The 229,689-nt window shown below is 43.4% G+C and overlaps 2 protein-coding genes and 1 long non-coding RNA gene across 3 annotated transcripts; 1 reads left to right on the forward strand and 2 right to left on the reverse strand.

Moving 5' to 3' along the window:
• Window positions 1–91,431: 91,431 nt before the first annotated feature.
• On the reverse strand, window positions 91,432–93,697 carry LOC149468253 (uncharacterized). The gene is made up of 2 exons (XR_016311764.1): window positions 93,513–93,697; window positions 91,432–91,753 (listed from the first exon to the last, which is right to left on the reverse strand). It is a non-coding gene; the product is annotated as an uncharacterized LOC149468253 (long non-coding RNA).
• On the forward strand, window positions 93,375–175,567 carry CTSO (cathepsin O). Its single transcript, XM_089670417.1, has 8 exons — window positions 93,375–93,677; window positions 105,861–105,966; window positions 108,974–109,113; window positions 111,435–111,602; window positions 118,409–118,530; window positions 144,071–144,234; window positions 151,262–151,354; window positions 173,300–175,567. Exons 1-8 carry the CDS (start codon window positions 93,468–93,470, stop codon window positions 173,332–173,334), a joined length of 1,038 nt encoding a protein of 345 aa, XP_089526543.1. The 5' UTR covers window positions 93,375–93,467; the 3' UTR covers window positions 173,335–175,567.
• TDO2 (tryptophan 2,3-dioxygenase) lies at window positions 174,319–198,968 on the reverse strand. The gene is made up of 12 exons (XM_089670415.1): window positions 198,830–198,968; window positions 197,878–197,983; window positions 193,339–193,429; window positions 192,072–192,142; window positions 189,924–190,051; window positions 189,503–189,689; window positions 185,241–185,348; window positions 183,617–183,728; window positions 181,674–181,731; window positions 181,492–181,571; window positions 179,518–179,608; window positions 174,319–176,164 (listed from the first exon to the last, which is right to left on the reverse strand). Exons 1-12 carry the CDS (start codon window positions 198,862–198,864, stop codon window positions 176,011–176,013), a joined length of 1,221 nt encoding a protein of 406 aa, XP_089526541.1. The 5' UTR covers window positions 198,865–198,968; the 3' UTR covers window positions 174,319–176,010.
• Window positions 198,969–229,689: the final 30,721 nt, after the last annotated feature.

A 229,689-nucleotide genomic window follows, 5' to 3' on the forward strand; every position in this document is an offset into this window, starting at 1 on the left:
GAGGTAAGACATTTCTTGTAATTGGTTACCAGGTTTGCACACATCTCAGGAGGGATTTTGGTCCACTCTTCTTTACAGATCTTCTCTAATTCCTTATGGTTTCTTGGCTGTCATTTGGCAACTCAAAGTTTTAGCTCCCTCCATAATTTTTCTATAGGATTAAGGTCTGGAGACTGGCTAGGCCACTCTATGACCTTATCATGCTTTTTCTTGAGTCATTCCTTTGTGGCAGAGCCGTGGATAAGGGGGTAGCACCAGTTCTCTTGTATGGGACCTAGGCCATCAGGGGGGGCCCAGGCAGCTGGGTGAATTTGATGTGGGTAGGCAGGGTGATCGGCACAGCGTGGGGGTGGGTGGTGGGGGAATTACTAGAACCGATCCCCTGTATGGCCCTCTCTGCAGAAGCTAAAAGCTGGCTTCTTCTCCTCTCTCTCCCACTGGCATTCAGCTGCTGCAGAGAGAACCATACAGAGAATCAGTTCCAGTAATTGCCCCCCCCTCACCCATCACCCTCCCTGAACCATATGTTTCCCCCTGTGTGCCCCCATCCCCACAGTGCTATCAGCTTCCTTCCTCTCTTTCCCACCGGCAGCTGCAATCACATAATAGGATTGTTCAGGATGGAGAGTGGGGGAAAGGTCTGATAAATATGTCACATGACCCATCCCCTCCCTTTCCTGAATTAACACAATGAGTGATCGGTACCAATCACTCACTGTGTTCATTCACAACTGAAGCATAGTAAACCGTTTTTTTTTGGGGGGGGGGGCTGTCAGGTTGGCTGTATGGGACCCCATGCTTTCTATCAGCAGCCCTGGTTGGTGGGGCTTGTTTTGGATCATTGTCATGCTGGAAGACCCATCCACAATGCATCTTCAATGTTCTGGCTGAGGGAAGAAGGTTCTCATCCAAGATTTTACAATACATGGCCCCTTCCATTGGCCCCTCAATGTGGCAACGTCGGCCTGTACCTTTGGCAGAGAAACAGACCCAAAGCATAATGTTTCCACGTCCGTGCTTGTCTGTAGGGATGGTGTTCTTAGGGTTATAGTCAATATTTTTCTTCCTCCAAACAGTCAAGTCGAGTTAATGCCAAAGAGCTCAATTTTGGTCTCATCTGACCACAACACTTTCTCCCAATCCTTCTCTGAATCATTTAGATGTTCATTGGTAAACACCAGAAGGACCTATACATGTGCCTTCTTGAGAATGGGGACCCTGCAGGCGCTGCAGGATTTAAATCCATGGCACTGTATTGTGTTACCAATGGTTTGGTAACTATGGTCCCAACTGCCTTGAGATCATTCACAAGCTCCTCCCATGTAGTTCTGTGCTAATCCCTCACTTTTCTCATGATTATCCTTACTCCATGAGGCGAAATGTTGCATGGAGCTCCAGACCAAGGGTAACTGATGGTTATTATGGATTTCTTCTATTTGCGAATAATCACTCCAACAGTTGTCTCCTTCTCACCAAGCTTCTTGCTAATGGTCTTGTAGCCCATTCCAGCCTTATGCAGGTCTACAATCTTTTCCCTGATGTCCTTTGACAGCTCTTTGGTCTTGCTCATGGTGGTGACGTTTGAATAGAAGAAAGCGATTCTGTAGACAAGTGTATTTTATACAGTTGTGGTTAGGAACATCTTCTTAAACTAAAATAACTAATCTGTGTACCACATGAGCACATAGCCAGTCTGTGGGAGTCAGAATTATTGTTGGTTCATAGGGGATCAAATTCATATTTAACTCACTGAACTGCAACTAAGTTTACAACATTTGTATCATGTGTTTTTTTCTGGATTTATGGTTGATATTCTGTCTCTATCAATTAAAATACACCTATAATAAAAATTATAGACCCTTCATTTCTTTGTAAGTGGGCAAACTTACAAAATCTGCAAGGGATCAAATAATTATTTTCCCCACTGTATGGTGCTCATGCCCTCATATCTGATTATTGGCAAAAAGTCCATGAGACCATCATACAGGTAACAGAAGATTCTCTCATTTCACTCCATCCCAATATCTGTTACACTTGAATAGCCAACCCTCTAAGTCTTATACAAATTCATTGGCAGCAGACATGAATAATACAGCTTGCATGTGTATTGGCAGGACACTCGAGCTCCAACCCTGAAGGATTGGTTCAATAGACTAAGGAAAGTTTTGGAAATAGAAGTATTAATACATATCTCTCATGATAGAATGATTCCTTACATGAAGACTTGGGCATGCTTGTTACTATTTCAGACCACAGTTTCCTATAAGCAAGTCATGAATTAACTATACTGTAAGAGCAGACAAATGTATGATCACATGGTTGGAGGGGGCCTTCAAACAGAGATATAATCATATTGCTGTGACGTATGGTCTACTGTAGGTGACCAATGTGCGCCTTGCTCCCACAGGGGGTGTATTGGCCTCACATGATATCCTCATCACTCTGTACCCTACCTGCATGATATGAACTGGAAACCCACCCCCCTTTTTTATTTCTTTTTCTTTTGCTTGGTGACTCTTCATAAACCCAGAGGGCTTGAGTTATTATATAGATTAAATAGATTGGTTAACCTGTGCGTTTTGCATCAGAAAATTAGACCCCAGATGTGGGTGGGCAAGATCTTACAAAAGGTGTGCCAACTATAGGTACAACTTTTTAGCTAACCATAGCCAATGTCTATTTAAAGTGTACAGGTTGAGTAATAACCAAAAAGGCTGTATCATTGGAATATGTTCAATATTATGGTAACTTTAATACCATTGGTGTCTTTTGACGATAACGGAATGTATGCTCTTTACTTGCTATTATTCAGGAGTCAATTTTGTCGATTGAATTTTGGATTTCTTCAAAGAAAAATATTCCCCCCCTCTTTTTTTTTCTTTTTCTTTTCATTTCCATTCTTACTTGTATACTTTGGCTACTAAATGCTGTATTTCTTGTTTTACCAACTGTAAAATTATTAAAACTGTTCCAATAAAATATTATGGACAAAAAGAAGTCTGTGTACATCCTCTGCTCCATAAAAGAGAATGGAGGGTCCTGTTGGATTGCTTGTCTGCAAGGGGTATTATGCCATACCATAAACAATACTGCATAACTGTATCATTGAAAATAAAAAATGCAACTCTGAGTTAAGGACCTATATTCAGTTGCAGTAAAACTGTTGTTTTTGTATCAAAAATAAAAAAACACTATTGAAATGAAAATAACTAAAACATGCTGACTGAACATATGAAACTTTAAATCATATTTCATGGTTCTAGGTTTACCGTGAAGATCTGTTGAGAGTCTTTTGCAAATTTTCATTAGTGACATATAGGGTGATATCAACCAGTGGTTATATTTATTACATTTTGAGTTGGATGTCAAGGTTGTGACCTTAGCCAGCCCATAGAGACTACTCTAGCGTGTGCACTAATAGGTGTTACCAGAAAAAAAGAGCAGAATTACAAAAGGCTCAAGGCTGTTTTTGGTTGTTATTTTTAGTTCATATCTCCAAAGGCTCATTTCACAAAAGCTCATAAAATGTTTTTCATAGCCTGTTCCGTAAGTAGTGGTGGCTTACCACTACTAATGTTAGTATAAAATTGTCAGCATTATTTTAACAATCATTAAGGTAAAATCAATAAGAAATAAGGTATTACTACTCAAAGTACAAATCCCTAAAATATATATAGGTATAAGGTCAGGGTTCAGGATAAGCAGGAACTAGTCAAAGACCTCTCAGCAATCCATTCATGTCATAGTCCAGCTTACATAGGCCATTTGGTACCAGTGCCAATACCGGCTGTGCATGTGCGCATATGCTTGAGCACACACTAATACATTTGCTCTAGTGTGCTAATGCCCATTTTGCATTGAGCCTTTGTTTAGACTTTTGAGCATGCACATGAACATGAGCATGTGACAGTCTTTTGTTTCCCTGCATGTACTGAGCTTCTCTTACACTCCGCTTACCTGGTGGTGTGTTTAGCTCATATCAGATACTTACGCACTCAGAGAATCCAGCATTGTCCAGCTGAGAACCTCCTCTTTTCTGGCAGTGCTCAGTCCTGTGATGCCATGTTTGACTGTGAGGTAATTGATAGGCAGCCTGCACACCTCCCGATGACACGCCAAAAGGTCCACCCCTCCTCCTTTCCTCATTGAAAAGCTATGCCTCCTGGAGTATGTAACGTGCATATCCCAGGAGGCAAAGGTAGCACTGTGCATGTCATTCGCCTAGGTAAATAATACGCACAAGGTAAACATTTTCTTAAAAAATGTAAATAAAGGAGAAAAAACTCACTGTACATATAGAGGACCGGAGGAAGGGTGGAGCAGAGGAATGAAGTTGTATAGGGTGAAGATCCACTTTAACCACTTGCAGACCACACTGTATCTGAAAGAAGGCTACAGCATGGTTGGTTAGTTCTGGGAGGGTGTCTATTGATGTCCTCCCAGAACCCGGCCCCCCTGCACGCCTCCTGCAGCATACATTGGACACCATCTGTGATCGCTGTGTCCTTCGGAAACAGCTTATCATAAATCATGGTAAAGGGCCAATCACAGCGGCCCTTTAACATGTGATCAGCTGTGTCCAAGCACAGCTGATCACATGTAAACTGACATGCTGGTCATCGGTGATCCTGTCTTCACATGCTGTCACAGTGTGAAGAAAGGAGAGCCGGTAACCAGCAATTCTGACAGGGCACATTATCAGTGCTACCCATCAGTGCCTCCTCATCAGTGCCACCTATCAGTGCCGCCTATCAGTACCCATCAGTGCTGACTAACAGGTCCTCCTCATCAGTGCCCCTCAGTGCCCCCTATCAGTACAGCCTCATCAGTGCCCATCTGCACTGCCTCATCAGTGCACATCAGTGGAGAAGAAAAATTACTTATTTGCGAATTGTATAACAGAAACTAAGAAAATCATTTTTTTTTCACAATGTTTGGTCTCTTTTTCGTTTGTTTTGCAAAAAATAAAAACCCCAGTGGTGATTAAATACCACCAAAAGAAAGCTCTATATGCCTCCAAAAAATTTGAAAAATCTCATTTGGGTACATCTAGAGATGAGCGAAGTATTCAAAAATTCGATTCGGCTGATTCGGCGAATTCGAGGAATAAATTCGATTTGATGCGAATATATTCGCTGCGATTTTAACTTATAAAAGGGTGTTTCTAGGCTTCAGAGAGCCTTTATATTAGTGCAGAACACTGTACCATTAATTTAAATGCCCTTGGAGTCTGCTGGGGAAGAGAAATAATACTGTCAGTCAGTATGACATGCAGATGAGTGCCGTCGATCTTAGAATCACCGCACACTTCACTCATTTGGGCAGTCACGGGGCCAAAACCAGAGTGTGGAGCCACAGTGCGGCGGTGGAGGCAGCAGCAATGGGAGGCCATACAGCACCCTATGACAAAAATGGAACCCACCAGCAGTGTGAGGAGACCTGAAAGTGGCACATGGCAGAGTGTGGCGATGGAGACAGCAGCAATGGGAGGCCGTACAGGGACCCATGACACACTCTGGACCTGGCAGCAGCATTATTAGGCGGTACAGGGGCCCATGGCAGATTACGGGCCTGGCAGCAGCAATGGGAGGCCCGTAATCTGCCAGCACCCTATGACAAAATGGAACACACCAGCAGTGTGAGGAGACCTGAAAGTGGCACATGGCAGAGTGTGGCGATGGAGACAGCAGCAATGGGAGGCCGTACAGGGACCCATGAGAGACTCTGGACCTGGCAGCAGCATGAGGAGGTGGTACAGGGGCCCATGGCAGATTACGGGCCTGGCAGCAGCAATGGGAGGCCCGTAATCTGCCAGCACCCTATGACAAAAAATGGAACACACCAGCAGTGTGAGGAGACCTGAAAGTGGCACATGGCAGAGTGTGGCGATGGAGACAGCAGCAATGGGAGGCCATACAGGGACCCATGAGAGACTCTGGACCTGGAAGCAGCATGAGGAGGCGGTACAGGGGCCCATGGCAGATTACGGACCTGGCAGCAGCAATGGGAGGCCCGTAATCTGCCAGCACCCTATGACAAAAAATGGAACACACCAGCAGTGTGAGGAGACCTGAAAGTGGCACATGGCAGAGTGTGGCGATGGAGACAGCAGCAATGGGAGGCCGTACAGGGACCCATGAGACACTCTGGACCTGGCAGCAGCATGAGGAGGCGGTACAGGGGCCCATGGCAGATTACGGGCCTGGCAGCAGCAATGGGAGGCCCGTAATCTGCCAGCACCCTATGACAAAAAATGGAACACACCAGCAGTGTGAGGAGACCTGAAAGTGGCACATGGCAGAGTGTGGCGATGGAGACAGCAGCAATGGGAGGCCGTACAGGGACCCATGAGAGACTCTGGACCTGGCAGCAGCATGAGGAGGCGGTACAGGGGCCCATGGCAGATTACGGGCCTGGCAGCAGCAATGGGAGGCCCGTAATCTGCCAGCACCCTATGACAAAAAATGGAACACACCAGCAGTGTGAGGAGACCTGAAAGTGGCACATGGCAGAGTGTGGCGATGGAGACAGCAGCAATGGGAGGCCGTACAGGGACCCATGAGAGACTCTGGACCTGGCAGCAGCATGAGGAGGCGGTACAGGGGCCCATGGCAGATTACGGGCCTGGCAGCAGCAATGGGAGGCCCGTAATCTGCCAGCACCCTATGACAAAAAATGGAACACACCAGCAGTGTGAGGAGACCTGAAAGTGGCACATGGCAGAGTGTGGCGATGGAGACAGCAGCAATGGGAGGCCGTACAGGGACCCATGAGAGACTCTGGACCTGGCAGCAGCATGAGGAGGCGGTACGGGGGCCCATGGCAGATTACGGGCCTGGCAGCAGCAATGGGAGGCCCGTAATCTGCCAGCACCCTATGACAAAAAATGGAACACACCAGCAGTGTGAGGAGACCTGAAAGTGGCACATGGCAGAGTGTGGCGATGGAGACAGCAGCAATGGGAGGCCGTACAGGGACCCATGAGAGACTCTGGACCTGGCAGCAGCATGAGGAGGTGGTACAGGGGCCCATGGCAGATTACGGGCCTGGCAGCAGCAATGGGAGGCCCGTAATCTGCCAGCACCCTATGACAAAAAATGGAACACACCAGCAGTGTGAGGAGACCTGAAAGTGGCACATGGCAGAGTGTGGCGATGGAGACAGCAGCAATAGGAGGCCGTACAGGGACCCATGAGAGACTCTGGACCTGGCAGCAGCATGAGGAGGCGGTACAGGGGCCCATGGCAGATTACGGGCCTGGCAGCAGCAATGGGAGGCCCATAATCTGCCAGCACCCTATGACAAAAAATGGAACACACCAGCAGTGTGATGAGACCTGAAAGTGGCACATGGCAGAGTGTGGCGATGGAGACAGCAGCAATGGGAGGCCGTACAGAGACCCATGAGAGACTCTGGACCTGGCAGCAGCATGAGGAGGCGGTACAGGGGCCCATGGCAGATTACGGGCCTGGCAGCAGCAATGGGAGGCCCGTAATCTGCCAGCACCCTATGACAAAAAATGGAACACACCAGCAGTGTGAGGAGACCTGAAAGTGGCACATGGCAGAGTGTGGCGATGGAGACAGCAGCAATGGGAGGCCGTACAGGGACCCATGAGAGACTCTGGACCTGGCAGCAGCATGAGGAGGCGGTACAGGGGCCCATGGCAGATTACGGGCCTGGCAGCAGCAATGGGAGGCCCGTAATCTGCCAGCACCCTATGACAAAAAATGGAACACACCAGCAGTGTGAGGAGACCTGAAAGTGGCACATGGCAGAGTGTGGCGATGGAGACAGCAGCAATGGGAGGCCGTACAGGGACCCATGAGACACTCTGGACCTGGCAGCAGCATGAGGAGGCGGTACAGGGGCCCATGGCAGATTACGGGCCTGGCAGCAGCAATGGGAGGCCCGTAATCTGCCAGCACCCTATGACAAAAAAATGGAACACACAAGCAGTGTGAGGAGACCTGAAAGTGGCACATGTTTGGGGCATGATTCATGGCGAATTTAGTCAGTTGTGTCAGGAACTGGTGGTTTGAAATCCAGACTAATCCACGCCTGATTCATTTTCACAAACGTGAGTCTCTCCACACTTTGGGTGGACAGTCGTGTCCTCCGCTTAGTTACAATACCTCAAGCCGCACTAAACACGCGCTCCAATGCCACGCTACTGGCCGGGCATGACAGCCTTTCAAGGGCAAATTCAGCTAGTTGGGGCCAAAGGTCAAGTTTTGTTGCCCAGTAGTCAAGGGGATTGTCTACCTCGGTTGGCAGGGTGCTGTCCAAGTAGGCCCAAGCCTGTTGTTTGAGGTCCTGCTCCAGGTCCACCTGATGCTGCTGCTGCTGCTGCGGCTGGTTAGTAGTTTCCTCACTGCGCTGGTGAAGAAAGCTACTCATCATCGACTGCAGACTGAGGCAGCCGCTGCTGGTGGAGCTGCCACTGCTCCTACCACCCCACCCCTCCCCTGCTGCCATGGCAGCGGAACGCGAGCGCACAGGGCCCACAGTGTCTGAGGATGGACGTTGGCGCAGAAAGGCAGAGACCAACTGACTACATAGGTGGTTTTTATAGTACGTTATTTTGGCCTCCCTCTCAGCAGGTGTGAAAAAGGCCACCATTTTTGAACGGTAGCGAGGGTCCAACAAGGTGGACAGCCAAAAGTCATCCCTCTGTCTGATGGTTATTATTCGGCTGTCGCTACGCAAGCAACCGAGCATGCTATGGGCCATTTGTGCCAAGGAATGCGAGGGACTCCCTGCCTCCATCTCCACAGCATACTGCCACGGTGCGTCTGGGTCCTCTGTCTCCTCCTCCTCCTCCTCTACCAGATGCTCCTGCTCCTCCACTCCTGTCCGCTGAGTGGAAAAACCACCCATTTCACTCAATAATTCCTGAGCACAAATGTCCTCCTCTACCTCCTCCTCTTCTTCCTGTCCTGCCCCCACAGGGGTCATGTGGCGTTGAGATCTGTGCGCCACGTCTACCGCACCCTGACCAGCCATTCTTAACAGCATTTGTTCCAGGACGTGCAACAGAGGAATGACGTCGTTCATCCCATAGTCCTGCCGACTCACGAATAGCGTGGCCTCCTCAAAGGGCCTGAGCAAGCGGCAGGTGTCACGCATGAGCTGCCAATGGCTGACATCGAAGTTACACAGGGGAGTACCTTTATCCGCTTGTAACATCAGGAAATCGGTGATGGCCTTTCGCTGTTCGTAAAGGTGGTCTAACATGTGTAGGGTTGAATTCCACCTTGTTGCAACGTCGCAGATCAGGCGATGCTGTGGAATTCCGTTCTGCCGCTGCAGCTCAAGGAGGGTGTGCTTTGCGGTGTAGGAATGGCTGAAATGCATGCAAAGTTTACGTGACATTTTAAGGATGTCTTGCAGTGGGATGGTGGATTTTAGGAACCGCTTGACAACCAGATTGAACACGTGAGCCATGCATGGCGCATGGCACAACCTTCCTTGACGCAGAGCAGACACCATGTTCTTTCCGTTGTTGGTCAACATGGTTCCGATTTTCAGTTTGCGCGGAGACAGCCATCTGTCGATTTCTCTGTTCATTACACTCAGAAGTTCCTCCCCTGTGTGACTACGTTCGCCAAGGCATACCAGGTGCAGCACAGCGTGACACCGTTGCGCCCTGCACATGTGATATGCCGGTCGGGTAATGGGACTTGGCACGGGGGTGGCGGCTGAGGACACGGCGGAAGAAGAGGTGGTATAGGCGGACATCTTTTGTGGACCAAGGACGTGCAAACGTGGAGGCAAAAGCGGCGTGACCTGTCCAAGTTGCTGGTGCGGCTGTGCCGGCACCACGTTCACCCAGTGGGCCGTAAATGACATGTACTGTCCCTGACCGTAGTTACAGCTCCACACGTCGGCGCTGCCGTGCACTTTGGCAGAGACCGACATGCTCAAAGACTGGCCCACCATCTCTTCTACATGTGAATGCAGGGCTGGCACTGCCTTTTTGGCGAAGAAATGACGGCTTGGCACTCTCCACCGCGGCGCGGCACAAGCCATCATTTCTCGGAAAGGTGCTGAGTCCACCACTTGGAAAGGGAGGGACTGCAGCACCAGCAACTTGGACAGGAGGACGTTCAGCTTTTGCACCGTCGGGTGCGTGCTCGCAAACTGTTGTCTCTTGGAAACGGATTCCAAGAAAGACTGCTGACGGAATCCGTGAAGAGGAGTAGCAGGAGAAGGAGCATCTGAACGAGCGGAAGATGCCAACGAGCGACAACTCCCCTCAGCAGAGGTGTTGGAGCCTTGACTGGCTGATAGAGGGCGATTGACGTCGGGTGACGGAGCAAGTAACGGAGCGGGTGATGGAGCGGGGGCTGGGGCAGGCAGAACCGCCGTATCTTTATCACGGTTTTCCCAGGCCACCAAATGGCGACGCTGCATATGCTGCCGCAACGCTGTAGTCCCAACATGGGCCCCCTGGCCACGCTTGACTTTCTGGCCACATAGTCGACATACGGCTACGTTTACTTCCTCGGGCGGCTTGACGAAAAATTGCCACACCGCCGAGTAGGAAACTTTGCCCCCGATACTCCTCACTGGCTGACTGCTACTTCCTCCGTGCACACCGGCACCACTACTGGCCGTGGTGGTAGGCTGCAGTGGAGCTGGTGCTCTACTCCATGGCCGTTTGCCTCCACTGACACTCCTGCGACCCTGCTGCCTCCTGGGCAACCCACCGACTGTTTTGCTTGCTGCCAAGCTGCCACCCTCTTCTCCTGATGATGCGGAAGCAATAGCCTGATGACGACGAGGCTGCCAAGTGCGATCAGCCTCATCATCATCAATTAGGGTCTCCGCCTCACTACTAGCCCCCTCGGCTGCGTGTGGGTCAGGAGACAGACCTGTCTCTAGACCGGCTACCGAGCCACTCTCCTCGCCACTACTTCTTCGCCTGGCTGCTGAAGAGGCGGATGTCTCCCCCCGTTCCTGACCGCCCTCTGTTAGCTCTTCCTCACTGTACAGTGGGGCTGAGCCCACAGCATGCGATACTTCGCTTGGTGAGGGAACACCAAAGGACAGGGGCAGGTCGAGGACAGGTGATTTCAGTGGGCTTGCTCCCGGGCCATGCCAACTAAAGGTTGTGTCTGACGTACCCACCGACCGTTGGCTGTAGGTGTCAGAGGTGACCTGGGAAGAGGAAGACGACCGAGCCAACCAATCGATGACGGCAGGGTTGTCGGTGGAGACACGACCGCTGGATGACACCGGGAGCAATGGCCTCTGGCTGCGACTAGTGCTGCCTCGACCCCTTCCTCTGCTGCCACGTCTGCTCGCTCCTAAAACATTGCCTCCTCTGCCACTCCTCTGCATGTTGTCTGACATACTCTTTAATTCAACGATTATGTGTCCCTGAGTAACAATTCTGTGTCCCTGAGTAACAATTCTGTGTCTGTCTCTGAGTAACAATTCTGTGTCCCTGAATAATAATTCCGTGTCCCTCAGTAACAATTCTGTGTCTGTCCCTGAGTAACAATTCTGTGTCTGTCCCTGAGTAACAATTCTGTGTCCCTCAGTAACAATTCTGTGTCCCTCAGTAACAATTCTGTGTCCCTCAGTAACAATTCTGTGTCTGTCCCTGAGTAACAATTCTGTGTCCCTCAGTAACACTTCTGTGTCCCTCAGTAACAATTCTGTGTCCCTCAGTAACAATTCTGTGTCCCTCAGTAACAATTCTGTGTCTGTCCCTGAGTAACAATTCTGTGTCTGTCCCTGAGTAACAATTCTGTGTCCCTCAGTAACAATTCTGTGTCCCTCAGTAACAATTCTGTGTCCCTCAGTAACAATTCTGTGTCTGTCCCTGAGTAACAATTCTGTGTCCCTCAGTAACAATTCTGTGTCCCTCAGTAACAATTCTGTGTCCCTCAGTAACAATTCTGTGTCTGTCCCTGAGTAACAATTCTGTGTCTGTCCCTGAGTAACAATTTTGTGTCCCTCAGTAACAATTCTGTGTCCCTCAGTAACAATGCTGTGTCCCTGAGTAACAATTCTGTGTCTGTCCCTGAGTAACAATTCTGTGTCCCTGAGTAACAATTCTGTGTCCCTGAGTAACCATTCTGTGTCCCTCAGTAACAATTCTGTGTCCCTGAGTAACAATTCTGTGTCCCTCAGTAACAATTCTGTGTCTGTCCCTGAGTAACAATTCTGTGTCCCTGAGTAACAATTCTGTGTCCCTCAGTAACAATTCTGTGTCCCTCAGTAACAATTCTGTGTCTGTCCCTGAGTAACAATTCTGTGTCCCTGAGTAACAATTCTGTGTCCCTCAGTAACAATTCTGTGTCTGTCCCTGAGTGTCAGGAATGGACTAGCCAGCAATGGTGGGACTCACCTGCCTTTTGATCTGCAGTACCAGGGCTGGCCAGCGGATGCTCCCAGCAATCAGAGACTCAACTTTGCAGCCAGCTAACACCTGGAACTGATTATGCTGGGGTATTTAAGGGATGGCCAGACTTGCAGACTCTGCCTTGGTGTTGTGTTTCTCTTGGGCCCTGTATCCTGTTCCTGCTCTCTGTTCCTGTCTGATTCTCTGCTACCTGTTCTGATCCCTGGCTTGTCTGACCATCCCTCTGCCTGACCCTCTGTACTACGCTTCCTGCTACCTGTTCTGATCCCTGGCTTGTGACCCTGACCATCCCTCTGCCTGACCCTCTGTACTACGCTGCTAGCTACCTGCTGAACCTGGCCTGTGACCCCGACCAATCTCCGCTTGCTCCCCCTGTACCTACCTGCCCAATTGATATTGACCCGGCCTGCCTGACGACGCTTGCTTGTATGTACTGTTATCTGTGGCTGGTTGGTTTGGTTTGTTTGCACTGTATTATGTTTAGTATTGCACTGCGTTTATGTTTGTATTGTTAGTGTTAATAAATTATATTGTTTATCACATATCTGAAGTCTGCGTTTCCCTGCGTCAGCCACACACCTCTGGTCACACCTGGGAGCCCTGACATTACACCAAGGCCAATCCTGACCAGAAGTGGCTGCACAGGGAAGCCATCTTGGCTTGTTGCTGGGAAGGATGGATCTGGATGAGGTTGTGTATTTATATCTGCTAGTGTTTGATGACAGGGAGTATGCTTATCAAACTCTGAAGGAGTATCCCAGGGATCAACTACTAGAATGTATACGGCTCGCTCATGTTCTAGTAGATCAGGGCACAGAGTTCTCTGAGGTGAAGCCATTGATTGAGGTTTGTGCTGAGTTGGTTTCATCTGGTTCCCCCGAATGCAGGGATTAATTTTTGCCACCATTTAGTGCAGACCAGGTAGAGTCCCTGGTATGGTTATTAGAGGATGATGTGGATTACTTTCTGGAGCGTTATTCTGCATGTTCACCACAGACACTAAGAGATTGTATAAACGCAGTGCAGTCATTGACCAGACAGGCTTTGTGTAAGCTCAGCTTTGTTCAACCCATACTGCAGACATGGACAGACTTGTTGCACCCAGCCTCAGTCAGCTTACAAAAACCCAGTCCTGCTTCTAACTCTTCTCCTGTATTCCCACCAGCTCCTCCAGTTACAGCCCAGTATACTTGGCTATCTACCGCATGTCAGTACCCTGTTCCCACTCGCTGCACCTATCCTGCCTTTAACCCTGTAAAAAAGTCCTCTGTAGCAACTGCTCCCTCTCCTGTTCCATCCTCCAGTTTCTCTCTGTCTCCAGCTGCTCCATTCGTTTGCAGACCTGCGTTTACTTGCAGTGCTCCAGTAGTTAAAACCAGAAAAAAGCAAAAATTCTTTCCAACCAATACCATCCTGCCAGTATCCAAACCGGTGAACCTGCCTTCCGTGACTCAGCCTGAAGCCTCTACTCAGCCTGAAGCCTCTACTCAGCCTGAAGCCTCTCTTCAGCCGGATGCCTCTCTTCAGCCGGATGCCTCTCTTCAGCCTGATGCCTCTCTTCAGCCTGATGCCTCTACTCAGCCTGATGCCTCTCTTCAGCCTGAAGCCTCTACTCAGCCTGAAGCCTCTACTCAGCCTGAAGCCTCTACTCAGCCTGAAGCCTCTACTCGGCCTGATGCCTGCATTCAGCCTGATGCCGCTACTCAGCATGATGAACTGATCCAGCCCGACGATCCTATTAGGCCAGTTGACTCGATGCCCGCTGTTGATCCAGATGATCCGGTACCTGATCCAGTGCCCGCTGTCGTGCCAATTGACTCAGAGCCCGCTGTCATACCTGGTGACCCGGTGCCCACTGCCTTGCCAGATGATGCGGTGCCGGCTGGCAAGCCAAATGACCCGATGCCTGGTGACCCAGTGCCCGCTGTCATACCTGGTGACCCGATGCCCGCTGTCGAGCCAGACAATCCGATACCTGATGACCCGGTGCCCACTGTCGTGCCTGTTGACTCGGAGCCCACTGTCTTGCCAGACGACTAGGTGCCCGCTGTTCCGCCAGTTGACTCGGTGCCCGCAGTCTTGCCAGACAACTCGGTGCCCGCAGTCTTGCCAGACGACTCGGTGCCCGCAGTCTTGCCAGATGACTCGGTGCCCGCAGTCTTGCCAGACGACTCGGTGCCCGCAGTCCCGCCAGACGACTCGGTGCCCGCAGTCCCGCCAGTTGACTCGGTGCCCGCAGTCTTGCCAGACGACTCGGTGCCCGCAGTCTTGCCAGACGACTCGGTGCCCGCAGTCTTGCCAGACGACTCGGTGCCCGCAGTCTTGCCAGACGACTCGGTGCCCGCTGTTCCGCCAGTTGACTCGATGCCCGCAGTCTTGCCAGACGACTCGATGCCCGCAGTCTTGCCAGACGACTCGGTGCCCGCAGTCTTGCCAGACGACTCAGTGCCCGCAGTCTTGCCAGACGACTCGGTGCCCGCAGTTCCGCCAGTTGACTCGATGCCCGCTGTTCCGCCAGTTGACTCGGTGCCCGCTGTTCCTCCAGTTGACTCGGTGCCCGCAGTCTTGCCAGACGACTCGGTGCCCGCAGTCTTGCCAGACGACTCGGTGCCCGCAGTTCCGCCAGTTGACTCGATGCCCGCTGTTCCGCCAGTTGACTCGGTGCCCGCAGTCTTGCCGCCGCTTCGTCTGGGGGCCCGAGACCTGTCGCTCCACCTGGGGGTCCGGCGCCCGCCGCTCCGCCTGGGGGCCCGAGACCTGTCGCTCCGCCTGGGGGCCCGAGACCTGTTGCTCCACCTGGGGGTCCGGCACCCGCCGCTCCGCCTGAGGGCCCGAGACCTGTCGCTCCACCTGGGGGTCCGGCGCCCGCCGCTCCGCCTCAGGGCCCGAGACCTGTCGCTCCATCTGGGGGTCCGGCGCCCGCCGCTCCGCCAGAGGGCCCGAGACCTGTCGCTCCGCCTGGGGGCCCGAGACCTGTCGCTCCACCTGGGGGTCCGGCGCCCGCCGCTCCGCCTGAGGGCCCGAGACCTGTCGCTCCATCTGGGGGTCCGGCGCCCGCCGCTCCGCCTGGGGGCCCGAGACCTGTCGCTCCGCCTGGGGGCCCGAGACCTGTCGCTCCACCTGGGGGTCCGGCGCCCACCGCTCCGCCTGAGGGCCCGAGACCTGTCGCTCCACTTGGGGGTCCGGCGCCCGCCGCTCCGCCTGGGGGCCCGAGACCTGTCGCTCCATCTGGGGGTCCGGCGCCCGCCGCTCCGCCTGAGGGCCCGAGACCTGTCGCTCCGCCTGGGGGCCCGAGACCTGTCAGTTCATCTGGGGGTCCGGCGCCCGCCGCTCCGCCTGAGGGCCCGAGACCTGTCGCTCCGCCTGGGGGCCCGATGCCTGTCGCCCCTCCTGGGGGCCCGATGCCTGTCGCCCCTCCTGGGGGCCCGATGCCTGTCGCCCCGCCTGGGGGCCCAATGCCTGTCGCCCCTCCTGGGGGCCCGATGCCTGTCGCCCCGCCTGGGGGCCCGATGCCTGTCGCCCCGCCTGGGGGCCCGATGCCTGTTGCCCCGCCTGGGGGCCCAAAGCCTGTCTCCCCGCCTGGGGGCCCGACGCCTGTCGCCCCGCCTGGGGGCCCGACGCCTGTCGCCCCGCCTGGGGGCCCGACGCCTGTCGCCCCGCCCAGGGGCCCGGTGCCTGCTGCTCCGCCCGGTGGCCCGCTGCCTGCTGCTTCGCCTGGTAATCCGATGTGCCTCTGCCCGGAGTCCTGCCCGATGTGCCTCTGCCCGGAGTCCTGCCCGATGTGCCTCTGCCCAGAGTCCTGCCCGATGTGCCTCTGCCCGGAGTCCAGCCCGATGTGCCTCTGCCCGGAGTCCAGCCAGATGTGCCTCTGCCCGGAGTCCAGCCCGATGTGCCTCTGCCCGGAGTCCAGCCCGATGTGCCTCTGCCCGGAGTCCAGCCCGATGTGCCTCTGCCCGGAGTCCAGCCCGATGTGCCTCTGCCCGGAGTCCAGCCCGATGTGCCTCTGCCCGGAGTCTAGCCCGATGTGCCTCTGCCCGGAGTCCTGCCCGATGTGCCTCTGCCCGGTGTGCCTTTGCCCAATGTGCCTCTGCCCGGTGTGCCCCTGCCCGGTGTGCCGCTGCCCGGAGTCCTGCCCGGTGTGCCAGTCTTTGATATCCTGCCAGTTACCAGACCCGGGCGGTGGAACATTTTGCCCAGCTAGGACTGTTTGGAGCGTCCTGAGGCCGCTCCTTGAGGGGGGGGTACTGTCAGGAATGGACTAGCCAGCAATGGTGGGACTCACCTGCCTTTTGATCTGCAGTACCAGGGCTGGCCAGCGGATGCTCCCAGCAATCAGAGACTCAACTTTGCAGCCAGCTAACACCTGGAACTGATTATGCTGGGGTATTTAAGGGATGGCCAGACTTGTAGACTCTGCCTTGGTGTTGTGTTTCTCTTGGGCCCTGTATCCTGTTCCTGCTCTCTGTTCCTGTCTGATTCTCTGCTACCTGTTCTGATCCCTGGCTTGTCTGACCATCCCTCTGCCTGACCCTCTGTACTACGCTGCCTGCTACCTGTTCTGATCCCTGGCTTGTGACCCTGACCATCCCTCTGCCTGACCCTCTGTACTACGCTGCTAGCTACCTGCTGAACCTGGCCTGTGACCCCGACCAATCTCCGCTTGCTCCCCCTGTACCTACCTGCCCAATTGATATTGACCCGGCCTGCCTGACGACGCTTGCTTGTATGTACTGTTATCTGTGGGTGGTTGGTTTGGTTTGTTTGCACTGTATTATGTTTAGTATTGCACTGCGTTTATGTTTGTATTGTTAGTGTTAATAAATTATATTGTTTATCACATATCTGAAGTCTGCGTTTCCCTGCGTCAGCCACACACCTCTGGTCACACCTGGGAGCCCTGACACTGAGTAACAATTCTGTGTCCCTGAGTAACAATTCTGTGTCCCTCAGTAACAATTCTGTGTCCCTCAGTAACAATTCTGTGTCCCTCAGTAACAATTCTATGTCTGTCCCTGAGTAACAATTCTGTGTCTGTCCCTGAGTAACAATTCTGTGTCCCTAAGTAACAATTCTGTGTCCCTGAGTAACAATTCTGTGTCCCTCAGTAACAATTCTGTGTCCCTCAGTAACAATTCTGTGTCCCTCAGTAACAATTCTGTGTCCCTCAGTAAAAATTCTGTGTCTGTCCCTGAGTAACAATTCTGTGTCTGTCCCTGAGTAACAATTCTGTGTCCCTCAGTAACAATTCTGTGTCCCTCAGTAACAATTCTGTGTCTGTCCCTGAGTAACAATTCAGTGTCTGTCCCTGAGTAACAATTCTGTGTCCCTCAGTAACAATTCTTTGTCTGTCCCTGAGTAACAATTCTGTGTCCCTCAGTAACAATTCTGTGTCCCTCAGTAACAATTCTGTGTCCCTCAGTAACAATTCTGTGTCTGTCCCTCAGTAACAATTCTGTGTCTGTCCCTGAGTAACAATTCTGTGTCTGTCCCTGAGTAACAATTCTGTGTCTGTCCCTGAGTAACAATTCTGTGTCTGTCCCTGAGTAACAATTCTGTGTCTGTCCCTGAGTAACAATTCTGTGTCCCTCAGTAACAATTCTGTGTCCCTCAGTAACAATTCTGTGTCTGTCCCTGAGTAACAATTCTGTGTCTGTCCCTGAGTAACAATTCTGTGTCCCTCAGTAACAATTCTGTGTCTGTCCCTGAGTAACAGTTCTGTGTCTGTCCCTGAGTAACAATTCTGTGTCTGTCCCTGAGTAACAATTCAGTGTCTGTCCCTGAGTAACAATTCAGTGTCTGTCCCTGAGTAACAATTCTATGTCTGTCCCTGAGTAACAATTCTGTGTCTGTCCCTGAGTAACAATTCTGTGTCCCTGAGTAACAATTCTGTGTCCCTCAGTAACAATTCTGTGTCCCTCAGTAACAATTCTGTGTCCCTCAGTAACAATTCTGTGTCTGTCCCTGAGTAACAATTCTGTGTCTGTCCCTGAGTAACAATTCTGTGTCTGTCCCTGAGTAACAATTCTGTGTCCCTCAGTAACAATTCTGTGTCCCTCAGTAACAATTCTGTGTCTGTCCCTGAGTAACAATTCTGTGTCTGTCCCTGAGTAACAATTCTGTGTCCCTCAGTAACAATTCTGTGTCCTTCAGTAACAATTCTGTGTCCCTTGGTAACAATTCTGTGTCTGTCCCTGAGTAACAATTCTGTGTCTGTCCCTGAGTAACAATTCTGTGTCCCTCAGTAACAATTCTGTGTCCCTCAGTAACAATTCTGTGTCCCTCAGTAACAATTCTGTGTCTGTCCCTGAGTAACAATTCTGTGTCCCTCAGTAACAATTCTGTGTCCCTCAGTAACAATTCTGTGTCTGTCCCTGAGTAACAGTTCTGTGTCTGTCCCTGAGTAACAATTCTGTGTCTGTCCCTGAGTAACAATTCAGTGTCTGTCCCTGAGTAACAATTCAGTGTCTGTCCCTGAGTAACAATTCTATGTCTGTCCCTGAGTAACAATTCTGTGTCTGTCCCTGAGTAACAATTCTGTGTCCCTGAGTAACAATTCTGTGTCCCTCAGTAACAATTCTGTGTCCCTCAGTAACAATTCTGTGTCCCTCAGTAACAATTCTGTGTCTGTCCCTGAGTAACAATTCTGTGTCTGTCCCTGAGTAACAATTCTGTGTCTGTCCCTGAGTAACAATTCTGTGTCCCTCAGTAACAATTCTGTGTCCCTCAGTAACAATTCTGTGTCTGTCCCTGAGTAACAATTCTGTGTCTGTCCCTGAGTAACAATTCTGTGTCCCTCAGTAACAATTCTGTGTCCTTCAGTAACAATTCTGTGTCCCTTGGTAACAATTCTGTGTCTGTCCCTGAGTAACAATTCTGTGTCTGTCCCTGAGTAACAATTCTGTGTCCCTCAGTAACAATTCTGTGTCCCTCAGTAACAATTCTGTGTCCCTCAGTAACAATTCTGTGTCTGTCCCTGAGTAACAATTCTGTGTCCCTCAGTAACAATTCTGTGTCCCTCAGTAACAATTCTGTGTCTGTCCCTGAGTAACAGTTCTGTGTCTGTCCCTGAGTAACAATTCTGTGTCTGTCCCTGAGTAACAATTCAGTGTCTGTCCCTGAGTAACAATTCAGTGTCTGTCCCTGAGTAACAATTCTATGTCTGTCCCTGAGTAACAATTCTGTGTCTGTCCCTGAGTAACAATTCTGTGTCCCTCAGTAACAATTCTGTGTCCCTCAGTAACAATTCTGTGTCCCTCAGTAACAATTCTGTGTCCCTCAGTAACAATTCTGTGTCTGTCCCTGAGTAACAATTCTGTGTCTGTCCCTGAGTAACAATTCTGTGTCTGTCCCTGAGTAACAATTCTGTGTCCCTCAGTAACAATTCTGTGTCCCTCAGTAACAATTCTGTGTCTGTCCCTGAGTAACAATTCTGTGTCTGTCCCTGAGTAACAATTCTGTGTCCCTCAGTAACAATTCTGTGTCCCTCAGTAACAATTCTGTGTCCCTCGGTAACAATTCTGTGTCTGTCCCTGAGTAACAATTCTGTGTCTGTCCCTGAGTAACAATTCTGTGTCCCTCAGTAACAATTCTGTGTCCCTCAGTAACAATTCTGTGTCCCTCAGTAACAATTCTGTGTCTGTCCCTGAGTAACAATTCTGTGTCCATCAGTAACAATTCTGTGTCCCTCAGTAACAATTCTGTGTCTGTCCCTCAGTAACAATTCTGTGTCTGTCCCTGAGTAACAATTCTGTGTCTGTCCCTGAGTAACAATTCAGTGTCTGTCCCTGAGTAACAATTCTGTGTCCCTCAGTAACAATTCTGTGTCCCTCAGTAACAATTCTGTGTCTGTCCCTGAGTAACAATTCTGTGTCCCTCAGTAACAATTCTGTGTCCCTCAGTAACAATTCTGTGTCTGTCCCTCAGTAACAATTCTGTGTCTGTCCCTCAGTAACAATTCTGTGTCTGTCCCTGAGTAACAATTCTGTGTCTGTCCCTGAGTAACAATTCTGTGTCCCTCAGTAACAATTCTGTGTCCCTCAGTAACAATTCTGTGTCCCTCAGTAACAATTCTGTGTCTGTCCCTGAGTAACAATTCTGTGTCCCTCAGTAACAATTCTGTGTCCCTCAGTAACAATTCTGTGTCTGTCCCTCAGTAACAATTCTGTGTCTGTCCCTCAGTAACAATTCTGTGTCTGTCCCTGAGTAACAATTCTGTGTCTGTCCCTGAGTAACAATTCTGTGTCCCTCAGTAACAATTCTGTGTCCCTCAGTAACAATTCTGTGTCTGTCCCTGAGTAACAATTCTGTGTCTGTCCCTGAGTAACAATTCTGTGTCCCTCAGTAACAATTCTGTGTCCCTCAGTAACAATTCTGTGTCTGTCCCTGAGTAACAGTTCTGTGTCTGTCCCTGAGTAACAATTCAGTGTCTGTCCCTGAGTAACAATTCAGTGTCTGTCCCTGAGTAACAATTCAGTGTCTGTCCCTGAGTAACAATTCTGTGTCTGTCCCTGAGTAACAATTCTGTGTCTGTCCCTGAGTAACAATTCTGTGTCCCTCAGTAACAATTCTGTGTCCCTCAGTAACAATTCTGTGTCTGTCCCTGAGTAACAATTCTGTGGCCCTAAGTAACGTTTCTGTGGCCCTAAGTAACGTTTCTGTGGCCCTAAGTAATGATTCTGTGGCCCTAAGTAACGTTTCTGTGGCCCTAAGTAACGATTCTGTGGCCCTAAGTAACGTTTCTGTGGCCCTAAGTAACGTTTCTGTGTCCCTAAGTAACGATTCTGTGGCCCTAAGTAACGTTTCTGTGGCCCTAAGTAACGTTTCTCTGGCCCTAAGTAACGTTTCTCTGGCCCTAAGTAACGTTTCTGTGTCCCTAAGTAACGTTTCTCTGGCCCTAAGTAACGTTTCTCTGGCCCTAAGTAACGTTTCTGTGTCCCTAACTCTCTCCCTCAATACAGACAGCTCTGCCTCTCTTGAATGACTGGAGGCAAATGGAGAATTCTAAAATGGCCGCCATTTATAGCTCGACCATTACACAGTGCTGGCTGGCTGGCTGCTGATTGGCTAATGCGATCACATGTCATGAATGAATGCATTATGGTCAGCGCGCCTTGTCTGCGCGCCTTCCCAGACATCCCCGCTCCGTCGCCGCACATGTCGCCGCCATTTTAGGAAAAATTTCGATTCGCGCATCCGAAATCTGCTAATTTTCGGATTCGTCGCGAATCGAAATTTTCCTAATATTCTAAACGAATTCCACTTCGCCGAGTTCGATTCGCTCATCTCTAGGTACATCGTTGCACGACCGTGCAACTGTTGTGAGATGGGGAAACAGCTCTCATTGTTTGAACACTGTTTGTGTGGAGTAAATTATTATTTGGAGTAAATTAAATGCTCTGGACTGACATTCTGCGGTTTAGCCACAAGATGCCACTGTTTTCCTAACACAGCCTCAGACTGCATAGATATTTCTATACTCATGAAGAGGTGGGGTTTTCACACAGAGTTTAGAGAACAGGAAGAGGAGAGACAGCAGCCATTTTTGGAGGATGGTGAATGAAGGAGCCGTGTGAGCAGAGAATCTGATGGCATCCAGGTGTGAGAGCATCCCTCAGTAACCAGAGCTGCAGCTAAGTGAAGCTGATCGTGTCCAAGACCCTGATCCTGTTCAGAGAAAGGAAGATTGCTGCCAGGAATGCTGATGAGAGCAGAGGAACAAAGCAACACTGCGATACCGCATGCTTGTGGATGAGACATTTGTTCTGTTCAGAGTCACCAGCGGATGAAAAGCAGACCCGGGTCGGTAAGATCGTGCATGCACCTCATTTCAGTGTTGGCGCCTAGAGACCAAGACCAGGCCTATAGTTTGTTAGTTAGGGTCTCTGTTTGTGTCAGGCCACAAGTGTTATTACTGATCATTGGAAGGACTCCATAACTTAAAAGGACATTTCACATTGGAGAGCTGATAAAATCCCACAAACTTAAGCCAGACTGGCGTTTTGCTCAGAAGGAATACTCAGGCACGTGCTACAGGACCAATTATGGGAGGGGGAATATTGTAGATTTGTGTAAGATTGTAAGCTATTGTGCTGCACCACAGGCTAGCCCATACCGTACACCCATACACTGATTCCTGCTCTTTTAGGACTCGTTCACACTTGACTGTTTTACCAATGCTTGCCAAACGCCCCTATAGCGTTTGGCAAGCGTTGGTCTGGTATTTGCGGAGCGTTTTTTAACGCTCCACAAACGCTCCGCAAATGCCGCATGCGCGGTTTAGCGGCGGTTGCTAGGCATTTGCCGAGCGTTAAAAACGCCCCACAAGCGCCTATAATGAAGTTTGAATGGTGTTACCGCTCCGCAAATGCCCTGCAACCGCGTCGCAACGCCGGCGTTTGCAGTGTGGCACCATAGACTAGAATAGGAGACGTCAACACCTCCTGTCTCGACCAGAGGTGTCTGTTTTGCTGCGACGCTAACGCTCCCATTAGAACAGCACCATGTGCTGCAATGTGCAGAATTGTCAGAGGCATTTGGGAAGCGGTAAAAAAGCTTCCCAAACGCCTCTCTGCCGCCTGCACACAACGCTAGTGTGAAAGTAGCCTTAGGGTAATAACGGGTAAGGTGTGGCAGCTTAGTTGTGCCCGCCAGTAGGTAAATTACTTCACTTTCTACCTTCATCAGAAGGCGCCGTGCTGTGCAGCACAAGGGTCTCAGCCTTTGGGCTGGGTGTATGTAAATTTTTTGTATGTTTCCAGCATTTGTGGTTGTGTTTATTTGCCACATCTAAATAAAATTCTGTTGTGGCAAAAGCTGGTGTTGGGGTTGCTTTCCTCGTTCATGACTTCACTGTATCCTGGGGAGCCCACCCCAGTACACGGCTTACACTGTCATTCAAAGTGTAAGAGCGCTGGCCTAGACAGGAAGGGAGTGAATGTGCCTGGTAGGCAAGTGGTTAAGATGTATTTTGTATGCCACCATCAAAACTATGATGGAATGGGTATAAAACCTCTATTATGACATTTTTTAAATTTACCATTCCCCCAAATTGTTACAGCTATGCTGAAGGTCAATCCGTATTCAATCCATATACTTACATTGCTTCTTGCTATTCTGAGTTAACCTCACTGCTAATGTTCTTTATTCCGATGCCTCCGAGACAGTTGGCATTCAGTATGTTCAAAATCCATCTCCATAGTGGCCCTAAAGCCAACAGGAACAGATAAATGAGCAAATAAGCATGTTCCCTCTTGTGCCCTGCTCTGGTGGCTAACATTAGCGTGAAATGTATAAATCCTGAACCCTGTAGTACCCAATTTAAATTGAGGATATAGGTACCACCAGTATTTCCTATCCAACACTTCTGAACCCACTTCTTTAATCCAAGATCTTGGAGACCTGTAAGGACCTAACATCGGATCCGATCCTGATCCCTTTCACCCTAAATGGAGTTATCCTTTTTGAAATGTTGTATGCCTTTACAATATCTAATTTTTTTTTACTATATCAGTTTGTAGACATTTGTTTTATAAACTAAAGTGGTATTGAACCCAAAAGCAAAAGTGCATTATAGTGCAGCTTACCTATAATTAAATGTGGTGGCTGCATTAGGGTTTCTTTTTTTAAGGTTTTTCACCTGTTGATTCAGCCAGTAAGACAAAAAGTGTGTTACTGGCTAGATCACTAGGTAAAAATAAAGAAAAGACCTAAAAAAATGCAGCTACCACGTTTAATGATTTGTAAGTTGCAATCTATTACATTTTTTGTTTTGAGTTTAATACTGCTTTAAATAAAGAAAAGGAAAATACTTTCTTCGGACAAAAGAACTTGTTCACTCAGCAGTACATTATGTATAACTACACGCTCGTTGCCTCTTTTAATTACTCTATTTTCATAACTGTGATTTTCAGCATAGTTTTTTGATTATTCTGTTCACTTATATTATCCTATTAGGAATAATAAATCTCCTACACACATAATGAAGTTACCTTGTTGCAGTTTAAGCAAAATGAAAGAAATGAGAAACTGCAAATTCATGAGCAATTTTTAAAGTATGTCGATTTTTTTCCAACACATAAGACATTCCAAATTAGACCTCTTTATTTCACACTTTTAGGGGTAATTTACTAAAATGTAGCATTCACTCTTGCCTATGCCTTCCAAATTGCCGAGATGGCACACAGGGACACATTAGCAGTATGCTTTGTGTGCCATGGCAAAATATAGGCATGGCTTAATAGATAAGGGTTTTGATAAATAGGTGTGTTTATTTAACAAGTCTGGTTTGTCCACAGTGGGTATAGTAATATAGCTGTAGTTTGGGGAAAATGTTTTTTATTCTAAAAAGATGTGCAACTTTTACCTTTATGGCTGCCATAAGGTTAATGAAGATGAAGGTAGGTAGTAGATTAAAGTATAGAGGAAAATAGGTAGCAAAAGCCAGCAAGTGCAGGCAGTAAAGTGAACAGTCCCAGGAGAAATAGGTGAGCACATGATGGCTAGCTTGGCTGGGTAAGGGTTAAAAAAGCAAAATGGATGGCAAGAGTCTAGGAGTATATAAAAAAGGTAGGACAAGATAGCTGGAAGAATAAATTGAACTGATGTGGGAGAAAATTCTTTACATTTACTTTTTCCAATGCAGAAAATGGACACAGAATAGGAAGTTTTTTGTGGTTAAGAGGAAGAAGGCTAGACAAGGGAATCTCTAGAAGATCAGTGATAGACATAGGCCCACATCAAGGTGCAGGGGCTGTGGAATACTCTAAGGCAGGCTGCTCAACCTCTTTAAGAGCGAGGACCAGTTAAGTGATTTGGTAACAGGTTGCGGACCACAATTAAATGAAATGGTTCAGAATTTTGAATGTTTTTTTTTTTAATAGCATAATGAATATTTTCTCCTGAAGCCACTGAATATCATCAGGAGGGAGAAGAGGAGAAGTCAGCTTTCAACAGTTGCAGGTGGAAAATGGAGGGGATCAGTTCCTTGATATGCCACCCCCCCCCCCCGCCCCTCCTCTAAAAGTGTAGGCAGGCTGTACAGGCCCCCTGGAGCATGGGGTGGGGCCCCCATTGCGACCCCTGATGCTACACAGTGGTTGAGGGGGTGTGGTAAAAACACATCAACTATGGCATTTTACTGCCCTCCAAACTGCAAATGTAAATTAGACATTACTGTCCTGAGCCCCCCTGTAATGCTGCTTTTATGCCAATGCACTGCGGTTTACCTGCAGCACAGGGCGCCTGTGGGATTTCGGCAGGTAAGCTATGCTTTGCCATAGACTTCTATTATACCTTGCGGGTGTGGGGCACTTTCTGAAAGTGATTTCAGAAATCGCACCAAAGCTACAGGATATCATAGAAATGCTCTTCTCCAGTTTGAGGTCAAGGGGCACATCATAGGGCTGCAAGGGCCACAAGTTGAGCATCCCTGTTCTAAGGATTGCTCCAGTGGTAGACATATTACAGTCAAGTTATATACAGTATGTTGCATAGCTTATATATATACTTTTAATTAATAATGTAACTTTTGCCATGTTTGCCTTACAAGAGGAAAAAAAATGTTGTCTTCATGACCCCACAAAATCAGTTGTCTCAGATGGATCAGAATATTTATCACATCTTCTATACAGTAATTATAACTGAATATTATTAGCTGGCAGAAAATTATCCAATTCTTTTGAAGAAATCAGGCAAAAAGGTCAGAGTAGGTAGCACACATATAAACAATGACATTACACAACCAGTTTTAATAAAAATGGAACACAATGAGAAAATCTGCAAAAATGCAGAAGCTGAACCTAACCTAAAACTATTAAAGGTTTTTGCTCAGGAAGTGATACAGTGCACTCAGCAGCTTTTATTAAACTGTTCACCTAGGTGACCTAACATGCACACTGATCATTTTTTTTGCACGCAGAACAAAAAGCACAGCTTGTACCAGCTTAGAAATGATGTGACCAGTATGGAGAGGAGGATGTTGCTGAATGAGCCAATGGAGAAAACAATGGACCAGTGGTCTTCCTCAAACTTTAAATATGCGCCGCTGGCCATTATAATCACTAACAGGATGACTTAATATTTGAATAGTTACTTGCAACGCTTCTACCCTATCAACAAAGTTCAAGTATTGTCTATTATTTACAAGATACATTATATTACTTTCTAAATGTTTCAGTTGGCACAATGCACATGCACTGTGTCTAAACAGTTTTATATTATTAACTTATATTAATAACCCTGAAATGTATTCATGAGCTTTTATTGATTTATGTTTTTTCAGACTTATGAATTACTCATGAAGATAATCTATGAGTAATGAGATTTCTGTAAAGTACTTTATCACCAGCACCGAATATGACAAAATTTTTGGTGCACTCATTGCAATGTTTAATACTTCCAAAAAAATAATCAGTCAAAAAATGTAGATCTTTGGGGTCATATTATTTACATTATTATGTAAAAGAGATACAATGATTTTAAGCTTGCCTTAATTTCTCTAAAGTGGTTGATCCATTGGAATTCTTGATGTTCCTTGCTGTACTGAAACTGCTGATCTCTTTCTACAGATAGATAAAGCTCGAGCAAATGGCTCTGATAAGATCATTAGAAACGGTTTCCTTAAGACATTAGATAAGGCAAGTGTGTTAGTTTTTTCAGACTTTTTTTGTTTTAGCCTGGGTTCACACTGATGCTGTGCGGCACATCGCATATGTTTTGCACAGGAACCACACCGCATTCCTGTTCAAATCACATGCGATTTCTGTGCGGTGCAATTTGAGCCATACATTTTGTATGGCTCAGATCGCACCACATTCACACCAAAATAGCGCAGGACCCTTTTTTTCGCCCGCACCAGAATTAGATTGCATGGGTATTCACACCCATGCAATCCGATTCTGCAACATCGCACCGTGTTTTGCAAACTGATTTCGGGTTGCCATTAACTTAACATACACACCTGCAAGGTTCGCATGAATGGGGTGTGATCATGACGCGGTGCGGAAATCGCACAGAAACCGGTGTGAATTCCGAACCACATCAATGTGAACCCGGGCTTAATCTTGTAATCTTGTGGATAACATATTTCCTGTTCTAGAGTCAGAAGAAAAGAGACAGGAGGCATCTGTCTGAGTGTATTAATAACACTGTATTTAATAGCAAAGGATTAAAAACACTCACAAAGGAAGTAATAAAACAAGCTCATCTCTGTATATGAGAGATGACCATTCCTCAAAACGGCCTGCAGGCGCCACCGGTGGTTGGTGCAATAGCATTTGGGCTGATGGAGATGGTAAGAAACACTGTAGCAGTCAATCCTGCAGAGTGGTAGTGTTGTAGAGCCGATCCAGCGGCATTTGTGCAGGAAGGAGCCTAGTAACCAACCTGTAACCCACCGGCAGGATGTAACGTCACAGGAAGAGAAGTTTAACCATTAGCCGCCCGGCCAATGGCCGTTTGGCGGCTTCAGAAGTGTCTCTCCACTCCGGGTGCACGCCATTTGGCACATGCGCCGTTTGCGCTAATGCAGAGCGGCGCAGCAGTGCGATCTGTCACCGGCCGTGCACCTCAGACACAGCCGATGACAGATCCGAGTACCGGTTCCCGTTGCTGGTACCATGTGACCTGCTGTGACCAATCACAGCAGGTCACATGACAGTTGTATACAATGGATGGCTTCATTCATGATGCCATCCATTGTATACTAGTGCCTAGCTGTGAATGGTCACAGCTAATCACATGCACATGTCATGTGATTAGCTGTGACCAAATCACAGCTAAGCACAAAAAAAAAAAAAAAAAAAAAGCTGAATGAATCGATTTCATTCAGGTAAATGCTTGCTTATAGCAAAGTAATTCTTTGCTATAAGCAAATTGTGTAAAAAAAAAAAAAAATACTGATCACTTCCCCAAAGTAGTACAATGTTACTATGGTAACATTGTACTACTTTGGTCATAGTAAAATATGAAAAAAAAATCTTAAAATTTTTTTAAAAAAGTAATAAAAAATTAAATATAATAAAAAAATAAAAAAAAATTAAAAAAAATATATATTTTTTTTTTCATACTGTCACCAGTCAGTGTCCCTGTTCACCGCAATGCCAGTTATATGATGATGCTGTACTGCACTGGTGACAGTATGTAAAAAAAAAAATAGTGAAAATAATTTTTTTAATTTTTTCATTTTCCGAAAAATTATGACAAAAAAATACAACTTCAAAAAACTCGCCATGCCTCTTATGAAGTACGTCGGACTGTCTACTCTGCAAAAAGGGGTCATTTGGGGATATCTGTACTATTCTGACATTCTTGGACCTCAAGAAATTAGATTGGCTGTCAGTACTTCAGGATTAATCAATTTTCAGATCTATACCATAGTTTGTGAACTCTATAACTTTCCTACAAACTAAAAAATACATCCTAATTTAGGTTATTTTCACCAAAGACATGTAGCAGAATACATCTCGGCCTAAATTTATGAAGAACAATTATTTATTTGTAAACTTTTATAACAGAAACAAAGAAAAATGTGTTTTTTTTTCAAAATTTTTGGTCCTTTTTTGTTAATTTAGCAAAAAATAAAAAGACCAAAAATTTTGAAAAAAAAACACATTTTTCTTTGGAAGGTGTAAAATTACACGGTATTGAAACGGTTAAAGAAGGAAGATAACATTGTTTGTACTGTCCGTTCAGCTCATAGAACGTGGAAAGGACACTGCCTTTCTGGTAAGATCAACTGGTATATAGACCTAGCTAGAAAAATGAAAACCAATGTAGCCACTACTTGTAAGAGCCAGTAAGAGCTGCAATATATTACATTTTCACTCTTGGGTTTAGTTAACCTGTAATTGCTAACATTTTCAGAAAACGCTAGTTGGCTAATCCTTCAAACTTCAACCAGAAACTATAAATATGTACCAGTGAACAAGAAACATAATCATAAATTAAAGTGTCACTAAACCGACATCATAAAAAATGATCAATAAATGTTGTATTACATGCTGTTCATACTCACCCAGTCACTATGAAATTCGTTTTCTGTATTCTGCAAAAAACCTGGTTGATACTGCTGCTCTCTATCTCCACCTTCTGTTCATGTCCTCAATTCAGCTAGGGATTTTGCAGCTGTAGTGGCAACTCTGCACATGCTCAGTTTTCTGTGAATTTCTATGTTGAGCATTTCTTCCCTATCACATCCGAGCAGCCCATGTGACTATAGAGTCACACATGTGGGTGTATACAAAGTGGCAAATGACAGCCCACTCCGTCTCTCCTCCTCCATGCCCACTAACCAGCTAGACACAATGGGGTGGGATATTCCATGTAGACAGGGGCGGACTGACAACTCATGGGGCCCCTGGGCAATAGGGGATAATGGGGCCCCTGTGTCCTCGCCCACACCCAAAAAAGCCTATGAAAAAGCCAATGAAAGGTACCAGGGGCATCTCATGGGTCCCCCTACTGACCCCGGGCCCTCGGGCAGTGCCCAAGTGCTCGAATGGTCAGTCCGCCCCTGCATGTAGAATAATATTTTCTTCACCTCCCTCTTATTCTAAGACACAGGCTGGTGGGCCGTAATACAGCCTGTGACTGGCAGAAATCCGCGCTCACCATGTTATTTCCACATAATAAAGATTTGATTTCAAATATATATTGTATGCCAATTTAAACAGATTATTGCTATTATTAATTTATTTTTACTTTGTATTCCAAAGGTTGCTTTTTTTTTATTTTTAACATGTGACCATCAGCAGAGGGCTATAGGCTCCTCCTGCTTATGTTTCCCTGCAGACAGACTGGGAAAGAGCTGGGTGACTGCTGTATATTGTTTAGGAAAATTAAATTAAAATAATTACAGTGCCATTATCCACATACAGAAATAGAAGGGATTATGTAAATTAAACAGTGTGCGTTTATTATTACTTTAAGGACATATATGACGAAGTCTGTTAATAAAATTAACACAGCAGTCTTTTTTCCAAGTCACCCCATAACATAGTTTTGTTACCTGCTTGGGGCTTTTGCTACTGTTGCTGCCACTGACTTCCTGGAGTCCAGGGAGAGAACTGGAAGCTTCTGCAGGAGAGAGAGGCACAAGAGCTGCATGACCAAAAAGGGTGCTATGATACTGCTGCAGTGTTGCTGGCTGCCATGCCCAGGAGAGATGGTGTCACGATCAGGGGTCAAGCTCAAAGACCAGTTGTTATAGCAGTGGAAAGGCTTACCTGAAACCAGCAGGATATGTACACAGGCAGGTCACCGTGGTGGAGGAGTGGGATCACCCAAGGTGCAGAGTCTAAGTACCAACTGGTGTTCACCACAGCTCCTAATGGTGGAGATGGATTTGACTGCATGTTAGCACCAGGTCGAGGTCCTCAGGATCACCCCACCAGGAGGTGAGCAAGCAGAGGTCCGGTAGTGTATGAACAGGTAAGGATCAAACGGAAGCATGGTCAGTAAACTAGCCAAGGTCAGTAAGGAGCAGTCGCAGGTTGGGATCAGGCAGAAGATTAGGCGAAAACAAGTCAAGGGTCAATAACGAGTGTAGCAAAATACGGGTAACAGCTGAGATGATAAGGAGCAAGATACTGGCTGGAGAGCACAATAATCTGACAAACAGGAAGTGCAGAGACATGGTTTATATCAGGAAGTTCATGGAAGGAGCAAGTGGTTCAAGGTTCATGATAAACAAGGTCAAGGTAGGATCATCCAAATAATTGTCAAGAGAGCTGTCCAGCATTCCAGATGGCTCAGTAAGAAGAAACATTGTCACTCATCGCAGAAGGCCCAGGTTCGGACCCAGGCTCTGACAGTTGGTGCTAATGTGGACAGAGCTATTGTAAAGTTTTAAGTAGCTGTGTATCAGACCCAAATGTGCAGGCTTGAGAAGTAGTCCCATAACCTGTCAGACAATTCAAATTCAAATAAGCTTTATTGCCAGGAACAAATATATAGTATTTATAGTATAAAGGGGATGAGTCCATGAGAAGGATTTTAAAGGCCATAGTTTTTCATGTCCCTCTCAGTATGTGACATGCTGTCACATATTGGGCAGCGAATTTCACCAGTGGCACCTCTTCTCCCAGTAGAATTCCATCCTGATGGTACCTTGTTCCGGCAAGCCTAGCAAAGCACTACCCTGGTACCTCATCCCTCTGCTTCTGAGGGTATGAGCAGGAAGGCGATATGTACCATGACTGGTGGTCTTGTCCAAATATCCATGATTTTAGATATGAATATTTAATCTTGTCTACTTGGTAACAGGATGAAATATCCCCAAAAGTGCCAACACAGCATTGTTCGCAGACATTTTGAACAAGATCCTCAGACATCTTTGAACCCCCATTTTCTTTATCTTCTTAACCGCTAAAATAACCATAGCGAGCGCATGGAAATCACCTGAGACTAACGTTACCTTGGTCAAACACAAAATATCTTGGATTGTGATTAATGAAAAATTGGCCAGCATTCTTAGGGACATACAAGCCAGGTTTGAGAAGGTGTGGAATCCCTGGATTGCATATCTTTAAGTCCCCTGGACACCAGGACATCTTGCGGCCGAAGATCTAGACTGGGAGGAGCAATTCTCTTCCTTTCTTTTTCCTTCTCTTTTCTTTTCTTCTCATTTCTGATTAATGTCTGAAGATTTTATGTGAGAGTTTAAAGGGAGACCATGGAGCCCCCTTCACCTTTACATGTTTAAGGGAGCACGGCTCCGCACCTAGTGGTAGGGAGAATACTCTCTAACCTATTTACTCCTTTGCCTCTTTGTGAAATTGAGATGGTTTTTGATCTACACTTCACTGTGATGTCCATTTATAATGATATTTATGACTCTTTTGCAATTGGTTGACCTCACTCATAAAGTCCCACACCCTTGACGTATTGTTCCTCTTTCCTGTAGAGGCCAGCCTGTTAGAATTGATCTATTAGTTTGGATATATTAGGATAGTCATGATTTGGCCCCAGAGTATATTGGAGGGTGTACCCACCATCTCTCCTCTCCCCGTCCTCTCCCCCATTCCTTTGCTTGTTCATTTGACATGCATGTTTGATAATGACTGTATCAATGTCTTATGTTTCAAAATTTGAATAAAAATCTATTGAAACACAATTTGGAGTTTCCTCTTTTCTTCTTTAGAACTGAAGTCTAGGATGAGAGCAGAGACTCTCTGAAGGTGAGTTTCCCTCCCTGATGAGTACTCTCTGTAGTGACTGGTAAACAGGTAATTTCTTGAAGTTTGTTATTTCATTTCTCCATTCTTTGACATATTTATCTCTGCAATTGTTCAATATGTTTATATTTGAGATTTTGTCAGGCCGAATTGTTGGTAGTTTTGGATGGATAAGGCACTGATTTATTGTTGTAGGCTCCATGGCTTGCACTGGTCCTTGTTGGTCAGTAAGGCTTTATGGTGGTATGAGCTGGAACTGGTGTGTTGTAGGTTGTCCCAGTATGATAGCGCCCTCTTTTGTACTGGGAGATCTGCCAAGCTCAGACTGGCAAACACTGCTGGAGGTACTCTGATGGACTTGGAGGAGGTGCTTGCAGAATTCCAGATGAAATATTTCTGTTGGACCAGAGTTCCATTTGGATTGGGCTGGGTAGGTAACCAGACTTTTACTGGTGGTTTTAGGTGGTAGAGCTTCTTCTTCTTCTTCTTATGGCATAGAAGTCTCTGCATGTCTTATCTCTTAGAGCCTATCTTCAATCTACATTCATTTTGATTGTGGTACAGCCATCTCAGAACCCAGAAAACAGGACTGAAGCACAAGTGTGATGAGAGACCTCTTGGCCATTTTGAAGTTTGACCGGCACCATTTTTACTGTCTCTGTTGAGTTATTCTGAAGGAGGAAAATTTTACATTTAATACCAAACTTTCTTATTTGGGGATTGAGTTAAGAGCACCAACACTGGAAGGACTGAGTAATACATACAGTCATGGCCGAAATTGTTGGCACCCTTGATATTTCTCCAGGAAATCATGTATTTCTCACGAAACGTATTGCATTAACACATGTTTTGCTATACACATGTTTATTCCCTTTGTGTGTATTGGGACAAAACAAAAAAAGGGAGGAAAGAAAGCAAATTCGACATAATGTCACACAAACCTCCAAAAATGGGCTGGACAAAAGTATTGGCACCCTTTCACAACTGCGGATAAATAAGAATGTTACAAGCATGTGATGCTCCTGTAAACTCACCTGGGGCAAGTAACAGGTGTGGGCAATATAGAAATCACACCTGAAAGCAGATAAAAAGGAGAGACGTTCACTTAACCTTTGCATTGTGTGTCTGTCTGTGCCACACTAAGCATGGACAACAGAAAGAGGAGACGAGAACTGTCTGAGGACCTGAGAACCAAAATTGTGGCAAAATATCAACAATCTCAAGGTTACAAGTCCATCTCCAGAGAACTAGATTTGCCTTTGTCCACAGTGCGCAACATTATCAAGAAGTTTGCAACCCATGGCACTGTAGCTAATCTCCCTGGTCGTGGACGGATGAGGAAAATTGATGAAAGATTGCAACGCAGAATAGTCCGGATGGTGGATAAGCAGCCCCAAACATGTTCCAAAGACATTCAAGCTGTCCTGCAGGCTCAGGGAGCATCAGTGTCAGCGCGAACTATCCGTCGACATTTAAATGAAATGAAACGCTATGGCAGGAGACCCAGGAGGACCCCACTGCTGACACAGAGACATAAAAAAGCAAGACTACAGTTTGCCAAAATGTACTTGAGTAAGCCAAAAGCCTTCTGGGAAAACGTCTTGTGGACAGATGAGACCAAGATAGAGCTTTTCGGTAAAGCACATCATTCTACTGTTTACCGAAAACGGAATGAGGCCTACAAAGAACAAAACACAGTACCTACGGTAAAATATGGTGGAGGTTCAATGATGTTTTGGGGTTGTTTTGCTGCCTCTGGCACTGGGTGCCTTGACTGTGTGCAAGGCATCATGAAATCTGAGGATTACCAAAGGATTTTGGGTCGCACTGTAGGGCCCAGTGTCAGAAAGCTGGGTTTGCGTCCAAGATCCTGGGTCTTCCAGCAGGACAATGACCCCAAACATACGTCAAAAAGCACTCAGAAATGGATGGCAAAGAAGCGCTGGAGAGTTCTGAAGTGGCCAGCAATGAGCCCAGATCTAAATCCCATTGAACACCTGTGGAGAGATCTTAAAATTGCTGTTGGGAAAAGGTGTCCTTCCAATAAGAGAGACCTGGAGCTGTTTGCAAAGGAAGAGTGGTCCAAAATTCCGGGTGAGAGGTGTCAGAAGCTTATTGATGGTTATAGGAAGCGACTGATTTCAGTTATGTTTTCCAAAGGGTGTGCAACCAAATATTAAGTTAAGGGTGCCAATACTTTTGTCCAGCCCATTTTTGGGGTTTTGTGTGACATTATGTCATATTTGCTTTTCTGCCTCTGTTTTATATTTGTTCCAATACATACAAAGGGAATAAACATGTGTATAGCAAAACATGTGTTAATGCAATACCTTTTTTGTGTGAAATACTTGATTTTCAGGAAAAATATCAAGGGTGCCAACAATTTCGGCCATGACTGTATATATATATATATATATATATATATATAGAGGCTACATCTCTTTCTGTAAATATAGTTTATTGCACCATTTCGACCTTTTTTAGTAATAAATCCTATTTTCTGAAAAGTGTTGAACTGTTTCTAAAGCTCTTTAATGCAAACAAAGAATCCCTGTCCCTGAAGAGCACTACTGTGTGTTTTAAACTTCTGCATACATCTGCCTGCGGTGACAGTGTGTATACAGATGCTTATTCAAACATCATAGTGTTACTGCTAAGATTATCGAGTTTCCTCCTCCGTATAAAAAGGAGGTGGTGGCAGTGTGAAGGGTTAATTGCGTAATTAACCTGACCCAGTAACAATCGCTCTCAGGCTGCGGCACATAGATTGTGGTCCAGTGAGCTGGAAAATCTTTGTGCAGGGTGCAGCTGAGCGTGGCATTGTTACGCACGTGACAGCGCGGTTTTAGATTGGCTAGTCCTTCGGTCATAAGTTGGCGAGAAGGGCTGGGGGTCTGATGCCACGCCCGTCACAATGGCCACATTAAGAAGTGTAGTCCAAGTTATTAAGATGGATCCAGTCATCACTACCAGGCTGTGTGAAGAACAGAAACTGTGGGAATTTGACGAGGCATTTTTCTTTGCTGCCAAGCCAAACTTCCTTTCCAGTGCCTTTACCGGTTTCAGTAAAGCCCATTCCAACAGTTTAGGGTGTGTCATTGTTAGGGTCCAAGTATAGGGTGGGTCATAACTGGAGCAAGACAGGAAGACCCAAAACGCTAGCAGGATTTTTCAGTCCCAAAGCATATAAAAAGGTAAGTAGCATTTGTTTTTTTAAGGTATGCTACATGGATGGGAACATGTAATAAATATAAAGGAGGTATAAACACAATGTGGCTGCAAACATGGAAATACACTTCATGGCAATGTTTAGTGGAATGTGCCTGTATTAGGTCCTTTGTCATAAAATGTTTGAAAAAGAAATATGTAGTTCTAATAGTATTTTTCCTGGAAGGAAAAAATAAGAAAAATGAAGAAACCTTTCACTTAATGTGGAAGAAAAAAAAATCTGCTCTCACCTCCCCCTCCTTCTAATTTCTATATTAACTGGCCTGTAGATGAAAGTTGTCTATACTTACCTATTCTAAGGGCACTCTGGTCTGGTAATAATGGCTGGAATGCCTGCGGGTTATGTCACCATAGACTTACTCCATTGTCTGCTGTCCCTCCTTTCCCCTGAAGCCAGTGCTGGGAGCTGATTATGAGACCGGAACTCCCTGAGAATAAGTAAATATACACATCTTTTCACTGCGAGTTTAACATGACTTTACACAGCTAATGCTACCAGCGTATAGCAGGACTGCGGGACTGCAGCAGACATTCTGACACTGGGGGGAACTGACTTGGTGTCACTGACACCAATACAGTGATCAGTGCTAAAAAAAGCACTGACACTGTACTAATGGCACTGGGCAGGAAGGGGTTAACATGAGGGGTGATCAAAGGATTAACTGTATGCAGGGAATGTTTTACTAGGGGGCCATGTCAGTGTGCTTCACTGTAAGCAGTATGCCCGAGCTGACAGGGAGCAGAACCGTTAGTAAACAAAACAGTCCTACTCCCCGTCGGAGATGCTTGGTAATCACCAGGCGCCGGTGGATAAAGGACCCAGAGATTGACAGCCCTACTCGGAAATGCAAAATCATATATATATATATACGTGATTTTGCGTACCCCTGCCACCCTGTAGCAGTATATCTGCTATAGGGGGGTGGGAAAGCAGTTAAAGATGATACCTTTCATGTTTAATATAAACAGTCTTTTGATTGAATTTTGTATGTAACCTGTGTTTGTTAGAACCCCACCATGAGCTGAACTTCTGTTTATTCTGAAACAACTGACAATATAGTTTATTCGGTTATTGAATTACATTTTGTGCATTTTTTAAACTACGCTAACTGATGTTGCATAGACCTGTGTTAATGCCTGGTGGCAAAAAGAAATGTAAATTAGAAACATCTATGTTTGATCTCAAGTATATTTAAATAAAACTGTTAAGTCTTTAGGAAACATTTTGTACCAAGAAAGTAAAAATATCCAAATGCTATAAGCAGAAGTTGAATGTTTATATAGGAAAGCACAGAGGGAATTATCCTTAATGTAAACATTCTATTTTGCATTTCAAAATGTTCATATCATGCAGTTATGTATTGCTTCATCTACCTCTAACTGACATACCTCACTGCTTTCAGATCTGCAATTAAAATATTATTACAAAATGCCTTTACCATCTCAAGTGCAAAAGCTGAAAGCTTCCTTTTATTGAGATTTCACAAGGTCTTAGGATGCAAAAACAGTGGGATCTTTATGTACAACAAGGTTAAACTGGAACTGAAATGATGATGTAAATTCTTAAAAACCTGCCCTCTCACTGCCCAGCACTTGCAGACTGATCAGAAGCTTCTGTCATGGCAGCTGGCAAATGTGAAGTACTTCCGTTCTGTTTATAATGTTTTCCCTAAGCAAGTTGAATGGAGTACTGCATTAGCTTCATAGACTATTGCATGGCGCACCTGCAAGATCAGAGCTATCTGATTTTCTTTCCTCAAACACAAGGATCCAGGGCATTTTGCCTAAATCAAGACTCCAGGAGTACCTAAAATCACTTCCTCAGATTAGGTTCTTCTCTACCTTCGGATCCCAGAGGGGAGTTCAAACCCCAGGACAGAACAGTGGCTCCCTTGACCAGTCTAGCTGGAGCTGTGCAAGTTCCCAACACACCCATGTCCCATATGCCCTAACCCTACAGGTGCATGAGGAGCATTTAGCATGACAAAGTGAGACACCACCATTCTGAGCCCACTATGTAACTATTAACTCCACTCTTCATCTTTTGCAGGAATGTCCTGGACCAGGAAATCAGTAAATACTGTGCTTTGTTGCTTGTAGAGATTTAGGTACAAATCAAACAAAGTGGTGCTATTCTTTAATAATAGGACAAGTTTTACACTGCAGCCATCCTTCACAGTATAAGCAACATACAATTCTTCACAGTGCAAGTTATAGTTACCAGGAGGAAAGCCTTAGTACCAACATAAATGCTAAAGTATACAAAAATAAGTCCAGTATCTGCCTATTCTGCTAGGGAGGCGTTTTTCACTTTCCCCTAAAGGGAAAAGCACTTTCTGCCTTGTAGCATATATGATGATACAGACTATCCTCACCCAGCTGAAAACCAGAACCTTTCTTCCTCCCACAAGGTCTTGACTCTCCCACTTGGGCTTCACCCACCTTACACTACTTAGTAAACAAAGTAAAGTTACAGGAAGATGTGTCTAACAACCTCCTGGAAGGGACTCTTCCTACAAAGGACAATCCACAAACAATTCAAAGAATCATGAGGACACCAAATCAAGATCAGAACCTGACTGATCAACCAGTTATCTGAAATTCAATTGTTTCTTATAGGGTACTAGACTTTTTATAATATCACTGATCTTCAAATGTTTTAAGACTTGTGATGTTACTGTTGGAACCTAGAGCATACCTACTGGAATATGGACAATGCAAAAACCAAAAGATAATTGGACACAAGAATATTACCTCTCTCTTATTTACCAGCTACTGTACGTGTTCACCTCAAACTGTGCATCCAGGCAAATCAATGTTTTCATATCAATTGCATGTCAATAATACATTCTTAGAATAAAAATGTAGACATTCATACAATCCACAATTGTCTGTCTATCTTCATTCTCAGTTTCTTACTTGTCAATACTGCTAGCACCTATAATCTCCTTATGAGTAAGCACTTAAGGTGTGAAATGCTTCAAGGTTATTGTTTGATGCCAAAGTATGATGCACTTCTCATTTGAAAAAACACCCATCAATTATGCAAGACACCAGTGAGGACTTGTAGCAAGCCTAGAGCACTGCTCAAAGTTGAGGAAAAGTCGATCCCTCTGATCCTCTGAGATAGGGGTGCCGACTCCAGTATTCACTCATCCAGCTGTGATTGAATCATAATGAAGGGAAAGCTGCACCCCCTGCCTGACTGAAGTGTCCCATCATTAGTCGCTAAGTGGGGCGGGGCAAAATGCATCAGGGGGTGGCCGGGGTAGTAGAACTGTCAGAGGCTATTTCACATACTCACACTTAGGTTGGGTGGGGAGTGTGGTTTTCCCTTCATTATGGTTCAACCACTGGGAATGTGACGGGAGTCACTTTGGGTGGGGGGCTCATGGAACTCAGCTTACTTTGCAGAGGTTGGGAGGCCCCTGTCTCAGCTCCTCATATCCCTCTTATGTGCAAGTCACCCTGTGTCTCTTAGGGGCACAGGGTGACTAATGGACGCTGAGAATGCGGTTGGAATTACTTCAGATGGGACAGTAATATTTATCAGCCATATGCAGAATATTCCTGGTTGTTGATTCTGAACTAGAGATGTGAATTGAAGGAGCCGGACCGTCTGCTCTGTAGTGAGATCCTAATTCATCAAACCATTGTCTAGGTGTGAATTCCCATTCACCTTTTGTGAATATGTAAACGCAGATATATACAAACAAACAAACCTTTTGTTTGTTTGTTTGTATATATCTGCGTTTACATATGATCATGTGATCAGTCTCAGTGTGTATTGTATAAAAAGCCCATTTGAGTTTAGAATAAAGAGATCCATGTTCAGACAGACTGGTGTCGTCTAGTCTTGTATGGTTGGCTGTGGTGTCTGTTGTCGGTGTTAAGACAGGGAAGCGGTATATCTAATGGAAGTACTCAAGCGTAGTCTGGTTCGGTTCCGTTACAGGGGACTTATTGTATTTTATGGATTTCCTGTTCAAAAAGAATAGTCTGAAATCACACTACACAGAACCTAATGTGAATTGCACAGGAACACACAGCAGACTCCTGTGCAATTCATGTGGGGGCATGGTGTGAATCGATCCGCAATCTTTTCTAGCTACCACTCCAGTTAGAGCTAGTACGTATATGTTTCTTCAGTAAAATTAATTGCTAGGGACATGATTTTTTCAATTACAAGAACTTAGGTACATACTGTACTTATTGTAATATTTATACAATATCTCATTTAAGCTGTACACAAATATTCAATAATTTAAGATAATCATATACTGCCTACCTGACAAAAATGGTCATGTGTCTGTGATAATAATTCGTTATGCATTGAAAAGAGTACTCTAGTTAAATTAGAAAATTAAGCCAGGCCAAACATACAAGGCAGACACCTAATATTACCAACCTGCCACTAAAGTCAGCCAAGGCCATTTCCATCTAACACCCATCCTTAGACATTTCGCTACAGCCAGCAATTTCCGCTTGTTCCAGAGTACACACAGAACTTCGATCAAAGTGAATCTGTACCAAGAAAGTAACAGGTTCACTTTATAGCATGTTATACTTGCCTTCCCTTCTATTTTGTTTATTTAGCAAAGTAGTAGCATTTCCCAGAATGCATAAAGATTTAATTTGACTGATAACGATACTGCATTATCAGAACACCAGGATACTGGAAATAAGTGGCATATCTAGCACATTAGGCAATCATTTTTTACACCTAACCTAAAAAATTCAGCAAAATTATATAAAGCAGAATACTTTTGTACCTTGCTGAATTGTGCTTGTGGCCAAATTGTGATAGCAGTGGGAGGAGCTTAAAGGGGCATAGTTAAATAAAGCCTAAGCTTAGTCCCCATATACTCAACATGCATATGCAACAGTCCTTTTGCCTCAAAAATACATCTACTCACTCTTATCTGCTGCTGTCACTGAAGTACAGTGTTGACTTGCCTGGGCGTGCTGCTTGACATTTCTTAATTTGACTCGCATGGTGCTGCTGTGGAAGAGATAGCAGATAGCAATGCAGCATTGTATGACTCAAAAAAGAAATGGCCGTAGTAATGGCCGTAGTACCTCCAACCAAGTCCGCACCCAGTCTGCACCACCCACATCCTTTTTAGTATGCCATTGCTTCTCTGCACACCCTATCTCTTAGTCCAGAGCCAACTCCACACCCTATCTACTAGTCCAGAACCTTCTCTAAACTACCCCCCCCCTTCTTGTCCAGGGCCTTCTGCAAACCAATCCCCTCTCCTAGTCCAGGGTCCTCTTCAAACAATCCCCTTCTCCTCATCCAGGGACCTTCTCCACACAACCGCCCTCTCCTACTCCAGGAGCCTTCTCCACACAACCCCTTTCTCCTAGTCCAGGGCCTTCTCCACACAACCCCTTTCTCCTAGTCCAGGGCCTGCTCCAAATAAATTCCCTCTCTCAGTCCAGGGGCCATCTCCACAACCCCCCCCCCACACACACACACACACACACCTCTCTTAATTTAGAACTTCCAGGTGGGATCTCCCCTGGCAATGTTAGGTGCTGATGATGCATTACCTATGTCAGATAAGGCACTCAGGAGACTACGTGGTTTAATGCTGTGGCGGTGGGACTTATACAGGAGGAGAGTGACTGTCACTCTGCTCCTCCTGCATGCCACTCTGGCAGTGTTCTGTTGTGCCTGGGTGGGCGGGATTATGCAAAAGAACAATGACATCACAGTGCACTAGCTCTGAATCACTCTGCTCCTCCCCGCGCTGCTCACGGCAGCTAGTGTAGCCAAGTTGCCAGTGTAAAGTGTACTGTAAGCAGCTGCAGCACTGGCACTAGCAAAACTGGCATGACATTTAAGTTGATCAGCCGGCTGTGACACCCTCAGGCTTGTGGTACCAGGTGTGGGCCAACCCCACCACCCCCTTGGGTACACCACTGCTGGCAAAAAAATCTACCTTAAACTTAACCTGTCATGAGCAAAAATGAAGGCTCTCACTGCTGACTTTCCCTACTGAAAATACTGTGTGCTTGGCTGTTGTGTCAACCCACAATATTTTTGTCATTGGTTTAGGACAAGTATTCAGATAAGCACTTCTAAGTTTCTATCTTTTCTTAGTCTGCATATTTGCTCTGGCTAAGTGCCTCAAATTGTACTGAGGCAAGGGAATGCAGGGTCCTGAGTTTAGTAACACGTTAGGTTTTGACTGGAGTAAACCTTTAACTTCTCACTAAATAAAAATGTGTGTAGTACCATCAATATCATTATTAGTATTCATGTACAGTTGTGTTCAAAATAATAGCAGTCAGACATCACTAACCTGATCAATCACTGTTTTTGGTAGAAATGATATTTCTACATGGCAAATAATTTACTAGCAGGTGTAGTAGAGTAATAGAAATCCAACAGACCCAACAGTCATGACATGTATGCTGCTGATTCTGTGTAATTGAATCACTAATTGAAAGGGGCATGTTCAAAATAATAGTGTGGAGTTCTATTAGTGAGGTCATTCATTGTTTGAAAAACAGGTGGCAATTATTGCCCTTATTTAAGGAAGGAAGGCAGCAAATGTTGTACATGCTGGTTACAGTGCATTTCTCTCTGAAATTCTGAGGAAAATGGGTCGTTCCAGACATTGTTCAGAAGAACAGCGTACCTTGAATAAAAAGTTGATTGGAGAGGGGAAAACATATAAAGAAGTGCAGAAAATGATAGGCTGCTCAGCTAAAATGATCGCAAATGCTTTAAAATGGCAACCAAAACCTGAAAGACGTTTAAGAAAGTGAAAAACTACCATTCGAATGGATAGAAGAATAGCCAAAATGGCCAACAATCAGCTCCAGGAAGATCAAAGAAGGTGTAAAGTTACCTGTGAGTACTGTTACAATTAGAAGACGCCTATGTGAAGCCAAGCTATCTGCAAGAAGCCCCCGCAAAGTCCCACTGTTGAAAAAAAGACGTGCTGAAGAGATTACAATTTGCCATTCACTGACCTAAAGAGAAATGGCACAACATTTTGTGGACTGATGAAAGTAAGATTGTTCTTTTTGAGTCTAGTGGCTGGAGACAGTTTGTCAGACGACCCCCAAACACTGAATTGAAGCCACAGTACACTGTGAAGACAGTGAAGCATGGTTGCGCAAGCATCATGATATGGGGATATTTCTCATACTACGGTGTTTGGCCTGTTTATCGCATACCAGGGATCATGGATCAGTTTGTATACATCAGAATACTTGAAGAGGTCATGCTGCCTTATGCTGAAGAGGAAATGCCCTTGAAATGGGTGTTCCAACAAGACAACAACCCCAAACACACCAGTAAACGTGCAACATCTTGGTTCCAGACCATCAAGATTGACGTTATGGAGTGGCCAGCCCAATCCCCGGATCTTAACCCAATAGAAAACTTGTGGGGTGACATCAAAAAAGAAATGCCCGTAGCGAAATAAAGAAGAAATAGCGCAGGGCATACATGACTAGGCCCAGAGTGGGGGAAGGAAGAGCAGAAAGGGTTAAGGTAGCTCCAGGGGGATTTGTTATTGTTAGTGGGGGGTAGCTGATTGGTAGAGGTTGGTGTAGGTGGGGTTTTGCTGCACCTTAGAGTGGGAGGTTCTGTGAGGGGGCGTCAGTTAGCTGGACGGCAAGAGTGTGAGCTTGGTGTCCGTTTCGCACACCTTGCTTCAGGCCACCTTTAGCCCTATTAGATATGTGTATCACCTAACCCCAAAATCCCCTCAAAAAGTCACGCCTTCTCCCCAGAAAGCAACACAATATTACAACCTTTTTGAAATTATATAAACAAATTCAAACAAATGAATATAATCATAAATTACAAAAATTGGAAAAAATCATAAAATTCAAAAATACAAAAATAAAAAGTAAATAAAAAAAAAAAAAAAAAAAAAAAAAGTCCAGCATAAAGTGTCCCAAAATGTCCCAATGTAAACACAAATAGTGTCAAACAGAAATGGTGTCCCAAAATTGTCCAAATCTCCAAATTTTATCCAGTCAGAAGAAATTCCCTTTCATCCCGCAATACCTCGAAAAAAACAAATTCAGAAATCTAGTGCATTACCTTTATAAATAATATATATATATATTCTCTTCGTGCAAAAATAAAACACAAAAACACAAAAAAGTGTGCAAACACTATATATGTGTATTTTCCGTGCACATGTGAATGAACTGTGACCACTCAGTGAACACTGCAACAGTGTGTATCCACCAGCACCAATAGTATTGGACACTATTACCCTCTGTATCCTTATACCAGCATCCACATGAGATCTTCTGAATGCTCCAATGAAATTATTCCAAGGTCCTCAAAAAGACAAGAAGGGTCTCAAGGCTCATATTCAAAGTGTAAAACAAGATTTAATGAGAACTTACATTAAAATTTTCTTAATTCGGCTTCCAACATGCTTCCTGTGTGAGTCCTATCAAACAGATGCAAAATGCCATGTGTTGATAACCCACAAAATGGCCGCGGCGACACTTCCGGTCTGCGTGCGTGCGTCACTACGTCACACCCTTAACGCGTTTCGTCACTTCCGGACTTCGTCTGAAGGGATACGGACGTCCCACACCACTCTCCTTATATATTGATGTCTCTCAATGGTATGAGGCCGTCGCCGCCATTTTGAAATAGGGAAACCAGGCCATCACTATTCCTCTCTCACTCTAATGAATATCCACCGCCCAAAAACATCGATCTGGGCAAATACTATTATCAGAAGAGTACCAGAGGAATATAGATTCATAAAAATACAATAAACAAATGAACCTCAATATTATCTAATCTAATTGACAGCCCAGAATACAATAAAATACATCAAATATTAACACTTTCATTAAACACATGTTCCCTAATCTTCCACCCCACTTTAAAAACATATTAATAAATCCTATCATTTTTAATTTATAACCCTTCCAACATATATATATATATATATATACACATAACGCTACCTCATTATTAAGCCTCTTACTCCCTCCAGTGGTCAAACATATATATTACATCCCATTATACTTAATTCCTCATGCTTTTCAAACTAAATACTTTGCTCCCTCCAGTGGTCATTCACAAGACCAAGTACAAATAATTCATATATCAATATATATTTTACATATTTACAATTATATTCATAATTTCATAAATCTATTTTTACTTTTTACATTCGGAAAAACTTTTTATATATCTCAACTCCACCTATATATTTTTCAATACTATAACACTATACTAAAAACATAAATTCTAATAAGCTCCTTTATAATTTTTTCACCTATAATTCATACATTACTTATTAAGAGACGCAACCCCTAAGATTCTACTAGGTCATACAAGATTATATCTCAGCTCTCAACAATTACGCCCAATTTTTGTATTTTTGAATTTTATGATTTTTTCCAATTTTTGTAATTTATGATTATATTCATTTGTTTGAATTTGTTTATATAATTTCAAAAAGGTTGTAATATTATCACCTTTAGCCCTGCCATGGACGGCCTTTTGGCTCAGCTGCGGGAGGCAGCGGAGGACAGGGGGATGGACTGGCTTCAGAGCCGTGTCTCGGATCTCTTGCAGGATCCGGGCTCATCACCTGCAGCAGGGGGGCGGGAGCGCCCACGTGCTCGGAGGTCTAGGCCTCCGGAGCGCTTTAGCCCGGGTTCCCCTCCCCCTCCCCTCCCAGAGCTCAGCGCCACCATGGGAGCCCCGCTCGGGCCCCTCCGGCTTTGCTTGCAGGGAACTCCTTTGCCTCTGCTAGCGGGGAAGCCGGGAGGAATCCCCGCCATCAGCGGAGCTCGGTGGGCGGAGCCTCATGCAGGGGAAGCCCCTCCCCCACTCCTCCCAGAGCTCAACGCCACCATGGGAGCCCCGCTCGGGCCCCTCCGGCTCCGCTTGCAGGGCGCTCCTTTGCCTCTGCTAGCGGGGAAGCCGGGAGGAATCCCCGCCATTGGCGGAGCTCGGTGGGCGGGTCCTCACGCGGGGGAAGCCCCTCCCCCCCGCCCGCACAGCATGGAGGCAGAAGAGGAATCTGCGGCACCGCCACTGACAAGGTGCCGGTCAGGGAGGGAGCCCTGCGTGGGAGGCGCACAGCTGCGGCTGCCGGGCTGTCCCCTGCTGCGGCCGGCGGGCCCCCTGAGAAGTCTGGGGCTCCAGCTCCCGTGAGGCAGCAGCGTGGGATCGGCACTGGACGGAGTGCAGCAGGGAGTTCTGCGGCTGCTGGGCTGTCTACTGCTGCGGCCTGCGGGCCCCCTGGACGGTCTGGTGCTCTGGCTCCGCAGCAGCATCAGCGGAAGACTGGAGCTGGGCGGAGGGCAGCTGGAAGTGCTGCAGGTCGGAGCCCAGGAACGGCGGTGAGCGTGTCTGGTGCCGTGAGAGGCACAGACCAGCAGGACCTGTGGCTCCTGGGACCGGGAGGCCATCTGCACAGCGTGCGGAGGACGAGAGGTCGGAGGGCGAGCTGTCGGAACCCGATGCGGGGGCGACGGCTGGCCGCTCTACAACGGTGGATCGTGAGCGCGCGTCTGTAGGGGCATCTCCTGGGCAGCCTGGTGAGTTACCTGTTCTATCTCTTTTTCTTCTGCGTTACGGGACCTGCTGGGGGGTGGTAGGACCGCTACGGTGGGCGCGGCCTCTGCGGCGTGCACTGTCGGCGTTCCCCCGTCGGGTATGGGTGGGGGTCTCGGTGATGTGATTTCCGGTTTGCGGGACCTGTTGCGGCATCTTGAGTGGAGCGGTGGTGGGGCGCTTGGGCCTGCTTCTGCGTGGCTCCCGCCGGATGGTGGGGAAGGTTTCGGGGTTCTTGTACAGGACAGCGGGGACGTGCGGCGTCCGGGGGTCTCTTCTCCTCCGGGGTCTGGGCTAGGGGTTGTTCCGGCCATGACAGGTGATCGGGGTTCTGCGGCCCCCTCCGCGGTGTTGTGTGCGGTTTCGAGGGTGTCCGGGCCTGTCGGCTTGGCGGACTCGGCCAGGGGCGCAGTGTACGGGTGTTTTGAGGGCCCTTTGGGTGCGCACTTACAGTCGGAGGTACGGGAGATTTGGAGTAGGGAGTACGTTGATATATTCTCGCTCTTGCCTTTGGAGCGTTTTCCTTTTGAAAGGTCCCGGGTTGACGAGAGTAGGCGAGTGGAAGCGGAGCAGCGGCGTTTTCGTTTTATCCCGCGTGCCTTTGCATATTGGTTGCAGGCGTTCGCGATCTTGGCTAGTGTGATTGGGGAGAAGGCTCCTGAACATTGCTCGGCACTGGTCTGTTACCTTGATGCCATTGGTGAGGCTCACAGGGTTTATGGGGGTACTGCGTGGCTTCGGTACGATTTGCAGTTTAGGCAGCGGAGGGCGGTTCGCCAGTCGTTGCGTTGGGATCATAAGGACATTGGCCTCTGGATGCGACTCATGACACCGGCGAGGGCCCCTGGTTCGTTTTTTCAGAGCGGGGCCGGCGGTTCGTTCGCCCCGGGACAATCGGCCTCCGGGCGTCAGGGGTTCTGCTGGCAGTTCCAAGAGGGGACGTGTCGATTTGGTGGGTCTTGCCATTTTCGGCTCGAATGTTCCGGGTGCGGGGGCTCCCATCCCTTGTCACGCTGTTTCCAGAGGGGTCGAGGCCTTCCCGGAGAGCATGCTGGTAAGAAGGACGACTCCGGTGCGAGTGGAAAGGATGGGGCCTTTCTTAAAGAGGTTTCCTGATCGGGCAGCTGCAATGCTGCTGACGGCGGGTTTTTCAGAGGGTTTTCGCATCCCGTGTACTTTGACTTTGATTCCTCCCTTAGCTCGGAATTTGCGGTCGGCCTTGCGGCATGAGGAGGGGGTTTCGGCTGAGTTGCGTGAGGCAGTGGGGTTCGTTTACTTGCGCTCCGTTTCGGATTTGGTTGTTTCTCCCTTGGGGGTTATGCCCCAGAAGTAGCCGAATGCGTTTAGGTTACTTCCCCACCTGTCCTTCCCTAAGGGGGGGTCGGTGAATGCTGCTATTGATTCGGAGTCGTGTTCGGTGTCTTACACGTCGTTTGATGCGGCTGTTTTCTGGGTCCATCGGTATGGGCGCGGTGCGCTCATGGCGAAATTGGAGGTTGCGTCGGCGTTTCAGCTGTTGCCAGTCCATCCGGACAGTTTTTCGTTTTTTGGGTTGTCATTGGCAGGGCTAATTTTACGTTGATAAGTGCCTTCCTATGGGGTGTTCTATATCTTGCGCTTTGTTCGAGAAGTTCAGTTCATTCGTGGAGTGGGTGGTGGGGGATGTCTCAGGGGTGAATTCGGTCATCCAATATTTGGATGATTTTCTTTGTGTGGGTCCGCCAGATTCCGGAGTATGTGCAGTTTTGCTGGCCACTTTGCAACACGTTGCGGTACGTATCGGGATTCCTCTGGCGGTGGATAGAACTGTGGGCCTGGCTACGGTGATGACTTTCTTGGGCATTGTTTTGGATTCCGGCACGATGGAGTGCCGCTTGCCTGAGGTTAAGCTGGTGGCTATACAAGGGGAACTCTGTGGGGTGCTGGGGCAAGCGAGAAATTCAGCTGCGGGCCTTACAGTCGTTGTTGGGCAGAACTTAACTTCGCTTGTCGGATTCTGCCCATGGGTCGGGTGTTCTGCCGCCGGTTGGCGGCGGCGACGGCAGGGATTACCTCCCCTTTACATTTTATTCGGTTGACTCGGGATCATCGGGAGGACTTGCATTTGTGGCACACCTTTTTGGATTCGTTTAATGGGCGGGCTCTCTGGATGTCTGGCCCTGTTAGCAATTTTGACTTGGAATGGTTCACGGACGTGGCGGCGTCGGCGGGCTATGGGGCTTTTTTCCAGGGTCGATGGAGTGCGGCCTTGTGGCCTGCTTCCTGGCGGGAGGCGGGTTTTCTTCGCAACTTGGTGTTGTTGAAATTTTTTCCGGTGGTGTTGGCGGTTGAGGTTTGGGGAGAGAATTTTTCGAAATCTAAACTTGCGTTGTCACTGTGACAATGTGGGGGTGGTTCAGGTCATCAATCGGGTCTCAGCTTCTTCACGACTGGTGGTGGCCTTGCTTCACCATTTAGTGTTGCGTTGTCTGCGTCTGAATGTTTTCTCCATGTGCTGCGTCTCCCTGGGGTTGATAACACCGTGGCTGGCACTTTGTCTCGCTTTCGGTGGGACAAATTCCGAGAGGTGGCACCTGTGGTGGAGCAACACGGGGTTCCTTGTCCCGACGGGCTGTGGGAGATTGCCTTGGAGTCCTTGCGGGCTGGATCCGGCGTTCGGTGAGTGAGGCAACTTGGTCTGCATACTCTAGGGTCTGGCGGGAGTGGCTGGATCTGCTACAGCGGGTTGAGATTGATCCCAGGGGACCGGAGGTGGTTTTGGCGGTATTATACTTTGTGACGGAATTTTGAGCGGGGGGTGTCGGCTGCTGCGGTGGATCGCCGACTGGCGAGTTTGGCATTCTTCTTTAAGTTGCAAGGGTGTCGGGATTTCACTGAAGATTTTGGGTTCGGCAGGCTCTCCGGGGTTACTGGAGCGCTCATCGCTGTAAGGATTCTCGTCGTCCGGTGTCTTTTGAGTTGTTGGGGTCTTTGTTTGTGCATTTGTGGTCTGTGTGTTCTTCGGACTTTGCGGTGTGCTTATTTCGGGCGGCTTTTGCGGTGGCCTTTTTTGGGGCGTTGCGTATTGGGGAGCTCGTTAGTCCATCCAAATCGGTTCTTGGGGGGTTATTGGTGGATGAGGTCAGGTGCTCCGGTGAATGGGTGGAGGTGCTGGTACGTCGGTCTAAGACGGACCAATTGGGACGTGGTGGTCGGGTGCGTTTTTTCGTTCTTCCGGCTTCGCTGGTGTGCCCAGTGCGGGTGGTTCTGGAATTTTTGTCCCGTCGTCCAGTGGGGCAGGGGTGTTTTTTCAGGCACGCTGAGCGGGAGCTGGTGCGAGATGTCAAGCTGGACTTTCTTCAGTTGCGGCGGGCTTATCCGGGGATGGTGGTGGTGTGGTCCGACATTGTCGCCCGTACCTCTTGGCGTTGGGCGCGGTCGGTGGAGAGGCTCAACAAGGCTCGGATCAAGGTTAACAGAGAGGTGGAGCGTTTCTTTAGTCACCATGGGGGGTTGGTGGTCCGGCACATGGAGTTGGAGGTGGATACTTGGCGGTATCTCAGGTGCGATGGGGTGCATTTGAATGCGGTTGGGACGGATTTATGGTCCCTGGATCTGCAGGATGGCATACAGCGGGCTGTTCGTTTGTGGCGTGGCACGCATGGGTAAGGGCTTACCCAGCGTGCTGTGGCAGTTGTTGGTCTTTGGAGGCGGTTCTTATTTGGAAGGTAAACAACAATGGTGTGGGACCCATCCGTGGTATGGGATGCCCGGGGACATTCCCAGTTAACCAAGGTTTAACTGGAAGGTGGTGGAGCTGCACTGCGGACGGTATGGTTGTCTCCGAGCTGGTTGGTTGCGGCTGGAGGCCTAGTGTATATGGTTGTCCGCAGGTGCATTTCGGATCATTTTGTGGTGCCTTCGAAGACCAACAACAATTCTGTGGGTTTCTGTTATAAGGAATGGTTGGTGTATTGTAACTTGAGTTGTTAATAAAAGGCCATGTTGGCCATTTACTCCAAAATTGGTGTTATGTCTTTTGTTAGTATAATTGGTTAAGGGGAAGGGGGTTGGCGCGGAACGGTAATGGTGGTAATGGGGAAGTGGACGAGCCTATCTCTGGTGCAATAGTCAAGAAATGCCCGTAGCGAAATAAAGAAGAAATAGCGCAGAGCATACATGACTAGGCCCAGAGTGGGGGAAGGAAGAGCAGAAAGGGTTAAGGTAGCTCCAGGGGGATTTGTTATTGTTAGTGGGGGGTAGCTGATTGGTAGAGGTTGGTGTAGGTGGGGTTTTGCTGCACCTTAGGGTGGGAGGTTCTGTGAGGGGGCGTCAGTTAGCTGGACGGCAAGAGTGTGAGATTCCCTCCCGCCCTCCCTGTTTGGGTGAGTTTTGGGTCCCTCCAGGTAGAGGGGGGGATTATGTTGGTTCATGAATGGTTGTTGGTCTTTGGAGGCGGTTCTTATTTGGACGGTAAACGACAATGGTGCAGGACCCATCCGTGGTATGGGATGCCCGGGGACATTCCCAGTTAACCAAGGTCTAACTGGAAGGTGGTGGTGCTGCACTGCGGACGGTATGGTTGTCTCCGAGCTGGTTGGTTGCAGCTGGAGGCCTAGTGTATATGGTTGTCCGCAGGTGCATTTCGGATCATTTTGGGGTGCCTTCGAAGACCAACAACAATTCTGTGGGTTTTTGTTATACGGAATGGTTGGTGGCGGTTGTTGGTCTTTGGAGGCGGTTCTTATTTGGAAGGTAAACAACAATGGTGTGGGAACTTGAGTTGTTAATAAAAGGCCATGTTGGCCATTTACTCCAAAATTGGTGTTATGTCTTTTGTTAGTATAATTGGTTAAGGGGAAGGGGGTTGGCGCGGAACGGTAATGGTGGTAATGGGGAAGTGGACGAGCCTATCTCTGGTGCAATAGTCATGCAGTTTCTGAAGCAAAACCAAGAAATAGAGAAGAACTGTGGAGTGTAGTCCAATCATCCTGGGCTGGAATACCTGTTCACAGGTGCCAGAAGTTGGTTGACTCCATGCAACACAGATGTACAGCAGTTCTCAGAAACAGTGCTTATACAACGAAATATTAAGTGATTCAAAGGAAAGCAAAATCTTCAAACATTTTTCAGTTTATATAGTGAATGTTTGAGTTTGTAAAGAAGAATACAAACACTGCTATTTTTTTGAACAGTCTAATATTCACTTTTCTTCAATTTTTTTAGAGGAACAACACAAATTTGATATATTTTTCTTCATGTTTTGATTTGGAATAGAATGTGTAGTGTTCCCAATGCATTTGTGTGTATGGAAATAAAAGCTATTAGAAGGATTTTGAGCTTTATTCACTTTTTTCAACACACTGCTATTATTTTGAACACAACTGTACATTGCTAATATAAAAATCACCTTGCTTTAACAGCTTCTGAATGACTAAGGAGGTTTTGATGTCCCTGTCAATTATCTTGGTTATGGTTATATGAGCATTATACCTGTTCATGTTCTCTAAGCTTCCATTGAAATTCAGTGATGTGTTATTTTCCTAGACATTCCTAAACTGCTTTGAAATACTTTCCTTTGAGTTTGGAGCATATCTAATACAAAGTCAAACTATTCTAAACTAAAAGAACTAATTTGTTGGTTAGCACTCTCTCTTTGTACCAGTGGGCCCAGCATTTGATTCCCACTATGGACACTCCTTGTATGTAGTTTTTATGTACTCCCCGTGTTTGCCTGGGTTTCCTTCAATTCTTCTGCTCTCTTCTAACACTCCAAAACATGTTAGCAATAGAAGATTAAACAACTTCTATCCATAGGATTTTTACTAGTGTGTGTAGGCATATATTTAGGCCAAAATAGCTCCCCAAAAACTTCATTTTGACATTGTCCCTCCAGAAGTTTTGCTCGTTTAGCAGAGGGTGGTGGCAGAGGCAAGACCTAAAGGCTCATTTATACCAGACAGAAGACATTGCTATCCACTCTCCGATATGCACCGCTGTGCTAGGCACACTGCAGCCCATCCCATTCAGAAACATCAGGCATTGGTTTGTATCCAACAAAGCCACAAGAAGTTTTCTCTGCTTAATGGAACAGACAGAGCTATGTAATTGGAGAAGAGCCAACAATATGACTTTGACAAACTCTCCTCCTGGCTTTTTTTTTATTCTTTTCAAATAATGCCTATCTGTGTGGACAGGTTTTCTGTTTGTGTCAATGGCATCAGTTGTGACACTTCTAGGATGATATAAAAAATTTTAAAGGGTGCATTTAACCTGCATTTGAACACTTTATGATCTGCATTCATCCTACTTTAAGCGGGTTTTGAATTCCCATAAATATACAGTATCTTAAATATGCTGTGATCCTCCAATTTAATAGAATTAGACTTAGTAAAGCCAATAATTATTATATGAATCTGTGATAAATACCCAATTTTGTGTAACACAACAAAACACATTCAAGTGCCTTATTAAATAAATAAAGTTCAATGAAGCTGTCTTATTAAATAGATGCAGTCTAATAAAGTGCTGAATCCAGGTATATCTAGATACATTCTGTGAGAAATTCACTCTACACACAGATGATTCACAGTGATTTCTCCACCACAGATATTAAGCTTCTTACTAGATTAATGGATCTCAATGGAAAAGAGATCAACATACTTTTGAACAGCACTAGCCAAGCTGTCATCAGCCCTCTAATGCCTCACAGCCACGTTATCACAGGTAAGAAGAAAAATCCTTTCTAACCACAGTTTTGCAGTGTCCTCCAAAGAGATGCCAGGGGAACTGCAATAATGTTATGCCATATAAAACTCCGGCAGGGCTTAGCCTGTGACGTCACACACATGCTGAGATGGGTGTCTCCTCATTTGTTCTGATATGCGCTCTGGTTTTCTTCTGATTATGTAAATATATGTCTGTTTTTAATAAAAGCGAGTTTTATACAGCTTTGCATAGAAACCAATTACATTCCAGGTTTCATTGTCCTAGATTGTAAGCTCCAAGGATCAGGCCCTCCTATCCCTCTTGTATTGAACTGTATTGTTGCTGTATTGTCTCCCGTTCAGGGGTGGACTGACCATTCGAGCACTCGGGCACTGCCCCAGGGCCCGGGGTCAGTAGGGGCCCCATGAAATGCCCCTGGTACCTTTTTTATAGGCTTTTTTGAGTGTGGGCAAGGACATAGGGGCCCCATGATCCCCTATTGCCCGGGGGCCCTATGAGTTGTCAGTCCGCCCCTGCTCCCGTTATATTGTAAAGCGCTGAGCAAACTGTTGGCGCTATATAAATCCTGTATAATAATAATAATATTGTCAAATATTGATTGAACAAGTTGAGATTAGAAGCCGATTGGCTGCCATGCACAGCTACACCAGATTCTGAGTGCTCCAGTTTTAGCAATATGTTACCCCAATATGTTGGCTGGGTTATTTCATAAACAAGATATCACCAGCTTAAAATTGGTGAAAGTCCTAAGCCATGCACATAGAACAGCCTTTCTCAACCAGGGTGCCCAGACACCCTGGGGTGCCCTTAGGTTTCTTCAGGGGTGCCATGGCAAAATATCTAAAAAATGTTTTTTACCTTAATGCATTCCCTGCTTTAAGGGAAAAAAATTCTCCCCCCAAACCATTTCCTTCAGCCCCCCAACCCTCCCAAGGCTAAAGACTTACTTGGCTCCTCTCACTGATCCTGCGTTGTCCCGGCTGCAGACCCACTTTCCTCTCTTCCTGGTCTCACAGGAGACACTGACGGCAGCGGAAGCCAGAGGCTCTTGCTGCTGTCAGTCAAACTCCTGTGAGGAGGGAGAGGGGGAATGTCTTTAGGAGGGAGAGGGGGAATGTCTTTCTAGTGCTTTGTGTGTCTATGGATGTACACAGCCCAGGTCAGGAATGCACCTGCATAGGTGCCCCCCTTAGCACTTGGCTTACTATCATAGCACAGAGAAGGTAAGTGTAACATCTTTTTTATTTTAGGAAAAAATAGCTTTTAATATCACTTTAAATGTAATGTAACTTGATTTAACTGGTCTGGTACTAATTATTTTTGGAAAATATTTTTTTTCCAAGAATTTGATCGTTGTCCAGGAACATGACAAAGTGTGCACGATTATGATAATTCAATATTTTCTCAGGATAGAAAATCTTGCTGTGATGGACAATTATTTTAAGCACCTTCCAGTTCTTTTTTGTCCACAAAGTAGATTTCAACACAGCTTTCGTGGAACAGGTGCTACAAGCAGATGTACTGCATTCTGCAGCAAAAGAAAAGACAGCGTGATTTATAGGTGCATTAAAATGACTTGTACAAATTGATACAAAGCCAAATTTGTGTTCACGTCACTTTGATTCAGATGAGGGCATTTCACCCTAGATATTTGCATATCTGAGGGTTTTTCTTTTTCCAAACCTTTTTTATGCACATATTTTATTATTATTATTATTATTAATAATATTATTATTATACAGGATTTGGCAACATTTTGTGCAGCACTTTACAATATAAAGGGAGCCAATACAATGATACAGTTCAATACAAGAGGGTTAGGAGGGCCCTGCTCCTTGGAGCTTACAATCTAAAGGGCTTATGTATGGGCTTAATTTTAGTAAAATTAATTTACATTAATGTTTAAAACATTATACACATATTGTATGGTCTTAAGGATAAAAATAAAACATTGTTGCTATGCAATTTGTTTTGCTGCTGTGCTTTTTGGTTAGGTGGCTGTACTGACCAGTTCCTAACAGTACTGGGGTGGATCAGTTCTAACTTCAGCTTGTTCAGTTAAGCTTTGACAATAAATAAAACCTGGAAGCTGATTGGTTTTCCATGCAGAGCTGCACCAGATTTTGCAGTCTCTAGTTTTACTAAATCTCCCCCAATGACTCATGTGAGGGCTCACCCACCCAGTCTATTAGTTATCAATAATCCATTAGTACTGATAATGCTATTATCAATCAAACAAAATAAAAAAAAAAAAAAGCTGCATATATACTTGAAGTATTATCTGTCTGCCATTATTCCTTCCTGTTTACCAAATGGGTTTCTTAATATGTCAAGCAATAGTCCTGTCTTAAATTAGCATATAAAAACTCAAATCATACAATATGTACAAGTGCCAGTGAAGCAAAAATTGTTGTAAGAACCATACAGTAGGAGAGGGGTGCTCAACATTTTGAAGAGCAAGGACCACTTAAATAATATAGTAACTGGTCGTGGGCCACAATGAAATGGAGTGGTTCAGAATTTAATTTTTTTTTTATTTTGAATAGCATAATGAACATTTTCTTCCTACATCTGCTGAATACCGGCAGGTGGGATAGGGGGAGAAGCCGGCTTTCAGCAACTGCAGGAGGAAAATGGAGAGTTCTATATGTGCCCCCCCACCCCCTCCCCTCCTGTCCAAGTGTTAAACAGAATATAACAGGCTGCGACCATTGTGACCCTTAATGCTACACTAGAGGTTGGGGGGGATTAAAAACAAGTCTCAACTATATGGTTCTACTACCCTCCCAAACCACAAATGCCACCACAGCCACGCAGTTTAATTATTATTATAATACAGGAATTATATAGCACTAATAGTTTGTGCAACGCTTTACAACATAAGAGCAGACAGTACAATTACAATACAATTACATACAGTATGAATTGCATGGTCCTGCTTGTTAGAGCTTACAATCTACTTATGTGCAAATATTGAAGCAATATTCATCTTCTCAGTTCCACCCATTACTGAAAAGGATACATTTAACTTGACTATGTGCAACTCTGTAATCATAGATTAATTGGAAAACAACCAGAAATGGGATTTTCAAAAAGGCTAATAATTAGAACTGGGGTTCTTGCTTTTTTTATAGTGATAATGTTTTCAACTCCACCCATAACTGAACTTACCATCAACGTATCCTGGTGACTGCTCTTTAAATGAAGCCTATTGTATAGTATAGAATGTGTCCATATTAAATAGGTATCAAACAGTAGAAAAAAATGGAATCTTTCTTAGAAAATATTTAAATATGGGCAAAATCAATCGTGTATTGTTTTGTTACTGTATTGTCTCATGTACTGTCCCCCACTATATTGTACAGCGCTGAGCAAACTTTTTGGCGCTATATAAATACTGTATAATAATAATAATAATCTACATATATAAAGCAGACGGTCAATAGCCTTTGTACAAAAGATTTGTTTTCCTGAGCTCTCCATAACATAATTGATCATGCCAACAGACTTTTTTTTTTTTTTTTTTTTTTTTTTTTATACGTTCTGTCACTGGCTGGCTGAGCTGTCAAACAAAGGTGACAGTTGGAAGCACTGCAGGTGTCCTTGGCTGGGCATGTAACTTTCACTTGCGGAGTAGCTCCCAGTGTGTGGCTGCTTCAATGCTTGTTTCCCTGTGATCTGCAAATTAATATGGATATGTAGAAAGAAAATGACTTTTATTACTCTTATGATTACCAGTCTAACCAATTGAAATGGTGTTAGATGCAGTAGTTTGAAATGGACACCAGATGGAGGTGGCCTGCCATTCAGGGTCACATTTGGCAGAACAGCCCTCTGGAACTTGTATGCTGAACAGTAGGACTTAAGTGGTGAGCAGGGTGCCCAGGGATTGCATTTCCCAGGGGAGGTAGCATGTGGGCGGAGACATATAAATATAAAAGCCCAGAAGACTGATGGGGAGAAAGGAGAAAGTGTGCTGATGGCTGAAATGCTGAACTAGCCAGAGTTGTAGAGGGAGAAGGAGCAGAAAGAGCCTACTGATTGCCCATGCTGCCATGATGGCCAGAGAGCCAATCTGTTAGCAGGAGACCAGATGGAACGCCAAATTGGAAGTCTGTGTGGAGCCCCCATCTGCTGGGAAACCCGAACTGGTATAGTCTTCTGGACCACATTGATTGGGTGAGAGAGTCCCAAGCATCCACTAAGTGAACTCTGACAGTTTCATGACCTCAGCTCATCTACCTGCACATAGTTGTGAACGTTATATATACAGTAGTTGTCCCAGGTTGTGGCCTAGTTCTCCCAGCCACCTCCGTTGGGATACATCTGCCTCTCAGTCTCATCATCCAAGTTGACCGCAGGACATACAGTTGCAGTCCAGAATATAACAGTGCCAAATGAAACAACAAGTTCCTTTTTCCAGCAGAGCGGGATTCCTACTACAACCATTGCCTTTGGCTTTTGACATTCAGAGAGAGTTGTCCTTGCCCATAGATACTAATGCCAATTGTTATCCTTCACTATTTCAAGTTTGCCTTTTATCTAGTGCCTTAAATGGGACCTTGCACTAATTCACTATCAGAAAAAGAGATAGTGTTAAATCCTTCCTTTTTGCTTTTCCTCATTATTTTTGTGTTACCGTTTTGAGGAACTATTATCTGCACCTTAATTCAATTTCATACCAAGTGGGTCTCAACAAGCATGCAGAATACTATATAGTATTCTTAAAGGGACATTGATCAATTATAAATGAGAACCCTCTTCACTTCACATTTAATCCTTGTCAAGTTCTAAGGACCCACAGTGATCTTACCTGTTTGATAGTTGTTCTTGCTCACTGTGGATTCAACAGTCTCCTCAGATTGTAGGCAATAGATTATTTCTGAAAGCAGGCCTGCTGACAGTTATGGGTATTTCACGGTGAATGCTGTTACTTTTTCTTACAATTTACAAGAGTGATTTTCTTTGCTGCATATACCCATGTCATTCTGTTATTTTTAACCAAGCTACATTCAATGCCAATATAAACATTATATTGGTTCATACAACCTTGTGTGTGAGTCAGTTTTACAGTTGTGGTTTATTGTTGTCACAAGAGTATGGTGGTATCAGCAGAGGTTGGGCTTTCAAAAGGTGGTTCAGACTGGCAGAGAGCCCAAAAATTACTAAGCAACCGTTAAGAGGGTAGTACTACACCAGTATTACTAATATTGTTGTTATTAATATTATTTATTGACCCATTTCTAGAGACACCAAATACCACCAGGATGTCAGCCCATGGAATTGGTCATCTGAATCATCACATCTACTATAATGAGGATGGAAACCAATATCAGCAAGTAAGTCCAATGTCTGATCAGTTGGGTCTCCTCCATGTGTGCGGTGTGTACAGGTACAGGAGCTCTAGGGGGGATGGGCCCACTGTGCTCTCACACACGGCACACATGTGGAGTAATGCTGTCCTCCCATCCTGTCTGTACACTGCTGCCACTGTATACATTACCTGCTTCTACTCCAGTCCAAGCATAGAGCACAGGAGATGGCTCTGAATCTCCACTTCCCCCTGTTGTCACTGGTTGCTAGGGCCACCTATGTCCTAGCAACCAATAAACCCAGGTGCTTTCTCAACCCCCCACCTTTCTAGGAAGAGAGAACGTCCCCCTCCCAGCCTTCCAGATCCCATGCTGACTCTACAGACCCACTATTTAAGGTAAGGGGGGGCTGCTGTGTGAATAGGGAATTTCTTATGAAATGAGGGGCTATTGATGTGGAGGGGGGCTCTGGTGTGAAGGAAGGTGCTGTGTGAATAGGGGATTTTCTTCTGTAAGGGTGGCTATTGATGTGGAAGGGGGCTCTGATGTGAAGGGGGGCTGCTGTTTGAATAGGAGACTTCTTCTGTAAAGATGGTTATTGATATGGAGGGGGGGGGGCTCTGATGTGGAGGCGGGAGGCTGCTGTGTGAATAGGGGACTTCTTATGGGGGGGGGCTATTGATGAGCAGAAGCCCTGTCCTGTTAGAGCCTCCCAACCTGTCCTAAAGTAACCTCGCTACCTCTCTCCCCAGGCTGACTCATCCCCAGGCTGCTACTCAGCCTCTATCTAACAGAAAATTACCTAACTAATCTGGAGGGTGTTACATATGGATAGTTTTAGGCTCACTACACATGTTGCAATCTGCCAGTACAATCTCCTTTAGATCTACTAATAACTATGTAGTTGAAGGGCCTGTCTGATTGGATACAGATTGATTGGCTTGTTTAAGTTTTCTATGGGGTGATATTGTTATAATTATCTTACAGGGGGGCTCACAGAAACGTTTGTGTTTATGTTATTGACAGACACCATTATATATGACCGTGATATGAGATGAGGTGAAAAGGCAGAGTGGTGATGTCACAAACTCCATCTCATCCGATCACAGAATGCCTTGCATTCATTGAGAAAAATGCAAGAGATTCTCTGATTGGTGCCCACCTAAAGTGGGAAACACCTTGTGTCATGTTTCACATGACTGTCATATGCCTTTAAGTGTTCTTTGTATTTTGTCTCTGCTCCTCCCTTTCCTTTGGTTTAGTTCTTGCTGTATAGATAGCTCCACCCTTTTTCCCAGTAATGCATTTCAGCTTCAAGCCTCATGTCATGAAGTAGATCACATTATGATCTTTTGACCTATCTGATGTTCATTGTTGTAAGATTCTCTCAGTTTATGGAATAAACTTCACAAGATTTACAAGGATCGAGTCCCTGCCTGTCTTATTCAACTAAGATTGGAGTTATCGCTATCTCATCACAGCTGTAAGTTACAGAGACACACTTTCAATGCTTAGATTGGAGAGACAGAACAGTCAAAATGTCAGTGAAATGTCTTCATGGGATCTTTGCTAGCTTTGGATACACAGTGAAATGTTATATGGACACTGGATATAACAGATAACAGACAGTGCAGCCATCTCTACACAAGCCTGTTCATGTCTGCAAGTATATCTCAGCATAACACTCATCAGTGTCAGGACAAATTATTGATGTGAGTGTCTTACAACTGCAAGTTTATACACTGCATCTGTATGCATTAGCACATGGCTTGTCTTTGAAATCTTATAAGAAAGTGAAGGAAAACGTTTCTGCAACCATTGCCTAGGAAACCTGAGCTCACCCACAGGAAAATTGATACATTTCTCTGTAAACTTTCTATCAACCCCTCTCCTTGCTAACATGATGTTTCAGGAAAGTAATATACAGTTTGGGGAAACTAATACACAACCAGAGCAGGACTTAAACCCTGAATCAGACAAAAGAGAAAAAAAAACGCTTAACAAAACCAATCTGGAAGGTGCAAGAGAATCTTAATGCTGACAAGGAAGAACTGCTGTCTAATATCAATGACTTATGGTCTAATACTGTTAAATGCAGTCTGCTCTCTCCCAACAATCTCATGAGCCAATACAACTAGAAGGCGCTATCCAGCAATTGAATGTTGCTTATGAGAATTATCAAAGACTGTGTGTTAAATATATTGCTCTCTAAGCGGTACAACACTCAAAGGTCATTAGAAGAATTAATGAGTTTTGAAGAGCTCAATCTTGAAAGAGACAATTTAGTGGTATGAACAAAGACAAAAGCAGAAATAGAGGCTCAGGCCGCATTTAAGAAAGCCGAAATGGAGGCTCAGGCCACAGAAATGGAGGCTCAGGCCGCATATAAGAAAGCAAAAATGGAGGCTCAGGCCGCATATAAGAAAGCAGAAATGGAGGCTCAGGCCACAGAAATGGAGGCTCAGGTCGCACAAAAGAATGCAGAAATAGAGGCTCAGGCTGCACATCAGAAAGCAGAAATGAAGGCTCAGGCCGCAGAAATGGAGGCTCAGGCCGCACATAAGAAATCAGAAATGGAGGCTCAGGCCGCTGAAATGGAGGCTCAGGCCACACATCAGAAAGCAGAGAAAGAAGCTGAAGCCACACACCAAAGGGCAGAAATTGAAGTTTTGGAAAAACAATGTGAGCATGCCACAGCCATGACATGGTTAAGGGTCTTAGAACAAGCAGTTCGTGAAAACGAAAGAGACAACAGTTCCAGTCAGTTGTACCTTATGTCTCAGATTCTTCACACACCTCTCCAGAACGTCAACTCCCTGTCACAGCAGCCAAAGTACTCAATCAAAGTCTCTTCTCTGCACCTTCTGTACCTCAAGACAATTTGCCCTTATATCCTCCAATACACCAGACTGCAGCATCTCAGCTAGCCGCAGACACTGGTATGTATTTAATAGACCATCCATCTTACTTTGAAACCAACAGAGTACCTCCTAACAAACACACTAGTTTACAAATCAACATGCCAATGGACTTTAAGCCAGTTCCAGCATTGAATGCCTTAGCAGCAACATATTGTAACGGACCGCCTGACAGCACCTCTATCAGTCCCCCGGTAGAGCCTCCCCAGAGTGCGGAGTCTAAGCACCGGAGCACTTGTTCACCAGGGCCCCTGATGGTGGGGATAGACTTGGAGCGCTCCAGTACCAGGTCGCAACTACCAGGTATCTCCAACAGGGGTAGAGGAGTCTGACAGGGGCTCCAGAGAGCTAGGAGTCTGATGTAAGGGAGCCTAGTGATCCCTGCGGGGTGGGTGGATGGATGAGCTAAATCAGAGTCATGCAGGCCGGGTTGGTAACTAGCGGATCGGTAACGTACAACACGGTAGGCAAAGGATAGTCGGGTCACACGCAGGGTCAATACCAGGAGGTCAGATCTAAACGGGAACATCCAGGAGCAGAGTCAGGCAAGCCAAGGGGTCAGGACGGGAGAAGGCAACAAGGTCAAAACAATCCAGATCAGAAGTACTCACACACAGGTAACAGGATACAAAGACCATTCGGCAACAAGTGTCTGTGCAGGGCTAGTTTAAATAGCCCGCCCTGCACCTGACAGGCATAGCCTGGGTCCCAGTGCCTGCCTAGTACTGTCCAGACGACGGGTGCGCCTGGGTCCTAGTGCCCTGCCACCTATACGTCTCGGCAGACACCTACACATGTGTAGACCCATGCTTTGCGATGGTTCCTGACACATATGTTCCAAAGTCATTCCACGTAAGTCCACCCACTGTCACAACCAATTCTGTTCCTCCTGCAGTCTTGCACCCAAAATCTGAAAACACGGACATGTCACAGTTTGCTAAATACATGCTCCGCAGAGAGCTTGTTAAGACCGGCCTCACTAAGTTTGATGACAAGCCTGAAAATTACAGAGGCTGGAAATCCACTTTTAAGGCCACAATGAGTGACCTAGACATCAATGCCACAGAGGAATTAGATCTGCTCACCAGATGGCTAGGTCCCCAGTCCACTGAATGCATCAAGAGGCTCAAAGCAGTTCATATTGACAACCGTGCTGCAGGCCTTAATGCTTGGGGCAGACTTGAACATACCTTTGGCAGCCCAGAGGCCATTTAAGATGCTTTATTCAAAAGGTTGCAAAGCTTCCCAAGGATTTCTGCTAGCGACAATCTAAAGTTTCAAGAACTCAGCGATGTTCTATTAGAGCTTCAACTTGCTAAGGCTGACATTAACTTACCTGGTCTCAGATACCTTGGCACCTCTCACGGCATCAAATCTATTGTTCTCAAGCTACCATATGGAATTCAAGAAAGATGGGCAGCGTTTGGATCAAAGTATAAGGAAGAACATAGAGTTGCCTTTCCTCCTTTTTCCTACTTCTGCGAGTTCATCAAAAGAATTGCAGACACTAAGAATGAACCAAGTTTCTCATATGGGGACTGTAACCTTCTCAGTACACCCTCTCCAAGACCTACAAACACACGTATGTCACACAGAGACCATAGAGGTCCAGCGTTAGTGAAAAGGACTAATGTTCTACCTGTGCCTGCGCCTGAAAAGACTGACCAAAACATGAAAATTGAGTACCCAAATCAGCAATGTCCAATACATAACAAACCACATACACTTAAGAAATGTATCGGCTTCAGAAAGAAAACCCTCCAAGAACGTAAGGAACTTTTGGAGAAATTTGGAGTTTGCTACAAATGCTGTGCCTCCACAGAACACTTTGCAAAGGACTGTAAAGCAATCATCAAATGTATAGAGTGTGACAGTGATGACCATTTGCAAGCTCTTCATCAATATTTGCTCAAGTCTACTACGCTCACAAACAATCTTCCTGAGGCAAAGCAAGGCGGAAAGCGCCCAGATCAAGCAGCACCCACCACCCCAGTGTTCTCTACATGTACAGAGGTCTGTGGAGAAGGATTCTGCAACAAATCCTGTGCAAAGATATGCTTGGTCCGTGTATACCCCGAAGGTCAACTTGAAAAGGCTATAAGACTGTATACTATTCTGGATGATCAGAGTAACAGATCTCTTGCAAGAACACAGTTTTTTGAACTGTTGAACATAACTGTAGATGCTCTGTCTTATACCCTAAGCACTTGTTCCGGGACTACAGAAGTCTTAGGCAGGAGAGCCAGTGGTCTTGTAGTTACTCCTCTGAATGACAATGTGGAAATATCTTTGCCCAGTATCACTGAGTGCAACCAGATTCCAAGCATCAAAGAGGAGATCCCTACTCCTGAAGCTGCTTTTCACCATTCTCACTTAAAGCACATAGCCGACCAAATACCAGCCCTCAATGAAAGTGCCGATATCCTGCTGTTACTCGGTCAAGACATTCTAAGGTTGCACAAAGTTCGTCATAAAATCAACGGTCCACACAATGCACTATATGCTCAGCATCTCGATCTAGGCAGGGTCATCATAGGCAATGCCTGCCTAGACAAGGACAGGAGGTCCTACTCAGTCTCTTCCTTTAAAACTCATGTCCTGTTAAATGGACGAACAACTTGTTCTGCACAACGACCACATAAATATATCGTGAAAGAAAGACTGTTTGAAAAAGATGCACAATGGCCCGTCATACAAGACAATAAGAAAGCTCTTAATCTCTGGGATGACAACATCGGCAGCACAGTGTTTGAGGTAACCACTAAAGACAACGAGTTGGTAGCCACCATAGAAAATAAATAATTCTTGAAAACCATGAGTAAAGAATTCTACCAAGATGATTCCAACAGTTGGGCAGCAACTCTACCATTTCGTATCCCAAGAAAGAGACTACCAAACAACAGGGTACATGCAGAACCATGGTTTATTTCTTTAAATTGCAGTTTGAACCAGAAGCCTGAGATGAAAAAGCACTTTGTGGACTTTATAAGGTATTTGAGAGAGTGAGCATGCTGAGCCTGCACCTCTTCTTACAGAAGGAGAAGAATGTTGGTACCTACCATGCTTTGGTGTCTACCATCCTCGCAAGTCTGATCAGATTAGGGTGGTCTTTAACTCAAGTGCTCATCATGAAGGTGTCTCCCTCAATGACAATCTTCTCACTGGGCCTAATCTGAACAACAATCTCATAGGAGTTGAACTTTGCTTCAGACAAGAGCCAATTGCTGTTATGGCTGACATTCAGCAGATGTTCCACTGTTTCATCAGATGTCCTTGAAGACTACAGAAACTTCCTCAGGTTTCGATGGTACCGCAATAATGATGTCAACGATGAAGCCATAGACTACCGAATAAAGGTACATGTTTTCGGTAACAGTCCTTCTCCTGCAGTAGCAATTTATGGACTGAGGAAAACAGCTCAAGTGGGTGAGAAAGAATTTGGATCTGATGCAAGACAGTTCGACGAAAGGAATTTCTATGTAGACTACGGACTCAAATCTCTGCCCAATGAAAAAGAAGCTATTAACCTTCTTACTAGAACCCAGAACATGATTGCCACTGCAAACCTCGTACTTCACAAAATCATCTCTAACAGCGACAAGGTCATGATAGCCTTTCCTTCTGATGACCATGCTGTCGGTGTGAAGAAATTCCAACTAGGATCTGACCTTTCTGTTACACAAGGCAGTCTTCGATTGCTTTGGAATGTTAAAGAAGACACATTCACATTTCAAGCATCAGCCTGTGACAAGCTCTTCACAGAGCAAGGAGTTTTGTCTACAGTAAACAGCATGTATGATCCCTTAGGTTTTATTACACCTCTCACCATTCAGGGTAAGATACTGCTGAGACAACTTACTTCTGAAAACTCAGACTGGGATACCCCCTTACCCAAGGAGAAACAACAAAGGTGGGAATCCTGGAAACAGTCTCTAAAAGCATTAGAACAGGGGTGGCTAACCTGTGGCTCTCCAGCTGTTGTGGAACTACATTTCCCATGGGGCATTGCAAAGATGGGAAGTTACTGACTTGCAGAGGCATGATGGAACTTGTAGTCCTGCAGCAGCTGGAGAGCCGCAGGTTGGCCACCCCTGCATTAGAATAACTCCAGATACCATGCTCTTACACCCAAGCATCCTTAAAGAATGCCACCAGAAGAGAGGTTCATGTCTTCTCCGATGCATTAAACAAAGCCATTGCTGAGGTGGCTTATCTTCGAGCTACAGATCCCAATGGTGAAGTGGGTATAGGATTTATCATGGGTAAGACCAAGCTCACACCAAAACCTGCACATACTATTCCAAGGCTCGAACGTTGTGCAGCTGTGTTAGCTGTGGAAATTGCTGAGCTTATATAACTTGAAACAGATGTTGAAATAGACTTCTTTGACTTTTATACAGACAGCAAAATAGTGCTAGGATATATACACAATCGCACAAGACAGTTCTACGTGTATGTCGGCAACACTAGCCTCAACCCAGCTGACCGCAGAAGTCGTGCAGTACCTAATACTGCATTTCTGGACACATCTTGGCTATATCCACCATGAAAGAAGGTTCTGCACACCTTTACTTCAGGCCTATAAAGGAACTAGTACTTCTTTTGCCCAAAGAGGAAGACAAGTCATCAACTTGATTAAACGGAGGTAAGAAGGAATCGTGCATGTTGCTGCCTTCCCCTCTGAATATGGATTTCCATGTCTCAGCCTGGACTTTCGAGACCAACGTCTGCAAGTATTATGCTAAATGTTTGCAGTGTTTTCCTTTGTTCTTCCTTTCCCTCTTGTTTTGCAGATGTTCCTGGAAAGAATCTTCATTTCTTATATTGAGCTAAAGTTTGTTATAATAGAAATCATAAATTTTGACGGGGAGTGTCATGTTTCACATGACTGTCATATGCCTTTAAGTGTTCTTTGTATTTTGTCTCTGCTCCTCCCTTTCCTTTGGTTTAGTTATTGCTGTATAGATAGCCCACCCTTTTTCCCAGTAATGCATTTCAGCTTCATGCCTCATGTCATGAAGTAGATCACATTATGATCTTTTGACCTAACCAATGTTCATTGTTGTAAGATTCTCTCAGTTTATGGAATAAACTTCACAAGATCTATAAGGTGTAATCTGGATCTAGTCACTGCCTGTGTTATTCAACTAAGATTGGAGTTATCACTATCTCATCACAACTGTAAGTTACAGAGATCACACTTACAATGCTTAGATTGGAGAGACAGAACACCTTGTGCTTACTATGCAGCAAGGCAGCAGCTCGGCATAGGGAAGATAGAGAGAATCACTTAAGTAACAAAGCTTACTATAGTGATTCTTCTCTTCTACAGGGACAGGCCAGGTATGGAATATGCATACATAATATAGGTCCATGCTGGAACAATATGACTGTAAAAAAACAGAATTCAGCTATTTTTAACATCTCCCATTAATTCAAATATATCTTTGTTATTGCAGGACATGATTCACCCATTGCATCAAGAACAAGATCGCAATTTTCTCTGCTGGACCATGCACCTGACCAGCTGCCAGCAACATCAAGAAGACAAAGATATTGAATCCCTGGATCAAGCCAGAGGTATAGAAGCCATTCTCCACAGCGTCCTACATGCACCATCTGCTTGGAGGATTTAGAAGAAGTAGAAACTTACAGCCTATCCTGCTCCCATCACTTTCACTCCCTCTTCATTGCAGAGTGGCTATATACAGCTCTGAAGGACAGGCTTTGACTCCAGTGCCCCAACTGCCAAGTTTTTGTCCCTATCCTTCAATGGGTAAGTATTATACACCTGTCAGCATTTTCTACTGAAACAACTGATTACTGTTACTATTGCTGAGTAAAGCTGATTGTTTTTGGTATATTTCTTTAGGAACCCCTTTATTAAATGTAATTTATTTTCCCAACAGCTACATTTTCACAACACTTCTGTAGGAGGAGTGCCAACTATTCAACATCTTATTATTATTATTATTATACAGGATTTATATAGCGCCAACGGTTTGCTCAGCGCTTTACAATATAAAGGGAGACAATACAGCAACAATACAGTTCAATACAAGAGGGCCCTGCTCCTTGGAGCTTACAATCTAGGAGATCTTATGCCCTGATATGCTGGAAAGAGTCGCCATGAATTCCTACACCACTGGATTGATCAGTAAGTGCTAATTTTTTGTTTTAATACATTTTTTAAAAAGAAACCTTACTTGTGCCAATTTCTTATTTTTCCACTAACACTACATGTGATATGGGGGTTGATTAGCTCACAGGTGGTAAGCAGTTTTTAAAGTGAGTCCTCATTAGGCAGAACCTTATTTAAGGGCATGACAGCCTTTTCCTAAGCTCATACCGTGTCAAGGCCTTGCAATGTCACATACCCCCTGTTTGTTTTGATCCACAATCCAGAGGCTGAAACACTTTCACCCCTCATTGTGGTTGGGACACCTCTGTGCCAGCCTTTATCTGTGTGGGTCTAACCCTTATTCCAGGTGTGCTTTCAGGTACGTCTTACCCTAAATCTCCGGGGGTCCCACTATTCTTTGTTATCACCCTTTTCCCTCTTCTCACAGGTACTTTCTAGGGGTGCTCTGTCTTTCCTGATGTGTCTCCCTAACTCCTTGACCTGAAGTTGTAGGGAACCCACTGTGCTTAATGCAGAGCCACGTTCCCCCTAATTTGAACCACCTTCAACCACTCTATGTATTCCTCTGGGTTCAGCAGCTCTTTTGTGGTTTCTCATAGCAGCCAAAACCCTATTCATAGAAATACAGGAACAGTTACCATTACTGCTTCTGTTGGCACTTTCTTTCAGAGGGACTCTAGGTACCTTAATCTGTACCTCCCTGTGGGTGGCAGACCAATTTTATGCTCATGTTGCATTTATTCTGGGCCCTCCATCCTCATGAGATCTAGTGGATGAGGCAGCATTCTCGCGATTTTCCAACCACTGTCAAGCTGCACTTTAGACCACACTACCAGAAATGCTCTGCATCAGGTAGAGAGCGATTTCCATGCAAACCAGTAATTGGATAAAACCTCACACGGAACCATGAGATCACTTGTCTCACTGCTAATAGGCAATGTACCAACCAATTCTACTCGTGTTAACCAGCAAAGCCTGTATTATTTGGCTCCATCCCTTCAAGTAGCTCCAACAACATATTTATCAACTTAACGCACTCCATGTCTAAATACAAGACTTTTCAAGATATTTTTCCCTTATCAGAAATGTGGAGGAGCTCATCCACTATAGCCTGAGAGATTGAGATATTTAAAGAAACCTCCACCTCACTGGAGGTATCTGTCATCATAGCCTGGTGCTCCCACAGAGCGCTGTCTGATGTATTTCTCATACTTATCCCTTCTTGTTCATCAACAGTGAGCCACTGCAGGGCATCAACTACTTTGTCACCATTATCCATTAGTTGGGCTAGTGGACAACACATCTACCATGCATACCCCCTGATCCAGTCCTTCTGACTGGAACTGACCAAACTTCGCTGGAGCCAATGCACCCTTGACTACCGGCTGCTATGTGATTCCTCTTTTGGGCATAGCAACTGTCTTGTCCACCTTTTTGTTACACAGAAGTGCCTTGACCAGGATGGTTATATATTGTTTGGCCCAGCTGTCCCAATCCATTGTGCTTCCATTATGGGTGCTCCACAAAACACTGCATCACCTGCTCTAGGAGGCACCAAAGGAACCTGGGTTTCAACACCCAGCATAGTACATTTGTCACTTTTATACACATCACATTTTGAAAACCCATTTTCATTCATACCACATTGCGGTGATACATTGTCAAGGAAGGTATGCTACAGTGCACTATTGTGACAGCTTCCTTTGGTGGTGTTACTGACACGCCCAGTTTTGCACCTTCAGATTTAGCAGGGTGATTTAACCCCTAATCCCCAGGCTTACATACAGAGGGGTCGGTCTGCACTTACATACTCTCACTGGAACATGTCCTTTCTGATCTACCAGAGCAGTATGAGAGCTGTCCTGGACAGTCTCTGGCTCCAACACATGGGGGTCGATTTTCTAAAACTTGAGAGTGCAAAATCTGGTGCAGCTGTGCATTGAGACCAATCAACTTCGACTTTTTTTGTCAAAGCTTAATTGAACACGCTAAAGCTATAAGCTGATTGGCTACCATGCACAGTTGCAGCAGATTTTGCACTCTCCAGTTTTAGTAAATCAGTCCCATGAAGCCTTTGTGTGGATTTCAAGGATAACCGTGTGGCTTTGCCCCTGCTTGCCACAAGAGATAGCCCATCTTCATTAGCATTGTTAATGAATACATGAATACATGAATTATCAGTTCAAAAGTAAAGCAGGACAAACATGCACTAAAAAAGGTATGTAAATGGCCTACACCTATAGCAAGGGCATTATTAAATTTTAGTCAAAGCAACCCAGTTTGTTTTTATCTACAGGCACCCCTTACCTGCCAAAGCAGTTCTTTGGTGAAGGCAAACTATCCCTTTAAGGATCACAAGATTAGAAAAACTCCAAAGTACAGTATATCTTAAAGCACATCACTTTAATTTACAAAATGTAAAGCCACACTTAAAATACATATTCCGGGGGGGACCAGTGCATGCGCAGCTGATTGGCTGGGCCACGGAATGTCACATGCCGCTCGCGGATGGCGTACTTCCATGCGGCCAGGACCGGTGTATTTAAGGGGCAAGGTTTGGTATCAGCTTGCAGCTCTTTTGGCCCAGTACAACGAGTGGATGTTGAGCAATACATATCTTGATGGTAATTATTTGGATCTTCATTAATGGCCTTGCCGTTACATTGGTTGTGAAGGGAGCAATGGGCCCTTGTATTCACAGTTTGGTCATTTCTTTCATTTGTTACAGGACTTGAATAGTGGCTGATGTTTACTCAGACTCTTTGGAAAGTCGCTAGGTGTCCTCTAGCCTCCTTGCTGTGAGAAAGTAGTCAGTATTGGCTATTACTGTGTCCAAGTCAGCTACCATTCTATCCTTAGCAACTCATGTCTTTTTGTGAGAGTCAACATTGCTATTGCTTTAGGACAAGTTTTAAGGAAGATATAGAGTGAATTACTGCTACTTAGTCAAACAAGGGGAAAACCACTAATTATTAATATATTTTTGAGAGGGCCTTTTTGATAAATGGCACAAAACTCCGTAGACCAATTGGACGCGCAGTCACCATTTTCCTCCTCTCACACTCCTTTCTACGTTTGGTGTAGAAGGCGGTTTTTAGGGCAGGCATATGGGTGTGTTTGTGAGCGTGGCCACACCCTTTCTCATGACTTATTGGCGCCAGCCAGTCTGCTGTGCACAAACTTTCCTGCACTAACACTAACCCCTGAAAATCCAGGCAGGTGTAGACTGACAAACTTAGGAGAAGCTGTAACAATGAGATTCCACAATGATTGCTATGGACAACAGCGGGGCACGAGCCACATCCTCACCTTAACACAGTTGTACAAATACTCCAGGCAATGACATACAGGCTGACAGTAATAGAAGGCACTTCACTGATTATAGCGAGTATGTTTAAAGCATAGTCTTTCGTTGAGGCCACCTATAGAGCAGCAAAAAGACACTTGCAAGTTGATGGGCTGTTCCGGTTGCTCCGGACAACTGCAACAACGACAGCAAAGCACATTGTTCTGATTTAGGAAGATTAGTCACAGTACAAACTTTTTCACCAGCCACCTGTAGAACACAGCAGATCTTTGGATAAACCTAACTTGGTTGCTACAGGCAACAACAGTTACAATGTCACTTTATTGGCTTCTTGGTTGCTAAGGGTAATAGCAGGCAGGTTGCTATAGGAAAATCCCTAACATGCAAGTCCCCACATGTAGCACTAACCCCTCAGGAGTTGTAAGAGAATTGGGTGTCCCTATAGTCTTGCACAGCCAGGCATCACACATTTTCCATTCAGACTTGCATCAGGAGACAGAAAACCAGTCCTTGAGCTTTGTTTTGTTTTATTAGGGATGTAGAACTTGTATGGGGTAAGGTGTGTATGGGATGCCCAAGAGAATGGCAACTGAGGACAAACTTCCTGAACTATATTACAAGTCTCATAGTCAGAAATTCTCCTCTAGAAGAGCTCTCCAGCCTCTCCTGGTGTACCACCCCAGACCCCAGATAAATCCTTTTCTTTATCCAGCTGTCTGGAGGAATTCCTGGGCAAGGGAGTCAAAAGCTGTCACTTAAAATGTAACAGTTCCTGGTGTAGAGCTAGTTAGGTTCCCCACCCAAATGCTTTCACCCCTTTCTGGCCCAGGGGGTTGTAGGAGTACACACTGAGTCCTTCTCCTGTGCTGCTGTTGGGTAGGTAGCTGCTACCAGGCCTATCAGCTGAGTTTTTCCTTCCCTACTGCCTGGTGGTCCTCTCTCAGGGGGCCAGTGAAGTCCACAGCTTAATTATTTTCAAGGTCCCTCTGCCTGGAGGTAAGCCCCCTCCAGCCTATGCTTCCTCCCAGGCTCTTGCATCTCAGCCTCACTTCTCCTTCAACTCTTTTCCAAGCCTCCTCCTACTGAGCAGGCTCAAACACTTTTAAGGATGTCCCCGCCTCTTGCCAAGCTTTATTTTGGGGATTGGCCAGGGTCCCTCAAGAGTGCAGCTAACCACTCCTCAGACCCACCCACTGCCTCTAGGGCCTTCCTCCAAAGCACTAAAGTAGGGAGTAATTCCAGAGGGGCTGGCCTGCAGATCCTCTCAGCCCTGACCATAATTTGACCCCAGTCTGGCTATTACACCTGGGCTGCTGCTCAATTACTATCTAACCATTGGAGTCTAGCTCACCCTAGCTACCTAGGTGGGTGCTACACACATGCTAATTGCTCTCCAGTTGGTAGGTCAGGTATCATGGATTGAGACAAAGGGCTTAGTACACATCTCTATTTAAGATGGGCTTTGCGTTGGCTGTGACATTGACTTACATTGACCCATCAGCATTGCCTCCCCCATCCTCACAGATGAAGTGTGATAAGTAAAGGTCAAATATGGGTTGGTATAGGCTCTGAATAGTTTGCTTCTGCATTCAGTGCCTTCATTTCCATGCTGGATTTGTTTAGTTATTACAAAACAGGCAGAATACAGCAGCTTCCTTGTATCAGCTGGAGGATAAGACAGCTTGGAAGGGGCAAAAATGATGTGATTTGGTATATCATATATTAAAATACACAGAGTGTAAATATTATCAAATTGCAATATACAGGCAATTACATCACCACGGTAGGAAGTGAAATTGATCCGAACAGTTTGAGTTGAAGCAGTGCAACTTGACTAAGTTGTAAGTATTAGTCAAAACCCAATATTAAAATGTAATTATATGCTCCACAGAATAACCAGATACACAATGTGAAGCAATTATCCTAAAATATCTTTCCTACATAATATGAAATTTACACTATAATATACTAATATAATATGTTGGAGTTAGCCAGTGCCTGTAAAAATACGATGTTTCTGTCACATAGTTTGAAAAGTAGTTAAATGGAAAGTTAATACTGAACACATGCAGTAAAAAATACTTGAACACTTGACTTTGTTTTGTGAAGATTAGTGAAGTGTATAAGTAGACCTGTACTATATTAATGACCCCTCTAACCTGAACCTCTTATCAAATCAATATATAGATGGTGAAAAGAAGCTAAGAAACGTACCTGCAGAGCTGTGACAAGGAATTCCAGCCCCAGGGCAAAAATGCCAAACTGTGCCCCCCCCCCCCCCCATTCATGATGTGCAAGCTTAGAGGATCCTACATCCAACAGTCACTCTCCTGTCAGCCATGTAACAGAGGAAGGGTGCTCCCAACCCTAAACTATTTTTCCCAGGGCAGTCACACCTCCCACCCCACCCCTTGTCCCGGCCCTGCTTATCAGTCTTACCTTACCTGTCTAACTTACCTAAATTTGTCATTCCTAGGAGAAAAGGTCACCCAGGGCCAGGTATATATATACTGTATTTAGTATTGCAGGAGGTTCAAGATGAATGGGAGTCCTTTATTTTCTACTAAGGTGTATATAAAGCCACAAGTTTTTTTTTAGTTTGGATAGAGTAGGGAAGAGTTAACATTTCTATAAGTTTATATTTTGCAGTCTGTGAGAGATTCCTCATCACTTACTGAACCAGAGATACAACAAGAAGTGAGAGGAAATTGTACCAAAGTAAGGGGTATTTCCCCCCAGAACAGGTGTCCTCATTGAAAGAGTTATCCTCTTCATACCATTATCATTTCCAAGGCCCACTTCACCACCTGTCCCCTGGACCCTGTCCCCTCACGATTATTGCAGCCTCCTTCCTGCTCTATCCTAAACTCTCTAACCCACATCTTCAACCTCTCACTCTCCAAGGGCACCTTTCCCTCACTGCTCACACATGCACTGGTTAACCCCATACTCAAAAAACCCTCGCTGGATCCCACCTGTTTGAATAACCTAAGTCCTATCTCCCTGCTCCTGTTTGCCTCCAAGATTCTCGAGGCTTCCTTTCTGCTGCCTTTGACACAGTCCATTCACCCGCTCCTCCTCAGTAAATTCCACTCCATTGGACTCCATGACTCTGCTCACTCCTGGTTCTCCTTTTACCTTTCTCAGTACACTTTCAGCGTCACATACAACTCCTCCTCTGCTCCTCTCCCTCTTTCCATTAAGGTACCCCAAGGCTCTGTCCTTGGACCCCTCCTTTTCTCTCTCTACACCTCCTCCCTGGGCCAGTTGATAACCTCCCATGGCTTCCAACACCACCTCTACGCTGATGCACCCAGATCTATCTCTCCACTCCCCAGCTCACCCCTTCAATCTCCTCACAAATCACAAATATACTAAGCGACTTATCAGTATGGATGTCACACCACTAACTTAAACTGAATCTTTCCAAAACTGATCTTGTATTATTTCCTTCTCCCTTATCCCCCACTCATGACTTTACCATTAAGATCAACAGCACAACCATTGGTCAATCCTCTCATGCCAGGGTGCTAGACGTAATCCTAGACTCTGACCTCTCCTTTGGGCCCCACATCCAATCACTGGCTAAATCCTGCCGTCTCAACCTCTGGAACATTTCCAAAATCCGCCCCTTTCTGACCAATGACACCACAAAACAACTTATCCACACCTTGATTTTATCCCACCTTGATTACTGCAACTCCTTCCTCACTGGTCTACCGTTACAAAGGTTATCCCCCCTTCAGTCTATTATGAATGCTGCTGCTAGACTCATACACCTTGCCAACCGATCAGTGACTGCTGCCCCTCTCTGCCAGTCCCTTCATTGGCTTCCTTTAACCCAACGTATAAAATTCAAAATACTAACCACAGCTTACAAAGCCATCCACAACACTGCCCCTAGCTACATCACCAACCTCATCCATAGATATCGCCCAAATCGCCTGCTCCACTCCTCCCAAAACATCTTCCTCTCTAGCTCCCTCATCACCTCCTCCCACGCTCGACTCCAGGACTTCTCCAGAGCCTCTCCCATTCTTTGGAACTCCCTACCACAATATGTCCACTCAGCCCCCACCCTGTCTGCCTTTAAGCGATATCTGACAACTCACTTATTCAGGGAAGCCTTCCCCACCTCCACCTAAGAACTGTACTTGAATCACCTCCACCAGATTATCCCCCCCAGTTAACACCTTTTGTATCACCTCCCCCTTCCTTTAGATTGTAAGCTCCACGAGCAGGGCCCTCATATTCCTTCTGTACTGCAATGTATTCTAATTGTACTGTCTCCCTTTTATTGTAAAGCACTGCGCAAACTGTTGGAGCTATATAAATCCTGTATAATATTAATAATAATTTACCATTAAATTGTTGCTAAATAACATTTCCCTTGTAACACCGCAATTTTTAAAAATACTGTTCCATTGGGAACAGCTCATTTGATTAATCTAACAGGGCAACAATAAAAATGCTTTTTAAATAACATAGCATGTTGATGAGGACAAGGGTCCAGGCCCAATGGTTGTGGAGATCTTGTCTGTGGGAGGGACCTATTAGAATCTGGACGCCCCTTTTAAAACAACTGGCCCCCAGATACCACAGGGGTATCTAGTAAATAAACACATTGACACCTTACAAAAGTCCCTTACAGTAAAAAGAAAAAACATACATGGGTGACAAAGTCCTTTATTAAACAAACAAAAAAAGTCCTACAATGTAAATCTATTGTTAGCCACATTGTGCAGTGATGTAGTTCCACATCAAACATGCTGATTCACAAACCCATCTACTCCCAACTGACTGCTTGGCACAAATGACAGCTCCTGGCCCCATGGCAGAATGTAGACCAAGAGGTGCCCTCGTTAATCAAATATGAACATTTTGGTCAATGACCCATTTCCTGGCCAACCAGGCTGCATGTTTGAACAAGCATCTGCTATGGATTTTTTTTTTTGGGGGGGTGCCTATTTTTTTTTCTAGTTTTTTGTGTGGAGTTCAACACATGCACACAAAAAAAGAAGCGCCATAACAACCAATGACCATGTGACTGCTGGCATCCTAGCAAATGATGACTTCATCGGTTGCTAGAACACAAGCAACTGGCCCTCACAGCATTTTCAGTTGCTAGGAGGCAAGCGGCTGCTTGTGTCCTAGCAGCCAAAGACACTTGTGGCAATGGGAAGTTGTCATTTAGTGGCTGTAGTTAGTGCCCGTCCACATAACTACCACATCCAATCCTCATGACATGTGAAATAACATTGCTTCCTATGGTATCTGTTCACATATGTCCAGTGAACGGCCAGTGCAGATTCAGTGCGAGCGGATTCAGTGCGGTTTTAAAATGAGTCCAATTTCGAAGCAGTGCATTCTGGTTCAGATACGGAGTACAGGAGATTGCCCTCTAAGGGAACTGTTCCTGAACCGCATATGTGTGAACAAGGTAAGATCCTGAGCTAATCCTGTCCTGAACCTGATGTGAACCTATGAACAGTTGCTGCATCAATTAGCTGTGAAACCTGAGGTTCAATCCGCACCGCATATGTGTGAATCAACTCTAAGGGCTCTTTCACACGGACGTTCCGTATGTCTGTTTTTCATCTGTGCACTTACGGATGAAAAACGGACACCCATGTATTTCTATGGACTAGCGGATATAAACGGATAGTCATCTGGTTACATGCCTTAATGTCCGCATCCATTGACATTGGTTTTTTTGAACAGAAGAAAACCCTATTTTTCTTTCATGAAAAAAAAAATTGGACAGACAAAAAAAAACGGATGTAAACGGACATACGGTCCGTTTTTGCATTGGTAAAGGATGTAAAAAACGGATGTAAACTGATGAAAAATGGATGTAAACTGATGAAAAACGGATGTAAACTGATGAAAAACTGATGTAAACTGATCCCTTTTTTTCTTGGAAAAAAACGTGACTGAAAAAATGGAACGCCTGTGCGAAAGGACCCATATACAGCCACTAAATAAATAACTTCCGGCTGCAGCTGGAAGTTCACTTTGGTGACGGGTGAACACTCTGATTAGTTTGCCCCTTTGCCAAACTGCAAACACTGAACGTTTGCATAAATCCCATGTGGTCATGAATATGAAACCCTATTCCTCACTACAAGCAATGTATGGTACCTGGGTATATTTATTCATTTTTTCCACAAAAGACTTACACAACTTTCACCCAAGATGCACACTATTTCCAATTGAATCTTGGGTGAAAACAATTATTTATAGACCTCAGATCAGATTTGTAATAGGTTTGTAACAGGAAACTAGTATCAACACGATGAATTCAAAATAATGATAAGTAGTAAGTATGTGCACCTGAAATCTGGTTCATGCTGTCAAGCCTGCTTTTTCCCCATTATTTTACACATACAGCATGTTTTGTAAGAAAACATCCTACAATCTTCACATAAAGGCTCCATGCACTTTCCTAGAAGCTGTTATTAGCATTTTTTCTGCTCCGGGAAGCTAAATAGTATTATCCTATATGTCCATGCACACTACTTTAGGCTATTAGCATTTTTTGAGCTTCAGCATCTAGGAGCAGAAAAAAAGTTGTTTTTGTAGAGTTTTGGAGTGTTTTTCCAGCAGAAAAAAAAACGTTAAAAGCTACTAAAATGCTCCTAGCAGGTTTTTTTACCTCTACATGTACTGTAAAAACGCTAATAAAATGCTAATGCTCCTAAAGGCTTCTGAACGCTACTAAAAACCACTATTACCACTATTTGTTTCAGTTTTTTCTGAGCTTAAGGGATCGTTCACACAATGATGCAAAGCCATCAGTTTGTCTGCACACGTTCTGCAAGGGCACAACAAAATCAAAAGTTCTCCATGTGCCCTGTTCACACCACAACACAAGTATCACGTGCAAATTTTTTCTGCATAGGAGTCCGCATTGTGTATGAAACTCATTGCAGCGCACATAAAAACTGATGTAAACTGATGTCTCTGCTAGTGAAATCTGCACGTCAGTTTCCATCAGTTTTTCTGCACATATGGTGTGAAGGAGGCCTAAAAAAAACACTAGTGTGCATGGAGCCAGAACTATCAGTCTTGGGCTACAACGGTACAAGGTACTGTCACTGCAGTTATAGGTCTGGTCCTTTAATACTAATACCAGCCTGTATAGCCATAAAACAAGCTAAGACTGGAATGGAGCTAAACTAACGGTTCCTGACCCCCCTTTTAAGGCTGATACGTTTAATCTTTCCACCTACACATGAGTCGTTTGCATCATTTATCAGTTCAAAAGTAAAGCAGGACAAACATTCACTAAAAAAGGTATGTAAATGGCCTACACCTTTAGCAAGGGCATTATTAAATTTTAGTCAAAGCAACCCAGTTTGTTTTTATCTACAGGCACCCCTTACCTGCCAAAGCAGTTCTTTGGTGAAGGCAAACTATCCCTTTAAGGATCACAAGATTAGAAAAACTCCAAAGTATATCTTAAAGCACATCACTTTTAATTTACAAATGTAAAGCCACACTTAAAATACATATTCTGGGGGGGACCAGTGCATGCGCAGCTGATTGGCTGGGCCACAGAACATCACATGCTGTTCGCGGTTGGCGTACTTTCATGCGGCCAGGACCGGTGTATTTAAGGGGCAAGGATTGGTATCAGCTTGCAGCTCTTTTGGCCCAGTACAACGAGTGGATGTTGAGCAATACATATCTTGATGGTAATTATTTGGATCTTCATTAATGGCCTTGCCGTTACATTGGTTGTGAAGGGAGCAATGGGCCCTTGTATTCACAGTTTGGTCATTTCTTCCATTTGTTTCAGGACTTGAATAGTGGCTGATGTTTACTCATACTCTTTGGAAAGTCGCTAGGTGTCCTCTAGCCTCCTTGCTGTGAGAAAGTAGTCAGTATTGGCTATTACTGTGTCCAAGTCAGCTAATATTCTATCCTTAGGAACTCATGTTTTTTTGTGAGAGTCAACATTGCTATTGCTTTAGGACAAGTTTTAAGGAAGATATAGAGTGAATTACTGCTACTTAGTTAAACAAGGGGAAAACCACTAATTATTAATATATTTTTGAAAGGGCCTTTTTGATAAACCAGACAGACTTTCTTTTCCATCTTCCTTCTAACATTTGTTATGGGACGCTTGGAATGTACAGTATACATGATTCTTGGAGGATTATTTAGAAGCCCTTATGATTGTATATTGAAGGTGCTAACCTTTGAGTAAGTAGCTATCCATCATATTTGGCGGGATCCTGCCTTAGATAGTTGAATTATTTCTAATATTGACTTACATAGTTATTAAACTGTGTATACACTCCTTCTAGACAATTGTGTGCCTCATGATACCGGTCTCCACATCTGCCTGGGTGTTGATCAATCCACAGACCCTACTTGTCCTTGTTATCCATGTCTTATGATATTTTTTGCATATGTAAGTCACTGTAAACAACCATTTCAAACAATGTAGATACAATCTATGTGGCTGATATTTACTCAGACTCTTTGGAGAGTCACTGGGTGTCAACTAGTCTCCTGACTGTGAGAAAGTAGTAAGTATTGGCTATTACTGTGTCCAAGTCAGCTACCATTCTGTCCTTTGGAACTCTTGTGTTTTTTGTGATTACCACGTGATTACTTTTGTGAACCATGTGATTACTCATTCTTTCTTTTCTTTTACCAATGTAGAAAATTAATCTCAAGCTCCTGAAGAAGTGATTAGCATCACAAAAAACATGCTGAGCTCATCACTGTGACCCTCAGGAAAGCACTAGGTGTAAGAAACATAAGATTCAGATTCCCCCTGATACTAGGGGTCCAATTTCTACATAATATTTTATCACCCGCTGGCTCTGACTGTCTATTATTGCTTAAGCATTTTTATGTGTTTTTCAGTTTAACAAACTTTTGTATAATTAAAGATGATTTGTATTACAATGTGGTGTCTATGGTGCCTGTAAAGTCCATACAATTCCATTTCCTGCATAGGAATATCAATAGCTAATCAGGACATGGCCCAGATATACCTAATAAACACACCCATAGTGAGCACCCTATCTTGGTGTGCCTATTCAGCAGTAGAAATGTTTTACACTCTGCAGCTCCCAGTATATATGGCGGTGATGACAAGTGGAATGGCAAGACAATTGGCAATTGACGCATGTCTTGGACTCTAGTTTGCTTCATCAGAAAAGTATAGGAAGACATCCAAAATGATACACAAGTCACATTAAAATATTTATTTACAGTTGTGCTCAAAAGTTTGCATACCCTGGCAGAGATTGTGAAATTGTGGCATTGGTATTGAAAATATGACTGATCATGCCAAAAAATGCTCTTTTATTGAAGGATGATGATCATATGAAGCCATTTATTATCAAATCGTTGTTTGGCTCCTTTTTAAATCATAATGATAACAGAAATCACCCAAATGGCCATGATCAAAAGTTTACATACCCTGGAATGTTTGGCCTTGGTACAGACACACAAGGTGACACACACGGGTTAAAATGGCAATTAGAGGTTAATGTCCCACATGTGTGGCTTTTTAAATTGCAATTAGTGTCAGTGTATAAATAGTCAATGAGTTTCTGCCAGGGTATGTAAACTTTTGAGCACAACTGTACTATACAATAAATCTACACAATATTATAGCGTGTCAATTATATGTGGTATCATGTTTTTGATTCTATATGTAGAGAGACTGCAGGGGTTATTAGCAACTATGCCACAGCCGTCTTTAAAAATATCTACAAATATTCATACAGCATTTTCAGATGAAATTCCTCTCTAGGTAGTGTGATATAACAGACTTAACCCAATTTACCTCAATGGCTAATGGGGATTAGAGGGATTGTTGATCAAAAGGTTGCCATAGTAATCTAGAGAATTAGATAATCCTTACTTGTGTAGATGTTAAAGTAAAAGACAACTCTGCACTCACTATAGAAGAAAAAATGAAGAAGAAAAAGATCAAGTATGAACAGTAGGTGTATACTATGCAATTGCAAGTTTTGTATAGCCATCCCCATAACGGTTATACAGGGGTTAGTAAAGAAATGGAAACACTACATGATTTGCTGGTGTGAAAGTGATGACATGTTTTGCATTGAAAGCGGAAGTGATGTAACATTCTTTTGTTTCCATTGTGTTTTAGACACCCAGCTTACTGATGGGAAGCCTCCCTTTCCGCATTTCCTGCGTGCACTGCTAATAATACAGAGTCATGTCAGAGCTTACTGAGTTTCAAAGAAGGCAAATTGTTGATGTCCGCTTAGCTGGTGCCTCTGACTGATGTTGCCAATTTATTTGCCATGTGGCGAGGTACAGTATCAAAGGTTATGTCGTCATATACAGTTTCCAGGAAAACGTCGTCTGTAGAAAACAACTGCTGCAAAAGTGACTGCAGAGCTCAATCTCAGCCCCATGAATACTAAGATTGAGCTCTGCAGTCACCTTTGCAGCAGTTGTTTTTTTATTCCGGGTCACAATCCTACACAATATCCTTTTGTCTCTTTCAGTCAGCTGACCATGTCGACCGCACTTATTCTTATCAGATGACGTTTTCCCAGAAAATGTATATGCCGTAATAACCTTTCATACTGTACCTTGTGACATGGCAAATAAATTGACAACTTCAGTCAGAGGCACCAGCTAAGCAGGTACCAATAATGTGCCCTCTTTGAAGCTCAGTAAGATCTGACACAACTCCATATTACTAGCCACGCATGCAGCAAATGACAAAAGTGAGGCTTCCCATGTGATAGCTAGGTGTCCCATCACACAACAGAAGCAAAAGAATGTTACATCGCTTCCGCTTTTAACGCAAAACATATCTTCACTTTCACACCTGCAAATCATGTAGTGTTTACATTTTTTGTCTAACTCCAGTATATAGCCATACAGACAATATATACCTATATCCAGACAAATGGAGTGACTATTTTGTGGGGTCAGGGTTCAATTCCACATGCACTTTGACATGAGTCAAGAAACATAGAAAAAATGATAGGAAAGGAGTGGTCCATTGAATCCATTGCAGGGGCTGACTGAGAACTCATATATAGCAAAAAAAAAATAAAAATCCCAGTGGTGAATTAATACCACCAAAATAAAATTGTATCTGTCTCAAAAAAATGCTAAAAAATTCATTCAGTGTTGCATGACAGCGCAATTATCATTCAAAGTGTGATAGCACTGAAAGCTGAAAATTGGCCTGGACAGGAAAGGGGTAAAAGTGTCCGGACTTGAAATGGTTAAATAAAGAAAAAAAAAGGAACATTACACATTAAAAAAAAAAATGGGGAACTTCCAATAAATGAAAGATCCCTGGCCAGCTGTTGTTTGTAAACAAACCAGCTGAAGATCCTAGATTATGTCATTCACTAAATATAGTCATCCCCACATTTGGTCAACGGGGGATCAGTTCCAGTAATTGCCCCCCCCAACCGATCACCCCTTCTTGCCCACAATCTCCTTCCCTCTGCTCTCCAGGCTCCCTTGTGTGCCTCTTTCTCCTGCAGTGCTACCAGCTTCTACGCCTCTCTCTCCTGCTGGCTTTCAGCTGTTGCAGGCAAACCATTCAGGGGGATTGGTTCCAGTAACTGTACTGATCACCCTTCCTGTCCAAGATCTAGTTACCCCTTCTGCCCAGGCCACCCTTCATGCCCCATTCCCCTGCAGCACTTCCACCTTCCCCTTTTCTCCCTCCTACCGGCTGCTGTGAGGCACAGGAATCCTTTCAGGATGGAGGGGAGGGGGGGCGTGGTAAATACTGTATGTCATATTGACCAGTCTCCTCCTGAATGAACACAGTGATTAATTGGTACCAATGTGTTCATTCATAACTGAAGCATATTAAACTTAGTTTACTATCCCATGGATTCTCTGGCCCATACAGTATGAATGAGAAATTTGTTCATGCAGCTGGAGTCACTGTCACTCTTTGGGGATGCAGCAGCTGTACGAACACAGCCACATGTCCTAAATTGACAGCTGTGCAGATGCAGGTGAGTGGCCCTGAATGCACACTGTCTGTGTTCAGGGATGTACACCTGCACCCACAGCCTATCAGATTAGGACCTGCTGTTGTGTTCATACAGTTGCTGCCTCCCCATAGTGTAACATACCCTGCCTGCACACAGGTCCAGCCAAATACAAAAAAAAATAATATGCAGATTCACTCTGTACAGACCACTGCGCCCATATGAATGAACCCCAAGACCTTCACACAGATTTATTTATTAACTCAGTAGAGTTTTATCTTTTATATTTACCAGGATTTTTGAAAGTTATGTTGTGTTTATATCCACTAACAATGATTTTAGTGTATTTTTGGCAAAAATATAGTTGGATATAACATTTCTTTGCAAGGATTAGGCACCAAATTATTTAGTATAGTCAGGACAAAAATTGCATCATTTGCTGCCATCATGTGGGCATTTTTCATGACTGCACATAATTTACAAAAAAGGAAAGTATGCTTAAAGGATAAGTTCACCTTTTGGTCAAAAATAATAAATGCACATTTTTTTGCATGTACAAAAAATTACCATTTATTATTTTTGTCCAAAGGAGCCTGGAAAGCATTGCACCTGCGATCAGTAGATCATTGATGCCATGCAGGTCTCCTGCAGACCTGTCAGAATATCTGATTGCTGTACGAGATGTATGGTCAAGCAGATATTCTGAGAGGAAGCTTCAATGAACTACCATGGGGCTCCACAGCACTGTGGTAGTTCATTGAAATCTAAAAACCCACAGCTGCTAATGCTATCGGGACTTGCAGTTCATTCATTCACGGAATTCTGTGAATGAATGACGCGGCAGTGTGGGCGGAGCCCCGCATGGCCGCGCTGTTTTCAAATCTGACGGATAGTACTGGGAAACCTCTCCCTGTATTATCTGTCAGAGGGAGGGGTGGTGGCGGGCGCGGCTGCGGCTATGGGAACATGTTCCACCCTAAAAACAGGTGGAACATGTAATATGTTCCAAAGGTGAACTTATCCTTTAAAGGATGTATCAGAACACTAAAATATGACCTGATTTAATAAGGCATGATTTAAAACAAGGATGGACTGTACATTTTGGCCTGGGGGAAAAAATACAACCAATCAGGCAATTCATGGGAAGTACAGTTTTCCATTGGCTTAAAGCTGTATTAAACCCAAAAGCAAAAATGTATTATATTGCAGCTTACTAATTCTTAGATAAGATGGCTGCATTCGGGGTTTTTTTAGGCTCACTCTTGGCCCTTCCCAAACAGGATATTGTGCTAAACCTGTAGGTAAATAAGATAACCAGAACCTTCACTAAATGGAAGAGTGGGTTTGATAATAAAGCTGACAGTGCCTCCACCTAGGACAGGACCTCTGTGAACATTTTGTAGAGCTCTGGCAGTGCTCATCCTGTTCCTCCTTGCACAAAGTAGCAGATAGCAGTCCTGCTGATGGGTTAAGGTCCTTCTATGGCCCTGTCCAGCTCTCTTAGAAGAACTGCCTGTCTCCTGGAATCTCTTCCATGCTTTTGAGACTGTGCTGAGAGTCACAGCAAACCTTCTGGCAATGGCATGTATTGATGTGCCACCCTGGAGGAGTTGGACTGCCTGTGCAACCTCTGTAGGGTCTAGGTATCGCCTCATGCTACCAGTAGTGACACTGACCCTAGCCAAATGCAAAACTAGTGAAAAACAGTCAGAAACGATGAGTAGTGAAAAAGATGTCAGTGGCCTCCACCTGTAAAACCATTCCTTTTTGGGGGTCATCTCATTGTTGCCCATCTAGTGCACCTGTTAATTTTGTTAATGCCAAAGCAGCTGAAACTGATTAACAACCCCCTCTGCTACTTAACTGGTCAGATCAATATCCCAGGAGTTTAATTGACTTGATGCTATACTCTGATTAAAAAGTGTTTCTTTAATTTTTTTTAGCAGTGTATATACAAGTAAAGGAAACTTTAGACTGCTTGAGAAGTGGTGCTCTTGTTTTCAGAGTGTATATCTACCAACTGTCTTGTTGTAATAATTTGTGGTAAATATTTCCCCACTGTTCTACACCACGTAGGCAGATTGCCTATTTTAGCCTAGGTAGGTGCTGCCCCAGTCAGGAGAGATAGAGCTAATTGTATTTCCACACAAAGATTTTCCAGCTTATGGACCACAATCTGTGTGCCAGCAGCCTGAGAGCGATTGTTACTGGGTTAGGTTAATTACTCAATTAAGCCTTCACACTGCCACCACCACCTTTTTACAGAGAAGGAGGAAACTCACAAATCCTAGCAATAACACTATGATTTTAGCATAAGCATCTGTAATACACACTGTCACCACAGACAGGGATATTCAGAGGATTATTACATATAGTAGCACTCTTCAAGAGACAGGGATTCTTTAGTTTGTATTAAAAGCTTTAGAGACAGTTTCAACACTTTTCAAAATAGGGTTTATTACTAAAAAGGTCAAAATGGTGCAATTAAAATACCGTATTTGCCGGCGTATAAGACGACTGGGCGTATAAGACGACCCCCCTACTTTTCCTGCTAAAATTTAGTGTTTGAGCTATACTCGCCGTATAAGACTACCCCTCTTCCAATGCACACCAGTGGCAGGAATAGTGCCCCATCATTGGTATCAGTGGCAGGAATAGTGCCCCATCATTGGTATCAGTGGCAGGAATAGTGCCCCATCATTGGTATCAGTGGCAGGAATAGTGCCCCATCATTGGTATCAGTGGGAGGAATAGTGCCCCATCATTGGTATCAGTGGCAGGAATAGTGCCCCATCATTGGTATCAGTGGCAGGAATAGTGCCCCATCATTGGCATTAGTGGCATGAATAGTGCCCCATCATTAGTATCAGTGGGAGGAATAGTGCCCCATCATTGGTGTCAGTGGGAGGAATAGTGCCCCATCATTAGTATCAGTGGGGGGAATAGTGCCCCATCATTGGTATCAGTGGCAGGAATAGTGCCCCATCATTAGTATCAGTGGGGGGAATAGTGCCCCATCATTGGTATCAGTGGGGGGAATAGTGCCCCATCATTGGTGTCAGTGGGAGGAATGGTGTCCCAACATTGGTGTCAGTGGGAGGAATGGTGTCCCATCATTGGTGTCAGTGGGGGGTGGAATAGTGCCCCATCATTGGTGTCAGTGGGGGGGGGGGAATAGTGCCCCATCGTTGATGTCAGTGGGGGGAGGAATAGTGCCCCATTGTTGGTGTCAGTGGGGGGGAGGAATAGTGCCCCATCGTTGGTGTCAGTGGGGGGGAGGAATAGTGCCCCATCGTTGGTGTCAGTGGGAGGAATAGTGCCCCATCATTGGTATCAGTAGGAGGAATAGTGCTCCATCATTGGTATCAGTGACACCAATGATGGGGCACTATTCCTCCCACTGACACTTGCTGACCCTGTTCTCGTATGGTGCTGCTGCAGCCAGCATATGTGGTTGCAGCAGCACCTCTACACTGACCACTTACCTGCTGGTCCTGCACTCGATTTTCGCGGGGCCGCTCGGCTCCACCCCCTCGCCGGTGATTGGCCGCCTGTGTGCCTTTCCTGAGCTACAGTTCTGGCGGCCAATCACTGGTGAGGAGGCGGAGCCGAGCAGCCGCACGAACATCCAGTGGCCGAACTGAAGGCGCAGCCGCGCTTCCTGGACCGGATCGTCGTGGGACCGGAACCAGGTAAGAAACAGCCGCTGCCCACCGCTGTACTTAGTGTCCCTTCCATTGGGGGAAGGGGGGGGGCGGCGGCGGCAACGAGACTGCTTTCTTCTCTCTCCTATGTGCTAATATAGTCATGTATGATCTTGTTGGGCTCGCATAAAAATGATCTATCCAAATATATACCTAATCTTAACATGCCCAGTTCCGCTTTATTTTTATGAACTATATGTGAAATGGTTACATGTGGAAAAGACGTTTTATGGCACGCTCTGCATTCGTGGGGCTCTAATGGCCTAACAGGTCAGGTGTGTGATGGCTGACTGAGTTATTGTTTTATGATTGGGCAGAGTAAAGTGGTTTTCAAAATAGACATCCTACACAAGACTAATTAGCAGTTTACAGCTCTGGATCTGAATCTCTCTTTGTGTTTTATTTAAGAGGATAAGAGGCTCTTTTGAAGTTTTGTTACAACTTCCAGCTACTAAATTCCATTTCTAGAGGGAGGAAAGGAGAGACAAAATGGCTGTCGCGTACAGCGTCCATGTCTCTATTATGCACAATCATCACACAGGGGTCTTGATCGAGAGATCCGTTGCCACCCTATTTCTGTTATCTTTTTCAATGCTGATGCTGCTGCCAGAGTCCATCCTGCCAATTTGCTGCGTGAAGTGTGGAGTTCCTGATGAAGATTGCCTGGCGTTGGAAACCTGAAGAACAGCAGTCTGCCGTGAAAAACACCAGCTGCTGGATACTCCCAATATGGACTTTTACCTGTGCAGGTATGCAGAGTCAGACACAAGCCTACAGTAGTTAGGGATTAGGGACATTAGGCAAAGTCTGTTGCCTTTGTCTGACTGTCATGCCAAATTATTTGGCCTCATGTACTGTACGCTGGACACTATTTTTTAACTCTTCTAGAAACTATCTTCCTGTCAGCAGCGTTTTGGCAAAAAAAAGCCTGATGCTTGTGAAAGTTTGTAGCCCGCATCAATAAAATAATTTATTCTGGACAATGAAATGAATTATTGTTCAAGAGCTAAACACGCATTTACACGCATCAAGCATCTTTTCTGCCAAAACTCTGAAAGGCAGTGGGTTTTTTTCCTGCCTCTAAACTCTCCTGCCAGTAAACACCTCTAAAAGTTGATGTGTGCATGGGCACATAGGCTAACATACAGGGGAATTTAGAGGCAAAAACAACATGGTATGGAAGAGCAAGAGTTGAGAGTGTGCAAATCTACGCTAGGTGCACGGAGGGATTTCATTCCATTACTGGGAGTTAGGTTGCAGAGATACGCTGCACAGGTGGAGAGAGCTCTGCATCCCCCTCCTTCATGCAACAAGTAAAGCAATGGTGTATATTAATGTCAAAAAAGTCAACTAGAATTCAGTCTTATCATTAAATAAAAAAGGTACCCCATGTGCAAGGCAGTGACCCTGTTCATGGTGCCTAATGTAGCCCAGAAGAACCCACCCCAAGGTAGGCCTCCTATGTGAAGCAGACTTGATGGCCAATGAGGGAACATGGGGGAAGTACCACCCCCTACCCCCCCCCACACACACCGCCCACACACACACAGAAAAACAATTACCACGGTGTACCTCTTTGAAATGCTTATATATACACTGTTTTATTGGGCAACCAATACTCACGGTGAATTCTGGACTTGAGTGCATTTCTGGTGACTCCTACAATAACGACATGTATTGAGCTCACAACCCAGTTAGGGAATTCATCAAGGCTAAACAATTGTTCCACCCAGGATAATTATATCCAGAAATGTAAAACAATTTCTAGCAGATTAAGGGAAAGAAGATACAGGGAAGTGGTGCATTTCTAGAGTGAGTAGGATAGCTATAGATAAAAATTACCTTGACTAGGTCAGCAAAAATGTCAATACAAAATATGAACCTAGGCTTTCATATAACCACATTTTTTGCAGAATATTAACAGGTAGTCAACATGGTTAAAAAAACATTTACCCATTTTTCATGATAAAGATCTCTACATGACTCTTAAGAATGGCTGTGGTCTATCCAGTAGACAGGTGCTTACTTTAGGAGCTATGCTACAGTGGGGCAAAAAAGTATTTAGTCAGCCACCAATTGTGCAAGTTCTCCCACTTAAAAAGATGAGAGAGGCCTGTAATTGGCATCATAGGTAGACCTCAACTATGAGAGACAAAATGAGAAAACAAATCCAGACAATCACATTGGCTGATTTGGAAAGAATTTATTTGCAAATTATGGTGGAAAATAAGTATTTGGTCAATATCAAAAGTTCATCACAATACTTTGTTATATATCCTTTGTTGGCAATGACAGAGGTCAAACATTTCCTGTAAGTCTTCACAAGGTTGGCACACACTGTTGCTGGTATGTTGACCCATTCCTCCAGTGAGATCTCCTCTAGAGCAGTGATATTTTGGGGCTGTCGCTGGGCAACACGGACTTTCAACTCCCTCCAAAGGTTTTCTATGGGGTTGAGATCTGGAGACTGGCTAGGCCACTCCAGGACCTTGAAATGCTTCTTACAAAGCCACTCCTTCATTGCCCGGGTGGTATGTTTGGGATCATTGTCATGTTGGAAGACCCAGCCACGTTTCATCTTCAATGCCCTTGCTGATGGAAGGAGGTTTGCACTCAAAAGCTCACGATACATGGCCCCATTCATTCTGTCCTGTACATGGATCAGTTGTCCTGGTCCCTTTGCGGAGAAACAGCCCCAAAGCATGATGTTGCCACCCCCATGCTTCACAGTAGGTACGGTGTTCTTTGGATGCAACTCAGCATTCTCTCTCCTCCAAACACGACGAGTTGTGTTTCTACCAAACAGTTCTATTTTGGTTTCATCTGACCATATGACATTCTCCCAATCCTCTTCTGGATCATCCAAATGCTCTCTAGCAAACTTCAGACGGGCCCGGACATGTACTGGCTTAAGCAGGGGGACACGTCTGGTACTGCAGGATCTGAGTCCCTGGCGGCGTGGTGTGTTACTGATGGTAGCCTTTGTTACGTTGGTCCCAGCTCTCTGCAGGTCATTCACTAGGTCCCCCCGTGTGGTCCTGGGATTTTTGCTCACCGTTCTTGTGATCATTTTGACCCCACGGGGTGAGATCTTGCGTGGAGCCCCAGATCGAAGGAGATTATCAGTGGTCTTGTATGTCTTCCATTTACTAATTATTGCTCCCACAGTTGATTTGTTCACACCAAGCTGCTTGCCTATTGCAGATTCAGTCTTCCTAGCCTGGTGCAGGTCTACAATTTTGTTTCTGGTGTCCTTTGACAGCTCTTTGGTCTTCACCATAGTGGAGTTTGGAGTGTGACTGTTTGAGGTTGTGGACAGGTGTCTTTTATACTGATAACAAGTTCAAACAGGTGCCATTGATACAGGTAATGAGTGCAGGACAGAGGGGCCTCTTAAAGAAGAAGGTTCAGATCTGTGAGAGCCATAAATCTTGCTTGTTTGTAGGTGACTAAATACTTATTTTCCACCATAATTTGCAAATAAATTCTTTCCAAATCAGCCAATGTGATTGTCTGGATTTTTTTTTCTCATTTTGTCTCTCATAGCTGAGGTCTACCTATGATGCCAATTACAGGCCTCTTTCATTGCACACTTGGTGGCTGACTAAATACTTTTTTGCCCCACTGTATCCCAGAGTTTGTACTGCTCTATTCATAGCCATAATATTTGGCTCTCCACAGTAGGGTCCTATTTTTGTCGGATCAATACATGCCAGTATTGTAAGATAACCAAAAAGGATGCAGTAGGTATATATAGTTATTTTTTTTCACAGAACTATATAGTATATGTAAATCCTCACCTTGTAAAACAAACTATTCAGTTTAAAATAGAAATGAAAGGCAAAACATTTGTGTGCATCTCTCACTCTCATCTGACATCTCACTTTAGCCTTACCGTTAAACCATCCTTTCATAACCTTTTTACCCCAGAGGAACCCTTAACCCCTTCTTGCCGAGCATAAGCACATACTCAGTTTGCTCTTCTATAGGTTTGAACCTGTGTTTGTGCTAAAAACACGCTGGACAGCATGCTCCCAGTACAGAGACTGAGCTGTCACCAACAGCTACAGGTCTCATACTAATGATTAAGAGCAGAGAGGACCAGCTCTCAATAACCTGACTGCTGTGATAGCCTGGGGCTGGTTATCACAGCAATCAGTCACTTTACAGTCCTCACCTGTGTTATTTCTCCTCTTGAATGGAGGGAAATATACATTGTATCTTTTTCTCCTTACTAGAGGAGAGGACTAAAATAAAAACAAAACAAAAAAAAAATAAAGATAAAATAGCTAGGTTGGGGTTTGATGTAGATCAGTGTCAGGGTTAAGGTCAGAGGTCAAAGTCAGATTCATAGCTCAGAGACAGTGTGCTTTAGGTAGGTTTAAAAAAGAGAAATGTGTACTATTGTTTCTTGGTCCCACTACGGGTACAAACAACAAATAATATACACATACACTATGTGGTATGACTATGATCGCCAGGAAAAGGGGAATTTATTTTGGGTTGTTCTTTAATGGTAGGTTATAGTAATAGCAAGAAATATACAGCTATTTCTTTATGGTTTTTTTTTGTTTTACTAATTTGTGCCAGCTTTCTTTTTATTGTTAGAAAAAGAAAAAAAAATCAGGAAAAATCCATTGCAATTTATCCAATCTGTAATCAAACGGCAAAGTGTTTAAATAGTAGTAGCACTGTGATAGTACCCCAAACCATATATAATCACACACAATATAAAGTGTCACTATAAATAAAAATATAATAAAAAAAAGTACACAGTGTTTTCACAAAGTGAATTGTGTGATGAACAATCTAAAACACATTTTCTTCCACCACAACGATACCACCAGTGAACTGAACAGGAATGGATGGACCGATAAGGTGCACCTGAAAAACAGACCCCATCGGTACGCTCGTGTGAAAGGGGCCTATGGAGTGCTACGCCAACCCAGAGGGACTTAGCAATTCCTCCGTTAGTTCTCACATAAGGTGGTTAGATCATGCAAAAGTAAGGGACACTCCAATAGTGAAATACTGCTAAAAGCATCAGACTTTATTCCAAAAAAAACCTGCTCACCAGACAATTTCTTGTTACATTACATAGCATCAATATATTAAAACTGTGACCATCACATCAGAAAAGCAAGAATGCCACAAGCAAGGAATCGCCAGAGTCTCACCACATGCCCGGGGCCCGCTATGCCGTCACTTCTGATAACAAAACATCCACCAACATCACATCTGGTTTCCACCAGACCATGTTTTGTCATTTCCAACTTTGTCAAGGGATTCCCACGGTTTGCCATTTATTCCCAGGGATTGCCATTCATCACCAGATCAAAGCCCAATTTATCCTGAAAAAAACAAGGCATAATTTATCTGAATACAGCAGTAGTTGTGATGATATGTACAGTTTTACAGTTAGCCAGCTCAGTGGATTGCTTTAAAAAAGGCCTGAATTCTTTCCTAGATACACAGAATATAACTGGATACTAACATTTATAGGTAAAGTTGATCCAGGGAATATCCGATTGCCTCTCTGGGGATCAGGAAGAAATTTTTTTCCCAGCAGGCGCAAATTGGATCATGCTTTGCTGTTTTTTTAATTTCCTCTGGATCAACTGTGGGTATAGGATTAGAACTTTTTTTTTATGGTTGATCTGGATGGACTTTTTCAGCCAGACTATGTAACTAACAGATGTCAACGTTACATAACTGTGTTCAGGCATTAAGATTTGTTTTATCTTTGTCATGAAGCGAATAAAGTGATTGTAAAGGCTTCCTTTTTCATCTAAAATAATAAACATGTCATACTTCTCTTCCCAAAACCATTGCACAGAATAGCCCCAATCCTCCTCTTCTGCGGTCCCCCGTTGGCGCTCTATGCTCCTCCTATGGGAGCGCACCTGCAGGCTTACTCCTGAGTCGGGCTGTGTCCATCCATAGACATACACAGCGTGTGCTCAGAACCACTCCCTCCTCATAGGATTTGATTGAGCTAATGGCTCCTACTGCTGCCTCTGTGCCTGTGTGAAGAGGGAGAGAGAGAGAAGAGCTGGCTGCAGACAGGCACAGCACTGAATCAAGGTAAATATATAGGGGGTTGAGGGGCTGATACACTTTGAGACATTTTTCCCTTATTGCAGAGAATATTTTAAAGTAAAAAAAAGAAGTCTCACCTTTAAAGTGTTACTAAACCCACAACAGTAAAATCAGTCTGTATATGTAGTAAAGCATGCGTGTTATACTCACTGTGGAACTTACAGGGTTTATCCTCCGCATTGTGTAAAAAGGATGTTTGATCCTGTCTTCTCTGATCCTCCCCTTCTACTGTCCCCAATCTATCTGCTGATAGAAAAGAGCCCTAGGAGGCACACTGCACATGCTCAGTTTGGTTAGTATTGTTAGTTTTATTTTCTTGGGAGAGTGCATGCGATCAGCACAGGGTCAATCAGCACTGTCCAGACAGAGGGCCAGGGGTTATGCCTTATAGGGGTTAGGTTAGGATCAGGGGTTTGCAGTCTCATAGGACAATCTGAGGAGAATGAAAACTTCTCCTAAAAGCTTTAACCAGTTCTCTGCTGGACACTGATAAAAGTCACAAGATTGCTCTAATTGCTGATGAGAAAAGGTATTATTTAGCAGTTTATATTTACTAAAATAATTGCACTTCCATGTTCTGTGTACTGTGGGAGACCAGATATAGCGAATGTAGGGTCCTGGGTTTAGGAAAACTTTCACTAATGTTTGTCTTTCTATCACAATGCTGATGTTCTAAAAATTAAAATGCATACTACATCATAGATCCTCCTTATATCAGCTGGTGTACTTGCTGTGTGCAGAATAAAAATCATGTACAGTAGATGGGTTTTCTCCTTCATATGGATATAATACAGTACTAATCTATGTGTCATTTCCTGGTCTCCAGCAAGATGGCGCTGCTGTGTATAAGAGGCGGACAGTCCGAGGAGCGTGTTCCTCTGGTGTTTGCACTGGGAGACAGAGCGGAGAGGCAGTCACTTCCTCGTGTGAATTGGAGAAGGATGTGGAGGAAGTGATTGGTCAGCTATGCTGTGTGTCCTGAGTGTGCTGTGCATTCTGCTGAGCCTTTACCTGCCTGTACTCTGCCAGGGGACACAAGGGGACAACAACCACACTGGTCAGCCCAGTACAGCGCCGTCTGCTGACAATGACACACATCGCACCTTCCTGGAGATGTTCGGCACCAAGTACCCGGCCCCTACGAGTCTCGGGGAAGAACGATACGGAGTGTTCCTGGTAGGCTGGCCGTTCTCGGGGGGAGGTCTGCGGGATGAGAGTTCATCCATTGTGGGCTAGTACAGAGGCGGAGTGTCCAGCAGGGGGCAGCCGAAGGGGAAGACAAGGCTTCTTCCTATTCTTACAATGACAAGGTCTATTTAACCACTTCACTACCAGACTGTTCAGCATTGGCATAGATTGAGCGACCAGCCTTACCTCATACACCGCTGCACCCAATCTCATTTTATATCGGTTTATTGAGACCGAAATATTTATAACTACTTCCCTGTCTGGCCAATTCTGACATCTCTCTCCTACATGTAAAAATCTTTTTTATTTTTCTAGAAAATGACTTGGAACCCCCAAATGACACATTTTGTTGAGCAGAGGGCCCTAGAGAAGAAACTGGTGGGGGTTGCAATGTTTTGTCACATGGTATTTGGGCAGTGGCTTTTCAAGCGCAATGTTTATTGAAATAAATACAGTTTAGCCGCTTCCCGCCCACCATATAAGGAAATGACGGCGGTTCTCTCGTTCTGGGAGGACGTCATATGACATCCCCCCACTAACTGTGTATGTGCACCCCCCTGGGACACAGCGGATCACCGATCACACTAAAGAGTTGATGATGTAAGCTCTGATATGTGATTAGCTGTGTCCAATCACAGCTGATTGCATGTAAACAAGGAAATGCTGGTTATCGGTAGTCCTCCTTCCACTGACCGCGCATGAGGAGAGCCTGTAATTGGCATTACTCAGAGGGGACATCTACACTGATCATCAGTGTAGCCCCGTCAGTGCCCCTCAATGCCACACACAAGTGCACATCGATGGCACATCAGTGCTCATCAGAGCTGCCAGTGAGTGCCATCTATCAGTGCCATATATGAGTGCTGCCTTTCAGTGCCCATCGGTGATGCCTGTCAATGCCCATCAGTGCCACCTATCATTGCCCATCACTGCACCCTCATTAACGCACATCAGTGAAGGAGAAAAATTACTTATATATAACATTTTATAACGGAAACTAACAAAAAACCTTTTTTTTTTTCAAAAATTTTCAGTCTTTTTTAGTTTGTTTTGCAAAAAATAAAAAAACCCAGTGGTGATTAAATACCACCAAAAGAAAGCTCTATATGTCTCAAAAAAAAAAAAAATCACAAAAATTTTATTTTGGTGCAGTGTTGCATGATCGCACAATTGTCATTCAAGGTGCTACAACGCTGAAAGCTGAAAATTGGCCTGGGCAGGAAGGGGGTAAAAGTGTCCGGTAGGCAAGTGGTTAAAGGATGAGTTCACCTTTTGGACAAAAATAATAAATACACTTTTTTTTTTTTTTGTAGGTAAAAAAAATGTGCATTTATTATTTTGTCTACAGGAGCCTGTAAACACATTGCACCTGCGATCAGTAGATCACTGGTGCCATGCAGGTCTCTTGCAGACCTGTCAGAATATCTGCTTGCTGTATGGGATGCATTCCTTATATTCCTTCTGTTCTGAAATGTATTGTAATTGTACTGTCTCCCTTATATTGTAAAGCACTGCACAAACTGTTGGCGCTATATAAATCCTGTATAATAATATACAAGCAAACAGATATTTTGACAGGAAGCTTCAATGAACTACCACCGTGCTCCACAGCGCCATGGTAGTTCATTGAAAAGTACAAGCCCACAGCTGCTAAGGCTACCGGGACTTGCAGTTCATTCATTCACAGAAGTCTGAGAATGACCGACGCGGCCATGTGGGCGGAGCCCCGCACAGCTGCACTGTTTTTAAATTTGACAGTACGGGGAAACTTCTTTCCATATTATCTGTCAGCAGGAGGGGGGCGGCTGGCAGCGGCTACTGCTATGGGACCATGTTACACGTTCCACCATGAAAACGGGTGGAACATGTTCTCAAAGGTGAACTTATCCTTCAATGAATTTTAGTGCACATAAACACAATATAATTACTACCCGTTTTTGGTAAAATATAAAAACTGATGTTATGCTGAGTAAATGGCTATCCTGACAGGCCATGTTTAAGTTCAACTAAAGAGCGGCCTCTGCCTATACTACTCCTAGGCCATGCTCTCCATGAATGGGTATAGCCTGGGAGTGGCGTAGCCTGAGGCCGCTCTTTAGTTGAACTTGCACATGGGCTCTCAGGCCGCTCTTTAGTTGAACTTGCACATGGGCTCTCAGGCCGCTCTTTAGTTGAACTTGCACATGGGCTCTCAGGCCGCTCTTTAGTTGAACTTGCACATGGGCTCTCAGGCCGCTCTTTAGTTGAACTTGCACATGGGCTCTCAGGCCGCTCTTTAGTTGAACTTGCACATGGGCTCTCAGGCCGCTCTTTAGTTGAACTTGCACATGGGCTCTCAGGCCGCTCTTTACTTGAACTTGCACATGGGCTCTCAGGCCGCTCTTTAGTTGAACTTGCCCATGGGCTCTCAGGAGTGTGGTGTCCTTCCATCTCACATTATGTACTGGGCTTGGATGAGCACCACAGATGTCTACACAAACTACACAGTACTAGGCGCTTGCAGTGGCACTCAAAGCTATTAGATGGTGTACAAAAGAATGTCATCCAGGAATGCCTAGGGCAAACAAGAGAAAGCAGAAACGGTTTGAAGGTTTCCTGATCACTCTTTTCAACATCCCCCACAACCCCTTCCAAATACTGTTCTCATTATAGAGTTAGCCCAAAATGTCTCATGGTGGAGAAAAGAACACAAAGTGAGGAACACGTTATGAGATTTTGTGTGCCATCTATCATTGTGGAAAATTGAGTCTTGCCACACCAGTGCAAATTGTAAAAAATATCAATATTCATAAAAACAATCAATGTGCATTAAAATAAAATGAACCAATGTGAATGAAAGACAAGTCAGCGCATTAATGATGAAACCAGTCCACATAGATGTCTGCATGTGCTATCAAAGTGCAACAAAGGTGATTCTTCATTTGTGCTTTCCAATGGCACCATGTTTATCTCCTACTCACCTCCCTGCCTGTCTCCAGCACTGCACCCAGGAACTAGCTGGGAGAGGAGACGCCTTGTAGTGTGATGAGCACCGATTGGGTGCTCATCAGGAAAGGGAAGTGTTGTGCTCATTAAACGCTAAGCAGTGGCGTATCTGCTGAGCGAGTAAACGAGACGCTGGCCCCAATGAAGACAAAAAATAAAAACTTTATTCCTTCAGGTTACCCTCACACACAGAGACACTTGGGTGCTCAGTACAAGCACATGCTGAGCAGCCAAATCAAGCTCTGGTGTCTGCTCTGTGAGGCTCCATTCACACATTGGCATTTTGGGATCACGGCAGAATCGGTGCAATCCTGCCTGCAATCTCAAAACGCACTACAATCACAAAACGCAGGTTCAGGTGCTATTATCTTCAATGGCACATAGCACCTAAAACGTGGTGTGAAGTTGGTAATTGATAAAAATTTGACTGTGCCTAACAATGTGTTACTATTATTGCATATTTTTGGTCGATTTTGTTTTTCTATTTACATTGTGCTTGAATGCATTGATTCATTGTTTGCGTCCCACAACTCATGATGGTGGATTGTGTTTTCTGAGTTTTTTTTGTATACTTTTTCTAAAAAACTAATAAAAAATATTGAAATATAATACGTGGTGTGATTTTTGCAGCATTTTTCACGCGGAAGATCGCATTGCGTGAAGCTTGTTGCCCAAAAGAAGCTTGCAGCAAAACTGCACTGTGTTTTAGGTGTCATTGAAAACAAGGGCGCATGAACCTGCGTTTTGCAAATGTATTGCGTTTTGAGATCCCGAGCAGAATTGCAGCAAGCCTTAGTCCCTCATACAGTAAACCCTGCTGCTTGCTTGCAGCAGGGCTAAATGTAAGAAAAAAGAAACGCCTATCGGTCGCCCGGAAGTGCATTTGTCGGGCAATATGATTTGCACATCCCTGCCTCTGTACAAAATCTCATAATACAAAAAATAGCCCTCTGACTCCTGGGATTAGTGATGATAATATCCCAGGAGTCAGCAGGACTAGAGCTGACTATGTTGCTTGCCTAAGCAAATGATGTAGATGAGGACCAGTCCTACTGGAATTACTGTTTTTACAGGTAGCAAAATGTAGTTTTGTAATCCACTGACATTTAAGGAGGGAGTGACACATCCTTTAGAATCAACATTACAGAATGGCTGAAGATCCACTATAATGTGGTCATGCACATGCAGGCATTTATGTGCTGATTTGTGCACAGCATTCAGGGGAATAAGAAAAAAATGCCTTAAGGCTGCATTTGGAGAGGCACTTATGAACATAATTTACGTGTGTATGCATAAGACTGTTCTAGTGGCTAGAAGACATGAATATTCTATATAATGGAATGAGTTTACATAAATACACACATAAACTCATGAAAATATGTGCGCAACTATGCAAGGTTAGAGGCATTTGTATGCTAACCTCTGGAAGCATAATTGGAACATACCTGTGTGCTTGAGTCCTAACGGGGGCACGGGCAGCAATGGAAACCTGACAGATGTTCTACTCCATCTCCACTCTATCCAAAACTAAAAAAAGAAGGGTTGCCTTTAGTTACATTTTAAAGTGGTTCTAAAGGCTCAAGGTTTTCTGCCTTCATGCATTCTATGCATGAAGGTGAAAAACCTTCTGTGTACAGCAGACCCCTAAAACTCACCTAAGTCCCCTCTCGATCCAGCCATGTGCACTGGAGTCTCTGCTATCCCTAGCCTCCATCTTCTCATTGGCTGAGACAGAATTTGGAGCCATTGGCTTCCATTGCTGTCAATCACGGACAGTAAGTCAATGAGAAGAGAGATGGGGCGGGGCCGAGCCTCTGCTCTGTGTGTGGAAAGTGTGTGTGTGTGTGTATGTATGTATGTGTGTGTGTGTGTGTGTGTATATATATATATATATGTGCGTGTGTGTGTGTATGTATGTATATATATATATATATATATATAATTACTTTAAATTACTAACCTGCGTGCTTGTTCTGGATTAGTGTCCCAATAAGTAGTGAAGCAAAGATGTGGAGCCTTGAAACTTGCCATTCAGACACAATGCCAGTAATGTCTCACTTTTTTATCCTATCATCTTCAGCAATAAATTACATAAAGTCAGAAAATCTAAGGTTCTAAGGCCTTGCCAGCAATTATTATCTTGTTCCTTTCATTTACTACTCCCAATAGACTTATTCACTGTGGAGCCGGTGTAATATCAGAGGAGACTTTATATCAGTGATTAGGGCAGCCCAGTGGCTTAGAGTTGATACTTTTGTCTCACTGCACTGGGTTTCTCAGTTCAAATCCCAGCCAAGAGGCTATCTGCATGGAGTTTGCATGTGTTTGCATCTGCTTGCGTGAGAATGTTTCTCCCATACTTCAATACATGCTGGTAGGTTAATTTTCTTTTCTGACTAAATTGGTCCTAGTGCAGGTCTAAAAATCCCACTGCTGCGTTCTGTGGCAAACACTGTGCTCCACTGATTTGCTGATCCAGCTCTGGTATGTATTTTCAAATGAAGCAACATAAAAAGTACAGTAAGTGTGTCATAGCAAACAGAGTTATTACTAAGGCCTGGTTCACACCAATGCATTTTTTAGTGCTTTTTGCAGAAACGCACTACAGTCCATTTAACATGGTTTCCTATGGGATACGTTCACATTTATGTATTTTGAGCCGCTACGTTTTTGGAAAGGGTCAGGGACTTTTTTAAAAGCAGAACATTGCATTTTTGGTTCAAGAATCTTCAATGGAAATGCTGCAAAATTCATGTCAGGGGCGGACTGACAACTCATGGGGCCCCTGTGTCCTTGCCCACACTCAAACACACCCAAAAAAGCCTATAAAAAGGTACCAGGGGCATTTCATGGGGCCCCCTACTGATCCTAGGCCCTCAGGCAGTGCCCGAGTGCTCGAATGGTCAGTCTGCCCCTGATTCATGTGCATTTTTTTGGAGTTTTGCGGTTCTAATCTGCCTAGCAACAAGGTGCGCCCCCCCCAGAAAAAAAGAATAAAAAATGCAAGACATGTTGAAAAGGTATCAAACGCAAAACGCCCAGCAAAAAAGCACTGCAGAAAAGGACAGAATGCAAACTCCACTGGTGTGAAAGGCCTAACATAATTATCACCTTAAAAATAATTAAAACTATTAAATAAAGACTGTTAAAAATTGTTTCTTTTACCACTCTGTTTATACAGAAAGATTATATAACCTTGCCATATTTGGATACCTTTTTTCTTTTTTCTTTTTTTGCTCCAGGGGAACCTTTTTAGGTTTTCCTGATTTTCATATTTGTATGTATGTCCTAATATATCCACAAGATGGCAGTAGAATCCCATGACCTGTTCTTTGCATCAACTGAATATAGGATGGCTTGCAAAGTGCACCTGAATCCAGACTATGGGCATTAAATGATTTACATATTCTTTGCTAAAAAAGTATAAAATCTGAACATACATATTTACCTATGGATGCAGGTTAGAGATATCTTGCATTTCTCATACAGTATATGGAAAACATTGCTTAAATTATTATTATTATACAGGATTTATATAGCGCCAACAGTTTGCGCAGCGCTTTACAATATAAGGGAGACAGTATAATTACAATACATTTCAGTACAGAAGGAATAGGAGGGCCCTGCTCGTGGAGCTTACAATCTAAAGGAAGGGGGAGGTGATACAAAAGGTGATAACTGCGGGGGATGATCTGGTGGAGGTGATTCAAGTACAGTTCTTAGGTGGAGGTGGGGTAGGCTTCCCTGAAGAAGTGAGTTTTCAAAGATCGCCTAAAGGCAGACAGGGTGGGGGCTGACCGGACATGCTGTGGTAGGGAGTTCCAGAGGATGGGAGAGGCTCTAGAGAAGTCCTGGAGGCGAGCGTGGGAGGAGGTGATGAGGAAGCTAGAGAGGAAGATATCTTGGGACGAGCGGAGTGGGCGATTTGGGCGGTATCTGTGGATGAGGTTGGTGATGTAGCTAGGGGCAGTGTTGGGGATGGCTTTGTAAGCTGTGTTTGGTATTTTTAATTTTATACGTTGGGTTAGTGGAAGCCAGTGGAGGGATTGGCAGAGGGGCAGCAGTCGCTGATCGGTTGGTAAGGTGTTTATGTCTAGCAGCAGCATTCATAATATACTGAAGGGGGGATAGCCTGTGTAACGGTAGACCAGTATTTGCACTATACAAATACCTGCACAATATTTGTAAGCACTGCCTACATTGTTGATGCTTTATAAATATCTGTAAGAAATAAATGTCTTATGAACAATTTGACATTGATTTCCCAAGAGTCTGTAGGCAGCACAGGCTATATCATTCTCACCTAGGCGAGAGGTGGAAATAGAACAAGGAGTACAACAAAAAGGTAATCTATAAAAGGAAACAAATATGCAATTAAAACAAAAGTGGGGATACAAAAGTAATATGAGTGAAGGTGCATAATGAGAGGTCTGCTTTAACAAGCAATGAAAACAAGCCATCTCTGACCTCTCTTGCTGCTTTTAATTTGAAGTTTTTAATTCTCAAAAATCATAGAAAAGACACTGAAGTTTCAGTTGGTTTCTAACAACCCCTGCTAACTTAAGGTGACCACACACCAATACAATCTGATTGTATAACATCCTTTAGATTTACCAACAACTATGTAATTTAGGGGCCTGTGCAACTGGATAGAAATGGATTGGACTGAGAAGATTTGTCCTCATATTACATAATTTGCACAATGTACAGTTCAGTAAGCTTAAAATCCGCTTGATATATCAGCAAACAGAAAAGTGGCAGGCATTGGGGAGATTTACTAAAACTGGCTCACACAGAATCTGGTGAGGCTGTGCATGGCAGCCAATCAGCTTCTAACCTCAGCTTGTTCAGTTAAGCTTTGGCAATAAAACCTAGAAGCTGATTGGTTTCTATGCAGAAGTGCACCTTATGTTGTACTCTCCAGTTTTAGTAAATAAAAGCCACTGTCTTCAGATTCAGCTCAAGCAAGACCGGTAAATCTTCCCATCAGTACAACTCCATCTTATATGCACAACTTTTAGCGTTCCAGCCACAGCACGCACAGTATTTCAAAGTCCCCGTTAGAGGCACGCTCACCCAGCAGGTAAAAGTCATACTATGGAGAAACCCAGGCTGCATCCAGATCTCACTGCAGACAGCAGCCTCTCTGATCACCTGGTAAATAAAAGGAATGAAAGGAAAACACTTGCCTTCTACAATTAATCCTCTCTTAACCCCGCTGCAGGCTGACTTTCCACAAGGGATTATGCAAATCAGATCATGGTATGTATGGTAACAACCCCGTTCGTTGTTTGCATTGAAATGCCAGTAGGCTGTCATGATTTGCTCTCATAGAACAGTGGGTCCCAACCTGCAGTATGTAAAAAAAATAAATAAATAATGAAAGACTGGTTGCAAACGAACTGTTGCAAGGTCACTAAATGGCAGTAAGCGGTGTATGCCTCAATGGGCAGGGGGAGTCACCTCCTCTTGCCTAAGTTCTCCTCACTGACAGCAGTCACTGCATGCTGCCACAACAAATACTCTACAGGTTTTCAACTGTTCTCTTGAGTCTGCAGCAGCTCCCTATCCAAGCGCTGGGACAACATGGTAAACTGCAGCACTCTACACAACAGTGGCTCAACATGCTGCAGGAGCCTCATGGTGCCCACTGCCTCCATTGACACACCACTGTGTGAACATTGTACTGCCACATAATGCTGCCTGGTGATTGCCAGAGGAAAAGACCAAGCACCCTTCCAAAGGTGCCCGCTGGTGTCCCGACACATGCTGGGCTTAGGGGGGAGATTGGAGAGAAGATGAAGGGGAGAGCCTGGAGAGGTGCCAAGACAGAGTGTTCCTGTTGAAGTTGGTAAGTAACATTACACTGTGAATCTGTGATTCAGGGCAGTAAATCACCCTATTATTCCATTGGCAATGGTCCCATTATTCACTGTCACAAGATATAGGTTTGAAATAACCACAACTATCCTAATCACAAACATTTTACTAATGTGAGGGGTACAATGTATGAAAATGGGCAGCCAAGGTTTATACAAGTGAAAAAAAGGTTGGGAACTACTGTCATAGAAGAAAAGCAAAGCCTGTGCTGTGAACTTTGAAAATTGATTTCTTCACAATCCTTATATAAGTCCAAATAGTCAACAGGGTCGCAGAAACATGTTAAGAAAAAAAAACTCTGCAAATTAACTGCCAAAGATTTGAGAAGAATCAAATGTGATGCTACCAGGAACCCATTATCTTCCAGTGCTTTCATATTCCAGAACTGCAACCTACCTGTAGTTCCCAGAAGTACAAGGTGTTTAGTGCTCAGAGACATGACCAAGGTAAGGTAGGCTGAAACCCAGCCACCACTGAACAAGACACATAAGTTGAAACATCAAGACTGGGCCAAGAAATATGTAAAAAAGAGGTTTTTCAAAGGTTTTATGGACTGATGAGTTGAGTGACTCTTGAACCAAGTGGATAAGCCTGTTGCTGGATCAGTAAGGAGCAGAGAGCTCCACTTCAACTCAGATGCCAGCAAGGTGGAGATGGGGTACTGGTATGGGCTATTATTAGTAAAGAGGAGCTAGTTGGACCTTTTCGGGTTGAAGATGGACTCAAAATCAACTCCCAAACCTACTGCCATTTTTTAGAAGACCCTTTCTTCAAGCAGTGGTACAGGAAAAAGTCTGCATCTTTCAAGAAGATCATGACATTTATGAAGGACAATGCGCCATTGCATGCATCAAAGTACTCCACTGCGTGCTAGCCAGTAAAGGCCTTAAAGATGTAAGAATAATTACATGGCCCTCTTCTTCACTTGACCTAAACCCTATTGAGAACTTGTGGGCCCTTCTTAAATGGGAGATTTTCAGTGAAGGAAAAGAGTACACCTCTCTGAACAGTGTCTGGGAGGCTGTGGTTGCTGCTGCACAAAAAGTTGATTGTCAACAGATCAAGAAACTGACAGACTTCATGAATGGAAGGCTTATGACTGTTATTGAAAAGAAGGGTGGCTATATTGGTCACTGATTTTTTTGTTGTTTTTTTTTAATGTCAAAAACGTTTACTTGTAAATTTTGAGTTGTTTGTTTATTTTTCTCCCTTTATTACATGACAATTAGCAAGTGAGATGGGAAAATTCATTTAGTTCCATAATAATTCTGCATACTAAAAGTTCCCAATAATTGTGCACTCAAAGATATTCTCCTAAGAAAGCCAAAACCCAACTTTTTCTTTCTTAAATATTCAGGTTTGAGGTTTATTAACATTTTGTATTGACTGAGAGCAATGTAGTTGTTGTTGAATAATGAAATTAATCCTCAAAAATACAACTTGCCTAATAATTGCGCAAACAGTGTACTGTTGAAGCTAGATCAGATACTGATTACTCTGTTGTATCTTGACCGGGATTGTTTGTTATTTCTAGGAATATGGTGGTGTGAGGGTGGCTCTCATTGTCCCTTATTGCACCTCTTCCCTCTCTTCTCTTTCTCCTGTATGGGAATAGATTTTGCCCTTTATCTTTATCTGCCTTGTTCCTGATGCCTGCCTATAGTGCCAATGCACTTACTTGACCAGTTCTACAGTGATTACTGCTTTAGTTGCTACATGCACACATTTCTATATGTATTCCTATTCTCATTGACCATGAGGTGTACCAGAGCCACTGTTGTTGGGATGTTTTCTTAACTGCTTATGTTGAGCTGGGGAATACCTAGAGGCTTTGTTTTGTAACTTTTCATCAACTTCTCGCCCGGCCTATAGTAAAATGACGGCTGGGCGAGCCTCTCGTCGATCCGGGAGGGTGTCATATGACATCCTTACCGGATTGTGCTTTGCGCGTGCCCGCAGGGCCGCACAGTGGCAAGATCTGTCACCGGCTGTGTACCTTGGACACGGCCGATGACAGATCTGTGTACAAGCCCAGTTGCCAGTACCATGTGACCTGCTGTGACCAATCACAGCAGGCCACGTGACAACTGTAAACAATGGATGGCTTCCTTTCATGCCATCCATTGTATACAAGTGTGTCTAGCTGTGAATGGTCACAGTGATCACATGCACAAGCTGACCTATTCACAGCCCATCTGTATCATGTGATTAGCCTTGGCCAGTCACAGCTAATCACAACAAAAAAACCTGAATAAATTGATTTCATTCAGTTAAATGCTTGCTTATAGCAAAGAAATTCTTTGCTATAAGCAATCAAATTGTGTAAAAAATAATAATAATAATAAAAAAAACTGATCACTTCCCCAAAGTAGTACAATGTTACTAAGGTAACATTATACTAGTTTGGTCATAGTGTAATTATGAAAAAAAAATCTTGAAAAAAATGTAATTAAAAAATAATGAAAACTTTTTTAAAAATTAAAACAAAATCATCAATTTTTTTCCGTACTGACACTAGTCAGTGTGCCTGATCACCGCCACACCAGTTATATGATGGTGCTGTACTGTACTGGTGACAGCATGAAAAAAAAATTAGTGAAAATTATTTTTTTAATTTCTTCATTTTCCAAAACATTATGACAAAAAAATTACAACTTCAAAAAACTTGCCATGCCTCTTATGAAATATGTTGGACTGTCTAATTTGCAAACAGGGGTCATTTGGGGGGATATCTGTACTGTTCTGCCATTTTTGAGCCTCAAGAAATTAGATTGGCTGTCAGTACTCCAGGAGTGATCAATTTTCAGATATATCCCATAGTTTGTGAATTCTATAACTTTCCTACAGACTAAATAAATACTGATTTGGATTATTTTCACCAAAGAAATGTAGCAGCATACATCTTGGTCTAAATGTATGAAGAACAATTATTTATTTTCAAACTTTTATAACAGAAAAACTTGTTTTTTGTTTTTTTTTCAACATTTTCTGTCTTTTTTTTTCTTAATTTAGCAAAAAATAAAAACCCTAGTGGTGATTAAATACCACCAATAGAAAGCTCTAGTTGTGTGAACAAAATGATAAAAATTTATTTTGGGTACAGTGTTGCATGGCCACGCAATTGTAATTTGAAGTGTGAGAGTGTTGAAACCTAAAAATTGGCCTGGACAGGAAGGGGGTATAAGTGCCTGGTATTGAAGTGGGTAATAACCACAATTCGTAAAAAAAAAAAAAAAAAAATTATGTGTTCTATAAAAAAATTTATATTATGAGATTCTGTAGATCATCTATTTGTTTGTATTCCAGGAAAGCTTGGAAAGACATAAATATCTGAATGGGTTTGTACACAGTGCTGGAGATGCATTTTATGGAATTAACCAGTTTTCTGATTTGTCAGCTGAGGAGTTTTCATGTAAGTTTTTAAAGCAATATGCTTTATTTACTTTTTTTGTTTTAAATACATGGATATTTTTTGTACTGTGTAACTCCCCTTAAACCGTTTGTATTCATTAACCACTTCCCAACCCACAATGTACTGCGGCAGGGCGGCAGCTACAGGCAAAGCAATGTACCCATACAACGCTCTGGTTATACTAACACAGGGGCACGCTGCGCTCCCCCCTCGCGACTGCTGTGTCCAGCGGACACAGCGGAATGAAGGTCCCAGTGACTGGGACCCGGTGATCATGTGATCGCTGTGTGATCACAATGTAAGCAAAACTGTTAGGAATCAGTCTCATTCAGAACAGCTCTGCTGCTCTTCCTAGTGAGCTGTGATTGGCCCACAGCTGTCACATGATACATGGGGCCAATCACAGCACCCTATACCATGTGACAAGCTCCAGCCAATCACAGATCACTATCCTGAGCTGTCAAAACTTAATCCATTCATAACAGTTCATGAATGAGTTAGGTTCATGACAGCAAGCTTTGCAGTGCAGGATAAATGATCCTTATACCTCAAGCAAAGTGTAAAAAAAAAATCCCTGATCACCCCCCCCCCCCCCCCTTCCACAGTAGTGCAATGTTACTATGGGGCTTGACGCTATTTCCAACAAGCCATAATACAGCTACACGTTGCATTGATTAGTAAATGGAGTTTAGATCTTTTCTAAGAAACAACTGAGTTGGTTTGATGGTATAACAAGGGTCGGGTACAACTTGAGTGGCTGGTCTGTAAATTTCTGTGTGATACTGAGAACCTCTGACAAAAGCATGTACCTTGTCACATAACCAAAAGACATGTAACAGATCCCCTATGGCTTTCTCACATCTCCAGCAAAGATTTTAACTTGATGGGAGCATTTTCCTCAAGTGGGCTGGTATATAATACCATCTGGTGAGAATTTTAAAATCCAGTTCTTGGTACCTTGAGCAGATTGAGGTTTTATATGCAGATCGAAAAAGTCTAGCCACGTGATCAGGAGTGAAATAAATCTGAAGGTCCCTTTACCATTTGCCTATAAATGGTGGCCTATAGCCTGACTTAGACAAGATAAGCATATCATAGGTCAAAGAAACTGTGTGTCTGAGGGGTTCTGACATGTCACAAAGCTGTGCAAATGGGGTAAAGGTACACACAAACATTGACACCGAGGGAAGTGAAGAAAGGAAATGCAACATCTAAATTTTAGTCCAGAAATTAAGAGTAGCTACTGTAAGGTCAAATGCCATCAATTCAATGTTGAACTATCTGCTACCCACCATAAAATGGTGCACTCGACAGACCTTCTGCTTCACCAAATTTGGAAGGCTATGGTCTTCCAGACCTAGGCAGAAGACCAGGTTTCCCAAAATTGGAAAGAAAGGTGATGGACTCGGGGAGATAGTCTTTACTAAAAGGTTTTCTGGCATATTGACCATGCCACTCCTATAGTAAGATGGAACTTTATAGCTCGTGGTACTGCCACAGAGCACAGGGAAGAGTGAGCAGAGGGATTGATGATATGGTTTATTCAGTAGCTTCTTACTGTTTTTGGGAGCTATGCTTCAGCCAGTCAAGCACCCTCGTCAGGTGCCGCCTGATAGCAAGAAATATCTGGAAATGCCATCGCACCCACCAGTGTTAGTAGTAAAAGGATTGCCAGTAACAGTCTGGGGCAGGGGTCTCCAACCTTTATAAACAAAGGTCCAGTGTACTGTCCTTCTGACTTTAGGGGGGCCAGACTGTGGCCATTGGGAGAAGAAAATGTCCTGGCATCAGTGGGAGTAAACAGTGCATCATCATTCGTATTAACGGGAGATATAGTGCCCCATCACTGCTATCAATGGGAGGAATAGTGTCCCATTGTTGGTGTTAGTGGGAGGAATGGTGTCCCATTGTTGGCCTCAGTGGGAGGAATAGTGCCCTATCATTAGTGTCAGTGGGAGGAATAGTGCCCCATCCTTGCTATCAGTAGGAGGAATAGTGCCCCATCATTGCTGTCAGTAGGAGGAATAATGCCCCATCATTGGTGTCAGTAGGAGGAATAATGCCCCATCATTGGTGTCGGTGGGTGGGGAATAGTGCCCCATCATTGGTGTCGGTGGGGGGAATAGTGCCCCATCATTGGTGTCGGTGGGGGGAATAGTGCCCTTTCATTGGTGTCGGTGGGAGGAATTGTGCCCCATCATTGGTGTCGGTGGGAGGAATTGTGCCCCATCATTGGTGTCGGTGGGGGGAATAGTGCCCCATCATTGGTGTCAGTGGGGGGAATAGTGCCCCATCATTGGTGTCAGTGGAAGGAATAGTGCCCCATTGTTGTTGTCAGTGGCGGGAACTATGCCCCACTGTTGCTGATGGTGGGGGGATTAATGCCCCAAGGGCTGGATAAAAGCAAGCAAAGGGCCGCATCTGGCCCCCAAGCCACAGTTTGGAGACCACTGGTCTAGGGGGTTTGTTGAGCTATAAGAATTGAACAAAGGCTCTATTCACTTGCCTTAGAAAAAAACGAAGGGATGTGAACAGGGAGGCCTTGAAAGAGGTATAGTATTCAGGGCATAATATTAATATTTAATATAATGCACCTGCCAAACCATGAAAAAGAGCCTGCCTGTCAGCTCCTCAGGTCTCTCTTAATCTGTTGAACAAGAGGAGAAAGATTAAGCGGAATTGTAAGAGACACATCTTTAGGAAGTTTATTACCTAAATACTGTATACAAACCATTTAAAGCACACTCAGAACTTCTAATCTGCATACTTATTTCAGAGAAGCCACTGGATCCCCATGACAGACAACTAGTATTTTCAAGAAAGGTCAACAATGACAGGTGCTTTTTAAGCACCACACAAAGCTTAATCTATGTAGCATGACTACACACTTGTGGCAAATTTAGAAAACAATGATTTCCTAAAGTATTAGACTAATTAAAGTGCTAAGCAAACAGATTGGTATCGCTTGTACTGTCTGTTATTATACTTGTTTGTATTCTTTCCTTAGACGTTTACTTGAAGAGCTACCCTGCTATGAAAGACAATTATATTGTACCTAATAAAACATTTTCAAAAGAAAATGATCTTCCGTTGAGGTTTGACTGGAGAGACAAAAATCTTGTGACATCTGTGAAAAATCAGAGGGATGTAAGTTCCAATGGTCCTTTCTGTCTCACTTTTTCCTCCAGTGAATGGATGTGCATTTATTTGGATGTATTTTGATGTGCATGTATTTGTAGGTGTGCTAATTGGTAATGGTTATTCTTACAAAACCAAGCATATGGGTTTATTTACTAAAGCTGGTTCACTCAGAATCTCGTGCACTTCTGCATAGAAACCACTCAGCTTATATGTTTCATTGCGAATGCTTAATTGAATAAGTTGGGTTAGAAGCTGATTGGCTACCATGCACAGGTGCACCAGATTCTAGATGAACCAGCTTATGTAAATAAACCCCATAGTCACTTCTCCATGTCTCCAAGTCCATTTTTACTAAAAAACCCGCTCATACAGCTTTCTGTATCGTATCGCTTTGCTGGCCATACACTGTAAGATTTCCCTATGGGACTAAACAAGAGAAAGCTATTGATTCCCCCATCCTCACTAAATAGTCTGAATGGGGGAATCTCCCTGTTGGCTATTATATTCTGACAGGTGGCACCTGTGGTAGTCAGCATATCCAAATACTGGCTGCATCTGATTTTTTTCCAGTTCAATAGGAACCGTTCAAAATTTGCTCTTTGTATGGCCAGCTTTATTTTCTAAATTGAGTTCACTATTTGTTGCTGCGGAGCATAATCCCCCTTCTGGTACCCTACTGTTTACTTTAGTGGATTAGGTTAGATATGTTGTTTGGGTGTACACCTAGATAAAACAGAAGATACATTAAAGCAGAACTACACTGCATGTGAGCACCGCAAACCCAAAACACTATTTCATTAATTTTTGATATTCAAAGCAAACTCCTCCATCCATGTCTTCATGCTTTATTTTGCTGAGAAATCGCTATGAAAGACACCCCCTAGCATGTCTGGTTCTCCTTGAGTAGGAACAGCTTGGGTAAGGACAAATGATTTATTTAGAATTTACTTTCTGGAATCCATCTGCCCTTAGCTCAGTCATGCATACTGGAGGATGTGCTTAGCTGAGAAAACCCCTGCTCCCATCCTGAAGACTCCTGGGATATATGACTTCATTTGCCTAGACTTGGAAACTAACTGAAGAAATGAAAGGATAAGTTCACCTTTCGTAACATGTTACACCCTTGTTACAATAAGACTGGCCCCATTCCCCACTTTGACAGCTAGAGGGGGATCTTCACTGTTAAATTTAAAAAAAAAAAAACAAAACGTGCCTGTGCAGGGCTCCGGCCGCGTCACTCATTCACAGTCCTCTGTAAATGTGAGACTACAAGTCTCGACAGCCTTAGTGGCCATCGGCTAGTAGTCCTTAATGAATTACCATGGCACTGTGGAGTGCCCTGGTAGTTCATTAATTTTTCCTGTCAGTATGTCTGCTTGCTGGTACACCCCATACAGGCAAGCAGATATACTGACAGATCTGAAGGAGACCTGCATGGCACCAGCAATCTGCTGATCGCTGGTGCTATTCTTTACAGGCTCCTGCAGACAAAAATAATAAATACACATTTTTTTACCTGCAAAAAAATTAGCATTTATTATTTTTTAGCAAAAGGTGAAATGATCCTTTAAAAAAAACATTTAAAACAAGTAACTATGATCTACTTTCCTATCAATTTACTAACGCTAGCAGCATAAGGATTAAAAATGGTCAATTTTGAACCAGAGGGTGACGTTTCATCTTAATAATGTATGCATATTTTCTCTTCTCTACATAGCTCAAGTAGCCATTGTATCTCATAAGTGCCAGAAAGAAAGACCACACTACAGTAAATATATTAAGAATAAGAATATTTTAATGCATGCAGGACATTTACCAATTATTGTACATTTCTTAGTAAGTTTCCAACAGATTTAAAGGGCACAATGTATTTGCTTAGACATTGAAGCAGTCAGATGTAAACGAGCAGCGCAGCTGAGCACATGTCACAGCCTCACAGCAATGGAAAGAGAGAGTCCCTCATCTGGCTCCCAGAGCACAAAACAACTGACAGTACTGAGCCAAATCTATTTAACCAAAAATATAAAATAGCGAAATATTCTGATTGTTATTAAAAGTTGCTCTTTAAAATGCTGGTAGACTATTCAAGCAATTGGTATCTAAAACTGAACCACCGTTTATATGTATGCTGGAACTTTAAATCCTTGGGACTATGTGCTGGTGACCTTTTGTAACTTTATGACTTACAGTAAGTGAAACCAGGATTCCATGTGTTTTTCATTTTTTTCTTTTTTCTTTTTTTAATTCAGTAATTTCAAAATGGCAGTAATCTGATTTTATAGCCAGCTTACAAAACTCTGAAATTTATTTTAGCTTTTATTTTTCAGTGTGGTGCTTGCTGGGCTTTCAGCATAGTTGACACGGTGGAGTCTGCCTATGCTATCAAAGGACATCCTCTCATGGACCTTAGTGTACAGCAGGTCATTGACTGTTCGTACATGGACAATGGCTGCAATGGTGGATCCACCCTCAGTGCCTTGAAATGGTTATATCAGGTTGTTTGATTTTCCTTTCTCCCATATTGACATAATTTGTCCTTCATAGAAATCAGTGTGGTATACATTAACTCTGCATAAAGACCAAATAAAATCCCAGAAATAGATATTTGCTCAGGTAGACATTTTGCTAACGCCCTCTGTTTCTCAGCACTACATTTTTGTGTGAGAATATCTGTGATAAGTGGTGTGGCCAATACTTATATATGCCAGCACAGATCACTGAAGGAAGACGTGCATTTCCACCAAGAGAAACATTTAGGTCATTTTAAGGCATTTCCAAGTGAGAAGCATTGAAAAATATTGCCTACAGCATTTCAGAGTTTTAAAAAGGTGTGCGACTTCAATTGGAGCTTAGGTTGTTAGCTCTGCTCTTTAACAATGTTAAAAGAGAAGTTTGGGATAGATTAACAAAATAAAATACATACTCGCTGCCATGCTGCAACATCAGTCTGATGCTACTGCTGCTGTACCCCGCCAGCTCTAAGCCCAAGAACTGAGCTTAGAAACGACCCTTAATTGCTCATTGAAGTACCAGGCTGATGATGGGGACAGGAGCAGCTGACTTCCTGACCCTGGACTGGCTCTGTGGCAACTTTAGCCTGCTGTCAGTTAATTCCTTGGTCGCAGTAGTGCCAAAGTAGATGCACTTCTGCGACCCAGAAAAGAAGTATGACTGAAAAAACGTTAGCCATGCTTCTCTTTACAGTAAAACAGTGTATCTACAGTATGTGCAGAAATATAAATCTAGCACGTAGTGTGGTTTTAAATACCCATCGTTTCTAGCATAGTTGTTTTAAATATCGAGTTTGTCAAGTTGCAAAACTTGCTTATACTAGTTCAGCTAGACTAACTTCCTTCAATGCAGTGACACAAATTGTGGATCATTTAGCACTGACATCACTGGTAACCTTACCCTTACCTGACAGTTACAATACAACTCCACCTTTCTTAGTTGGAGTTTGCCTGCAGTGCAGAGGGCATTCTGGAAGAGAAGACCTTAGAGAAAATGGCTCGTTTTATGAAATCCTCATTACTGCCTGCAAAGAAACATGGAAACTGTAGTTTTCACAAGCAATGTGTGTTTCACATGCAGCCACAAATGCATGTACAGTTAGGTCCATATATATTTGGACACAGGCACAATTTTAGTATTTTTTTTTCAGGTATTTACCAAAACATATTCAAGCTATAGTTACAGTATATATTGGATATGGGCTGAACATGCACACTCTCAGGTTTAATTTGTGGGTATGTACATCCAAATTGTAGGAAGGGTTTAGGAATTACAGCTCTTGAGTAGCCACCCCCCCTTCCCTTTTTCAAGGGACCAAAAGTAATTGGACTATTGAATCAAAAGCTGTTTCATGTCCAGGTGTAGGCTACTCCTTCAATATTTCTTTATGGATTAAGCAGGTAAAAGGTCTGGAGTTGATTCTAAGTGTAGTATTTGCATTTGGAATCTATTGGTGTGAACCTACATCATGCGTTCAAAGGAGCTGTCCATGCGAGTGAAACAGGCCATTGTAAGGCTTCAAATATTAAACAAATCCATCAGAGAGATAGCAGCAACATTAGTAGTGACCAAATCAATGGTTTGGTACATTCTGAGGAAAGAAGAACACACAGGTGAGCTCAGCAACATAAAAAGGCATGGATGTCTATGGAAGACAACAGCGGTGGATGATCACAGGAATCCTCTCTATGGTAACGAAAAACCCATTCATAACATCCGGAAGGACACTCTCCAGGAGATGGGTGTATCATTGTCAAAGTCTATCAAAGTCAAAGTCTACAATCAAGAGAAGACATCACGAGAGCAAATACAGAGGGTTCACCACAAGGTGCAAACCATTCATAAGCCTGAAGAATAGAAAAGCTAGATTAGACTTTGCCAAAAAAATCTAAAAAAGCCAGACCAGTTCTGGAAAAGCATTCTTTGGACAGATGAAACTAAGATTAATCTGTACCAGAATGACGGGAAGAAAAAAGTGTGGAGAAGGCTTGGAATAGCTCATGATCCAAAGGACACATAGTCATTTGTAAATGTGGTGGATGCAGTGTGATGGCATGGGCATGCATGGCTTCCAGTGGCACTGGGCCATTGGTGTCTATTATTGATGTGACAGAAAACAGAAGCAGCCGGATGAATTCTGCAGTGTTTAGAGTGATACTGTCAGTCCAGATTCAGCCAAATTGTCAGGAATGCTCTCAGCACTGGTGGTGGGACTCGCCTGCCGTGTGGGCTGCAGTACCAGAGCTGACCAGCGGGTGCTCTCAGCACTGGTGGTGGAACTCACCTGCCGTGTGGGCTGCAGTACCAGAGCTGACCAGCGGGTGCTCTTAGCAGCCAGAAGCTCACAATCCGCCAAACCTGGGGCTGATTACAGAAAGGTGTATATAAGGCATGACCAGGCCTGTGCTCTGGGCCTTGGTGTATGTTTTCCCATGAGCCTCTGTACCTGTATCCTGTGTTCCTGCTTCGTTGCTGACCCGGCTTGATCCTGATCGCTGTTGACCGTCTCCTGTTCTGACTGCTGGCTCATCCCTGACTATTCTTCTGCCTACTGCTATGCTGTTTGACCTCCTGTTGCTGTACCTTGGCTTGTGACCCGTTTACTCTTTGCCTGCTGCTCTGTACTGATCTGCCTCCACCGTTACCGACCCGGCTTGTCTGACCACGCTAACTACTCTGCCATCCATCCATCCTGCACGGATCCAGCCGTACCTGCACATACCTCTGGCGGATCCTCCTACCACTAGCAGGTGTACTCAGGGGCCGCGACCTGGTCTCAGTCCTGCGCCAAGTCCATCCCCACCATCAGGGGCTCTGGTGAAAAGGCAGACTGGGGCTTAGACTCCGCGCCCTGGGGAATCCTGCCCTGGGGACCGCTAGAGGTACCACCAGGCAGTTGTTACAGAACCCTACGGCCGGCCTGACCATTCCACCTCTCCAGCCCTGACTACGCCTGTGTTCCTGCACCTCCTAAGATTAGTGGAAGGTTAGTTTGTTCACTGTGCGTTTATATAGATATATATCTGGGTGGCTAATAATAACCTGTATTGTATTGTACCTGAGACCTGCGTTTCCCTGTGTCAGTCCACACCTTTCTGGTCATTCCTAGATTCCTGACATCACACCAAGGCCTTTCATGACCAGAAGTGGCTGCACAGGGAAGCCATCTTGACTTGTTGTGAAGGATGCATCCTGATAAGGTTATATATTTGTCTATGCTAGTCTTTGATGACAGGGAATATGCCTATCAGACTCTGCGCGAGTATACCCGGGATCAGCTGCTAGGGTGCATACGGGTCGCTCATTCCCTAGTAGGTCAGGACCTAGAGCTCTCTGAGGTGCAACCATTGATTCAGGCTTGTATTGAGTTGGCTTCATCTAGTACCCCTGAAAGCAGGGATGAATTTCTTCCTCCATTCAGGGCGAGTCAAATAATATCACTGGTATGGTTGTTGGAGGATGATCCGGATTGCTTCTTGGAGCATTATTCAGCATGTTCACCACAGGTGCTAAAGAAGTGTATAAACGCAGTGCAAACTTTGACCAGACAGGCCTTGTGTAAGCTGAGCATTGTCCAACCCTTACTGCAGACATGGTCAGACTTGTTACACCCAGCCTCAATCAGCTTGCAACGAACCAGTCCTGTTTCTCATCATTCCTCTGCTCAAAGCTCTTTTCCTGCATTCCCGACAGCACCCCCAGTGACAGCCCCCCCAGTGACAGCCCAGTATACCCAGCGATCTGCCACATGTCGGTACCCTACTCCCACTCACTGTACCATCCTGCCAGTTGACTCGGTGCCAGTTGACTCGGTGCCCGCTGTCGAGCCAGATGACTTGATGCCTGATGATTCGGTACCCGCTGTCGTGCCCGTTGACTCGGTGCCCGCTGTTGTGCCAGTTGACTCGGTGCCCGCTGTCGTGCCAGTTGACTCGGTGCCAGTTGACTCAGTGCCCGCTGTTGAGCCGGATGACTTGATGCCTGATGACTCGGTGCCCGCTGTCGTACCAGTTGACTTGGTGCCAGTTGACTCGGTGCCCGCTGTCGAGCCAGATGACTTGATGCCTGATGATTCGGTGCCAGTTGACTTGGTGCCCGCTGTCGTACCAGTTGACTCGGTGCCAGTTGACTCAGTGCCCGCTGTTGAGCCGGATGACTTGATGCCAGTTGACTCGGTGCCCGCTGTCGTGCCAGTTGACTCGGTGCCCGCTGTCGTGCCAGTTGACTCGGTGCCCGCTGTCGTGCCAGTTGACTCGGTGCCAGTTGACTCGGTGCCTGCTGTCGTACCAGTTGACTCGGTGCCAGTTGACTCGGTGCCCGCTGTCGAGCCAGATGACTTGATGCCTGATGATTCGGTGCCAGTTGACTTGGTGCCCGCTGTCGTACCAGTTGACTCGGTGCCAGTTGACTCAGTGCCCGCTGTTGAGCCGGATGACTTGATGCTTGATGACTCGGTGTCCGCTGTCATGCCAGTTGACTCGGTGCCCGCTGTCGAGCCAGATGACCTGATGCCTGAGGACCCAGTGCCCGCTGTTGAGCCACATAACCTTATACCTGATGACTTGGTGCCCGCTGTCGTGCCAGTTGATTCAGTGCCCACTGTTGTGCCAGTTAATTTGGTGCCTGCTGTCAAGCTTGGTGACCCGGTACCCGCGGTTCTGCTAGATGGCTTGGTGCCCGCTGACGTGCCCGGTGACTTGGTGTCCGCTGACGTGCCCGGTGACTCTGTGCCCGCTGTCGTGCCAGATGACTCGGTGCCCGCTGACGTGCCTCTGCCCGCTGCACAGCCCGACATGCCAGCCCCTGATGTCCAGTTAAACTGGCTGATAACTGATACCCAGCCTGCTCCTGGAAATCCTGTGCCCAGTGACCTGCCTTCCTGGGTTCTCCTACACAAAGAGAAGTCTACCAGCAGGAAGCCCAGCCAGCCGGTTTACTCCGGCAGTAGGATATTCAGCCAGTTATCTGACCCGGGCGGTGGAACATTTTGCCCACTAAGGACTGTTTGGAGCGTCCTGAGGCCGCTCCTTGAGGGGGGGGTACTGTCAGGAATGCTCTCAGCACTGGTGGTGGGACTCGCCTGCCGTGTGGGCTGCAGTACCAGAGCTGACCAGCGGGTGCTCTCAGCACTGGTGGTGGAACTCACCTGCCGTGTGGGCTGCAGTACCAGAGTTGACCAGCGGGTGCTCTTAGCAGCCAGAAGCTCACAATCCGCCAAACCTGGGGCTGATTACAGAAAGGTGTATATAAGGCATGACCAGGCCTGTGCTCTGGGCCTTGGTGTATGTTTTCCCATGAGCCTCTGTACCTGTATCCTGTGTTCCTGCTTCGTTGCTGACCCGGCTTGATCCTGATCACTGTTGACCGTCTCCTGTTCTGACTGCTGGCTCATCCCTGACTATTCTTCTGCCTACTCCTATGCTGTTTGACCACCTGTTGCTGTACCTTGGCTTGTGACCCGTTTACTCTTTGCCTGCTGCTCTGTACTGATCTGCCTCCACCGCTACCGACCCGGCTTGTCTGACCACGCTAACTACTCTGCCATCCATCCATCCTGCACGGATCCAGCCGTACCTGCACATACCTCTGGCGGATCCCCCTACCACTAGCAGGTGTACTCAGGGGCCGCGACCTGGTCTCAGTCCTGCGCCAAGTCCATCCCCACCATCAGGGGCTCTGGTGAAAAGGCAGACTGGGGCTTAGACTCCGTGCCCTGGGGAATCCTGCCCTGGGGACCGCTAGAGGTACCACCAGGCAGTTGTTACAGAACCCTACGGCCGGCCTGACCATTCCACCCCTCCAGCCCTGACTACGCCTGTGTTCCTGCACCTCCTAAGATTAGTGGAAGGTTAGTTTGTTCACTGTGCGTTTATATAGATATATATCTGGGTGGCTAATAATAACCTGTATTGTATTGTACCTGAGACCTGCGTTTCCCTGTGTCAGTCCACACCTTTCTGGTCATTCCTAGATTCCTGACACAAATGCAGCAAAGTTGATTGAACGGTGCTTCACAGTACAGGTGGACAATGATCCAAAACACACTGCAAAAGCAACCCAGGAGCTTTTGAAGGAAAAGAAGTGGAATATTGTACAGTGGCCTAGCCAATCACATGATCTCAACCCCATTGAGCATGCATTTCACTTGCTGAAGGCAAAACTAAAGGAAGAAAGACCCACAAACAAAGAACAACTGAAGACAGCTGCAGTTAGAGCCTGGCAAAGCATCAGAAAGGAGGAAACCCAGTCTTTAGTAATGTTCATGTGTTCCAGACTTCAGGCAATAATTGCTAGTAAAGGATTCTCAACAAAATATTGCAAATGAACATTTTATTTATGATTATATTCAATTGTCCAATTACTTTTGGTCCCTTGAAAAAAGGAGGATGGCTACTCTTAAGAGCTGTAATTCCTAAACCCTTCCTCCAATTTGGATGTACATGCCCTCAAATTAAACCTGACAGTGTGCACTGCCCATATCCATTATATAACAATAGCTTGAATATGTTTTGGTAAATACCTGTAAAAATCTAAAATTGTGTCTGAAACAGGAAAAAAAGTTTGTTTTTTACAGTAAGGAAACATTTTTATGTGATATTTGCCTAGTGTTTGGAGGGGTAATAGACTGCTAATAGCATTCTGTTAATAAAGCTTTGTTATTGAAGCTCTAAAATCATTAAAACTTGTTTTAATTGCAAATAAAGAACTCAGTAACTACTTTTTATATAATTTATTCTGAAGTGGTTGACATTTCTTTTTAGCTCATTTCATTATTTATGTTTTGTTTAAGTCTCAAACTAAATTGGTGAGGTCCTCTATATACCCCTTTAAAGCACGCACTGGATCATGCCATTATTTCCCTGCAATGGAATTTGGGGTGTCCATAAAAGGATATCATGCTTATGACTTAAGGTAAGCCATTTTCTCATCATCGGTCTGTCTGTTGTATTTTTTTTTCTTTATCACAAAACACAGAGTAGTTAATATTCTTTCACAGTGAATTTGAGGATTACAAAATAGATACAATGTAATAAACAGGAGTACAAAGGATCATTTGGAAGTAGGAGTAGAAATCGATGCAATAGGAGTACAGTAAGTCGGTTAACTGTCCCCCTCTTATATACAAAACAGTATGGTGTCATGTACAAAGAATATAATTTACAAAGAATAAATAGTTAACATTCATGACTACTTGGGTTATGCAGTCACCTTCAGGTGAATTGACACTGGCCAAAAAAGGCATGAATCCCAGGTATAACAACTCCCAGTTTCACTCAGTTTTGTGGTAATGCCTTTACTTGATGAATGCACCACACTGTGTCTCTTTCAGAGGCTTTGTTTATATACATCCTGGTCTGTTTCTTAAACCCCATGGCAGGGGCTTTATCCAGATCAGTCACTGCAGCTTGCAGGCCAAAAAGGACTGAATCTGGGATACCACATGCAGAGCGAAGACAGCATATAATGTTGCTGGTTGGTACTGGACCCTGTGGACTGCAATTTCTCAGATACGTTGTATCCAATGACATTGCTAGCAGGGTGCTCTGCAGGTCCATGACAGGGATCCCCCTGGAGGAAAGCTGAGTCCCTGAAGGCCCTAAGGGGCTTGTCTACCATGATGGGTAAAATTTGGCTTGATGCCTTGCAACTATTGACTGGTGAGTGCTCTGCTTTATAGTGGAGCAATGTTGCAGCTTCCCTGACAGTGGTCCCCTGCCTATTTTGGTAATTTTTGGCCATTTAGTCAATGGATGGCATTCAGCTGTAGAAGTGCAATAAAAGGGTGATCTGTCATGTGTGGGCAATGACATTGTCTTGTAAGTCATTGCTTGCACAGGTTCCATTTTCCCTGATCTCTGAGTGCAGTACACATCACTTGAAGCTCGAACTTGAAGTTACAAGATGTGGAGATACCTGGTCACACCACACAAGCACTCTGCCTACAGCCCTGCACAGCAACTTTGCCACTTTTCCATTCAGGCACAGCAGGTATTGCAACACTTTTCTCCTGAGAGTGACTGTCACATAGGTGTTCTGGCTTAGACCGAAACTCTTTTAAGCTTGGTGTCTGCTTCCTCTGGGTTTACAGACCTTGTTTAACACTCAGCAAGCCGTGGCCTAGTGCAGGTAGAGAAACAAAGCGAAGGGTGTTTGGATGAGCCCCCAAACCACTCTGTCAGGTGGAGAGGATTCTTTGCAAATTTCGCCCTGTAAAGGACTTCTAAATGCTCACATTAGTTCTGAATCTCTGTCCTTACCTCGTTATTCCACTATCTAAGTGGCAAAATCATCCACTTCCTTTGTGTCAAGGGATAAATTTTCTGCCGCCATATCTGGGTTGCATGATCAGCTTTCAGGGTTCTCACTGGAATGCCTGGGATGAAAATTTAGGTACTGTCCTTCCCTCTGCTCCCCTTCTACAAAAGGATGAGGCATTTGAGAAAAGAGGAACGTGTGGAGAATCAGGAATTCTCTGTGGACAAGTCCTCCCAGGAGGAAACTCTCAGTCCATGGCTGAATCATATACAAAAGACCATTGTGGGCTTCCTGCCGGATATGGTATGAACTAACTTTAACTAATGCCTGCCAGAATCTTCTTCCATTAATAGCACTTGGTTTGGGTGCTGGCAGCCACCTAAAAGTCCCACATCCATTCCCGTGATCCCTTGCTTATAAGAAGTGATGTATAATAAAAAAGAAGGTACTACAGGGTGACCCAGGTAGTTTGAATAACAAACGTAAGCTATATTGAGCAGCACTGGGGGGTGACAAATCGTTTGCTTGCAAAGCTTGGGCTGAAGATAATGGAAACAAAACCATACAAGAAAATCAAACATAAACAGAAAATTATAAATCTCAACCCCGATGATAGTATTACACTATGGATTGTCAAAAGACCCCATCTGCAAACGAAAAGCAAGTTTAGAAGGATCCAGCTATAGTAATGTCAGCTGAGCAAGGAAATAATGGCAAGTAAATACTTGCATGCATAGCAAATCTATGTAGCATGGAAAAATTGCAGCTAGTTAGTTCATTGAAGGTCCATGTCAATCACCACAGACATTCGGGTAGCACACCCTCTGGGTGAAAGAAGGCAGCCTCACTAAGAACCTACAGGAGGATATCCTTACTAGACAGCCACAGTAAGCAGACCCGGTTATATCAGTCCCAGTTCAAGGAGCTGAAGGTAGAAGATATAGGGAAGGTGCCACATACGGTTACTCATTGGATCAAATTAACTACGGGTGATGTGACTGAGGGACTGAAAAACCATCCAAGTCCAAGCAACTGTGTCCTGGTAAGAACACGGGTGGAGTCAGCTATACAATGTATATAGAGAGTTCCCACTCACGTACAGAGTACCTTGGCCATCACAGCGTCCTGCACCACACGATAAGCCACTGTCCTGTTGCAGACTTGGCATCCACTTTCCCTGTCAGTGCATCACTACTCCTTCCAGGGCTGGAGCGAGGCCGCACATGTGCACTAGGAAATTCACTTGTCCTCCACTTAGTTCAGCCGGCTAATCACAAATGTGCAAGACCAGGCATCAAGTCACTGTCCGAGAGCTACAGTTGTGACCAAAATTATTCAACCCCCACTGAAATTGAGTGTTTTGGCCAGTTTGACATTGCTTTTGATCATTCAGTCATCTTGCTTACATTTACATTAAAGAGGCACTTGTAGGTCAGACAAATATAACATAACAGTTATAATGAAATAACCACAAATGTCTTTTCTGTGCTCACAGCATTATCAGTTTTATTCAACCCCCAAGTGACATTCAATCTTAGTACTTAGTACAGCATCCTTTTACAGTTATAACAGCTTTTAAACGTGAAGCATAGCTTGACACAAGTGTCTTGCAGCGATCTACGGGTATCTTCGCCCATTCTTCATGGGCAAAGGCCTCCAGTTCAGTCACATTCTTAGGCTTGCGCACTGCAACTGCTTTCTTTAAGTCCCACCAGAGGTTCTCAATCGGATTTAAGTCTGGTGACTGCGATGGCCACTCCAAAATGTTCCAGCCTTTCCTCTGCAACCATGCTCTAGTGGACTTGGAGGTATGCTTGGGATCATTGTCCTGTTGAAAGGTCCAACGTCTCCCAAGCCTCAGGTGTGTGACGGACTGCATCACGTTTCCATCCAATATCTCCTGGTACTGAAGAGAATTCATGGTACCTTGCACACGCTGAAGCTTCCCTGTACCTGCAGAAGCAAAACAGCCCCAAAGCATGATTGACCCTCCACCATGCTTCACAGTAGGCAAGGTGTTCTTTTCATCATAGGCCTTGTTCTTCCTCCTCCAAACATAGCGTTGATCCATGGGCCCAAACAGTTCTAATTTTGTTTCATCAGTCCACAGAACACTATCCCACAACTTTTGTGGTTTGTCCACATGGCTTTTGGCATACTGCAGTCGACTCTTCTTATTCTTTGGAGACAGCAAGGGGGTACGCCTGGGAGTTCTGGCACGGAGGCCTTCATTACGCAGTGTGCGTCTTATTGTCTGGGCTGAAACTTCTGTACCCACATCTGACAAATCTTTTCTCAGTTCCTCAGCAGTCACACGGGGACTTCTCTCCACTCTACGCTTCAGGTAGCGCACAGCAGTCGAAGTCAGCATCTTCTTTCTGCCACGACCAGGTAGCGTTTCAACAGTGCCCTTTGCCTTGAATTTGCGAATGATGCTTCCTAAGGTGTCTCTTGGTATGTTTAACATCTTTGCAATCTTCTTATAGCCATTGCCCTTCCTGTGAAGAGAAATCACCTCTTCTCTTGTCTTCCTGGACCATTCTCTTGCCTTCACCATGTTTGTAACCACACCAGTAAATGTCTAGAAGGAGCTGAGTATCACAGTCATTTTAAAGCTGCCTAATTGGTGCTTATTATGCTTGATTGCTGCTCGGTGACATCCACAGGTGTTTTCAATACCTGATGGAAAGCACCTGTATGAACCTCTGTTCTTCAGAGTGGTAGTCTTTAAGGGGTTGAATAATTGTGGCAATGAAGAAACCACATAAGAACCATTTACTACTGTATTACATAAACAATTGATGTCATTTTAGTTGCATTTGGGTAGTTACAACGTCCTTGTAGGATTTGATTCTGAATACAATTCCAAATGTACACTATAGTCCCTAAACCCCTTTACAGCATTGGGGGTTGAATAATTTTGGTCACAACTGTACATTCAGAATGTTTTGCCTGCTTAACTTTGAAACGGGCCTCCTCAAGACCAGTAGAGGGCACTCTCAGCGTTTTAATTTATAGGCTCTGCTCCATATTGGAGTATATATAACACTAGGTGGTGCCCTGTACAACCTCAGCTGCTACAAATTGCTAATCTAAGTTAAAATACAGATAGTTCCTCTGAGAAAGTTCAAAACCTAAATGTTGTCATCTAGATGGGGAGCACCAATGTGAAGATACAGAACGGCAGTCACTGACCCGCATAATGCAGCTTAAACAACATACGTTGACAGTAAAAAATAGAACATCAAGTCCCCAGAAGAAAAGAACCCCCCCCATTTTGGGAACAGGAATACTCAAGATCAGAATATGTAAAGAAAAAAAGTTAGATGTTAAACACCAAAATAGCTACTATAGGGATTAATTAATAACAGCCTCAAACGGAGAGAAAAACTCCCAAATTCATCTCATTGTTCAATCCATTTGGGGTTAAAGTACCCAGCTTGTAGATTCTGCATTTTTCATGCTGGAGGACTTTATCAAAGTCACCTCTCCTTGCAGGTAGTTTCAAAGTAAAGAACCCCTTTACTTTCAAACCGGTGGTCAGGCCCCCTTGTTTTTCTTTAAAATGAAGCGCTAAGGGATTAATCTTCTCTCTCTCCTTAGGTTTGCTATTACTCCTAATAGCTTTCAGGTGTTCACCAATGCAGATATGGAGAGATCTTTTTATCTTGCCCACATAACATTTTTTACAGTGACATTCATTCATATAGAGTACCCGGTCTGTGGAGCAGTTAATAAAACCTTTTACTATCATAAGTCCTCAAAAGGTCTGCACTGGTGAACACCTTAGTCTTTTCAACATGTGGGCAAATAGAGCAGTGTCCACAGGAAAACATTCCAGTAGTGCAGGACAGCCAGTTCCTGGGGGTTTTTCTGGTAAACTTCGAATGCACCAGAATATCTTTTAAGTTATTCTCTCTCTTGGCTACCATTGAAGGTTTGGGAACAATTTGTGCAATTACAGGGTTTGAAGTTAACACATGCCAATGTTGGGTAAGTATAGACCTTATCTCCCCCCACTGAGAACCAAATTTGGTAATAAACCTTGTACGACCATCAGTTGACTGTTAAAGTAAGGTGCTACGCTGCCTCCTAGATGCCGACCTTCTAGCTGATTTCAAAACTCTGTGGGGATATCCTCGTTCACAAAATCTTTGGTACATCTGGTTAAACTCCTTTCTAAATTCTTCAAATTATGTACAGTCCCTACTGATACGGAGGAAATGACCCATTAGGATCCCTCTTTTTAAAGATTCCGGATGGTGACTCCTTGCATGAAGGAGAGTGGTGGCTGCTGTATCCTTTCTAAACATTCTAGTACAGAGAGAACCCTAAATGATTGAAATAAAGAGATCCAAAAACAGAATCTCTTTGTGGTGAAAACTATAAGTTAGTCTAATGTTACATTGAGGTTCAGTTCTGTCATGAAAATATGTAATTGTTAAATTGAACCTGTCCAAAGCAATAGGGAAATCATCAATGTACCTAACCTAAGTCACTGCGTATGCCAGGTACAGACTAGAGTGGTATACCACATCTAGTTCCCTTTTCCCCAGATGTAAACAGGCATACACAGGGGCCTATGGGGCACCCATTGAAGTACCCCTAATCTATTATTAGTATATTCCAAGAAACTGAAAATAGTTTTTGGAGAGTACAGAATCCAGTAATTCAAGAATAAATACATTTTTGGCCCCCATGTTGGAATATTGGATCTTCAGGAAGTGTTGCCACTCCCCGAAGACCCCAGTCATGTGGTATGGACGTGTAGAGAGACTCCACGTCCACCCCTACGAGTAGAGCCCCTGGCAGGATCTCCAGCCCCTTGATCCTGAGAAGAACATCTCTCGTATCCTGCACGTACAATGGCGGTTGAACTACCATACCTTTTGATAAGGCTATCCAGATATTTACCCACTCTTTCGAGGGGGCCATTAACTGCTGACACTATTGGTCTCCCCGGGGGCTTGACTGGATTTTGGGAATGCTATAATAAGTTGGTGTGTGGAAGGTCTCAACCCACAGGTAGTTATAAACCTTTTTAGAATAAACCTGCTTCCTTACCCAGTAGCAGTTTATGGTTAAGTAACACCACGTTGCTACCTTTTTCACTACTTTTTAGGGGCATTCTTTAATTCATTAAACTCTACGCTCATCTTTGGAGAGATTGTCATTAGATCTAGAAGACTAATTAACCATTTTAGGGTCTCTTTGGACAAGCTCCAAGAATAAACTCACACTTATTGTTCTGTAGAGGGGGCATCCTTGTAGACTTTGTTTAACTCGACAATTCTTATAGACTGCAAACCTGAGTCTTCTGCCTCCTCTTTAGAATCAGCATTTTCATCCAAGAGACTGGCCAGCTTTCTCAGTACCTGTATTTCTTGATCACTCGGGAAAATATCTTCCCATCTCTCCAACTATCCTTTGAAGAACAGTTTAAACCATCCTAATAAACAGCGCTCAGTTATCCTCAAATTACACTAAAACATTAGGATAATATGTACACAGATATCGCATGGAGAATGGAAAGAAAAGCAAGACTTCCACCAAAGTGTACAAATGTGAATAAAGTTCAGTTCACTTCATCAATGTAATATTACTTTAAGAAAGTCCAATACACCATCATTGTAATCCTACAGTGATTAACGCCCCATCAAATTGAACACTCACCAGATGCTGGTGAGAAACCAGCAGTGGAAAATAAACCTCATTGGTGCTGAATGATTATTACAGGACCGACAGTGGAATATTCATCCTATTGAAATGTTCAGTCGTATTGCAGCAGGTCTGCTTGTCTTTCCATTCTCCATGTGATATCTGTGTACATATGATTCTAATGTTTTAGGGTAATTTGAGTATAACTGAGTGCTGTTTATGAGGACAGTTTAAACTACACATCTATTTTCATATTTAATATTATTTAAAACGGCTGCTTTGTTATAGTATACAGTATATATGATCTTATTAATTCAGTTTTGTTTTTTATCTTTCACCATTATTTAAGCGTGGTGATATAAGTTGATATTTCAGCTTATATATATTTATTGCATTGATCCTGTAAAGAAGGTTTTGAAAATTTTTTTTCTAAGAAACAGAGAGGTCTTTTAAAGACCTGAGATTCATCCATATCTGCAGTGGGGGAAAAGGAAAGACCTTTTTGCAAAAGTTTAACATGCCTCCCTTGTAGGACAAAGTTGGAAAGATTAATAACATTAAGATCTTCAGTATGTGGTAACAATTCTTCCTGTATCAAATTGGTTATTTACTCTGACTTTGGGTCCGTCTTGTGGACTTTGTTTTTGTGGGTTTTTTTTCCTCTCCCTGACCCTTGTCCACCAGTATACCTTTTTTACATTTCCTGTTGATGCTTGGCCCCTTGATCGTTGAAACTTGGATCTTCTAAAAAAGAGACCGATTTCTGAGATTCTCATCGCTCTTGGAGGAGGAGGCACCACTGTGATTTGGGAGCAAATCGCCTCCGACGTTAACGGCTCCTCCTCCTATTAATTGTTAGATCTAAGATAAATCGCTTATTCCAGTCCTCAAGGTCCCTTTTAAATTTAAGTTGTTTGGTAGTTTTGAGATTCCTCTGTATCTTCTCTACCTCCTTCTTTAACAGTTAATTTTGTCTCTCAAACTCCAATTCATCTTTAAAAGGGTCAAATTCTCCAACACTATCCCAGTTTGTTTCTGTAATTCCTCTAATTGGAGTTTTTCTTCCTCAGCAATAAGACGCATAATCTCCTATACCTCTTGGAGACAAGATTTTTTCCAAGAAGCATTCCGTGTGGAGGTGTCCTGCTGAAACCACCTTGTCACGGAGACCTCTAGGAATCATTCCATGTTCTATGTAAGATTCTAGAAATTAAATGTCCCACTTCCTATTTAGATATTTAATAGTGAGTTGTTTATGATTTTTAAAGTTCACTTTGATTGTTTCAGTTATATCATTACACGGTTGATCTGTCCCCTTTGTGAATGCCAATCTGATCCCAACATCAATCTCCTCCCCTCAGTTTAAAAGCCATACTTACAACTATCTGCTATAATGCAAGATGTCACTCCACTCCACCGAAACCGCCTTACTCAAACTCTCCAACGACCTGCTAACCGCCAAAGCTAATGGCCACTATTCAGTGCTCCTACTCCTTGACCTCTCTGCGGCCTTCGACACAGTCAACCACCCCCTCCTCAAAAAAAACTACACTCCCTCTGCCTCAGAGATTCTACTCTCTCCTGGCTCTCATCCTACCTGTCACAACGCTCCTTCAGCGTTACCTATAATGCTACCACCTCCCCCTCACTCCCCCTCTCTGTTGGGGTCCCTCAAGGCTCTGTCCTTGGGCCCCTTCTCTTCTCCATCTATACCTCCTCCCTTGGCCAACTCATACACTCTCACGGCTTCAACTACCACCTCTATGCCGACGACACACAAATCTATCTCTCAACCCCCCACCTCACCCCCTTGGTCTCAGCCCGAATCACACACCTACTGAGTGACATATCAGACTGGATGTCGCTCCACTTCCTTAAATTGAACCTCTCCAAAACCGAGTTTCTTGTCTTCCCCCCAGCCCGGACACCACCCCCCATTGACTTCTCCGTCACATCCAACAACGCTACCATCAAACCCGCCCTGCAGGCCAGAGTACTGGGTGTCATTCTGGACTCCAACCTATCCTTCCAGCCCCAAGTCCAATCTTTAACAAACTCGTGCAGACTCCACCTCCGCAACATCGCCAAAATACGCACGTTCCTAACCCCAGAAACCACTAAACAGCTCATCCACTCTCTCATCATATCACGACTCGACTACTGCAACTCCCTCCTCACTGGCCTGCCTCGCCGCTGGCTATCCCCGCTTCAGTCCATCCTGAATACGGCTGCCAGACTCATTCACCTTTCCAACCGCTCCATCTCCGCCACCCCCCTCTGCCAATCCCTCCACTGGCTTCTGATTGCGCAACGGATCAAATTCAAAATCCTAACGCTGACGTACAAAGCTGTCCACCATACTGCCCCGAACTACATCACTGACCTAATATCCAAGTACCGCCCAGCACGCACACTCCGCTCCTCACAAGACCTCCTTCTCTCTAGTTCCCTGGTCTCCTCCTCCCATGCCCGCCTCCAGGACTTCTCCAGGGTGTCACCCATCCTCTGGAACTCCCTGCCCCAACCCATCAGATTATCACCTACTCTTCTTTCCTTTAGGCGCACCCTGAAAACCCATCTCTTCAGGGAAGCCTACCCCACCCCCTGCTAACTTGCCGACCTCCTCCACTCTTCCTACCACCCCATCCCCCACAGCTATCTCCTCCTGTGCCACCACCCCCTCCCTCCTAGATTGTAAGCTCGAAAGAGCAGGGCCCTCGAACCCCTCGTGTATCACATTGTATTGGTATTGTTCTGTCACATGTTCTGTCCCCCTTTGTAATGTACAGCGCTGAGCGAACTATTGGCGCTTTATAAATACTGTATAATAATAATAATAATTCGAGTGAATTAAAAAGAGAGGGGTAGAGACAGTGATTTCAACAAATGACCCCTAATCAAGAACAAGACCAAGAGTCTCTCAAGGATCCATAAATGCCATATGTATGTTTAATAAGTGGAACTGTTTTAAACCGTAACACCATAAAAAGGGGGGTGAAATTTGAAGACCAGTAAGTGCAGTCCACTAACTCACCAACTTGGTGCAGGTCACAGTACCCAAAAACATACACTAGAAAAATAATTAGGGAAGAGCCCCTAGAACATTTTTCTTACATATGTTGTTTAAGCTGCATTATGTGGGCCAGTGACTGCCGTTCTGTATCTTCACATTGGTGCTCCCCATCTAGATGACATTTATGTTTTGCCCTTTCTCAGTTAGAGGAACTATCTGTATTTTGACTTAGATTAGCAATTTGTAACAGCTGAGGTTGTACAGGGCGCCACCTAGTGTTATATATGCTTCAATATGGAGCAGAGCCTATAAATTAAAACCCTAAGAGCACCCTCTACTAGTCTTGAGGTGTGAAAGGAGGGACTTTCCAATGACCTCAGGGACTCCAGCTGGGCTTGACAAAACACATGTGAAGGAGAAATGCCTGTCTCTTCAAGTACTAAGCCTATGTAATCCAGACTTTGTGTCAAAACCAAGACATCTGCAGGTACAACACCCAACTGAACCTCACCTGTAGTTGTATCATCTGGCGGACATTTGACATCAGTTTCTGAGCTGACTTGCTTCCTGAGCAGCAGGTTGTTCAGATATCTCAGAATGAGGACACAGCAGTCCTCAACAACCCCAGATCTGGAGCAAACACCTTAGTAAGTACGATTGGGTCCAGGGACAGGCTGAAGGTTTTCTTCGCATGTTATAGTCAGACAATGCAATCAGACATCAAGGAAGGACAGGTAGCTGCACTGCTCAGGAAGAAGCAGACCTGATCTTGTCTTGGGTAGAACTTCATTTCCCAGCCCTCTCCACCATGAACATTACCACTGTGGAGAATTGGCTGGTGGATTTTCTCACCTATTAACAGCTGAATCTGGTGACTTGGACTGGAATGGGTTCTTTCCCCAGTCTATCCCCTCACTGCATGCCCTTCTTCGTCTATTGTGCCATATAAAGCTGGAGGTCATTCCAGTGATTCTGATAGCACCTGATTAGCCAAGAAAAACATGGTACGTGGACATCCAGATCAATTGGATTTACTGATGCAAGGTCTGTTCTTCTATCCTGCTTTACAATTGCTTCCTTTATCGGCATGGCTGTTGAAACCCAGCTCCTGAGGGAGAGAAATGTTTCTGACTCTGTAATCCCTACCTTCCTCAAGGAAGGGAGGCCTACTTTTCTTGGTTTTAGGCTTTTCTCCTTGTCTGTGGCTTTTAAGTACCATCATGGGACAGTTCTTGGCCTTGGTTGTTCTATTACAGAGACCTTTCGCATCTCATTATTTGGTAAATGTCTTGATACAGGGTGTCACACTGATTGTTCCACCTGTGCACCTCCCCCTTGTTTTGCAGACTTTTAACCTGTCCGAGAGATTTCCTTGCTGTTCCTTTTTGCACAAGGGGGTTTTCTTAGTTGCCATTACCTCAGCTTGCAAGGTCTCAGAATTGGCTGCACTTTCCTGCAAGGAAAGCTTCCTGGTTCTTCACCAGGATAAGGTGTTGTTGAGGCCCTGGTCCACTTTCTTACTTAAGTTGGTTTCTTCTTTCCACCTGAATCAGGATATTGTGTTGCCATCTTTTTGCCCTACTCCTAAGCATCCTGAAGAGAAGTTGATTCACTCTTTCAATGTTGTTTGAGCTGTTCAGGTTTATCTGAACAAGACTGCTTCTTTTTGACAGTCAGTTTCCCTGTTTGTTTTCACGGAAGGTTCCTGCAGGAGTCAGGTTGCTGCTCAATCCACTATCTCTAGGTGGTTTTGTCAGTTCATATCTCAAGGCTTACGGTATCAAGATCAAGATTCCTCCTTTCCCTGTCAAGGCTCATTCTACCAGGATTTTCAGTACTGCCTGGGCTTTTCAGCATCAAGCTTTTTATGTTTAAGTATGTTAGGCTGCTACCTGGTCATCCCTTCACACATTTACAAAGTTCTACCAGGTAGATGTTTATGCTTCTGTGGACTCTGTTTTGAGCAAGAGGTCTTGAACACAGCTTTGTAGTGGGGTTGCCTCCTGCTCTGTTTTGGGCATGTTGGCCTTGGAATATTCCAAGTAGCCATGAATACTAAGTCCTTTGTATCCTGTGAGGATTGATTAAGAAATTAAGATTTTTAGTTTACCTGTAAAATCCTCTTGTTGGAATGCATCACAGGACACACAGGTCCCTCCCTTCTTGCCTGCTCATCTTTGCTTGCTACAAGACTGAGTCTTAGTGGAGTTGGGGGAAGGCCTATGCCTAGCTGTGGATCCCTGCCTTTTTTGGCCAGTGTCCATTCACCTGAAGCTGACAACAAAACTCAAGTAATCTTAAATATTAACTCCTCTGTGTCCTGTTATGTATTCCAAGAGAATTATTTCACAGGTAAACCAAAAACTCTAATTTAGCTATTATTGAAGTATTTACCTTTTACCATTTGTGACATTTTACATGCTTGTATTTTTTCTGTTGTAATTAATAGAGATTTGTAGATTCACCACTAGAGGGAGCAAGTATTTGCTTTGCAATCAGTCTGCTTCAATCCTTCATCAGATAAGAAATCAGTGCTTAGGTCAGGGCTGGACAAATCCCAGGAACTAAATGACAGCTGGTGTTTCTAACTTTTGAGTTTTTTTTTTATATCAATAGAGATTGCTCCTAAAAATAAATCCTGCTGGCTCTTGATTTGGACAGACTAGCTCCTGAATTCGATATTAATTTGTCCATCTCTGACCGAAGTAGTACATTGTTTTCGGTGAGTCAGCCAACCAAGACTTGCATGGTTAGGAAAAGCAAAAATAATGTGCAGTACTGCAAAGCAAAATTTATAGATGAGTAGGATACACTGGATATTTGGAAAGATTGCTAAGGGAACTGCTACATGTGGGTTTTTAAATAGTAAATTTAATGAGTGGTATGGTCAAATAAAGTTTTGTCATTTATTAAATTTAGGGGTTCATCTCCAGGTATACTATATTTAAAAGAGAAGTTTTTAAGGTTTAAAAAAAAAAAATCATACTTGCCTAGGTGGGTGAAGCATTGGTTTGATCTGTCCCCCGCCAACTCTAAGACAGCTGATCACTCAGATCTCAGTACTCTGTGAGCAGAGAGCTGGTGACTGTCAGTCACAGCTGTCTGCTCTGTTGGACAACTTTGGCTGTACTTCTCCTTTAACCACTTTAATACTAGCCACGTTTACCCCATTCCTGCCCAGACCAGTTTTTAGTGCTGTTGCACTGTGAATGACAAATGCGCAGTCATGCAACATTGTAACCAAATTAAATTGTAATAATTTTTTGGAGACTGATAGAGCTTTCTTTTGGTGGTATTTATCACCACTGGGTTTTTTTTTATTATTTACTAAAGAAATGAAAACATTTTGAAAGAAAACCATTTTTTCTTTGTCATAAAATGTTGCAAAGAAATCCCTTTTCTTCACTGATGTGCACTGATGAGGCTGCACTGATGTGCACTGATAAGGCACACACTGATATGCTGCACTGACAGGCACTGATGATCAGACAGTGACAGCACTGAGAAAAGGAAATGCATATAACTGGCATTTGTTTACATGTGCTCAGCTGGGATTGGATACAGCTGATCACATGGTAAAGAGCCAATGTCCTTGGACAATAGGCTGGGCGGGTACCAGTTAAGGAATTATAGGGGACATTTTATCAAAACTGTCCTATTGCTTACAGTTGTAATCTTTTTGCTTCTTTTATTTATTTACATTCAAATTATGGACACGTTTTATTATCTGTATGCAAATTTGCAAAATAAATTAGCTTCTAAGCACTTCAAAGTTCTGTGACAGTTTTGAAATTAAATTTATCCCTAAACAAATGCACACAGTTGTGGCATAACAAAGGGAATAAAAGGCACATAGTGCAGCCAAAAAGGGACTATTATGCAAAGTGTAGTCGAAAAATAGACCCAAAGAATAATGCTAACATTTTTGCATGCATATTGAACGTTAATTGATATGCAACTGCTTTAAAATGTTCCTCTATGTGTTTGTAATATCTAAATAGGGTTGGTCTGACACAGCAGCATAAAATGGGGTGTCTGGAAAATGTGTAGACCAGACTTTCTCAACCTTTTCAACACAGAGAAACTTTTGCAAAAACTTTCCAGTCCCAGGGAACGCCTGCTAAATTTGTTTATATCTACAACTTGTGATACATTAGTGTGATGGCTAATGGGAAGAATGCTCCTTACATTTGTGGTCATTGGGAAGGCTTATCCTCTTTAGAGATAACTAAAATATCAGTGGATTCAATGGGAGCTTATCTGAGTGGCAGAACTTGATTATTGCTCAAGGAACCCCTAGCAACCTCTGAAAGAACCCTGGTTGAGAAACCCTGGTTTAGACACTGTATCATTACAGTTATTTATGCTGGGTCGAAAATAAGCCATTTATGGATTGTAGAAAAGAAGTAAGAGTTTCTCCTATCAGTCATGTATATTGCAATAATTTTATTAATCATGACAGATGTTTACTAGTTTCTGCTCTACAGATATTGAGGTAGTCCATTCCAATGCACTTGTTGAAATCATTTGGTTGATCTCCGTGTTCAGTATAGTAAGAAAAACTGCACTGCTGGCATCCCTGAGAACTTGAAACATTATTTGTAGACATCTCATAATGCAACTCCCAGTGTATGAAACACTGCCAGTAATTGCACGATCCAGGTCTTTTGGTGCCTTTAATTTGACCTTGAGCTCTTTGCAGATTTCTTGAGGAAACGGCAAGTTAATTAAATGAGCACCAGAGTAAATACAAGGGGCATTCAATCCAAGCTGGGACTTTTAAATTATGGGCATAAAAAGAAATGCTAGCGTGGCGGTACTACACGCAGTAGTAAACTCACCGACCTCTTTATTAGGTACACCTTGCTAGTACCAAGAAAATATCCCCCACACCATTACACCACCAGCTTGAACTGTTGATGCAAGGCAGGATGCATCCGTGCTTTCATGTTGTTTACTCAAATTCTGACCCTACCATCTGAATGTTGCAACAACCGGTCTGCCCATTCACTTCTGACATCAACAAGGCATTTTCGTCCACACAACATCCTCTGACTGTATATTTTCTCTTTTTTTGGACCATTCTCTGTAAACCCTAGAGATGGTTGTGCGTAAAAATCCCAGTAGATCAGCAGTTTTTTAAATACTCGCACCAGCCCATCTAGCACCAACAACCATGCCACGTTCAAAGTCGTCACTCAGGATAATATCCAACCGTAAACTTCAGTCCTTAGTCATGGCTAATACAAAACAATATAAAACACACATTTATAGTTCTCAAAATAGATCACATGATCTTAACACAGGTGGTATGAAATACTAAAAGTAAAAGGGAAAACCCAAAATGGCTCAGTGCACAAGACCATTATACAGATTAATAAAGACATAAACAGTAGAAGTATAAATAAATCCATATATCTGAGAATCACAAAATCACAAAAACTTTACTATAATAACATTAAATCATAGACATTACTAATGTCATTTCAGAAAGAGATTCACATCCCACCTGGTTTAATCACTGCGGGATGGGGGTCTGAAAGCTGAAAATAAAAAAAAAAAACTCACGTTCCAGGAGTCTATGATGTCTATCTCCACCACTATCTTGGGGCAAAATGCTTTCAATACCACAAAATGAGAAGGTGAACATATCCCCCCCCCCCCATGTACATCTCGAAAGTGTTTTGATGCATTCAACACATTTATACTTATCACATTGTACTAGATAAACTATGTGGTCTGAGCCACAATTAATATATTGAGCAAAATTGTAAGTTTCAAGACAAAAAAAGATAACAAGTAACAAGAGATTGGTCTATGGACCCTACAATATCTGCATGTTCTGACTCTACAAGAAAGACCCCGGATAGGACAGCCATGTTCCTTTTTTTTTTTTTTTCATGAGACCATACATGACTAGGGGGCCACAATAGAATGTAAGGTGGGAGTCCTGCGACTACTAAAATTAAAAAAGTAAAGCAAGCTGTCCTAGGATGGTTCAGGTGTACTGATAAATCTTTCTATGCCAAAGCTTTCCAGGCATTAATTAAATGCTGGGATAAGTGTATAAATGTAGCAGGGGAGTATGTTGAAAAATAAATGCAGTTTCCACTCCTTGGCATTTGTTCCTTATTATGTAAACTCAAAAATCCCGGTTTGACTTGAACGCCACTCATATTTTGTAAATTTTATATTGGAAACATGTATTGAAATGTAATTTTTAATAACATTAACTTGCAAAATGGCTGGTACAGGAATTATAATTTTTAATAAAACTGAGGCATTGCTGCATTTTAAAAGGTACAACACCCAAAAATAGATACTGAATAGATACTGTTCATTGCCCAGTTTCCATACAACCATTGTTTTATTCTATCTACGTATCATTAAATTGCCATTTTGTTTGGATAGGTTTCTCATTCTTCCATTTCTTACAGCAGGTAAGGTTCTGCTTTAAGGTGTTTTCTGATGTTTTCTTTTTTTTAAAAGACTGCAGTGGGCTTCAAATGGCAGAAAAAAACTCTGCTCAACTATCCTGGACCCGTTCCTGGAGAAAAATGGCCTCTCCTTAGCGGCACTATTTTAAACTTTTGTGGCAGAAAAATAAATGTAAAAAAAAAAAACCACAACCTCAATACATTTTTCCAGGTAATTTCAACAAGCCAGCAAAATTAAAGAGATTTGCTGTAAAATCAATTTCACTAAAATCACCATGTCATCCCATTGTTCGTATACATTTATTGTGGGTAATCCTCAGCTCACTGTTGTTGTGATTAACATTCATGTACTATACATTGAAGCAGTTAGAGTTATACACTTTCAATACACTCTACTGGCACTTGAGATATACCTGCCAGCGCTTTTTTATGGCATGATTGCGTTTTGAACCTAGGAGTGGCCATATACAGCTGAATAAACACATGCAATATAGCAGATGAATATTGCTTGGGACATTTTGGAGTATATTGAGCCAAGTAGATGTTAACTACATAGTAATAATGGATTCTTCCAAAAGTCAAAAGCAGTTGTTATGGAACATTTCCAGCAGCCTGTCTGGAATTCTCTGTGGTACTGTTTCTTCAATGGGAATAAGGAGATAAATGTATTGCCACATTCTGCACTTTAACCAAGGTGAGAAAAAGATACACTGCATGGTGGGTGTTGGCACTTTGATAATGCAAATAGACAGGTAGATAGGATTTTCATACCAAATAGAGGTCCAATACTTGGATGCACTCTGGCAGGGGTGTCTGAGTCACAAGACTTGCTGTGCAGAATTTCAAATTTCTTAACAGGTTACACTACAAGAACTTTTCTATAGTTCTACCAGAGATGGGCCCTGTTCTGTTATGTCCAATTAATTCTATTTCTTCTTATGAATGGAATATTACACTAAAACAGTGTAAAACATTTTAAAAAAAGGAAATAAATCATGGCATATACTGTATTAATGTAACTGTTTGCATTTGTAATGTCTAAAAACATTTTAAAACATGAAGGTCTCTTAAAATTTGCTTTCAGATGCAGATAAGAGACCTCCGCTATCATGTAAACTCCAGCACTGATATGTTTGTTTAACTTGAGTTAATGTAATTTCTACAGTTGAGCTTTAATATTGTATATATAGGACATTTTTTCCCCTTCCCTTTATAAACCTTTTAAATATACATAGCAAGTCCATAAGTTAATGTGTGAAACTGGATAAATAGTATCTCAACTCAGCTGATAACTGTGTCAATGTGTATTTACTCCACATAACTAAATACTGAAGGTCATGGAAAGGAGCACTAATGAACTGTATCTACCATCTGCTGGTGTGCCTCCATCTATAGCAATTATTTTTTGCATGTCCCTGGTAAGAACCATAACAAATTTTTTGTGCAAATGTGTGTCCACAAATTATAATCCGATATCATTACTTCAACAGTCCACCATTCTGAAAAAGCATCTGTATATATTACTATAGATGATACCTTTAGCTGTTATTCCTTGAGACCTCACAGATAAATCATAAAACGGGTGCCAAACAATGCCTTGTTGGTCTTCCATGTTCAGCACGTTTAAAATTTGCATAAGACTTTTTTTTTTTTAATATTTATTGGGTTTTAACAAGTTAAAACAAGAATAAAATGGTGAGACAGTTATGACACCAATGTTACATCATTTCTAGTCGGAGCGATAATATTGCGGCAAATAACATGTCCTTAGCGTGAAGATAGCAGTTACAATAGGGCATGGATATGATACTAAGGTATAAAGTTTGTATAGGTGAATAGCGAAGAAAGTGGTGTGAGGAAATAGAAGGCAAGAGGTTTATGTGTGGAAAGGGGAAAATTAATAGCCAGTAGGAATTGTACATTTAGGACTTGATATGATGTTGGGATTTGCCAGTGGATAATGTTGTATGGTTAAGATGTACGCAAATGTCCTCTGATACCCACCAATAACATGTCCAAAGACGGTAAAGAGAAAATAAATATCTGAGAGTTTGGGAGTTGGTGAAAAGGATGAAAGAGAAGTAAAGTAAGAGAAGAGAAAGTAAGACGGGGGAAGTTATGAACAGGTGAAGTAACCGGCGTGGATAAGATTGTTGGAGAATGGTAATAGGAATGGTATGGAAGCTGGAGTAAAGGAATATAGTGAAGTGGGGAGAATTTTACCCGGGGGCCTAGGTAGGTTGGAGAGAGATGAAAGACCGAGAAGAGAAGGGAGATGAAAGTCAGTGAATAGTAGTTAGCAGTTACGGATTCCACCATGAGTAATGTGAAAGAGATGTTCTCCAGTTGATTGGTGTTGGTCTGTGTTGTGATAATAGTGTCGAGTGGGTATATAGGAAATGAGAGAAGAGGAGAGGGTCAATGAAAGACAAACATTGCACAAGATCAACTTAGTAATTAAAACTAAAGTCTACTGTTCAGCTATTCAGCTATATGATAGTTACGGTGTCACCGGCTTCGAGGAGGGGTTCCATTGGTTCAGTTGAGTGGTTAGGATTCTGGGTAAACAATGCCTGCTCCTGTACTGAAAGGGATCCTGTAATATAGGAGTTCCATTTTCGGAAGTAATGGGACTCTTTTGATTTGGTCGGGGAGGTGATTAAATTGAGTCTATCCAGATGTAGAAGGTAGTTGAGTTCTAGTTTGATGTCTATCATAGTTGGAGGACAATTGGAGACCCATTTTCGGAGAATGACCCGTCTTGCTATTAGGAGGCATGTTGATATCCAAGATTTGTTATTTCTGAAGGATGACGTTTGAGAGGAGAAGAGACCAATGACTGGCTGTTCCATATAGCCGAAAAGTAGTGGTAGCGGGTGGATGGGTAGTTGGAAGGTAGTAATGACGGATATGAAATTGACCACTTGTTTCCAGAATGTGGAAATAGCAGAGCAGAGCCAGAACCTATGTGTTATTGATGGTTTTTGAGTTCCACATAAAGGGCAAGTAGACAAAGCCGGGTCAGTTTTAGAGTAGAGACAGGGCATATAGGCGCTGTGTAGAATCTTAAGTTGTTGTTCACGCCAGAATTCATTGTGATTGAAGGCACATGTGGAGTTGAAGCCTGCTAGTATTTGGTCAGCCATGAATGTGTTATTGAAATCTTTGAACCAGGATTTCACAGCATTGAATGCCTCAAAAGGTTTAGCATATAGAAGGTTTAGTGGTCTATATATGTTTGAAATGTTGTATTTTTGAGAGTTCGCCAAGACATCAATGAATGTCGACTGGAATCTGGTAGATATAAAGGGTGCAATGGAGTTGACAAAGTTCCTTACTTGAAGCATATAGAAAAAGTGATGTGCTGGTAGTCCGTAGGTTTGTAGAACACTGTTGAGATGTCTTGGGGAACCCGTAGAGGTGTCGTATAGTTGTTGTACCAAAGTTAGGTTTTGAACTCTCCAAGTGTCATAAGCATCATAGGATTGTGGAGGAGGAAAAGAAGGGTTATGGTGAATAGGTAGAAAGCGTGAGAGCCACGGAGAGACCCCTAGTTTACGCCTGACTTCCCTCCATGTAATAAGGGTGTCACGGATGAGTGGATTATGTTCTAGGTGGGGTGGCAGAGAGTTAACATTGGAGTGTAATAAGGCTGTGAGAACATATGGATGTGCTAATGCAGATTGCAGGTGGTAATTTGAATAGTTGGAGGAGTGGGTGAGCCAATCTAGGCCTATCTGAAGCAGGCATGAGAGATTATAAATTTGAACGTTCGGTAGGCTGGAGCCTCCCTCGCATCTTGGTAGGAATGGTTTAGCAAGTGCTATACGGGGACGTTTGCCTTTCCATAAAAATGTTGATATTGCCTGATTTAGCCTCGTTATGTCACTGTGTTTAAGGAGAAGAGGTATGGTTTGAAGAGGGTAGAGAAGTTTTGGAAAACTTAAAAAGGTGGGTTCTGCCCAGGAGAGAAAGTGGTAAGTCCTTCCACATTTCCAATTCCCGAATAATTTTGGCGATCGTTGGCGTATAGTTTAGCGTGTATAAAGATGAGGCTAGTTTCCCTATCTTTATACCTAAATAGGTGATATATTTAGTAGCGATTTTAAATGTCGAGTTTTGTGTCCATACCGGGAGGCGGGAATGAAACAATGGAAGCACCTCACTTTTAGAGAAATTTATGCAGAGCCCTGAGCAAATGCGGAAGGAGGAGAAAATATGTTGAATATACGATAGGTCAAGGGATGGTTGCGAGGTAAAAATTAGAATATCGTCTGCAAAGAAGGCAAGCCTCAGCTCTTTTTGCCCAATTGTGATGCCATGGAGGTCAGAGTGAAATAAGAGGAAGCGAGCTAATGGTTCAAGGGCCAAGTTAAAGAGTAAAGGGGACAGAGGGCAACTCTGTCTAGTGCCCTTATGGAGCTGAATAGGGTTGGATATGTGACCTGCAGCTATAACTTGGGCTGTTAGAGATGAATACATGGTTTGGATCAGATGCATAAAAGGGCCTTCGAATCCAAACTTTCTTAGTGTTAAGAAGAGCCATTCAAAATTAACGTTGTCAAATGCCTTTTCGGCTTCTAATGAGATTATTGCTGTGTCTTGGTGTGTTCCGTTAGAGGCTTGACTCAGGGCGGAAATCACCTTCCGAATATTTGAAGCTGCTGACTGTCCCTGCACAAAACCTGCTTCGGAAGGATGAATAAGAGTGGGTAGAATAGTTGCTAGGCGAGAGGCGATAATTTTTGACAGGAGTTTTGCGTCGAGATTCAACAGGGATATTGGACGATACGATCCGGGTTCCATCGGGTCTTTATCTTTTTTGGCAATCAGTTTAATGTGGGCTTGGAATCCAGAGGGAAGGTAGTCCCCTCCTGCCTGAATGGATTGGAACATGAATTGTAAAGTAGGGGAAAGGGTTTCGGCCATGAGTTTGTAAAATTCGGCTGTATAGCCATCAGGGCCCTGGGCTTTACCGTTCGTGAGTGATTTAATAGCTAGAGATACATCCGCCTGAGTAATGGGAGCGTTTAAAGCTTGGAGTGAGGTTGGGTCTAGTCATGGCAAGGATATATGGTCCAGGAAGGAGGTGGCTTTAGTAGTGTCTATAGGATCCGAGCCATAGAGAGTTTGGTAGAAGTTTTCTAAAATGGAAATATTATCTAGAGGATCGTTTTTCAATGTTCCCTGTGCATCTCTCAAAGATGTAAAAAGAGTAGGAGTGAATGGTTTTTTTACATAATCGTGCTAGCAGCTTGCCCGGCTTGTTGCCGAATTTATGAAATTGCAGGTCGTTATATGATTGGTAGGTGGCTTCGTGGGCAGCTGCCCATGTTTCAAAGTGTTGTTTGGCCTCTGACCATGTTTTCCTATGTTCGTGGGAGTTGAGATCTGCTAAGTCTTTCTGTGCCCGTCTTAGACGAAGGCTTGCTACTGTGTAATTTCGGAGAAGGTTTTTCTTGTATGTGGAAGTAAACGCTATGATTCTACCTCATAGAACCGCCTTGCCTGTCTCCCAGAAAAGATTAGGGTTTGTTTGGTGTTGTGCATTTGTTTCACAAAACTCACTCCAGGTAGTACGTAATACTCAGAGCAAGTCCTGATTGTTTGCCAGGAAGGAAGGAAGGGAAGCGCCAGGTGCGTGAGTAACGGTTGTGTTGCGTGTGTTGTATAGATTTGGAAATCGGGGAGTGGTCGGAGATCGCTATATCATGTATATTAGAATCCTTGATGGTCTGTAAGACCATGGTGTTGGTGAAGAAATAGTCAATTCTAGATAGAGTATAGTGTACGGGAGAGAAGAAAGTAAATTCTCTTCCTTCTGGGTGTGTTAGACGCCAAACATTCGTAAGTTGTAATGCCTCTGTGAAGTTGCTCAATAGCGTGTGAATTGATGGGGAGGTGGAGCTAATTAGACCATGTGGAATAAAAGGTTTTAGTTTGTCTTCTCACATATTCATACATTGGTTGAAGTCCCCTCCTAGCAACAATGGAAGGTGCATAAAATTGGATAATTTCGAGGACAGATCTTGGAAAAAAGGTTTGGGGCGAGGAATTCGGGGCACATATATTATCCAATACCAAAGGAGAGGAGTCTATTGTGATGTGAGCAGTGACATATCGTCCCTCCTCATCTGTGGTTAGCGATATAATGTCAGGTGTGATACGCTTATGTATGAGGATGATTACTCCTGCTATGCCAACAGCTGTCCCACCCATAGTTTTTTAATACGCAGAAAGTCTGTTTGGTTTAAGTGAGTTTCTTGGAGGAATGCAATGTCTGTTTTCATGCGTTTGAGATGTCGAAGAATGGCCATACGTTTATGGGGCGATCTCAAACCTTTGACATTCCATGATACCACATGAATCATGAAGATGTAGGTGCGGGGGTGTTTAGTAAGGAATTAATATCTTCCTTATGAGGTAGCGGATCTGTGGACTCAGCATTGTGGTCCATGTGCTCTCGGTGCTCTGTGAAAGAATAAGGCGTTGTAGGGTCTCCAGGTAAAAGGAAAATATAGAGAAGAGAAGAAAGGGGGGAGGAGAGATATACAAATATCGGGGTGACCCAACAGGGGTCTACTGTCAAAATAAAAGTAACAATAAACTGCATAGTCATCTTGAACTTCACATTTTTCCGCATGTCGTCTCCAATCTTTGGCCTGCGTTACCGGAAATGATTGGGTGTGAATCATGTACCGAGGAGTTGCATTGTCAGGTACGAGAAAGGGAGGACCCCCAACAGTAGCATGGGCCACCAGTGAAAAAGGGGGTCAGTGTAACCCATTATCAACGGTAGCGCAGCAGCCAAGAAGTACCATAAGACATTGCATAAACATTGCATATACTTCAGAATAAATGAGAGAGAGAGAGCCCAGGAACCTAAAAAAGAAGCTGAGCAACGTATTTAGCTAAGGGCATTCTAATACGACAAAATACTTTGGTATGAGGCAGTAAATACCAGTTCGTAGGTATGCGGATGAGGTGGACATTAGCCCTCAGGGTGGTCTTTGCTTTGCCGATGCATAAATGACGCGTTGGCACTTTGGTGGTTTCTTTCATGGACTGCGCTGATCTCATGGGCCAGAGTCTCGTGGTGACTGTTGTGAATGATGAGGATCCATGACATCGGGTAAGCTATTTTGTAAGTAGAGAAGGGCTTCCTCTGGGTGTGTGAATGATTTAGGTTCCCCAGCGGATGGAGTGTAGCAGGGTATGCGAGGGTAAATTTGACCCCCTTTTGAAATGGTATAGCACAAATTTGTTGGAACGATTTGCGTTTGCAGGAGACTTCTTGCGAATAATCTGCAAACAGTAAAAGCTTATGGCCGTCCAGTTGCAAGGAACGTGAGTTGCGAAACAAATTGAGTATAGCCATCCGGTCAGCGTAGTTAAGATATTTGACGATTGTAGATCGCGGCGTACGTCTATCATTTGAGGGAGCGCAAAATCGATGTGCCCTTTCAACCAGAGAAGGTGCCGTGATTCCCAGTTCTGCAGGGATCCGTTTAGAGCAGATATCGGGTAATAGGCCTGAATTGTAAGATTCTGGGAGGCCTACAATGCGCAGGTTGTTCCTGCGAGAGCGGTTTTCTAAGTCATCCAATTTATCCAAAATGGTCTGTTGTGCATGTTTGGATTGCGTAGAATTCGCTTGCGTAGCCTGAAACTCATCCTCTAAGTCAGAGAGGCGATGTTCAGCATCGGTTATGCGTTTGGCGTTTTCCCCCAGATCTCTTCTGAGCTGCTCTATACCCTGAGTTACTGCTCTGTCTACTGCCTGGGTAATGGTGGGTAGCAACAGAGAGGCCACAGCCTGTGCAATCATTTCGTATTGATCCGTGGGACTACTAGTCTCAGCATGCCCTGTCAATAGAGTGTGGGGCGGCTGTGCCTCTCTCCTACCTGAACCTGATCCTGAGTCTGGCTCCCACTCTGTCTCCATATTGGCTGACTGAAGGATTAGGTTGGTGCTGCTGTGTATTCATTATATTAAGGCTGCTGTCAGCAGCGTGGTCGGCGGCGGCCATTTTGGCTGCAGGAGGGGGAGGTCTGTCCCTCTGAGCCCTAGCAACGAGATACTGGCCGGGTGTCGCCGGCCGCAAGAACCGCTCCATAGGGGATCAGGAGCAGAAGATGCGGGGGGGGGGCACTCCCGTGGCGTTAGGGTAAGTCCTCCAGTGCAGGGGGCTGCTTTTTTATGCTTAATGTTCCGGAGCCGTGGGATACCTTCCCTAGCTCATGTGCCGCCGGAACCGGAAGTCTTGCATAAGACTTTAAGCAAAGAAATTGCAGCTACTGCGCCATTTACATTAACATATAGATATCATTTTCTTGGACTATAGGACTGTTGGAGTAGTAAGGTAGGCTTATGGTTGGTTGGCACACTTGCCAGATACTTTCTAGAGACATCTTATGTGGGAGAAAAAAAATAAATTCTGCGGTGTCTCATGCAGTTTAAAGCACACCAGCAGATGGTGGATACACTGATGTAGATACACATTGACACAGCATCAGAGTGGAGGTACTATTTATCCAGCTTCACACACATGCTTATTAGCAGATTCTCTCCATTACCTGCACAGATACAACCAGTGCATGTTAATAGACAAAATGCGGTCTTAGTTTTTAATTGATGGTGTAATGCAATGCATGCTTTGCAAGAATGTGTTTAAGTTTTAGTGTCTTTTTTTTTTTTTTTGAAGCTTCATATATTTAATTAAACCATCCAGATAATCCTTCTAATGACAGATTTTCATTATTTTCTGCACATCGTTTCATTATCTCACATATTTTCATCCCCTGCAGTTTTTAAGTATTATTGAAGATAAGTGTTTTTTGTTTTTTTTTAATAAAAACTGAAAAACTTTCTAATCCAGTCTCATCAGAAGACCATGGCCTTCAAAAGTGTTTAAAATCGTACACAAACAGCTGAGATACAGTATGTTGGCATCGTGTTCCTATTGCTTTGTCATGTTATGCAGGCCCCAATGAATCTAAAATACTTTTAAATGCAGGAGCCCTTTAGAATGTGCACAGGCTTATTTAGTGGCATACGTTTCAATTAATTTGCTTATTTTTTTTTTAGTGATTCTGAAGATGTGATGATGAGATTTCTGATACACTATGGCCCATTAGCAGTTATTGTTGATGCCCTTAGCTGGCAGGATTATCTTGGAGGTATAATTCAGCATCATTGTTCCAGAGCCCATTCAAACCATGCTGTCCTTGTAGTTGGTTATGATAAATCAGGTAAGAAGACACTGATATTTATGGCCAATTCATCTGGAATCCTGGGTGTCCCATGGTGGATTTGATTTGTATCTATTGTGTCCACTACTCTAGCTCTGTCATATGTTCCCTGCGAGGTATTTAATAGGACAGTACATTTTCACCATCACCCCTAGTATTTCTGGGAAGCATTTAGAGCTGTAAGCCATACATTCGTACCTTATGTCCTTGTTTCTGTAAAACAGTGTTTCTTCTGTAGTAGAAGTTTCTCTATTTTGTATATTTCCAGGCTGTAGTGTAAAGTTATCATTAAAGACCATTGTCTGGGAAATGTGTAGATGCAGCATAAAAGCAGTACAGGTGTCCAAAGACAAGACGTGATCGTCAGCTTAAATTTTTGGCAATCCCGATGCCTCGACAACTTTGGCCAAACATTACCAAGGAGGAGGGGGCTTAGGTCATCTTTCAGACTGATTTTTCTTGGATAATTCCTGCCCCATGCTTCTGTTAACATAGGCCAGCATTGTCTTACAAAACGTGTATTCTTGGCAGAATGAGTTTGTATGTTTCCACACACATTGAGGGAGAGTTAATAAAACTGTAAAGTGCAAAAACTGGTTAGCTCTGCCTAGAACCCAATCAGTTTCCAGATTTTATTGTCAAAGCTTAATGTTAGAAGCTGATTGGCTACCATATACAGCTGCACCATATTCTAAATACTCCAGTTTTAGTAAATCTCCCCCATTGTGTTTAGTGTTCAGGTTAGTTCCCTAATTAGTCTCCTCTATTATATCACAAGTGACACACAAATCCAGATCCCTGATGCATAAAGGAGGTTTATTTTGTGTTTTATTAGGGCATTGTAAAAGGCCAGTTAAAATTCTTTTCCATATTGGAATGTCAGTAAAGATGACAGATTGAAAACTATTTTGGCAGTTGACAATCCTTAGGGCTCTGAAAGGGCTCTCTCTGAGAGGGAGGTAGAACACATGGGAGGAGTTTTACTAAAACTGGTGCACTGAGAATCTGGTGCAGCTGCACACGGTAACCAATCAGCTTCTATAGGTGAATCAGAGTGACTTGGGAGCCACAGGTGTGATAATTACTAGAGGATCGCAAACATGAAACACATAACTACAACTGTGTTGGAAATATCTACAAATATATGTTGCGCTCCTAAATACTTCTCAATAAATAATAATTAAATTATTAACATTAAATTAATTCAAATTATGATACAAATAACTAATAAAAGTGTATACATACCAAAGAATATTTAAATAGATAATTTCAGCTAATCAATCTCCTCCAAATAAATATCAAAATAATTCCACATGAAATACTCTTCTAAAAAAATATTTTGCCAAGTGCTCATAAATCATCTATTAGTGACATGATGTACTTACTAATACCCTCAATTTCATTTATATTCATAATACCCTCATTTAATATAATAAAAATAGTGAACCAACTAATAACCCTCAACTAAAACGCATTTAAATGATCCCCCATAAATAAAAATAACCAAATGCTCATAAAAAATTAGTAGTGATTAGTATGAATCCAAATATCATCAAAATAATAGTCCCATTGAATAAACAATTGTTTATATATAGTGACTTGGTGCTTGTTCTTCAATTTGTGACTTTTGTGAATCCTTCAAATAGTGAAGATGTGCGCTCACCTCCTTTGATGCCTGCAATTAGGCTATACACGCTTTCGGTTCACTTTCCCTGGAACCTGCTGGACATATACTTTTGCTGGTAAAATTGGGAGATCCTTCCTTTAGGAGTAATGGATGTATCCTCTGGTGGCTGATTATCCCCTCAGGGATTACACACTCCTTTTGTTATCTCAGACCTCCTAATTATCCTCTCCTTGTATTACTCCGCATGCAGGAAGAAATAGAGGACATAGTGCTTTACCTTTTAAAACTTTTTATTCCCACCATCCAAGTATTAAACTCACATTAGACCGGTTTAAATAACGCAATATCCCATTGGAAATCCTCTGCTGGCCTCTGAGTCATACACCTGCCGTCTATCGTGTTGTGCAGCTCCTCTCCGAGTGATGACGTAGCCCCTCCCCTATGCGTTACGTCTCCAATCACGTGGCTTCATCAGGGGGTTGTGATAGGTCAATCACTCATCCATTGCCAGCTTATATATATCCCGTCCTCCATTTTCCCATAGATGTACTGGAGGCGGCCATGTTTTTGGGGTCAATTGGAAGCACAAACTCTCCTTCCTTTTGACACATTTGTTTCAATTACTACGCTACTATCTCGGAAAGATACTTTGCATATGACTCATCGGACTGCCTGGATTTAAACAACCTCTTCTTTTACTATGCATTAGTCTTTTTAATAATACATATAACGATTTAAAATAAGTGTGCCAATTGAAAAATGGCATAAATAACAAATAATGATACCATTAAACAAATAATTATATAAAATCAACAAATAATTTAATTAAAAATAAAAATAATTTAAAAAAAAAAATTAATAAAAAAAAAAAAATTTTTATAAAAAAAGTTTAATAAAAAAATAATAAAAAGCTTAAAAAAAAAATATTTATTAAAATAAACATTTTAAATGGTGCAGAAAGAATACCTCACACTCAATATACAGGTCTGCACCTGTTTTAAATTCATACCGAATGTAAAAAGTACTCTCCCCCACTCTCATGTTCTACATACTTAAAACCAAAAAATATATCATCCTATCATATATGTACGTATTATCCAAACCTAAATGTCACTGATAAAGCAGGATAAATCAAAATCCTTGTTCAAACCTTCTGGTGCTAAACTTCCTAACTCATAAATCCAAAATGATTCTTTTTTACTTATTTCACGGACTAAATTGTCACCTCTCCAGTGTGGATTGTGTTTGACTAAACCCCAAAATTCTATTTTCTCTACTTCTTGATGGTGATGTGATTTAAAATGTAGCGGTAAATGATGGTATTTATAGCCTATACTAATATTGTGTATGTGTTCTTTCATACGCTCTTTAAGACTCCTCTTAGTGCGTCCTATATATAATCGATTACACAGACATTTTAAGGCGTATACTACGCCTTTAGTACTACACGTAATAAATTGGTCTATTTCATACTGTTTACCATTTAAGGGATTGATAAATTTATTTCTACATCTTGGGTTTGCATGAGTTCTTCTACAGCTATAACAATGACCACATCTGTAAAATCCTGTCCCATTGAAGAAACTTAGAGTATTCTTGAGTGGCCTTGGGGGTTCTAATACATTTTTTACAATCTGATCTCTAATATTTGGTGCCTTTTTAAAAATGAACCTAGGTTTATCTTTAATGATAGTTCTCAAAACTTTATCCAATTTCAATATACCCCAATGCTTAGTTATAATTTTTTGTAAGTCTCTGTATTGTCTATTGTAGGGTAATATCATGGCTATCTCCTGTTCTACTTTTTGTTGTTTCTTTTTTTCTAACAACATTTTTCTATCTACCACCTCTATTTTCCTACTTTCTTCCTGTATTATTTCTTTCTTATAACCTTTATCTACAAACCTCTGGATCAATATTTCACTTTGTTCTCTATAATCCTCAACATTGGTACAATTACGTCTTAATCGGAGAAACTGTCCCCTTGGGATATTTTTGATCCACGGTTTGTAGTGACAGCTATTAACAGGGATGTATGAATTTCGATCAGTCTTCTTAAAATGATTTTTTGTAATTATATCCACACCTGTGTTTATTAATTTAAGATCTAAAAAGTTTATCTCTCTCTTGCTGATGTTCCAGCTTAATGTGATATTTTTAGTATTTTCATTTAAATTATGATAATAATTAATCAATGATGATTCTTCTCCTTTCCAAAATAATATGATATCATCAATGAATCTGCCATACATGGCAATATTCTGATTCATGTTATTAAATATTACCTCCTCCTCCCACATAGCCATATATAAATTTGCGATGCTGGGTGCAAAGCGAGCTCCCATCGCTACACCTCTCACCTGCAAATAATATTCTCCTTTGTACCAAAGTAGTTGTGATTAAGACAAAACTTGATACATTTAATAAGATATTTCTGTTGTTTTTTGGGGAGAGATGAATATTTATGTAAAGCCCAAATTGCTGCCTCTACTGCTCCTGTGTGATCTATAATTTTATACAATGAGGAGACATCAGCTGTACTCATAATTACCTTATCACTTTTTTCTAATGATTGTATAGTATTAATCACATATGTGGTATCTTTGATGTAAGCTCTAGTTTTTTCTACCAGAGGTTGGAGAAATTGATCGATATATTGTCCAATTCTGGATGTTAATCCATCTATACCGTTAATGATCGGTCTCATTGGTGGATTTTGTATATCCTTGTGTATTTTTGGTATGGAGTATATTATTGGTGTTTTATTAACCGACAGCACCAAATATTTGGCTTCTTTTTCATCTACAATACCCTTTTTCTTTCCATATTCAATTAATTTATTAAGTTCTCTTTTATACGATCTTATAGGATTATTATTTAATTTACTATATGTTTCATTATCTTCTAACATTTTTCTCATGGACAATTCATATGCATCCTTAGATAATATAACTATTCCTCCCCCTTTATCGGCCGGTCTCACAACCAAATTTTCTCTCTTTTTTAGGGACTTAATTCCTTTATTAATATCCGGTTCTCCCTTGTATGTTTTAATTTTCAATGTTTCAATTTCTTCTATTACTAATTTTTTAAAAATATTAATATAGGTTTTATCTTGATTTTTTGGATTGAACAAGGATTTATTCTTTAACGTACTATGTTGGATGGCATTCACATTCTGACTACTTGCTTTAATAGGGTTCTGTAAGAAATACTTTTTTAAATTTAAATTTCTCACCAATTTTTGTACACTGACGTATGTTTCAAATATATTTAATTTATTACTAGGTGCAAACTTTAGACCTCTATCCAATACTTTTATTTCCTCTTTAGTGAGTGGGATTTCACTTAAATTATATATGCCTTCACCTATGGATCTCTTCTCCTTTTCTTGTTTCCTGTTTCTTCCTCCTCTTTTTCCCCTTTTTCTAATCTTTCTGTGATGTGTGTGGGAATGTGATCCCACCCTAAAAAAGGGTTAGGAATGGGATTTTCCTGATATTGTTGCTCCAATGGTGAATAACTATTGTAAGTAGTATGAATTTAAAACAGGTGCAGACCTGTATATTGAGTGTGAGGGATTCTTTCTGCACCATTTAAAATGTTTATTTTAATAAATATATATTTTTTTAAATATTTTTGTTATTTTTTTATTAAAATTTTTTTATAAAAAAAAAAAAATTATTTATTTTTTTATTAAATTTATTTTTTTTTTTTTATTATTTTTATTTTTAATTAAATTATTTGTTGATTTTATATAATTATTTGTTTAATGGTATCATTATTTGTTATTTATGCCATTTTTCAATTGGCACACTTATTTTAAATCGTTATATGTATTATTAAAAAGACTGTAATGCATAGTAAAAGAAGAGGTTGTTTAAATCCAGGCAGTCCGATGAGTCATATGCAAAGTATCTTTTCGAGATAGTAGTGTAGTAATTGAAACAAATGTGTCAAAAGGAAGGAGAGTTTGTGCTTCCAATTGACCCCAAAAACATGGCCGCCTCCAGTACATCTACGGGAAAATGGAGGACGGGATATATATAAGCTGGCAATGGATGAGTGATTGACCTATCACAACCCCCTGATGAAGCCACGTGATTGGAGGCGTAACACGTAGGGGAGGGACTACGTCATCACTCGGAGAGGAGCCGCACAACACGATAGACGGCAGGTGTATGACTCAGAGGCCAGCAGAGGATTTCCAATGGGATATTGCGTTATTTAAACCTGTCTAATGTGAGTTTAATACTTGGATGGTGGGAATAAAGAGTTTTAAAAGGTAAAGCACTATGTCCTCTATTTCTTCCTGCATGCGGAGTAATACAAGGAGAGGATAATTAGGAGGTCTGAGATAACAAAAGGAGTGTGTAATCCCTGAGGGGATAATCAGCCACCAGAGGATACATCCATTACTCCTAAAGGAAGGATCTCCCAATTTTACCAGCAAAAGTATATGTCCAGCAGGTTCCAGGGAAAGTGAACCGAAAGCGTGTATAGCCTAATTGCAGGCATCAAAGGAGGTGAGCGCACATCTTCACTATTTGAAGGATTCACAAAAGTCACAAATTGAAGAACAAGCACCAAGTCACTATAAATAAACAATTGTTTATTCAGTGGGACTATTATTTTGATGATATTTGGATTCATACTAATCACTACTAATTTTTTATGAGCATTTGGTTATTTTTATTTATGGGGGATCATTTAAATGCGTTTTAGTTGAGGGTTATTAGTTGGTTCACTATTTTTATTATATTAAATGAGGGTATTATGAATATAAATGAAATTGAGGGTATTAGTAAGTACATCATGTCACTAATAGATGATTTATGAGCACTTGGCAAAATATTTTTTTCAGAGGAGTATTTCATGTGGAATTATTTTGATATTTATTTGGAGGAGATTGATTAGCTGAATTTATCTATTTAAATATTCTTTGGTATGTATACACTTTTATTAGTTATTTGTATCATAATTTGAATTAAACCAATCAGCTTCTAACTTCAGCTAGTTCAATTAAGCTTTGACAATAGAACCTGGAAGCTGATTGGCTACCATGCACAGCTGCACCAGATTTTGTACTCTCCAGTTTTAGTAAATTAATCCCCATGTATTCTACCTCTCTCTTTGTAGTCTTCAACCCCAGAGTATCATACAGAATAACGAATGAGCAAATAAACATTCAAGTTGGGATTTCTGTCTTTGCATTTGGTTGGAATGTATAATTCAGAATTGTTTTTCAGTTTTCAGTTGAGACTGCGTTTGTGTCTGCCAGACATTACTTTTCATGGCTAGTCCTCATTTCATGCAAATGTTTATTTCTTCCTCTACTCTGTTCTTTTATTTGTAACCTCTGGCCTGTGTGGAATATTTTTTTTTTTTTTTTTTTTTTAGGTGATATTCCTTACTGGATTGTGAAAAACTCTTGGGGTACAAGATGGGGTATAGATGGCTATGTACATATAAAAATGGGAGATAATTTATGTGGTAAGTTTAAATGGTCATTAAAAACAAATGATATACAGATTATATTCTCTGTAGTTTGTTAAATGATAACTTACTTTTAGTACAGTTATACTTAAAGTGGAAGTAAACCCTAATTTTTTATGTTTATCCTACAAGTAAGGCTTACTTCTAGGTACTGTAAATATCTTCTAAACTTGTACTGTTTAGGAGATATTTACTGTAGCAGTGCCGGTGATGTCACGGGTGCATGCGCACTGTGCTCTCAATGGACTGCATGCATTATTTAATCATTTCTCTAAAAAATCTAATATTGTTATTATTTATTGTGTTAAGGTTTGAATAAACTACACAGACCACGATTTAGCCGCTATATATTGTCTTTAAGTAAAACCAAGTTGTGTTACAAGAATATTGCTTTCATTCCCTTCCTCCCCCTTCCTGCCCAGGCCAACTTTCAGGGATGTTGCACTTTGAATGACAATTGCGTGGTCATGCAACACTGCACCCAAATCAAATTTTTACCATTTTTTTGGTGGTACTTAATCACTACTGGGTTTTTAATTTTTTTGCTAAGCAAATTAAAAAAGACAGAAAATTTTGGGGAAAAAAAAACCTTTTCTTCGTTACTGTTAACATTTTGTAAGTAAGCAATTTTCCTTCACTGATGGGCACCGATGAAGCGGTGCTGATGGACACTGATGAAGAGGCAGTGATGGGCAGTGATATGCTGCACTGATGGGTCTTCACTGATGGGCAGTAATATGGTTCACTGATGGGTCTGCACTGATGGCCAGTGATATGCTGCACTGTTGGGCACTGATATACTGCACTGATTGTGTTGCACTGATAATCAGGGCACTGATGATCATTGTCCTGATTATCACTGTAAACGTCCTCTTTTACAGGAAAGATAGTTATTGGCTTTCCTTTCCTCAGACAGTGACAGCACCGAGGAAAGGAAATGCCCATAACTGGCATTTGTTTACCTGTGATCAGCTGTGATTGGACACAACTGACCACATGGTAAAGAGCCAACATCATTGGCTCTTTACCCTGATCGGTGATGTGCTGTGTCCGACAGACCCCTGGGAGAGCACATGCGCAGCAAGAATGTCATATGCCGTCCTCCCAGAACGAGCGAGGTCCCACACCTTCGTCATTGTACAATAGGCAGGGCAGAAACCAGTTAAACTCTTTCCCTGTGATGCCACCATGCAGTGCACATTTACATTAACTTCAACAGTTCAGTTAACTGAACAGAACACAGCAAAACGTTTCAGCAGCTACAAACACAGACACTGGCACAGCATGATGAACCAATACTTAAGGGTAATGCTTGTTTCTCTTACGTTTATTGACAGACACAGCTGCTTCTTCTTTAACCCTAATGAAGCAGGGTTTTATAGCCCCACCTACAGGAGTAGGACACTAGGCAGAAAAAAAGACTTGGCACTTCCTATGGGCAGTCCTCTCTGGGTATAAACCCCCTCTCTGCTATGGGTGTCCAGTCTTTTCTGCCTAGTGTCTCAGGAGTATGTATGTGAAGTTTTGCTGGGACTTGTGGTCCCACAACATTTCCTTTTCTTTTTCTTTTTTTTCTGGACTTGTGTTCCTACAGAGTTCTTCTATCAATAGTTGGGCTGGGCGATGGGCTGGATGATCTAGTAGTCACCCCAGTCTGACCAGAGAGTGCGAGCAGACCTCCAGCTCTGCACTCTGTCGGCCGTGACTATGCCCCATGGACCGGGGTGGCCAACGAGTTAAACACGGGAACGCATATGACCAGGCGCTTTTAGTCTGTGTCTCAGTGTATCCCTGGCTCACAGCCCCCCTACTTTGGTGAAGAGAAGGATCTGTCACGGGGGCTTCACCCACACGCTCCGTTGGATTGGTAAGTAGTGCCCCCCCCCCCTCCAGTCCAGGATGCGGTGCGGGTGCTCCCTGGGGTGGTCGATTCTGCAGGGTCCCCTCACACTCAACATATTCCACTTACCTCGCTCCCACCTTCATGCACCAGCGCCCTGAAAAGGGGGGGTGGCATAGTGGCTATCAAGCGATGGAGGTCCTTGGCGGCCATTTTCCCATAGCTCGCTGCAGGGAATCCCTCTGGCACCTCGGGCTTGTAGAGGCAGGGCTTAACACGCTATGCCGGACGGATGGCAGGATACATGGGTACCTTGTCAGCACCTGGTGTGGTGATGAGTACTCCCTGGGGGTCTCTCTCCTTTCTCACTACTGGGGTGGTCTTCTGTACTGGGAATGTCCGGGTCCACTTCTTGTGGCGGTGTCTAGCTGGGGGGGACTGGTCCTATGATAGCTCAGGAGCAGGCTGCACCTCCAGGGCCCCCTCTGGAGGTCCTGGATCCCTCGGTCCCCCTAGAAGCATTTGCAGCCATCCTGGAGAAGTTTGCGTCCCGTGTGGAGGCGGCAGTTGGTCGCATGGTGCCATCACTCCCTGCCATCGCCCTCGTCCTCGGACGATTATTAGACCGAACCAGATCCTGCTACTATGGGTTCTGCATTTACCGCAGATTCTGAGAACACATCCCTTGCTTTCTCGAATAAGGAGGTCGGGTCCTCTGCCTCTGTTGCCACACAGGAGAAGGCATTGGTAGTGGCACTTATTAATTCGGTACGTGAAACACTAAAGATTGAGGACCCTGTGGGGTCAGCTGATGTGGTACCTGTTCCTTTTGTTACGCACAAGCCAGTTCAGGCAGCTAAAGTTTTTTCTTACCCCGAATATTTTGCTATATTTGTTTATAAGGATTGGAGTAGGCCGAAGTGTCCGTTTGTGCTTCACAAACGCTTCGCAATGCGTTATCCCTTTGAAGAGGCTCTGCTGAAGAAGTGGACATCTCCACTAGTGGTTGATCCTCCCATCTTCAGGCTTAACAAGACCACGTTGATTCCTGCGGAAGAATCCCCTGCATTTAAGAACCCTGCGAACGGTGGCTTGTTCGATGTTCACTGTCACCGGATTGGCACGGCCTTGGTCTCCCAGACACTGACAGAATGGGCCAAGGCTCTACGACAAGGCTTGACTTCTACTCAGTTGCCCCAAGCATATGTGGAGCTGGCAGACCAGTTGGTCCAGGGCTTAAAGTGCATTTATGATTTTGCCCTTGATGCAGCTCTTCTTCTTTCTAAACTGTCCATCTCGGCCGTTGTGCTTCAGTGGGTCCTTTGGATCAAGTGTTGGCCGGCTGATCAGACCTCCAAAAAGGCTCTGGCAGACCTGCCCTTTCTGGACAACTGACTTTTTGGCACTACTCTGGATTATATCAAGAACCTTACTGGGGGCAAGAGTACATTCCTTCCTCAGGCCAAGAAGGGGAAGGAACCTTGTCAGAAGTCTGGGTCAACATTTACGACACATTCACACATTTTTTTGCCACTCCGGCTCTGCAGCCAAGTGCTCCATGCCCTTTAAGGCTCCTGCAGGTGGCACCAAGCATCCCTGGCCCCAGAAGTCCTCCAAGCCTGTGGATATGTCTCCCTCAGCATGAAGGTTTGCCCCCACCCGCTTCCAGGATGAGGGGGGGGGAGCGTCTTCTCAGGTTTCCGGGTCCGTGGAGTTCCCTCATTCATGACAAGTAGGTTTACAAGGTCATTTTATCGGGATACAAGATCGTTTAATTCACTTCTGCCATACAGATTTTTCCCTCCAATCTGCGGCTTTTGCCAGGTCGTCTGCAAGCCCTGTACGGGCTGTACAGGAACCGCTGCTCTGTGAAGTGGTTGTCACAGTACCCGATTAGGAGCATTTTTGCGGCTTCTACTCCAACCTGTTCTCTGTTCCCAAGGTGGACAGGTTTCGCCCAATCCTGGACCTCAAGTCCCTGAATGTCTTCGTGCAGGTTCACAAGTTCAAGTTGGAATGTATTCACTCAGCGGTGGCCTCCCTCCTACAGGGAGATTTCTTAGCCTGCTTGGACATCAAGGATGTCCCTGCACATCCCCATTTGCAAGGGGCATCAGCGCTTCCTTCATTTTGCCATTGGGGATGCGCATTATCAATTTGTGACATTGCCCTTTGGTCTGGCCTCCATACCTCAGGTGCTTACCAAGGTCCTAGCCCCAGTTCTGGCCTTGTTGAGACAATGGGGGATTGCAGTGATCGGCTACCTGGACGATTTGCTCCTGCATGTGAAGCCTCACTCCTCGCTATTAGACAGTGTGGAGATCACCATGCCTTTTCTATGGGGATTTGGGTGGATCCTGAACCTCAGGAAGTCGGTGTTGACTCCATCCAGGCGCCTGGAGTATCTGGGGCTGATTCTTGATTTGGAGCAGGCCACGGTGTTCCTTCCATCGGAGAAATTGTTAAAGCTCTGGTCGGCAGTTCAGCAACTGGCTTGCAGGCGGTCCTCTCTACATCTTTGCATGCGGGTGTTAGGCTCAATGGTGGCTACTTTCGAAATGGTTCCATAAGCCCAGTTTCATACGAGAACACTACAGCTGGAACAGTCGACAAGGGCCTCCCTTTGGTGGATGAGGTCTACAGAATGGATGTCTTTCCTCCCTGTTTGCTGGACTGTGGTCACAACAGATGCCAACATGTCGGGCTGGGGAGGAGTCCTGGGAGCGAATTCTGCTCAGGGTCAATGGACTATAATGGACTCTGGGGGAAGCTCGCTTACCCATCAATATCCTGGAGCTCTGGGCAATCAGGTTGTCACTGACGCATTGGACGGACCCTCTGTCAGGTCTGGCGACCAGGATTCAGTCGAACAAAGCCACTGTGGTGGCATATGTCAATCAGCAGTGGGGCACGAGAAATGCAGCAGCGGTGCTGGAGGCATCTCACATTCTGCAATGGGCAGAGAGGTTCGTTCCGGCTCTGTCCAACGTACACATTCCAATCGTCAAACTGGCAAGCGGATTATCTCAGCCGTCAGATGCTAGATCAGGGCAAGTGGTCCCTACATCTGCAATTGTTCCATGAGCTCTGCATTCGCTGGGGGACTCTGGACATGGATCTTCTGGCAGCCTGCCTCATTTAGAAGGTTCCATGGTTTGTAGCACGATCATTGGATCCCTTGACAGGCGCAACGGATACACTGGTGGTGCAGTGGGATCTGTACACGCTCATCTATGCCTTCCCACCCCTTTGACTGATTCCTCATCTACTACGCAGGATAGAGGCCGAAGTCTCATTGCTCCAGACTGGCCTAGTCATCCGTGGTACGCCGACGTGGTGTGATTGGTGGCAGATTCTCCCTAGAGGCTGCCTTTTCAGAAAGACCTTCTGTCTCAAGGGATGGTCTTCCACCCTGCTTTACCGTTGCTGGCTTTGATGGCGTGGCTGTTGAGAGCCAGGTTCTGAAGAACAGGGGGTTGTCTGGCTTAGTGATTCCGGCTATGTTGAAGGCCCATAAGTCTACTCCTGGAAGCTTTGTCATCACACCTGGAGAGCCTATATTGGTTGTGTGGAGCCTTGGGGTTCCATCTGCGTTCCTTTGTTGTGGCTCGGGTGTTGGCCTTCCTCCAATGGGGTGTGGATCAAATGCTTGCATTGAGTACAATCAAGGGTCAAGTATCTGCTCTGGCTGTTTTCTTTTAGCCCTTAGCTACGTATTCTTTGTTCCATACTTTCATGCAGGGGGTTCGTCACGTGGTCCCTCCTGTGCGCTCCCCTTTGTCACCGTGGGATTTGAATTTGGTGCTGTCTGTTCTTCAGAGGCCTCCATTTGAGGCCATTTGGGAAATCCCCTTGCTTACGCTTTTGCAAAAGGTTGCCTTCCTTTTCGCTATCACTTCGGCTTGTAGGGTGTCGGAGTTGCCAGCTTTGTCCTGTAAGCTGCCTTATATGGTTTTACACAAAGACAAGGTGGTGCTTCAGCGTTCCCCTTCCTTTCTCCCGAAGGTGGTGTCTGATTTTCATTTGAATGAGGATATTGTTCTTCCCTCACTGTGTCCTTGACTAACACACCCTAAAGAGGTGGCTCTGCATTCCCTGGATGTGGTCCGTGCGATTTGCATGTACTTGTCTTTAACACTTGCCTTTCAGAGGTCTGACTCTCTCTTCGTCCTCACAGATGGTCCAAAGAAGGGCCTAGCGGCATCTTCTGCCACTATTTCTCGTTGGATTCGTCAGACGTTTGTTCAGGTGTATGCTGTTAAGGGGCAGAAGCCGATTTTCCCAGTTACAACGCACTCCACTAGAGCGGTTGGCACCTCCTGGATGTTCCGACATCAGGCATTTGTTTCTCAGGTTTGCAAGGCGGTGACCTGGTCATCTGTGCACACGTTAACAAAGCTCTTTAAAATTGATGTGTTGGCACTTTCCAATGCTAGTTTTGGCTGCAGGTGGCTGTTTAGGGCTCCTGGGCCTCCCCTTTTGGAGTTCTTCGGAGTGTTGGCTTGTTGCCCTGGGGGTTCTTTCTTCTTACTCCACCCATTCTGGCACTGCTTGGGGAGCGTGCGCTCGCTGGTCAAACTGGAGTGACTACTGGATCTAGATTATCCAGCCCATCGCCCAGCCCAACTGTTGATAGAAGATCTCTGCAGGAACACAAGTCCAGGAAAAAAGAAAAGGAAATGTTGTGGGACCACAAGTCCCTGCAAAACTTCACATCCATACTCCTGAGACACTAGGCAGAAAATACTGGAGAACCATAGCAGGAAGGGGGTTTTATACCCAGAGAGGACTGCCCATAGGAGGTGCCAAGTCTTTTTTTTTTCTTTCTGCCTAGTGTCCTACTCCTGTAGGTGGGGCTATAAAATAAGAATCAGTTTACTGTCAGTTTATTAATCCAGCAGTTCTAATTCACATACAGTGGATATAAAAAGTCTACACACCCCTGTTAAAATGTCAGGTTTCTGTGATGTATAAAAATGGTTATTTCAGAACTTTTTCTACCTTTTAATGTTACCTATAAACAGTACAACTCAGTTGAACAACAAACTAAAATCTTTAGGTGGAGGGAAGTAAAAATAAAAAAACTAAAATAATATGGTTGCATAAGTGTGCACACCCTTAAACTAATACTTTGTCGAAGCACCTTTTGATTTTATTACAGCACTGTCTTTTTGGGTATGTGTCTATGAGCATGGCACATCTTGACTTGACAATATTTGCCCACACTTCCTTTCAAAAACACTCCAAATCTGTCAGATTGCAAGGGCATCTCCTGTGCACATCTGTCAGGGCTCCCAGGTATGACCAGAGGTGTGTGACTGATGCAGGGAAACGCAGACTTCAGATATGTGATAAACAATACAATTTATTAACACTAACCATACAAACATAAACGCAGTGCAATACTAAACATAATACAGTGCGAACAAACCAAACCAAACCACCCACAGATAACAGTACATACAAGCAAGCGTCGTCAGGCAGGCCAGGTCAATATCAATTGGGCAGGTAGGTACAGGGGGAGCAAGCAGAGAATGGTCGGGGTCACAGGCCAGGTTCAGCAGGTAGCAAGCAGCGTAGTACAGAGGGTCAGGCAGAGGGATGGTCAGGGTCACAAGCCAGAGATCAAAACAGGTAACAAGCAGCGTAGTACAGAGGGTCAGGCAGAGGGACAGAAACAGGATGCAGGACAGATACAGGGCCCAGGACAAACACAACACCAAGGCAGAGTCTGTGGGTCTGGCCATCCCTTAAATACCCCAGCATCATCAGTTCCAGGTGTTAGCTGGCTGAAAGGTTGAGTCTCTGATTGCTGGGAGCACCCGCTGGCCAGCCCTGGTACTGCAGATCAAAAGGCAGGTGAGTCCCACCATTGCTGGCCAGTTCATTCCTGACAGTACCCCCCCTCAAGGAGCGGCCTCAGGACGCTCCAAACAGTCCTAGCTGGGCAAAATGTTCCACTGCCCGGGTCTGGTAACTGGCGGGATATCAAAGACTGGCACACCGGGCAGGACTCCGGGCAGCGGCACACCTGGCTGGACTCCGGGCAGAGGCACACCGGGCTGGACTCCGGGCAGAGGCACACCGGGCTGGACTCCGGGCAGAGGCACACCGGGCTGGACTCCGGGCAGAGGCACACCGGGCTGGACTCCGGGCAGAGGCACATCGGGCAGAGGCACACCGGGCAGAGGCACACCGGGCAGAGGCACATCGGGCAGAGGCACATCGGGCAGGACTCCGGGCAGAGGCACACCGGGCAGAGGCACATCGGGCAGGACTCCGGGCAGAGGCACATCGGGCAGGACTCCGGGCAGAGGCACATCGGGCAGGACTCCGGGCAGAGGCACATCGGGCAGGACTCCGGGCAGAGGCACATCGGATTACCAGGCGAAGCAGCAGGCAGCGGGCCACCAGGCAGAGCAGCAGGCACCGGGCCCCTGGGCGGAGCAGCAGGCACCGGGCCCCCGGGCGGAGCAGCAGGCACCGGGCCCCCGGGCGGGGCGACATGCATCGGGCCCCCGGGCGGGGCAGCAGGCACCGGGCCCCCGGGCGGGGCAGCAGGCACCGGGCCCCCGGGCGGAGCAGCAGGTACCGGGCCCCCGGGCGGGGCAGCAGGCTCCGGGCCCCCGGGCGGAGCAGCAGGCACCGGGCCCCCGGGCGGAGCAGCAGGCACCGGGCCCCCGGGCGGAGCAGCAGGCACCGGGCCCCCGGGTGGGGCGACCGGCATCGGGCCCCCCGGCGGGGCGGCGGGCGCCGGGCCCCCAGGAGGGGCGACAGGCGTCGGGCCCCCAGGCGGGGCGACAGGCATCGTGCCCCCAGGCGGGGCGACAGGCATCGTGCCCCCAGGCGGGGCGACAGGCATCGTGCCCCCAGGCGGGGCGGCGGGCGCCGGACCCCCAGGCGGAGCGACAGGTCTCGGGCCCTCAGGCGGAGCGGCGGGCGCCGGACCCCCAGATGGAGCGACAGGTCTCGGGCCCTCAGGCGGAGCGGCGGGCGCCGGACCCCCAGGCGGAGCGACAGGTTTCGGGCCCTCAGGCGGAGCGGCGGGCGCCGGACCCCCAGGAGGAGCGACAGGTCTCGGGCCCTCAGGCGGAGCGGCGGGCGCCGGACCCCCAGATGGAGCAACAGGTCTCGGGCCCTCAGGCGGAGCGGCGGGCGCCGGACCCCCAGGTGGAGCGACAGGTCTCGGGCCCTCAGGCGGAGCGGCGGGCGCCGGACCCCCAGGCGGAGCGACAGGTCTCGGGCCCTCAGGCGGAGCGGCGGGCGCCGGACCCCCAGGAGGAGCGACAGGTCTCGGGCCCTCAAGCGGAGCGGCGGGCGCCGGACCCCCAGACGGAGCGACAGGTCTCGGGCCCTTAGGCGGAACGACAGGTCTCAGGCCCCCAGGCGGGGCGGCGGGCACCGAGTCACCAGGCACAACCGTGGGCTCCGAGTCAACTGGGATGACCGCTGGCACTGGGTCAGACATTGGATCGTCTGGCTGGACAGCGGGCATCGGGTCACCAGGCATCAGGTAATTTGGCTCGACAGCGGGCACCGCGTCATCTGGCAAGGCAGTGGGCTCCGAGTCAACTGGTATGACCGCGGGCACTGGGTCAGACATTGGATCGTCTGACTGGACAGCGGGCATCGGGTCACCAGGCATCAGGTCATTTGGCTCGACAGCGGGCACCGCGTCATCTGGCAAGGCAGTGGGCTCCGAGTCAGGCACGACAGTGAGCACCGGGTCATCAGGTACCGGATTGTCTGGCTCGACAGCGGGCATCGGGTCACCAGGTATGACAGCGGGCACTGAGTCACCAGGCATCAGGTCATTTGGCTCGACAGCGGGCACCGGATCAGGTACCGGATCATCTGGATCAACAGCGGGCATCGAGTCAACTGGCCTAATAGGATCGTCAGGCTGGATCAGTTCATCATGCTGGGTAGAGGCATCAGGCTGAATGCCGGCGTCCGGCTGAGTAGAGGCTTCAGGCCGAGTAGAGGCATCAGGCCGAGTAGAGGCATCAGGCCGAGTAGAGGCTTCAGGCCGAGTAGAGGCATCAGGCCGAGTAGAGGCATCAGGCCGAGTAGAGGCTTCAGGCCGAGTAGAGGCTTCAGGCTGAACCACGGAAGGCAGGCTCACCGGTTTGGATACTGGCAGGATGGTATTGGTTGGAAAGAATTTTCGCTTTTTTCTGGTTTTAACTACTGGAGCACTGCAAGTAAACACAGGTCTGCAAACGAATGGAGCAGCTGGAGACAGAGAAGAACTGGAGGATGGGACAGGAGAGGGAGCAGTTGCTACAGAGGGCTCTTTTACAGGGTTAAAGGCAGGATAGGTGCAGCGAGTGGGAACAGGGTACTGACATGCGGTAGATAGCAGGGCAGGAGGAGCTGTTGGGAATGCAGGAATAGAGTTTTGAGGAAATAGATTAGAAGCAGGACTGGGTCTTTGTAAGCTGACTGAGGCTGGGTGCAACAAATCTGTCCATGTCTGCAGTATGGGTTGAACAAAGCTGAGCTTACACAAAGCCTGTCTGGTCAATGACTGCACTGCGTTTATACAATCTCTTAGTGTCTGTGGTGAACATGTGGAATAACGCTCCAGAAAGTAACCCACATCATCCTCTAATAACCACACCAGGGACTCTACCTGGTCTGCACTAAATGGTGGCAAAAATTTATCCCTGCATTCGGGGGTACCAGATGAAACCAACTCAGCACAAACCTCAATCAATGGCTGCACCTCAGAGAACTCTGTGCCCTGATCTACTAGAACATGAGCGAGCCGTATACATTCTAGCAGTTCATCCCGGGTATACTCCTTCAGAGTTTGATAAGCATACTCCCTGTCATCAAACACTAGCAGATATAAATATTCAACCTCATCAAGATCCATCCTTCCCATCAACAAGCCAAGATGGCTTCCCTGTGCAGCCACTTCTGGTCAGGATTGGCCTTGGTGTAATGTCAGGGCTCCCAGGTATGACCAGAGGTGTGTGACTGATGCAGGGAAACGCAGACTTCAGATATGTGATAAACAATACAATTTATTAACACTAACCATACAAACATAAACGCAGTGCAATACTAAACATAATACAGTGCGAACAAACCAAACCAAACCACCCACAGATAACAGTACATACAAGCAAGCGTCGTCAGGCAGGCCGGGTCAATATCAATTGGGCAGGTAGGTACAGGGGGAGCAAGCAGAGAATGGTCGGGGTCACAGGCCAGGTTCAGCAGGTAGCAAGCAGCGTAGTACAGAGGGTCAGGCAGAGGGATGGTCAGGGTCACAAGCCAGAGATCAAAACAGGTAACAAGCAGCGTAGTACAGAGGGTCAGGCAGAGGGACAGAAACAGGATGCAGGACAGATACAGGGCCCAGGACAAACACAACACCAAGGCAGAGTCTGTGGGTCTGGCCATCCCTTAAATACCCCAGCATCATCAGTTCCAGGTGTTAGCTGGCTGAAAGGTTGAGTCTCTGATTGCTGGGAGCACCCGCTGGCCAGCCCTGGTACTGCAGATCAAAAGGCAGGTGAGTCCCACCATTGCTGGCCAGTCTATTCCTGACAACATCCTTCTTCAGATCACCCCACAGATTTTCTATCAGATTCAGGTCTGGGCTGATTTGGATGTATGCTTTCGGTCGTTGTCATTAGAGATGAGCGAATTATTCAAAAATTCGGTTCGGCTGATTCGCCGAATTCGCCGAATAAATTCGCTTTGAGCCGAATATATTCGCTGCGAATTTAACTTATAAAAAGGGTGTTTCTAGGCTTCAGAGAGCCTTTATATTAGTGCAGAACACTGTACCTTTAATTTAAATGCCCTTGGAGTCTGCTGGGGAAGAGAAATAATACTGTCAGTCAGTATGACATGCAGATGAGTGCCGTCGATCTTAGAATCACCGCACACTTCACTCATTTGGGCAGTCACGGGGCCAAAACCAGAGTGTGGAGCCACAGTGTGGCGGTGGAGGCAGCAGCAATGGGAGGCCATACAGCACCCTATGACAAAATGGAACCCACCAGCAGTGTGAGGAGACCTGAAAGTGGCACATGGCAGAGTGTGGCGATGGAGACAGCAGCAATGGGAGGCCGTACAGGGACCCATGACACACTCTGGACCTGGCAGCAGCATGAGGAGGCGGTACAGGGGCCCATGACAGATTACGGGCCTGGCAGCAGCATGAGGAGTCGGTACGGGGGCCCATGGCAGATTACGGGCCTGGCAGCAGCATGAGGAGGCGGTACAGGGGCCCATGGCAGAGTGGCGGAGCGTAAGCAGCTAAAATTGAAGGCCATACACAGGCCTAGGTTTAAAAGTCCCTCACAGTTAATTCCAATAACGAACTCTACTCCTCCGTGCAATCTACTTACGAGACCCTGGGCAGGTCTGGGTCCAATTTGTGGTAGAGACTGGTTTTGTTCAGCCATGCTTGAGCGAGTAATAACAGGTCTGTGCTGCCCTTTGGTGTCTGGCTTAATGCGCACAACACTGAACGTCCCAGCGTTTGTCAACGATTTGCCGTTAAGTGATGCAAACCCGCTGAACCACGTTCATGAGAAGCCGGTACAGGGGGCCATGAATCAGTATGGACCTGGCAGCAGCGTGAGCAGACGACAGAGGCACATGGTGCAGGGTGGCGGTGTAGGCAGCATTATTCTGAAGCCATACACAGGCCTAGGTTAAAAAGCGGAAGCCGTCAGCAGTGTGAGCAGACGACAGAGACACATGGCGCAGGGTGGCGGTGGATGCAGCAGTATTCGGAAGCCAAACACAGGCCTCGGTTAAAAAGCGGAAGCCGTCAGCAGCGTGAGCAGACGACAGAGGCACATGGCGCAGGGTGGCGGTGGAGGCAGCAGCAATGGAAGGCCATACAGCACCCTATCACAAAATGGAACCCACCAACAGTGTAAGGAGACCTGAAAGTGGCACATGGCAGAGTCTGGCGATGAAGTCAGCAGCAATGGGAGGCCGTACAGGGACCCATGACACACTCTGGACCTGGCAGCAGCAAGAGGAGGCGGTACAGGGGCCCATGGCAGAGTGGCGAAGCGTAAGCAGCTTAAATTGAAGGCCATACAGAGGCCTATGTTAAAAAGTCCCCCCAGCAGCAGTGTGGGGAGACGACTATCAAGAGTCCAATGGCAGAGTGGCGGAGCAGAAGCAGCTTCAATTGAAGGCCATACACAGGCCTAGGTTAAAAAGTCCCCCCAGCAGCAGCGTGGGGAGACGACTATCAAGAGTCCAATGGCAGAGTGGCGGAGCGGAAGCAGCTTCAATTGAAGGCCATACACAGGCCTAGGTTAAAAAGTCCCCCCAGCAGCAGTGTGGGGAGACGACTATCAAGAGTCCAATGGCTGAGTGGCGATCCGGGAAGTCAGCGTTGTGATTGCAGATGCAATGCAGAGATTCTATGAGGTGATGCCGTGGGTGCGAAGAAGATCATATACCGTCGTACTTCCATCCATAAGACGGAACAACCTGCGAACCGGGAGCTTTATTGCCCTGACCCGCTGAGCAGCTTCTGGGATACCCAAGAGGCCCATGGCAGAGTGGCGGAGCGTAAGCAGCTTCAATTAAAGGCCATACAGAGGCCTATGTTAAAAAGTCCCCCCAGCAGCAGCGTGGGGAGACGACTATCAAGAGTCCAATGGCAGAGTGGCGGAGCGGAAGCAGCTTCAATTGAAGGCCATACACAGGCCTAGGTTAAAAAGTCCCCCCAGCAGCAGTGTGGGGAGACGACTATCAAGAGTCCAATGGCTGAGTGGCGATCCGGGAAGTCAGCGTTGTGATTGCAGATGCAATGCAGAGATTCTATGAGGTGATGCCGTGGGTGCGAAGAAGATCATATACCGTCGTACTTCCATCCATAAGACGGAACAACCTGCGAACCGGGAGCTTTATTGCCCTGACCCGCTGAGCAGCTTCTGAGGTGGTAGAGGCGGACATCTTTGCTGGACCAAGGACGTGCAAACGTGGAGGCAAAAGCGGCGTGACCTGTCCAAGTTGCTGGTGCGGCTGTGCCGGCACCACGTTCACCCAGTGGGCCGTAAATGACATGTACTGTCCCTGACTGTAGTTACAGCTCCACACGTCGGTGTCCACAGACACCGACATGCTCAAAGACTGGCCCACCATCTCTTGTACATGTGAATGCAGGGCTGGCACTGCCTTTTTGGCGAAGAAATGCCGGCTTGGCACTCTCCACCGCGGCTCGGCACAAGCCATCATTTCTCGGAAAGGTGCTGAGTCCACCACTTGGAAAGGGAGGGACTGCAGCACCAGCAACTTGGACAGGAGGACGTTCAGCTTCTGCACCGTCGGGTGCGTGCTCGCAAACTGTTGTCTCTTGGAAACGGATTCCAAGAAAGACTGCTGACGGAATCCGTGAAGAGGAGTAGCAGGAGAAGGAGCATCTGAACGAGCGGAAGATGCCAACGAGCGACAACTCCCCTCAGCAGAGGTGTTGGAGCCTTGACTGGCTGATAGAGGGCGATTGACGTCGGGTGACGGAGCAAGTAACGGAGCGGGTGATGGAGCGGGGGCTGGGGCAGGCAGAACCGCCGTATCTTTATCACGGTTTTCCCAGGCCACCGAATGGCGACGCTGCATATGCTGACGCAATGCTGTAGTCCCAACATTGGCCCCCTGGCCACGCTTGACTTTCTGGCCACATAGTCGACATACGGCTACGTTTACTTCCTCGGGCGGCTTGACGAAAAATTGCCACACCGCCGAGTAGGAAACTTTGCCCCCGATACTCCTCACTGGCTGACTGCTACTTCCTCCGTGCACACCGGCACCACTACTGGCCGTGGTGGTAGGCTGCAGTGGAGCTGGTGCTCTACTCCGTGGCCGTTTGGCTCCACTGACACTGCTGCGACCCTGCTGCCTCCTGGGCAACCCACCGACTGTTTTGCTCGCTGGCAAGCTGGCACCCTCTTCTCCTGATGATGCGGAAGCAATAGCCTGATGACGACGAGGCTGCCAAGTGCGATCAGCCTCATCATCATCAATTAGGGTTTCCGCGTCACTACTAGCCCCCTCGGCTGCGTGTGGGTCAGGAGACAGACCTGTCTCTAGATCGGCTACCGAGCCACTCTCCTCGCCAGTACTTCTTCGCCTGGCTGCTGAAGAGGCGGATGTCTCCCCCCGTTCCTGACCGCCCTCTGTTAGCTCTTCCTCACTGTACAGTGGGGCTGAGCCCACAGCATGCGATACTTCGCTTGGTGAGGGAACACCAAAGGACAGGGGCAGGTCGAGGACACGTGATTTCAGTGGGCTTGCTCCCGGGCCATGCCAACTAACGGTTGTGTCTGACGTACCCACCGACCGTTGGCTGTAGGTGTCAGAGGTGACCTGGGAAGAGGAAGACGACCGAGTCAACCAATCGATGACGGCAGGGTTGTCGTTGGAGACACGACCGCTGGATGACACCGGGAGCACTGGCCTCTGGCTGCGACTAGTGCAGCCTCGACCCCTTCCTCTGCTGCCACGTCTGCTCACTCCTGAAACATTGCCTCCTCTGCCACTCCTCTGCGTGTTGTCTGACATACTCTTTAATTCAATAAGCACCCCAAAAATAAAACCGGATTTAACTCTTTGAACGTACAATAGTGGTTGTGAAGCAGAAAGTCAGTTTATTTAGCACAATCGGTCAATTGCAGCTTGCCGTTGGCTGTAGACTGTACGTTTATGTCACTGGAATGCACTAATCACCCAAAAAATATTACCGCCACCCGGCGTGTATATGGATTTAACTCTTTGAACGTACAATAGTGGTTGTGAAGCAGAAAGTCAGTTTATTTAGCACAATCGGTCAATTGCAGCTTGCCGTTGGCTGGAAACTGTACGTTTAGGTCACTGGAATGCACTAATCACCCAAAAAATATTACCGCCAGCCGGCGTGTAAATGGATTTAACTCTTTGAACGTACAATAGTGGTTGTGAAGCAGAAAGTCAGTTTATTGTACACAATCGGTCAATTGCAGCTTGCCGTTGGCTGGAAACTGTACGTTTCTGTCACTGGAATGCACTAATCACCCAAAAAATATTACCGCCAGCCGGTGTGTAAATGGATTTAACTCTTTGAACGTACAATAGTGGTTGTGAAGCAGAAAGTCAGTTTATTTAGCACAATCGGTCAATTGCAGCTTGCCGTTGGCTGGAAACTGTACGTTTATGTCACTGGAATGCACTAATCACCCAAAAAATATTACCGCCAGCCGGCGTGTAAATGGATTTAACTCTTTGAACGTACAATAGTGGTTGTGAAGCAGAAAGTCAGTTTATTTAGCACAATCGGTCAATTGCAGCTTGCCGTTGGCTGGAAACTGTACGTTTATGTCACTGGAATGCACTAATCACCCAAAAAATATTACCGCCAGCCGGCGTGTAAATGGATCTAACTCTTTGAACGTACAATAGTGGTTGTGAAGCAGAAAGTCAGTTTATTTAGCACAATCGGTCAATTGCAGCTTGCCGTTGGCTGGAAACTGTACGTTTATGTCACTGGAATGCACTAATCACCCAAAAAATATTACCGCCACCCGGCCTGTAAATGGATCTAACTCTTTGAACGTACAATAGTGGTTGTGAAGCAGAAAGTCAGTTTATTTAGCACAATCGGTCAATTGCAGCTTGCCGTTGGCTGGAAACTGTACGTTTATGTCACTGGAATGCACTAATCACCCAAAAAATATTACCGCCACCCGGCGTGTATATGGATTTAACTCTTTGAACGTACAATAGTGGTTGTGAAGCAGAAAGTCAGTTTATTTAGCACAATCGGTCAATTGCAGCTTGCCGTTGGCTGGAAACTGTACGTTTCTGTCACTGGAATGCACTAATCACCCAAAAAATATTACCGCCAGCCGGCGTGTAAATGGATTTAACTCTTTGAACGTACAATAGTGGTTGTGAAGCAGAAAGTCAGTTTATTGTACACAATCGGTCAATTGCAGCTTGCCGTTGGCTGGAAACTGTACGTTTGTGTCACTGGAATGCACTAATCACCCAAAAAATATTACCGCCAGCCGGCGTGTAAATGGATTTAACTCTTTGAACGTACAATAGTGGTTGTGAAGCAGAAAGTCAGTTTATTTTGCACAATCGGCAAACTGCAGCACCAACTGTGCACGACAGCCACCAAAAAAAAAAAGGGTGTATGTCACTTTAAATTTTCGATTCTTTGATAGCTGTGGCCCTAAGTAACGATTCTGTGTCCCTGAGTAACGATTCTGTGTCCCTGAGTAACGATTCTGTGTCCCTGAGTAACGATTCTGTGGCCCTAAAGTCTCTGTGGCCCTAACTCTGTCCCTTAATACACACAGGTCTGTCTCTCTTGAATGACCGGAGGCTAATGGAGAATTCTAAGATGGCCGCGATTTATAGCTCCACCATTACACAGTGCTGGCTGGCTGCTGATTGGCTAATGCGATCACATGTCATGAATGCATTATGGGTCAGCGCGCCTTGTCTGCGCGCCTTCCCAGAGATCCCCGCCCCATCTTCTCTGTCCATTTTCTCCGTCGCCACACATGTCGCCGCCATTTTTGGGAAAATTCGATTCGTGCATCCGAAGTTTGCTAATCTTCGGATTCGTCGCGAATAGAATTTTTCCAAATCTTCGGAACGAATTCCACTTCGTCATGTTCGATTCGCTCATCTCTAGTTGTCATGCTGAAAGATGAAGTTCCTCTTCATGTTCAGCTTTCTAGCAGAAGCCTAAAGATTTTGTGGCAATATTGATATTGGTATTTGGAACTGTTAATTCCCTCTACCTTGACTAAGGTCTCAGTTCCAGCTGAAGAAAAATAGCCCCAAAGCATGATGCTGCCACCACTATGCTTCACTGTGGGTATAGTGTTCTTTTGGTGATGTGCATTGTTGTTTTTGCAGCAAAAATATCTTCTGGAATAATGGCCAAAAAGTTAAATCTTGGTTTCATCAGACCATAACACTTTTTTCCCACATGGTTTTGGGAGACTTCAGATGTGTTTTTGCTAAATTTAGCTGGGCTTGGATGTTTTTCTTCGTAAAAAAAGGCTTCCGTCTTGCCACTCTACCCCATATCCCAGACACGTGTACCACACAGCCAGTACTTGCCAGATATTCTTGCAGCTCCTTTAATGTTGCTGTAGGCCTCTTGGCAGCCTCCCAGACCAGTTTTCTTCTCGTCTTTTCATCAGTTTTGGAGGGACGTCCAGTTCTTGGTAATGTCATTGTTGTGCCATATTTTCTTCACTTGATGATGACTGTCTTCACTGTGTTCCATGGTATATCTAGTGCCTTGGAAATTCTTTTGTACTCTTGTCCTGACTGATTCCTTTTAACAATGAGATCCCTCTGATGCTTTGGAAGCTCTCTGCGGATTATGGCTTTTGCTGTAGGATGTGACTAAGAAAATGTCAGGAAAGACCTACTAGAACAGCTGAATTTATTTGGGGTTAATTAGAGGCACTTTAAATGATGGCAGGTGTGTACTGACTCCTATTTAACATGATTTTGAATGTGATTGCATAATTCTGAACACAGCTACATACCCAGTTATAAGAGGGTGTGCACACTTATTCAACCACATTATTTATCTTTTTATGTTTACTCCCCCTCCCATTAAAAGATTTCAGTTTGTTTTTCAATTGAGTTGTACAGTTTATAGGTCACATTAAAGGTGGAAAAAGTTCTGAAATTATTTATCTTTGTCTCGTTTTTTTTTATGCTTCTTATGTTATAAATATACAGTATATACCTGCAGGATAAAACACCTCTTTTTGGTTCAATTCATGTTAAGGAAAGCACTGCGTACCAACATGACCTTTGCTGTATTCCGCCAGCCTCTAGAGAGGTCATCTTTGACCCTGAATAACCCTCTCTGCAAAGGCTTGAGAAGCTGGCATAGCCAACAGGTCTAATGCAAAAGGTTTTAGAAGATGATCAAAAAAAAAAAGTGTCACTTTGACAGGCAAAAATCTGTTCTGATTTTTTCAGTGAGCTTTTCCTTATATTTTCTGACCTGCTGCTGTATGCTGTTTGAGGAGATTCTCTGCCTGGGTCTTCTTCGACATTTTGAAAGAAACCGAAAAACTGGCTGCTCTGACGTGGATGGTGCTTCTTCCACTTCCTGTTATTTTTCAATATTCTCTTCCACATCATTTTTAGACAATTCCTCATCCAGTGTGGATTTTCTTAGGGCATACTCCACTGCCTTTTTAAGCAGTTCCTGAATATTATCATCCGCCACATCAACAAGGCTCAACAGACAGTAGGGTTGATAAAACAAACAGCTGCTGCAAGTGGCGAGAACATTTCATCAGTTAGATCTAAGATTGAATCAAAACGCTGGTTCACATTCCCTTACATTTTTTGTGCAAGTGTGGCAAAGTCTTGGTAGCCAGTGTTCTGTTTAAAGTCCTTATGGTGGCTGAATAGATCAAAGAGGGCAGGGACATGGGCATGCTGTCACTTTGGAGGGATTTAGTATGTTCTGCAAAAGGCAGCAGTAGGTCATGCAATGATGTGAGCTTTTGCCATTCACTAGGGAGCAAGCTGTCCCATCCCATGTCATTTGCCATTTGGCAGACCGACTCTTTCAGTTTGAGGAGCCTTGCAATAATGTTGAATGTACTTGTCCAGTGCGTGGTGTAGTCATTTAAAAGAGTAAGGCCACACTGCTCCAATATCTTCTGTGTTGCAATGGAAGACTTGTGGAAGAGGTTCGCTATTGGTCTTGCTTTATCAAGGATTCTCTGCACACTTGCCTCCTTCTGCACCATGTGGACCACAAGTTGTAAGGTATGCAGCACACACTGTGTCCAGTCCACTTTGATCTGTTGGTACCTAACATGAGGAACACAGCCAAATAAGCATAAAGTATAGAAAATATTACTGTTTCCATTCTATTTTAGCCCTCAACACCTTATAGGAATACTTTTACATGAGATTCCAAATAAAGTGGAAAAATAACAGATGTACAAGCAGCGTAAAGCAAACAGCGCCCCAATATCAATGATCTTGTATTCATTTGATAATTGAACTGTCATCATGTAAAAGAGTAATAACAAATAAAAATGGCTCACTGCAGATCATCAATTTCAGACTCCGTCTTAGAGTCACTTTCTGTCATGGGGGAGTGCCAAAAATGATAAAATGATGACGAAAATGTTTAGTCGATGAAATTAACACTGTCCAGCAGTACCTAGAAGATCATGGCTTTCCTTGTAGTAGCATCAGCGACTAAAGTGATTGTCAGCTTCCCCAGCAGCCTGGCAGGTATGAGATATGCATACGCATATTGTACCCATCTGGGCTAATCTAAGTATGCAATACAGATACTCTTGGAGTTCAGCTTTAGGGTCAATACACACTGGGTATTGATAATGCTGCTTATAATGGCTTTTGGCATTTTTTTTTCTTCAGCCTGTATTAGCAGCTCTATGTTAGCTTATTTGTCTATGCACATTAGGACTTTTGTAGGCATATTTGCTGAGGAGCATTTTTTGGGCAGAAAAAATACTTGATGCTCATAAACGAAGCATTAAGGAGTGTTTGGCATTTTCAAGTGTGCGTTGAATATAGTGAAAATTAAGCACAGGGGAATGTTGTGGGAAAAACAGTTTACAAAAAGCAAATGCTTATCGACTCTTGTGCAGTACGAGCCACTATGAGCTTTTTTTTTCTATGCTACTTTTTCTGCAGGTTCTGGCATTTGCCTAGTGTGCATGGACCCTAAACCTGAAAATTATAGTCTGCTACTTTGATACTCTTTTACTTTTTTTTCTTCTGTGGTAGAAAGTCCTCTAAACCCTGAGGCCTCCATTCACTAAACCTAATGTTAAGAATGAAGTCTTATTTGTTTCAAACACTGCATTGCTTGTTTCATAATAGAGTGCCACTTTTGTCACACCTCTACAACTATTTCCCCAAAATCATTGTGGTGGTATATTTGAAACTGCAGCATAGTATTTTAGGAGAGTAGTGGGTTTCTCCAATGGTATGCTTTTGCAAATATCATTCTTGCTCTGTATTTTTTTCTTACAGTGGGAAAATAAGTAGTGTTAGGATTGATGTTCAAGTCGAACATAATCTCGATGGGCATCGTGATTGACATTATATTTACTTTGGGGGACATTTTTAACATTTTTGATTTTAATAAAGGACCTGTGTACTGTAATTTTTTACGCTAGCTTTTTTTTTCTTTTTTCTTTTTTTTGTGAATGGATAGCGGTACCATGTACCCCATAGTTATATTCACATGGGGAGCTGGAATCTGGGGGCTCCCTTGTTAGAGGGGGCTTCCAAATTCCAATAAGCCCCCCCACCCAAAGACCCCCACAACCACCGGCCACGGTTGTGGGGAAGAGGCCCTTGTACCCATCAACATATGGACATGCTGCTTTGGGGGAGACCCCCCCCTACCCCAAAGCACCCCCATGTTGAGGGCATGTGGCCTGCTATGATTCAGGAGGAAGGGGGGGTCATTTCTTTGGATTTTGGGAGGGGGGGACCAAATGCATTTTATTTATTTATTTAATTGCCAGGCAATGCCTGCAGTTCTTTTTACATTCAGCTGTCAGCAGGGAACCCCCTTGACAAATGAAACATTAAAGAATGTTTTTACTACTAAAATGCTGCATAACGTAATAATATAACTCACGCTGTATTTTATTAGCTGTGCGATATCTTACTGCATACTTGGATTAGTGAATTGTCCCCTCTGTTCGAAGTTTGTGGTCGAACTATCATTAGGTTTGAATGTTCGACCACGAACCAAACAGCGGTGTTCAGCCCATCACTAAAAATAAGTAGACTTCACCACCTATTTCAGTGCTGCCTGTTGTGCCTTTGCTGTGGACTTTACAGGCTATCTCCTAGGGAGCCTACCAGCAATGCTGTATTTCCTCAATTTGTTGATAACTTGTTTTTACTTTTTAGAACTGTTTTTGTGGCCTTTTTAACTTTCTATAGATGTTCTGAAATTTCTTTTTATCCCTTTGTAATGAAAGGTTTGTGACCTATGGCTATATTTTCTCCAATTCAAGCTGATATATAGTATACAAATTAGCACTGTATTTCAACAAAAACAGCTTGTTTTTTTCTTTTTTCAGGAATTGCGGACTTTGTAACCTTTCCCCAGATGTGATTTGGATTGGTATATAAACACTTATGAAATTTCAGATTATGTCTTCATGAAGATGCCTCATTAAAGTTGATTACCATAACAGACGAAATAATAAGACTTCTTTGGACAATGTGGTAAAGAAGCCTTAGCACTGTGACCATGTCACTTTTTTGACACTTCTTTTTTATTTGCACTAACCGTTAAAATTCCAGGAAAGCTTTGGGGAAACTAAATATTCAACAAAAGCAAACATTGTGAGATTCTTGATAAACATATGGGAATGAATGCTTGTGGATGTATAATATCCATATACTTTATAGTTACTGCTGAAAAAAAATTCTTAATTTAAATAACTGGTGTTAGGAAAAGTACACAATTTTAATCAACATCATAATAGGATTAATAAAGAATGTTTAGAAGACTTTAATAAGAACTATAAAGTGCTATTAAACAGAAAAGCAGAAATGCAATGTATTGCAGCTTAGCCAATATTAAAGCATAAGGCTTGCTAGCACTGTTTAAGCAGTTAAAGCAACAGTCTGAAATTGTAAGCACCCCTCTCAGTGCTAAATATTTTGTCTCAAACTAATCAGATTTACTGGCTGGATCCAGGTGAAAATTAATGGAAAAATAGCTGTATCACTAGGTGAAATAAAAGGAAAAAATGCCGCCACCACAATATAATACATTTTTGTTTTAGTGTTTAATATCACTTCTTTTACTTTCTCTGATATATTGCAGTTTTCAGATGTGGTCAGTTCAATTGCTGAGTCCTGGTTGACTAAGCACTAATAAGAATCTGAGAACAGCACCCTGTTCTGCTCAGCACATGCTGTTGGTTGGCACCTGTTTCATTCACGTTCCCTGGTAAAGACTGTTTACAGATATGTCTTGCTGTGTGTATTACTTTACATCATTGCTGGGGCACAGATAGCAGGTATTTTAACCCCATGATAAACATGAAATCGGGCTTATTAGAGGAATTTTAGAGACACTAATCAAAAATATTTTCATTCAATATTTTTATTGTCAGAAATTGAAAAAACACAGTTTTATAGTCAAGGCAGCATGAATGATGTCATAAAAATACATTTCTTTGAACAGAGTTACAGGTTCAATTAGATCTGAGAGGACAAGGCATATAGAATAAATGTTCTCAGTTTCTTGATGCTTTCTTTTATTCATTCAGTGGTTATAAAAATGTTCAAAATATTTGCTAATTTACATATGTCATGATCCAGGAGATTTTAGTTTTATTAGAGTGAGAGAGATATTAGAAGTTTTCCAGGCCCTGGCAATTGAGATTTAGGCTTTGAGTAGTATTAAGAAATAGATTATGGGAACTGTGAAGGGTGTTTTCAACTGATTCACTGAGTAGTGTAATTAATGGATCTTTTGGAATCTGTAGGCTTGTAACTTTGATTCAGAGCAAAGAGATAATTTCAGAATCCTCTAATCTTGGGGCATTCCCACCAAACATGGAGCATTGTGCGCTGATGGTTGCAACCTCTAAAGTATATTGGCAAAGAACCTGGGTACATTGCCGTTAGACTGGAAGGGGCCAGACATGAGGGCCTTCAGGCTGGCCACAATAAGCAAGACATTTTGGCATTTATATTGAAAATATGATTGATCATGCCAAAAAAGGGTAGTGATCATATGAAGCCATTTATTATCAAATAGTTGTTTGTCTCCTTTTTAAACCATAATGATAACAGAAATCACCCAAATAAGCCTGATCAAAAGTTTACATACCCTAGATTGTTTGGCCATGTACAGACAAAAATGAGCTGCATGGTCAAGTTGCCAGAAAGAAGCCTTTACTGTGCCAGTGCCACAAGAGAGAGCCAGGGAAGCACTGCAGGTGCTGGCAGAGGGGGTATGTGGGGGTTGCATGGTTGTTACCTGTTGTAATAGTTGCAGAGTTCCCCCCCTCCGTCTCTCCACATCGTGGTGACGTCATCCAGGACACTGGGACGTCGGGTACGGCCTCTATCTGGCAATCATGTTTAAAATAAATTGTGTAATCACTCATTTATATATGTACTGTATATATTTATTTTTCCGAGAATACAAAATTCTGAGAATGAAATGCACACACAATATAAATAGAAAGGGGAATAATATATTTGAATAATATAAAGAAGAGCTAACATACAAATCTATAGACATTCCAAAAATTGTACGTTAATTTTAAACGATGAAGGGTTATGTACTGATTTTGTATAAATAAAGTCTATTAAGTTACAACAAATGTGTTAAATAATGTTTCTTTACATATATATATATAGTCCTGTGCAGGTTTGTGTATACACACATACTTATGGCCGAAACCATGTTCATTTTAGAATCTTTATTAGTACTGAGTAAATATCTTAAACATTCAAATATCTACATAGAACCTCAAATACTTTTGTTTTCTTCATCGACTTGTGATACCATGCGGGAATACTAAAATTTTAAGCCTATATATACTTTTTAATTTTAAGAATTTTTGGTTTTCTCTTACATACTGTAAGACTGAATTATTTTGTGTTTTTAGCCTTAAAATAAATCTACATCTAATAATCCATGACGATGACATCAACCTATTCAGTACAACAATTTGTAATTTCTGTTACCTAACATTTTATATGAAGGTTTAATTGCTTTGGAAACATGCAAAGTGAACAGCTGCCAGATAGCTGTATAATGTCCTCAGTCAGAATCCTCACTACTGAAGTAAGAACTGTCGCAATATTCCGCGGTGTACAGAAATTTGTGTACGCTTGGGTTCAATCGAGGTACCCAGTGTCTTGGCACCAAAAATGTTGAAAGATTGAAAAGATCCACGAATACTTTATATCTGTCACTGTTGGGAAATGAAAAAAGAGATTAGATACTGCTATCTAGTCCGTTTAAAACATTTTCCTTTTTAAACAGGTCAGTCCACCCAGTATTGGTATTTAAACTATTGATGGTTCTTTATAATCTACTGACTTCTTCAGCTAAAATGACTGCGGTGAAGAAATCAAACTCATGAGATTCAGGTTCTGTGAACTTTTTTTTCTTTTTACATGGAATCTCCTTCCTGCTGGAGCAGGAGGAAAAGTTATGCTTTTTTTTATTCTTTATTTCCAAATGCTCAAAAAAGGGATACAGTCTTACATTTGCAAAGTCCTTCTATAAGGTGGTTACAAGGAGGAGGAGTCATTTCACTCAATCCTTTCAACAGGACCTCAGGAGACTTTTTTTCATCCTGGGTTACTGACTTATGAAGATTTCTTAAGGGGACTCGGTTTTTAGTTAATCATTTTGCCTGTGGGTCCTGTCGAAAAGCTTGAGCGTCTTCTTTATTCTTCTTTGTTTTAAAAGTGGTATTGCCTAGATAAGAGGAGGTGGTACAGCTAAGAAGAGGAAAAAATGACTCTGAAAGGGAAAAGTGGTATATGACCTTTGTAACTGAACAGTCATATATCAAAGGTGAGTGCACATTTGGGTGCAGTGTTGTCACAAGGTGAAAGAGTTGGATCAAGTGGATTGCAGAGGAAGAGTTGATGCGCGATCATATTCAAAAGGACTTGCATTTCCATCGCTTTCACCTAGCAGCACTGACGTCAGTTCAAATCCCAACCACAGCACCACCTGCCTGGAGTTTGCATGTTCTCCCTGTGTCTACGTGGGTTTCTTCTGGGTACTCCAGTTTCCTCCCACACTCCAAAGACATGCTTGGTAGGTTAATTGGCTCCTGACTAAATTGGCTCTAGTATAGGTATTGTGACAGTATGAACAGCGAGGTGATAGATGGACGCTATGGGGTTTATTTACTAAAGCTGGAGAGTCCAAAATCAGACTCCCTTCTGCATAGAAACCAATCAGCTTCCAGGTTTCATTGCCAAAGCTTCATTGAACAAGCTGAGGTTAGAAGCTGATTGGTTTCTATGCAGAAGGGAGTCTGATTTTGGACTCTCCAGCTTTAGTAAATAAACCCCTATGTGTCACCTCGCAGGCGATCATACTTTGAAATTTAAGGTGGAGTCCATTCCGGGTTTTCAGGGCCACATGGGCAGAGTTGGTTCCGGACCGGATTTTATGCTCCACTGAGGACCACCAACGGGCGGTATAAATAAGACAGGGCTGGAGCAAGGAGTCGCTTGTGGCCTGGGACTCAGAGAGCCATTCTGAGAGAGAGCTGTGCATGAAAGTGATTGTTATACAAACAAGAGAAAAGGTTTGCTTATGGTTTTGTTTAGGTTGGTGACAGGGAGAAGCCCTTCACCAGTGAGAGAGGAAAAAGTTCTATGTTTAGTTAGTGCCTGGATGGCAAGGGTTTATTTTGATGTTTTGTTTGTTTTCATATTTTGCAAACCTTTTAAATATAGCTGACAACCAGTCAGATTTTGAAGAAAGCCTGCTGTGCGGTCTACATTTTTCCCAGGGAAGGAGATCCCCCATCTGAGCTACCCCCACAGTATGTATGAATGTAAGTTAGGAACCTTAGATTGTACACCTCTTGAGAGTTAGGGACTGTTGTAAGTGTAATGAAAAACAAAATTGTGTGTTTTGTGTGTGTAAAGCGCTGCGTAAATATAAGTATCTGAAATAAAATAAAAAGGCTTCCATTTCCAACATGGTGGACTGTATCACAGTGAATGGAATTTAAATTCCAGCATGGTGGAGTGTTTCTATCTTTCTGTTTTTTTAATTAACACTATCAGAATGTAGATCTTGGAATAAGCAGCACTGCATTAATTATGGTGCACTCACACCTACGAATGCACCCGCTCAGCGATTACATGTGAAAACCCCAGGGCAGCCCCACTGAAAGGATTCGAAGTCTGCTGCTCCTGCAGCTAAGCATGCCCACTTACATGTAATCGCTCATGTAGCGATCACATCAGCAAGTGATGGGTCCCAAGCGCAGTCAGTCTGTATCCAGGGACTTGCGTTTTTTTAAATTTGCAGTGTGAGAAACACATAATGGCGGTAGGCCAGCTGCTCTGTTTAGGCATAGAGGGCATTCAGCAGTACATGAGGTTTAAGTTACAGCATATATTCTTTAAGCTGGAAACAATAGCCAGCACTCTGGGGATTTTATTGTTTCATATAAAAGTACAATATGTCAGGGACATGGGGAGACCTTTTTCAAGAAAAAATACAGGTCATTTTATGTAACTACAGTAAAATCTTGGATTGCATCTCTGCAGTGCTGGCTATTGAAAAAAAAAAGTTGGAGAGCTATATTGCTGTCTGTGTCACCATTGGAAAAATGTTACTTACTTCCTGACCCCTTGGTCATTGTTGCTTAGACAAGAAATAGGGGGACAATTGCCAGTAGTGACCCTATAATAACCCTTCCCTACAAAATCCCAAATCCGTTCTCTGGAGCTGGCACCAAGAATATCTTGACTTGCTGGAAAAAATCACTGTAAAATTTCTTGAAATATGATTGATGTAGTAAAGTACTGCATAAAGTAGTAAAAAAACCTCCTTTATTATGCCACCATGCAGCAGGTACAAGACTTTTTTTTGTGTGTGTGTTTCTTTTTTGCTTATTGTGGATATTGTACAATAACCCCATCCCCTTTTCCAAAATTGCGTGTACTTTCTAGTTTACTTAGTTATTTTGAAGCTTAACTCCAGTTAGTCCTAAACCTTCAGTAGTTAAATACCTGTTTAGTCTAAGGAAGATATAAAGCAGAGGCTTCTTTCCTGTTGTAACTGATCTCACAATGCTGCCTCTTTTTGCTGATTGATTGTGAAGCCCCCCTCTCTCCATCATCATGTATGTAAGATGGGTAGTCCTGTTTTATAGGTGATGACGTTAAGGGCCTGCCCATATTACAGGAATGAGGAGTGAGGAATATAGCAAGTACTCCTCTGCTAGACTAAACAAGTATTTAACCCTTTATATGTTAGGGAGCATGCCACAATTTACTGACTTTTTATGGCCAACGGGAGTTCAAGTTTTATCAAATATCTACTTACTGGCAGTTTTCTTTTGCAAGTTTTATTTATTTATTTTTTTTGGTCGCAGCGATTTAAGTCGTGGCAAATAAAACCCATTAAAATCTGAGTTTTCACTTCACTTGCGAATGGCGTAAGTCACTGGAAAATTGCTCTAGTTGCTTCTCATGTAACTATTAACTCTTGGTGATGTGTTCAGTAACACTAGAAGTGATGTACATAACAATCTTACATTAACTTTCTGAGCAATCATCTCACCTCACAGTTGATCGTAGGTAGTGGTAACCTGATGAACCGCCTGTCCCAGCTTTGCTACCAATCATTCGATGCACCATGCACACATGGTTATCTAATGGACAAAACAACAAATGTCAGTATGTAACAGTGGATTTGGCAATCTGCCTGCACTGATCACTTCTGCAGCTTTAACAAATAGATATTGCTTAGATCATTCACATTGCTTGGGATAATTAGGTGGGGATGGGCTACACTAGATCAATAATGTACCTGCACAAGCATCCCACAAATGAGGGTAAAAAGTAAAGTCACAATATATTCAGAAATAAAGAACCTACAGATCTTTCATTTCTCCTAATCTGTAAGTGAACTAACTGTCCATGTCTGTTGTAACTCACTTTTTTATTGTTTTTTTTTTGTAAATTGCAAATTCCATTTTCGTGTTAAGCACATAAATACAGGGCACTTTTACACCATTCCTGCCCAGGCCAATTTTCATCTTTCAGCTGTCACTTTGAATGACAATTGCATGGTCATGCAACACTGTACCCATATGAAATTTTTATTATTATTTCTTTTTTTCACATAAATAGAGCTTTCTTTTGGTGGTATTTAATCGCCACTGAGTTTTTTATTTTTTACTAAATAAAACAAAACAATTCTGTAACTTTTGAAAAAAAAACGCACTTTTCTTCGTTTCTGTTTTGCAAATAAATAAAATTTCTTCATAAATTTAGGTCAAAATGTATTCTGCTACATTTCTTTAGTGAAAATAATACAAATAATAATAATTTAATTTGTGTATTTTTTTTCTAAGTTTTCTATTTTTATTATTACATTCTTTTTTCTTTTTTTTTTTACTATTTTTTTTTCAACACACTGTGACAAAAGTAAAACAATGTTACCATAGTAACAATGAACTATTCTTGACAGGTGATCAGATTTTTTCTTTTTTAACACATTATGACTGCTAATGCCAATGTATTTCATTGATATTTGCAATCATTGTTACTGAATGAAAGTGATTCATTCAGTCTTTTGTTGTGATTAGGCAAAGCTGATCACATGATACAGATGGGCTGTGATTTGCCCTGTCTGTATCATGTGACTGCTTTGACCAGTCACACAGCTAACAACATAATTGTATACAATGGATGGTATGACAGGAAGTCATCCATTGTATACAATTGACATGTGATCTGCTGTGATTGGTCACATGAAACTGGGCCGGTGTAGTGATATGTTATCGGCTGTGTCCTGTAGACACAGCTGGTGACAGATCTCGCTGTGAGCTGCTTGTTTTGACATGACGTCATATGATGCCCAGTTACAGTGGTCAATCTGCAATAGGCCAGGTGGGAAGGTGTTAAATTACATTTGTTATCAAAACTTTTTTGGGGGAAAGGATATTGAATGTGTAAAGCCCAGTAAGGTTATTTTTAGTTTTATGTGAGACTTCCTTTCGTGTCCAGAAGGAACAACATGAAGTGCCTCTGTCCAGGGGATAATGATCACAAAAACAAATGGAGTAAAGCTAGATCCATAGATGGATCATCCTTTTTTTTGATCAGCCACGACAGGAATTTGCCAAACCTTCCCTCCCACTGTGCTATTGTATTCTGACAGCGGGGACTTCTCCACCATTAGAATGCACTGATCAGCACTATAGTCAATTGGTTGTGTGTGCTGATCGAATGGAAAATTTGCAAAATTCCCATTTGGGAAAAGCTGATCATTGATGAACCAGACGATTTTCAATCCATTTTATGGCCAGCTGTATTCTCTCCAGCAGGAACACAGAAAACTTATAGGGGTTCTAAACCTTCCACCTTGTACATACATTAAAGCTTATTGCAATAATTATTGTAATACAGAATCAATATGTAATACAAGTGTGAACCTCATATCATGGTGTTAATAGAGTATCCTGACAATAATATTCATTGAGAACACATGAGCGCTAACTGCTGAAAATGGGTTTTATGCAATACGTACATCTCCATTTGGTCATCAGTACATCAATATCCATTAGGGAGGTGAGCAGCTGAAATGGGACCTGGAAGCGTGGTTCCTCCCTAGCATGACAGAGTACCATAATAAGGGTTATGTAACTGAATATAGATATATAAATATTGTACATAAATCACAACTATTGGACATATGGAATTTTAGCATACCTGTAGAAGTAGATCATTAAAGCCCCCTTCAGAGCTTTATATGACAGCCTTCTTTCACCTGTTTGAAAATACTACATATTTAAAACCTATAATATGGATATAATATCATTACATTTATATACATGGGCATAATGAACTCTAGATTTGGTTTTGTACTATTTGTTTTTATAGCTTACTTAAAGTGTTACTAAACACAGGACTTTGCATTCACTATATCTGGTCTCTCACAGTACACACAACATGGAAATGCAATTATTTTAGTAAATATAAACTGCTAAATACCTTTTCTCATCAGAAGCAGTCTTGTGATTTCTATCTGTGTCCAGCCCACCACTAGCTAAAGCTTGTAAGAGGAGTTTTCATTCTGCTCTAGGAGGATGCAAATCCCCTGACCACTGTTTGGACAGTGCTGATTGGCCCTGTGCTGATCACATGCACTGTCCCAAGAAAAGAAAAAAAATCTAGCAATACACACCAAACTCAGCATGTGCATGCCTAGGGTTCAGTCTAGAGATAAGAGGTGGACACTTGACAAAGGGGAGGAACATGGAAGAAAGGATCAAAAAAGACCTTTTTACACAATGCAGAGTTTTAACCCCTTAGGTTCCACAGTGTGTATGCTTTACTGCATATACAGACTGATGTTACTGTTGTAGGTTTAGTAACACTTTAAAATGTTTATTTTGTGACAGGTATTAAAAGAACATGTTTGCTGTGGAGAGATCACTCTGCAATGGTTTCATGATTATTCATCAAAGCAGTAAATAATATGGTGATGATGGGTCTATTACAGTTATCTGTAGTAGCTATCAGATTCCCTTGTCATTAGTTTAAAGCAATTCAAATGAGGTAGCTGATGGGTTATACTATACACTTGTGTACTTTTTACATACAATAGATCTTTACCTATTTAAAGAACAGATACTATAGTCTCCTGTGTTTATAAAGTACCATATTTACCTAAAACCATTATACAATTATAACAATCCTTGCACTGAAGGTGCCTAAAGTGTTCACAGTTGTTGCAGAATGTACACATAAATTCTAGCCGTACACATGACCTGTTAGTTGCATGTAATGGGCGGCACAGTGGCTTAGTGGTTAGCACGTCTGCCTTGCAGTAAATGGGTCATGGGTTCAATTCCTGACCATTGCACCTCCTGCATGGAGTTTGCATGTTCTCCCTGTGCTTGCGTGGGTTTGCTCCGGGTATTCCGGTTTCCTCCCACATTCCAAAGACATGCTGGTAGGTTAATTGGCTCCTGTCTAAATTGGCCCTAGTATGTGTATGTATGAATGTGAGTTAGGGACCTTAGATTGTACACCCCTTGAGGGTTAGGGACTGATGTGAATGTACAATATATATGTAAAGTGCTGCATAAATGGACGGCGCTATATAAGTACCTGAAATAAATAAATGTAATGAGCGTGATTCAAGTACTGCTTTCAACAACCAGGTTCCTATTGAGCCATGTAGGGATTGGATAATGAGCTTGTGCATGCATCAGAAATCCTTATATAGTACACAGTGAAGGTAGTATCACAACTGAAGCCAGGATCTGGAGTAATAGTGCATGGCAAACAATCAGCTTCTAGCTTTCATTTTCAAAGTTTAACTGAACAAGCTGAAGATGAAAGTTGATTGCCATGTAAAACTGCTCCAGATTCTGGCTGCTCCACTTTTCATAAATTCCCCCTGGATAGTTTCTAACATGATAGGAACATTTCTTTGCAACAAGTCAGAATAAAGATTTTACTTCATCTACATTTCAGTTGGTTTGTTTCGTGAGATATATATATAGCTCAGATAATAATCATATATCCTTTTTTTTCCTGTACTTTATATTTAGTTTTACACTTTTACATTTAGTGGGTATGTGTGTACTGTGGAGTGCACATACTATATTTGGATTGAAAGATTTCATAAAGAATAGTACTTATACCTTTACTGACAAGATGTTCATGCCGCTTCTCATCAAATAAAGCAGTAAAGACTTCCTTTTGCTTCTGAAGTTCTGCCAGCTGCTCTTCTTTATCCTCTGAATCTGGTTTAGCCTTATGAAAGAGATACTTTTGTTATTATTACTGTAAATACCAATTTTTTTCACTCTACATCCAGCATGCTATACAGTCTGCTATATAACATGGTACGTTGTAATATTTACCTGACTAATGTACCTACAAAGAATGGCATTTAAAAATAATAGGGCAGCACAGTGACTAAGAATTTAGCACTTCTGCCTGGCAGCACCAGGGTCATTGGTTCAAATTCCAACCACAGCCTGGAGCTTGCATATTCTCTGTGCTTGTGTGGGTTTCTTTTGGGTACTCTGGTTTCCTCCCACACTCCCAAAAACATGCTGGTAGGTTAAATGGATCCTGTCTAAATTGACCTTAGTAAGTGTATGTATGAATGTGTGTTGGGGACCTTAGATTGTAAGCTCCTTGAGGGTAGGGACTGATGTGTAAAGGTAGGTGAAAATAGAAAAGAAACAGTGGGCGCACCAGCCTAGTGCATTATCCACAAGGAATCTCTTTATTATAAAAACGTGGTAAGTATCATACTCACAAACCAACAGATGTGTCTCAGCTTGTCACATATACCGTAAGATCCAGCTCACGGGACATGACGATGAACTGGATCTTATGGTATACTGTATGTGATAAGCTGAGACACATCTGTTGGTTTGTGAGTATGATACTTACCACATTTTTATAATAAAGAGACTCCTTGAGGATAATGCACTAGGCTGGTGCACCTTCTGTTTCTTTTCTATTTTTGTCTAGTATGCACAGACATCCCCAGTCTTGAGAGAGCAGCACGACGAGGCACTTCCAGCAAATACAAGACAAATGCAGGCCATATATGGTTCGAATTCCGAACGATTTTTCGTCCAAAAATCGTAACGTCGTTCGGACTGTAATCCGATGGTGCCACCAATGATTTAGAAAATCGGTCGTTTTTCACAAATTTTCCAGCATGCCCGATAAACGAAATAAGGAACCACGAAAATCGTCCAATGCCATTGCCCCACTAACAGAGCGAAAATCGGCCGATTATTCTTAGGTCCAATTTTCGTACGAAAATCGTTCGGAATTCGAACGATTTTCGTACAAAAATCGTTCGGAATTAGAACCATGTATGGCCTCCATAACATCTAGCCTACTGTGAGCGGTGGAGACTGTGATGTTGTTCACTTTGCATGCACTGATGTTAGATGTTAATGTTCAGTATATGTAAAAGCACTGCATAAATTGACGATTCTATATAAACACCTGTATTTAATGAAATGACAAATAAAACTATACAAGCTTCAGTATCTCTTTGTGATAACAGGACTTTTATGCTCCAACCCCAGTTGAACATTCTTGGTCAAATCCACATAAACCTATTATTCCCAATTCTATTATTTAAAAAAAGAAGAGTTCAGAGGTATGTAATGATGGGCAAGCATGTAGTAAGGCTTGATCAGTAAAGCAGATATACCAACTGTAATTAAGAAATTGGAATCCTACATAAAAGGCTGTTTTTATGATAGGGTCATAAATATGACTGTCTATACATACCTTTGCTTTTTGGAGCTCTTCCTCTAATCCCTGAAATATATTGGCCTGTAATTTCCCCCAGAAATTAAATCCTGCTTCCTCCAATCCAGGTGTACGTTCAAGCCATGCCTTAAATAAAATATTTGAATACGATAATATGGTTATTAGTATCTATTAGATGGTTAGATTTAAAGTAGCTCTCTTTTTCTGTTCTTTTTAGCCATTTGTATCTCTTTTGAATCAGGTCATTTTTATTAATCAGCAAAGATACAAAGAAAATTAAAATTACAAGAACTACATAGTATTTACATAGTAATAGCACACTTCACATTCCAAATACTGAGCATAGAATATGCATATAGGTGGATGCTGGACAGTTACATACGGCTATTTCTACCATGTCGTGCAATACATATAAGACAATCAACAGTCATCAGAGAAATCACCCGTGGACAGCAGGAAGGCTATATCAGAATTACTAGAATTTGCTTGCTCTCTTACCCCCTACCCCAATTTTAAATTGACTAACTCCACAACACATTGGCTCTATCTTTACTTTCAACCATCCACCTCCTTGCCCTAAGAATAAGAGGAGCGGGAGGGGTTATTGGATCCCAGTCACCAGGACCATATTTTTAAATACACTGCTCAAAAAAATGAAAGAAACACTTTTTAATCAGAGTAGAGCATCAAGTCAATTAAACTCCGGGGGTATTGATCTGGTCAGTTAAGTAGAAGAGGGGGTTGTTAATCAGATTCAGCTGCTTTGGTGTTAATGAAATTAACAACAGGTGCACTAGATGAGCAACAACGAGACGATCCCCAAAACAGGAATGGTTTTACAGGTGAAGACATTTTTTTCCCTACTCATCTTTTCTGACTGTTGTTCACTAGTTTTTCAATTGGCTAGGGTCAGTGTTACTACTGGTAGCATGAGGTAATACCTGGACCCTACAGAGGTTGCACAAGCAGTCCAACTCCTCCAGGATGGCACATCAATACGTGCCATTTGCCAGGTTTGCTCTGTCTCCCAGCACATTTTCAAGAGCAGGGAGGATATTCCAGGAGACAGGCAGTTATACTAGGAGAGCTGGATAGGGCTGTAGAAGGTCCTTAACCCATCAGCAGGACCGCTATCTGCTCTTTTGTGCAAGGAGGAAAGGATGAGCACTGCCAGAGCCCTACAAAATGACCAACAGCAGGCCACTGGTGTGATTGTCTCTGACCAAGCAATCAGAAACAGACTTCATGAGGGTGGCCTGAGGGCCCAACGCCCTCTCATGGGCCCTGTGATCACTTTTCGGCACCATGGAGCTCAATTAGTATTTGCCATTGAACACCAGGATTGGCAGGTCTGCTACTGGCACCCTGTGCTTTTCACAGATGAGAGCAGGTTTACGCTGAGTACATGTGACAGACGTGAAAGGGTCTGGAGAAGCCGTGGAGAACGTTATGCTGCCTGTAACATCGTTCAGCATGACCGTTTTGGTGGTGGGTCAGTGATGATCTGGGGAGGCATATCCATGGAGGGACGCACAGACCTCTACAGGTTAGACAATGGAACCCTGATTGCCATTAGGTATCAGGATGAACTCCTTGGACCCATTGTCAGACCCTATGTTGGTGCAGTGGGTCCTGGGTTCCTACTGGTGCTCAACAATGCCTGGCCTCATGTGGTGAGAGTATGCCAGCAGTTACTAGAAGATGAAGGAATTAATATCATTGAATGGCCCCCACACTCGACTGACCTAAATCCAATAGAACACCTCTGCAATATCATATTTCGGTCCATCCAACACTGCCAGGTTGCACCTCAGACTGTCCAGGAGCTCAGTGATGCCTTGGTCCTGATCTGGGAAGAAATATCCCACGATACCATCCATCCTCTCATTAGGAGCATGCCCCGACTTTGTCAGGCATGCATACAAGCACATGGGGGCCATACAAACTACTGAGCACCATTTTGAGTTGCTGCAATGAAATTTCAGCAAAATGGACTAGCCTGCTGCATCATTTTTTCACTTTGATTTTTGGGGTGTCTTTGAATTCAGTCCTTTGTAGGTTGACAATTTTCATTTCCATCAAGCGATGGGGCATCCTTACGTTCCTAACACATTACCCAGTCCATATCAGTATAGTTATCCAGCATGATATTTTTCCCCATTGATGTGTTTTCAAAGTGTTCCTTTCATTTTTTTGAGCAGTGTATTTTTTCAGGCATCCCGTGTTTATAAGTAAGCTCCTTTCTGTGTAATGCAAAAGGAATGGCATCACACTATTGGGTGAGTGTAGGGTGTGTGTGAGACCCATTTCTGTAATATGAGCTTACGGGCCAAATAAGGAGACAGTGTCCATATTAAATGCATTTCTTCCTGTAACACCCCTCTGTAATGAGGCCCAATAGGGCTAATTTGGGGTCCAATACTACCTACGTAAGTGGAGCACAGGGAATTCAAGGTATCAAAAATAGTTTTCCAATAGTGATGTACTTTTGGGCAGCTCCACAACATGTGTATAAGTGATCCATTGGCTACGGCATATCTAGGGCACAGTGGGGAAGGTGCTCTTCCCCAAGAGTGGAGTTTCAATGGGGTATAGTGTACTCTATGGTGTATGAATATTTGAATCAGGTGTTGTAAAGTGGAAAGAGAAATGTTTGGTAATATTTCAAATGCTGAGTCCACTCCTCATCATCCAATGATACTATATCCTGGCAGTAACTGCTGTCTGTAGTAACCCCCGTTTAGTACAGGTTGTGGAGATTGCCATAGATAATACCATAGAGAGGTTATATTTAAACTGAAGCGTGGATACTTGACTCTGCAGTGCATGACGCAGTTGCAGATATTGAAAGAAGTATTTCTGGGAAAGTTCATAGCTGCATTAAACAGTAACAGCACATCGCTATCATATATTTGATAAAGCAACTGAATACCAGCCCTTTTCCAATGGTCAAAACCTTCCAATTCTGGTAGACAAGAGTTATCCCACAGTGGCATGTGTTTAGTACAACCGGTATGTTCAGTTATATCCTGTACCTTGGTCTATAATTTATTTATCAGATGAAACGTTAGGAAAATATGCTTCCTCTGAAAGTGGTGAACTACTACCAGCTGTATAAGTTGAGCTATTGGGAATTATGACAGAATAATGCCCTGTATGGGATCATGTAAATTTACTCCAAACCATTCAAACCATACCAATGTTGTAGCTGGGAGGCTATAAAATAAAGTCAACCATTAGGTATCGCCAACCCTCCCCCATCCTTCGGCCGCTGCAATGTAGAATGCTTAATTCTAGGATGCTGGTACTTCCAAATAAGTTGCCTAAAGAGAAAGTCTATGGTACGGAATAGGCGCTTTGGCAGCCACACTGGACAATTATGAAGGATGTACAATAACTGTGGCATCAATACCATTTTCACTAAGTTGGCTCTTCCTATGGCAGTAAGGGGTAATTTGCTCCATGTTTTAAATAATTTGTATCTGTGAACTGGAAACTTTCATATACTAATGATAACTATTCAGTTATATACTACTTGTTTAGTGATGTAGTGAGTTATAGGACTTCTATCATAAAGATGACAAAGTGTTACTAAACCTAGGACTCTGCATTCACTATATCTGATCTCTCACAATACACAGAACAAGGAAATGCATTTATTTTGTTAAATATAAACTTCTAAATGCTATTTCTCTTTAGCAGTATATAGCAGTCTTGTGACTGCTAGCAGTGTCCTGCTGATCACTGGTTAACGCTTGTAGGAGGAGTTTTAATTCTGCTCTGACTATCCTATGAGACTGCATAATCCCTGACCCTCTGTCTGGATTGTGCTGATTGGCCCTGTGCTGATCACATGCACCCCCCCCTCCAAAAAAAAAAAAATATCTCTAGCAATACACACCAAACTGAGCATGTGCAGAGTAACTCGCAGAGCTCTGTACTATCAGCAGATGGATTGGGGACAGTAGAAGGGGAGGATCAGAGAAGACAGGATCAAACAGCTTTTTTACACAATGCAGAGGCTTGACCCCTTAGGTTTCACAGTGATTATAACAAGCATGCTTTACTTCATATATAGACTGGTTTTACTGATGTGGGTTTAGTAATCCTTTAAATGTGAAAAGTGCAGTAATCCTTACTAAGCAATTGAAAATCACTGAACTGATCTGACTATGGTAAAATCTGACTTGCTATTTCTGTATTATGGTGACACTGTGGTCTACTATACAGAAAAAGACCAGTTGCATTCAACACATTTAAGTTTAGATCCCGTGACTTACCTCCACCAAACCCAACAAGGTGGGTTCTTCCTCAGATTTAAGCAGGACTTCATTTTCTTTTCCTTTGAAGTTATCACGGTAATGACGTCTGTTATAAGGAACCCTTAGAATTTCTGGAACACCAATTTTATTTTCTAAAAGTCGAAACTGCAGGCTCTGAAAGCCCGAGGCAGCGGATAGATATTCCCTTTGGATTAAAAAAAATATAAATGTAAAATTTCCCTTACATGACTTAGGATCCGTCCAAGAACAAGCAACTGACCAGTGACAATGACTAATAACATAACGGGTCCTATCCTAATGCAGCCTCTAACATGACAATACATTTTTCAGTGCAGTTTGTGAATATTTTTTTTCTCCAAAAAGTCCAATAAAGAGATTTAGATTGTGAAAATATTCTCTCCTAAAAGCAAAGTCCTACCTGAAGTCGAAGAAGTCCATAGGGGTCATGGTCTCTATAACTGAGAATTGTTCTACCAGCAGTTTAAGAATCATAGAAATCCGGTGAATACGTGTTACAACTTTCAGCATATTTCTTTCATCTCTCACCTAGATGAGATTATAATATAAGTGTACAAAACAACAAGTGATATCATATGCTAAAAGTATACAAAAATAGTAAGCAAAACCCCAAAAATTCAAAACGACAGCAGCACTCACTGATATTTAAACACAAAATATCCAAATGTATATGAAGCCAAAATGTGTTGCTCTGTCACTTCCATCAAATTAACAAACATGTGCGTACGGCAAAGTGCATTAAATCTTAAAGTGTATCATAAAGATAAAGTCCACCGTGACGTAAGTATTTTTAAAATCCCCCGGTGGATTTTATAATACTTATTTCATGGTGGACCTTATAATTATATCTTTACAGCTTGAGATGAGAGAGAAAAAGAAAACTCTGCTCCAATCAAAAATATCTGACATTTTGTATCAAGATAGAAAATGAATCGAAAACGAGGACACACACAATTATATGTGAATTCAGCTGTTGCAACTGATGATTCTAAGGTATCCCCTATGGGTCATATTTTGCTTCTGAACGCGTACATCTTGAGGTTGATTAACTAAGAAATGTGAGAATCTTCGCTGAATCCGTGTGATTATTCACTTAATTTTCCAATCAAAAATCCTGTTTTTGTACATTTTTGTTTTATTATTAAGGCAATACAAAGCTTTAATATTAATTTCTTTCATATTTCCATCTTATATAACCTTTTACATTTGTCAAGGTGATGGAAAAAGAGAAAAAAAAACAGTAATTGATGACAAGTGTATGCAAGAAGGTGCAGTTCAGTATTAGCTATCAAGTAAAGATGAATTCTTGTGGACAACCAATTCAATGTAATGTTCATGGTGTAACAAAAAAAACAAAACAAAACTGTATCTAAACCCAAGAACAAACATTTCATATATTACAAGTTATTTCAAATTGCTGCATTTTGTACATATTCTGCAAGTACAGGAAAATATCTGATGATCTTATCATATTACCCCGGTACAAATCATTAGTAATACCTCATCTGGAATATGCAGTTCAGTTTTGGGCACCAATTCACAAAAAGAACATTGGGGAACTTGAGAAAGTACAGAGAAGGGCAACCAAACTGATACGAGGCATGGAGGAGCTCAGCTATGAGGAAAGATTAGAGGAACTGAATTTATTCTCTCTTGAGAAGAGGAGATTAAGGGGGGATATGATCAACCTGTATACAGTAAATACATCAGTGGTTCATATAGTGAACTCGGTGTAGAGCTATTCACCCTGATGTCATCACGGAGGACAAGGGGGCACTCTTTACATCTGGAGGAAAAGAGATTTAATCTCCAAATATGGAAAGGTTTCTTTATAGTAAGAGCTGTGAAAATGTGGAATAGACTCCCTCAAGAGTTGGTTCTGGCAAGCTCAGTAGATTGCTTCAAAAAAGGCCTGGATTGTTTCTTAGATACACAGAATATAACTGGATAGTAATATTTATAGGTAAAGCTGATCCAGGGAATATCCGATTGCCTCTCAGGGGATCAGAAAGGAATTTTTTTCCAGCAGGAGCAAATTGGATCTTTTTTTGCCTTCCTCTGGATCAACTGTGGGTATAGGATTATAACTTTTATTTTTTATTTTTTTTTGGTTGAACTGGATGGACTTTTGTCTTTTTTCAGCCAGACTAACTATGTAATTATATATCAGAATTCTAGTGTCCTTGTAAATAAAATATAAACAATTGTATCATCCTTCACAGCTATCCTCTGTAAACTACAAAACACCCCACCATGTTATGGAGAGGAGAAAGTGTTTTGTAGTCCTAATGCTATCCCTCCAATGAGTGAGTGAGTGAGCATTGCCCCCTAGTACAGAAGGTATGTTGTGCACCTGGTGAAAAAATAAAGCCTATAAAACAAAACTATGCAGCTACCACATCTAAGGACTGGTAAGCTGCAATGTACAAAATGGTTTTTTTTTAGGTTTAGAGACATTTTACCAATAGACTCCATGAAAATAGCAGTAGCAATATGTGCCGATGTAAAAGATGTACCTATCATCTACTCTGTTGCTTTTTTTACTTACATGTCCATTCTGAAAGATTTCTCGAACAGAGTCTAATTCCCAAAGAATCTGCTTAAACCAAAGTTCATAGGCTGCAATAAAATTAAAAGAATTAATCAGATAGATGAGTATTAGTCTTCAATTTAAAAAAGAAAACGAAAATAATTATCTTTAAGATTCCTGTAAGTCATGTACTACGTGAAGCACACTTGGAAATTAAGTTTATACCGCTTAGGTGACTTTCCTATATTGGAATTTCTAGTGTTATTAGTTTTTGATTTTTTTTTACTATGAACAATTTTACTTGGGGGAGATCAGTGATACTTTTACATCTCTTATTAAACCGCTTTTGTCATATGCAAGGCTAAATCAAAATTTTGTAGAAAAGACTGAAACGATATAGAAATATAGGCTAACACTAGGGAAACTTCGGCAACTATGGGGTTGTTATTTTTACTTCTTTCTTTATTGTCTTGTATGCAGTGGTGCATTTAGGTTTTGTGCTGCCCTAGGCAACACAAAAATCGTCTGCCCCAGTGGACACTGACCAACACCACCCCCCCTTCCCCCTCCTGCGGACTGAGTCTGACATTGACCAACAACACCCCTGCACCCCACTTGGGAGAGCCTTCCACTACTCCCCCGGTGATAGAGAGAAAGACACTCATCTTCAAAGCTCCGGATATCCCTGGGAATGGGAGTCAGGCTCTACATACACCATCAAGCAGCCCACAGCCTCTCTTGGATCCCACCTGGTTCCCATGGCATGCGTGTCCCTTCTTTCATCCCTTCTTCTGAGGGGAGGTGCTGCCCCCCTGAAAAATGCCACCCTAGGCAAGTGCCTTCTTTGCCTTCTGGTCAATACGCCCCTGCTTGTATGTATAAATCAAGAGCTCTTAGCACTACACCTTCCCGAGAAAGTTAGGAGAAATCTCACCAGTGGGACCATTGACAGCAATAAACCTGACAAAGGTCAAAACCCTTCCCTACTTAACTAGATTTTTTTTTAATATGGTCTGTGTTCTGCTTGGAGAAATTTCTGCTCAGCAGCTGTTCTGATGACACAATAGAAAGTAAAGGACAATCTCCCCATGACAGAAGTCCTAGCATTCCACACCAATATGGATACTGATACTTGGAATAATAAATAGCTGCATGTACATTAGGTCACAAAGATAAGGAAAGAATTGATGCCTAAATACGGCCAAGACACTAATTAATTAATCATTTAAAAAAAGTTACATAAAAAGAAAAATTCTAAATTCTGTTTGCAGTTTTATTTGCTTACCTTGATGAGTGACAATGAAAAGGTGCTCATCGTGGATTTTGTTTCCCTTCAGCTCACTCTGTAGTACTTGTGCATCCAGCACTTTATCAAGCTATAAAACATATAATTTATTTAATGTTTTGCTACCTTTTTATTAATAAAGTACTAAAATATATTTCCTTCACTGCTTTAAAATAGTTTATACTGTGGCAGGGAAACTAGTTCCCATGTCTGAATTTAGCAGCTTGGCCAGAGTTCAGCTTAAAAATCAAACTTTGTGAAGTAAGAAGTCAATAACACTCACAAATATCAATGGTTTCCATTCAGTGGCACTGCTAATACGTAATTTAGTACATTCATATCTTAACCAATAGCTTAACATTGGGAACAAGCTCTTATGTCAATATACACACAGAACAAAATTTGTTTTCACACAATAACAACTTTAAATAACATTTTCATCAGCTTTTGAATGTGAAAATTGTGCAATACATCTATCCATCAACATAGAAAGTGTAACATGATAAAAACTTTTACTGGTAGCTCCCATTGATTCTTTTCTCAGTCAAAATCCAAGTGAAAGTGGTTGCAACTGTCTAAAAAAATTGCATGACATTAAAGTTATCTACAGATAATAATAGCCTATTAAAAAATGAATTGTTGTTGACTGAATTTTGTGGTTCAGTTACAGCAACCAGACAGTACAGCCAGGTCTTTGACCTACACTACAGCAGATCAACGGCACAGCTCTGTTTAAAGTCTTGATGCAATTGCTACTAAGATCGTTTTTATTGATCCTCATACAAATTGCCCTGTAACCGCATGTATGTGGCACACCTTAGGAGTGATTTTTACATTGGTTTGTGTTAACTTAAAATATACCCATTTAACTTCAGCAGAAACTTTTATTTTCTTTTTTAAAATACCCTTATCTTATAATTAAAGTAAATGAAAAGCAGTGAAAATTAGCTTTCATGTTTGTGTTTTTTGTTTTGTATTCCTTCACCTAGAGATATTGTAGGATTTGAACAGCCAGAGTATGTACAGGCAATTCAGTGCAAAGAATAACACATTTACAAACGCTTCTATGTCTCTGAGTTTTAATATGCAGTGTTCCATCTCCTTGTGCAAGTGGCCCTGGGGTTGTGTGGTAGGTTTTGTGGATAAATTATGACTGTTTCTACCTTTTTGCACTTTTTGGTGGAGACATTTTTTGGTAACTGGCAATTGCGGAGTTTCACAATGTGTGCACACATTTTTTCATACCTTTCACACATTTTATTGCCATTCAGTTACACTTATCATTCACATATTAACATTTTTACACTTATCAGTGACCAACCTTAACTTCATTTGACAATAGGTTGGGCGAGACATGCCCCATTCTGGGTAGACGTCATATGACGCCCTCTCTGAAACATGTCCCAAGGACTGTGCTGTGGCTCGATGTGTCACTTGCTGTGTCTATTGGACACAGCAGATGACCGATCAGTGTACCGGCCACTGCCGGTACCATGTGATTGCTTTGTCCAACCACAGCAGATCGCATGACAATTGTTCACATCGGATAGCGCTCATTTATGCCATCCATTGTATACTATTGTGTTGATCTCTGTGGTTGGTCACAGTGATCACATGGTACAGACAGGGCCAATCACAGCCCATCTATGCCATGTGATTAGCTGTGGCCAATCACAGCCAACAACAATAGCAAATACTGAATGAATTGAAATTCACTGATATAAGCAATCATAGTTTGTTAATTACAAAAAAAAAAGTACAGTGTTACTATGGTAACGCTATTGCTTTGGTCACAGTATGTAAAAAAAATAAAAACATTTAAGAAAAAGGAAAAAAATTTACAAAAAAGAAAAAATATTTAAAAATTTGAAAAAAAATATGTCCCTGATCACGCCACACCAGTATCACTATATTACCAAAAGTATTGGGACACCCCTCCAAACCAATTAGGTGTTCCAATCACCTCCATGGCCACAGGTATATAGAATCAAGCACCTAGGCATGCAGACTGCTTCTACATACATTTGTAGCTAAAGACCTCCAAACTTCATGTGGCCTTCAGATTAGCACAACAACAGTACATAGAGAGCTTCATGTAATGGGTTTCCATGGCTGAGCAGCTGCATCCAAGCCTTACATCACCAAGTGCAATGCAAAGTGTGAGATGCAGTGGTGTAAAGCACGCTGCCACTGGACACTAGAGCAGTGGAGACATATTCTCTGGAGTGACGAATCATGCTTCTCTGCCAATGCGATGGACGTGTTGGGGTTTGGCGGTTGCCAGGAGAATGGTACTTACCTGACTGCATTGTGCCAAGTGTAAAATTTGGTGGATGGGGGATTATGGTGTGGTGCAGGGGTGGGACTTGGTGCATATAAAACATATTCTTTAAAAATATTTTTAAAATAAAATTTATTCATAAATGTATACCAAAATGTATTCTGCTACATGACTTTACTAAAAAAAATCCCAATACGTGTAAATTAATTGGTTTACGTTTAAGTTATAGCATCTACAAATGGTGGTATATATACTGGAATTTCTTTTTTATACTAGTAATGGCGGCGATCAGTGACTTATAGCATGATTGACACTGGGTGGGAACTGACTAACTGCCACTGACATCCCAATCACACTAATACAGTGATCAGTGCTAATAAAAAGCACTGACACTGTATTAATGACACTGGGCAGGAAGGGGTTAACATCTGAGGCGATCAAAGGGTTAACATTGTGCTATTTTACATGATGTGCTGTGTGTGTTTTACTAGGGAGACATGCTGCTGTGTATTTCTCTGCTGTGCTGTGCTGGATGTGCAGAGAAATACACAACAGCAGGTCCTTGCTGTCAGAAGAGAAACCTGTGTTGTTTACACACAGGTCTCTCCCCTGTCAGTTCCACATGGCGATGCCAGCAGGGAATCTCTGGGTGGGACCCAGTGATTGACATCCATAGCCGCCAATGGCAAGACTTGAGAACGCCCTGTGGGTGGGGCGAAACGCGTTGACGCACTTCCGGTCCGCCGTCATCTTGGCCAACCTCACTTCCGGTATTTGGAAGGCACGCCGACTTTTGCGGTTCAAGCGGCCATCTCAGAGGTGGAAAGCTGGTCATCCTCTACAGTGATTTTTAAAGCGTGAGATCCCTATATTTACAATTTGGAAACTGGTTTTCTTGAAGCCTTTGAGGCTATTAAACAAGGCCTGTTATTTTATTGAAACATGTGAGTGTCCTTATTCTATGGATTTATATGGTATTGAGTGGCAGTATTACACTATGTAGCCTTTCTTTCCTTGCACATTATTGAGGATTCCATGGAGAAGTAGAGTGGAGTCGATTGCTATATCTAAGTAGGGTGAAGAAGGAGATTTGAGTTCTTTTGGAGGGGCTATAGGATCCCTTATATCCTATGAGGCTTATTACTCACCTCCATCTGGTGAGTGCAGTCAATATTATTTGTCACGTGGTGATTAGGTGGAAGCACATTTTGAAACATTTTCTTGAAAATCCTTTTGGGAATTGGGAATAAGGACTTATGTTTGAAATATTATATATATATATTTTTTTTTTTTTGCACGGATATTTATTTATTTGTGATTATTTTTAATTTAATTTTTGCGCTGTTTTTTGTGTTATTCTCTTGAAAATATGTTTTACAGATTGGTGCATACACATGCATGGTTAAATTCCTGAATGTGCCTGTTTATGTCTGTAAACAAAGGAAGGGAATTGCAGCCACTACTTCAGGCATTGGCTTATCCAGCATGGCAACACTTCTGAAAATCAGGATGCCAGGAGTGTTCGGTTGTGAATGTTATCTGTTTGTGCTTAGAGTAAATGCCTGATCTGATAAAAATAATTGCCAGAGCAGGAAACTATCATCTTATGGTTACCATATGGTGTTAATTGACTTGTTGCAGATTAGGTAGTTATGTAGTGTCTCTAGTCATATTAAGATGCGAGCAGACACAAGTGGCCATTTTGTTATAGAAAAGTTGGTTGGCTTAATTAGAGTTCCTGACAATCATTAGCGTTCTTCAAAGATGAGGATAGCACTGGGCATGACTGCATTCTTCATAGACATTTATGTCTGTGGGATGCAAGCGTGAATAACATACACACATTATTTTGGAAGAGAATATATAACCTTCTTATACCTAAGCTTTAATTTAGGAATCAGTTAATGATTCATTTAAATGCAGCTGTAAAAATATGGGAATTAAACATTTGTTGGTAATAGTTAAGCTGTGTTTTATGTCTAAAAATGCAAACCACATTTATTAGCAATTCCAAAACTCCAAAACATTAGCAATTTGCTAGAATTTGCTCACAGTTATCAGGTGCTGCTAGTGGCCAGGAATGGTAGATAAGGCTTTCATTATCACACAGGAAAGATTTAAAAAGTACTCTTTTGACTTAAAAAATGTATACAAACTTAATAGTGCCTTTTAATGCTTTGTATTTTTACTTTTTCTAAAGTGTGTGTGTGTGTGTGAATACAACAAAAGAATGTGACAATCAATATAACAAGGCTTACCTGTAAATAGTCACCATATAAGAGCCCTCCCTTGCTAGCTTTATTAATTCCATCTTGTTCACTGTCCCCATTTTTGTCGTCCTGAGATAGTTCATTAAATGTATATCTTGAAAAGAATACATATATACAATTACATAATGGTGAAGGGTCTGAAGGATAAAATATAAGGAAAGACTTCAGGAACTTAACGTGTACAGTCTAGAGCAGACTTTCTCAACCTTTTCATTACAGAGGAACCCCTGAAATATCGTTTTGGTCTCAGGGAACTCCTGCTAAAAATGATTATATCTACAACTCATAATACATTCATGTGATGGGCAGTGGATAGAAAGCCCCTTACACTTGTGGTCAGTGGGAATCACCCCCCCCCTCCTATAGATAACTAAAAAGATCAATGTTGTCTGTGGGAACTTATCTGACGAGCAGAGATTTCTCATTGCTCAAGGAACCCCTAGCAACCCTTGAAGGAACCGTAAGGTTCCATGGAACCCTGGTTGAGAAACCCTGGTCTAGAGGAAATAAAGGAAAGGGAAGACATGATTGAAAACTTTAAATACATCAAGGGGGTAAATAAAGTTCAAGAAGGCAGTATTTTCAATATAAACCAAGAACAAGAACACGGAGACATGACCACAATCTAACTGGAGGAATGTTCAAAACCAGTCTTAGAAAGCATTATTTTACTGAGTATAGAATAGACTTGGACGAGACTTCCAGCAGAGGTAGTGAGTCAGTCAACAGTAAGTAGCTTCAAACATGCATAAGACAAACATAGATCTATAATCAAACAAAAATGTTAAAAAAAATGCAAAGAGACATATAAAATAGCAAAAAACAGGCAAAGTCGATGGACCATTGTTTTCTATTGTCAGTCTTGTATGTTTCTATAAACTGTGGCCATAAAAACATTGACTTATTCTAATGACTGTTATAGCCAAAATCTTATACTTACTGAAATCTCCTTCCCATAAATGGACATCCACTCATTCTGTTTTGTAGTAAATAACCAAACAAACTTGAAGCACCTTAGCTGTACTGTCATTTATACCAAGTGCTTGTGCTCTGATAGCCAATCACCTCCCTACACTTTCATTCTGCCCATAAAATGTTAAACGTGATCAAACAGCTACCAAGATCACTATCTCTGTGTCTGTTTGCTGTCACTGTTCAAACCAAAATAGTTGTAATATTTACTTGCCGTAAAAGAATGTATGTCATTAGCCCTAGGCCATCATAAACTGATGCTGTTAGCTGTTGCAACAGTACCAAATGTCTGAAATAATATTGTCAGATGAAATTAGACCTTTCCTGGAATTTGGTGATTCTCATTATAACAGAAAACAGACAATTCTTTCACATGCTTTGAAGACCAGTACAAAATGAAAGATGAAAGGATTTATAATCAGTGCAGATAATCACACCTCAACAAATCTGTGTTCCTGTTAGGATCATCATCAATATGGTCCATTGTTACAAGCATGCACTAACATGATTGTTCTTTAGCATATACAGTACAGTAACTGTATATGCTACAAATTACCAGCCCAAGGCTGATGTCTGTGTCAGGTCAACCAGCGCCAAACCTCATCTTCGTCGAAAAAGTATTACAATTCAAAATACTTTATTAATCCCAGCAGAGAAATTAAAAATGATTAAATAATTAATATTCAATAACCCTTGGTTATTCAATAGCCATTAAATGAATGTGATTTTTCGTGAAAGTATTTTTATCCGTTAAACTCTAGACAATTAAAATAAGACAATTTAGACTGAATATTACGGCCCAAATATTGCTGACACTGACCTATATATTGGACTACTACACATGCTTACCTAGATTGCCGTACGGGACCTCTGACTGTTACTCGGATTATCTTGAACTGTTTGACCCGGAACAGTTGCAGCTGTTCCCCCTTTTCTCCCTACCCTCCCCCCTTTTTTTCTCTCTCTCTCCTTCTTCTTGTCTCTCTCTTTCTCTCCCCCTCTTTCTCCTCCTTCGCTGTATTCTATGAACTTAGAATACCAGCAGATCCATAGGTACAACTACAGCTCCTCAGCCTTCGCCCCAGGGGTGAACACCCAAATATCCACTGTTTCACCCTAAACCACATATTGTTACTGTTCCCAAATATGGGGAGACCACATTTGTGAGACTTTTTTGAAGCCTAGCCGCATAGAAGAGTCCAAAATCCAAGGAACACCTTTAAGCTTTCAAGGGGCATAAATTGTACATTCATTTCCTGACTTCCTATCATGTTTGGAGACCCTGGCGAGCCAGTACAGTAGAAACACTCATAACATTTTTAGGAGTAAACACCCTAAGGTCTTTTTTAAGAGGCATTGTGAGTCTTTTGAAGAGTTTTTTTCCTTAGGCTTTTGGAAAATGTGGAAAACACTCTTCTGGCCTTTTGCAGTACATCCTGGAAGCCAGGGTACCTAAACAGGAACCATTGCAAGACCAGATCCAGGACATGTGTCAAAGAATGTACACATGTATGTGAATTTTCCCTGCTGAGGCAGGTTGGTGTCATTGGCACAAATGACCTGGTCTGAAACAAGCTGGTATGGGCTCAGACACCTCTGGCCCTGCCCCTGGCACAGTGTGATTCCTGTCTCTGAAGTATAACAGATGCAAAACAGCATAGCCTGGGCCATTGCCATTGGCTTTAGGGTGATTAGGGGAGAATAGTGGTTCTAGGACGATGGAGAGAAGCTGTAAAGTCAGCAGTTTTGCAAAGCTGGGCATATGGGTAATTAGGGGACACTTTTTTCTGCTCTAGCAGCTTCGGAAGGGACAGCTACCTGGTCAAGGATGCTTCTGAAGACATTGGGGTGGGATTAGCAGACTTACAGTGAGGTTCAAGCATATGTTTGACCATACTCAGCATGGTCCCATAATAACTCTCTTCCCCTATTGATGTGCTGTAAAGTAAGTAACATCTTGTAAAACTTCACCCTCCCTATTGCTTGAGGCTGCAGATGTTGTAGCGCATGCAAATGGAGAATCTTGTGGAGGGGGAAAGATGGAAAGTGAATAAAGAGGGGGAGGAGTGCAGGCCTGCTCCCATAGAGCACTTTGGTACATAGTCATGTGTTTCCTCATGCATATGGTACCCAAATGGCTGATATGTTTACTATGGTGTATGCCCTACAAGCAGAGGCGGCAGACACATAGGACTACTGTATATTTTGAATATTAGGGACATGGTTTGAGATGCAGGTATGGGGGAAGGAGGGTCAGGGAATGTGGTGTTGTAGTTTTGAACTGTTTTTGTGCACTCTGATCTGATATTTTTTTTAAATCTTAAGACAATGCAGTGTGGCACTTTGACTAAGAAGCTCACAAACGCTATTATCAAATGTTTTTTGCTACTGGCTAAATTGTATAAAATTGAGGGCTCTAGTAAACTTTCCTATAGCGTTTGCATCTTTTGTGGCTGCTGCACCCAACGGTCAATTCATGCCTGTTACAGCTGGATAATTAATCAGGTGTCACATTCAAAACTATCTAAAAAAAAAGTTAAAATGAATCAGATTGGGATGCTACTAATGCTGTGCTTAAGTCAAGGAGTAATGTAAAAGTAAAAAAATCCATTACACATGGTAAATATGTGATGTCGGAATACAGTGTCACTGATGCTGTATGTGAGAATTGTACTGTTTCTTAACACCACATACAGCCTAAAGGCATCTCCCAACCATGTAATGGAGACGATTTGTGTTCTTCTTTCTCACTGTCAAAGTCACATAAAAAGAGGGATCTTTTTCCCTTTGCAGAGTATTTTAATAAATGTTTTGGGATTTGGTAGATGTCCCCCATGGCAGTGCCCAGCTCCCCGTGTCCTTTGTTTGACAATCCCTTGCATTTTAACTTTTAAAATGTCATTATCTATTTTTAGGATTCGCCTTCCATAGACTTCAATAGGGTTTGGATTTAGGGTCATAATTTTTGGACTTTACAATGGGTTCAACGAATGGCCCACAAACCGAACCCAAGCATTCATTCATCCTTAAACAGCAGTTGCCGTTAGCTGTTGAGAAATGGACTACAATTGGACTTCAGAGTTCCTGGTATTGTAATTGAATACATATTTCTTCACAGAACATGCATCTACAGTGGTTCAGTTAAGGCTTATTTATAATACATGAGTTTGAATACGTATTTGAACACATTTGAATACATATTTCTTTACAGAACATGCATCTACAGTGGTTCAGTGAAGGCAATAGGGTCATTTTAAAGGAAGGTTAGACAAAGGGATGACCCCGTCAAATATGCTACTGCTTCTTCATTGTTTCAATAATAAGATGGATGAGGAGAGGTGAATGGACTGTTTTTTACCTCACTAGATGTACTGTATGTGTACCCTTACATCATTTCAGGCGAAAAAGTTGAACTGCAGACCAGGGGCGGACTGACAATTCATGGGGCCCCCGGGCAATAAGGGATCATGGGGCCCCTGTGTCTTTGCCCAAACTCAAAAAAGCCTATGAAAAAGGTACCAGGGGCATCTCATGGGGCCCCCTACTGACCCCGGGCCCTCGGGCAGTGCCCGAGTTTCCAAATGGTCAGTCCGCCCCTGCTGCAGACATGGCTAAAGCTTGTAGCTTTGAATACGATAGGACATAATAGTGGGATATTAAGAAAGCTTGCAGCTATCGTAGGACATGTTTGAGACATTAATTTAACATCCTGAGATTAGAATTTTGGTCCTGATTTTTAAGACTACAAACTATGTGAACAGTGCAAATTGACAGCAACCAAAATCATAAATTATCATTCACCATTAGACTAAAAAGGTTGTTTGGTATGAGGTACATTGCACAGAACGATATGGTTGTACTTCGCACCATCTTTTTCAATAATACCCTAGGGGTCTTTATGTTAAAAAAAATGATGAAGTAGATACCAAGGGTGACAACAAAAATAGGCAGAAATAATTTTTAGAGATTTATAGAAAGTGGAACAAACACTGCTATCGTAGTGCTATATACAGTGGGGCAAAAAAGTATTTAGTCAGCCATCAATTGTGCAAGTTCTCTCACTTAAAAAGATGAGAGAGGCCTGTAATTGGCATCATAGGTAGACCTCAACTGTGAGAGACAAAATGAGAAAAAAAATCCAGACAATCACATTGGCTGATTTGGAAAGAATTTATTTGCAAACTATGGTGGAAAATAAGTATTTGGTCACCTACAAACAAGCAAGATTTCTGGCTCTCACAGACCTGTACCTTCTTCTTTAAGAGGCTCCTCTGTCCTGCACTCATTACCTGTATCAATGGCACCTGTTTGAACTTGTTATCAGTATAAAAGACACCTGTCCACAACCTCAAACAGTCACACTCCAAACTCCGCTATGGTGAAGACCAAAGGGCTGTCGAAGGACACCAGAAACAAAATTGTAGACCTGCACCAGGCTGGGAAGACTGAATCTGCAATAGGCAAGCATCTTGGTGTGAACAAATCAAATGTGGGAGCAATAATTAGAAAATGGAAGACATACAAGACCACTGATAATCTCCCTCGATCTGGGGCTCCACGCAAGATCTCACCCCGTGGGGTCAAAATGATCGCAAGAATGGTGAGCAAAAATCCCAGGACCACACGGGGGACCTAGTGAATGACCTGCAGAGAGCTGGGACCAACGTAACAAAGGCTACCGTCAGTAACACACTACGCCGCCAGGGACTCAGATCCTGCAGTGCCAGACGTGTCCCCCTGCTTAAGCCAGTACATGTCCGGGCCCGTCTGAAGTTTGCTAGAGAGCATTTGGATGATCCAGAAGAGGATTGGGAGAATGTCATATGGTCAGATGAAACCAAAATAGAACTGTTTGGTAGAAACACAACTCGTCGTGTTTGGAGGAGAGAGAATGCTGAGTTGCATCCAAAGAACACCATACCTACTGTGAAGCATGGGGGTGGCTTTGGGGCTGTTTCTCCACAAAGGGACCAGAACGACTGATCCATGTACAGGACAGAATGAATGGGGCCATGTATCATGAGATTTTGAGTGCAAACCTCCTTCCATCAGCAAGGGCATTGAAGATGAAACGTGGCTGGGTCTTCCAACATGACAATGATCCCAGACATTGTCATGTTGTCGAAGGAGTGGCTTCGTAAGAAGCATTTCAAGGTCCTGGAGTGGCCTAGCCAGTCTCCAGATCTCAACCCCATAGAAAACCTTTGGAGGGAGTTGAAAGTCCGTGTTGCCCAGCTACAGCCCCAAAACATCACTGCTCTAGAGGAGATCTGCATGGAGGAATGGGCCAACATACCAGCAACAGTGTGTGCCAACCTTGTGAAGACTTACAGGAAACATTTGACCTCTGTCATTGCCAACAAAGGATATATAACAAAGTATTGAGATGAACTTTTGATATTGACCAAATACTTATTTTCCACCATAATTTGCAAATAAATTCTTTCCAAATCAGCCAATGTGATTGTCTGGATTTTTTTTTCTCATTTTGTCTCTCATAGTTGAGGTCTACCTATGATGCCAATTACAGGCCTCTCTCATCTTTTTAAGTGGGAGAACTTGTACAATTGGTGGCTGACTAAATACTTTTTTGCCCCACTGTAGATGGTGTGACGTCACATGCATATTTTATAAAACATGGCCATAAATAAAAGGAGTTCTGCAACTTTAAATGACGACTCATATAACAAATCATTATAGAGCCTTCTAGGTCATCAAAGAAATCCCATTACTGGGATGTGTGTCATAAATAGCAATGCAACACCACCGCACAATTATTGCGTTCATAGCATGTACCCCATGTTTGGTAGTTACATTATTCTAGATTATTGCCAAATGCTATTGCTGCTTGAGCAAGCCATTAAAACAACTTTTGAAATTTTTTTTTTGTTTAAAATATGGTTTTACACTAATGTGTGTGTGTCATATACATAACAGCAGATGCTTACTGCTTTAATGTTGAGAACAACTGAAATTTAGACTGAATCAGTGGGGAATACTCAACAAGCAGTGGCCAGGGGCTCCAGACTCCAGGGGAACTACATGGATTCTAAAAAAAAGTTTGCAGTCCTTTGCTCTTCATATTAAATCAGTTTAAAATGTGCAAGTCTTTAGGAGATAATAAACAATGGTAGTGTTTGTACTGTACTATAAAGCTTCCTTTACCCCAGGTTCACACCTAAGCATTTTGCAGAAACGCAGTTCAGTTAACATGATTTCCTATGGGACATGTTCACACCTCCGCGTTTTCACCTGGTACCTTTTTTGAACGCAAAAAGTTGCATTTTTGGTTCTATTGACTTGCTGGAATGCTGCAAAAAAGCATGTATTACGTTTTTGCTGCGTTTTTGCCATGTTTTTGATGTGTTTTGCATTTTAAATCTGCCTAGCAACAAGAAAAATTAAAAAAAAAATGAAAAACAAAAAAAACGCAAAGTGCATCAAAAATGCTATAAAACCATGGCAAAAACGCAAAATGTAATGCACAAACAGCTCAAATGCACCCTGCATAGGTGTGAACCTAGCCTCAAGGTTATCATGCTGCTGCCTACAATCCCACTCAAAAAGCAATAACTTTTTGCATAAGTGTTAACAATCTCCTGTCAGAAAGTGTTAGGCATGCTTTTTAAAACAGCATATATTTCTGTTATTTCTGAACATTTAAGGGGTTCTTTGGAGAGAAGGGAGAGTCTGATTCTCTCCCCCATTCATAGGTCATGTTATAGGCAGTATAATCAATGAAAGAACTTTTCTCAGTGGTGGAGGGGACATGTGTTCTTTTGATCATCTTTCCGGTGACCTGAAACTGTTAACCCCCAAACGTGCCAGAAGCTCAGAAGCAGGAAGAGGACAAGGCAGCCCTGCAGTGAAGATTTCTACAGAATTCAGCAGCCTGCACATCGTGGAACATACTCCATTACAGGTAAGTGATGTCAGCTTTTATACGTAAAGTGTGTTGAAATGAAGTAAACCTTTATTTACTTGAAATATGTAATCATGTGCAAAGAGGTATAAATGCAATAAAGACTCTCATTCACATAATTAGATATTAAAAGGAACACAGGTTCACTACACTTAATTTCCTACTTTAATGAATCAGGACCAGGTTGGCTTGCTATAAAATCTAAAATATAAAAACCTTTTCTTTAAACCATTCATAAGAAAAAAAATTTTCTCCCCTTCCTTATCTCCAAAAATGTCCTACATCAATTCAAAATTAGTCCACCACAAGTCCACACTATTAGATCTTCAAATGTTGAAAATATCTTCAAATCCAAGATACCTCAAAAAAATATAAACTAAATATAGTGCATTAACTTTTTAAACCAATATTTCAATACAATATTTGTGATACCATGCAAAACACTCGTGACAAAAAAAGAAGAAAGAAAAAAAATTATATATATAGTATGTATAGCACAACTCTTTAGTGTGAATCTCACGTATAAATATACTAAAAGTGAATACACCTACACAACACACTCGTGAGGTGAAATTCACCGCAAACAACTCAGCTTGTGATTATATGCAATATATAGTGCCAACACTCTAACAGATAAAATTCACAGCAAATATTCAACTTGTGATTGTGTGCACTAATCCCAAAAAAATATAAGTGCCACCACTCTGGTAGGATTACACACTATTACCCTCTTTCAGCTTATAAAGGCATCTCCAACAATTCCAGGGTAATGTGTCGCTTTCCCCTTGCAGGTATGCCTAATGCAATCTTCACCGTTCCTCATAGGGTAGAGAAGAGCAAGACTCAGTGGAGTGTATGGATAATAAAACAAATTTATTACTGCTTACATTCAATGTAGAAAACGTCCATCCTGTTCAAGCATTTACACAGCAGAAACCAGCATTCAAGATGGCCACGCTACTCCTTCCGGTTTTACGTCTGACGTCACGAAACTGGCGCGTTTCGTCACTTCCGACTTCTTCTGGAGGGATCATCCCTCGAGAAGAAGTCGGAAGTGACGAAACGCGTCAGTGTCGTGACGTCAGACGTAAAACCGGAAGGAGTAGCGCGGCCATCTTGGAAGCTGGTTTCTGCTGTGTAAATGCTTGAACAGGATGGACGTTTTCTACATTGAATGTAAGCAGTAATAAATTTGTTTCATTATCCATACACTCCACTGAGTCTTGCTCTTCTCTACCCTATGAGGAACGGTGAAGATTGCATTAGGCATACCTGCAAGGGGAAAGCGACACATTACCCTGGAATTGTTGGAGATGCCTTTATAAGCTGAAAGAGGGTAATAGTGTGTAATCCTACCAGAGTGGTGGCACTTATATTTTTTTGGGATTAGTGCACACAATCACAAGTTGAATATTTGCTGTGAATTTTATCTGTTAGAGTGTTGGCACTATATATTGCATATAATCACAAGCTGAGTTGTTTGCGGTGAATTTCACCTCACGAGTGTGTTGTGTAGGTGTATTCACTTTTAGTATATTTATACGTGAGATTCACACTAAAGAGTTGTGCTATACATACTATATATATAAATTTATTTATTTATTTATTTTTTTCTTTCTTCTTTTTTTGTCACAAGTGTTTTGCATGGTATCACAAATATTGTATTGAAATATTGGTTTAAAAAGTTAATGCACTATATTTAGTTTATATTTTTTGAGGTATCTTGGATTTGAAGATATTTTCAACGTTTGAAGATCTAATAGTGTGGACTTGTGGTGGACTAATTTTGAATTGATGTAGGACATTTTTGGAGATAAGGAAGGGGAGAAAATTTTTTTTTCATGAATGGTTTAAAGAAAAGGTTTTTATATTTTATATTTGTACTTTCAAGGGTGAAAGGTTTACTTTTCTTCGGGTATATTTAGAGAATTTGAATTTGTGATTATAAAATCTAAAAGCTCAGCTGATATAAAAATCATAAATTAATGCCACTCTGTAATCATTAACACATTATTATATGTAGGTTTAAAATGTAATCAGCGTAAAGACCTGATGCTGACTATAGACTTTATCAGACTCTGTAGTGTGGGGCTGAAATATGAGAGAAAGAAACCGCAAAAGGAGTCAATCAGTTCTTGGATTGGCAAGAAGCATACTAACAGGGAAAAAAAAGAAGTGTAAGACCCAGTTCACATACAGTATATGTGAATTGGATGCGTTTTAAAGCGCATCTTATTCGCATGACGTGAACCAAAAAATCATTTTCTATAGAGCCAGTTCACATATGTGCGGGCCGCCCGCAGCGCAATTTGAAAAAGAGTCAAGTATGTTTTTCAGTATATAAAAAGACAAAAAGAGGACGCCTAGTCCATTACCTTTAAAGATGAGATTTATTGATAAAAAGTAAAATACAAGAGAAATAAAATCAAATGGAAAGCATGTCACAAGGGATGCAATGTGGTCCAAAACTCCTGAAGGTAGTCTGGTGGGGGACTGTAGACCTCTGGATAGCTTTTTGATGACGCATTTCGAGGTCTCCAGGGCTCTGGGGAAGAGGTACAACCTTGAAACGCGTCAGCCACCAGCTATATATACACACCCACAGCAGTTTGCATGAACGGGGTGCGATTCTGATGCAATGTGGAATTTGCACAGAAAACACTGCCAATTCTGCACTGCATCAGTGTGAACCGGGGCTTACTCATATTTAAAAAAAGAGGAACGGACAACTAGATGATGCTATTGTTTACATGTCATACGTGTATGTCCCATCCACCTTTGCTGAGTCAGGACACCTATCCATGGTCCAATCTTCATCAGCACAAGGTTTTTGGGTTGTATAACTCGTGCAGTAACAAAACTGACATAGAAGAGATAAGCATGGGGCACAGGTACAAAATGTTGCTGGCGGATGTAGATGTTATATTACTTTCTAACAGATCTGATTAATGAATGGACAGAAGTTGGCACAAACCCACAAATACTCAAACTGGGCCTTCTGGAAGACTTTTCAATTTACAAATCTGAACCTAATTATCGCTGTTCCCTGTCTGGCTTCTATTTTGTTTAAGGTCTCGTTCACACGACCAAAATTGTTTTACTGATGTTACTACACTTGTTTATTAGGAGAAAAGTTCCTGTGTAATGATCAATAAAATACTCATACATAGATGCGTTTAAATGCATAAGGACACACACATGCATATGCTTACATAATTTGTTCTCGTGATAATTTATTTTTCCCCTTTGTTCAGATTCAATTTATGCGCTTGCAAACATGTATACATGTGTTTATACATGTAAGTGCGCAAAGTGCATGTTCTTTGATGCATTTTTTGGATATGGCACGGGATCTGAGTGCAGCTCATGTTTACGCACCTGCATGAATGGTTTAATTGAAAACAATGCAGCTGAATTCACATCTGTAATTAAAAAATGCTAGTAAATGCATGCTTTTACGGCCTTACAGTGACAGAGGTTACACTTATCCAACCAGTTAAAAAAGATTGTTTTTTCCACATACTCTTCAGAATACAATAATTTGAATCAAATATAAGACAAAAACCCAGACATATGCATCCTGATCACTTAAAACCTGTCCAGAAAATTCTGTTTTCTTTTAGAAACAAAAATATCATGAATTCTGTAGAAAATGTCATTGACCCACATTCCTCCCACCAGTATTGCTCAATGATTGGTGAACTGAGATCACATTGCATCAGACTTTGCCCTGCACATAGTATCTCTGGGCAATTTCCTAATCGCATGTTTCAATACAAACAGTAAAAGAAGCTATGGACTTTCATGTTTATAAAGCACATTTTTAACATTTGTTTCCAAAGCATATTCTTTATAAAGATATATGTGGGTGTTAGGATGGTAGAGCTGTAGGAATTTCATATACACTGTATAGGGAGATGAGAAATAATATTGGTAGATATAACAGAACAGTACCTGGATATGCTTGGCCTTCTGCAATCAATTCATTTGAACTCTGAAGTCAAGGACACTCTGTAATCTAAATGAATAAGGTTCATATGTGCTCTTTAGTCTACTATTTCCTATCGCCCAAATACATGTCCTGCTTTTATTTGGTGCCTACCCCAAACGTACTATTTCAATCCTCAAAATTCATTATTTGCCTGCTCTGCCACAGTATAAATGTGAATTGCTAAAGGGAGATGGAGCAATACGAAACAGGTTCATAGTCCATGGTACACTATGTTGCCAAAAGTATTGGGATGCCTGTGTTTACACAAACATGAACTTTAATGGCATCCCAATCTTAGTCCTCAGGGTTCAATATTGAGTTGGCCCATCCTTTGCAACTATAACAGCCTCAACTCATCTGGGAAGGCTGTCCACAAGATTTAGGAGTGTGTCTATGGGAATGTTACACCATTCTTCCAGAAGCGCATTTGTGAGGTCAGGCACGGATGTCGGAGAAAAAGGCCTGGCTCACAGTCTCCGCTCTAATTCATCCCAAAGGTGTTCTATTGGGTTCAGGTCAGGACTTTGTGCAGACCAGTCAAGTTCCTCCACCCCAAACTCGCTCATCCATGTTTTTATGGACCTTGCTTTGTGCACTGGTGTGCAGTCATGTTGGAACCGTTTGTTTGTTCCCAAAAAGTTGGGAGCATGAAATTGTCCAAAATGTTTTGGTATGCTGATGCCTTAACCCTTTGAGGACCAAGGGACGTATTTGTCCCATATTTTTAATTGCCTGTATCATCTGATTAAGAACTTAAAATACTTTTTTTTTTTTTTTGGTTTGAGTCAAAATATTAGTTCTTATCAACAAATGGATCTAGCTTTTTGCCAATTATTTCATGAAATGGCTTAGTTACAGCAGCTGAAGTGTACGAACTTTAAAAACAAAAAATTGATTCTTTTGGCGTTCCAAAATCTTACGGTCCTCAAAGGGTTAAGAGTTTCCTTCACTGGAACTAAGGGGCCAAGCTCAACCCCTGAAAAACAACCCCCCTTCATAATCCTCCCTCCAGCAAACTTTACACTTGGCACAATGCAGTTCGGCAAGTACCATTCTCCTGGCAACTGCCAAACCCAGACACGTCCATTGGATTGTCAGACAGAGAAGCGTGATTTGTCACTCCAGAGAACACGTCTCCACTGCTGTAGAGTCCAGTGGCGGCATGCTTTACACCACTGCCTCTGATGCTTTGCATTGCACTTGGTGATGTAAGGCTTGAATGCTGCTGCTCAGCCATGGAAACCCATTCCATGAAGCTCTTTACACACTATTGTTGTGCAAATATGAAGGCCACATGAATTTTGGAAGTCTTTAGCTATTGACTGTGCACTTCAGCATGTGCTGACCCCACTGTGTAATTTTACGTGGCCTACCACTTCGTGGCCGAGTTGCTGTTGTTCCCAGTTGCTTCCACTTTGTTATAATACAACTAACAGTTGACCGTGGAATATTTAGTAGCAAGGAAATTTCACAGATGGACTTATTGCACAGGTGGCAACCTATCACGGTACCACACTTGAATTCACTGAGCTCCTGAGAGTGACCCATTCTTTCACAAATGTTTGTTGAAGCAGTCTGCATGCCTAGGTGCTTGATTTTATACACCTGTGCCCATGGAGGTGATTGGAACACCTGAATCCAATGATTTGGAGGAGGTCCCAATACTTTTGGCAATATAGTGTATTGCCATATGCTGCTTGGCAAAATAGTGAAAAACTAGTCAAATGTCTTGTGATTTACACAGACCCCCAGCCAAACATTTAACTAATTATTGTTATTCCCTTGATTGCAACTCAACTACCAATACCTGGGGAATCCCCAGCTGCCTCCTTGGGGACTTGGCGGTGAGACTAAACCGTTTTCTTCTCTTCTTTTTGTACTATTGATGCTACGCAATGCACATGTAAAACCTTTATTGTATAATATAACCTGTGGATGCAGTACTACAATAGAAGGGGGGGGGGGGACAGGAAGCAGCATAAGTTGCCATTCTAGTGTACAGCAGTGTAAGAAGCATGCTAATAGTAAGTCCATCCCTGAAATTTCCTTGCTACTAAATATTCCAACTGTTGGTGGTATTATAACAAAGTGGAAGCAACTGGGAACAACAGGAACACAGTCACGAAGTGGTAGGCCATGTAAAGTGACAGAGTGGGGTCAGCGCATGCTGAAGCACACAGTGCACAGAAGTAGCCAATTTTCTGCAGAGTCAATAGCTAAAGAAACTTTGTTTGGCCTTCAGATTAGCACAACAACAGTGCATAGAGAGCTTCATGGAATGGGTTTCCATGGTCGAGCAGTTGCATCCTAGTTTTACATCACCAAGGGCAATGCAAAGTGTCGGATGCAGGTGTGTAAAGCACACACGCTACTGCAGTCTAGAGCAGTGGAGACGTGTTCTCTGGAGTGACCAATCATGCTTCTCTGTCTGTCAATCTGATGGACGTGTCTAAGTTTGGTGGTTGCCAGGAGAACGTTACTTGCCGGACTGCATTGTGCCAAGTGTAAATTTTGGTGAAGGGGGTATTATGGTGTGGGGTTGTATTGCAGGGGTTGGGCTTGGCCCCTTAGTTTCAGTGAACACGTCAGCATACCAAGACATTTTTGACAATTTCATGCTCCCAACTTTGTGGGAACAGTTTGGGGATGGCCCTTTGCTGTTCCAACATGACTATTGCGCACCAGTGCACAAAGCAAGGTCCATAAAGACATGGATGAGCGAGTTTGGGGTGGAGGAACTTGACTGGTCTGCACAGAGTCCTGACCTAAACCCAATAGAACACTTTTGGGATGAATTAGAGCACAGACTGTGAGCCAGGCCTTCTCATCCGATATCCGTGCATGATCTCACAAATGATCTTCTGGAAGAATGGTCAAACACTCCCATAGACACATTCCTAAACCTTGTGGACAGCCTTCCCAGAAGAGTTGAAGCTGTTATAGCTGCAAAGGGTGGGCCTATTGAACCCTACGGACTAAGACCGGGATGCCATTAAAGTTCATCTGAGTGTAAAGGCAGGTATCCCAATACTTTTGGCAATTTAGTGTAAGTTCATGATGTTTTTAAGTTGGTTATCTGAAATTTGGACCATGTGCGAAAAAAAAAGTTTGGTTTGAGACGCTTTATATGTAGTGGCATGTAAACAAACTAGGAACTATTTCAACAAATGGAAATTTTAGGGATATTGTGTGAAGTAAATAAAACTAATTTAAGAAAATTAGAAATATTCTACATTGATGTGATTTATCGCACCACTGATGGACACAGAGCTCTCTCTATTTGAAATTTTGTAAACATGTGTTTTCTCCTACTAGATGCCTTTAAGTCCTTTGGCTAAGATTTGTGAACTTAATGTATCATAGTTTGAGCTTCCTTAGGGACTCTCATTTCCTTAGCCCCCTGTGATCTCCCACTGGCATACATTGGCTTCTTGACCAAACACAGTAATTATCCCTTGATCTTGATCTTTGCATCCCAAGTCTTCCCGAGGAAGCAGAAACCCACAAAATGCACTGAATGAATATGTTTCCCATTCCACTCTGATTATTTTACTATAATTTCAGCTATGAATACATTTGCAGAATACAGTATCTACAGAACAATATCAAACTGACCAATGGATAGTAATAGGGTAGCAATATGGGTTGGTTGGAAATGTTTACTCACTTGATCAGCTACTCATTAGTACTATTGTTTGAATTACTATGATGCATATTCTTTCATATGCGCTTAATGGTCAGGTAACAAACTATAATTTACATTACATTCCTTCAGAGCTCTGTGCCGTGCCTGGAGATCCCTGCACACATGCTCGGGAGTGACGTCAGCCACTCAGATGGCCAGAACCCACGAACCCGGAAAGAAGACCATGTGAAGATGGAAGCCTATGAGCAGTGACAGCATGCTGCTGGAGGGCTTTGATTTAAGGTAAGTATTACATAATGTGCAAGTATGCGATGCATACTATTACATTATGATATTACCTTGCAGGGGGAAACCTTTTTTTATATAAAAAAATATAAATTATATCCATATACATAAACATATAAATCTAAAAAACGTATCCAAGTAAAGAAATAAAAAAAAATCAAATTTCTTCATTAACTTAGGTCAAAATGTATACTGCTACATTTTTTATTTTAACAAAGTTTATTACTGCTTTAAGCCATCGTCCCATTACAAAGTCACTCAACTTCCCACAGTTAGTTCACAACTCCATGCCTGTACTGTAGTTTCTGAGATAAGATCACTGCAGTTCACCTCAGCCTTTAGTACACTTCTCTCAGGTCCTCAAAGGGGATAGACTCACTTCAGAGAACTCTTGGCATGGCCTAAAAAGCCTTTTGCAACCTGCTCTAGCCTCCACCACCATAACAGACAAGACTACTAAAGCCGACTCTTCTGAGTGCAGGACTACCTCAACCCTGTCCTCCAGTCCTGTCCAAGGCCTCCAGTTAGTTGTTGGTGGGGTCTCTGGCTACCATGAGTGACTGCATTAAGGCTTCTCTCAACCTGGTATATACTGTACATATGCCCACTGACTCACTTATGACATCACTACCGCAACCCCCTCAATCTAATATCTGTCCCCATGCTCCCCAAAACCACCCTCCCATTCTCATGTGCACTCTGGAACGCCCGCTTGGTCTGCAACAAGCTCACCGCTATCCATGACCTCTTTGTCTCTCGCTCCCTTAACCTTCTAGCAATCACCGAAACCTGGGTCCAAGCAGCAGACTCTGCCTCCCCCGCAGCACTCACCTATGGAGGCCTCACCTGGACCCACTCACCTAGACCCAGTGGTCGGAAAGGTGGTGGGTTTGGTTTGCTTCTGTCACCACTGTGCACCTTCCAAGTCCTCCCTAACCCTCCCTCTCTCCTTCTCTTCTTTCGAGACCCACTGCATTCGGCTGTTCTCTCCGATCTCTCTGAGGATTGCAGTGATCTATCAGCCTCCTGGACCCGTGTCCCGCTTTCTCGACGACTTCTCCACCTGGCTACAATACTTTCTCTCCTCTGAGCTACCCACTATCATTCTTGGAGACTTCAACATCCCTATCAACGTCAATAACCCGCCTACATCCCAACTCTTCCACATTACCTCTTCTTTTTGCACTATCACAGTGCATACAGTCCTTCACTCACTCTGACGGGATTACTTCAGACCTTGTCTTCTCTCATCTTTGTACTCCCTAAAACCTCACAAACACCCCCTTATCTCTCTGATCACAACCTCATCACCTTCACAGTCTCCTCGTCCTCAAACACCTATCCCTCCAAACGGCAAACAATTACCAGCAGAAACCTCCGAAACTTGAACCCTGCTCCCTTCCACTCTGCAGCTGACCAACTATATGACAGTATCCATCCCCTGTCCTGCCCTGACCTGGTCACTACTGTCTACAACAATTCGCTTTCAGCTGCTTTAGACTAGCTTGCACCCCCAACAACACGAAGCATCAGGCCCCAACCGCTACAAGCCTGGCAGACTGACCACACCAGAAACCTCAAACGACATAGTTGTGCGCTGGAGCGACTATGGCGTAAAACCAAATCCCAACAAGCATTCACCCGATATAAATCTGCCTTCTTAACATACACTTCCTCCCTTCACGCTGCCAAACAAGCCTACTTTGTTACTCTCATTAATACCTTCTCCTCCAGTCATCATCGGCTCTTCTCTACTTTTAACTCTCTACCTTCTCCGCCTCCACCTCCACCCAGTACCTCACTCACCGCCCACGAGATTGCAAACCACTTCAAAAACAAGACTGACACAATTCGTAGGGACATCGCCACTGCACAGACATCCAGCCCACTTAGCGTTCCTCATACTAAACCTCCCTCAAAACTTTGCTCTTTTGACCTCGCTACTACCGAAGAGGTCACTAAGGTTTTCTCTAAAGCCCGCCTCACCTCCTGCCCCCTGGACCCTGTCCCCTCACAACTCCTACGGTCACCTTCTTCTTCCATCCTATGCTCCCTCACTCACATCTTCAATCTTTCCCTCTCTACTGGTACCTTCCCCTCCCCTCTAAAGCATGCGCACATCATTCCCATACTTAAAAAACCCTTTCTGCACCCCACCAACCTAAACAATTTAAGACCCATCTCCCTACTGCCATTTACCTCTAAACTCCTAGAACGTTTAGTCTATAATCGCCTGAGCTCCCACCTCACTGACAACAACCTTCTCGACCCTTTACAGTCTGGCTTCCGCCCTCTTCACTCCACTGAAACTGCCCTACTCAAACTCACCAATGACCTACTAACCACTAAAACCAATGGCCACTATACAGTACTCTAAGTACTCGACCTCTCTGCGGCTTTTGACTCGGCTGACCATCCCCTCCTCCTCAAAAAACTACACTCTCTTGGCCTCAGAGACTCTGCTCTCTCCTGGTTCTCCTCCTGTCTATCGCAGCGCTCCTTCAGTGTTACCTATAACGCTGCCAATTCCTCTTCACTCCCTCTCTCTGTTGGGGTCCCTCCAGGTCCTGTCCTCAGACCCCTTCTCTTCTCCATCTTCACCTCCTCCCTTGGTCAATTGATAAACTCCCACGGCTTCAATTACTGACAACACACAAATCTATCTTTCTACCCCTCACCTCACCCCTTCAGTCTCCACTCGCATCACTAGCCTGCTAAGTGACATATCGGCTTGGATGTCACTCCACTCCCTTAAACTCAATCTTTCCAAAACTGAGCTCTTAGTATTCCCCCCAGCCCGCCCCCCCCCCCCCCGACTTCTCCATCAAGATCAATATCACTATCATCAGTCCCACTCCTCATGCCAGGGTACTAGGTGTAATCCTAGACTCCAATCTGTCCTTTCAGCCCCAGGTCCAATCGCTGACAAACTCGTGTAGACTTCACCTCCGCAACATCTCCAAGATACGACCGTTCCTAACCTCGGAAACCACTAAGCAACTTATTCACTCCCTTGTTATATCACGCCTCGACTACTGTAACTCCCTCCTCATTGGCCTACCTCATCGCAGGCTATCCCCACTTCAGTCTATCATGACTACTGCTGCCAGACTCATCCACCTTACTAACCGTTCTGTATCTGCCACCCCTCTCTGCCAATCCCTCCACTGGCTTCCAATTGCCCAACGGATAAAATTCAAAACACTAACACTGACGTATAAAGCCGTTCATAACACTGCCCCAAATTACATCACCGATCTTGTCTCTAAATATCATCCTAACCGTACTCTTCGCTCCTCGCAAGACCTCCTACTCTCTAGCTCCCTTGTCTCCTCCTCCCATGCTCGTCTCCAGGACTTCTCCAGGGCTTCCCCCATCCTCTGGAACTCCCTACCCCAATCTATCAGACTATCACCTACTCTGCTCACTTTTAGGCGCACTCTGAAAACCCATCTCTTCAGGGAAGCCTACCCCGCCCTCAGCTAATACTGGAATCCTCTACTCCTCCAACCACTCCATCCCCCACAGTTATTACCTTTTGTACCACTATCCCCTCCCTCCTAGATTGTAAGCTCCAAGGAGCAGGGCCCTCAAATCCCTCTTGTATTGAACTGTATTGTTACTGTATTGTCTCCCACCATAATGTAAAGCGCTGAGCAAACTGTCGGCGCTATATAAATCCTGTATAATAATCATAATAATAATTCCAACAAGTCTGTTCACCCTAATGTTTGATAAAGATGTCATGTCCTGTTTTTGTTTTTTTGCTGGCTAGTTACAAAGTGTGTTGGGAATACTCTTTGTACTGGTCCTATGTAAGCCCTGAGCATTCGTTTGATGAGTGATACTGATAGAAGATTTATAATTTTGTTTTGGAGGGTCCTTTGCAGTATTAGATGTAGCAGATCATCACAAACAAATTGTTGGCGGTGTTTGGGTCATAGGCATTAATTAAAGTAAGTTTCTTGGTGCCCATTTGCAAAAATACAAAGACCCCTCGGCCCTGAGAGACATCTTGGACTTGGCAGAGAATGTGGATTGCAAACTGGACAACTGCTGGTGCTCCAATTACTGGGCTGACCCAAGATTTGTTGAACAAGAAGTAGGAATTCTTGGGATTAGTTGGATTCCTGCAACATTTTGACATCTGATTTCAGTTTCTAAAGAGAGTGTAAGCTTTCAGGAGTTTTTTTAAAGGGATCTCAGCACCTTTAAATTTCTGGTTGTTTAGCTAGGGTGTAAAGAAGGTCCAGCCTAACATGCCATCAGTGCCAATAAAAAGCTTTTTCTGGCTGCCAAAGAACAGAATCGTTGTCCATGCTATGTATAAACATGTACTCATCAATGCATTTTCTTCATGGTTGCAAAACTTTTCAGAGACATTTTGGGGAAAATGTTACCCTTTTATGAACTAGCTACTGGCAAACTTCATTGAAGCTTGTCTTGCATTTTTGCTCTTTCATTAGTTTTGCAGAATGAATAGCATACAGCCTCCAGCTACGAGATTATGCTGCAATCTGTATGTTCCTAAAATCTGTGTGCTTTGATGTGTAGAGCTACCTCCACTCCACACAAATTGTTTGTAATTTATAGTAAGCCCTGATGAGATAGACCCACCATCATATTCTCTCTCTGTTCTGTGCACAGATTCATCAGCATCTGCCATCTTGGATAGCAGCCTTTTTTTGTTCTGGCAGAGGGTTGGAAAGCATTTGGTTTATTGTGGTTTTTCTAGTATACTTGTTCACCATTTAGTCATTTAGTGCTGCAGACATGTAGGGGAGCCCAGGATGTACAGATTTTTGGCAGGAGAAAATGTTTAGGCAAGTGCAACTAAACCATTGGGTGCTGGGATTGGAAATGGTTCTTCTTCACAGGGGTTGCAAGAGTCTGATACCAAGCCAAATGCAGATACTTGCATTTAAAAAATGAATGTAATTATGTATTATGAGTTGATAAGGTGCAGTAGTGCAGCCAATGTAAAATGAGACTTGACATATATTTGTGATAGTGAAGCTTGCGGTGCCAGATTCTGAAGAGATCATCTCTATTTAGCCTGTTTAAATAAAGATAAGAAAGGGTAATTTAAGAGTGGGAAACTTGTATGTTAGGCCAGTAGGGCCATTTGTGAAGTTAAGGGAAAATCATTACACACTCCTCATACATAGTTACATATTATGAGACACCATCAGAAGCATCTGGGCTGCACAATCATTCAGTGTCCCATGTTCCATGTCCTTCAGCACTCAGTGGGCTTTCTGAGATGGGACACCTAAGACTCAGTCCCATCCTGTGCAGATATGGACCAGCATTTACCCATTAGTATCACTGTTTCTCATCTGGGAATGCTTCTCATTCACTGTGTTCTCACAAGGGCAGCAATCCAGGGAGGCATTGGGGTTGATTTACTAAAATTGGAGAGTGCAAAATGTGGTGCAGCTACGCATGGTAGCCATTCAGCTTCTAACGTCAGCTTATTCAATTTAGCTTTGATAAAAAACCTGGAAGCTGATAGGTTTCTATGCTTAGCTGGACCAAATGTTGCACTCTCCAGTTTTAGTAAATCAACCCCATTATGTCCTCCTTTAAAGTAGTCACTTTCATATGCTGCTGCATACCTTCTTTCTGTTTAAACTTTCATCCTTCCTTTTGGAAACACTTCCTTTTGCAAACACTTCCCTTGTGTCCTCCTCTGAGTCCTTCTGTCATCCTCTACCTGCATATCAGATTGTCACAGAATGTAGAGGAAATTGTTCCACGTGCGGAATATCAGATTGGGTTTTTACCTCTGGCATCTTAGTGTAATAAGGCCAATGCAATGAAGTAACTTCTGACTAACTGCAATGATTCTGCAGTCTATACATTGCCAATCGGCTTACAGTGAAGGAAATAAGTATTTGATCCCCTGCTGATTTTGAATGTTTGCCCACTCACATAGAAATGATCAGTCTAAAAATCGAATGGTATGTGTATTGTAACACTGAGAGACAGAGTAGCAACAAAAAATTCAAAAGAAATGCATGTCTAACAAATTATGCACTGATTTGCATGTTCATGAGGGAAATAAGTATTTGATCCCCTTCACAAAACATGGCTTAGTACTTGGTGGCAAATCCCTTGTTGGCAATCACAGAGGTCAGACGTTTCCAGCAGTTGGCCACCAGGTTTGCACACATCTCAGGAGGGATTTTGGCCCACTCCGCTTGTCAAATCCTCTCCCAGTCATTAAGGTTTGGTGGCTGACGTTTGGCAACTCGAACTTTCAGCTCCCTCCAGATTTTCAATCGAATTAAGGTCTGGAGACTGGCCAGGCCACTCCAGGACCTTAATGTGCTTCTTCTTGAACCACTCCTTTGTTGCCTTGGCCATGTGTTTTGGGTCATTGTCATACTGGAACACCCATCCTTGACCCATTTTCAATGCCCTGGCTGAGGGAAGAAGGTTCTCACCCGTCATCCCTTTGATGTGGTGCAGTTGTCCTGTCCCTTTAGCACAAAAACACCCCAAGGCAGAATGTTTCCACCACCATGTATGACAGTTGGGATGGTGTTCTTGGGGTCATAGGCAGCATTCCTCCTCCTCCAAACACAGCGAGTTGAGTTGATGCCAGAGAGCTTGATTTTGGTCTCATCTGGCCACAACACTTTCAACCAGTCCTCCTCTGCATCATTCTGATGTTCAGTGGCAAACTTCAGACGGGCCTGGACATGTGCTTCTTGAGCAGAGGGACCATGCGGGCACTGCAGGATTTCAATCCTTGACGGCGTAGTGTGTTACCAAATGTTTTTTTGGTACTGTGGTCCCAGCTTCCTGGAGATCATTGACAGGATCTTCACGTGTAGTTCTGGGATGATTCCTCACTCCACGAGGTGAGATCTTGCATGGTGCACCAGACCTAGGGAAGCTGACAGTTGCTTTGTGTTTCTTCCATTTGCGAATGATTGCACCAACTGTTGTCACCTTCTCACCAAGCTGCTTGGCGATAGTTTGTTAGCCCAGTCCAGCCTTGTGTAGGTCTACAATCTTGTCCCTGACATCCTTGGACAGCTCTTTGGTCTTTGCCATGGTGGAGAGTTTGGAATCTGATTGTTTGATTGCTCCTGTGGACAGGTGTCTTTTATACATGTAACAAAATGAGATTAGCAGCACTCCCTTTAAGAGACTGCTTCTAATCTCAGCTTGTTACCTGTATGAAAGACACCTGGTAGCCAGAAATCCTGCTGAATGATAGGGGATCAAATCGTATTTCCCTCATGAACATGCAAATCAGTGCATAATTTGTTAGACATGCATTTCTTTTGAAGTTCGAGTTGCCAAACGTCAGCCACCAAACCTTAATGACTGGGAGAGGATTTGACAAGCGGAGTGGGCCAAAATCCCTCCTGAGATGTGTGCAAACCTGGTGGCCAACTGCTGGAAACGTCTGACCTCTGTGATTGCCAACAAGGGATTTGCCACCAAGTACTAAGCCATGTTTTGTGAAGGGGATCAAATACTTATTTCCCTCATGAACATGCAAATCAGTGCATAATTTGTTAGACATGCATTTCTTTTGAATTTGTTGTTGCTATTCTGTCTCTCAGTGTTACAATACACCTACCATTCGATTTTTAGACTGATCATTTCATTGTGAGTGGGCAAACATTCAATATCAGCAGGGGATCAAATACATATATTAAAAAAGGACTCTAAGGCTGGCCATACATTATACAATTTTCTTGAGATTTTTGGTTTAGATTTACCAAAAACCATATGATAGGAGGTCAAACCTAACATCACTTTCAATTGTATCCAATTAGGCAGGCCCTTGCACTACATAGTTGATGGTAAATCTAAAGGAAATTGGGCAGAAATTGGACAGAACATTGTATAGTGTATGGCCAGCTTAAGTTGTTTTTGTTTAAGAATTTTGATCTGTGTTCTGAACCCCAATAAACAATAGTTTGCAAGATATCTTTATGAAACTTTACATTCCTACCTCCCAACTTACGACTTTTCTGCAACCAAAATCAAAATACAAGTATAGATGGATAATGTTTAGATTATACAGTATATATATTCCATAAATGTGTTTTACCTGAAGATCTCCTTTAAAAAAGCCATAACCTGTTTTGACAAAATGTGGTAGGATTGCATGTTTACATATTTTGGCAGAGATCGTCAGCAATATTGAAGAAATTTCAGTTGATGATGATTATGATTCCTTAATGGTCATTTTGCAATGCGTGTGTGTTTATTGACTTTACATTAGAGTTTTATTTGGTATGTACTATTAGGATATAATATTTACTTTAGCAACACAGGCAGGTTAACAACTTCACTATGCATGGACACTATGCTCTCCTCCCACACTGGACTTTCCATAAAACCTATCTGAACAAATACAATGCATTGCTTCTCAGAACAATGGCACAACAAGACAAATCACCTGCACCTGAAAATAATGGTATGTACATTGTTTAATTTCTCATATATCACAGCTCAGATGAGGCAAAGGATTTTAAATGGTTTTAGACATGTCAGCTAAAAATAATGTTAAATAAGAGTCATTAGATACTGTAATGTATCTCCAGCTTCCCTCCATTAGGAATATTAAACAAAATGTAAATGTAGCAACTTGAATTCTACTTGATATCAAGTTTCAAAACAATTATTGAGCACAATTTATGGACAAGAATGCATTGTTTTTGATAAAAGATTGCCTTTTGTTCAACTGTACAAAAAAAAAACAATAGTCAATGGAAAATGCTTTGTTAAACTGGTGCTACAAATGTTATTATATAGAGAGATTTTTACCTGTATTTATAAAAACGATTGTGAGTGATTATGGTCTATGAATTGTCATTGGTAAATGCCTTCCGGTGGACCACATTAAATGCTATGATGTAGTGTCAAATCTTGATACTAAATTCTGTCCATTTTCAAGGTTAATAGGCAAGCTATTGTTAATAAAGGACATGGAGAGCTGGGCACTCCCATTGAGGACATTTAAAAAAGGAAACATAATGTTAGAAATACCATGAAGTGAAGAATGGGTCCTTTTAATGTAACTTAAAGGACAACATGGAAAAAACACCATTCTTTTCAATGACATGCTTAGGAGATGTCTTTAAGCTGTAGTGTAGGGAATGGCGTGGAAGAGACGTCCACCTTAGAAAGGATACTGCTGGAGACAATAGGGTGGATATTAAAAAACTCTGCAGGGGGTTCAAGCCTTCACTTGACCCTCCTTACCATGGCCCCATGACCCTTCACCTCCTATCTTAAGCCCTTCTTATCTTGAGAACATAGGAATATGTTAAGCCCCCAAAACCCCTTGTGCGACTTCACTCCCTGTCACTAGAGGCTGCAGATGTTGCAGTGGATGCTGTAGGAGCACGTTGTGGGATGGGATGTGGAAAGTGAGAAACAAGAAAGAGTTGTCTCATCAAGGTGCTGCTCCCGCTGAGCTATCCGATGCAAAGTCATGTGTTTTCTCATGCATGCAGTACCCAAATGGCTGGTACTTTTATTATAGCTGATACTCTGCAGGCAGATGATGCAAACCACAATGGAATTATTGCCAGTTTGGTCTGGTAAATATTGCAACTAATAGTTAGAAGAGTTAGAAGAGGAAGACTTTGTCACCAGCTTATCTACCTCCTGTGCATGCTGTGTCTCTATAGCATGACCACTCTGAGATAGAAAAAGCAGATGTGCCCTGTCTCTGGATGATGTGGCAGGACCAGTGCTTTCCTTGCTATCTCACTTTAAGCCTTCTTGACTTTTTTTTTAATGAAGGGGATTAGTTAACTTTAATAGCAGTGATCGCAATGAGGGAATCAAAATGTGGTGGTTTGGTGCACACTATTTTATCGCACGTGTATGCAGTGATGTGGAGCGGCATTGTCTGTGACAGCAACAAGTATACCCTGTGCACTATAGTTGCTGTTGGAGCATGCAAAAAGGTGTTTGGTCTCTGAATTGAGAACATAATAATATATACCACACCACACTGCAATTCACAGTAATTTAATTTATCACAGTGTAGCACAGTATAGCAACTCATTCTTTCTACACAGACTCAGAGGCGTCCCTAGGGTTGGTGTCACCCGGTGCGGTAACATGTGGTGTCACCCCTCCAGAGGTGGGTGACAGTTCCTGTTTATGGAGAGATCTGGGGTCTATTAGACCCCAAATCTCTCCTCTGGCCTCCCAATGCATGCGATCAGACACAGATCATTCTGATCACTTGCATTGTGACTGCATGGTAGAGCCTGGTAAAGGCGTCGGTGGCAGAAGGGAGAGGGACGCCCTTCCGCCACCTGTAAAAGTAACCCAGTGGCTTGTTAGTCCCAGATTACTTTTATCTTGTGCAAAATGAGAGAGAGAGCGAGAGGGGGAGAGAGAGAGAGAAGAGAGAGAGGGAAAGAGATGAGAGAGAGGGGGTGAGAAGAGAGAGGGGGGGGAGAAGAGAGAGAGAGGAGAAGAGGAAGAGAGAGGGAGAAGAGAGAGAGGGGGAGGAGGGAGAGAGTGAGGGAGGGAGAAGAGAGAGAGGGGGGGTAGAGAAGAGAGAGAGAAGGGAGGAGAAGAGAGAGGGAGGAGAAGAAAGAAAGGGAGGGGGGGGAGAGAGAGAGAGAGAGAGAGAGAGAGGGAGAGGGAGATGGGGGAGAGAGAGATGGGGGGCGAAGAGAGAGAGGGGGGAGAAGAGGCAGAGAAAGAGGGAGGAGAAGAGAGAGAGGGAGGAGGAGAGAGAGAGGGAGGAGGAGAGAGAGAGAGGAAGGAGGAGAGAGGGAAGAGAGAGGGGGGGGAAGAAGAGAGGGGGGGGAGAGAGAGAGGGGGGAGAAGAGAGAGGGGGGAGAAGACAGAGAGAGATAGGAGGGAAGAAGAGAGAGGGGGGGGAAGAGAGAGAGGGGGGGTGAAGAGGGGGGGAGAGAGGGAGAGAGGAGGGAAGAAGAGAGAGAGAGGAGGGAAGAAGAGAGGGGAGGGAAGAAGAGAGAGAGGAGGGAAGAAGAGAGGGGAGGGAAGAAGAGAGAGAGGGGGGAAGAGAGAGAGGGGGAAGAAGAGAGGGGGGGGAGAGGGGGAAGAAGAGAGAGAGAGGGGGGAAGAAGAGGGGGTAGAAGAGAGAGGAGTGAAGAAGAGAGAGGGGGGGAGAAGAGAGAGGGGGAAGGAGAGGGGGGGAAGAAGAGAGAGAGAGAGAGAGACTCTATTTGACAAGTAAAGGAGCACTTATCTGGGGTCCGTGATGTCTGTGACTGCACTGATACTTGACATGCAGTGATGGTCTCCTCTCCTGCACCCCCTCTTCATGGTCAGCTGACCTCTAGGCTCCGCCCTCTGGCCCTATGCAGTGAATGGAATAGACGGCCGGCTGGCTACAGAGAGGCCAGGTAGGCGGAGCATAGCTGCGATGGTCAGTCCGGACCTGGGCTTCCTGCCGGATCTTGACAAAGTCAGTGGGTGCAGCAGGGAATCAGTGCTCTGGGAAGGCACAGAGACGGAAAGACAGCCGGCTAGCCATTAATTCAGGATGGCATAAGCCAAGCCCACCTTCCCTGCTCAAGACTTGCTGAGCCCACCCCCCTGCATAAACCCTGCCTACCGCCTGAGCCTGCCTCCTGCCCCAGCCATGCCATGCTCCACCGACCTGCCAAGCCCTGGTCCCTTGTCCTTTCTGCCTGGGGACAGATACGCCCCTGGGTGTCACCCCGTGCGATTGGTGTCACCCGGTGCGGATCGCACCCCCCGCACACACCTAGGGACGCCACTGCACAGACTTTCAGCTCTCCCTAAACTACCCCAACACACATCCTTTAGATTGTAAGCTCCACAAGCGGACCTTCTATTCCTTCTGTACAAATGTATTGTAAATGTACTGTCTCCCTTATATTGTAAAGCACTGAGCAAACTGTTGGTGCTATATAAACCCTGTATAATAATAACTAAAAAATGGCTGCTGGAAACCCTGTCTTTTATAGTAAAAAGATTGGCACAGGACACGACTGGCCCACGACTGGCCCTTTTAAGCCTATTAAACTAAGTTCAATGGTCAGACAGACAGAGCATTCTTGATATAAAGAGTTTGGTTTGCTAAGGGCTTAAATAGCTTGGACTGCTGAAATCAAACACTGGGTTTCCCTCAAACCCTTCTTAGTGCTAAACTCAAACTTATTCCCCAGTTATGTCCATGTTCATGTCTACTTGAGACTTTTTGGTGCTCCTGTACTCCAGCACCTCTTGAATAACCCTACAGTTATTTATTTTATACTGACATTTATATAGCACTGACAATTCTATGTTGTGCATTAAATACCATACATTTATATCAGTGATGGCCACAGTAGGTGAGCAGACACAAGAACGCAAGCACAAAGGCCTCCCCATTAGAGTCTCAGAGAGAGCTTAGGAAATGCTAGGTGGGTTAATTGTCCAACATATCAGTTTTGAATGGACTGACCCTTTAACCACTTCCTGTCCGGACACTTTTACCCCCTTCCTGTCCAGGGCAATTTTCAGCTTTCAGCGCTATCACACTTTGAATGACAATTGCGCGGTCATGCAATACTGTACCCATATGAATTTTTTACCATTTTTTTGAGACAGATAAAGCTTTATTTTGGTGGTATTTATTCACCGCTGGGATTTTAATTTTTTTTACTATGTAAATGAAAAAGTCCAAAAATTTTGAAAAAAAGTGTTTTTTTAAATAAAATTTTGCAAATAAATAATATTTCATCCTAAATCTTGGCCAAAATTTATTCCGTTATTTTTTTAGTAAAAAAAAAAATCCAAATTAGTTTATAACCAAAAATTATAATTTTTAAACATTTTTTTTTAGATTTTTATTTTATTTTTTTTATATTATTATTTTTTTATTTATTTATTATTTTTTTTTACATACTGTCACCCTAGCAGTACAGTGTCACCATGGTGACACTGTACTACTTGTGGGGGGTGATGAAGATTTTTTTTTTTTTTTTACACTGATTTTTTACACTGACCCATATAGGATGTAAAAGCAATCATTTCTCTTTCTCTCTGTCTGCATTCTTGCAGTCATTGAGAAATACTGAGTGAGCTGTGATTGGTCACAGCTTGTCACATGGTACAAGGGTGTTGTGAATAGCCTTGTACCATGTGACCTCTGTGGTCATTCACAGATTTCACACGTAGTAAGCAATGATGTCACAAGTGACATCTTGCTTACTACTTTGCATGTGATCACTGATTCGCCAATCAGTGATCACATGACCGGGACCTCGTACAGAGGTCCCGTCCGACGATCGGTGTTTCACTGTGTCCGGAGGACACAGCGGACACCGGATCGTGGTGGTGCGCGCTCCTAGGGAGCGCGCACAGCTAGAAAAGGCGGGTGCCGTTTAGGAACGGCAACCCGCCCCTGGACTGCCACTGCCCTGCCGTTTATAAACAGCAGGCGGACGGCAAGAGGTTAAACAAGGTTCAATGCAAAGCTGGGTATACACATAGGAGTGTTGTGGATGCAGCGATCTCCCCCGCCACGCTATTGTATTCTGACAGTGGGAACTCAAACCCCCTCCCCCCCACCCACATACAGATCAGTGCTGTGCTAATCGAAAGCTGGTTTTCCAGCACAGTTTAACAGAAGCTGAACTTCCCAAATTTTGGTAAATGTGTACCCGGCTTAAGGCACAGCTCGCTCTAGTGATTGATCTGAAAATTAATTTATTTAGCAATAGAAATAACATAATTATGGTTAAGAAAGCACCTAAAAAGGGACAGTCACGTCAAGACATGGGGTAGATTTATTAAAGCCGGTTCACTCAGAATGTGGTGCACCTGTGCATAGTAGCCAATCAGCTTCTAACCTCAGCTTCTTCAGCTAAGCTTAAGGCTCCATGTACACCGGACACTTCTGAATGATGGAAACTCACTGCTGGAAAACGTAGGTTAAAAATCATCTGTTTAGCTGCGTTTGCATCCCGTGTTTATGCGCATTTATGCGCGTTTATTAGGGTTTGCGTTTAGAAGCATTTTTTAAAGATAACCTCAGGAGATCTTCCAAAATGCCCAGAATGCACTAAAAAACAGTAAAAAACTAACTATTTCAGACATTTTAAGAGAAATAGAGAGAGCAGAAGCAGATAGAGCAGTATTTGTTGAGATTAGCTGTCTTTTTTTTGTGGTGTTTGGATGTGTTCCAGCTCATTTCTGTGCAGAAATTATTGCAGCAGTGTCTTACATATTTTCTTACATGCAAAACCTCAAAGTATGGTGTACCAGGTCCATTTGAGTACCGGGAAAATGCTTTGCATGCATTTTTCATGATGAAAAAAGGTCCGGGACAGCATCTGGAAATGGAAGAGTTAAAAAAATGTTTCAAACGTGAATGTTTCTAAACATGGTTAGCTGCGTTTAGCTGCGTTTACAAGCGTCTGAAACGCTGATAAAATCTGCTGCTGAGCGCAAGTTTTCTGCACTAAAAAAAAACAACTGTAAACTCAAGTGCCTGTAAACAACTGTACATGATGATGTGTACATGGACACAAAGGAAAACATTAGGGAGAGTTCAGGGGCTGCTAAAAAAAATCGCAGAACAGCTCCTGAACATCAGTTTATCAGCTGCAGTGTACATGAGCCCTTAGCAATAAAACCTGGAAGCTGATTGGTTTCCATGCAGAAATGCACAGGATTCTAAGTGAACCAGCTTTAGTAAATAAACTCCCGTTTTAGCAAAATTACACTTTATGTTCCCGTTAAGGTTTGCATAGCATAAAACTCTACTACTGTAGAGTACCCTATGGTAAGTGGTATCCCTTATCAATAAATATCAATACAGATAAGCAAATATTTTCTATTGGCTACAATTTCATTCATGTGTTTAAATTAGTTACTGGTAAATAAATAATCCAAACAATTTATTGTACTAGTATGTTGTAGTAATTAGATAACTTTTAACATTATGATATAATATATATTAAATATGATATACTATATCTGTTATCCTTATTATGTTGTTTCTCTGCCACTTATTATTTTTAAATATGCCTCACAAATAAAATAGATGTAGATTTCCCCCATATTTGGTGGTAGCCTAGCAAAGTTTTTAGATTAGTTCTACTAATTTTCACTGAACGTTTCATTATTAATTTACCCTGAAGGAACATACAGCACATTTTCAGTGAGCACACATTTTATTTTTTCTTTACAGTATTTATCAAAATCTAAATACACAGTATTGTATTTATACTTACCTAAAAAAAAAAAAAATAATAATAAACCACTATACAGGTGAAACTCGAAAAATTTGAATATCGTGCAAAAGTTCATTTATTTCAGTAATGCAACTTAAAAGGTGAAACTAATATATGAGATAGACTCATTACATGCAAAGCAAGATAGTTCAAGCCATGATTTGTCATAATTGTGATGATTATGGCTTACAGCTTTTGAAAACCCCAAATCCACAATCTCAGAAAATTAGAATATTACATGCAATCAATAAAACAAGGATTGTACATAGAACAATATCGGACCTCTGAAAAGTATAAGCATGCATATGTACTCAGTACTTGGTTTGGGCCCCTGTTGCAGCAATTACTGCCTCAATGCGGTGTGGCATGGAAGCTATCTGCCTGTGGCACTGCTGAGGTGTTGTGGAAGACCAGGATGCTTCAATAGCGGCCTTCAGCTCTTCTGCATTGTTCGGTCTCATGTCTCTCATCTTTCTCTTGGCAATGCCCCATAGATTCTCTATGGGGTTCAGGTCAGGCGAGTTTGTTGGCCAATCAAGCACAGTAATCCCACGGTCATTGAACCAGGTTTTGGTGCTTTTGGCAGTGTGGGCAGGTGCCAAGTCCTGCTGGAAAATGAAGTCAGCATCCCCATAAAGCTCGTTTGTGGAAGGAAGCATGAAGTGCTCCAAAATCTCTTGGTAGAAGGCTGCGTTGTCCCTGGACTTAATGAAGCACAGTGGACCAACACCAGCAGATGACATGGCTCCCCAAATGAACACAGACTGTGGAA

Source organism: Staurois parvus, unplaced genomic scaffold, assembly GCF_062004578.1.
Source record: "Staurois parvus isolate SC_StPar_1 unplaced genomic scaffold, SC_StPar_1.0 ptg000090l, whole genome shotgun sequence".
Lineage (NCBI taxonomy): Eukaryota > Metazoa > Chordata > Amphibia > Anura > Ranidae > Staurois > Staurois parvus.

Excerpts from the sequence above, each read along its gene's own strand:
- CTSO (XM_089670417.1), top strand. The coding sequence starts at position 93,468 with ATGCTGTGTGTCCTGAGTGTGCTGTGCATTCTGCTGAGCCTTTACCTG. Across the intron at positions 105,967-108,973 it reads GTCAGCTGAGGAGTTTTCAT|ACGTTTACTTGAAGAGCTAC; the intron begins GTAAGTTTTTAA and ends TTCTTTCCTTAG. Across the intron at positions 111,603-118,408 it reads CCTTGAAATGGTTATATCAG|TCTCAAACTAAATTGGTGAG; the intron begins GTTGTTTGATTT and ends GTTTTGTTTAAG.
- TDO2 (XM_089670415.1), bottom strand. The coding sequence starts at position 198,864 with ATGAGTGGATGTCCATTTATGGGAAGGAGATTTCA. Across the intron at positions 193,430-197,877 it reads TATATGGTGACTATTTACAG|CTTGATAAAGTGCTGGATGC; the intron begins GTAAGCCTTGTT and ends TATGTTTTATAG. Across the intron at positions 185,349-189,502 it reads CCTTGTTGGGTTTGGTGGAG|GCATGGCTTGAACGTACACC; the intron begins GTAAGTCACGGG and ends ATTTTATTTAAG.